At 35.3% G+C, this 249,702-nt stretch overlaps 10 protein-coding genes and 2 long non-coding RNA genes across 17 annotated transcripts in view; 3 read left to right on the plus strand and 9 right to left on the minus strand.

The window, feature by feature from the left end:
- The window catches only part of LOC123552444 (sulfotransferase 6B1-like), a 9,145-nt gene extending 6,338 nt beyond the window's left edge, over positions 1 to 2,807 (plus strand). Inside the window, exons 3-5 of the mRNA XM_053524229.1 lie at positions 1 to 232; positions 682 to 788; positions 2,145 to 2,807. The exon at positions 1 to 232 is cut by the window's left edge and continues 68 nt beyond it. Of these exons, the coding sequence (XP_053380204.1) occupies positions 1 to 232; positions 682 to 788; positions 2,145 to 2,249 (444 nt within the window). The 3' untranslated portion in view covers positions 2,250 to 2,807. The remainder of the gene's footprint in view (positions 233 to 681; positions 789 to 2,144) is intronic.
- Positions 2,808 to 6,861: 4,054 nt separating this feature from the next.
- LOC123552452 (uncharacterized) lies at positions 6,862 to 9,121 on the plus strand. Its single transcript, XR_008367457.1, has 3 exons — positions 6,862 to 6,958; positions 7,887 to 8,010; positions 9,037 to 9,121. It is a non-coding gene; the product is annotated as an uncharacterized LOC123552452 (long non-coding RNA).
- An 11,514-nt stretch (positions 9,122 to 20,635) lies between these two features.
- LOC123552437 (uncharacterized) lies at positions 20,636 to 28,820 on the minus strand. 2 transcript variants are annotated; one of them, XM_053525195.1, is made up of 3 exons: positions 28,798 to 28,820; positions 27,967 to 28,612; positions 20,636 to 20,798 (listed from the first exon to the last, which is right to left on the minus strand). In XM_053525195.1, the coding sequence occupies exons 1-3, from the start codon at positions 28,813 to 28,815 to the stop codon at positions 20,755 to 20,757; spliced, it is 708 nt and encodes a 235-aa protein (XP_053381170.1). In that variant the 5' UTR covers positions 28,816 to 28,820; the 3' UTR covers positions 20,636 to 20,754. The 2 variants fall into 2 exon arrangements, 1 of the variants encoding a protein (XP_053381170.1); XR_008367456.1 differs by lacking the exons at positions 27,967 to 28,612; positions 28,798 to 28,820 and adding an exon at positions 22,941 to 23,444.
- A 13,781-nt stretch (positions 28,821 to 42,601) lies between these two features.
- Positions 42,602 to 44,015, minus strand: LOC123552412 (arylalkylamine N-acetyltransferase 1-like). The gene is made up of 2 exons (XM_045342069.2): positions 43,858 to 44,015; positions 42,602 to 43,612 (listed from the first exon to the last, which is right to left on the minus strand). The coding sequence occupies exons 1-2, from the start codon at positions 43,888 to 43,890 to the stop codon at positions 42,953 to 42,955; spliced, it is 693 nt and encodes a 230-aa protein (XP_045198004.2). The 5' UTR covers positions 43,891 to 44,015; the 3' UTR covers positions 42,602 to 42,952.
- Positions 43,619 to 101,558, plus strand: LOC123552391 (sulfotransferase 1B1-like). 3 transcript variants are annotated; one of them, XM_045342057.2, is made up of 6 exons: positions 43,619 to 43,768; positions 72,879 to 73,155; positions 79,732 to 80,055; positions 81,643 to 81,746; positions 88,490 to 88,667; positions 101,152 to 101,558. In XM_045342057.2, the coding sequence occupies exons 2-6, from the start codon at positions 72,960 to 72,962 to the stop codon at positions 101,283 to 101,285; spliced, it is 936 nt and encodes a 311-aa protein (XP_045197992.2). In that variant the 5' UTR covers positions 43,619 to 43,768; positions 72,879 to 72,959; the 3' UTR covers positions 101,286 to 101,558. The 3 variants fall into 3 exon arrangements, with proteins under 3 accessions (XP_045197992.2, XP_045197977.2, XP_045197984.2); XM_045342042.2 differs by lacking the exon at positions 43,619 to 43,768 and adding an exon at positions 66,948 to 67,017; XM_045342049.2 differs by lacking the exon at positions 43,619 to 43,768 and adding an exon at positions 67,024 to 67,161.
- Positions 53,823 to 56,774, minus strand: LOC123552420 (uncharacterized). Its single transcript, XM_045342081.2, has 2 exons — positions 56,528 to 56,774; positions 53,823 to 56,205 (listed from the first exon to the last, which is right to left on the minus strand). Exons 1-2 carry the CDS (start codon positions 56,558 to 56,560, stop codon positions 55,759 to 55,761), a joined length of 480 nt encoding a protein of 159 aa, XP_045198016.2. The 5' UTR covers positions 56,561 to 56,774; the 3' UTR covers positions 53,823 to 55,758.
- Positions 74,495 to 139,708, minus strand: LOC123552388 (uncharacterized). Of its 3 annotated transcripts, XM_045342028.2 has the most exons (16): positions 139,557 to 139,707; positions 138,608 to 138,683; positions 134,029 to 134,113; positions 126,963 to 127,048; positions 126,508 to 126,640; positions 125,668 to 125,737; positions 123,369 to 123,572; positions 122,659 to 122,794; positions 120,592 to 120,702; positions 119,923 to 120,132; positions 119,222 to 119,354; positions 110,535 to 110,752; positions 105,385 to 105,574; positions 105,029 to 105,174; positions 102,058 to 102,222; positions 95,984 to 98,369 (listed from the first exon to the last, which is right to left on the minus strand). In XM_045342028.2, the coding sequence occupies exons 1-16, from the start codon at positions 139,632 to 139,634 to the stop codon at positions 98,287 to 98,289; spliced, it is 2,124 nt and encodes a 707-aa protein (XP_045197963.2). In that variant the 5' UTR covers positions 139,635 to 139,707; the 3' UTR covers positions 95,984 to 98,286. The 3 variants fall into 3 exon arrangements, with proteins under 3 accessions (XP_053381161.1, XP_045197963.2, XP_053381160.1); XM_053525186.1 differs by lacking the exons at positions 95,984 to 98,369; positions 102,058 to 102,222 and adding an exon at positions 74,495 to 76,914 and having other exon boundaries at positions 139,557 to 139,708; XM_053525185.1 differs by lacking the exon at positions 95,984 to 98,369 and having other exon boundaries at positions 101,689 to 102,222.
- A 22,265-nt stretch (positions 139,709 to 161,973) lies between these two features.
- On the minus strand, positions 161,974 to 190,787 carry LOC123552382 (complement factor B-like). The gene is made up of 13 exons (XM_045342013.2): positions 190,429 to 190,787; positions 186,623 to 186,820; positions 186,073 to 186,246; positions 185,189 to 185,284; positions 184,810 to 184,956; positions 183,381 to 183,502; positions 177,718 to 177,925; positions 176,837 to 176,995; positions 173,991 to 174,055; positions 173,060 to 173,218; positions 171,148 to 171,364; positions 170,347 to 170,587; positions 161,974 to 164,293 (listed from the first exon to the last, which is right to left on the minus strand). Exons 1-13 carry the CDS (start codon positions 190,517 to 190,519, stop codon positions 164,086 to 164,088), a joined length of 2,085 nt encoding a protein of 694 aa, XP_045197948.2. The 5' UTR covers positions 190,520 to 190,787; the 3' UTR covers positions 161,974 to 164,085.
- Positions 190,788 to 194,006: 3,219 nt separating this feature from the next.
- LOC123552377 (uncharacterized) lies at positions 194,007 to 197,460 on the minus strand. Its single transcript, XM_045342002.2, has 2 exons — positions 197,324 to 197,460; positions 194,007 to 195,349 (listed from the first exon to the last, which is right to left on the minus strand). Exons 1-2 carry the CDS (start codon positions 197,336 to 197,338, stop codon positions 194,345 to 194,347), a joined length of 1,020 nt encoding a protein of 339 aa, XP_045197937.2. The 5' UTR covers positions 197,339 to 197,460; the 3' UTR covers positions 194,007 to 194,344.
- A 10,435-nt stretch (positions 197,461 to 207,895) lies between these two features.
- On the minus strand, positions 207,896 to 230,035 carry LOC123552369 (pre-mRNA-splicing factor 38B-like). Its single transcript, XM_045341988.2, has 8 exons — positions 229,900 to 230,035; positions 222,296 to 222,467; positions 221,849 to 221,917; positions 220,543 to 220,694; positions 218,970 to 219,030; positions 216,341 to 216,603; positions 215,484 to 215,630; positions 207,896 to 212,208 (listed from the first exon to the last, which is right to left on the minus strand). The coding sequence occupies exons 2-8, from the start codon at positions 222,449 to 222,451 to the stop codon at positions 211,869 to 211,871; spliced, it is 1,188 nt and encodes a 395-aa protein (XP_045197923.1). The 5' UTR covers positions 222,452 to 222,467; positions 229,900 to 230,035; the 3' UTR covers positions 207,896 to 211,868.
- LOC123561332 (uncharacterized) lies at positions 213,247 to 215,461 on the minus strand. The gene is made up of 2 exons (XR_006688386.2): positions 214,722 to 215,461; positions 213,247 to 214,134 (listed from the first exon to the last, which is right to left on the minus strand). It is a non-coding gene; the product is annotated as an uncharacterized LOC123561332 (long non-coding RNA).
- A 5,597-nt stretch (positions 230,036 to 235,632) lies between the features above and the next one.
- Positions 235,633 to 237,768, minus strand: LOC123561398 (uncharacterized). Its single transcript, XM_045353748.2, has 2 exons — positions 237,701 to 237,768; positions 235,633 to 237,514 (listed from the first exon to the last, which is right to left on the minus strand). Exon 2 carries the CDS (start codon positions 237,506 to 237,508, stop codon positions 236,108 to 236,110), a length of 1,401 nt encoding a protein of 466 aa, XP_045209683.2. The 5' UTR covers positions 237,509 to 237,514; positions 237,701 to 237,768; the 3' UTR covers positions 235,633 to 236,107.
- Positions 237,769 to 249,702: the final 11,934 nt, after the last annotated feature.

The raw sequence follows: 249,702 nt of genomic DNA on the forward strand, positions 1-249,702 counted from the left end.
GCAAGTCCAAAACTTCTAGACCTCCATCCTCTAGAAGAAATTGAGAACTTGTCAAGCCCACGTGTTATCATCACACACCTCAAACCGGACAGACTTCCGGTAGAACATTTGCAAACACGCGGGAAAATCATATTGGTTGCACGCAACCCACGTGACACTATGGTTTCGCATATGTACCATACACAAAGGCATGACGTGTTTAACTACAGTAAACTGCCCTGGAATTGTTTTTGACAGTTGGATAGGGTAGTTTTTTAAAGGCAAAGTTTTGGTGTTTTATTTGTTTGTTTAAATTTTTAATTGTGGTTAACTATGTTTTATTTTCAAATTTGGGAAAAAATATGGTTTAATTTATAGGGGAATTGTTTTTGGGTTAAATATCAATTATGAATATTTAAACTAAAAATATTCGATTAAAAAAAAAAAATTTTCATCCAATGGCTTTTAATGATTTTAACAGGTTTAAATTTTGTAGTTTCCCAAAAAAACAAACCCACATTATAGAGAAAAAGGGTACCAACCAAAAAAAAACCATTGTTTCAAATTGAAAAGATTATGGTAACATATCTATATTGAACCGATAAAAAATTTGATAAAGGGTGTAGCTGTTCTTATTTGCTATAATCATTTTCTTTACTTTCTTTTCAAATGGTTGCTCATTTACTTCCCTTTATATTTCAGTTCCGACAGGGTCATATTTTGATTATTACAATTGTTGGCAGAAGGCATTAGAGGAACAAAATAAAAATTTGAATGTACAATCGCCTTTGTACGAAAATTTGATCAAAGTAAGTTTTTTTTTGGAAATACCTGAAAAAATGATTTTGGGATATCAAAAGATACCCCCGATCGTCAGCTTTTTATTGTTAAATTTTTTTTAAAAACCCTTTAAAATTTTAAAATTGTTTTGCAATGCTTATTTTAAGATATTTCAATGGATTGAAGTCAAAATTTTTGGGGATACCCTGGGTTCTGAAAACAGTTTACCGACACCCCGGTATCCAATACGCACCTACGACCAGCAATAATTCTTTTTCTTTATCCATATTCAAAAAATTAAAAGTTAAAATAAATCGAATATTGACCTGTTTTAAGGCATATTATCGCATTTTTTAAAAAATCCGGGGAACTTCCCCTTAAAGAGGAAAAACTTTCGTGATTTTCATATATGCAAACAAATAACGCGTCTTATCATATTTCTCCATCTTTCAGTTTTTATTTTCAAGCATGTTCAGTTATCAACAATTTTACGATATTTCTTCAAGAAATATTAGTTTTTAAAAGGATTAACCCAAAAAACAAACAATTTCCCTCAGATTCATTTGAAAAAAGATTTTTTATTTGTATTCATTTATTTCATTTTTAATTGGGATAAAAAATTTTGGGAAAAACGTTTTAACGTTCTTTCTAAAATATTTGCCAAATTAAATTTAAAAATTGCCCTTCAACTTTTTGCTTTCAGTGCTCAAATTTATGAGTTTGTTTTAAAAAAAAAAAAAACAAAAAAAATATCAAGCCATTTTTTAAACATATTAAAACAGGATGGTATAGGGAGCTAAAGAAGTTTCAGCATTCTTGGGTGTGAACAATCTAAAGAGAGACTGGGTCAGTATTAGAAGGTGCCCCTGGAGGCGCCTCAAGGTCAAATTTTAAAAAGGAGGGGCCCCAAATCAGATCAGAGAAACCTAAACTTTCCAGAAGGGTCAGATTTTGTTTTCTTACTTCCTAAATTCAATATAACAATTTTGACATTTTTTGCATAAATTCATAAATATGTCACATGTTTGTATAGATTAGTCATCGAGATTAACAAAATTTGCGCCCAAATTTTTTAAATTTTTTTCTTAAGTCTTGTATACCTGAAAAGTTAAATTGGGTGTTTTTATAAAAATTGCAAATAAATTTGAAAACTGCTGCATTTATACGAATAGGATTTTATAGCTACCGACAAGATAATATTTCCTATTTTTAAGAAAAAGTATTTCTCTTTTATATTCTGACCATCTTTATTGGCTCGATTATCTGAGAGGAAAGGGGACATAATTGTACAAAATTCAAATAGCCTCAGGAGTTATATCATGTGAATAAACAAGGTAAAAAAACCGGGAGGGGGAGATTATTTTTTTCATTTTATATCTTTTCAGGGTAATGGGCATTGGAGAAACAGATTTACATTTGCTCAAGACGAAGTGTTTGATAAAGTGCTAGAGGAAAAATTCAAAAACAGTATATTCAACACATCTGTCTGATCTGATGAAAACTATAACATGTGTATTTGAGACCTCTGAACAAAATAACAGTAGAATGTGTGGATATATAAACCATATCTTAACAATGATAGAATATCTTATAAGTTCTAAATAACTTCAAAAAAATGAGGATTTTCTTAGGATATCGAAGTACATATATATGTTGAAACGACCACCTAGTGTTCTCAAAACAGCATTTGTGAAATCAAATTACTTTCTTAACATATGAAAAATTAATCCAAAATGGTTTTTGAAAACAGTGTGTATTATTTAGATATAAATTTTATATTAACTCTTTAGTGGACACCAGATCATTTAGAAAACGAAACTATTAGTTTACCGGAATAAAACACAAAGGTGTCATACTTTTCGTGGACTGAGCGCGAAACTATTGTAACTGTATATGAATAAAGAACAAGATACAATTGTTTCGCGCTCAGTCCTCGATGTGTAATTTAGAAGTCTTAATGCCTTATTTTTCAATATGTTGTTTAATGTTCAGAATTACTATATGTTACACAAAAGAGTCAGTTAGAAATTATAGATTTGAACTGTGAATGCATAAATTCTTTTTATTACTCGTCGTTGGACAAAACTTTAGATTTGACTTAGATGCTTGAGTAACAAAGTCACCTGTAACAGGGATTTGTCGGGGCCTTCATGGCGGTGTGAGTAAGGCCGCTGACATCGAATCACTTGTCCCTAACCGCCGTGGGGTCCGAAAACCTGTTTGGGATGTAGAATTCTTCACATGAGGTAGTCATCCAGCTGGCATACGGACGGTCGGGTCGGTGGTTCTACCCGGGTGCCCGTCCGTGCCTGATACTATGCCCGAATAAGTACTTGGAGACTTCTTTCACCATCAAAAGCTGTAAATACCTGTAATTGTGTATGCGTGACGTTATTACCAAGCAAAACGAAACAAGAATTTGTAGTCTTAGAACTCTACAGATATTATGTAAATTCATGCTATTATTTTGGTAAAGGTTTTTGAAATGACAACCAAACGTGTTCCAATTAAAATGCATGTACATCTAATGCTTATATAATACAACAAATCACACATCTGGTGCATCAGGGAAAATTTCTAATTGATCATTTCCTGGCAGCATCATTTACTTTTCTGTTTTGAAACTTATGAGGTAAGCACAACTTATGTGATATATGAACTGAACCTTGACCAGAGGATCGCTCACATTAAATATTGTGAAGTTTTACGATGAGCGAGATAGGGTAAATATAATAATCAAACTCTTATTAAAAAGACATCTTAGTTTTGTCAGTTGATCTATGAATTATGAAAATGTTGATAGAATTTCAAAGGTTGCAGATTTAGTTTGCCAACTCAAGATTAAAGAATGTGTATGTTTAATGAGATAAAAAGGGAGATTACTGTGTATGTACTTGGGAATATGTGCATGCTGGGACATATGAAGATGCCTTTGGCAAAGGGTATAAAAAGAAGCTCTAAATTAACTGACTCTTTTATGCCATTTTGATATAAAAAACGATTTGTGATATAACTATGAAAGAATGTTGTTAGATTCGATGGTACATGTGATCTTTTGTAAAACTAAAGAATATGTTTAGATAGCTGCTTAAAAGGCATTTTTCCAATGTAACTTACTGAGTGTTATCAAATTAATTGTCTAACGGTCACGCCTTTACCTAAGAAAAAATCTATTTGTATTCATAAAGATGGGTGACTGTTGAATCGTGGTCCTGGGAACACTTGAGCGTTTTTCAAATATGATAATGCAAGTAATGAATTTACAATAGTTTATTCATTTCAAGGTATACTAAGATAACAGTGACATGTACGTATTCGACTCGAAAGTGTACCTATATCTGTGAAAGGTGCTGTGGAACAAATTGTTTTTCAATTAATTTTATTGAGGACGATATAAACACCACAAAGAAAACAAATTGAAAAACCCGTAAATTTATGCAAGCGTTACACATAATGGGTCATTCCATAAAAAAAATTTATAAAATCCTTTGTTTAAATGAAAAATTAACAACTTTGCTATGTTGCAAAATGAAAAAAAGATTCATTATTGGAAATCATTTTGTTTTTCCTTCCCCCTTAATGTTTCTTGGGCCAAAAACTAGGAAATTTTTAGTACACTTTAATAATTCAATTGTGATGTTTTAGATAGTGAAAACGCATAATCTGGTCGCGTAAATGACATGAAATATACATTTCATGCATGACGAAGTGATACTGCTGTCATCACATTCTTAGCGTCACGTCTCTAAATGACTTCGGTGATGTGATTTAACTTAAAGACGTTGTAAGTCTTAAAATAGTGAAGATAATTACTTCAAAATTTCAGATTTAAAAAGTAAAAGAATGTTCTTCCTAAATATGTTATTATCTCAATTTTTTATTCTTTTGTCACTTGTACAGGTTTTGTCATGGAAGGGCCTAGGTATATGAAATTCAAATTAAATAGATTTAAGAATCCAAGACTAACGAGGATCATCAGTCCATTTTTTTTTAATATCAGGGCGGTCATATGGGATTTATCAGTTTTCACGGTGGAAAACCTAAGGTGCCTTCGTGCATTATCTCATCACTGGCGGGCACCTAGATAGAGCCACTGACCATCCGTAAGCCAGCTGTATGACTTCCTCATATAAAGAATTCAACGCTACGGATGAGACTCGAACCCACATCGTTTAGAGGGTTTTATTGTACACAATGAATATAACGGATTATATCGTATTATAACTATATATTTAGCTATAAGATCAGATATGCCAAAGCGCTGATCGATTTTGCAGATATATTGAATAACTATATTGGCTAAGTCGGAAGTTGTCATCTCATAGTTTGTTTGTTCGTCCGTCCGTCTATTTGCCTGATGCGAGTACTTTATTGTCCAGGTTCCTTCGTGACCGAGTGGTTAAGGTCGCTGACTTCAAATCACTTGCCCCACACCGATGTGGGTTCGGGCCTCACTCAGGATGCGAAGAAGCCATCCAGCTGGCTTAGGGAAGGTTGGTTTTCTACCCGGGTGCTCGCTCGTGATTAAATAATGCACGGCGGGGCACCTGGGGTCTTCCTCCACCACCAAAACCTGAAAATCGCCATAATTATTACCTATAATTGTGTAGGTGCGACGTTAAACCCAGCAAAAAGCATATATCGTCCGTCCGTCCGTCAGTCAGTCAGTCGGTTTGCTCACCTGTGTTAGTAGAGTGAAATTTTATACTTTAAAAAAACTACATGAGTAAAAAGTGAAAGTGAAATTTATTTTTCATTGAATTGCAACTTGATTATACTCTTGTCATTCATTGTTAGTGTTTCAAGAAAGCCCGCGCATATTTCAATTATTATAAATATATCATTTATAGAATAAATGTTTTCGATGTCACCTGTAACTTATGAAAATTCAAAATTAAAGATGTAACTAAATTGGATGGATTGTTTATATTTTATTGTACGAATTAATTGATACCTAAGCTTGTAAATGTTTGGTTCCCGATGAGCCTCGTTGGCTTGGTTTGTAGATCTAAATAATTGACATATCTATTTTGAAATTTCGCTTTAATTCTATCCATTATTTTTTTGTGTTGTATTTCCGTTTTTCTAAAACAAATTTTATTCCAAAAGTACAAAATTCAGTAATTTTTAATACCTTACCAAATCTGACACTGTTTCTTACAAATTGTAAATTTATCATCTAAACCGCATATATCGGAGAAGCAGCAAGTGTCCCGAGGACCTCCCTTAATATTCACTCACCAAAAGTCATTTTTAGTAGAGTCGGGCAAATAATTTGAGTGCACTAAATGAGTTGAGTTGGTGAAATGTCTATAAATATAGCTCTAAATATAGCTCTAAATATTTTAATCAGAAGAGATGGGCTCATAGAAATTTGTCCCATATCCTTTATATAATAGGGAGACACGTACTGTACTGAATATGTTTCAAACTAGTATTCATGTCGTTGTGATGTCCAAACAGTGTGACCAAAGACCAAAGCGTGTGAAGGATGATCACCTTGTCTTAGATAAGGTAATTTCATAAGACGTTACGCTTTATTATATAACGTTACCCTTTCAATAAGAACCATTAAATTTCTATTTATGGACAAAATATACATTCATCGTGACTCTCTGCTTACGTTTGCGTCTTTTTTCCGTGTATATAGACTTAGATTTAGTTTTCTATTCAGTTTAACGAGAGCATTGGACACTAAAATACCATCATGAGGGTCGCGATTTGTCTTCTTGCCTTTGTTGCCGCTACAGGTAATAAAAGGATAACCACCGAATCTTTAATTAAACTTTGTTTTCATTTTTATCTGATTTGGAACAAGATCTTTTTACGGTTTTCATATCTATCTATCTAACTTTTGCTTAAGAAAACGTGATATAATATAATTATGGTATTGCTGTGTTCAAATGTCCGATTCTTTTTCTTAAAAATTCGGTAATTCTCGGACTGGTACGTATAAAACACTAACATTTTTATACGCATAAAAAGACGTCTATAAAACTTATGCTTGTCAACGAAATTTTAACAAGGGTTTTTGGCCCCATATAAAAGGGTAATTACCGGGTTGTTTTAATTTTTTAAAAAAGGCTTACGCGGGGGAATTTTTATTGTGACCATACATCTGACTGCAAATTAGTGGCCTGCAACCCAGGTTTTCAACTCTACTGCTACAGAGACAATGTGTGCACATGTATTGCGCAATGTACGTATAACCTGTTTCTTATGTATTTAATCCTAGATTGTATTGTGTAAAATGCCATTAAAAATACCATTTTTGTTTTGCACAATTTCCAAATTTCTTAGGGAGGACCCCAAACCCTTATTTCTACCTGTACTACAGTTATTCAGGTTAATAAAGTGTACTTGTCAACATGATCTGCTGAGATTTGTTGTGTCTGGAAATGGCTTTAAACTGTCTTTCAAATTTTCTGCTACCTTTCAAAACATGTACTACAACTATCAAGGCTGTTAAGGTGTACTTTTTCACCTGATTTGCTCCGTGTGAAACGGCTTTAAAATTCACCATTCAATATGTCTCGAGTGTACGACTACCCCACCCAGTAATAGCTCTGATGTATTTACTGCCCACAACAATCTTGCCCGAGGCTGTTTCTTGTATAACCCGCTGGATAATTTTTAAAGCAGTATGCCTTTTCCTATCAAAAATTTATAGCCGCCAGTTGATCATAAAGATTTATCCAGAGTTTTCAGTAAATTTGATACAATATAATGTTTTTGTTGACACTTTCAAAAAATACGTTGCTGCTGTTGTTGTTTTTGTTGGTATTAACGCCACATTGACACAATTTAAGTCATTTGGCGTAGTTGCAGCGTTTGATAGCAGAGGAAGACACTAGATGCCTTTCCGGCCATTATATTAGGCTTGTGTGAGCGCCCGGGTAGAACCACAAATCTTCCGTAAGCCAGCTGGATGGCTTCCTCATATAAAGAATACTACAACCCAAGCATGGTTTCGAACACACATCGATGAGGGGCAACTGATTCAAATTCAGCGACCTTAACCACTTCATGCTATTGCTGTTATCATAGATTCCTTAGACAAAACAAACTATCCGGCATTATATATGTGCTATTATTAATTAAAATGGTTATAATTTTATTCTGAACAGCTAGGACGTTTAATTGCTCGATGCCCGCTGAGTGTGACCATGCATTCGGTAGATGTTCGCACGGAGATCACCATTGGCACTGTGTAGACAACAGATGTCTATGCCGTCTCCCCCATGATTAAATGTAAGTATTGTGTAAGAGCTTGTTGAATAGTTACAGTACGCTTACATATCCCGTTCGCCTTAATATGTTATAGTGCAAATAAATGGCAAATGGTTGTTCGTGAGTGCACAAATCTGCTAGACTCCGGGCTAGGTGTAGTTACACATCGTATAAACGTGCACCGGCCGTCTCGGAGGACTCAGCTAATTGCACGTGCTTTACACTCTTTCGTTGATGCACAAAGCTGATAGATTAATCTGATATATAGTAGTCTAAACCATTTGAGCCATGCCATGGGAAAACCAACATAGTGGGTTTGCGACCAGCATGGATCCAGACCAGCCTGCGCATCCGCGCAGTCTGGTCAGGATCCATGCTGTTCACTAACGGTTTCTCTAATTCCAATAGGCTTTAAAAGCGAACAGCATGGAGCCTGACCAGACTGCGCGGATGCGCAGGCTGGTCTGGATCTATGCTGGTCGCATACCCACTATGTTGGTTTTCTCATGGCACGGCTCATTTTACGTCCGATAATGATGTTTCTTCACAGAATTATCCCCTTTACTGAAATTAACCCTTTCATCCTTGGAAGAGACATTTCTGTGTAAAGAGCCGATCATTATCGGGATTTGACGTACATGTACAAACTTTCATATTAAGTAGATACAACACGAGTTCGGATAATGATTTCACTAACGCCTGTATCGTGATTACAGCTAAGTTAGAAATATATAAAAATAACCATGATAACTGACCTTTCAAAAAAGTCAAAGTGAGCTTTCTTTCAATTTTGATTTGTCATTAATCGATCGCAATCAATGCTTTATCTTGCTGTTAAAGTTCTTGCCAGAAAAAATAGAGCAAAATTTATATACATATATACGTGTATACATTGTTTTTTTTTTTGTCACATCTACACAGTTTAGGTGGAGTTGCGAACCCACATCAGTTAGGGGTAAGTGATTCCAAATCAAAGACTTTACCATTTTACCATGGAGGCCCCATTGTATACCTTGTATGTTATAGCGTTGAATTTCTATATTTCAGATCCCCGGCATCAACACCAAAAGTTCAATGGATAATGTTTTAACTGTTTGAATGTGTTGTTTGAATAAACTTTGCGTGAAGAACGAGGGTTTGTTTGATAGCTTCAAATTATGTATTTGAAAGATGCTTTCTAACACCCACATCCCACCCTTAGAGTGAATTAGAGCATTGCTGTTTTCACTAAACTGTTGGGAAGAAGTATGAAATAGTTTTCGTTCTTTCTTTTTTTTGTGAAGTATAAAGTTTACCCCTTGCCTCTCCATAGAGAAACCAAAAAGTGGCCCGACGCGTACATAACTCTTCGTAAAAAAAAAACCCGGAAAATACCGAAATCGCCTACGGAGAACACGGAATTTATCGATTGTCACGGTGGGGAAGATCTACCCTGTTATGATCTTATGCTTTAATAACTAATCTTTAATCAACCGATCAGCATTACATGTAACAAATCACCGAAAAAAAATTGATTTTGAAACCAAACTAGTTAGTTTTTTGCGCCGAGTAAGGAAGTTGGACGAAAATAGGCTAACTTGTTGGTTATCCATCATGATAGGTGCTCTGAGCACTATTGTGGGTACTTTAAACACATCATACAGCTAACGTATGTTTTTCTTGTACAACAAAAATAAATCAAACATTGCATTCTTTAGACAATGAAAGGATTGTCAATTGTAAAGCTCACTCAACTGTTTAAGAAAACTCATTTTTATTCGTCAAATACTCTTAGCTAAATAAGCAGACTGTCCGTTTATATATAGTTTTCCTGTCATTAAAATTCTCTAAAGTATTGAAAATCATGTCAGTCTGTGAATGTAATCTTTAATACGAAGTATAAACTTTTGCGATGCTCTTAATCAAAGATTTATTTGAGCCGCACCATGAGAAAACCAACATAGTGCATTTGCGACCAGCATGGATCCAGACCAACCTGTGAATCCGCGCAGCCTGTTCAGGATCCATGCTGTTTGCTTTCAAAGGCTATTGCAATTAGAGAAACCGTTAGCGAACAGCATGGATCCTGACCAGACCGCGGATGCACAGGCTGGTCTGGATCCATGCTGGTCGCAAACGCACTATGTTGGTTTTCTCATGGTGCGGCTCATTTATTTGATCATCAGTGACTATCGTGTATTTATGCTGATAAGAGAGTCATTCAGTTTCCATTTACGGACAAAATACACCTTCCTCGTGACTTTCTTTTTATCTGTAATGATCTATTTCTGCCTGTCACATGTGAAGATTATAAACAATTTAATAAGAGAATCGGACACATCCACACAGCTATGAAGATCGTGATATGTTTCCTTGTCGTTGTTGCGGCTACAGGTAATGAAGATACCTTCGTTATTATCGTAAACAATGTTAGCTTTTAGTGAAAACGAGTCAACGACCCGTTTATTAAGCATGTGTTCAACATAACTGAGACTGAAAGTTGTACGAATTACATAATACTGGTATACCATCGAGAAGTAACTCAATAAGGGAACAACTTTCATTCAGAAAAGATCCCTTAGGGTTAATATATTGCAATAGCTGGTTTCTTAGCTTATCAATACATTCGCATCTGCTCGCACAGAAGGGAAGGTTTTATCAAAGTAAAGCCTCCCTAAATTGATTTCGAAAGCTCCTTTTTTCTCTTTTTGCTTTTTTGTCTTTTATAACGTTTTTTGCCTTTCCAAAAATTTTTTGAACCCGGATCTGACCGTGTGGCAACGAACAAAATTCAAACAATGTTTTAGAAAAAAAATTTCACGACCCTCCTTTTTGCTTTTTGGGGTTAGAGCTGGAAAAAAATTTTAAAGGGTGGCGGGGCCTTTGGTAGGTAGGAATTCAATTACCCGTAGCATATTTCCTTTCAGGGTTATGTCTATATGTACATCGTTTAAGTAAGTACACCATTTAAGTAAGGTTTTGTAGGCGGAGTAAAGGAGAGCCTTGGGCGGGATTCCCCGCTTATTATAAACAAGTTTTTTCCGGAATGAATCTTATATACTCACTGAAAAGGCATCGACCCCGGGAGCGTTGCCGCAATGATACCTAACTTAAACGATGTACATACTTCAACGGTGTGCATACAGACATTATTGTCCTTCACCAATGCTCTTCATGGTCACGCAAGAAGAAGTACGATGGTATTATCCATCCAGATCATTAGTTTTAAAATATCATTTATTTAGGAAGTGACATTATATGTAAGGATATGAATAATTGTATTAGCCATAAAATTAATGTATATTGTTCTTTTTTCTAATTTGGGAAGGTTCTGTTTCCGGTAATGTAAAAGAATGGGGTTTTTTTTATTGGAATAAATTTTAGTTGATTAACAGAATCCAGATTGTTAAAGTATTAATAAATATCTTTATTTGTTTTTGTTCCGTTGTTTTTTTTATGCTGACGTAAACGCCCCTACTAAGTGTTCATTTTTTGCCAGTGTCCATTAAATTTTGTGTGTGGGTTAAAGGTTTTAAAACTTTGTTTATACGAAGTCAATCAAAGTGCATATTTGTAAATTCATCCGACACTGAAAATATAGTGTAAGAAAAAATCAGAAAACAAATTCTCTGAGGGGAGGATTTAGAGATTTTAAAGTAGCTTATAATATATTTCTGACAGAGCTTGTAAAATACGTCTGCCTTTGAAAAACTCTAGGCCGAAAGAGGGCAAACAGTTACCCGATAGTCGGATATTCATACTCGCGCCTATAGCTAGTGCTAGAATCTTTTTCTTGCATGCCATTTTCAAGAAATAATAGTAAAAATAAAATCAAACGGAATACTTTGTTTATGGTACTTTTATTTTGTTACAAAAGTGTATTTAAACAAAGCACAGGAAATCAACGTTCGTAAACAGGAAAGACATCATGCCGTTCCAAAGAGAAATAACAATGTTTACTTCCGGTTTTGTTTATCATTTGCAGCGTAACGTAATGTATTTTTCATAAAATAACGTTTTTTGAATCGAGAAATATACTATAAGGAACAAGGAGGAACAATTAAGGTACTTGATTTTTATCTCGTTTTATGTAATAAAGTAAAAATTACTGCATGAAGTTCGACACAGATGTAGTTCCTTTAGGTCAGTTAAAGGTTAGAGACCATCAATTGTTTTCCCATAGACTTACATTATAACATTAAGGCGTGTACGGCCTTCAATAACTCGAAACATGTATATCTAATTACATGTATTTCAAGAAATATCTTAGCTCTACCTAAATACCGGACGAAAAACAATAAATAGTGATACTTTATTGAAGTAATTTTCGTTTGAATGAGATGACCCCCTGTTTATATCGTTGGCACGGCGGGAGAAATTCGGTTGATAATTTGTTTTTCAATACACACAAAATGTAGCAAATTTTGTCAAAATGTATAATGAAATACTGCAAATGCAGTAAAAAATCTCAATTTTGAAAAAAAATAATCACTTCTTGGGTTCGTTTATATGACTGAGCAGTCAGAACGCACAAACGCTACATTCCCTGTACTTTTTTGAATTGGTGGTCTATGACCTAGATGTAGTTCCTTATACGTCATTTAAAGTACGAGAGTCATCTTACACCCCGGGGTTTAAGACGGAGTTTTTCAGCACTGGTAAAATCATCGAAAAACCCAATCTGGTATGCAAGAAGGGTTTTTGCCGGCATCAGTAAAATCATCCGAAACGCCAGTCTAGTGTGCAAGAATATAGAAGTTTAATGAAACGCATGAGGCACGAAACGATCAATTTACGCATCGATGCTTTGAGACGTAAAAATATATGCTGAAAAAAATCGTATAATTCTTTTTACAGCTTACGCTGAGTACTGCAGCAGAACTTCGGACTGTACACTAGTGGCATGCAACACAGGTTTTCACCTGTCTTGTTACAGATACAGTGGAGATCATGTCTGCACGTGCATCGCAGATTGTGCGTATATAAAATATTCTTCTTTTTTAAATATGCTGCACTTAAGCTTTATCAACTTTAGTGTTTCACTGGTCTGCTGGTTGGTCCTCTTCTTCTGTAAAAAATTTCAATTGTATAAGATTTTCATATTATACATCATTCTAAAGAACTCCGAGGGGTGATAAAGGGACTTTTTAAAATTTTCAAAATATTCTGATTAGATTTTGAGTTGATTTTCAAAAAGTTTGATAGAGTGTTTTCTTATGTTAATTTCTGCCATTTTTTAGAAACCAATAGCTTGTAAAGTTTCAGAATTGACTATATTTGTTGATGGTTTGTTATAGAACTTTCAAGATATCTGATCAGATAAGGCAACATTTTCATGGAAGCAACAGAGAAAAAACTTTACAATGGGAAAATTGCATAAAATGACATTATCAAAGATATCTTTTTAAAGATCGAGGCTATCCTACTGTCAATACTGAAATGCATATGTTATAGCAAAAAGAAAAAAAAAAAGTTGCTTAATAATAAAATCTGTAGAAGATCCTTTGGAAGCATAAAATGCAACCAAACAGAGTAATAGCAGACTCGTTTTGATTCAGACTGTTCATGAGAGGTAATAAATGTGCAGCACCTCTCATGCACCCTAGCACCGGCTTAAGCGGAACTCTATTACTGTTATTACACATGTATTGAATGGACTCTCATGATTTCAAAGAACCAGAAATTTTACAACATTGAATCAACATATGGAGTTTTGTTTTTTTTTACAGCCGTCACACAACACTTACAAGAATCATCTTGTGATAGATAATAAAATCTGTAAATCCTTTGGAGGCATAAAATGTAACCAAAAGAATAATAGCAGACTCAGTTTGATTGAGTCTGCTCATGAGAGGTAATGAAATGTGCCGCCGCTTGTAAAGCCGCAACTCTGGTTGGTGAACAATGTGTATCATATGTTAAGTTTGTTTGACCGGTTCTATAGTTAATTTTATGTGTTATAGTATTGACATTTAGTTGAATACTTGTAATAAAACCACTTTCAATGACATGTTTTTAAGGGGAGATAGCTAGTTTTGATTCATTTCGGGAAAAATCCAACTCTGATTTAATTAGAAACTGGAACTTCAGAGTCATTTCAAGATAAATTTTATTTTTAAGGCAACTATCCTATAGCATAGAACTTTTAAAAAAGACAAGGTAGTCCTCGCACCATTTTTTCAACCAACGGAAGTAGATCGAATCTGGCTTAGCAATGAAAGCGACAAAATCCGCGAGGACAAGTAAAAAGAGCGAGGTTCCCGGCGTGCGCAGGCGTTATCACTGCCTAGCCGGGTTCAATCCACTTCCGTTGGTTGAAAAATGGCGTGAGGGCTACCTTGTCTTTTTCGAAAAAAAAAAAATATATATATATATATATAATCAGCAAATTCTGAATATTTTATGGAAGCATTTCAATCGAAATATGTGGGTTATTTGATAATAATAAATGTAAATAATTTCAAACATGAGAAATAAAGGTCTAATCACGGCGGTTAGTAACACGATGGCTAACACCTGTGCTCCCTTAAGTTCCGGCGAGGGCCGCTGGTTATTTTTCCTTTTTCCTTTTTTAATGATTTTTTCCAAAAACTTTCAACCCCAGTGTTTACGTTCCCCCTTATTTTTAATATTTTGGGTAAAATTTTCCAGCCGGGTTTCATTTTGTTTTTTGTTTCTTAATTTTTAATTTGGTACCAAAAGGGGGTTTGTATTTGGACACACGATTTTGACAAAATCCGCGTGGAGGTTTCTTAATTATATGACAAGCGAAAAATACATTGTTTAGTAAATTTATACATTTTTTTACAACAGATCACACATTTAATTGTTCAAAGCCTGCAGAATGTGAGCATGCATTTAGTAGATGTACGCATGGAGACCATCACTGGCACTGCGCTGACAACAGGTGTATGTGCCGTACACCCAATAATTAAAAGTAAGTAAGTACGTGCATGTCTTTTATGAGGGCCCGTTTTATTGGAGGGATGTATGGTCTGGTTTGATATGGTTAAAATACGTTTTTCTTGCATGCCTTTTACAATGATCTATAACTCGTCTTTTTGGCTTTGGTGAACAATAAGCGTACTGTCGTACATGTCCTTTACTAGGATCCTGTTTGTGGTAGGCGGGTGTCATCCGTTTGGACCTAGTAAACAATAAGCATGCATTTTATTAGTATCCGGTTTATGACAGGTATGTGCAGTCCGTTTAGACCTGGACAACAATATAAGTACGAGTATTTTACTAGGATCTGGTTTACGGTAGGTATGTGTCGCGGCACCCAAAAGAAACCTTTCTCGTTGGTTAAATAGGTCTCATTTACACAGACACATCATGTTTAATAGCAATTTAAAATAATAAATGAAAATAAAACTCTGAAAATGATGTAATTCCACAGCTTCGTCAACACTATAACCTTTCTCCGCCATTTTGAATATAGAGGAACCACGCTCACCGGCTTCTAGAATTACAGTTAAAGATACTTCATATCCGTTAACTATAGACAGTTTGATGTCAAAATGTTAACAGTAGGAGATCAAACTCGTTAATGTACTTATACTAGAATACGGTTTATGATTGGTATAGGTATGTCGGTCGCTTTGACCTGGTTAACGATAAGATCCCTTTTCATGGTAGGTACGCGTTGTCCGATTGTCCAGTACTGTAAAATCATTTAATTTCGTGGGCATGAAATTTCGTAGTTTAGGTCAGAATGGCAAATTCGTGGAGATATGAATTCGTGGATTACAACTTTTGAACATAAAATGAATGGGAATTCCACTTATTCGTTGGTATTAAATTTCGTGGATTGACTCAACCACGAAATCCACGAAAATTAATCCCCCACGAATATTAATGATTTCACAGTATGTGTTACGGATGTGTTGCCCGCCTTAACCTTGTTAACAATAAGCTTATTGTCTTGAACATATTCTACTGACGTCCACTTCAACCTGGTTAACAATAACTATTGTCTTGAGACTATTTTACTAGGATTCAGTTTATGATAGGTATGTGTTGTCCACTTAGACGTGGTTAACAATAAGTATCTTTTGAAAACAGTTTAATAGCATCCGGTTAATGATAGATATGTGTTGTTTGTCTTTATCCAGCTGATGGCAAGAAAACCAATTTTCTTCATACATTGGTCTATTTTATTAGTAAAGTTTGATTTTTAGGTATTGATTGATCATTAAATTTCATTTTTATTATTTTTATTTATGGTGTTTATGAGTCACATAAGTAGCACTTGTCCTTTTGGTACGCATGTCTAGTTCTATAATAGCAGGATTGAGCGTGTTTAAATTGTTATGAATGTTTGAGGTATTTTAGTACTTCGTTTTGCAAATTATCATACAATTATGCGGATTAGTATGAATTACCTGCCCCTTAACTGCTAGTATTAGTACACGCCGGAAACCAGGCTACTATGCGGATACGCTTATAGAAATGCTTCTATTATAAATTCACATACACAAAATTTGCGTACGTAGTTTTAGTATATACATTTGTATGAGTATACCAACCCTTTCTTTAAGTGAAAAACATGAATACGATTACAATACAATTTCTTATATCTTTGTATTTCAGACAATCAAGGCAAAAACTCGACGGATTCCTTTTCATTTTCGTTTTCTCGAACTAACTAAATGTGCTAATCAAACGTTTTAAGAGAAAATATGTGTTTGTTGTTTTTGATCAACGCTGTTCTTTAAAAGAACGTTTTTGCTGGAGACACAAGTTTATGTCACATGACGACTTTCCAGCTTTTTGTAGTGGAGGAAGAGCCCAGTTGACCATTTAGGCCGTTATGTTGATGAACATTATTTAATGTCATATACTCTTCCAAATATATATGATATACAGGCCCTTAAGAAGCTTAAACTCGTGAATGTAGAAGCAGTGCTAATAATATTTATGTACGCTGTTCTTCAACAACATGTTTTAAGATTAAGAATAATATAAAATGAGCCGTGCCATGGGAAAACCAACATAGTGGGTATGCGACCAGCATGGATCCAGACCAGCCTGCGCATCCGCGCAGTCTGGTCAGGATCCATGCTGTTCGCTTTCAAAGCCTATTGGAATTAGAGAAAATGTTAGCGAACAGCATGGATCCTGACCAGACTGCGCAGATGCGGAGGCTGGTCTGGATCCATGCTGGTCGCAAAGCCACTATGTTGGTTTTCTCATGGCGCGGCTCAAATGCATTTTTAAAAAGGGACAATGCAATCTTAGCATTCTCTAAAACAGATGAAAAGTCAGATTTTATAGAAGTTTTAAACTCTTGGTATGAGTTATGGTTTATTCTGTGATATTAATAGTTTATGATTTGTTTGATATCAACCTGGTGACAATTGCTAAGTATAGAACTATATCTTAAAATAATAACGCCATTTTAGCTCGGCTAATTTGAGAAAAAAATTCTAAGAGTTATCGGCGTCAATTGGTTGTCAGCGTCAGCATTAGTAAAGATTTTTGCCTAGGTCAACTTTTTCTCAAAACCTATATGAGCTATAGGTTCGCACACTTGTTTATTGTCATAAGGTGAGTTATTTGCCAAGAACAATAACCCTCGCATGCATTTTGTCAGAATTGCGGCCTTTTTTTCTTAGAAAATTTCTTAGGAATTTCTTGGTTAAAACTTTTGTATACGTCCACTTGACTAGTATATGATAAGAGCAATAGCTTTGAAATTGTGCAGAAATTGCTTTTCATCATTAGGTAAGTGCGTAGACCAAAAAAGATGGAGCCTAGGCACATACCCAGATTAATAATGTAACGTTAATTTTGAACGTCTATTTCATAGAAAAAAAATCATCGACTTTATCTTCAAGCCAAGATCTAGACGCATGGACAGTTGTGGCATATATTGTCATATGTTAAGGAGGAAGAGGGTTCGGGGGCCCTCCACGGCGAATTTTGAAAATCTTCAATTGCTTATTTAATCCATTCCAAACAAAATATCTGAGGGAAATGCACTAGCATGAATAATTTGAGTACAAGTTCGAGTACAAGAATACTTTGAAAATCAGTAAGATGAAATTGTGCATTTTCAGTCATTTAAAAAAAATCTAACATAATCAGATTGAAATGAATAATTGCAGTACAGACAGGGATAGGGTGTTTTTAGTCCATGCACGAGAAATGGCCCTATTCTTCTAGAAAACAAAATGGTACATTTTAAGCAAGGTCAGTCACAAGATTGTTTACAAATGTTTTCAAAACTAGTATAGGTTCTTCGGGGAAAAGGCACTTGAGTCACTATTTTTCAAGGAGTTATCATTCGCTCTACAAGCACAAAACAAACAATACCCACGTCATCTCTAACTTAGTGAAAAAATAAGACGATCTTAGCATTTCTAAATGCCACATTAAAATGACTTTACAAAATAGATACATTCTGATATACATAGTCCACCCGCTTAGCTCAGTAGCAACAGCGCCGATATACGGATATCGGGGTTGTGTGTTCGAGGGCGAGGTGTATGTTCTCCGTGACGATTGATAAAAGATATTGTATTTGAGATCATTCGTCCTCCACCTCTGCTTCATGTGGAGAAGTTGAAAGTTACTTGCGGAGAATAGAATCAAGTACAAAATCCAGAAACACTGGTTAGATTACCTAACTGAAATACTGTTGCAAAACGGCGCTAAACACAAAACCAACAAACACACTAGACTATTTGCTTGTTTTAGGCTTAACGCAGTTTTCAACAGTATTTCAGTTCACATTGTAGAGAATTAAATAAACAACTAATAAAATAAATAAATAATGATAATAACAGCTTTGTACACGATTTGAAAATGCGATTTGTTTTCACATGTGTAGCAGAACAGTTACCCTAACAGACACATTGTTAGGTCCCTTTGGCGATACACAATATGCCTGCGCGTGTCATGACAGTTGCACAATAAAATGTAGCATAGAATGACATAGTGTCTCAGTGACGCAAATATTTTGAAACACAACTATCTACTGTTACTGTTGATTTAAAATTGTGTCCTGGAATGTATTGAAATTTGTTCTAAAACCAACTTTGCGGTACAAGTTACACAGGTCATGGGATTTTTCTGAATGTTTAAAATGACATACTCGTCATAGTTTTCGGGAGGCATCTTTCCTCGAAGTTGATGCTTTGTCAGAAGAAATCTTTATAGGTTTTACGATATAATACAAAAGAAAAGTGAAATACACAGTTAAAAGTCTTAAATTATCCTCCAAATTTCAAATAACATTATTTTGTTCTTTTTCTGGGGTACATAATAAAAAAAAATTAAGAGACCTCATATGAGTTCCAGAAGATATGCTTTTTTATTACATTTGTTCTTTTTATAAAACAGGCTCCAGTACTAAAAGTTTCAAAACGAGTTAATATTTTATGTTTTTCAAGTAGTTTTTAAAATATAAGAGTGATAAATATCCGGTGATTTTAAAGTGAAAAATACCAGATGTCCCTTTCATTGTTAGAACGAAATTATGAAATTAGTAAACTCTCTCATTTTTTCTCGTGCCTACCTCATTCGTGAATGCTTTGTTTCGATTTTACACTAAAACAAATAATTAAACCCTTGGTGTAAGGAACGTTTGTTCTGGCTAAGCAAACAGCTATATATTGTTTTGGGTCCATATACTTTCACTGAAAGACTTATCAATCATGTTTTGGGTGATATTACTGGATAAATTCAGATAAACCTTTGACGTTCTTATTTTTTTTATATACAATGTTGTAAAAATTGACAATGATCAGTAATTTTCATGGACGCAGGTCACTGGCAGACTGAACACCAAAGATGTGTTGCAGTATAATTTAAAGTCATCGTCTCCTTTTACGTTACATTAGTACCAACAATAACTAAGGATCTGACTTAAAAATCAATTTAAGAACAAAAGTTTGTTAAGTTGAAATTTTCTTAATTTAGCGTACAAAATAAACTTGATTAAATTCAATAAGAAAATTTAAATTAACAAATCTATGTTGCAACAATACGTCAATCTATCAATATTTACTTATACAAGTCTTACTTTCACTGTTTTTGCTATTCCAAATGAAACGAACTTTCATAACACCCCTCATATGGTAAAGCGACACATATGTATATACATTTGTTTAACAAAATAAAGATTATACTCGTTAAGTTTTTATGCAGAATAAGTAAATCATCGTCGAAACTATTTTAAACATTTTCCATATACTTTCACCGACTTATGCTCCCCCGTGTTATCAAAAACAACTTTTCCATCAACTTTGTAATCTTCAAATGGGAACTCTGCTAGCATGTCAAAACCGCATTTTTCAAATATCTTCTTAGAATAGTTAGACGAGGCTGATCCTTTAATATAGCATGGCTTTTGTAGGTTGCACAGAAATTTCACACCCGTTTCCACCAGAAGTGTTCCAAGACCATGTCTCCTATATTTTGGCATCACACCAAGGCCAAAAAATTCAAACATTTCCGAAATGCTATATTTCGCAAAGAAATTAAAGTTTTCTGACGAATATTCAAAGAAGTCTACGATTTTTCTAACTTTTTCATCTTTGATTTCGTCAATGTTGAAGTGATCCGACTTGCTTTTTTGACAGTATCACGCGCATACCCCTTATGTTTTCCATATTCTCATTAAGACATAAGCGACTTCTATATCTTAATGCAGATCCAGAGGTCTTCCACATCCGAACTCCATGACATTTCTAATGACTTTCTAGTGGTTCGTCGGTCAAGAAACATTCTTTGAGTGCCTTAAACATATCTGGGAAACATTCCTCCGAAATCAGTTCGAGTTTAGCGTCTGGAAAACGAAATTCTTCCTGAGTTTTCTTTAATGCCTGAAGATATAGACGTAATTACGTGACTGTAAGACGTTATAAGATATATTGTTTATCAACAAATACAGAACAGAACAGAACATATCTTATTACACATAAATTATACAGTTTTTAGTGTTTTCCAATATAAAGTTTAAACACAATATAAACAAGACATATGGGAACAAAACGTGTATAAATAGTAAATAATACTTGCCTTAACAAAGTTATGTGGAAAAACTTACGAATCTATTATGAATATGAATTTCAATAATCTAAATAATTTCACAACCACAACTTATTAATGATAGTTATTTATTCAGCGATATTGAGCATTCTATCTAGAGCTTCGTGTATAAATTTGCTTAACAAATATAATTCGGATTTGTTTTGGCTACTTATTAAATTTACGAATTTAAACATACTTGGTCTCTGTCAATAATAGCGCTTGATATATTTCTGTCGTAACTCATTGTATGGTACACATATAAATACAAAATGATATTCATCTTCTATTTCATTCATATCACATATTTGACAATAACAAAGATTTCTTTCGATTCTGTTCTGGGAGTATCTCCCAGTTTGTATTCGAAGACTATGAGCAGATATACGCAATTTTGTTAAAGCTATCCTAAGTTTTCTTGTAACAATTTTGTCTAAGTAAGATTCAAAAGCAAAAGATGCTTTTACAGATTTATACAATAACAATACAGCACTTCGATCTACACTGCCTCGCCAATCTTGCATAAATTCATCAACCATTGCTTTGCTTGAACATTGTCAGAAAGTTTGTAATATCTATTTGGTATATATTATGCATACGTCTAGAAACCCATATCTGGCTAGCATATCTTTTACATTACTAAACCAATTAACTTTGTTCATCTCAACATCTGACATAGAAGAATCTATAATAGTTCTTATAATTATACTTTCACTACTACATAATTTAAACCAGTATTTTATTATGCGTACGTATCTATTTATGTAAAGAGGGTATCGACCTAACTCTCCATATACAGCTACATTTGAGGTAGATTGTCTTACACCAAGAATAGTTTTACAAAACTTGAGATGTAAATTTTCAAGCTGTTTCGATTTTATAAAACCCCTCACAACCATATGTTATGATAGATGATGCATCAAATAATTGTAAAGCTATCTTTGGTTTTGTATCATATCTTTTTTTGAATTTGAAACAAGTATATTCATTGCCTTTAGGCCTTTTCCGTATAAAGTTTGTGTATTTAGGTTGAAATTTCCTGTGCAATTTAATGTTACGCCCGATAAGTTAAAATCATTAACAACTTCTATATCCTCATTAGCATATGACCAATGTTCATTATTTCTTATACCAGCTCTTTTTCGAAAAACAACAATTTTAGTCTTAACTACATTGACTTCTAGACCCCACTTGTTACAATAGTCATATAATCTGTCTAAAGACAACTGTAAATCTTCTGGTGTCAAGCCACCATAACTTTGCCTTTACACTCAAAATATCTTATATCAGTTTGCAGACAATCAAATAAGTCTATATCTACCAAATTTGCGATTGGGGGACTATCACTCCATTAATATACTGCGGTCAAATAAATGTTCGAACTGCTCTTGAAAAAGGTTTTATCTAGCTTCAGCCAAATAATAGTGTCATGCATGTATGTTTTTGATAAACGAGATCCCATCCTTAATACTGTTTCTAACATATATAACTATACCCCAGCTGTTACGTTTCGCATTTCGGTGTCTAAGGTTTCTATAAAAAATGCAACAGTTATACCCGTCTAGGTCTATTTTACTAGATTAACTTGTCCACGCTTCAGTAAGAATGATGATGTCATTTTCAATTAACAAAGATATAAAGTTTAAGTCCTCCCTTTTACTATCATTTAGCTCATTACAGTTCCAGACTAAACACAAATACAATCATGGAAAATCATATGTCTCTCTTCCAAACAAAAGATCAATTCACGGATTTACCGACTTCGTGTGCGCATGTTTTATACAGGAAAACTTAAATTTTAAATTTGATCTTTCAAATTTACAGAATTGTTATATTTATTAGGTTATACTAAATTCGTATAAACATCATACAGGTAACAGTTATATGTCAATAAAGAATATCAAAGAAATTAAACAAATAACTTTTTCGTAGCCTACCTGTAGAATTTGCTGATCCGAAATATTTTCCATGCTGCCCTAGTTGTATTTTAAGAAATTTTCACTACAGACAACTAGGCAGTTTATCCAACTCGTTTGACACTTGTTATCTTGTTGCAAATCTGATATTTACATAAGCATGCATTATTTGTCCTACTTAACATACAATTTTGTAATCTTGCAACGCTCGCTTTACATATACAAGGCCAAGCATAGTGTGTGTTATCTCGTCGCTTTTTATCTCTTGATATTATTGCTGCAGCTTCTTTTTCGTCCGATATATGAACGTGTCGCCGTTTAAATATTCAATATTTGATCGTGTCGCCGCTTTGATGTTCGGTATTTGACCGTGTCGCAGTTTTGATGTTTGATATATGATCGTGTTGGCATTTTGATGTTCGATACATGATTGTGTCAATGTTTTGATGTTTGATATATGATCGTGTCGACGTTTTGATGTTCGATATATGATCGTTTCGACGTTTTGATGTTTGATATATGATCGTGTCGACGTTTTGATGTTCGGTATTTGATCGTGTCGTAGTTTTGATGTTCGATATATGATCGTTTTGACGTTTTGATGTTCGATATATGATCGTTTCAACGTTTTGATGTTTGATATATGATTGTGTCGACGTTTTGATGTTCGTATATGATTGTGTCAAGATTGATTTCTAGCATCATTATTGCTACGTTTCATACAATTTTGATGATCTGCACGTCGTTTAATAAACGTGTCACGTTTTGATGTTCGTATATGTCGTGTCGCGTTTTATTTTGATATATTCGTGACGTTTTTTGTTCGATATATGATCGTGTCGCCGTTTTGATGTTTGGTATTTGATCGTGTCGCAGTTTTGATGTTTGATATATGACTTTGTCAACGTTTTGATGTTCGATATATGATCGTGTCAACGTTTTGATGTTCGATATATGATTGTGTCAACGTTTTGATGTTTGATATATGATCGTGTCGACGTTTTGATGTTCGATATATGATCGTGTCGACGTTTTGATGTTCGATATATGATCGTGTCGACGTTTTGATGTTCGATATATGATCGTGTCGCTGTTTTGATGTTCGATATATGATCGTGTCGACGTTTTGATGTTCGATATATGATCGTGTCGACGTTTTGATGTTCGATATATGATTGTGTCGACGTTTTGATGTTCGATATATGATTGTGTCAACGTTTTGATGTTCGATATATGATCGTGTCAACGTTTTGATGTTCGGTATATGATCGTGTCGACGTTTTGATGTTCGGTATATGGTCGTGTCGCAGTTTTGATGTTTGATATATGGTCGTGTCGACGTTTTGATGTTCGATATATGATCGTGTCGACAATTTTAATGTTCGGTATCGGATCGTGTCGCAGTTTTGATGTTCGATATATGATTGTGTCAACGTTTTGATGTTTGATATATGATTGTGTCAACGTTTTGATGTTCGGTATATGATCGTGTCGACGTTTTGATGTTCGGTATATGGTCGTGTCGCAGTTTTGATGTTTGATATATGGTCGTGTCGACGTTGATCGTGTCGCCAATTTTATGTTTGGTATCTGATTGTGTCGACGTTTTGATGTTCAATATATGATCGTGTCAAAGTTTTGATGTTCAGTATATGATTGTGTCGACGTTTTGATGTTCGATATATGATTGTGTCGACGTTTTGATGTTCGATATATGATCGTGTCAACGTTTGGATGTTCAGTATATGATTGTGTCGACGTTTTGATGTTCGATATATGGTCGTGTCAATGTTTTGATGTTCGATAAATGATTGTGTCGACGTTTTGATGTTCGATATATGATCGTGTCAACGTTTTGATGTTCGATATATGATTGTGTCGACGTTTTCGATGTTTTGATGTTCGATATATGATTTTGTCAACGTTTTGATGTTCGATATATGATCGTGTCGACGTTTTGATTTTCGATATATGATCGTGTCGACGTTTTGATGTTCGATATATGATCATGTCAACGTTTTGATGTTCGATATATGATTGTGTCGACGTTTTGATGTTCGATGTATGATCGTGTCAACGTTTTGATGTTCGATATATGATCGTGTCAACGTTTTGATGTTCGATATTTGATCGTGTCGCACTCGTGATCGTTCGATATTATTTTTCTGACTAGCCACGATATCCGTATATTGTCGGTGTGGTAAAGTCAATGATGTATCGATATGGAGTTTCAGGATATCGATTCAGTTAAAAATAAATGCATACGATTAAAAAAAAACAAATAATCACAGCAGTGCCAAAAAGTGAGATGATGGCTAACTATGTTTCTAATAGTATCTATGTCATATTCGATATAAGAAAGGTCAATGTTTACAAGTATTGAGTGCATGTTTGTTATTTAATTTGACTGAGAAAGATGCTACATTGTACTTCAGCATCTAGAAATAGCCAACTTAAATAGTTTTAAGGCTATAAGCAATACATGTGTTACAATTCGATGCAGGCTATTACACACTTTTATCTTTATACTGTCTGCAGCCATTTATGAAAACGAGGGAAGATTTTTGCTTTCCAGAAAGTAAACTCGAACTAGTTTCGGAAGAACGTTTCCTATATTTGATTCAAGCACTTAAAGAATGTACCTTAACTGACAAACATCTAGAAAAGTCCTTATATATATAATTGTATCGATATTCTGAGTCTCTGTATCGATACATCATTGACTTGACCATACCGTCGTGACTATCGAACGATCACGAGTGCAACACGATCAACATCATAAGCATAACTTGGAGTTTAGATGTCTTAACTCTTTGGATAGCAGCAATAAGGAACAGAATGTTATTAATAATGGTTAAGGAGGCAATTAGAGATATTAAGAGATACCATGCGTTATTGCGTGATCCGTGCAACAACAAAAAATCTACCGACATACTCACCTATGATTAATTAATATAAAGTAAATGCGTGCTGGATTTCTTTTTGGGTCTTAGATTGTCTAGTGATGTTTTTGTTATCATATGTAGCATCATTATTGACCAACCTAATGTGCCGAATGCCTAAGGTTAGACAGCTTACTTTAAATCATTTGACCATACCTTGTTCAAAAAACCGCCTCGGTAGCCTAGTGGTAGAGCATCCGCTTCGAGTGCGGGAGGTCGTGGGTTCGATCCCCGGCGCGTCATACCAAAGACGTTAAAAAATGGTACTAGCAGCTTCCTCGCTTGGTGCTCAGCATTAAGGGGATAGTGCTAGGACTGGTCAGCCCGGTGTTAGTATAATGTGACTGGGTGGGGTATCATGCCACGTGTCTACGGCGTGATATTCCAGTGAGGCAGTACTATAAAGTTAGGCATTGTGCTCACTGCTACAAGTAGAAACCGTCGTTTATATGACTGAAAAATTGTTGAAAAAGACGTTAAACCCGAACACACACACACACACACACACCTTGTCCAGTCACAACAATATGAATTCATTAATAAACATGTTTGTTAGGGAAGATAAGTGCACATAAATATTAAACCTAAGATTCCGTTAGTAAGTGCAAAGTTATAGGCATCGATTTGATTGAAATGCGCTGATGAAACACATTCTAAAGACAAAAAGCTTTACAGGATTGAAGCTGTTCAGACTTCGAGTTTAAGAACACTTGTTGTTCTTGTATGTGTCAAAATGGAATGTTTATTTATAAGATATTTACAGTACTACAATAGTCTCCGTTTTTTAACAACTCAATGGTGTTTATTGTTACAATGGTATTATTCTGAAACGTACGTTTACGGACAGCGTGATAACTTGTGACCATTGATGTCCCTTCACGTCCAAATTTAGTCAGTATAATTCTGTTAGGAAATCCGCTAATAAATTTCGATTGGGAAAATTTTCTTGTACATGTACATTTGTACGATGTGTTTGTAATGATAACACGTTAATGATAACAAATTGATAAAGACATTTAAGCATTAAATCTCCCCGCTGACCTTTTTTGGAAAGTATAGTGTGTTTTGTCTCTGCAATATAATGTCATCGGCACTGCGCTGTCTAATCACTACCAAATCAAATGTAAGACTACGCTGATCATGCGAGGTGGGCACTTTAACACATTTTAATTTTTTTAAGAGCAATGATGGCTAAAACGTGTATTTTTAAAACATGCTGAAATTGTAACAAAACCCGTTTTATGATCGAAACCTACGCTCAGTACGTGTTATAATGCCAAAACATACTGACTATCAGTTGGAAGGGGTTGAGTATAGAGGGAAGTGGTGTCCTGACCCCAAGTGTGTGTGGAATTAAGTGGCGCCCAGCCTTACTTGATACCGGTGACGAGGTAGATGTTGCTATTTCAATTTATCCCCGCGCACACGTTCAACAGCGTAGAACTGTTTGAAGCCGACGTCATAGCCGTAATACATATGATGCACAATTACGACGTGTTTAATGACGATTAATATTTAAACTGTGTCTGCAAATAGTGTTTGTATATCGTAAACTATAAGTTTAATGCAGTTATTCAGATACATGTATATACTAGCAGCTGGTAAGGAAGATGTTTTGGATTGGAAAGAAGCATAGGTTACAATATCATACGAGAATTGATCCAAGACGTCACTTCGTAAACGTACTTGTTTACTCCAGGAATAATACGTTATGTACAACACTTGTTAGTTCAACCTTTTAAAATATGTTAAACTGTCAGTCTCCGACCTAGATTCAAACGCTTCTCTCGAAAAATGGTCAACTGCGGATGCGACAAGAGTTTCATTTCAGCAGGCACAAAAGCACGTGCGTTCTATATCATAACTTGTAAGTTTCGTTAATGTTAAAATGCAATGAGATGTTCACATAGTTTTGCCACATTAACAAAAGATTCAAAAATATACTGATCGACGGAAGTAACGATGTTTCTTATGTTCCTTTGTTTTGTTGGTTACTGAAATGGCGGTAGTCGGTCGGATGCAAAGAACTAATTTACAAAATAATTCACAAAGCATGATTTACCAAGTCCGGATTCATTATCACGACTCGGCTGTTAGTTTCTTACCATATGCCTTCACTGTTTTGTGTATACCTGTGTTCTGAATTGGAAATTGTCCATCTACTTCCCACGTTGCGAATGGCAGCTCAAATAAAATTTCAAAGTTTGACTTTTCAAAAATTTTCTGAGAAAAAATGGATGAACCCTCTACTTTCACGCACACCGGACCACTTCTAAAATTTCGTATCATTTCAATAGCTGCGTTGACCATCTGTGTTGCAATGCCACGCCTTTTGTATTTGTCCGCCACTGCGAGTCCGAGAAGGTGAAATGTTTCCGTTATACCAAAATGTTCGAAGAAATCCGACTGTTCGTCACAGTAAACACAATAACGAATCAGTTCCTTATATGCCGGTGTTTGAATTGCACCTAACTCTATCTTATCGTCAAGCTGTGCGATATCAATTATTTGGAAGGCCATTGGTTCGCCGGTTTCGTCATTTAAGAACATCAAAGACAGATTGAGTTGTAATGTCTTTAACCAGAACTTCTCTACCTCTTGGTTCCAAGGCACACCTAAGGCTACATGCGAAGGTTCATGAGTAATGAAATGTTCTAGAGCAAACTTCAAGGCGGCATCGTAGTATTCCTCCGTGATAAGTACAAGTTTGACACCTGGAACACTGATCTTTGAACATGCTTTTTCGAAAGCCTAAAGATAAAAACAGCACGGGGTTAATAAATAGATCTTAAGGTATTCCACATCTTTGCTAACTTTAATCTTAAATACACTCGCATATGTTTTGCTAAAAATAACTTACGAACATTTTTTATAATATTGCGCTAGTCTTTTTGTATGTAATTATATCATCTACTAAAGCAATAAAATAAAATAACCTCTCGCTTTTTATCCATTGTCAAGCTTTAATCACTACCAATCGATATTTCTGCATATTAAACCAGTTTAAATAGAGACAATGATTAAAAGTATTTAAAACAGTAAAGTGACATACTATTAAGATATATCATAGTGTGATACATAGCCAAAACACTGATTTACATTGGACGGGTCTAGTATAGTATGGTGGCTGATTCTGCCATTGCGTTTATCGCACCGCTTCGACTACCCGCCGAGCAAAATACGAGAATTTAACAATTAAAATGGCGGGACGCGGACAACACTGCTTTTAGAGGGGCGCGTAGCAAAAACAAGATAATAGCGGTGTTTTGGCGAAAAATGACATTTAGTAACTTGTCTGACGAAGGCGTGGTGCGAAAATCAATTTGAAGAGCGCTTATTATCGTGTTTTGCAGCGCCGTTGCCATTTTTTATAAACTCGACTTTTGCCCTGTGACCCCGAATCAATTAGCGAGATTGGTCCCGCGCCCTTGAACCTTGTTAAATATAGGTTGAAATTTTGCACTTTAACAAGTACCCTCGACCCTAATTAACGTGTCGTCCCGAAACCCGCGCGAGATTTCTATTTCGAACGATAAAGACTGGTCTAATAGATAATGAAATCTTGAAGTTTGCAATATTGTTATAGTTTTAATAAAATAAATCAAAAATTACTGCATGCATCTTTAAAGTAACAATGTACCCCTCTATCCATTACTTTTGTTGTAATGATGCGTACGTCGACAAGATGTTAAAAATAACGCTGGCGAAAAGGGAGATTTAGCCTAAGACATTCATTGTAACTGGCGTCTTTCTACCAATCTCCAATCGACTTGTATCGCAACGTTATACTGGTCTGCCAACATTAATCTGCCACTACTCACTTCAATGCAGCTCAAAACCCACCATCACAGAGTTTCTTTTCAATTTCCTAAATGAATCCCTTTCTCGTTCGTGTAAGGCCACCAATGTTGTAACATTCATGGGTTGAGAGCCAATACTTTGACAGATCAACTTATTGTATTGTCGCCTATCTAGTCCGGAGGTTGTTTTCGTTTACTCCAAACCTCAGCTAATACCTTTCGAGACGAACAATGTTCCTTATACTCGAGTGATTACAACTCTTTTAGAAATAAAATCAGTGGAACACCAACTGGGATCTTCTAAAGGATGATTAACACAGTCGTCATTAACAACTCAGATAAAGATTGACTTAAATATAACCAGAACCTTCACAAGCTCTATCCTTCCATTACACCCAAGTACGATGACAACACTCTCAAATTTTCAAAATAATTCAAGCCTAGGGATCTGATGTAATAAGTACCATTTAACCTGTGGAAACACTATCTGAAAAAATTTCTCTTGTCCTGTTCAAGACCCTAGCAATATGCAAAGGTTAAACTAGATGTGGAAGATGCCATGTCTTTGCCAATCTTCAAAAAGCGACCATATTTTTGCTAATAACTACAGACTGATTTTCTTATTTGCCTAGTTTTTTGAAAAGGTTTTTGAGTATCACTATTCAAATAACTCTTTTTAACTTTCATTCTTAAATCTCTTCTGCCAGTCTTAAAACCATTTGAAAAGACATTCAGTTTGTCTACCAGGTATAATATATGATTGATCTAATATCTGTGAAACCCGGAACAAACCATAAACATACTTCTGTTACAAGTGAAATGCCTTTTTTTCCCGCGCCCGCCACCATCAGATCAGTTAATGCCCCGATAACTTGTTTTAGGTGAAGCGCACTAAGAAAATGATAATAGCGTTCGCAGGGCAGAAAAATGGAATTCGTACTCAACCAAGCTTCCTTTAAATCACATCTAAAGCGAACCCTTTACTGTCCCAAACCTTCCACATTGTCACGAAATGCTGATTTATCTCGCCTGTGCTGCGTACTGAGTTGCCCCGAACCACATCTTTACAAGAAAAATCATTTATCCTATCACCTATCTTGTGTCAGTGACCGGAAGCACTGAGAGCAATCACATATATCTTTTTAAATGTCCATTTACAAAATAATAATTCGTAGAAGACTCTCCAAACAACCATCACTTCTCACTGTACTCGCACATTTCTGTATGGTGACCAAATCTTAGCACGACATCAACAACAGAGATTCTAGCATTAAAACTACATCATGGGAAATTACAACGTTTCCATGATCGCTAAAACTATATTTACCTGAACATTCAGTTTGACTCAAACACTTCATCAACCCAAATCTAACCTTATACATTTTTCTCTATCTTTCTCTGTTTGTTAATTGACGAAAAGTCATCTATTCTGGTCTAGGAGAGCAATACTTGACCATACAACATTAATTTCCTATCTATTCTGTTATTTTCTATCCATAAATAAAATTTGTTTTAATCTGTGATTACCTTTTCAAGAATAAAATAGAAACAATGGATTCTAAGGATGATACTACATTTTGTTTCATTAGCCACTTTAGTTCAATTCAGGAACCCTTACAACTAGCTTTGTCATTGTCGATAACACCATCTTGACAACACATCAATTTCAAATGTAATACAGCCAATGTTACTGATAAATTATACCATATACGTGAGAAACACTTCAGTAAATTCCTCTCTGTCCTGTTCAAGTATCCTTGAATATCAAATCTGAGATAGTGGAAATGCTCAACTGTGCCATCTTGATTAAACGCCAATTCTGCTATAATACAACTGATTATTCAATGTGCTTTGTACCATTGAAAAAGTTATAGTTAATCATATTCATAATTCTTAATTTATGAAAACAGTCTAACTTTCGCCCTGTCTGACACTTCGGGTCCGGGAAATTAGCTTCAGTGCTCGTTGTTCTACCAGGTCAATGGCGGCCATTCTTTGAATCCGGCGAATCCAAACATGATCTGTTACAAAGCCTTTACTCGTATACTTTGTCTAGTTCCTCAATCTGTTGGTGTAAGACACCGATAATAGAATGTAGAAAACGATACGACTGAACTCATCTTTATTAAATTTTCACACAAAAATGGAAAGTTTAGTGAATACAAATTCACCACCCACCCAACACATCAAAGCAACACCTTAATAACCTTCCACATTTGACGGAAAGGAATTTACGTGGCTGCGTACTGAGACCATGCCATCAATAGACAAGACGAAAACATATCTTCACCTCTTATGAAGTGCATAGCCGAGAGCAATATCAAATACTTTGTTTCCATGTCCGAATTACAATATTCGAGACCCTCCAACCCTCCGCTTCTCACGTGCTCTGCCACTTTCTATGTGACCTCTTCACGACATGCAACAAGCATATTCGCAAAAGCTGACATCGGATCAGTCCGTTTTATGCTAAAAAATTAAACTAGACCAGTTTGCTCCAAACTATAAATTCTAATTATAATTTATTTTATTTTCGTTATAAATTACGAAATCCATTCAAAGCATTCTAACGATTAATTTTCTCTTGTTTTAATGTTTATGTTTTACTACCTAAATTAATTTAAGCTGATTTTTAAAACTTGTAACAGTCTAAGTTATAATTTTTTGTTCAGGCAATTGTTCTATTCAATGCTATAGCAGAGGTTGTGATAACACATTTTAAACAATATGTATCCGCGACAAATTTACTGTTGACCGAATAGGTGAATACCTTATAAGCCAGGTGGACTACCATTATAAATCTGAATTCGAAATCGAGCGATCGAGGTAGAACGTATATAGAATAAAAAGAATAATTCGAACCGGGCGAAGATTCGACGACCGGGTGATATGAATAGATCAGTTCACCATATAAGTTGCAATATAATAATAATAAAACAGCCTTATTGTAACAAACAGTCATGACCGCACCCCTCCCATTGAAGGTCATTTTAGCCCTATTGCGAATACCAGTGCTTAAAGCATCTGGTACGCCGAGACGAGCTGCATATAGAGGCACAACACCCCCCCCCCCCCCCCCCCCCCACGGTTAATAGTGCCCCCCCCCCCCCCCCGCGCGAAATCTCTGAAATACAGTGTCTTAAGATTTTGTTTTTGAATGTGTCAAGTGATTTACTTTTTCGTAGTTCATTCCAAAGTTTTGGACCAAAAGTACAGAAACTTCAATCATTGAATGTTTTTCACTTGTTGTATGGAACAACATAAGCACATTCAGAATTTTCAGACGATCTCAAAACTTGTCTACTAGAAATATACTGTGTAAGCATTCCTGTTAAATACACAGGTGCTCTGCCAGTGTGACAGCTATACATGAAAGAAAGTATCTTGAACTCAATTCTTGCTTTCACCGGCAACCAATGTAAGTGATACAATGCTTCTTTAGAACTGTCAAATTTCCTCCTGTTAAGGACAAGTTTTGCGCACATGATTTGAATACGTTGCATCTTACGCACCTCACAGTTAGCTACACCATACAGTATGACATTGCTATAATCCAGATGTGAAATAACTAGTGACAAAACTAAAATTTCAGTGGCTGCTTTTGTTAAGTATTTTCGGATGTTCTTAATTCGTACGTAATTCAACATGACTGTACGACATTTGCGAATTACATGATCTTTAAAGTTCAAGGTTTCATCAAAAAATGCACCGAGATATCTAATTGTGCTTTCACGTTTGACAAAACATTTGTTCAGTTGAGGTCTGCTACCAAACATAATAAATTCAGTTTTGGAAGTGTTCATTTTCAGTTTGTTTCTATTCATCCAGTCATTGATTATAACTGCGCACCTTTCAAGGTCTCCGATCGCTTGTGATTCTACGGAAACAGATGTAGGACGAAAGCTTTTATTTGCTATATGATCATCAGGAAAACCGTAGACTGATATGGACTTTGGAATGACATCAAAAAGAGTTCCAGCATAGGTGAGATACAGCCACGGACCAAGGCAACTGCCCTGGGGCACACTGCATTCAAGATGGCGGTCTGATGAAAATACATTGTTGATATTAATCTTACAAGTACGAGGCCTTAAATAGGAGTCTACCCATTTAAGAGCTGTATCGCAGACGCAATATTGTGCTTTTAGGACATCTAAAAGAATGTCGTGGTCGGCAGTGTCAAATGCCGCACTTAAGTCAATCGCAATCAGGGCCGTGACTTCCCTTTTTCTTCATACCACTTAGAAGATCATTGACCAACCGAAGTAGCGCAGATTGGTATGAATGAATGGTATCTCCTGTATACAGACTGGGTCTTAGCCAAAAGACTGTTTTTATTTACATGTTTGTTTAATCTGTAAAGAACATCTTTCTCAATAAGTTTTGATAGAAATGATAAATTACCCACAGGACGACAATTAGAAAGCTCTGGTTCAAGACCGGTTTTTTAGAAGAGGTCTAAAAACTGATTGTATGTATTTCACAGGGAAAACACATTATTGTAATGAGAGATTCACCAGTTTAGTGATACTAGAGAGAAGTTCATCTACATGTGATTTCAGAATACGTGTTAAATATCTAATTCTGAAGACGTAGAATTCAATTCATTGATGAGATTTTTCACTTCATCTTGAGTCAGTTCAGAAAATTTGTTTAAATTTTGTATATCCTTTACTTGAGGTTCAAAGTTTTGATATTCACTTACGGATTGACGTATTTTTGACATTTTTTGCCATGAAAAAGTCAGCAAATTTTTCGGCCAATGAATTATTAGACTCTCCTTGAGGCAGTGGGTTTTCAGATTTGGTACCAGTTAGCTCAGATACCAATCCATACAGAGTCTTGGAATCACCGTAAGCGTTCTCTGTCTTTTCACTGAGTGTGTTTCTCTTTTGACGTTTGATTTCAAAATTGTATTCATTTCTTACTTGTTTATACGACTCAAAGTGATCTGTTTTACCATAACCCCTCCATGTACGCTCGGACTTTCTAACTTGTTGCTTTAGATGTTGTATTTTTTATTGAACCACGGTTTGGGTGCTCTCTGAATTATAGTCTTTTTTCTTTAAGGGGAGCGTGCTTATTCAGGACATCCTCTATTTCCGATTCAAACGCTTTCACAAACTTCTATCTTTTGTGAATCAACGTTTATTGCACTTACGTCGCTGGAAAATTCTGATTTGTTCAAATTTTAAAAGTTTCTAAATGACACGCTCCTACTAGTAATAGTCTCTTTTTTAACATCTAAGAAAACCTTAACAGCACAGAGCCGGGGGTCTATACACACCCACCACGTGTATGATAAATTTTTTTATAACGAGTTTCCAAATACCATATTCAAAGCTTCGAACAGTGCCGTGAGTTACCCTTCGCATATTGATCGAGTTTCTACAAGTGATCGCAACACCACCGCCTCTTTGATTTTTTTCTATTAGTTACGCTTGATTTATATCCATTCTGGTTCAAGTCAGAAGTTTCAAACTGATGCTGTTTCTCGTCCGATTACCAAGTTTCAGTCAAAAGAGCGAAATCTATTCAATTTCAACATGTATAATATCGATATTGTAAATTGTAAAATGTAGTATGGACATAATGTTTGAAATGAAATAATTATGTTTAAACTAAACGGCCAATTTACGCATAGATGCATTGAGACGTAAAAATATATGCTGAAAAGATCGTATTCTTTTTACAGCTTACGCTGAGTACTGCAGCAGAACTTCGGACTGTACACTAGTGGACTGCAACCCAGGTTTTCACCTGTCTTGTTACAGATACAATGGAGACCATGTCTGCACGTGCATTGCAGATTGTGCGTATATCTACGATTCTTCTTTTATAAACTTTAGTGGTTCGCTAGTCTGCTGGTTGGTCTACTTTTTCCGTAAAAAATGTTTACATTAGTTTCCTTTCAAACGCGGTTGAATCTCGATATCTCGGACTCGCTTATCTTACAATACCGCTATCTCGAAGACATTTTCAAGTCCGTCCGGAAAACACGTGCACAAATTATCATTTTAAGTCGAATTTCAGAAACCTTGAAGAAAAACAGACGATAAGATTTTCATATTACACGTCATTCTTAAGAACCCCGAGGAGTGATAAAGGGACTTTTTAAAATTTGCCAAATATTCTGATTAGATTTAGCCATTTTTAGCAACCAATAGCTTGTAAATTTCAGTATTGACCGTATTTCTTGATGGTTTGTCATAGAACTTTCAGGATACCTGATCAGATAAGGCAACATTTTATGTAAACAGAGAAAAAATCTTTACAGTGGGAAAAGTGCATAAAACTGACATTATCAAAGATATCTTTTTAAAATCGAAGCGATCCTACTGTCAATACTGAAATGCATATGTTATAGCAAGATGTTGCTAAATAAATAAAATCTGTAAGAAGATCCTTTGGAAGCATAGAATGCAACCAAGCAGAATACATGTAATAGCAGACTCGTTTTGTTCATGAGAGGTAATGAAATGTGCAGCACCTCTCACGCCCCTAGCACCGGCTTAAGCGGAACTCTATTACTATTATTACACATGTATTGAATGGACTCCCACGGTCCAAAAGAACCAGAAATTTTACAACATTGAATCCAAGTATGGAGAGTTTTGCTTTTTTGCTGCCGTCACACAACACTTACAAGAATCATCTTGTGATAGTTAATAAAATCTGTAAAAGATCGTTTGGAAGCATAATGTGCAACCAAGCAGAATAATAACAGACTCAGTTTGATTGAGTCAATGAAATGTGCCGCCGCTTTTAAAGCCGCAATTCTCGGATAATTCTGGTTCGGATTTGGTGAACAATGTGTATCATATGTTAAGTTTGTTTGACCGGTTCTATAATTATTTTTTATGTGTTATAGTATTGACATTTAGTTGAATACTTGTAATAAAACCACTTCCAATGCATGCCATGAATATACTACCACTTTAGATTCCCTAGTTAACTCAGCGCCGGGTTATAGTGATGAGTACAGCCAGTCTACCTACCCCTCTGACCCGTGACATTTCGTGCAAAGCATAGTTGTAAATACATGTACACTACTGACTAGTGTACAAATTAAACCAACTAGAGCTAATGCAGCTTAATATATTATGTTATTATTAAGTTATTAGGCATATATCTATTTCGTGAATTTTAACAAAAACATTTGTTAATTTTAGGTTTTTATTTATTTATTAATAACTCCCATAACGAGAAAACGTGTCATGCACAAAAACCAGACACCTAACTCTAAGGTCAAGGTCACATTTAGAGGTTAAAGGTTAACATGGTCTGTTTCTTGTCCGTTCCATAACTCTTCCATCGATAAAGAGATTTTAAAATTACTTGGCATAAACGTTCTCTATATTGGGGTGACCTGTCAGACGCAAGACCAAGACCCCTAGCTTCAAGGCCAAGGTCACACTTAGAAGTCAAAGGTTAACATTATATGTTTATTGTCCGGTCAATAACTCTGCCATTCATCAAAGGATGTTAAAGTTACTTGTCACAATTCTTCCCTATAATGAGTTGGTGTGTCATGCTCAAGACCCAGACCCCCAGCTCCAAGGTCAAGGTTACCTTCGGAGAATTTTTTTTATATGGTCACAAAATGATTCATACCTAAACTATCCTGGATATTTTGCACAGACAACTGTAGCATTCTTGGGCACACATCGGGGGCGTTTGTCACTAATAGTGACAGCTCTTGTTTGAGGTTCCATTTTAAATACTTAGTATATTTTGAGAGTTATATAATTATACTTGTATTTTCCCTATAAAATGTCGAGGTCAGTAGTGGCTGTTTGTCAAGTTACCTTAAAGACGCACAACAAAATAACTGTAATCTTTTGTATTTCCATGATGGTAATTATACATTTTTTGCATGGAGAAAATGAGAAATAACAAGTGTCTGGTTACAATTTGACAGTGACATATATAAGGCTAAGACAATGTATTTAATGTCTAAATATATTATTAAATTAATGTAGTAGTATGCACGGTACTTCATGTATTAAGGTGTGTTTAGACCACATTTTGTGTAAGATAGTTCTTATTCTATGTTTATAAACTATACTGAGTAGAGAATGACTGAATATGTTTGCAGATGAAGTTGTGAAAACAGGGCCTTAATTGTCCACCTTCATCTTGTAGACTAGCTGTATTATACCAGTATTACCAGAATTATTTGCACCAAGTTCATGTGGGAGGAAAAAGTAGGTCACTAGGTCGTGATGGGTCTTTAACACTTGTAGTAATTTCTTGAATACCGATGGTTAAAAATAATTACCGCATGACTCCTTTGTTTTGACTGGATTAGTATTGAGCGTATCAACCTGAAAAGCGCACGAGCGCAGGTTGGTAACCAAATACTAACCTGACAACTAGGTTAGTATTATGAATACAAACCTGCACTCGTGCGTGTAAGCGACGTACACATAACACGCATATACAAAATCAACACAGACAATTATGTAGAAAACTACGCGGATGATTTCCCTGTTTAATATTACACTTCTGAAAAGGATATGAATACAAAGGCAGTCAGACAAGTAAATTTAGTGTTGGAACTTAAATTAAAAAAAAAATGTAGTTCCAGCATGGGCAACATGTGTTCGTTTTATCATGTAAACACACCTGCTTAGTTCAATAAAGTAAAACACAGTGTTTTGCATCCAGAGATTACAACTTCGATCCCAAGCTCGATTTGAAAGATGACAGTGTGTAATCGGTCTCCACATTCGAGTCATATGAATGTGTAAGGTACTTTATTTTACCCGCACATTAATAGGTCATATAACCTCCGGGCATAAGCTCATCTTGAGCGGGCTCCTGGGTAGAACCACTGATCTTCTATAAGCCGGCTGGACGTCTTCTGAGAAGAAACAATTATTAACTCTTTGCAAGGTTTCGAACCCACAGAGGTTATGAGCAAGAGATACAAAGCCAGCGACCTTATCTACTCGGCCGTTGTAAATTTGTGACTGGTGCGGAATCCATAGGAACTGTTTAGGTACTTTTTTGCAAATGATCAAACATTCACCATAAGTTTCAGCTTGTAAACAGTGAAATGTCAAAGCAAGCGCTTCCTAGACTAAAGATTATATGAAAATGCGTTAATCTTTACCACTTATCATTGTGTAAGTGGCCTAAATATCCGGTTTACAACAACAGAACATGTAAGCTGTAGAGTTATGACCCCCTCCCCACCTCTCCACCGCCCCTACCAACTGTTAATCAATATTTTTAGCACTATAAACGAATTGAACCTTAGTCTTATACCATCTTTTATTACAATTTCCTAAGTTTTGTTTAAAAATGCACTTTTTACTATCGGCTCTCTTTGTGTTACAAGGTGTGAAAATCTGACATTAATAAATGGAAAAATTCCTTACGTTGAAACCGCCTCGGTAGCCTAGTGGTAGAGCATCCGCTTCGAGAGCGGGAGGTCGTGGGTTCGATCCCCGGCCGCGTCATACCAAAGACGTAAAAAATGGTACTAGCAGCCTCCTCGCTTGGCGCTCAGCATTAAGGGGATAGTGCTAGGACTCGTCAGCCCGGTGTCAGTATAATGTGACTGGGTGGGGTATCATGCCACGTGTCTATGGCGAAATTATCGATTTCTCGTCAAAACCCGAATGTCAGTTGTCAGGACCATACATGCAGTGTCAATGATTTGACGGTATTGGTACAGACTTGTCCATTGTTAACGGGGAATGATAGGTAGATGCTTACAAGTTGAACCGACTATTGTTTCAAAGTGTCAATCATTCTTGTAATATATAGAGCATTGATGGTAACACATACTCAAATTCAACAAAACAATCGACTATGCTCTCCAGCTATATGCTCACTTCATTTTAAAATGCTGGCAGAAGCGAAGGAGAGAGTGTAGTGGAGGAGGTGGGAGAGGTCCTTAACCCGGCGTGTCTGTGCCACAGAGAATTTCAAAATATTTAACTCACTTTTCTGTACATATAAAAACCTGGTAAGTAAATTACAATTATAACTAATTCAAGGTTATAATTGTATGGCAATGACTTCAGATGCATTGAAGAAAGGTTTAATAATTTGTACAGAATAAATTTTAACAATAATGCCCTTCAATAGAAGAAACTCATGGATCTAGAAGCAGTGCTAATAATATTCATATACGCTGTTCTTCAACAACCTGTTTTTAAGATCAAGAATAATATAAAAATATAAGTATCTTTTTTTTAAAAAGGGAGATGGAATCTTAGCATTCTTTGAAACAGAAAGAAAGTCAGATTTTATAAAAATGTACTAGCATGGATAATTTGAGTACAAGTTCAAGGACCCCCACGAGTACTTTGAAAATCATTAAGATAAAAGTGTGCACTTTCATTCATTTCAGAAAAAAAAACCACTCTAACATAATCATGCAGTACAGATAGGGATAGGGTATTTGAGTCCATACTCGTGAAATGTTCGAATTCTACTAGAAAAATGGTACATTTTAAGCAAGGTCAGTTCAAGATTTACGTTAACTAGAAAAAAGTTACGTTTCACGTGAGAAAATTTGAAATATTTGCAATGTATGGGTAGATACACTTATCAAAAACATGTCGAAATGCGGATGCAGAAGTCATGCATTAAATTAAACACTGACGAAGATTTCAAAAACGATAACAACAAAAAACTAGTATATCCTTAATGTGTGAGTATTGCCTATGCAATCTTCACACTGTAGAGGATATTAAATAAACAAATAAATTAATTAATAAATAATGATAATAACAGCTTTGTACACGGTTTGAAAATGCGATTTGTTTTCACATGTGTAGCAGAAACAGTTACCCTAACATTGTTAGGTCCCTTTGGCGACACACAATATGCCTGCGCGGGTCATGGCAATATGGCAGTGTACCATAGAATGACATAGTGTCTCAGTGACGCAAATATTTTGAAACATAACTATATATCTACTGTTTATGGTGACTGTCACTGTTGATTTAAACTTGTTGTGTCCTGGAATGTATTGAAATTTGTTCTAAAACCAACTTTGCGGTACATGTTTTATATTTTGTGTTACACAGGTCATGGGATTTTTCTGACTGTTAAAACGGACATACTCGGTAAAGTTTACGGAAGACATCTTTCCTCGAAAGCTCTTTATAGGTTTTACGATGTAATACGAAAGAAAAGTGGAATATACAGTTAAACTCTGAAATTATCCTCCAAATTTCAAATAACATTTGTTCTTCTTCAAGGGGACATTATAAAGAAATTCAAGAGCCCTCATTTGAGTTCCAGAAAATATGCTTTTTTATTACATTTGTTCTTTTTATTCAATAGACTCCATTACTAAAGTTTCAAAATGAGTTAATATTTCTTTTTTTTCAAGTAGTTTTTTGAAATATAAGAGGGATAAATATCCAGTGATTTAAAGTGAAAAATAGCACATGTACCTTTCATTGCCAGAATGAAACTATAAAATTAGTAAACTTTGACTGAAACCACGGGAGTACAAAATCTGTCATTCTTGCTCGTGGCTACGTCACTCGTGAATGCTTACTAGATGACAACTACATACATACATACATAAGTACATATACTTTACTCAACATAAAATTGCATACAATAGTCAAACAGTATAATTTGTGTAAAGCATAACACATGAAAGTAGTTTCAATCAATTAACTGAGAAGATTCAGTAGATTAAATCCTATAACACTATTATATCATAATTCCCGACAATAAAAGGGTATGAAGAGAACTTGATCATAAATTATACTTACCATGTTTTTGCCACAACACAACTAAGTGCAAGGTAAGTACTAATAACTTTTGGTTATAACACAAAACAGATTTCAGAGTTTATTTCCCTTGCATTGTTTAAGTTAAACTAATTTGCGTATATAATAGATATTATTTGACCTCTGGCATTGAGTTTCGCATTGAGACGTGAATGAACTTTTAGCATATGTGAATACTACGACAAATTTAAGTCGAAATTCAACAATATATAAATGAAATAAGTGGTTTGCCATTACATATTTACATCGGTATCGAAAACACATTGTTTCGTGTCTCATCCTCTTAACTAAATGACATAGAATCTATAATAAGAAATTAGGAATTACATTGATGAGTTAAAGCATCCGCAAATAGATTTACGCTAAAGCAGTAGACGTATATAAAGACTAGTTCCTTGACAGAAATGTTCAAAAGTCCAAATGTTCCGATCTTACACTGAAACAAATAATTAACACCCCTGCAAATGGTGTAAGGAAAGTTTGTTCTGCTTAAGCAAAGAGCTATATTGTTTTAATGATATGTAAAAAAGACAATATTAGCGGTCCATGCATTTCACTGAAAGGCTGCTTACAATCATGTTTTGGGTTTTATTACAAGTCATAGAATCTACTTATTTATAAACTCCGTTAAGTTACAGTGGAAACTGAAACGTCAATATTTTTCCATATTGACGTTCAAATTTCATATCGGGTGCGTGACGTCATTTGTAACGTCAGTTTCATGCATTTCTTCGCATTTAAAAGCTCTTTATTGACGCTATTTTAATTTTACTCAGGCTAAGGAACAAATTTATATCATAAATATTATAATTATAAGTGTAGTATGTGTATGTAATAAAAAGATTATTAGATTTGCATCGAGAAATATGCACTAAGTCTCGATTTTTTGCGGAATAATATTGCTCTCCTAAAGTCGCGCAATATTTCCACTGCAGAACTCGTGCATATTTCTCGATACAAAACTAATAACCTATAAATATTACTGGATTAATTCAGGAAACGTTTGACGTTCCAACGTTGTAAAACTTGACAATGATCAGTAAATTTCATGGACGCAGGTCACTGGCAGACTGAACACCAAAGATGTGTTGCAGTATAATTAAAAGTCATCTGTTTCCTTTTACGTTATATTAGTACAAACAATAATTAAGGATCTGACTTAAAAATCAATTAAAGAACAAAAGTTAGTTTATTTTTAAAAGTTTATTTTCTTAATTGAGCGTACAAAATAAACTTGATTAAAATCAATAAGAAAATTTAAATCAACAAATATCTGTAGCAACAATGCGTCAATATATCAACATTTAATATGACTAAAAACCTAAACATGTCTTACTTTCACTGTTTTTGCTATGTTAGTTTACTTTTCCAATTCCTTACACCCCTTTTATGGTAAAGGGACACAATATTATACATTTGTGCACCAAAGCAAATATTGACATTTGTTAAATTTTTATGCAGAATAAATAAACAATAAAACGGGTTTATTTTTAGCACATCGATCAACTAAATCATCGTCAAAACTATTTTAAACATTTTCCATATACTTTGAGCGACTTATGCTCCCCCGTGCTATCAAAAACAACTTTTCCATCAACTTTATAATCTTCAAATTGGAACTCTGCTAGCATTTCAAAACCGCATTTTTCAAATATCTTCTTAGAATAGTTAGACGAGGCTGATCCTTTAATATAGCATGGCTTTTGTAGGTTGCACAGAAATTTCACACCCGTTTCCACCAGAAGTGTTCCAAGACCATGTCTCCTATATTTTGGCATCACACCAAGGCCAAAAAATTCAAACATTTCCGAAATGCTATATTTCGCAAAGAAATTAAAGTTTTCTGACGAATATTCAAAGAAGTCTACGATTTTTCTAACTTTTTCATCTTTGATTTCGTCAATGTTGAAGTGATCCGACTGCTTTGTGACACGTATCACGCGCATACCCATTATGTCTCCATTATTCTCATTAACGACCATAAGCGACATTCTATATCTTAATGCAGATAGCCAGAGGTCTTCCACATCCGAACTCCATGACATTTCTAATGACTTTTCTAGTGGTTCGTCGGTCAAGAAACATTCTTTGAGTGCCTTAAACATATCTGGGAAACATTCCTCCGAAATCAGTTCGAGTTTAGCGTCTGGAAAACGAAATTCTTCCTGAGTTTTCTTTAATGCCTGAAGATATAGACGTAATTACGTGTAAGACGTTATAAGATATGTTGTTTACCAACAAATACAATCATGGAAAAACATATTTATAAACAGGTCTATCTTCCAATTAAAAAATCAATTCAGGGATTTACCGACTTCGTGCGAGCATGTTTCATACAGGTAAGCTTAAATTGTTATATTTATTAGGTTACATTGAATTCGTATAAACATCATACCGGTAATGAATTTATAACTTTTTCGTAGCCTACCTGTAGAATTTGCTGATCCGAAATATTTTCCATGCTGCCCTAATTGTATTTTAAGAAATTTTCACTACAGTCAACTAGGCAGTTTATCAAACTCGTTTTACACTTGTTATTTTGTTGCAAAACTGATATTGCATTATTTGTCCTACTTAACATACAATTTTGTAATCTTGCAACGCTCGCTTTATATAAGGTTTCGCATAGTGTGAGTGTTATCTCGTCGCTTTTTATCCCTTGTTATTATTGCTGCAGTATTTTTTTTTCGTCCGATACATGAACGTGTCGCCGTTTAAATATTCGATACTCGATATTTGATCGTGTCGTCGTTTTGATGTTCGGTATTTGATCGTATCGCAGTTTTGATGTTTGATATATGATTGTGACGACGTTTTGATGTTTGATATAGGATCGTGTCGCCGTTTTGATGTTCGGTATTTGATCGTGCCGACGTTTTGATGTTCTATATATGATCGTGTCGGTGTTTTGACGTTCGGTATTTGATCGTGTCGACGTTTTGACGTTTGATATAATGATTGTGTCGACGTTTTGATTAAGAAATAATATATCTTATACAGGGATTTTTCGTTGAATAAATCATTGTTTGTAGTTCAGTTGCGAAGGAATTATATCTCGAGGGCGCACCTCGAGTGATATAATAATACGCATCTGAACGACAAACAATGATTTATTCAAGAGCAAATCACTTAATGATCATGAGATATATTATTTGGATTCTAACACGTTACCAAGGATTTTTAAGTACATCCGTGACGACATTCATTAAAAACTTGCCCGTTTTCAATCGGTTTCTTTTCCAGCGCGCCGCTATGCCGTTTGACGCCATGACGTAATAATTGTGACGTAAGAACAGTGATTTGCTGTATATAATTCACTGTTTTCTACCTTCTTTGTTAAATAGGAAAATGAATCGGATCATGTTAGAATGTTCGATATATGATTGTGGTGCCGTTTTGATGTTCGGTATTTGATCGTGTCGTCCTTTGGATGTTTGATATATGATTGTGTCAAAGTTTTGATGTTCGATATATGACCGTGTCGCCGTTCTGATGTTTGGTATTTGAGGATGTTGCAGTTTTGATATTCGATACATGATCGTGTTGACGTTTTGATGGTCGATAATTGATCGTGTCGACGTTTTGACGTTCAGTATTTGATCGTGTCGCACTCGTGATCGTTCGGTATTATTTTTCTGACTATCTACGATATCCGTATATTGTCGGTGTGGTAAAGTCAACGATGTATCGATACAGAGTTTTAGGATATCGATTTAATTAAAAATAAATGCATACAATTCAAAAGAAAATGCAAATAGTCACAGCAATGATAAAACGTGAGACGTTTATAAACTATGATTCTAATAGTATTTATGTCATATTCGATATAAGAAAGGTCAATGTTTACAAGTATTAAGTGCCTTTTTGCTATTTCATTTGACTGTCAATGTACTTCAACATCTAGAAATTACCAACAATATGTTGTTAAAGATATTAATACTGGTTCAGGAGGCAATTGGGGATCTCAGAAGGTTTCGCGTGATCCGTGCAACAACAAAAAGTCTCATCACTTTGACACAGACCAAATTAAAGATGAAATCTTAGCAACTTTTTAATGCAGTAATTGCCGACTAACTCACCTTTGACTAATCGATATATAGTTAATGGGTGTTGGTTTTATTTTCGGGTCCTGACTGTCTATTGATTTTCATAACCATTTGTTTCAAACAAACTTCCAGATTTTTGTGTGGTGTAACATATTCATACTGCTTTACGTACATTTTAATAAATATACATGTACTATGATTTAGTATTTAAACTTTACACAATACCGTTCATACTCACACACATGTTTATTTATTATCTTTTCAGTTATCATGAAAATCGTCGTTATTTATTTTACCTCATTATGAATCTTTCATAATTGATTGGATTGTACATGTTCAATTCAAAATAATTCTACATTAATGTCATTTCTATACTGTAATCTTATGAATGAAAGCTGACAAAAATAATCAATTGTTTATACATCAAGCTTATATCCGTTTTATCGGACGCCAATTACTACGGTGCCCCTAAAGTGACATGTTACGCACTTTTTTTCCACTTAGGTAATGTGAGACTTTTTTTATTTCGTTTAAACGAAATCATTTCGTTTAAACGAATTAGTTATTTCGTTTAAACGAAATAGTTATTAGCTAATAGCTAACTAACTTTTTCTGCATTCCAATTTTAAGAAATAAGATTTAGTAGTTTTTTTCTGTATATCAGACAAAAACAACTACTCTTATCAAAACATTCAGCTTTTAATAGAAATTCATGTGTTTTTCCTCTCCATGCCATTGTTTACATATGCGCTTATTTAGGGTGTACAGGATAGCGTTGGTCCTTTTTTCCATTATTAATTTAAAATCCACATCTAAACAAACTTCCGAAGAGGTTTTTACTATAAATAAGAATAATGATGTATTCTTTTTTCAAAAACATTCAGCTTTTTAAACTTCTATCAAATAGTATTCATTCACTGATGTTTTTTACATACATACTGATTTAGTCAGTAAAGGATAGCTTCGATTTTTATTTGATGACACATGAAAAATAACACGAAAAGCAAACATTTGAAATGTATGTTAGAATGTTTGTCTGCATGCCAGTAAAAGAATGATATGAACATTTATACAATAATTCAGGTCTAAATACAAAATTTATCAACCTATCCTCTATACCCTAAAATCCGCTATCTCCTAAAGCACTGTACCATAATTTTATTTAATTAAATTTCTTACTTTCCTAAGATCTTAAGAATTACTGAATTGCTGAATTGATATACCAAAGAAGAATAAAAAGAACCTCTCTGGATATACGTATGATACTTAACCATTTTAAAGTAAAAAACCCGTATTATTATAAATTGTAATCAACCATTTAAAAAAACACAACTTATATATGTATTTTTGTGACTTAAAAAACAATATCAATTCTAAAATTTATTTATCAAGTTTATTTGTAATTTGTGACTTGAAAAACTTTTACAAAATAACCTGTTTAATACTATGATTCAAAAAATTACATATTAAAAATTAACGCTGTTTTGGTAAAAATGACTTGTTTTATTTCTTATCGAAAGTATCTTCTTTTGCATAGTTTGTAACTCAAGTGGCATGTCATTTAAGCTCGTTTAACTCTTGAAATTGAAATAAACATCCAGGTGACAAAACGCGGGGGCAATAAATATCGACTTCGTAATACCGGTCACCCGTCACCAATACCATATAGCTGTTGTCTCCCCTGATATCGATTTTCTGTCATATTGGTCATGAGGCCAGTTCTTCCTGATGGACGCAAGTAATTTGAAACATGACTATATATCTTCTGTTACTGTTGATTTAAAGTTGTTGTGTCCTGGAATGTATTGTATTTTTTTCTAAAACCAACGTTGCAGTACATGTTTTATATTTTGTGTAACACAGGTCATGGGATTATTTTTTGAATGTTAAAACGGACATACTCGGTAACGTTTACGGAAGACATCTTTCCTCGAAAGCTTTGTGAGAAGAAATCTTTATAGTTTTTACGATATAATACGAAAGAAAAGTGGAATACACTCTTTAATTATCCTCCAAATTTCAAATAACATTTGTTCTTCTTCGGGGGTACGTTATAAAGAAATTCAAGAGCCCTCATTTGAGTTCCAGAAAATATGCTTTTTTATTAAATAAATTTTGTTCTTTTTATTCAACAGACTCCAGTGCTAAAAGTTTCAAAATGAGTTAATATTTCTTTCTTCTTTTTTTCAAGAAATTTTTCAAATATAAGAGTGATAAATAGACAGTGATTTTAAAGTGAAAAAATAGCACATGTACCTTTCATTTCCAGAACGAAACTATAGAATTAGTAAACTTTAACTGAAACCACAGGAGTACAAAATCTCTCATTTTTGCTCGTGGCTACGTCACTCGTGAATGCTTACTAGATGACAAATACATACATACATACATACATACATATACTTTATTTAACATAACATTGCATACATGGAATTTATAGTCAAACAGTACAATTTGTGTGGATTAAATCCTATAACACTATTATATCATAATTCCCGACAATAAAAGGGTAGTTAGGGAACTTGATTATAAATTATACTTACCATGTTTTTGCCACAACACAGCTAAGTGCAAGGTAAGTACTAGTAACATTTGGTTATACTACAGAACAGATTTCAGTTTATTCCCCTTGCATTGTTTAAGTTAAACTAATTTGCGAATTAGTCTGGGAGGCAAGGCGAGTAAATTTCAAATCAAAGCGCTCAAAGCGCTGATTGTGGCTGCTTATCAATGTGTAAAATATTGGAAAGAAAGTGACAACTAACAATTCTTAATATAAACCAAAAGAACTTATTTTGCAAAATATTCAGCCTTTGTTTCAAAATTAATCATTTTTCACTGCCAGTCATTGTTTACATACACTCTGATTCAGTCTTTAACGAATAGTTTTGATCCGTTTTTATTATTCATGACGAAAACTACAACATAAATTACATCGACGGTGTTTTTACTATCAATTCATAATATAAGCTTTTTTCCAAATCATTCAGCTTTTAAGATTTCTTTCTTTAGAAAACTTTTGGACAGTGCCTGCCATAAATTATATACACACTGATTTAGTACTTATCGGATAGCTGAGAGATGTTTGTGAAACAAAAACACCACAAGCATACACCACAAATGTATCTCAGAATGTCAGTTCTGCAGCCAGTGTATTTTAGAAGTACATTATTATCGCTCCATCTCTAATATTAAAAAATCCGCTATACATAACAGCAGGCTTCGCAAAAATGCTTGACATTCAGTCAGACAAACTCACAACTTAGTCAGACTGAGAAAAAAACGAAAACTATGTACCTGGCGAAACAAAACCGTTTTAATTTTGATACATATATTTGTATCAACCCAGACATATTTTTCTAGAAAATTTGAGCCGCATCTGAACATAGTGCGTTTGCAACCAGCATATATCCAGACCAGACTGCGCGGATGCCAGTTTTCTCATGGTGCGACTCAAATGAATTTAGCTGAAGTGATCAGAATCTGTCTGAAAACAATTTGAATGTTTCAATATTTCTAGTAATGAGAAAACGTAACGGAGGCAGGGATTTTTCTCTAAACATTCTTAATTAGTTGTCGTCGGAGTCAGGACGCACTATGTGTCTTGTGAAAATCCTTACATTTAGGTGTTTACAGCTAAACATGCTAATTAGGCAGAGGTAACATTCTTTCTCTGGGATACTCTCTCTCTCTCTCTTCTTTCTCTCCTTCTCCCTAGATTCAACGATTTAGACAAACCTATAAGTTAAATGAGGTTTGGCCAGCTCCAACCTACCACATACTTTTTTTTATGGCCCATTGTTTTCTTCTTCTTCTCGCCGTCTACACCGCCACCCCTGATCCAGCAATGAAGATTGCCGTCCCTATCAGGTCCTCGACCTTTGTTTGTTTGTTTGTTTTGGGTTTAACGCCGTTTTTCAACAGTATTTCAGTCATGTAACGGCGGGCAGTTAACCTAACCAGTGTTCCTGGATTCTGTACCAGTACAAACCTGTTCTCCGCAAGTAACTGCCAACTTCTCCACATGAATCAGAGGTGGAGGACTAATGATTTCAGACACAATGTCGTTTATAAAATAGACACGGAGAACATATGCCCCGCCCGAGGATCGAACTCACGACCCCGCGATCCGTAGACCAACGCTCTTACCTACTGAGCTAAGCGGGCGGGCTTCCTCGACCCTGCCGTGCACTTTGATCATCGTCATTGGGGTGCTGTTTGGCCACACACTTTTCATTTGATTCTCCAGACGTGAACATCACTGCAGAATGTGCTCAGCAGTTTGCTGTTCAAGGCCACAGGGGCACAACGGAGAAGGAGAGCTTTATGCACATGTCGGCAATTAACATGTTATGTCCTGTGCGAAGCATAAAAATGATGACTTATTCCCATCTGTCTAGTAGGTGGTAGTCATCCTGGATTGGTATTGGTTTTATCAATGCTTTTAAGGTTGTCACCAGCTCCTCGTGAGTGCTAGTTATCTGTAGCTCTAAGTTTAGCAAATCTGCTTGCACTCTCATTTCCAGGCATATCACAGTGTGTAGGTATCCATTGTAGGGACACAACTCTTGTTTTGCATAGGCTGAAAATTGCCCTGTAGATGGATGGTTGTTTTGGAATCTGCCAGTGCTTGGAGAACTGAAAGAGCATCCGTGAAGATGAACACGTCAGGGCACATCTCTAGAGACTCCTCAATGAGTGTAATAGCCTGTTTGATGGCCTCAGTCTCTGCTTTAAAGTTGGTACAGTGCCTCTCGGATGGAATACTATTTGTCTCTGATCTTATCAAGGTGTGCAGTATAAAGATACCATCTCCTCCGACTTTTATTGCAGCTGAGCTGAGCCATCTGTGTACGCCTGTGTCCATGTCTCTGACGGGTATGTGAATCGTGGCCTGTGTTAAGGATAGCTTGGTTGTTTCATTTGAAGTACCAGGGAGTTGTATGTATATTCAGGTTGGACTTGTTTCCACGTTTTTGGTAAATATTGAACAGTGAAAAGAGTAGTTGGTTGTACAAGATACTCTGCAAAGGTTTAGTTGAGCTTCCTGGCTTCGTGTACAAAGCTGTCTCTTTTTAGACGATTTCAGTTAGCCCTTCGAGTTTGGCTTTCATGGGATGATCTAGGAGATTCTGGTATTTGCTGGTTTGTACTAGGGTTTGGACTATCTCTCTTGCAAAGTGGAGGAACGGCAGTACCATCTTCCGTGGCCTTAATGGGTGTTGATTTAAGTGCTCCGATGTTGATTCTGAGAGCGTGATTTTGCACTTTGTCTAGCCTCTGCTGATTTATCTTGGCCGCTGCCATCCAAACTGAGGAGCCATACACTAGGATGGGTATGATGGTCCTAAGGAATACTGTCTTGAGTATGTTTTCGTGTGCTCCCCAGTTTGTACCAACAAGTTTACTTAGGACGGAAAGCTCTTTTTGTGCCCTGCTTTCTTCATTGGTTAGATGTGCCTTTCATGTTAGGCGCCTGACAAACGTTACACCTAGATATATTGCCTCCTCCACTTTTGCAAGTGGGGTGTCTCAAACCCTAATATTGCCAGCGACTATCTGCTTGTTACAGTGAAAACAGGCTTGCAGGAATTTTCAGTGTTGACTTGAATACACCATTCTTCAACCCAGGCTATGAGCCTGTCTGTGACTTCTCTTATCCTGCTTTTGGCAGTTGTTGCATATTCTTCTGAGCACCACAGCACCAGATCATCCGCGTAGAGGGCAGTTGTGACTCCTCTTGGAAGTTCAGCCACCAGATCGTTGATGAAGAGAAGAAAGAGAGTAGGAGAGAGTATTCCTCCATGGGGAACTCCATGTCTCTGCAGAAACTTCTGACTTGGGATAAACTATTACCACAAATTATTTGAAATTTAGGACATCTCAGATATTTTTGTTATTAAGATAATCTTACAGAGCTGCCATAGGAAACGTTTTTCTCATGACAAACAGGCACGAATTAATGGCGTTAAGTGATGTGTCAAATCCTTGAAAAGACTGGCATTTATTAGTAACTTTAGATAGCTTCTTTTAATCAGCGGGGTTATTCGGTTCACTTAAAAGCCATTAGCTTTGCCCGGTAAAAGCGTTATCAAATTATACAGCAGTTAGGCCAAGCATCAAGTGTTCCCTTTTTTGTCACGAGAAAAACATTCCTGTTACAAGACATCATCTTTGGGGGGTTCTTAACAAAATTAATGCAGTTCTGATGCAAAATTTCATTCATGACACTACAGATCGTACGGTTTCAGAAAAGATAGACAGCACTTTTACAACGAATTTAACATGCTAGTACATACATTGTACTCATATCGCGCTAGCGATTCATGTTAAATTTGCTGATCCTATTCTGCCGTTCATTTCGCATGAACAATAAAAAAAATCATTTCTTATATATACATATTTTCCTTTCACTTGTAAACAAGATTTTATTTTAAGATGCACACATTTTGTTGTATCTAACATTAAAAGTCCCGGCAATTCTGTTCACCAGCAGCATTGACCTAAATTTCGCGCCTTTCATTTTGCTGTTCATGCGAAATGAACGTCTTAATTTCCTATGGAAAAGAATAGGGCGAATGTAAATTTTGCATTAAACGAATACCATGCACGTGCTCTGCCACATAATTTTGTTAGCAAATGTTCACTGTATGTGTTACAAATTTTTATGTTAAGAGTGCTTAAATTACCTTCCCTTGCCAACTGATGTAGACCCTGATCATCTGAATAAAACAATAGCACCGACTTGCGGGTGACCTAAACGCAAAACTTAACCATGTCCAAAAGGGTTCTATAATTCTTGCAAAGAGCAGGATGGAGTTATTTTTCTTGCTGTACATGGTCAGCTTTTGGTGAACAAGTGTTGCAAGTTTTCAAAGCAATAGATTTGATAGTTTAGGAGAAAAGTTGACCTAAACATAAAACTTAACCAAGAAATCTGACATTTGCTAAGTCAAAAAGGAACCCTAATTAAAAAAGCTGATGGAGTTATGTTTCTTGCTGTACAGAGTCAGCTATTGATGGTGAACAGTGTTCCAACTTTTAAAGCAATAGCTTTGATAGGTTAGGAGAAAATCTAACCTAAACACAGAACTTAACCAGACAACGCCGACGACAACGCCGGGGCCGACGCCGTTCAGGTGATGACAATAACCCATCATTTTTTTCGCAAAAACTCAGATGAGCTAATGGTGCCAGCTGATTAGTTTACGCTGTTCAGTTCTCAAACAATAAAACCTTGCCTGCTGACATAGGAGGGAACAGTGTAGACTTTGATCTGCCAGCAAGGTTGGGTGCTATTTCGCATTAAAAATAGAGTGGGTGCGGTATGTTTGAAATGCAGTTATATAGGAACCTTAGACCCTACAACTAGCAAAGAGGATCACTGGAATGGCACATACTTAAAACTGCACAGTATTCTTGTCTTGGTAATAGTAATAGAAAGTGTGTATGTGTTTGTTTATGATTGTATGATAACTGAGGTGGAAATTGTATATGAAAAGGTTGGATAAAATCATCTGAATGATTAAAACAAAGCCACCTTTGACATCTGATTGCAATTTTAGCTTCTGTTTCACTGGTTACTGCGTTTCCAATTAGAACTAATGCAGTCACTTATGGTAAAAGTCAAATACTTCATTTACGTTTAAATTCCTAAAACCGTTTCTGCAAATGTCAGCCACCTTGTATTTCTCCATGGTAATGAAAATCTGGAACTGAATGGTTTCAAGACTGGAAAACAGAAATGTTGTACATAACAATGAACACTGGTGTTGATTTTCTCGTAAAGTGTTAATTCTATACCTAATGTTAATAGTCGAATAGGAAAACAAAATGAATTAATTTGACCTTTTGACCTTGAGTGTGACCTTGACCTTCAAGTTGTAGATATTTGTAAACATATTGTCTGAGGACTTGTACACTGTAAATGCAATTAAAGTTGTTTTCAATACCATATGAGCCGCGCCATGAGAAAACCAATATAGTGCCTTTGCGACCAGCATGGATCCAGACCAGCCTGCGCATTCGCGCAGTCTGGTCAAGATCCATGATGTTCGCTAACAGTTTCTCTAATTCCAATAGGCTTTGAAAGCGAACAGCATAGATCCTTCCCAGACTGCGCGGATGCGCAAGCTGGTCTAGATCCATGCTGGTCGCAAACGCGCTATGTTGGTTTTCTCATTGCACGGCTTATATTTAGATTTAATTCAAAATGCTGCTGACAATGCCGCATTTTGTCTATTTTCTATAATTTGGCGGCCATCTTGGTTGCCATCTTGGATTTCTTCTATTTGAAAGCGATGACAGATGGCTAAACTAACTTTTCATATGAAACTGAAACTGAAACTGAAACTGGTTTATTTGCTTAAACGCCTATTTCTACATTTAAAACATATTCAGTGGCGTTGTACAATACAAGTTGAAATAAAATATTAAATATAAGATATTTTAAATAAGATTAATTAAAACGAATTAAAATAGCAATTATTAATTTAAAGTTAATGATAATACTATATTTTAAAATATTACTAACATATAATTATCACAGACAAACATTAAATTTCTATCACTGTCACTAGCATCACTGTTTTAAAACTCAGTCAAAACTTAGAATAATGCAAAGTAGTCTCTGAAGAAATGCGTTTTCAACTTTTTCTTAAAGCAGTCAATTGAAGAACTTTGTCTGATGTTCAGCGGTAAATTGTTCCACAACTTTGGCCCTATAGTACTAAAGCTTCTATCACTAAAAGTTTTTCGCTTGTTGAAAGGGACGGTGTAACAGTCAACTGATGACTCCGAGGATATGTAGTGGACCTTCTTCTAGAAATATTTTGTTTAACTTGCTGGACACTTTTTTCTAAATTTGGACCTTGGCTCTCAGACTATATATACATGTAACAGATATTATTTACCTCGCATTGAGACGTGAATGTACTTTTAGCATATGTGAATACTACGGAAAATGTAAGTCGAAATTCAACAATATATAAATTAAATAAGTGGCTTGCCATTACATATTTACATCAGTATCGAAAACATATTGTTTTATCCTCCTAACTAAATTACATATAATAAGAAATTAGGAATTACATTGATGGGTTATATACGAAAGTATCCGCATATAGATTTACGCTAAGTAGTCGAGGTTTAGATACGATATATAAAGACTAGTTCCTTGACGAAAATTTTGAAAATGCCAAATGTTCCATCTTACACTGAAACAAATAATTAACAACCCTGCAAATGGTGTAAGGAAAGTTTGTTCTGGTTAAGCAAATAGCTAGTAAATTGTTTTAATGATATTTAAAAAAGACAATATTAACGGTCCATGCGTTTCTCTGAAAGGCTGCTAACAATCATATTTTGGGTGATATTACTGGATTAATTCAGGTAAACGTTTGACGTTGTAAAAATTGACAATGATCAGTAAATGGAGGCAGGTCATTGGCAGACTGAACGTCAAAGATGTGTTGCAGTACAATTAAATGTCATCTGTCTCCTTTTATGATACAATATTACCAACAATAATTAAGGATCTGACTTAAAAATCAATTAAATAACAAAAGTTTATTTTCTTAATTTAGCCGCTACAAAATAAACTTGAATAAAATCAATAAGAAAGTTTAAATCAACAAAACTAATATCTGTTTAATATGACAAAAAAACTAAACGTCTTACTTTTACTTTTTTGCAATGTTGGTTTACTTTCCCAATTCCTAACACCTCTTTTTTCGTAAAGCGAACAATATTATACATTTGAGCCAGACCATAACAAAACCAACATAGTGGGTTTGCGACCAGCATGGTTCCGCGTAGTCTGGTCAGGATCCATGCTGTTCACTTTTAAAGCCTATTGGAATTAGAAAAACTGTTAGTGAACAGCATGGATCCTGACCAGACTGCGCGGATGCGCAGGCTGGTCTGGATTCATGCTGGTCGCAAACCCACTATGTTGATTTTCCCACGGCGCGGCTCATTTGTGTACCAAAGTAAATATTGTCATTTGTTCAGATTGTATGCAGAATAAGTAAACATTAAAACGGGTTTATGCTTAGCACATCGATCACTAAATCATCGTCAAACAAATCTTAAACACTTTCCGTATACTTTGAGCGACTTATGCTCCCCCGTGTTATCAAAAACAACTTTTCCATCAACTTCATAATCTTCAAATGGGAACTCTGCTAGTATGTCAAAACCGCATTTTTCATATATCTTCTTAGAATAGTTAGACGAGGCTGATCCTTTAATGTAGTATGGCTTTTGTAGGTTGCACAGAAATTTCACACCTGTGTTCCAAGACCATGTCTCCTGTATTCTGGTATCACGCCAAGACCGAAAAATTCAAACATTTCTGAAATGTCATAATTCGCAAAGAAATTAAAGTTTTTTGAGGAATATTCCAAGAGGTCTACTATTTTTCTAACGTTTTCATCTTTGATTTCATCATTGTTGAAGTGATCCGACTGCTTTGTGACACGTATCACGCGAAAGCCCACGATGTCTCCATTTTTCTCATTAACGGCCATAAGTGACATTCTATATCTTAAGGCTGATAGCCAGAGGTTCTCCGCATCCGAACTCCAGGACATTTCCATTGACTTTCCTAGTGGTTCGTCGGTCAAGAAACATTCCTCAACTGCCTTAAATATATCTGGGAAACGTTCCTCCGAAATCAGTTCGAGTTTAGTGCCTGGAAAACGAAATTCTTCCTGGGTTTTCTTTAATGCCTGAAGATATAGACGTAATTACGTGTAAGATTTATTATTTACCAACAAATACAATCATCGAAAAAAAAACCAAAAGAAAACCCAAACATATTCATAAAAAAACAGGTCTCCCTTCCAATTAAACGATCAATTCACTGACAGTGATTTATCAACTTCGTGTGGACGTGTTTCATACAGGTAAACATTGATTTTGAATTTGTTGTTTTAAATTACAGAATTGTTATTTTTATTAGGGTATACTGAATGCGTAAAACATCATACCGGCAACAGATATACGGTTGTCAATAAAGAATATCAAAGTTATTACAAAACTCCTTTGTACCTGTAGAATTTGCTGATACGAAAAATGTTCCATACTGACTAAATTATATTTTAAGAAATCTTCACTACTAACAGACAACTAGGCAGTTTATGCAGCCCGTTTTATACTTGTTAACTTGTTGCAAAACTATTACATTTGCACGCACATGCATTATTTGTCCTACTTAACATGCAATTTTGTAATTTTGGAACGTTTATGACACGCCAATTGTCCAATAATTCGTTTGTAAACTATGTTTCACTCTCGGAAACCGAAGTTTACGATCGTAAACATAGGTTTTCGCTCGTAAACATAGGTTTACGTCCGTAAACATAGGTTCACGGCAAGCCAATTATCTAGTAATTACGTTCTTGGTTGAAAAACTAGGATTATCGAATACAAACCTATGTTCACGCCCGATATTCATAGTTGATTTTATATTCCTAATAAACCATGATTTACGTTTAATAAACTAGGTTTCTCGATTAAACTGCGAATTTTCGGTCGTTATCCTATGTTTACGGTCGTTATCCTGTGTTTACGCTCATGAATCCCGGTTCACGCTCGTAAACCATAGTTTACGAACGTGAACCTATGTTTACGGCCCCGAACTTGGTTAAGAGTGTGAACTATGGTTTACGGTGTTATCCTATGTTTTCGCTCGAAAATATAGGTTAGTATTCGAAAAACCTGGTTTTACGTTCGAAAAACCTAGTTTTTCGATCGTGAACCTGGGTTCATGTAATTAATGGACAATTGACGTGCCACACGTTCGCTTTACATAAACACGGTTTTGCATAGTGTGAGTTTTATCTCGTTGCCTTTTATCTCTTGATATTATTGCCGCAGCTATTTTTTTCGTCCGATACATGAACGTGTTGCCGTTTAAATATTCGATCTGTGATCGTGTCGCCGTTTTCATGTTCGGTACATGGACGTGTCGCCGTTTTGATGTTCGATATATGATCGTGACACTAATATATATGAATATATGAGTTATTATGTGTTTAGAGACATTGACTTGAAATATGCGGGTAATAAATGTGATGATTACTAGTATTTGTGGTTGTGTTTGTTTTATAACTAAGTTTCCAATTATCTGATTGACTTTTGAACTTTAGTTTAACTAATGTAACACGTCATTGTTGATGTCTTTCTTATTCTCTATATGCAAGGACTTAATATGATTAGTCGAAATGAGTGCACGCGCGGGTCCGCAAAAAAAGCGATATTGACCTGCAAAAGTGATAATGACTCTTGTGATATCACTTTTTCTTTTATGTATGAAATATGGGCCAGTCTAACGAATGCATTTGATAGGGCATATAGAATTACAATTTTAGACGTATGTAAAAACACATATTGACCGAAACATAAGTCAATAACTGTATAATATGTGCTATGAACACTTCATGCTGAATAATGTTCCAATACATTTGTACATTAACATTTAATTTTCATAAACTTTTACGTGTTTAAGTATGACTTTTGTTGAGTAATTTCATTGTAATCTGAATAAATTAACTTAAATTAGTAAAAATTACATGTATTGACTACCATACTTCCGTATATCGGAAGCTTTTCACCGGTGATACCGGTATTATTGCCCAACTTGCTCCGACAAATTATCCTATGAGTCATACTTACAGGTTATTAGCTATGCACGAATGCTTCAGCGGAAATACTGCGCGACTTTAGGAGCGCAATATTCTTCCGCTGAAGAACGAGTGCATCCCGATGCAAAGATATTAACCTTTTTATTGCATACCCATCTACACGTATAAATATTATGTAAATATCATAAATATGTTCAATAGCCTAAATAGGATTGACAATTCTAAACTAAATAGAAAAAAATAGTGCAACAACATACACACACTGAATTACGTCACGCACCCGATATGAAATTCAGGCGTCAGTATATAGAAAAATATTGACTTTTCCGATACCAGTGTAACTTAACGGGGAATAGAAACGAGTATGTAATAAATTCATTTATACAAATTTCGTTTGATACGAACATATTTCCCGGGTCCCGATGAGTTCGTATAAAGCGAGTTTGACTGTATATAGCACATTTATGGACAGCATGATAACTTTTGACCGTTTTTGTCCCGTCACGTCCTAATTTAGTCAGCATAATTCTGTTGGGAAATCCGCTAATAGATTTCTTTGGTAAAATTTTCTTGTACATGTACATTTGTACGATGTGTTTGTAATGATAACACATTAATGATAACAAATTGATAAAGACAGTTGAGCATTAAATCTCCCCGCCAACTTTTTTTAAAAATATATATTGTGGTTGTCTCTACAGTATAATGCCGTCGGCAGTTCGCTGTCTGAACACTACCACATCAAATGTAGGACTACGCTGGTCGTGCTAGGTAGAAACTTTAACACATCTTTAATTTTTAAGAGCAATGGTGATTAAAACGTGCATTTTTAAAACATGCTGAAATTGTAACAAAACCCGTTTTATGAAGGTCAACTACGCTCAGTACGTGTTATAATGCTAGAAAATACTGGCTATCAGTTGGCAGGGGTGGAGAATGGTGGGGAAGGGGTGTCCTGACCCCAGGTGTCTGTGGGATTAAGTGGCGTCCAGCCTTAACTGATACCGGTGACGAGGCAGATGTTGCTATTTCAATTTATCCACGCGCACACATTCAGCAGTGTAGAACTGTTTGAAGCCGACGTCATAGCCGTAATACATATGGTACACAATAATAACATGTTTAATGACCATTAATATTTAAACTGGGTCTGCAAATGGTGGTTTTATATCGTAAACTATACAATTAATGCAGTTATTCATATGTATGTATATGCTAGCAGCTGGTAAGGAAGATGTTTCGCACATGGCTTACGATATCATACGAGAACTGATCCATGTTGCCCCTGTAAAGACGTCACTTCGTAGACTTTGTTTATTCCAAGAATAATACGTTACAACACTTGTTAGTTTAACCTTTTAAAATATGTTGAACTGCCAGTCTCCGACCGAGACTCAAACTCTTCTGTCGAAAAATGATCAATTGAGAATGCGACAAGAGTTTCATTTTACTAGCAGGAAAAATGCACGTGCGTTTCATGTCTTAACCTGTAAGTTTCGTTAATGTTAAAATGCAAAGAGATGTTCACATATTTATGCCACATGTACAAAAGGTTAAACAATATATTGATATATTTAACTTTCTTGGGGAGGACCCCGAACCAAACCCTCTACGTGTGCTCCAATTAAGCAGGCAAGTAGTGTGAACATTTTACTCTGATGTACTCAGATTTTTGTCTGAAATCGCTTGAAACTAACGTTGTATTGTATAATGTCAAAACTTTTCAAGAAGGACCGCTCCCGATCTCAACTTGGCCCCATTATTGCAGACGAGCTGTGTGTACATTTCAAAACTGTTTTGTTCAGATTTTTTTATCTGAAATAACTTAAAATACACCATTTTGTCTTGCAGAATTTAAAAAAATGCCTCAGGATGGACCCCTGTAACCCTACCTTAACATATGCTACAACTCCATGTGCTTTTTAAAGTTGAAGAAAAAATGTTCAAGTTAATAGTTAATTGTTGACTTGTAAAATCGTAGTTTGTACCTATAAGCCCATATATGCAACACTCTATAGCGTAGTCACACCCGTGATCGTATAGTTACTAACAACAAGTTCAGTTACAAGGTTTACTACAAGTTTTATTCTTACTTCATGTTTCAGATAAAAACACAATAGAAAAATGATTACGAATCTAAGAACACAATTTTTATAGCACATATATCTTAGGGCCTCACAATTAGATCTCGTCCAAAGGACTTACAATAAAACATTGGCATTTAAGTTATAATTTCTATCTACTTTGGTGGCATGGCGGATATTACACATCACGCACTAGTTAGAATATTGATTAGATAGACATCATATATATCACGTATGAATTAACATATTAGGCTACTAGAGTTATGAATTCAAATATGGAACGTGATGTAGCACTCATATAACATCTGTTGTTTACAATAGAATTCGTGATCCGGGAAACTGGTTACATGTATAACTTTAAGACAAATTTGAAATGCAATCGTAATACATGTATACGATTTGAATGGACATCAAAAGTAAATAAAATGAATTACAAATCCATGCTTCAACTATGTTACAACTCTTTCCCGAAAGAATTCTACCTCGGTGTTTTTTCAGGGCTGGTTACGGCACTGCAAACTAACCATAGACGATAATACATGTCCTTTTCAGAGGTTAAGAATTCTTTGTAAAATTTCAACTGAAACTAATCATTTCAGCGTCAGTTATTAGGCGTAAAAAAATTTGTTTATTTCCGGTATCCCGACCTACCCTAAATTTTTGGCCCCGACCCAAAATGTTTTTATGGCCTTGGAGAATTTTTTTCAACTTTTAAACAAAAAGTTGCAAAACTGCATTTTTTACGCTTTAAACGTTGCCGGTGATGTTAGAAATCAACTTACTGATGCTCTAAAGGCATAACCCCCTTATTTGTATTCAATTTTTGACATAAAAATAATTTCCGAAAAGTTTCGTTTATACGGTGGTATGTTTAGGACATGCAATTATTTTTTTTAGGATTAAATTATCTTGAGCGATCAACATCTTATCTCGTGCGCACGATATCTTATCTTGAGCGATCAACATTTTATCTGGAGTGATCAACATATTATCTTGAGCGATCAATATCTTATCTCGAGCGATCAACATATTATCTTGAGAGATCAACATGTTATCTCGAGCGATCAACATATTATCTTGAGCGATCAATATCTTATCTCGAGCCATCAACATATTATCTTGAGCGATCAACATCTTATCTCGAGCGATCAACATCTGATTTCGTGCGCACTAAATCTAATCTTGAGCGATCAACATCTTATCTTCAGCGATCAACATATTATCTCGAGCGATCAACATTATCTCGAGCGATCAACATCTTATCTCGAGCGATCAACATCTTATTTCATGCGCACGACATCTTATCTTGAGCGATCAACATATTATCTTGAGCAAGCAACATCTTATCTTGAGCGATCAACATATTATCTTGAGCGATCAACATCTTTTCTCGAGCGATCAACATCTTATCTCGAGCGATCAACATCTAATCTCGAGTGATCAACATATCATCTTGAGTGATCAACATATTATCTTGAGCGATCAACATCTTATCTCGAGCGATCAACATATTATCTCGAGCGATCAACATATTATCTTGAATGATCAACATCTTATCTCGAGTGATCAACATACATTACCAACTTTTAGTAACATCGATCTATTGGAAAATCGATAAATTTGCCTATATAAACAAAGAAGGAAAAAAATACTTAAACTTAAATAGAAAAAGTTCTATTTGGAAATCAAAAATTCGATACCCCACAAATTAAAGTTTAATTTATTCCGGATATTATGAATATTTTTTTTAAAAAATATTTTAATATTTGGTTGGTCCTTTTTCACTTTAAATAGACCCACCTCAATTCATATAGACTCTATAGGAAACGGGTAAAAAGAAACTGACCTTTTCAAATATAACAGATAAAATGAGATATTTTCCGCAAAAAATCAAAAATTCGATACCCCTAAAAATGTAGAAAAATTATTTAATTTTCGTTATGTGTAATTTGTTTTAAATTTTATAATGGTTTGTTTGGTCCTTTTTGCATTTTAGTGTGTACAGTGAACATTTCTTAAAATATTCCGGCTTTTTCCGCCATCATCCGTAAGTACTCGGAAGCTGTACGGAAAATATTGTCGTCTGCTAGTCTGACTTTGTCGGTACAAATTGTTATAGCTCAAAGCCTATAAATTGTAGGCAACTTCACATTGACAATAAAAAAAAAAGAAATTGTAATTAGACAATTTAAAACAAATTGATTGTTGAACTCAGAAACGCCGAAACCTAGATCCGCTGTCGTTTAAAATAACGCTAGGGAGGATTTAGTGTTCAGTTCGCATTAAATATACAAATGCTTTTAATTTTCATCGCAAAATATACTTAAAGCAAAGAAGTATAAAATACATTTATTTTTATAGCTCTTTGCTTAAAGCAACTAATTCTCATGTCTTTCCGTAAAATATAGTCTGCCAGTAATCGAGTTTCAAAGCATTCTTAAGAAATATAACGACGATTAATTTATTAATTTCCAGTTACCATTATTATTTTTTGCCGAAGGATCTGGAGACTTTTTTATTGCCGCGGCGGTCCGGGTCCGATCTCCGACGCGGTCATCATTTTTTCTTCATATAGGATTATAAAAGTTTTTTGTTTTTTTTAAAAAAATCATTTTCTATTATTCATAATATGACCAAACGTTAATTTGAAAGATGGCCTTGATGAACTGATAATTCTGCTTCTTTCCGAACCTCCATTGTATATATTATTCTGTATTCTTAAATTAATGCATGTTTTTGGTACATTCTTTAATCACTCGTTTTAAAAAAAATGCGATATCTATTATTTGATTTAATTGTAACAAATAACTTAAAATTACCCTTTGACTTTTATTGTATATTACAATATTGCCTAGGGGTAAATAATATCCGGTCAGTGTTGTTTCAAGGCGGGTTATAAAAGATATGTTACCCCGCTTACTATAAGTATTTTATGGTTTTATGGTTTTTGCGTTGTAATATATTTCTGTCCTTATATAGTCTTTTCCCTTTCTTTCATGAAATTTGTTTTTACGATTTTTACCCTTATTTCATGAATCGTATGACAGTAGAAAGAATCAGAACAAATTTAAAATTCATATCGTTAACAGAGTTGTTCCGTAAATATTTACTGAGTAAAGATCCTGGCCCAAATTACACGAAAAATATTGTTATTACTTAGTTAAGTCTGCTATTCTAAAATTGAGATATTGATGAAGTTATTGTTATTACATGTTGTAGTAGTGTTTGTCAGCAGTACCTATTCAAGTCACGCAAATATGATATTTCTATTTAGACACGATATAAGAAACTTAATCCTTACCATGCTAAATTACAATAATGAACTTGTCTATCTTTCAATTTGGACAGTACTATTAATTATGAAAAGGGTGCATACCAAAAACCTTACTGGCTGAATGGCAGACAGTGCAGATCATGATCAGTCTGCACGGATGTGCAGGCTGATTATGATCTACACTGATTACAAAGGAAGAACCAGACGTGTCCAGCATGGCAAGGGTTAAGTATTTTCTTTTAAAAGTATTAGTCTTATTTCTTTACTTCTTTTTCTTTAAAGCGACCGGCCTCCAGGTCGTTCGACAACAAAAATACTTTTTAGATATATTGAAAAAAATGCTATATTTCTTATGAAGGCTTCAAAACTTAATTACTGACAAACTTTATGTTATGGAAATACATGAGAATTTGCTGTTTTTACTACCGTTTACGATGAAAATCGGAAAACGTTAGTGGTTTAGAATTTTGAAAATATTTTAGAGTCAAAAGCTTATATTCTAATGTTCATAATATGTGAAAGAAAGCGCGTATAGACAATGTATATACGCTTTCTAAATAGTTTAGATAACATATTCATATTCTTGAATATTTATTTTATTTACAGACAGTTTCTTGTGCGTAAATATTTCTTTTCTGTACATAGATATACGTTAGCATGATGTTTCATGTATTAAAAAGAAAGTAAATCTATGTGTTCGATGTATAAAATGTAAAGATTTATAAATATTTTAGATAACATATTCATAAATATTACTTTTATTTGACAATTAATAATAAAGTGTTATATAAATTTTCGACTTGTTCCGATTTTCACTTTAATAATTATCAAAACTGCATTCAATTCAAATATATCGTTTAGCAAACCGCCCGCCTGTAAATGCATCAGTTAATTATCGATTTTTCCCCCGTATTACTACAACAACAACAATTAGTACGGAAATCAACGAATCCGTTCGGTAGCGATGATATTGGATTATTGGTTTTATTGATTTTTATGATAGGTAGATCTGTCCCGCTTTATCGGTTTCGAGATGTTACTAAAAGTTGGTAATGTTATCTTAAGCATTCAACATATTATCTTGAGCGATCAACATCTTATCTCGAGTGATCAACATCTTATTTCATGCGCACGACATCTTATCTTGAGCGATCAACATATTATCTTGAGCGATCAACATATTATCTCGAACGATCAACATCTTTTCTCGGTCATCTTATCAATATATATTAAGGACCTTTGTGTGAATTCAGATCATTAGTAAAAACATACAGCTGCCACCGTTTTTGTTTTTGTTTCGATTATACTTATAACTGTTCCACATGTTTTCAGGGTTAGAAATTTAAATACGCAAACTGATAAAAATGCAGCAAAAAATCAGTGATGATGCAAAGTAATAAATTTAAGTCCTTGACAAAAAAAAATTAGTATATAGCCTTCGCCCATATATTAAAGAATTTCCTTGTTTTCCCTTAATTCATGCATGCAACTTTTCTGCGCAAATTTATCAGTCGAACTGAAATTTGATGCTTTTCTAACATGCAGTATGTATTATTGGTTATGTTCATTTGATTTTGAAGGAAGGATGACCAATTATATGCATTGCTCTCCCAAATGATGTGATAAACTTGCACATGTACTTGTGGGAAGTTTAAATAACAGCGGAATAGGCGGGACCCTAATTAACAACTTGTCCATTGTTTTACTGATGACCTAAATGCACACACAAAGGGCCTTAATATATATAAATAAGATGTTGAGCGCTCGAGATAATATGTTGATCGCACAAGATACGTTGTGTAAGATGTTGATTGCTCAAGATAATATGTTGATCGCTCGAGATAAGATGTTGATCACTCAAGATAATATGTTGATCACTCGAGATAAGATGTTGATAGCTCAAGAGAATATGTTGATCGCTCAAGATAATATGTTGATCGCTCGAGATAAGATATTGATCGCACAAGATAAGATGTCATGCGGCAGCGCACGAAAAAAGATGTTGATCGCTCGAGATAAGATGTTGATCGCTCAAGATAATATGTTAATCGCTCGAGATAAGATGTTGATCACTCAAGATAATATGTTGATCACTCGAGATAAGATGTTGATAGCTCAAGAGAATATGTTGATCGCTCAAGATAATATGTTGATCGCTCGAGATAAGATATTGATCGCACAAGATAAGATGTCATGCGGCAGCGCACGAAAAAAGATGTTGATCGCTCGAGATAAGATGTTGATCACTCAAGATAATATGTTGATCGCTCGAGATAAGATGTTGATCGCTCAAGATAATATGTTGATCACTCAAGATAATATGTTGATCGCTCGAGATAATATGTTGATCGCTCAAGATAATATGTTGATCGCTCAAGATAAGATGTTGTGTGCACAAGATAAGATGTTGATCGCTCGAGATAAGATGTTGATCGCTCGAGATAATATGTTGATCGCTCAAGATAAGATGTCGTGCGCACAGAATAAGATGTTGATCGCTCGAGATAAGATGTTGATCGCTCGAGATAATATGTTGATTGCTCGAGATAAGATGTTGATCGCTCAAGATAATATGTTGATCGCTCAAGATGATATGTTGATCACTCGAGATAAGATGTTGATTACTCGAGATAAGATGTCGTGCGCACGAAATAAGATGTTGACCGCTCGAGATAAGATGTTGATCGCTCAAGATGATATGTTGATCGTTCGCGATAAGATGTTGCTCGCTCAAGATAATATGTTGATCGCTCAAGATAAGATGTTGATCGCTCGAGATAATATGCTGATTGCTTGAGATAATATGTTGATCGCTCAAGATGATATGTTGATCACTCGAGATAAGATGTCGTGCGCACGAGATAAGATGTTGATCGCTCAAGATAATATGTTGATCGCTCAAGATAAGATGTTGATCACTCGAGATATGATGTTGATCGCTCAAGATAATATGTTGATCGCTCGAGATAAGATGTCGAACGCACGAGATAAGATGTTGATCGCTCAAGATAAGATGTTGTGAGCACGAGATAATTTAATCTTAAAAAAAATAACATATGTTCTAAACATACCACCCTACGTTTACTACTCTAATAAAAAAAAAAAATCCAAAAAAAAAAAAAAAAAAAAAATTCCGACCTAGATCTACCTACCCTAATTTTTTTGAGCATGTTACCGGAAACAAAGAAATTTTTTTACGCCTAATCAGAATTGATAGCTTGGACAGTACACAGTAGATGTAGATGTAGAAGCAGAGGATTAAATATGTAAAGTACACCTAAATACAACAGATCTACGTATTACTCACGAGTAATGGGGAGGCACTAGTAAGACAATAAGAATGAAAAGAAAAAGAACAGTATACTGTATTCTAAAAGACGGATAAAAGATGGGGAGACCTTTCACCTTAAACGTACTCCTAACTCATAATCCAGTACTTAGAAGAAGAAGAGTAACTCCCCTTCTTTATGAAAACGCCATTTGCACAAAAACGAACTTTCAGTCATTTTGTGGTTTTAATCCCTGAAGAAGCTCTCTGTGAGTTCAAAACATTGAACAGTTTGTCGAGAATATATTCTTTTATTATTAACTAATGAAAGAATCTTAAAATTTTTAGGCTAAGCCCAGGCTAAATCTTTGGTACCAATAGCAAGTGTTTTTTTTTTATCTGTTTATGCACAGGTCAGTTGCTACACATATTTATATATAAATAATAAGCCTATGTTTGTATATGTGGGTTCGTGTTAAATGGATTAAAGCTTTCCTTGATAACAGGTCACAGTCTGTGGTAGTTAACGGGTCCACATCAGGCACCATACCAGTCTCCTCAGGTGTAAAATGGTGACTGTACGAACATTGACTGATGCTAAATTCAACCACTGTCATTTACAAAACTTTTTCCTTACAGAGCTCCAGATAAGCTTTTGATGCAATTGGGTATTTACCCATCACTTTTTATCTGAACTGGGTATTGGAAATCTGAATTGGGTAAAAATAATATCATTACCCAGCCTTTTCAGAAGTAATTGGGTTTTTGCTAAAAACAATTGCAGGGTTCCCATTCACATAAATATGAACGTTTTTCACGTATAAATTGCGATCTGAAACGTACAGAAAATTGCTCTGGTATGTATTTTCACGCAAGCCAACTAGGAAGATGCTAAATTGTTCTAAATCAAAATAACAGCGAACTTACAATGCAATCAATCCGAAAGTAGCAGATAAATGAACAGTTTGTGGAATTCCAGTGTCTTTTTTTAGTCGCGTCGGGTGTTACTCGATCGGTTCCGTGTAAAATACTTTACACGCAAGTTATCAATAGAAAATTATAGAGACAATAGAAAATTATAGAGACAGTCTAGCATGTGGTAATTTTTGAGTGATGTAATCGATTGCTGTCTGCATATATGCGAGAAAAATGAACCAAACTAAACTGACTGATTTATTTAATAAACAGCGAGGGCAGGTGATATCAAAAGCCGAGCCGAAAGGTGTTACGTCTGAATCCTAAATATCAAAGACTGATACGTTGGCAACAAATACCGGTAATTGCATAGCGTGTAAACAAAATAAAAGTAGCTCAAATAAAATATTTCTTATAATGATATTAGTTTTATTGCATTTTGATAATATAAGTCGACATTAATGCTAGAGCTTTGTGCAAAACTGTTATGGATAAAGTATGAAATAAACTAGCTTTTTTGTACCAAGCACTTAAATTTTAAAGTCTATAGTTGAAATAAAGTTTGAAATATCATAACCCCCAACTTTTGAATTTCCACCCCCTGTTTGATGACCTATAGTGGGTATAAAAACCTGGTGGGAACCGTGAATTGGGTATTTCACCAATCTCACACAAATAATTGAGTATCTTTTGCTTACAGTAGACATGGTATATATCATTAACCAGGACTGACTAACTACATAAAAGTACTTTGATGGCACCCTTCAATATTTAATACAAATATGTATTTACAATTGTAATGAAATGTGATTTATAAAAACAGTACAGGTACTGTCTTTTTTAAATTGTTTTTACATGCCTATAATCAATGTAAACATGTGTATTTTAATTCATTATAGCACTAAAGATATTTTTTTCTCTAATCATTTAATATTTTCTGAGATACTTTTGTTCCATACTGTTGTTTTCTTTTTCACTTTATAAGCAATCGAAGATCATTCATCCACAATACTGAACCATGTGTTCACTGCAATGTGCGTTCTCCCATAAGATGTCATCCAGTATTGGTGACACTACATCATCACAAACAGATAACTGTCATTGTTGAACAGCAAAATATCCCACTAATTTGTTTATTAGTGCTGCAGCAATGTTTTTTCTGCAACCTCTTTACATTTTATCTGCATAAAGTTGTTTACAAAGCATCCAAATAACACCGATCAGCTGATTGAATAGTCCTGTGATTTTTCCGATACATTGCCACCTGTTCTACGGTAACGTATCACCAGTCAGTTGTCCAGCGTTAAAGTCCCGTATCTGTTCTATCAATAAGGAAAATGTGATAAGCATGCGATTTTTCATGAATTGGGTATTAGGAACTTTAATTTAATTTCAGTACGCACACTATGAATTCATTTTGGTTTTTTGCAATTTTAATTGCATAAATTCACAAATACGCAGCCTATCTGGAGCTGTGCTCCATAGTATATTGAAACTTTCCCAAAAAAAATGTTTTTGACTTTTTATGTGTATTCCGGCAAAGTGTGTGGTTTTAGCAATTGATAAACTTTCAGTAGTTTATGCAGTTGTTGTTTTTAGTGTTTGTTGCCGATATCAGTGTTTGATCTTGTTTTTTTTTAATTGAAATTTATAAGCCAATCTCATGTAATCGACACAGATTATGCCTTATCAGGATTAATTTAGGCACTCATTACCAGTTAACCAAGAAGTGGAATGGCCAAGGAAAGAGGATACATACAGATTTTAGAGGCAGTGGCTAGGGCTGCAGTAATTATTATACCTCTTAAGTTCTGGAATCCAGGTGAACCTTGCAGGACCTCAAGACAAACTGTATAGGGCAGTCTAGATGTCTGCTATTCACTGTAAATTTGCAGAGGAGATAAAAACAGTTGATGATTTAAAAATTTGTTTTAATTTTTAAGTTTTCATGATCGCTCGATGTCCGGCGTCTGTCGTCTGTCTGTCTGTCAACATTCAGCTTGTGTATGCGATAGAGGCTTTAGTTTTCAATTGATCTTCATGAAATTTTGTCAGAATGATTACCTTGATAAAATCTAGGCCAAGTTCGAAAATGGATCATCTGGGGTCAAAACTAGGTCACTAGGTCAAATCAAAGAAAAACCTTGATCTCAACCTTTGACTTACTGACCTCAGAATCAATAGGAGTCATCTGCTGGTCATGAACAACCTCCCTATCAACTTTCATGATCCTAGACCAAAGAGTTCTTGAATTATCATTCGGAAATCGTTCAGCTGTTCCAGGTGGCTGTGACCTTGACCTTTGACCTACTGACCTCAGAATCAGTTGGGGTCATCTACTGCTCATGACCGGTTGCTGGGTTCCACTTGCAGTTATTTAAAGGCTGTTTAATGTGCTAAATTCATTAAGTTTTTTTTTTTTTTTGTTTGGTTTCATATAAAACTTATGTTCAGCTCTGTTTCCAACTTTTTCATGGTTCGAACAGGCCGGTACTTTCTGGTTTCAGAAGTACGAACCAAAGTACTTGATGATTCTTTGGACTTTTAGCTGGGCTCGGAAGTTTTAAGTTCTTTCAGGTCACTGCCCGTGGTGTCGCTAGCATTTTAGGTCTCCGTGGGCATTTTTCGCCCAAAGAAACTTGTAATTTTCCTCACCTTTGTCGCAGTTTCAAATCACCGATCAAAATGAAAACAAATATCGTCTAGACGCTTACTTAGATATCCGATAATTACATTTGTTTAACAGTGACAAGCGTCTACAAGCCGTCACGTGATTATTGGTAAAATAACTACCCCAAAGGAGCTTTTAAAGAGCCAAGGACAGTTCGAGTGAATTCGTCGATTTTCAAAGGTGATCGCGAAAATATTTGATTGCCATGATTTCCTACTCGTATTTTTAGCTCACCGGAGCACAAAATGCTCAAGGTGAGCTTTTGTGATCGCCCTGTTTCCGTCGTCCGTCATCAGTCGTCCATACCACCGTTGTCAACAATATGACTGTTAACACTCTAGAGGTCACAATTTTGGCCTAATCTTAATTAAACTTGGTCAGAGTGTTACCCTTAATAAAATCTTGGACATGTTTTATATTGGGTCATCTGGGGTCAAAAACTAGGTCACCAGGTCAAATCAAAGGAAAAGCTTGTTAACACTGTAGAGGTCACAATTTTGGCCCAATCTTAATGAAACTTGGTCAGAATGTTACCCTTAATAAAATTTTGGATGATTTCGATATTGGGTCATCTGGGGTCAAAAACTAGGTCACTGGGTCAAATCAAAGGAAAAGCTTGTTAACACTCTAGAGGCCACATCTATGACTGTATCTTAATGAAACTTAATCAGAAAATCAAGGAAAAACCTTGTGTATGTGATAGAGGCTGTATTTTTCAATTGATCTTCATGAATTTTGGTCAGAATGATAACCTTGATGAAATCTAAGCCGAGTTCGAAAATGGGCCATCTGGGGTCAAAAAATAGGTCACTAGCTCAAACCAAAGAAAAACATTGTGTATGAGATAGAGGCTGTATTTTTCAACTGACCTTCATGAAATTTGGTCAGAATGATAACCTTGATGAAGTTTAGATCGAGTTTTAAAATCGGTCTTCCGGGATAAAAAATTAGGTCACTAGGTCAAATCAAAGAAAAATCTTGTGTATGTGATAGAGGCTGTATTTTTCAAATGATCTTCATGAAATTTGGTCAGAATGATTGCATTGATGAAATCTAGGCCAGATTAGATGATGGGTCATCTGGGGTCAAAAACTAGGTCACTAGGTCAAATCAAAGAAAAACCTTGTGTATGTGATAGAGGCTGTATTTTTCAAATGATCTTCATGAAATTTGGTCAGAATGATTGCATTGATAAAATCTAGGTCAGATTAGATGATGGGTCATCTGGGGTCAAAAACTGGGTCACTAGGTCAAATCAAAGAAAACCCCTGTGTATGTGATAGAGGCTGTATTTTTCAAATTGATCTTCATGAAATTTGGTCAGAATGATTGCATTGATGAAATCTAGGTCAGATTAGATGATGGGTCATCTGGGGTCAAAAACTAGGTCACTAGGTCAAATCAAAGAAAACCCCTGTGTATGAGATAGAAGCTGTATTTTTCAGATGATCGTCATAAAATTAGGTCAGAATAATTGCCTTGATGAAATCTAAGTCAGATTTGAATATGGGTCATCTGGGGTCAGAAACTAGGTCACTAGGTCGTATCAAATAAAATACTTGTTTAAACTCAAGAGACCACATTTTTGGTCCAATTCTAATGAAAATTGGCCAGAATATTATTTTGTTTCCATGAAATCCCTAGGTCAAACATGTTTACACTGTTATGGTGTGTTTTTCAGGTGAGCGACCTAGGGCCATCTTGGCCCTCTTGTTAAATATTATATACAGAAGGTGCTCTGATTTGTATGTAGAAGTTAGCAGTTACTGTTGACAAATAGATTTATCCGAAAAACAAATAAAGACTTGAGTACTTGTTGAAGTTCATAGATACTGTAACACAGAAGGGCAATATTTAAGTAGGACAGACTATCACAGGTTTATCACATTGTTGTTGACATAAATAGGCTATCATAAAGTTAATGCTAGGTTTTCACTCCTCGCTATTCTCCTAGTTTTTGTGCTGCACCAAGCTTTCTTATTCTCTCAAAAAAAGGAGAAAGAGTTGATAAATTTCTTAACTCCTTGTATAGTATCATGCAATTAGTTTTTATTTAGCCTGGTGTGTAGTTACGCCAGACAACAAATTATTCACTTGCATTGTAAGCTCATATAATTTAAAACTACTCTGATCTCTGCTAGAAAGTGTGATAGTCTAGTGGTTTAGATACTTGCCACTCATGCTGGAATTTGAGTGGTGTTGGTGGCTTGACTAAACCTGATTTCATGAAGTTTTCCAAGAAAGTTTTCTCTAATTTTTTTCAAATAAGCTGAAAAAGCTTATAACATTATAGAATCATTATTAAGGTTATTTTTGAGGATGGACAAAAGCCTTTAAAAATCGTGTTATTTTATCATTTCGAAAAGCATTTAAAGCTTGTATTATCTTATTATTTAATACAAATATACCCTATAGATTTAAGATAACAGACTGTTGAAAAATCATGTTCTGAATGATAATTTTATTATTTCAGAATTCAGACTATTATATTATTAAATTCAAAATCCGGGCAAAATGGCTAACATAAACTGTCATTTTTTTCAGTGCCCTTTGACAGATAACAGGAAGGAAAGATAGTTTAAACTTACTATTGAATAGATTAAGACAGACTGATACTTTGTTTAGATGTCTAGTCACAAAGGAGGACAAAGACTGACAGTAAAAGATGAAGAAGGGGGTCAGGCTGAAGTGTTCTGTTACCAGGACCTCATTTTGCCTGGGTCTTTTACAGACTGGTTTGACCCAGAGGAGAAACTTGAATCTATTAGACAGTTCAAGTATAGAGAGGGAGATATTCTTCAATGTTCTTATCCAAAATCAGGTGCGTTTTCTTTGTGATTTTAGGTTACATCAGCAGGCATTTTTTTTAGCTCACCTGAACCACAGGTTCAGGGTGAGCTGTTACTATGGAGTGGATTGTCCAGCGTCCATCCTCCATCGTCAGTCATCCGTCGTCCACATTTTTACTTAAACATCTTCTCCTCTGAAACTACTGGTCAGAATAACACCAAATTTGGTTTGTAGCATCCTGGTGAGGTCCTCTATCAAGTTTGTTCAAATGGGCTCTTTTAGGGGCCGCTAGAGCTAAAAATTGAAAAACCTTTAAACGACTTCTTCTCATGAACCTCTTGATGGATCTTCATCAAACTTGGTCTGTAGCATCATTGTAAGGTCCTCTCCCAAGTTGATTCAAATGGGGGCACTTGGGGCCCCTTTTAGGAGCCGCTAGAGCTAAAAATAGAAAAAACATTTAAATGACTTCTTCTCATGAACTGCTTGATGGATCATCATCAAACTTGGTGTGTAGCATTATTATAAGGTTCTCTCCCAAATTTATCGAAATGAGGGCACTTGGCCCCTTTTAGGGGCCACTAGAGCTAAAAATAAAAAGCCTTGAAACAACTTCTTCTCATGAACTGCTTGATGAATCTTCATCAAACTTAGTCTGTAGCATTATTATAAAGTCCTCTCCCAAGTTTGTTCAAATGGGGGCACTTGGCCCCTCTTTTAGGGGCCGCTAAAGCTAAAAATAGAAATATGTTTAAACAATGTCTTAACATGAACCACTGGATTGATCTTCATCAAATTTGGTCTTTAGCATCATTATTTGGTCCTCTATCAGATTTGTTCAAGTGTGGGCACTTGGCCTCTTTTAGGGGCCGCTAGAGCTAAAATTAGACATACTTGTAAACAACTTCTTCTCATGTAAAAGCGTTATATGGTCCTCTCCCAAGTTTGTTCAAATGGGAGCACTTGGCCCCCTTTTTGGGGCCACTTGAACTAGAAATATAGAAACCTTAAAACGACTTCTTCTCATGAACTGCCTAATGGATCTTCATCAAACTTGGTCTGTAGCATCATTATAAGGACCTCTCACAAGTTTGTTCAAAAGGGGGAACTTGGCCCCTTTTAAGGGCCGCTAGAGCTAAAAATAGAAATACGTTTAAACGACTCTCTATCATTAACCCCTTGATTGATCTTCATCAAACTTGGTCTTTAGAATCAATATATGGTCATCTTTAAAGTTTGTTCAAATGGGGGCACTTGGCCCCCTTTTAGGGGCCGCTAGAGCTAAAAATAGAAAGAACTTTTAACAACTTCTTCTCATGAACTGTTCGATGGATTTCATCAAACTTGGTCTATAGCATCACTATAAGGTCCTTTCTCAAATGGGGGAACTTGGTCCCTTTTTAGGGGCTGCTAGGACTAAAAATAGAATTACATTGAAACAACTTTTTCTCATGAACCGCATGATGGATTTTCATCAAACTTGGTTTGAAGCATCATTACATGGTCCTCTCCCCAGTTTGTTCAAATGGGGGCACTTGGCCCCTGTTAGCGGCCGCTAGAGCTTAAAACAGAAATACCTTTAAAGGACTTCTTACCATACACCGCTTGATGGATCTTCATTAAACTTGGTCTGTGGCATCATTATATGGTCCTCTCCTTTTGTTCAAATTGGGACACTTGGCCCCTTCTAGGGGCCGCCAGAGCTAAGAATAGAAATACTTTTTAAACAACTTCTTATCATGAATTGCTTGATGGATTTTCATCAAACTTGGTATGTAGCATAAGTATATGGTCCTCTCCCAAGTTTGTTCAAATGGGGTCACTTGGCCACTTTTAGGGGTCACTGGAGTTAAAAATAGAAATACATGTACTTTTAAAAGTCTTTTTTAATTAAAAATTTTTCGATTATAAGCTCAAAGATTAGACTAAGTCTAGCCATTCTACTCATCCTGGCGTCGGCGTCAGCGTCGGCGTTGGCATCACACCTTGGTTAAAGTTTTCCATGCAAGTACATATGGCTATCATTTAAAGTCATATCGTTTTTCTTTTTCTAGGTCAATTACCAACCTCACTGGGTCAAGTCCCATAACTCTGACATGTATTTAGGCCAAATTATGCCCCCTTTTGGACTTAGAAAATCCTGGTTAAGTTTTACATGCAGGTTACTAGCTCCAAAACTAATGCAGATATAGAATTGAAACTTCACATGTGTCTTCGGGGTTATGAAACAAGATGATTGCATTAAGTCCCATAACTCTGACATGCATTTTTGGCCAAATTATTCCCCCTCTTTTGGACTTAGAAAATTCTGGTTAAAGTTTTGCGTGCAAGTACATATAGCTAATACTTAAAGGCATATAGCTTCGAAACTTATTTTTAGCTCCACTATTTGGAGAATAAGGGGGGCTATTCTACTCGCCCCGGCACCGGCGTGAGCTTTCTTGGTTAAAATTTTTTGGCAACCTTTGTTTTTCTGTCATATCTTTGTTACTATTGCTTATATCTTACTGTAACTTCACATAAACATTGTCCAGCATACAAACAAGGTATGTGCAGGGGCTGGGCCCATTATACTTAAGGTCAAGGTCATCAAGGTGTTATACTTGGGTTATTTTTAAGGTTAAAGTTTTTTGGCAATCTTTGTTTTTCTGTCATGTCTTTGTTAATTTTGCTTATATCTTACTGTAACTTCACATAAACATTGTCCAGCATACAAACAAAGTATGCGCAGGGGCTGGGTCCATTATACATAAGGTCAAGGTCACCTTGGTGTTATACTTGGAATTATTTTCATGTTAATTTTTTTCGGCAACCTTTGTTTATTGACATATCTTTGGAACTTTAAAAAATAACGACTTGAAATAAAAAAATATTTCTTTATAATTATCATTTGTATGTGTTGTTAAAAGCCCAATAACTCTAACTGTATTTTTGACAGAATTATGCCCTTTTTGTACTTAAAGTTTTTTGGCAATTTTCGCTTTCTGGATATAACTTTAGTACAATATACATGTGAGATAATGACTTGAAACATAAAATGTATCTTTATCATCATCATCTGCATGTGTGGTAAAAATCCCCGTAACTCTGATTTGTATTTTTGACCAAATTATGCCTTTTTCATACTTAAAGTTTTCGTTTTCTGGACATAAATTTGGTACTATATAAGATATAGTAATGACTTGAAACTCAAAATATATCTTTTCCATCATCATCTTGGTGTATCTTCCTTTTAAAGTAGAGGTCTCTTATTGAGACATAAATTCATTTTACTGTCAAATCGCCGAATAATGGAGCACGCTGTCTTTCGGACAGCTCTTGTTTCCTGGGTGCTCCATAACTCTGTCATCCATCACAGAATTCTTATGTTATTTGGCACAAATGGTTCCAGTAGAGCCGTCTTGTCATATGCAACACACAGACCGTTAGGTTCGCACATTTGGAGGTAAGATGTAAATAGGTTTTATTCCTGTCAGGTCAATAACTCTGTCATACGTCAGAAGATTTAAATATAACTTGGCAACCCGCTCACTTAACTCAATAGGGAGAGTGCAGATCTATGGATCGTGGTGTCTTGTGTATGATCCCCAGGCTGGCTGTATGTTCTCCATGATGATTTGATAATAGACATTGTGTCTAAAATTATTCGTCCTCCACCTCTAATTCATGTTGAGAATTTGGCAGTTACTTGTGGAGAACAGGTTTGTACTGGTACAGAATCCAGGAACACAGGTTAGGTTAACTTCCCATCGTAACTTAATTGAAATACTGTTGAAAAACACTGTTAAACCTAAAACAAACAAACAAAATATAACTTGGTACATATTTTCCCCAATGCATAATGAGAGGATGTGTCAATCACAACATCCAGATCCCTAACTCAAACGTCAACATTGATGTTTTCGTGTCCAGTCTGTAAAATATTTTAGTTCTGTTTGCTTGTCCTGTGTGGCTTTTTCGTCCGTGCATGGATATTAAACTTAAGCCTGCTAATGGCAAATGATTCTGCCTTTGCGACCAGTGCAAACCAAGAGAAGGCTGATCATGGTGTGCACTGTTTGCTATTCAGTCAGTAAATTTTTAACACCCTTTTGAATGATAAGTGGTACTACCCAAATTGAATGATGCACAAGTCCAATTCAGAAATTTAGCAGGGTAAAGGTTAAATGTCTTTGTGTAAATATTCAACATAACAAGTTCATGTGTAATATGTATCCATTCCAAGAATTGTTGGTGTATTTTTGTGAGAATTTCCTTTCATTATATTTTTTCCTATATTTTCCCGCCACTTTTTTTAGCTCACCTGTCACAAAGTGCCAAGGTGAGCTTTTGTGATCGCGCAGCGTACGTCGTCCATCGTCTGTGCGTGCGTAAACTTTTGCTTGTGACCACTCTAGAGGTCACGTTTTTCATGGGATCTTTATGAAAGTTGGTCAGAATGTTCACCTTGATGATATCTAGGCAAGTTCGAAACTGGGTCACGTGCGGTCAGAAACTAGGTCAGTAGGTCTAAAAATAGAAAAACCTTGTGACCTCTCTAGAGGCCATATTTTTCAATGGATCTTCATGAAAATTGGTCAGAATGTTCATCTTGATGATATCTAGTTCAAATTCGAAAGTGGGTCACGTGCCATCAAAAAGTAGGTCAGTAAGTCAAATAATGAAAAAACGTTATGACCTCTCTAGAGGCCATATGGGTCAACTGCGATCAAAAACTAGGTCAGTAGGTCAAATAATAGAAAATCCTTGTGACCTCTCTAGAGGTCATATTTTTCATGGGATCTGCATGAAAATTGGTCAGAATGTTCATCTTAATGATATCTAGGTCAAGTTTGAAACTGGGTCACGTCCGGTCCAAAACTACATTGTAGGTCAGTAGGTCAAATAATAGAAAATTCTTGTGACCTCTCTAGAGGCCATATTTTCCATGGGATCTTCATGAAAATTGGTCAGAATGTTCATCTTGATGATATCTAGGTCAAGTTCGAAACAGGGTCAACTGCGTTCCAAAACTAGGTCAGTAGGTCTAAAAGTAGAAAATCCTTATGACCTCCCTAGAGGCCATATTTTTCAATGGATCTTCATGAAAATTGGTGAGAATGTTTACCTTGATGATATCTAGGTCAAGTTTGAAACTTGGTCACGTGCGTTCAAAAACTAGGTCAGTAGATCAAATAATAGAAAAACCTTGTGACCTCTCTAGAGGTCATATTTTTTACGGGATCTTCATGAAAATTGGTCAGAATGTTCATCTTGATGATATCTAAGTCAAGTTCGAAACTGGGTTACGTGCAGTCAAAAACTAGGTCAGTAGATCAGATAAATGAAAAACCTTGTGACCTCTGTAGAGGCCAGATTTTTCATAGGATCTGCATGAAAATTGGTCAGAATGTTCATCTTGATAATTTCTAGGTCAAGATTGAATCTGGGTCACATGCGGTCAAAAACTAGGTCACTAGGTCTAAACATAGAAAAACCTTGTGACCTCTATAGAGGCCATATTTTTCAATGGATCTTCATGAAAATTGGTGAGAATTTTTACCTTGAAGATATCTGGGTTAAGTTCAGAACTAGGTCACATGAGCTCTAAAACTAGGTCACAATGTCAAATGATAGAAAAAAACGACGTCATACTCAGTTCATGTGGGGACAGGTGAGCGATTCAGGACCATCATGGTCCTCTTGTTTACTTTTAAGCTCGACTATTCGAAGAATAGGGGAGCTATCCTACTTGCCCGGGCGTGAGCTTGAGCGTTACACAAGTGTTAAAGTTTGCGTACCACCCCAAATATTTTCAAAGTCCATTGAGGTATTGCTTTGATATTTTGCATACTTGCTTACCATCATGACACCAGTCTGTGAAAAGGAGGAGGCAACTCTATCAAGCATTTTGATTGAATTATGGCCCCTTTTCAACTTAGAATATGCTTATTGAAATGTTAATTTTGCGTACCACCCCAAATATTTTCAAAGTCCATTGAGATATTGCTTTGATATTTTGCATACTTGTTTACTATTGTGACCCCAGTCTGTAAAAAGGAGGATGCAACTCTATCAAGCATTTTGACTGAATTATGGCCCCTTTTTTCGACTTAGAATATGCTTATTGTAATGTTGAAGTTCGCGTACCACCCCAAATATTTTCAGATTCCATTGAGATATTGCTTTGATATTTTGCATACTTGTTAACCATCATGACCCCAGTCTGCAAAAAGGAGGAGGCAACTCTATCAAGCATTTTGACTGAATTATGGCCCCTTTTCGACTTAGAATATGCTTATTGTAATGTTAAAGTTTTACTCATAGCTTATATTATACTATCAAGCACTGAGAATAGTCGAGCGCGCTGTCCACTGACAGCTCTTGTTTATATTTGTAGATGTTGAAAGCAGTCAACGCCTGTGGATTTTTATATATGCAAATTTTAATTTAATCATTCTACTTTATAACAGATTGTATGATATGGCACAGTATTGTATATACATTTCTGACAGATATTAGATTTTTAGGTTGTACTTCAGTTGAGATAATTAGTCACTTTTAAGTTGGGGACTTTATATTCCATTGCAATACTACATTCACTTGTTTTATTTCTGTTTTGTTTAAGGAAATCATTGGTTGACAAACCTTTTGACGTTGATGTTATCAAAGGGATCTCTGGAAACTGCAACTTCAGTTAATGTCAGTCTTATAGACTTCACCAAACCTACAGAAAGGCTTCACAAAAAACCAAGTCCTCGAATTATAACCTCTCATTTGAAATTTGAACGTTTACCAGAAGAACATATTAGAAGAGGTGGGAAAGTGATTCTACTTGTCAGAAATCCCAAAGATGTAGCAGTGTCATATTACTACCATGGCAACAAAGACAGATTTCTTAGATTCTCATTATCGTGGAGAGGCTGTCTCGGGTATTTCTGTGAAGGAAAGGGTAGGTATGAATTTGTGCTTTTTAAAGCCCTTTGTTCATAATGGCAGTTTGGATAGTTAAAATATGACATTTGGAAACATCAACATAAATATATGATATCACATTGACATTTAATTGAAAATTATTATCTGACTTTGTTTTAAAATGAATATCACGTTGACATTGGCACATTAGTGATCTCACATTGATGTTTCCATAGAAAATTACCTTACATTGACATTGACATAAAATGAATGCTCCCCTATTGACACTGGAATACAATATATGATCTCACAGGAATTCACAGCGAAAAATGATTTCACACTGTCATATGCATTACCTTACCTTGCATTGACATTCAAATAAATTATATGAATTCACATTGACATGATAAATCTCACATTGACATTCATATATTTTTATGCCCTGGAAGGTTGGCATATTAAAATCGCACTGTCTGTCCATCTGTGCGTCCGTTTAAATTTTTGTCTGGGCTGTAACTCTGCCATCCATAAAGAGATTTTGAAATAACTTGGCTTAAGTGTTCACCTAATGAGACGACATGTTATGCGCACGACCCAGACCCCTAGCTCCAAGGTCAAGGTCACACTTAGAAGTCAAAGGTTAAAAGGGTCTGTTTCTTGTCTGGTAAATAACTCCGCCATTCATTAAGGGATTTTAAAATTACTTGGCACAAATGTCTAAGACCCAGACCCATAGCTCTAAGATCAAGGTTACCTTTAAAGAACAGTTTTTTTCCTCCGAAGGTGGGCATATTAAAATTGCACTGTCCATCCATGCGTGTGTCGATGTAAATTCTCGTCTGGGCTGTAACTCTGCCATCCAAAAAGAGATTTTGAAATAACCTGGCACAAATGTTCACCATAATGAGACAACGTGTCATGCACAATACCCAGATGCCTAGCTCCAAGGTCAAGGTCACACTTAGAGGTCAAGTTAACCTTTGGAGAACTTTTTTTGTCAAGTCACAAAATGATTCATACCTATGTAAGATCCATTCTATTCTGGCATATTTTACATAGACAACTGTAGCATTCTTAGGCACATTTCGGGGGCATTTGTCGCTAGCAGTGACAGCTATTTATGTCTTCCACCACACAGTGGTGTGGGAGACATTGATTCACTGGTGTCTGTGTCTCTGTCTGTGTGTCTGTCACAAATTTTGTCCGCACTCAAAGTCGAACATTTCTCATCAGCTCTTCACCAAACTTGAACAAAATGTATTTGATCATAAATCCTCGGCCAAGTTCGATAACTAGCCAATTCGGCCAAGGCACTTCGGAATTCCGGCCCTTGAACATAATTATAAACACTACCGATACAGCATTGTAGACCGGTTACTCCAATATGTGAATACCAATAGGCCACAAACAGTATACTGACAGACTTACTATTCAGATAATTAGGCAGTTGTGAGAGACATGTGCTTTTCTCAAAAGCAGCTATAGTGTTATCATTGTGATATATATTATCTTATTATTTTGTTCATTAGGATTAGATTCTGTGGATTAACTCAAGCACAAAGTCCACCAAAGTAAGTTTCCTCACAAATATAAATAATTGTATCGAAATTCTTTAATATTTCAGTGCCATTTGGGTCTTACTTTGACTATCTCAATAACTGGCAAAAAGTATTGCAGCAAAGAAAAGACTTGGATATACATGTTGTATATTATGAGACCTTAAAGCAAGTAAGATAATAAAAGTTTTAACTTTTATAAAAAATGAATGATCGCCTACTCACACATGCATTAAAATTATAAGTTAGTTCTAATTAATTTTGCTATTGATTGACAATTTTGGCTATATTTTTGTTGTTATGTTTGAAGGCCTCATTTTAAATACCATTGTCACCTGCATCGTCGTTTTGTTTTGTTGTAGGATATATTTTTATGCCCCCCCCCACCCCACTTTGAAGAAGGAGGGGTATATTGTTTTGCAGATGTCGTTTGGGGGTCTGTATGTCAGTCGGTGTGTAGACCAATCCGTTTCTGGATGATAACTCAAGAACGCGTTGGCCTAGGATCATGAAAGTTGATAGGGAGGTTGGTAATAACGAGCAGATGACCCTTTTGAGGTCAATAGGCCAAGGTCAATGTCACAGTAATTAAGAACAGTTAAACGGTTACCAGATTGATTTTGAGGTCAATAGGCCAAAGGTGAAGGTCACGATGACCCAGGACAGTTAAACGATTTCTGGATGATAACTCAAGAATGCTTGAGTCTAGGTCACAGTGACCTGTAAGTGTTACAATTAAAACGGTTTCCGTAGGATAACTCGAGAACACTTGGGCCTATGGCCATGAATGTTGATAAGAAGGTTGGTCATGACCAGCAGATAATCTCTTTTGATTTCGAGGTCAGTAGGTCATAGGTCAAGGTCACAGTGACCCGGAACAGTTGAACAGTTTCTGGATGGTAACTCAAGAACGATTGGGCCTAGGATCATGAAAGTTGATAGGGAGGTTGGTCATAACCAGCAGATGACCCCTTTAAGGTCTCTAGGTCAAAGGTCAAGGTCACAGTAGTCAAGAACAGTTAAACGGTCTGGACATTAACTTGAGATTGATTGAGCCTGGGATCCCGAAACTTAATAGGGCGGTTGATCATGACCAGCAGATGAGCCTATTGATTTTGAGGTCAATAGGTCAAAGGTGAAAGTCACAGTGACTCAGACAGTAGAATTTTTGTGTACAGTGACCAAATAATTTCTGTTCCTTCTGCAATTACTGAATGCATCAAGGAGGGCATTTGGTGTTATACGAGCTCTTGCCTTAAGTTAGGTCCATTTGCGTTTACCATTTTTGTTGCATTATTTTGAAGTTGATATCAGTATGTTTGTTTGCATGATACTTTATAGAAGTCAAATTGTCTCTTCCACCACTAGGGGAGATATAATGTTTTTGCCTTGTTCATCAGGCCGCCAGTCTGTCACACTTCATTTCCGATCAATAACTTGAGAACCATTTGACCTAGAATCTTCAAACTTCATAGGATGTTAGGGCTTATAGAGTAGACGACCCTTATTGTAAGCTGCTAGGGCTTATAGTAAGTCTCTCTACGAAATCTTTAACGTTTATGAGTGGTAAAAAAGAGCCAGGGAAGTTTATATGTGCACTATTTCTAGAACTGTGTCAGGTCATGCATATTAAATGAAAGTAGCCCGGCAACATACAATGCAAAAGGTACAATATGAATTTTTTTCCGCCTGTTCATATTTACTTGTGAAATATTAGCCATATTTTCCAGAATTTATATTCTAGGTTTGTGATAAATTTGCATATGAATATTTAGTGACAAAAATGCACATGACTGAGAAAAACAAATACAGCATGCTAGTTATTGTTATGCGCCCGTTTTAGAAAAACAAAACACTTTATGTGATGGAATCTGGAGCATAAATCAAACGCCATTCAAAGTGTTGACTTAAAACTTTGCATATGGGTAAGTTGGGATACAACGATGTGCGGAGAGCAACAACCCTTATTTGCCCCATCCTCTACATCCCCTGCATTAACCCCAGCCAATTTTCTTCATGTTTAGTTTCTTGTGCCTTAGTATCCTGTCACCACACCGCTGTAACTTTGTTGTGCTACCTCAGATTTTAAAGTAACTTGACACCGTAACAAGACGACGAGTCGCATGCAAACTTTAGACCCCTACCTATTAGGTTAGATCTTATTTCGAGGTCAAAGATTTAAGGTAATTTGCCTTGTCCACTCTATAACTTTTGCATGCATGCATGGGTATTTAAATAACTTTGTGCAAACATTCACTAGAACACGATTGTCGTGTTTAAGACTCTTACACGTACCTATAGGTTAAACTTAGAAGTCACCCGCCCGCTTAGCTCAGTAGGGAGAACGTCGGTCTACGGATCGCGGGGCCGCGAGTTCAGTCCTCGAGCGGGGCGTATGTTCTCTGTGACGATTTGAGAAAAGACATTGTGTCTGAAATCATTCGTCCTCCACCTCTGATAATTCACGTGGGGAAGTTTGCAGTTTCTTGCGGTGGACAGGTTTGTACTTGTACAGAATCCCGGAACACTGGTTACGTTAACTGCTTGCCGTTACATGACTGAAATACTGTTGAAAACGGCGTTAAACCCAAAACAAACAAACAAATAAACTTAGAAGTCAAAGTCCGCTTAAATAAGTTATTTTTTATGCTAGCGTTAATATTCAAATAACTTGACACATGTATTCACCGTAACAAGATTACCTGTTTAAAACCCATACTCTTACCTTAAACTTCACACTTACAGGTGATTAATGTAAGGTCTTTTTTCCAGTCTTTATGTATGCATGCATATTCCAGTAATTTGGCACAAATATTCACCATAAGAAGACACAGTGTTATGTTTAAGTCTCATACCCCTACCTTAAAATCAAGGTCAAATGTTGAGGTCCAATATTTGTCCTGTCTATGATATGAACGAATGAATGCATGAAATAGACATATAAAAATAGATTTGCATGAACATTAACCATAACCAGACAATGTGTTCATGCAATACTTACACCCCTAGCCAAGGTCAAGGTCATCCCTTACAGGTCATTACTTCATTTTTCTTGTCCAGTCTGTAACTTTTTGTATGCATAGATGGATATTTAGATAATTTCAGCATGACATTCACTGCAGCCAAACCAAGTGTTAAATTCTAGCCCTTAGATTCCTAGCTCAAAGGTCTAGGTCAAAGGTGTTATCTCATTTTTTGTCATTTAGCCAATAACGTTAAACTACATAGAAGGATAATACACATTACTAGTACATATACATCAGGCCTCCTAGTGAAACCTTTAAAACCTTTAATTTCAGAGCAAACCTTTAAAACCTTTAAATCTTCTGAAAAAACCTTTAAAACGGCCAAATAGCCTGTAATTTTCACTCAAAACCTATATTTTTGTTCAGACTGCTTGCCGTGCCAGTTTAAAGCAAGTAATGGTTATACTACTGTATTTCTTCCCCCTTTTAAGTGTTGTTATTAGGATACTGCTTGTGTATCTTTCATCTAGAGTTTTTCAGAATGCTGTTGTGTTCACCAGACCACATACATGTAGTAAATACCTATATATATTATGTGTTTTCAACGAGAATTCCGACAAAAATAACCTTTATTTACTCTTTATTTTTTAATATTTTACACTAAAAGGCCTTTATTTCCATAGATTGGAGCCTTTATAAAAACCTTTATTTTTGTTCAGGCCTGCTAGGAGGCCTGATACATACTTCCATCCTAACGGGGACATGTGCCATTTAATCATTTAGTGAGGAAGTGAATGGTAAAGATAATTTTTCTTTTCCATTCTGTAATTTCAGTTCTATTTGTCAAAGTACCTTTACAGAACTCGTATTTTCCTGTCCTAACCTCTCATAATTGGGGCATTTGTGTATTTTGGATACATATCTTATGATTTCTGGTGAAGGTGTTCGGTCCACAAATAAGCATGTTCGTTGTAACAGTGCTATTAAAATACACATATATAATTGATGTTTGGTAAGCTCATATAATTTTAGTATCAGTTGAAAGTGTATTGTCTGCTGAAAAAGAAAATTACATGACAAAAATAGGTTTTAGAATTTTATTTTTTTTTTAGCTCACCTTCAGGTGAGTTTTTCTGATCGCTCGATGTCGGGCGTCCGTCGTCCGTCAACATTTAGCTTGTGTATGCGATAGAGGCTGTACTTTTCAACTGATCTTCATGAAATTTGGTCAGAATGATTACCTTGATGAAGTCTAGGCCGAGTTCGAAAATGGGTCATCTGGGGTCAAAAACTAGGTCACTATGTCAAATCAAGGAAAAACCTTGTGTATGCGATAGAGGCTGTATTTTTCAATTGATCTTCAATCATGAAATTTGGTCAGAATGATTACCTTGATAAAAACTAGGCCGAGTTCGAAAATGGGTTATCTGGGATCAAAAACTAGGTCACTAGGTCAAATCAAGGGAAAACCTTGTGTATGCGATAGAGGCTGTATTTTTCAATTGATCTTCATGAATTGTGGTCAGAAAGATTACCTTGATTAAATCTAGGCCGAGTTCGAAAATGGGTCATCTGGAGTCAAAAACTAGGTCACTAGGTCAAATCAAAGAAACACCTTGTGTATGCAAAAGAGGCTGTATTTTTCAACTGATCTTCATGAAATTTAGTCAGAATGATTACATTGATAAAATCTAGGCAGAGTTCGAAAATGGGTCATCTAGTATCAAAAAACTAGCTCACTAAAAAAACCTAGGTCACTATGTGAAATCGAAGAAAAACATAGTGTATGCAATAGAGGCTGTATTTTTCAATTGATCTTCATGAAATTTGGTCAGAGTGATTGCCTTGATGAAATCTAGGTCGAGTTTGAATATGGTTTATCTGAGATCAAAAACTAGGTCACTATGTCAAATTAAAGAAAAAACTTGTGTATGCGATAGAGGCTATTTTTCAATTGATTTTTGTAGAATTTTGTCAGGGTGTTTGCCTTGATGAAATCTATGTCGAGCTTGAATATGGGTCATCTTGGGTCAAACACTAGGTCACTAGGTCAAATCAAAGAAAAAACTTGTGTATATGATAGAGGCTTTAGTTTTAGCTCTCGTGAGTTTTTCTGATCACTCGATGTCCGGCGTCCGTCGTCTGTCTGTCCGTCAACATTTAGCTTGTGTATACGATAGAGGCTGTATTTTTCAACTGATCTTCATGAAATTTGGTCAGAATATAACCTTGATGAAATCTAGGCCGAGTTTGAAAATGGGTTATCTGGGGTTAAATACTAGGTCACTAGGTCAAATCAAGGAAAAACCTTGTGTATGCGATAGAGGCTGTATTTTTCAATTAATCTTCATGAATTTTGGTCAGAATGATGCTTTGATGAAATCTAGGTCAAGTTCGAATATGGGTCATCTGGGGTCAAAAAGTAGGTCATTAGGTCAAATCAAAGAAAAACTTTGTGTATGCGACAGAGGCTATATTTTTCAATTGATCTTCATGAAATTAAGTCAGAATGATTGCCTTGATGAAATCTAGGTCAAGTTTGAATATGGGTCATCTTGGGTCAAAAAATAGGTCACTAGTTCAAATCAAAGAAAAACCTTGTGTATGCGGTAGAGGCTGTATTTTTTCAATTGATCTTTATGAAATTTGGCCAGAATGATTGCCTTGATAAAATCTAGGTTGAATGTGATTATTGGTCATCTGGAATCAAAAAGTAGGTCACTAGGTCAAATCAAAGAAAAACCTTGTGTATGCAATAGAGGCTGTATTTTTCAATTGATCTTCATGAAATTTGGTCAAAATGATTGTCTTGATGAAATCTAGGTTGAATGTGATTATTGGTCATCTGGAATCAAAAAGTAGGTCACTAGGTCAAATCAAAGAAAAACCTTGTGTATGCAATAAAGGCTGTATTTTTCAATTGATCTTCATGAAATTTGGTCAGAATGATTGCCTTGATGCAGTCTAGGTTGTGTTCGAATATGGGTCATCTGGGATCAAAAAATAGGTCACTAGGTCAAATCAAAGGAAAACCTTGTGTATGCGATAGAGGCTGTTTTTTTCCAATTGATCTTCCTGAAAGTAAGTCAGAATGATTGCCTTGATGAAATCCAGGTAGAATTTGAATATGGGTCATCTGTAGTCAAAAAGTAGGTCACTAGGTTAAATCATAGAAAAACCTCGTGTATGTGATAGAGACTGTATTTTCAACTGATCTTCATGAAATTTTGTCAGAATGATAGCCTTGATGAAATCTAGGACAAATTCGAATATTGGTCATCTGGGGTCATAAACTAGGTCACTAGGTGAAATCAAAGAAAATACTTGTTTTTGCTCCAATTTTAATGATAATTGGTCAGAATATTTTTTTCCATGAAATCACTAGGTCAAACATGTTTACACTGTTATGGTGTATTATGGTGTATTTCTCATGTGAGCGACCTAGGGCCATCTTGGCCCTCTTGTTTGCTTTACAGTTTTCAATGATTCTTCAACAGAAATCCAGTTATTACAGTGTAAGATTTATTATTTCGCAGTCAGAAATCATGACTAGTGATTCGTGCATATTATTATGGTAATCTTATTTACTAATTCTTGTTCAGCAGATACAACTCTTTCAAGTGATACCAAAAATATAGGGTCGCCAGGCATCGAAATGTTATCTATTTGTGGATCGGATACCTTAAGTGCATATTTTGCATTGACCGCAAGATTTGCTGAGAAGACTTTCGTAATAAGGTGCAATAAAACACCCAGTATGAATGCTTTCTTAATGAGTGATTTCGTTTTCTAATTTATGTGTAACTAATTGGGCAATGGCAATTCTAAGTTCATATTTAAACTTAGTTGAACATATGGCGACATACTCACGGTGATTCTCAGCCTCCGTTAGTGAAAATAAAGGGCCTTATATTGTTTCGCTTTTGTGGAGCTCTTGTTGTTGTTGCAGCAAACTTTGCTGGAGTTACAAAGAATACAGAAATATCTTGGCATTTACAACGATGACGACCGATTGAATGCAATTATTGCTAAGTGTTCCTTTTCATCTTTGAAATCAGATGTAGACAGTGGTAAACTCAGAACACTGCTTGTAGATAAAACCAGTCAGCCTTTCATTTACAGAAAAGGTAGGTATTGAGATCGCTATAATGATCTGTTCAAATAAAGTTAGATTACTTTTGTAATTCTTAAAGTGATATTATTTGTAGGTTCTTTGCAGCAATTTTGAAATATTAAACATTTTCATAAATCTGCGTTTATTATTGAAAATGTCTCCAGTTTTGTATGTGGTAGAGATGGGCGTGTTGATATTTCAATGCCCGAATCTCATTTGGATCAAAACAAAGAGAACCTTTTCATTATTTTTGTTGTCCAAATGTCTGTTCGGTGTATGTGCGTGCGTGCGTCCGTGCGTCCGTCCGGATTTGTTTGTCCGGACCATAACTTTGTTATGCATGGAGCAATCTTGTTTATATTTGGTATGAATGTTAACCTCAGTGAGACGGAGTGTCCTGCGCAAACCCCAGGTTCCTATCTCAAAGGTCAAGGTCACACTTACAGGTCAAAGGTCAAATTCAAAAATGACTTTGTCCGGAGCATTTCTTCTTAATGCATGGAGGGATTTTGATGTAACTTGGCACAGTTGTTCCCCATCATGAGACGGAGTGTCATGCGCAAGAACCAGGTCCCTAGGTCTAAGGTCAAGGTCACACTTAGAGGTCAAAGGATACAAGAATGACAACTTTGTCCGGAGCATTTCTTCTTCATGCATGGAGGGATTTTGATGTAACTTGGTACAAATGTTCACCACCATGAGACGGAGTGTCATACGCAAGAACCAGGTCCCTAGGTCTAAGGTCAAGGTCACACTCAGAGGTCAAAAGTCAGATACAAGAATGACTTTGTCTGGAGCATTTCTTTTTATACGCCTGAAGGGACGTATTATGTTATGACGCTGGTGTCCGTCTGTCCGTCCGTCTGTCCGTTAGCAATTTCGTGTCCGCTCTGTAACTCTTGAACCCCTTGAAGGATTTCAAGGAAACTTGACACAATTGTTCACCACACCTAGACGATGTGCAGAGCGCATGTTTTGAATGTCTCGCTTCAAGGTCAAGGTCACACTTAGGAGTCAAAGGTCATATCAGTTTGTTTCGTGTCCGCTCTGTAACTCTTCAACCCCTTGAAGGATTTCAAAGAAACTTGACACAATTGTTCACCACTCCAAGACGACGTGCAGAGCGCATGTTCCGGATGACCTACTTCAAGGTCAAGGTCACACTTAGGGGTCAAAAGTCATATCAGTTTGTTTTGTGTCCGCTCTGAAACTCTTGAACTGCTGGAAGGATTTCAAAGAAACTTGGCAGAAATGTTCACCACACTGAGACGATGTGCAGAGCGCATGTTCCGGATGACTCGCTTCAAGATCAAGGTCACACTTAAGGGTCAAAAGTCATATATGACTGCTTTGTGTATATTGCTCATCATTGCAGTGCTCTTGTTTTTATTTGGCAGATCTCTTTTTTGTACTTAATTTTTTTTTTTTGACTTACTTCCCTTTTATGTTGCTATAAATAGCTTATTTTGAAACTTTTTGTACCCCCCGACAACAAATTGTAAGGGGGGGGGGTATACTGGTTTCAGGTTGTCTGTCTGTCCGTAGACACAATCTTGTGCGCACCATCTCTCCTCATCACCTTGACACAATTTAATGAAACTTCACACAAGTGATCAGTAACAACAGTAGTTGTGCATGGGGCATGTTAGGTTCTTTCAGAAAAAAAACTTGCAGAGTTATGGGACTTTGTTTTTTGTTATTATACTGTATACATAGACACAATCTCGTGCGCACCATCTCTCCTCATCCACTTTACACAGTTTAATGGAACTTCATACAAGTGATCAGTAACAACAGTAGTTGTGCATGGGGCATGTTAGGTTCTTTCAGAAAACCAAATTGCAAAGTTATGGGACTTTGTTTTTTGTTACTATACTATATAGATAGACACAATCTTGTGCGCACCATCTCTCCTCATCCACTTGACACAATTTTATCAAACTTCACACAAGTGATCAGTAACAACACTAGTTGTGCATGGGGCATGTTAGGTTCTTTCAGAAAAAAATTGCAGAGTTATGGGACTTTGTTTTTTGTTACTATACTATATACATAGACACAATCTTGTGCGCACCATCTCTCCTCATCCACTTGTCACAATTTAATGAAACTTCACACAAGTGATCAGTAACAACAGTAGTTGTGCATGGGGCATGTTAGGTTCTTTCAGAAAAAAAATTTGCATAGTTACGGGACTTTGTTTTTTGTTACTAAACTATATACATACACACAATCTTGTGCGCACCATCTCTCCTCATCCCCTTGACACAATTTAATGAAACTTCACACAAGTGATCAGTAACAACAGTAGTTGTGCATGGGGCATGTTAGGTTTTTTCAGTGACAAAAATTGCAGAGTTATGGGACTTTGTTTCTTGTTAACATACTATGTACATACAGTCTGCATATGCAGTCTTGTGCGCGCCTAATCTTCCGAACCCTTGCACACAATTTAATGAAACTTCACACAAGTGATCAGTACCAACCCTAGTTGTGCACGGTGCATGTTACGTTCTTTTAGATAAATATTCTGCATAGTTATGGGACTTTATTTTTTGTTACTAAACTGTATACATACAGTCTATATACATACAGTCCACATAATTATGCAATCTTGTGTACGTCAAATTGCAATGTACTGTGTCAGTGCATGCAGGGGGTACATTCATCACCTTTAGTGATTGCTCTAGTTTATTATTGGCCGTAGGGAAAAACCGAGACCACTTTTCTGTGGTACAACATGGATGATACTTCCAATTTTTAGGTCTATTTTTACATACCTGTACCTGATAAGGATTTTTTGCAGACTTTGAATATTTTTTTTGTGGACTTAGATTTGTTTTTTGGAATTTTCCTTTTGTTGTTCCAGCCCTTTGGGCTACAACAGTCAAGTTCTTAAAGGTGGTCAATCACATTTAAACAACATTTAATGCCATTTTTTACTTTTTGTATATTCTGGTAGAGATTTATTTAAGGAACAAAAAGACCCATTACATAGAGTTAGATTCCTATTAGAAATGTATGTTTTATTATTTTTTATAAAATTTTGTAATTACTCCCCTTTAATATGAAAGTATATAAAAAGCTGAGTAATTCATTTTATTTCGATACAATGTCTAGTTTTACATTTGCATTTGATAGACATACCAACTATTGAACAATCTGAACCAAAATGCAAGTTTAAAAGCTGTGTGTAGCTTCTGAATTCATTTATTTCCAATCTATCTTGGTTGCGCAACCAAGATAGGCAAAGGGAGGTAATAATAATTTTTCAAACTTGCGTTTCTAATGAATTCCATCTAAATACATAATTTTTAATGCAAATATTTTACAAATATATTACAATATGTCTAATATTTATACATTTCCTTAGGCAAAGTATGTTTATCAAATTTATACTTATGATAAAATAACTCTATCTTGGTTGGGCAACCAGGATAGGAAAATGAAATTTTAAAAATACCTCCAGTGAAAATCTAATTTGTATTAAGTGTTAAGTGAACATAAATGAGTGTAAATGATCAGATGCTAAAGTTTCGAACAAATCCGTTACATGGCCAAAATCTGATTATCCACCTTTAAAATTTTGCTCCCATCCTATGATGTAAGCCTTCGGGCGTATATTGCCCCGCTTGGCGGCGCTCTTGTTGATGCATAGAGGGATTTTAATGTAACTTGGCACAATTGTTCGTCATCATGCGACGGAGTGTCATGCGCAAGATCCTAGAATTACTTCCCTTTGTTGTTACTATAAATAGCTTATATTTGTAACTTTTTTATTACTGGTCGTAGGGAAAAATCAAGACCACTTTTCTGAGTACAACATGCATGTTACATCCAATTTTCAGGTGTATTTTGACCTATCTCTACTGGTGCGGATTTTTGTGTGGACTTAGAACTTTTTTAAAAAAAAATTATATTTTTAGCTCGACTATACGAAGTATAAGGAGAGCTATCCTACTCGCCCCGGCGTCGGCGTCTTTCCGCGTTCCCACCTTGGTTAAAGTTTTGGTGCACTTTCTCTTTTTTCAACTTATCTCTGTAATTACTTGATGGATTTGATTCAAACTTGAAATACTTATTCCTCATCATCATCCACATCATCTGACATAAAGGCCATAACTCTGACTCCAATATTTCATGAATTATCCCCCCTTTTCACTTAGATTTTCAGGTTAAAGTTTTGATGCACTTTCACTCTATCTCTGTTATTACTGAATGGATTTGATTCAAATTTAAAATAGTTGTTCAACATCATCACCCACATCATATGACACAAGGTGCATAACGCTGGCACCATTTTTAACTCGACTATTCGAAGAATAAGTAGAGCTATCCTACTCACCACGGCGTCGGCGTCGGTGTCGGCGTCGGCGTCACACCCTGGTTAAGTTTTTCGTACCAGTCCACATTTTGACAAAGTCTTTTGAGATAAAGCTTTGAAACTTTCAACACTTGTTTACCATCACCATGTCCAGTTATAGGCAAGAGTACATAACTCCATCAAGCATTTTGGTTGAATTATTGCCCCTTTTTGACTTAAAAATCTTGGTTAAGTTTTCCGTACCAGTCTACATTTTGACAAAGTCTTTTGAGGTAAAGCTTTGAAACTTTCAACACTTGTTTTCCATCACCGTGTCCAGTTGTAGGCAAGAGTACATAACTCCATCAAGCATTTTGGTTGAATTATTGCCCCTTTTTGACTTAAAAATCTTGGTTAAGTTTTCCGTACCAGTCTACATTTTGACAAAGTCTTTTGAGATAAAGCTTTGAAACTTTCAACAGTTGTTTACCATCACCATGTAGACAAGAGTACATAACTCCATCAAGCATTTTGGCTGAATTATGGCCCCTTCTGACTTAGAAATCTTGATTAAGTTTTTCGTACCAGTTTATATTTTGTGTAAAGTGTTTGATAAATGGCTTTGAAACTTTTATATCTTGTTCAGTATTATAGTCTCTATCAACAGGCAAGAGTACATAACTCTGTCATCTTTTTTGGCTGAATTATGGCCCTTTTTGAACTTGGAAATTTGTTCTGTTTTCGTATATGTGCATGTTTTGTCAAGACTATTTGACATATGGCTTTTAAACTTTAAACACTTGTTTATCATTATGATTTCCAACTGTAGGCAAGAGTACATAACTCTGACAACTATTTTGGCTGAATTGTGGCCCTTTTTGGACTTTGAAATTTTTGTCAAAACTATTTGAACTGTGGCTTTGAAACTTTTAACACTAGTATATCAACACGGTTTCCATCTGTAGGCAAGTGTACATAATTCTGTCAACTATTTTGACTGAATTATGACCCTTTTTGGACTTGGAAATTAGTTAAATTTTTCATACAAGTCCATATTTTGCCTAACATACAACTTAATAACATATTTGCCATCATGGGCACACATTGCCATTTAGTGGAAGACTAATCGAAATCCACAAATCAGGGAACATTTTTTGCTTAATCCAGTTTTTTCTTTTGTCTGAAAATCTATGGAAATATTTTGACCCCATTCTTCAATCAATTCTTCGAATAGTCGAGCGCGCTGTCATCCGACAGCTCTTGTTTCATGATTTATTCCCCCTTTTTACTTAGAATTTCAGGTTAAAGTTTTGGTGCACTTTCACTCTACCTCTGTTATTACTGAATGGATTTGATTCAAACTTAAAATAGTTGTTCAGCATCATCACCCACATCATTCGACACAAGATGCATAACTCTGGCACAATTTTTCATGAATTATTCCCCTTTTTACTTAGAATTTCAGGTTAAAGTTTTATGCACTTTCACTCTATCTCTGTTATTACTGAATGGATCTGATTCAAACTTAAACAATTGTTTAACATCATTACCCTTATCATATGACACAAGGTGCATAACTCTGGGACAAATTTTTCATGAATTATTTCCCCTTTTTATTTAGAATTTTAGATTAAAGTTTTGATGCACTTTCACTCTGTCTCTGTTAATACTGAATGGATTTGATTCAAACTTAAAGTAGTTGTTCAACATCATCACCCACACCATATGACACAAGCTGCATAACTCTGGCACCAATATTTAATGAATTATGCCCCTTTTTGCTTAGGATATACTTATATAGTGTTTTGATACATTTTATCTTTACCTCTCTTATTACTTTAAGTTGATATTTTTTACATATACTCGGGCTATTTTGCAATATCTTCATCCACAGTTGGAGTCATTAAACACTCCAGTGACAGCTCTAGTTTCCTCAGATGTGCCCAGTTTCACTATCCAGCATCGAAATAGTCGAGCACGCTGTCTCCTGTGACAGCTCTTGTTTTTTAGCTCACCTGTCACATAGTGACAAGGTGAGCTTTTGTGATCGCCCTTCGTACGTCGTCCGTCCGTGCGTGCGTCCGTGCGTCCGTCAACAATTTCTTGTCTGCACGATAGTGGTTTCATTTATGATTTTATTTTAACCAAACTTGCACACAACTTGTATCACCATAAGATCTCGGTTCCTTTCTTGAACTGGCCAGATCCCATTGTGGGTTCCAGAGTTATGGCCCCTGAAAGGGCCAAAATCAGCTATTTTGACCTTGTCTGCACAAGAGCAGCTTTATTTATGATTTGATTTTTACCAAACTGGCACACAACTTGTATCACCATAAGATCTTGGTTCCTTTCTTGAACTGGCAAGATCCCATTATGGGTTCCAGAGTTATGGCCCCTGAAAGGGCCAGAATTAGCTATTTTGACCTTGTCTGCACAATAGCAGCTTCATTTATGATTTGATTTTAACCAAACTTGCACACAACTTGTATCACTATAAGATCTTGGTTCCTTTCTTGAACTGGCTAGATTCCTTTATGGGTTCCAGAGTTATGGCCCCTGAAAGGGCCAGAATTAGCTATTTTGACCTTGTCTGCACAATAGCAGCTTCATTTTTTATTTGAATTTAATCAAACTTGCACAAAACTTGTATTGCCATAAGATCTCAATTCCTGTGTTGAACCGGCCAGATCCCATAATGGGTTCCAGAGTTATGGCCCCTGAAAAGGCCAAAATTAGCTATTTTGACCTTGTTTGCACAATAGCAACTTCATTTATGATTTGATTTTAACCAAACTTGCACACAACTTGTATCACCACAAGATCTTGGTTCCTTTCTTGAACTGGCCAGATTCCATCATGGGTTCCAGAGTTATGGCCCCTTAAAGGTCCAAAATTGGCTATTTTGGCTTTTGCAGCCATATAGAGACTTCATTTATGGTTTTATTTGATACAAACTTCCAAAATATCTTCAACAACAATAAATCTTGGATTCCATGACAAATCAGATCCAATCGTAGATTCCAGAGTTATTTTATATCTGATTACCTCCCTTGATTGTAGTCAAAATGGATTTATATCAGTAAGTACTTACAGGACTTATTTGAAATTTCATTATTGTCATTAGTTGGACTGAGACAATCAGGGTAGATAACTATGGACTGATTTTATGTCAAATTACCTCCCTTTATTTCAAATTAAAATGGGTATATCTCCGTAACTAATAAAGATACTGATCTGAAATTTCATTTATGTCAACAGATTTATTTGGCAGATCCTTCTTTTGTTCACTTACAACAATTTTCTTTTTAATTACTTCCCTTTTACGTTAATATAAATAGCTTATTTTTAGTAACTTTTTATGCCCCCCTTTGAAAAAAGGAGGGGTATATTGTTTTGCAGATGTCGGTCGGTCGGTCGGTCTGTCGGTCGGTAGGTCGGAATGTAGACCTATCCGTTTCCGGATGATAACTCAAGAACGCTTGGGCCTAGGATCATGAAAGTTGATAGGGAGGTTGGTCACCACCAGTAGATGACCCCTATTGATTTTGAGGTCAGTATGTGAAAGGTCAAGGTCACAGTGACCCTGAACAGTAAAACGGTTTCCGGATGATAACTCAAGAACACTTGGGCCTAGGATCATGAAAGTTGATGGGCAGGTTGTTAATGACCAGCAGATGACCCCTATTGATTTTGAGGTCTGTATGTCAAAGGTCAAGGTCACAGTGACCCTGAATAGTAAAACGGTTTCCGGATGATAACTCAAGACCACTTGGGCCTAGGATCATGAAAGTTGATAGGCAGGTTGGTAATGACCAGCAGATGACCCCGATTGATTTTGAGGTCAGTATGTTAAAGGTCAAGGTCACAGTGACCCTGAACAGTAAAACGGTTTCCGGATGATAACTCAAGAACACTTGGGCCTAGGATCATGAAAATTGATAGGGAGGTTGATAATGACCAGCAGATGACCCCTATTGATTTTGAGATCAGTATGTTAAAGGTCAAGGTCACAGTGACCCTGAACAGTAAAACAGTTTCCGGATGATAACTCAAGAACGCTTAGGCCTAGGGTCAGGAAAGTTGATAGGCAGGTTGGTCATGACCAGCAGGTGACCCCTATTGATTTTGAGGTCAGTATGTCAAAGGTCAAGGTCACAGTGACCAGTAACAGTAAAATGGTTTCCAGGCAACAACTCAAGAACGCTTTGGCCTAGTGTCAGGAAAATTGATAGTTAGGTTGGCCATGACCAGCAGATGACCCCTATTGATTTTGAGGTCAGTATGTGAAAGGTCAAGGTCACAGTGACCCTGAACAGTAAAACGGTTTCCGGATGATAACTCAAGAACACTTCGGCCTAGGATCATGAAAATTGATAGGGAGGTTGGTAATGACCAGCAGATGACCCCTATTGATTTTGAGGTCTGTATGTCAAAGGTCAAGGTCACAGCGACCCTGAATTGTAAAACGGTTTCCGGATGATAACTCAAGAACACTTGGGCCTAGGATCATGAAAGTTGATAGGCAGGTTGGTAATGACCAGCAGATGACCCCTATTGATTTTGAGGTCAGTATGTCAAAGGTCAAGGTCACAGTGACCAGGAACAGTAAAATGGTTTCCAGGCAATAACTCAAGAACGCTTTGGCCTAGTGTCAATAGGTTAAATGTCAAGGTCAGATTAAACCAGAATGATAGAACTTTTGTTTACAGTGAGCATATAATTTCTGTTGCTTGTGCAATTACTAAATGCATCAAGGGGGGCATTTCGTGTTCGACGAGCTCTTGTTTATTATTGGCCGTAGGGAAAAACTGAGACCACTTTTCTGTGGTACAACATGGATGGTACCTCCAATTTTTAGGTGTATTTTGACATATCTGTACCTTGTTAGAATTTTTTTTTTCTTTTTGGTTAAATTTCTTTCCTTTGTTGTTCCTGTCCTTTGGACTTAGATATTTTTTCTGAGGACCTTCTTGTCATCAAGTGCAGTGATAACAGGTGAGCGATATAGGGCCATCATGGCCCTCTTGTTTAGATTTACGTTCCTTTGTTGTTACTTTAAATAACTTATATTGTAACTTTTTGCAATCTCTTTTTTATTTGGCATACATGTTTGCCTTAATGAGACAAGGAGTGTCATGTACAACTCCCAGTCCTTTTGACAGCTGGCGGGCTCGACATATTGCCCGTGGGCATCTAGTTTTGCCAGAGGGATACAATTTGATAAAAACACCGCCTTAACAGTTGTAAAAGTCATTGTTTATATCATTTTCTTGCCTGTGATAAGTGAAAATGTCCTACAGTTATGAAGAAGAAAAATGACAACGCTGTTTTAAAAGTCAGTCGTCTGATGAAACATTTTGAAGATGAGATTGTATTTCGTTTTCCTGATATGCCACTGGGGCACTGTCCACCCTGAAATATTTGAAAATTGCCATGTGAGATCCAAGGTATCTAAGATGTTAAAATTCATCTAAACTCTGTTAGCATTTGGTGTTAAAAACAGTTATGTTTCCGCCGTGTATTCGAAAAAAATCCCTAATAAATGGACCATTTTTAGCTCACCTGAGCACGAAGTGCTCATAGGTGAGCTTTTGTGATCGCCCTGTGTCCGTCGTCTGTCGTCCGTCCGTCCGTCGTCAACAATTTGACTGTTAACACTCTAGAGGTCACAATTTTGGCCCAATCTTAATGAACTTGGTCAGAATGTTACCCTGAATAAAATCTTGGACGAGTTTGATATTGGGTCATCTGCGGTCAAAAACTAGGTCACCAGGTTAAATCAAAGGAAAAGCTTGTTAACACTCTAGAGGTCACAATTTTGGTCCAATCTTAATGAAACTTGGTCGGAATGTTTCCCTTAATAAAATCTTAGACGAGTTCGATATTGGGTCATCTGGGGTCAGAAACTAGGTCACCAGGTCAAATAAAAGGAAAAGCTTGTTAACACTCTAGAGGTCACAATTTTGGCCCAATCTTAATGAAACTTGGTCAGAATGTTGCTCTCAATAAAATCTTAGACGAGTTTGATATTATGTCATCTGGGGTCAAAAACTAGGTCACCAGGTCAAATCATAGGAAAATCTTGTTAACACTCTAGAGGTCACAATTTTGGCCCAATCTTAATGAAACTTGGTCAGAATATTACTCTCAATAAAATCTTGGACGAAATTGATATTGGGTCATCTGGGGTCAAAAACTAGGTCACCAGGTCAAATCAAAGGAAAAGCTTGTTAACACTCTAGAGGTCATAATATCTTAATGAAACTTGGTCAGAATGTTACTCGCAATAAAATCTTGGACGAGTTCGATATTGGGTCATCTGGGGTCAAAAGCTAGGTCACCAGGTCAAATCAAAGGAAAAGCTTGTTAACACTCTAGAGGTAACAATTTTCGTCCAATCTTAATGAAACTTGGTCAGAATGTTACTCTCAATAAAATCTTGGACGAGTTCGAAATTGGGTCATCTGGGGTCAAAAACTAGGTCACCAGGTCAAATCATAGGAAAATCTTGTTAACACTCTAGAGGTCACAATTTTGGCCCAATCTTAATGAAACTTGGTCAGAATATTACTCTCAATAAAATCTTGGACGAGTTCGATATTGGGTCATCTGGGGTCAAAAACTAGGTCACCAGGTCATATCAAAGGAAAAGCTTGTTAACACTCTAGAGGTCACAATTTTGGCCCAATCTTAATGAAACTTGGTCAGAATATTACTCTCAATGAAATCTTGGACGAGTTCGATATTGGGTCATTGTACCCTCAAAGGAAAAGCTTGTTAACACTGTAGAGACTCTTCATGAAACTTGGTCAGAATGTTAATTTTGATGATCTTTAGGTCAAGTTCGAATCTGGGTCATGTGGGGTCAGAAACTAGGGCACCGGGCCAAATCAAAGGAAAAGCTAGTTAACACTTTAGAGATCACATTTATGACCATATCTTTATGAAACTTGGTCAGAATGTTAATCTTGATGATCTTTAGGTCAATAGGTCAGGTGAGCGATACAGGGCCTTCATGGCCCTCTTGTTTTCATTTAAGCATGTTTGTACATTCACCATAGCTGAAAGGGGTATTCTTTCACATAAAATAAGACATTTCATGCTTATATGTGGTTCTGGGACGATCTGTGTATGAAAAGAATTGGAACCACTGCCTTACCCTTGCATGATCGTAAGAGGCGACTAATAGGGTCTTAACACTTGGTTTTACAGTAACTCTGTGGTATGCAAATTTTGATTCCATACCTCATGTTTTTATTTCGATGTAAATGAGATGTGGAACCAAAATTTGTAGTCCTGTTTGGCGCCATGTAACCTATACTGTGTTGGTGCGCCGTAAAACCCAAATAAATAAATAAATAAATTCATGCTTATATTTGACTAATTTCAAGTTGTTGACTTGAAAATGAAAGTACTTAGTAGGATGTTTATTTCTGCAACGTGGTTATATGAGCATAGCGGATTACAGCTTGCAATTTTCTGCATGCTGTTTAACGCTGCTTCAGCTTTTTGTTTTTTGCCGAGCCCGCTTGCGGTGAGCTCGATATAGTCGCCACTTTTGGCGGTTCTGTGTATGTGCGTTCGTCCGTCCGTGCGTCCGTCCGTCCGATTTTGTGCGGGCCATAACTTTGACATGCATGAACCAATCTTGTTTATGATTGGCATGAATATTTACCTCAATGAGAAGACGTGTCATGCACAAAGCCTATATTCTTATCTCAAAGGTCAAGGTCACATTTGGAGGTCAAAGGTCAAATTGAAGCTTGTCGGGATCATTTCTTCTTCATGCATGGTGGGATTTTGATGTAACTTGGCATCAATGTTTAACATTATGTGATGGAGTGGCATGCACAAGAACCAGGTCCCTAGGTCCAAGGTCAAGGTCACACTTGACAGCTGGCGGGCTCGACATTCTGCCCGTGAGCATACTTGTTTTAGTAAATGGATGTCTTTATGAAAATATTTAGGTCTATAACTTGATGAAAAGATAACTAGAAACTATATCAAAATAGTTTTGTAGTTATTGATATTTTTATGAAACAAAGATCATATTCTTGTATTTGTATATGACCATTTTGGTAGTTCAGTACGTGACTCTAGTTGCCTACCCGTGATATCAGACTGAAATAAAAGTGATAATTACGTCAAAAGTTGTGCATGTACTACCATTTTTCATAGCAACTTTTATTTTCAGGTGAAATTGGTGATTGGATGAATCATTTCACTGTCACTCAAAACGAAGCATTTGAGAGTGTCATAAAGAACAAACTACAGGGTAGCATTTTTCAGTTTCAGTATATACCAAATGTACCAAAACACCAATTGTGATGAAAGGATGTATGCTTGTCAAGAGAAATATCTGTAGTTCATGTCTATATGTTGTGACTTCTTATTTACTTTTTGGTGGATTATGATCGATTTTGACAGTGATGATTGCCATGAAAGAAGAACATTAAGGCAGGTCTTTTTCAAGATATTTTTTTTTTGTATTTTCAAATATTACTAGTACTAACTGATTTCTAGTTACTAAAGAAAAATGTATGGTAACATTTGATTTTAAAACCGTAAGCAGTGTGGATTCTCATTAAACCTTCAAAAGGATCTTCCTACAGATTTTATTCATATAGATATCAGTTATGTTTGTTTCTGAGTACCATGTAGATATAAGAATTTGAATGATTTTAAAAGGTCTTTGCCACGACCCTGTTGAAACCAAGAAGAATAATACATGTAGCAGATTCGGATTTATTGAGTCTGTTCATGAGATGTAATGAAATATGCAACACCTCTAACGGCCCCTAGCACCGACTTAAGCGGAACTCTATTGCACATATATTGAATGGACTCCATGATACCAAAGGCGCACTTAAAGATTGCTGTTGTGGTAATTTATAAAATCTGTAAAAAAGATGCCTCAATTATTTTAGTGGAATACATCTGGTAACTTCAATGTGAAAAATGTCAAATATATTCCAATCGTGAACACTACTACATTTTGGCTTCGCTTGGTGAAAGATAACATTTTACATTGAAGCAAACAAGTACCTATATATCTGTATCTAAAGAAAATATCAGTTTCTTGTCTAATTAATAAATTTACCACTTTCATTACGCTTTCCCCAGCCAGAGACCTCACATTTCATTCCATAATTAAGTTGATCATTTTCTCCCGGTAGGCATGCTGGCTGCACGTAATCATTAAAAACTACACTTGAGTTGATTTTGAGTAATGCTACGTCATGGATGGGATGTGTTCTGTCTCTTTCTAAAATAAAAAATTATAAATCTACTAGGATATTTCTTTTAATCTTTAATAGTAACTTTTAATAAGGAAATAATTACTTTCTGATAATGATTAAGTCCTTTTTTGATACATACTGCATGTATTCTAGTATTTGCGATAAATTGTTTTCTAATAGTGTCGGTTTATAGTATTCGCAATCAATGTTTTAAACAACCTCTGCACAGGCTGAATATTGTCAATTATCCCTGCCTCTAAGCGAATCACGTGACGATGGTACAACCATGTATTAAATCTTAAAATGGCGACACGCTTGGCAACGCCTGGTAAATCAAATTATTGCCATAATCTACAAGCAAATTGACATTTGAACATAATGAAAGTATCGTAATGTATCTGTATTATGCAGTATGCCATTCGTCAAATTCTCTTACTGTACTCACAATACCGTCAAATAATTTCATTGTTTATATTTTTAGCAGGTGCGCCTCCCAACACCAGAAAAAGAAGTAATTTACTGCAATATTTTCCAGGTTTTTGCTCGTTTTAAATACATAATATATATTCAACTACTGGGATAAAAACCTTGTATAAAAAGATTAAAATAATACCCCCTTCACATCTACGATTTTTCTTACGATTTGTGACGAATTGCACAAAATCGTAAAAGTTCACAAATGGTCCCTGTGTGACCCTCTACCAAGATTGTTCAAATTATTTTGATTCGTCAAAAAATATGGCCACCAGAGGGTGTGGTCACTTTTCCCTATATGTATATAGTGAAAACTTTAAAAAAATCTTCTTGTGTGAAACTGCTAGCCCGATTTTAGAAGAATTTTACACAAATGGTCCTAGTTTGACCCTCTATCAAGATTGTTCAAATTATTTTGATTTGTCAGAAAACATGTCCGCCAGAGGGCGTGGTCACTTTTCCCTATATGTATCTTCTTGTTTTAAACTGCAAGCCCTATATTAAAATAACTTTACACAAATGGTTCCTATGTGACCCTCTACCAAGATTGTTCAAATTACTCCGATTCGTCAAACAAATATGGCTGACAGGAAGCGTGGTCACTTTTCTTCTCTGAAACAATAATACCTAGAACCTTGATATTTGGCCTGTAATATCTACCACAATTGTTCAAATTATTGCCCTAGGTTCAAAAGTGTATGTGACATGTATATAATATAGGCTAACATAGAAGAAACCTAACTATTTACTTATACAATCACACTTGAAGCCTTGTACACAGGTGAGCGCTTTAGGGTCAATGACCCTCTTGTTTTTGAAATTAGTACAAATGTGATAGAACAGTTTCTTCGCGGATGTGTGGCGCCAAATGGAAGGATGTCACGCTACCTTGTTTATGCACGCCTGTACTGAAAATGGTAATACGTCTTGCGGAATAGTTCGATCAAATTATCAGTGAAAAGATTATGGCAGACTTGTTTAATTGTTTTCATTTGTATTAAGTCTGGTATAGTTTTGGGTTTACACCGTATTTTAAAACACTGCATTGCAATTTATTGCAACTCTTAACCACTGACAAATATTGGCTATTTACACCTTCCCATCATGACACGTTGTCTCATCATGAGGAACATTGATGCCAAGTAATGGCAAAGTTATGGACCGGACACGAATCATATCTTTTAAACCTTTGACTTGTAAGTGTGACCTTGACCTTGGAGCTTGGTGTCTGGGTCTTGTGCATGACACATCATCTCATTATGGTTAACATTTATGCCAAGTTATTTCAAAATCCCTTGATGAATGACAGAGTTATGGACCGGACACGAAACAGACCATGTTAACATTTGACCTCTAAGTGTGACCTTGACCTTGGAGCTAGGGGTCTGGGTCTTGCGCATGACACGTCATCTCATTATGATACACATTTAATGCAAATTATTTTAAAATCCCATAATCGATGGAAGAGTTACAGCCCGGACAAGAATTTACTGGACGCACTCACGGACGGACGGAAAGTGCGATTTTAATATGCTCACCTTCGGGAGCATAAAAAACATGCAAATTGTGCACAGGTCTACATCGTCAAAGTTAGAAAAATCTGTATGTCTTAACTAAGCATACCATTAAAATGTTAATAAAATCATTAAATCAATTTGATACGGGAATGAATTCATAGTTTGCTCAAGTTCCAAGTTCTCAAATTTGAAAACCAAGTTCAAAAATATACTTATTCTGACCATACCTTATACACAAACAATAGAACTGAATAGGTAATCAAGCAGCACTTCCGGGCTTGTCGGATAATGGCGGAAAAAGATCCTTGAACAATTCTGTCTCATGTAAAGTAACAGTAGCATTTTCATGTGTACATAGTGTAACCCAATTCCAGTTTTTATTTCATTGTGGACCTAACTTGACATTTTGGTAGCATTTTCAAGGACCTTTTAGCATTTACAGAAATGTAAATATACCTTCTTACTCATGTGTTCATACCCACATTTTAGCTGTCAGTTTGAAAGATGTTCCATAATGTTGACCTACCAAACAAGAAATTCTCTAAGAAGATATATGACCCCTACTTTTCTTGGTGTTTTTTATGGTTTATTCATTTAGGAATATTAGGCTAGTATATGTACTTAATTCTTTGTTAAAATAGGCCTGGCTATGTATTACAGTTCTCAGACGATTGTTAATTTTATATAGAACATATAGCAATGTTATTCCTACTGCACAGCCTATACACGGACATGGTGACGCACATTAACGATTGCTAAAATTGATAGATTGATAGTATATATTGAAGTGTAAAACATTCTGTTAGAAAATAATCAAAAGACTAGTTACAAATAAACATACCAAACTGCCAGTGTTTGACCAAATATTCAATCTGAAATCTTTTCTCGTGATTCTCATGTTTCGTCAAGTCGTGGTCCCCAATATGTACTCTAAAGTCTTCATAGTTCACTTTTCTATTTCTGCCATCGTGTTTTCTTGTTAAATCCCTAAATATAAAATTTATATCTGATATATTATCCTTTCAGTCATCAATGTATTGGGGTCAATTTTTAAGCTTGTGTCACAGATGCACGATTTAATGGCCAATCACAAATTACTTCCGCGTTTTTAATGCCTTCATATATTTATGTGTGATCACAATAAATTACAATGTTGTAAAGTAGTATCCTGCAATCGTAAAAGAAAGATGATTATACCTATAACAATGAGCAGCGCTCAGTATCCAATGACTACTGATAATTGTTCCACCACACCAGTGTATCCATCTTTCTTTCACCCATCTTTGAATTCCAACTTGCCATGGATAACTTCCAGCGCTTGCCTCGATTCCCCCTACTACACGTTCTTCTCGTTTTCTTCGTTTGAAGCCTTTCAGTGGAATTTTGCCTGTAAATTCGAAAGCCCTCAAATGACAAGTAATAAATGACTATTTCTTACAAAAATTGTGTCAATTCGTCCCAGCTACTGCGTTCTGAATGTATTAATTCAAATCTTGTGTTTATATAGCATTCATATCTTGTTACTTCAAACCACTGTCACTATGAGTTCGGATAGGTCAAATGTGTGGCTTTGAACCCTATATAATATCTTACCCAACTTTTATATTCCTTTAAAACAATTCCATTGACATAGCTTTCAAACTCTTACTAGGACAATATTTAAACAAGGCGATCGGCAACAGTGATGGATGCTCCCCGAAATAATGTAGCATAAGGGGCTTTTCAGTCGTGGAGGTTTTGTTCAGGAGAAATGTGCATTCCCTCTCATTGATTATTATGAATATGCAAGTATCAAGTCAATACCTTACATAGTATTCGTGTTATGCCACGGCCAAGGTTTTAAAAAAAGGGAGCTAATTAGAAATTTTGACTACCTAGATTTATGATTCCTTGTCACTGCACTTCCTCTTACTGACCTCTATGAATATGTAAAGAATTAAGACAATACCTTACATAGTATTCAATTTATGCCCTGTACAAGGTTTACAAAAACGGAAGATAATTCAAAAATGGGACCAGCTGGAGTTAAGGTTCCTAGTCACTACACTCACTCTCACTGACCTTTATCACTATGTAAAGTTTCAAGCCAATACCTTACAAAATAATCAAATTATGTATTTGGTAAGGTTTTCAAAAAAGGGAGATAACTACAAAATGGGGTCACCTAGAGTAATGGTTCCTTATCACTACACTCACTCTCACTGACCTCTATCACTGTAAAGTTTCAAGTCATACCTTGCATAGTATTCGAGTTACGCCCGAACAAGGTTTTCAAAAAAAGGGAGATAATTAAAAAATGGCACTACCTAGAGTTATGGTTCCTTCACTCCATTCCATCTCAATGAGCTCTGTCATTGTATAAAGTTTCATCTTGGAACCTTAAATACTTTTTGAATTATCCTACGGACAAGAAGTGAGGCGGACAAACGGACAAGGTGGCGACTTTATGCTCCCCCCCCCCCCCCCCCCCGCCCCCACACACACTTCGGGGAGTATGGAAATGTCAGCATGTACCACCAAAGCATTGGTAGTAATTTAACAAGCCAATAATTTCTATATTATCGTGAACTAATCCATATCGACTCAGCTGTATCTCTTAGGTATTGTTTAATCATATTCCAGTTGATCTGCATTTTACATTATTCTTACTTTTGGGTTTAAGAAAATTATAAATTATGTAAATGTAAGGAATAACAGCTTTCTATATTTACATTGACATGCAGATTGCTATAAGAAACAAAGAGAAGTAACTCTGACTATCATAAGCCCAAGAGTCTTTAATACGAACCCATGATTTCAGATTGATCAGCAGCCTACTTGAATACAGAAATTGATTTATGTCCGGAGTTCACACGGGTATGAGACGTTGCCTGCGGCACAAAATGTGCCGCACTGAAATGAAGGTATCGCGCTTCCGACGGCGCAGGCATTGCGCAGGATGTTTACAAAAATAACGAGCAAGGTGAGTAAAATTGAATGTTTTTGGTTATTGTCTTTTTACAGTAAAACATTTTAGAAATCGGGGAATGCAACGGGATGTAGTTGTGTCTTGCCGACAAATCCATGCCCAGTTTGTGAAGAAATATGTAATATTGTTATTTTGCGCGTGTTTTTCATCGGATACAGTAACATGAAAATTACAAAAGCAGCGAATATTCCGGGTCATTTCATATCCTGCTGAAAAAGGAATGATGTATTTCTGTAAAATATTATATATAGACATGTCATCTGATCAATTGAGATAAAATACATGTCAAGGAAAAGGCATATTACCTCGTTCTGCCGACTATTCAGTCCAGTGCCGCAGTCATCATGAGAGGCGCAGTCATCTTGAATACTAATATTGCAGTCGGTAGTATGTGTAATTTCGACCTTCTAACATGTATTTAAGTACAAAAATATCAATAACATATTGTTCATCCAGATATTGTGTAAGACAAATCTGCTCTATACGAACTTTGTAATACTAATAGCTATTTTAAGAAGTTTGCAATATTTTTTCTAGCTCTTTTGGGGGGATGGGACCAGGTGCCTCCCAGTTGAGAAAATAACGTCATTTTGTATCGAATTTGGATTTCTTTCTCCTAAAAAACAATATTCAATTATCAAACATTTTCATTTGTAACAATTATTGATGCTTAGTTCAAAGCAAGGTATGAAAACCAGCATTGGAGCACAAAAACTGTCATCACTTTTGTCATTGTTCAACCAATTTTGATGTTTTTGTCAAAACAAGTTTTGCTGTTGTTTTTTTTTTCTTTACAGTTTGGGCGTACTGTTTTGATCAGCGATGATCTGAATTTTGCCCCCTGCCCCCAACCCCGGAAAAAATGTCTGTTTTGGCTTTCCGAAGGAAAAAGAACGCAAAAAGACACACACACACAAAAACACAAAAAAAAAAACCCGTAAAACATGAAACTTCCCTCAAAACGATACCGTTTCCAAGTTTTGTCTGGAAAAGAAGCAATGAAGTTATTGATGGTTAAATAGTTTGTTTATATTATATTTTCAGATGGATGTGCATGCGTAGTGTATATAAAAAGGAAAAATAAAAAATAATTTCTCCTTATGATCAGACGAAAACTTTATGTGTACAGTCAGCGCACAGACCTAAATCATAATTGAACGACAAAAAGTGAGTAAAATATGTTAATATTTTTGTAGAATTTCAGAAATAATTAGAACAAGTTAAGCCCCATTTTGGACAATTTTTTCATTAGTTCCTTTCTACGCAAAACTTGGGAACAGAATGGTTTTATATATTCTTCATTCCTATCTAAATATCTTGACTTAACAGTGAAATTTGTGCTGATATACTGTTATAGAAAAACATGGCGGGGTTGAGCGAGAGAATTTTCATGTTTTTATGTGTATGATTTTTTTTTTTTTTTTTTTTTTTGCTTTTTTGTCTTAATACGTTCTTTTTTGGAACGTCTAAACTGCGAATTTCATTTATTTGTTTTTGGAGAGGGTGGGAAGGCGGTGAAATTCAGCACGCCGCTACTGTAAAAGAAAAAAAAACTCGATGCTGAAACAAAAACATTAAAATTGGTTGAAAAACGACAAAAGTTATGACAGTTTTTGTGCTCCGATGCTGGTTTTCATACCTTGCTCTATAAGCATCAATAATTGTTACAAAAGGGATGTTTAGTAAGTGAATATTGCTATTTTACGTGAGAAAATGAATCCCAAATCGATACAAAATGACGTGATTTTCCCTGGCCCCATTCCCAAAAACAGCCAGAAAAAATACTGCAAACTTCTTAAAATAGCTATTTATATTTCGGATTGAGAAGATTTGTCTTACTACTACAGTAACTGGAGGAACAACATTATTATTGACATTTTTGTACTTCAATAAATGTTAGAAGGTCGAAATTACACGTTCTACTGACTACAATAGTATTCAAGATGACTGCGCCTCTCACAATGTCTGCGGCACCATCAAGATGCCAGCGGCACTGGACTAAAAAGTCGGCGGAACGAGATGATATGCCTTTTCCTAGGCATGTATTTTATCTCAATCGATCAGATAGCATGTCTTTATATGATATACTACATAAATACATCATTCCTTTTTCAGCAGGAGGTGAAATGACTGGGAATATTCACCGCTTTTGTAATTTTCATGTTACTGTATCCGATGAAAAACACGCGCAAAATAACAATATTACATATTTCTTCACAAACTGGGCATGGATTTGTCGGCAAGACACAACAACATCCCGCTGCATTCTCCGATTTCTGAAATGTTTTTACTGTAAAAAGACAATAACCAAAAACATTCAATTTACTCATCTTGCTCGTTATTTTTGTAAACATCCTGCGCAATGCCTGCGCCGTCGGAAGCGCGATGCCTTCATTTCAGTGCGGCACATTTTGTGCCGCAGGCAACGTTTCATACCCGTGGTTCAAGCGCATTAAACATAATTTAGCTGTAAAGACTATATGGAAGTGTCGGGGCTCTGCTATACTTATTTCGCCGGTGTATGCTTTCAGGAAATTAATGTACATGCACAGTTTTTGCAAAAGTCTATCTGAAATTTACATGGTAGTGACAATCGCTGACAGTACTCGTAGACTCTTCCATGCGTTTATACTAAATATTATATTGCTAGACAGATAGATCAGTGTAACAGACTGATAGTACTCGTAAACTTATATTATCGTTTAATTTACATAAAAGAATTTTCACTTTTTATTTGTATCATTCTGTTATGGCAATACAGAAAATCCAACAACAAATTTAATATATCGACTCAGTATTATATCTTGAAAAGTGTATAGTTAAGGAAAAAGACTTAAAATGTGCTATATTTTGTGTTAATGAAATCGCCTTTGCCTGCGTAATGGCACATTTTATACACACTGTTATATAATAAAAACAAAGAGGAATGGCCACGTTTCAATAACGCATTCTTCCTAAAACGAAACTACAACTGCTGTTTTATTTTATGTGTTAATATTTGACGAATACACAAAAAAATGAGAAAGTATAACAGTTAGTCAACAAGGACAAAAGAAAGGCACCACCTTGGGACTGTCAGTGGCAAATAATATTCATATGAATTAACCATGATATCTCTTTAAAAACTGTATTTTGTTGGGTTTAAATTCATATGTCATATAACGACTTCTCAGCTTTGGTTGAGGAAGACCTTGTATTATTTCACCGATGGCATATGGGTAAAACCAGCACCCTTCCATAAGGCTTGAACTCACTTTGTTGACGTGCAACCAACTCATTTATTGTAAGCGACCTCACTCACTCGGTGACGGAGACCCCTCCTTTACAAAACTATCAAACATATCATAATGATAAAAGACCAAAGAAGAATTTAACATACCACAGTCGTTGTTACTTAGAACATCATTATGTTTAGTACGTCTGTTAGCAAAACAGGTTACAGCTGCAACTTCACTGTGATCACAATCATGTTTTCCCCAATCACTGTGCTCGCATTCCGATAACATTGATTCATGCCCGCTACATTTCACCTCGTCCAGTAAGATTGGCAGGGACTCGTTTGCCTTGGAATTGTTTTCAAATCGAGCTTTACCAAATCTTAAATGGAAAGAAATCAGAGAGTGAGATGGCATGCTGAATAATAAATGAAAATTTGCCTTCAGCTGTTTTTGCACAATTGGTAACTCGACACGTAACTGGACGTAATGTTTATGTGTAACCAGCAAATAAAACGTTTACCAGACATAGTTACTAGTAAACCACTACACTAATAAATGGTTACCGTGTAGACTGATTTTATAATGTATACCTGAGGTAAACAATCAATTAAACCTTTCGGACAATTAGGATTTAATAACTACATCTCAAACAATTTGAAGTTGTGAATGCTTTAAAATTATGCACGGCTGTAACAAATGTATTCATTTCCAAATTCCCGTACAGACATGTGCTCCATTGTGGCGACCCTTTGAAAAACAACCGGGTATCAATCGTGTCCGTACAGTCAAAAAGTAAGAATGGCAAAAGACAAAGGCAACAGTCTACAGAAAAAGCCATATTAAAGGAACCTATATATAGCCGCCTACACAGCACTCCACATGGAAATATGGGTATGAGTAACTGTATACACGCACAATGGCTGGGTACATGTACACAGCAACATAACGAATGCAGTAAATAACAAAGTTGTAAAAAAAACCCCTCAAATTAATGGTCAGTGGCAAAACACCACTTAGGAGTTTAAACTAGTTTACTGGCGCTAAACCACAGTCTTTAAGCTCTACCATGTTCCTGTATGATAGGACTGTATAAATGAAATTAATCTCTCTAACACAAGAAACAGTAACCATAGGAACACATGATTGTAAAACACAAAATATGACCATGTAAAATATATAAATAAAAACCCATGGAACCGTAAACATATGTAATCAATGGGCGCATTCGGCATACAAACCCGTGTAACTCTGGCTAGATCACCTGAGTGACACGAGTAACAATTGTTGTCCGAACGCTTTATCGAGTAATTGAAAATGGTGGAGAACGTTAACTATAAAATTATGCTAACAGTTCAAAAGCTTCTGAGCTGTAACAATAATAAAGAATGGTTGCTACTTTTGAAACATAATGACTTCATTTTCTAAAATAAACAGCTGATCAAACGAGACAGTATCCCTCATATTAGAAATTATGTTGAATCAGTTGATTACATTACCGCTGCGTTTTTAATGTTTGCATTTTCAATGACGATGAAATAAATGGTTTTTGTGAAGAACCTAAAATAGATATGTTTGATGACCATAGTGAGGACAGACAGTCTGGTATCGTTGTAATGGATGAACTGGTACGATTTCTGTCAGAGTGAAAAATCAGACTGGATTATTATCAATCGACTTTTCAGATTCTGGTATCAAGTAACACTTGGAATAAATTTTCAGCCCATAATATTTAATAGACTAGAAATTTCTATTTTATGTTAATTTATATTATAAATTATTTCCGAAGCAAGAGCTACAACTTATATAAATCCTCTCATCTCTACACATGACTCTACTACCCCGAACCATTTCAAATTAAAAGGGTGTTTGGTATAATTATTTCTTTATTTTAATTGTTGTGACTGAAATTAATTTAAAAACAGTGGAGACCCTGCTCATTTGATCTGTTTTGCGGTGGTGTTCAATCTGCACTGTTTGCCAAGACCCATTTATAGGACACTGGGCTTAATAATCACTCCGGACGGTAACCATTGCCACGCAGGTGTGAGTCCATTTTCCACATTTGAGCTGAATGCCAGGGACAGTTGCTGATACAACGACCATTTTCAATTACTTTTGTAAATCTTGACAGGTGATCGAATCCACAACCTTTAGCCAGGGACGTTGATATCACTTAGCCATGTCCATTGAAGCAATATGTTACGAAAATGAATAAGCTCAACTCTGCTGTCTCTATTCCCCCCCCCCCCCCCCCCCCCCCCCCCATGCTAGTGATTTTCGTTTTTCTTTTTTGAATAAAAATGTCTTTGTTTAAAATGACATAACTGAATTCACCATGCTCACAAATAGCACATAACAAACAGTATGCTTTTTTTAAACTTTGTACGAAGTACAGCCATGAAATGTGCTAAATGCTAGTTTGACTTTTAAAAGACCAGTTCTTGATGTTGTTCAACTGGGTTCAACACTATTTCCAACAACCTTATTGCCATATATGACTGACAGTCACTTATGATAACAAATAATCTCTCTCTCCTTGGCAAGCTTAGCAACCTAAGTGACTTACCAGTACACTTTCATAAGGAACTGACAGCTCTACATTCGTATGAACTGAGGTAGATTGCAAATGACCATGGAAGGAATTTCTTCGCTAACCGGATCAAACCCGTAACCTTTGGACCGGCAGTACAGTGCATCAACTACTGAGCTAACTAGACAACAGTGTGGAAAGAAGGTTTGTCGGCAAGTAGGGAGGTTGATTTTGTTTTACTTATAACTTGAACATCAATGTGTGGCTTCTTTTGTGGATTATTTGTCCTTATCACTCATTATGTTTTCTTAACCCTAGATGTTTTCTCAAAGTTATCCCTTGTGAACCTAGAAAGAAACCTTACAAGCTTTAAGAATCAGATCGAGAACCCTCGAAATATGCTTGACATGAATGTTGCTGTAAGAAGCAGATTTCTCAACCTCTGTCCTATTCAGCAGTATTTACAGATGGGGGCATGAATGCCAAAAGAGCATATCAAAGTTACTCTGCATTTAGAAGAAAGTAAAATGTTTTAAAAGAACAATGACAGCACGCTCCACTATTCGAAGGCAATTGTCAATATGAATGATTTTCGGTTCTAGAACTGAAATAATGATTCAAGGATTATTTGACTTGATTCTATGATCTCGCTTTAAAACCCTGAATAGATATAAGAAGTTTTAAACCCAGTACCGCCCTTAGTTTTGACAAAAGCAACTTGATGGTAAAATTTTAACCCTCATTTTCTTACTAAAATAAGGGGAATAACTTTGCCAAAAGTAAAGTAAGTGTTATAGAACTTGATACTTTTACCTTGCTTTACAACCCTGAAGACATGTGAGAAATGTTAACCCAATGTCCCCATTAGTTTTGAAGATAGCAACTTGCATGCAAACACAACAATATCTATGCACAAGAAAGAGGGCATAACTTGTCCAAAATTACGGTTATGAGAATTGATGCTTTGACCTTCCTTTACATCACTGGAGACATGAATGGAAGTTTCAATCCAATATCTGCATTAGTTTCCGAGATAGAAACTTGCATGCAAAACTTCAAACAGCTTTTTCTAAGTTTAAACAGTGAGGCACAACTTAGCCAAAGTTCAAGTAAGAGTTATTGAAGCTAATGCCATGTCCTTTACAACATTTTTGGAAGACATGTGTGAAGTTTCAACCCAGTATCTGCATGAGTTAAAAAACATTAATTGTATGCAAAACTTTAACCCCAAAAAGGGGCTTGTGATATGTTGAAATGACCTTATTTTACAGACCGAAGAAATGTGTTAAGTTTTAACCAAACATCTGCATTAGTTTGGATATAACTTGCATGTAAAACTTAAAACTGCATTTTCTATGTCCAAAAGGGGCATAATTTTCTCAAAATACATATTAGAGTAATGGCATTTGATCATCTGCGGTTAGTTAATGACCTTAAAAAGTAATAATAGGTTTCAAAGCAATATGCCTATAAACGAGACCCATAATTTACATTAGATTCGACCAGGAGTTATCTAACTTGATTATTTTGGTAGGTCTGATGAGTGAAAAGACTTGTTTGAAGTTTCAATTCAATATCATCTGTGGTTATTGAGATAAAGCCTTGATATCAATTGCACCCAAAATTTTACCAGTCTACCAACGACGCCATGTTTAAAGCGTTAATGCATTTGGATACGATCACCCGCCTTTCCCAGCTTCAGGAGGTGGGTAGAATTCCGGTGACACAACTACTATCGCCCGGGTTACACGAGTTATACTCGAGTTATACCCAGGGTGACTCGGGTTAGCTCGAGTATGTATGCCGAACGCGCCCAATGACTGCAGAAGTTGTAGCACCAAAGAAAACAACATTACGGACATGGCGGAGCTGGGCAGAGGACAAATATCAATCCCGTCCGTGCAAAGAGGGGTATTTAGGAGCTATTTCCCATGGAGTTCCAAACTTGACCGTCACAGTCAAAAATGAAAGCATGGTTACCAACTGAAAAATGGCTGAATACTACACATGCAATGTGCCTTAGAACAATATGGTCATAGCCTCTTACAATAGAAATTAGATAAGTTCAATAGATATTGGACCGAAATGGCTATGCCCGAGGAGTGTGCGAAGTTTGTAAATTATATCTCCACAGCGGCATCAGTCTGAAATACCTTGTCGCAGAAGATTTCTTTTGAATTAAATCACTACTTCCTAATAACGATGTTAAAATTTAGCAAAGGATTTATGAAGTTTATGCTAGTGGTAGCTCTGCTGTAGAAAGCTCTCTGATTATAGCAGTTTTACGCAGATTGAGATCTTCAACAAGTTAACATGCGCTGGCAAATCTTATTAGTTGTAAAATATATATCCCGGGTATATCTCCGTGAAGGAGAGAGAAATCGACAATTAAGTCATCTCTCTTATCATATATGTTTTTACGTTTAACTCCATTATTACTGGAGATAAATTTGAAGTGTTCAACAGTATCATCGTTAGCCTTATTTTTCTGAAACTCTCTAAGAAATAAACAACCACTTGACCAAAAGACGGATAATAAATGTTAGATATACATTCTAGATAGCGTTAAATGCTAATACAGGTATTGATGACAACTGCCTGCGTGTATGACAACAAACTGAACATAAAATGTATTTAATTGCAATAAAGAAACAAGTATGCGGCATGCGGTGCACAGTTTGTTCCAATGGGAAAACCAATAACAGAAACACAAATGTTGTCTAATAAAGATAATTATCAGAAATGGTCTTACAAAAACGTCACAAATCAAAAGTTTGTAACGCTTAACAATACTACTTGTACTTGTAATAAGCTCTGTCGTAATCACATGCCAAAAATAAACATACCTCTAGATATCTAAATGTTGTTTTCTTTTTTTTGCGATAAGAGCAATCACTTTGTATCTAATAAGACTATGTGGTAGAGTAGTATATTAAGTGGAGAAATCATATATACAAAATGATGCAGTTTTGTAGTTTTGATATGAATTTTTTTCAAGTACATCTCCGCTATTCTTAACTTACCAGAAAAGACTTTATTCCAGAATTCTCATACACTTTATCACAGTACTTTCTCACATGTTCTTTGACAGCAGTGAGGCACTATGTTTAAAGTTTGGATATATTAATAAGAGTACTTGAACTAGAATTGGGAATGGAACGAGCCTGTAAGGCTGTGTAGTTAATTTTGAGAATCCAGTAATTTACAGTACCATGCTCATTGGATGGAGTCGCAGAGTATGACCAGGTATTAGTTTATTCATCTTAGAAATATTTATTAACTGAAGGCGCCAGATTAATTGTATTATTAACTACATTTTCTGCTCGAACCAAAACATATTTTGTACAGTATTCCTGGATACCCTGTTTTAAATGTCTAAAAGTAAAGAAGAATTTCTTAACTCAATAATATTAAAAATAGCATCTGCATTTTTCAGACAGCTCAGTTTGACACAAAATGCTTCAACAGACTCACCACGACAGGCATCAAAGTCGATATTTGAAGGCATGCTGTATTTAGGGCCTTTAAAAAGTAAGTACACATTCTTTTATATTCAATAATATAAAAAATTTCCGGAGAGTTTTCAGTCACAGCTGATGGTATATCCAGGTCCGAAACAATCTGATTATAATTAAAGATACCATTTCTAATATGTGGTTATATATAATATTTGAAACGAAAAAATAGGGGTTTCAGAATTTTTAAATATATTGTGGGGCAGATTCGATAACACGTTTATCATGAAATATGCTAGGTATATCGACCAATAAGAGAAGAAAAAATCAGAAGAAAAGGCCTGTTTTGACCAAATTCTGCTTAAAAATGGGACCGGAGTACATATTAAGTATAACTTTAAATAGGATAAGCGGCAATATAAAGGATCAGTAGGAAAAACAATCTCGGCTTTCTCGTCAAGTTGTTTGAGAGTAGTGAGACGAGATAGCATATACAGGGTTGTTACCAGAATGTGAAAGTATTTAATGAAAGTCTGCAAAAGACAAAGTTATATGTGGTTTACGTTTCTTATTACCATTTCGTCTTATTCCATGAGACCAAGATTTACGAATGTTCATAATCGAAATAAGGTCAACAGATGTGATCTTCCTGATATATATTGTCATTTAAGCCTTTGCAACGTTTTTTTTTTCTTTTTCATTTGACTACCTTGATTTTACAAAATATCGTTGCATTTTTATCATAAATTACTTGTTCTATTGGCTGATTAGTTATATGATTAAAGGTGTGACCCGATTGGAAAAAATGTTGGTACAAAAAGGAATTCATATTTTGCTGCTTCGAATATTATGGAGATCGCCTTGTTTGACAAACATAATAAATACCGCTATTAGGTTCATTTCAATCAATATCAAAATTAGAATTAAAAGTTATACCATTGGCAATTTGATAGTTTTAAATGCTTTGGTCAGTGAAAGAATTATTTTACCAAGACAATCTGTCCCATCAGAAACCAATGAGTCCTATTTTTTATAGTTCGTTTGGTAAATTCATCGGTATAACAAACTTTAAGCCTGCTCAGGTGATATGGAAAATGGGATTTACCTAGGGTGATATTACTTTTCTAAAGCGGGCTATATATTATTTCACATTCGCTGGCGTTATTTAAATATTGACATACCTAACAAAATATTTACCACGCAGTTAAAAGTTTCATATCCAAACCTTGATTTATTTATAATATAACATTTCAACTTATATCAAGGTAAGAAATAGCTAGATAGTATTTGAAAAAAAACTAGTAGAGAAAATAATACTAATTAGGTATTTGACAAGGTGAGTACGAATACATTTTTAATAACATCTGCGTGTTATTCATATTCAAAGCCCCACTTGTTTTCTTTACAGACTAGACAATGCCATTGATATTGCTTACAAGTATGTATACAATTCTAAAGAAATCTTGATGACAACACGTATATAGGTATTAAAATACGTAAAAGCAATTAAAATAAATCACCGAAAATTTTCATTTTTTTACAATATTTTTCATCGTGAATTTCAGTCATAAAATTGCTATTTTTGTACCTTTTTAGATGTCGCTAACAAGTATGTGAAATTTTCCAAATAAAGGAAAATGAAAATAATAAAAAATAAACAAGTATAGAATATATTCTGAATGACCACATAAGCATTATTTTAATGGGCCAGACATTTTTCCAATAGATTAATTAAACTCATTAAAATCATATAGCACACGGTTTTCAATGAAGTCAGGTTATCTTCGATATCCTTTTTTGTTGTTGTTGTTGGATTTAACGTCTCACCGATGCAATTATAGGGCATATGGCGACTTTCCAGCTTTGATGGTGGAGGATGACCCCAGGTGCCCCTCTGTGGTTTTTATTTTCGTCACGAGCGAGCACCTGGGTGGAACCACCGATCTTCCGCAAGCCAGCTGGATGACTTCCTCACATGAAGAATTCAAAGCCCCGAGAGAGGCTCAAACCAACATCGGTGAGGGGCAAGTGATTTGAAATCAGCAACTTTAACCACTCGGCCACGGAGGCTCTTTCAATATCCTTAGGACACCGGGCACATTCTTATAAATCTCGGCAGGCATACGTATATTTTTAACAACACAGAAAGTGACGTCAGACGACCTTCAGCTTTTCCCAGAAGTAAAGGAAACGAAAGTAAACAGGCTAAACTTGAAAACGGAAGTCGCATTTGCATTGGTCTGTAGTCAGGGGTCACGCGCAGTGGTCACCCTGTCTAAATGTATGCGCCTTGACTTCGCTTTTTTATTTTTTTATTTGCTAATAGGGAGTCAGTTTTAAGCATTTACTTAACAAATCCCACAGGGGTCCGTAACGGAGCAAGGGTATATGGAGATTTTTGGAACTTCGTCAAATCATTCCAAAAGGTCCTTCTTGATGTTGTCTAAAAGTATCAGTATATGCCTCGGATGTTAGATATTTCCGTATTCTAGATCTGCAGACCTAGACATTTCAAAAATAGTTTCAAAATGAATTTAGTGTAATAAATGTTGATTCTACGGAAGCGTGAAAAGGCTCTCAGACGCTAATACGTTTTATTACGTTACATGCGCGGAAAGGGTATACTTAAGGTTCCTGTTTCCAGTGTTTGAGACTAATCATGTTGAGTTAATGGTTAGCTTGTAAAATAAAAAATTATTTTAACTGAAACCTCTGTTCTGTATCATGCAGTAGATATTTTACAAATTGGAATCACATTATCCTTCGGGTATCGTTGAGCTCACATCTACCTGAAAGTTTTACTTACTGAAATCACATTGTCATTTACACAACTAACTTTGTTTTACCTTAAAGGTATACTTACTCAAATCCCATCATTCTACAGGCAACAGTTGCATCATTATCGTCCCAATTATCATCACAAATCAAACCACGCTCTCCATTTAATATCACTTCGATAATACCTTCGTTCTGTGAGCACCCAAATGACTGAATCTCTTGAAAAGAACCGTAGGTTTAGTTATCTTTATTCTTCCATTATAAATGACTACAATAAAAAAATACCTAATGTGTGTTATTCATTCATCGAATGTTAGTTATATTTATACTTAGAACCGTTTCTGGCAATAACACGATGTACTTTGCAACGTTAAGCGCACAAATGAAAATGGTACTTTTTTCCAAAAGATGCTGAAATACATTTTTAAGAAAGTTTTCATTTTCTGTTAACAATTTCTTCGTATTTTATCATTTGTCTGTTATCGAAATTTCTGCGTTGCAGAAAAGAACTGATGAAAACCTATAATTGAATGAGACCATAATAACAAATATAGTATAACCTAATATAATTCTAAGCATGATTTGTGTTAACGATGCAAAAAGATATCTCAGTCATAAGTGAGAAAGGGCAAAAAAAATATTTAGATATGCTGCAAATGAAAACCAAATCTCGAATTACGATCAGTTACTAAAATTGAAATATAAGAATGGATGTTAACCAGGTATATGAAAAAAACAGACAAGTAAGAAGTTATGGGCATATAAAATTTATTTGGAAAATCATACCGAGTTCAACAGGACAGTCATGAATTTTTCCTATCCATATGCCATTATCACATTGAAGTTGAGAAGCGAGACTACATTTTGAATTTTTCGAGAATAAGTTAAAGACTGTTTTGTCGGGATAAAAGGTTAGGTTTATATTTTCCTCTGTCCAATTTCTTTTATCCAGGACTTCAAACAGATATGGATTAATCGATGGGTTTTGGCATTCGTCTGAAAAATGTAAAGAGGGGTTAATGATATTAAAGACAAATGAAAAAAATCTATGTGAACCTTTGGAAGCAAAGAACGCAATCAAGCATATTAATATCAGACTTCGTTTGATTGAGAGGCAATGCAAAATGCAACATCAATCGCACCCCAACGTACACAGGTTGAGGGAAGACTAGTTTATACAACAAATATATAACGGGTGCAGCGGAAAACATAACTAAGCTGATTGAGAACTAAATCGTTTTTTGCATCAAACAGAGTAAAACTTTTTATACTTAACTATAATATACTTACTCCACACTATGAGCTTTGTCCTGATAACGCGCGTGTGGTATGAGAGATAACACTATCGCAAGTTTGCACAAACGTGAAGAAATGCAGATGTAATATGGAAACAGCTTAAACATAATCATAATGTCCTATGATCTTAAAATCATAAAGTTTTAACGTAAAGCTTACCCTTTTGAAAACAAGGTACAACAGGTTTGTTGTCATCTTCTCCCTCGCAGTAACATCGACATTGTTTTCCAAGGAAGCCGTCATCAGAACATGGAACATCATAACAGCCGGCTAAATTTCAGTAATAAATCATGGGTAAAACCTTTTCAAACTGTGATCGGAAAGCGGTCTTAGGATATCAGTAAGCCTGTGGTCAAGAGCGGAGTTCCAAATGTTTTCTTAAAAGAAATTTAATATCTTTGGTCCATTGCAAACTGCTATCCAATAAGGCAGCATTCAAAAGTCATCAGTTACTGTATCAACATAGTGTATGTTAGACGACTGACATTTACACAATAAAAACAAGCACACGGTGTACATGCATATTGGATCCCTCTCTGTGGTAAATGAGAAAACGGATCCCTCTCTTTTCGCGCACAGGACTTTTTTGTGGTAAACAACGAACTCCAACGCCACGGAGCACGGAAAATCTAAATTTTCGTCGTGAATACAAGTTTGCGATATACCATTTTTTTATCGTTACATTTGTGTTATCAGTTGACAAAAGTCCAAACAAAGATGGAATGTAGGGAACTGGCTCGGATGAACTTCGTGTGACGTTTTTGAAACTTAGAGACGATTTTCCTTGAATATAGCAAGTATCTAATACCTTTAAGTTAGATGTGAAGCCTTTGATCTTAATTGTAAATTCACTTTATGTGGTTATTTTCATAATGTTTCCTTAAATACGCCCTACTGTCGATTTCGTTAATGCACGGGATCCCATTCAGTCGGTGCAATATTGTCTCACAGGATCCCTCTTGATTATCTGCACCCGGCACGAGAACCTTGTCTGACACAATTAATTTTCTATCGGCACCGGCGCCCTCTCAATTTAACTTAAGTGTTAGAATTATGAGATGGTATTCGTATTTAAAAGCAGAACAATTATTATAGGTTTATAGCTTTGTATCAGGATATATGCACGGGTTCTTCAGTAGAAATCAATTGCGCGTCTTTAGGAGCGCAATTTTCTTCCGCTAAAGAACGAGTGCATGTTTTCCGATGCACAAATAATAACGGGGTTTTGTTGTGGTACAGACGTGCCGTTGAAATGTACCGTTTTCAGACTAGCTGTGCATGAATAGCCCCTCTTTGTATCAAATCATTTTATTTAAATTCTAGTTTTAAAATGATTTGAGTATCACTATGGTACATGTGAATTTGATAATAAAATTTTAATATACATGTTACTTGAAATTGCTAATTTATTTTCATCTAAAAAGCATATTAAGGTAAGTAAAACACCATAATTTATTTCCCTTAGAAAAAGGTATTGTTTTCAGTAAGAATACCATCTCAAAATTCTAACATTGAAGTTAAGGGTGCCGGTGACGATAGAAAATTTTGCAAAGAGGGTTCCCGTGCCGGGTGCAGACATTCAAGGGGGATCATGTGAGTCGAAATTGCACCGAATGAGCAATAATGAAATCGAAAATAAGGCGTTTTTAAGGAAATATGATGAAAATAACCACATAAAGTGTACTAGTATTTACAAATAAGATGGGATAAACGACTTCACATCTATATTCTATACTTGCTATATTCAAGGAAAGTTTCATAAACATAGCACGGTGTTCATCCGAGCCAGTACCCTCCGTCTACATTCCATCTTCTTTTGGACTTGCGTCAACTAATAAACAAATGTAACGATAAAAAAGCAATGTTATATAGCTACGGATTCCTGTGGTTCATATGTTTTTCATGCACAAACCTTTGTTCAGGAGGAAAATTTCGATTTTCCGAGCTCCCTGACGTTGGAGTTCATTCTTTATTACAACGAAGGTCATGTGCGCGAACAGAAAGGGATCCGTTTTTTCTTTCCCACAGTGAGAAGCAATCAAGTAAAGACGAAGAAGACAACATAAGTCGCATTCATTTTCGTGAAATATAACTTTATTTTTCTGACTCAACATTTATAAACGTTAAAAATGAAATAATAATACCTTCACGGAAGAATTATACCGAAGAACAAAATAATAACAATAAATGATGAATTTGGCATTAAAGGTAAAATGCAATAATTACCTGAACATTCATACATAATATTCAGTATTTTGTAGTCCAAAAAGCTCGGGTGTTTTGCGTGACCAATTACATTCTGAAACGTAGAGTTGAGCGTTTCCATTGTGATAAGTCTTTTGGACTCGTTCTTTGAGAAAAACTGAAAATGTGCAATTATAGAGATTACTGCAGTCAAATATGTTATGTATAAAACAATATCGGCCATATGAGGTGGTTCATTGACAAAAACCACCAAAATCTTGTTACACTTATGCCACATTTCAAAAAAATAAGGAAAAGGATAAATAACTGTTCGACATTAATGTACCTTTTAATTTGCTCTTATTATATAAATTGGTGTTGAAGAGGTAATAACAGATTATGAGTGCTTAACCCCGAAATGACGTTCTTCTTAAAATTTATAACCTCAAAATGGGTTACAAAATCATGGTCCGGGCAAGACGGGCACACACAATTAGTGATTCGAGGTTTATAAATCAAAGATTTTACCACTGAGTACTAGTATTTGATACAATGTGTCCTGAACCAAACTAAATAACTTTTAGTAAGTATATATTAAATGTAACCTAAAAATATTTTGAAAATCATTAATTATAATTAAAGTTTTATAAACATTACAATGTATGCAGTGAGAACGTTTAGGGCAACCATTTGACACGCTTTTGACAGGTTGTCGCTTATATAATGATAAAAAACACTAAGCAAGTACTTACATATTGCCCATAATGCATTATGCTCTTGTAGTCGAATGGTTTGTCGAAATCTTCATAGTCATTTGGTTTCATTTTTTGGAAACTGTCCTCGTAGCCCTGTTCGATATTCTCATCATGTACTTTTATAAAGCGGTCTCTGTCTGCACGATTGTGCTCATGATGAAAACCTAATGCGTGACCTACTTCGTGTAGAATAATATCCCGCTGCAGCAAATACATACTTGTAAGCAGTATCAGGCAGATGTTAATCATAGGTCAACTAAAGCATAGATTTCACTTCTTTCGTAAAATTATCAAGAGGAAATCAGCTCATTGTTCGATTATTCATCGAAATCTATAATGTATTATAATCATGTGCTCGAGTCGAACTGCAGCAAAATGTAAACGTAATGAAAGTAAACGCTAAACCAAAACATAGTTGTTGCAAAATTTTGCATATCGTACATATTTCAAAGATTATAAACTGAAAGTAAAAATTGAATTGTAAAAAATACAACACTACTACATGTTGAACAAGTATAGATTTTCGATAAGCGCACAACCAATTTAAATGTGTTTAACAACATGACGCTTGTTATTCTCTATGATAAAGACCATGATCTCTTTTTCTTTAAAAAAAAAAGCAAAACGTATATTTTCAAGCACGACAACACCCGTTAGAAAGTCTCTTCTGTCTGGTCTGCACAACTTGTTGTTAATGTGGTGAGGAGAGTAAAGTTGTAAATAAATTTTCACAGGTTTGCAGTCTGATATTTTGTTCTTAACAACATGATTTTTTATTGATCTTGATGTTGGTTAAAGTATGGCTTTATTGCACGAACTCGAAGGGCGATGACCTGTTCTACTGCCAGAGGCGAATAATGAGGTCAATACAAAACACTTGATCAATGATATGTTTTATTCAACAGCTCAATGGACTCCTCAATTTGGACAACTGTTATCCCCGCCCAAGGCGGAGGGATATAGTTTTGGCGTTTTCCGTCCGTCCGTCTTTCCGTCCGTCTATCCGGAGCTATATCAAGGAATTGATGAGAAATATTACACTAAAATTTCATATACATGTTACCACTATAGAAAGATGCGGCCCGTCAGTTTCAGTCAGGATTGCCGAAGTAAAAACAGAGTTGTGACCCTTAGAAGTTTCTAGTGTTAATTATATAGGGTACTATAAATATGGCAATTTCTGCTTTATAACTTGTGATATATTGGACCAAAATCTATGAGACTTAAATAAAATTTAGAAAACCATAATGTGGTAGTGCACACACAATTTCGTCAGAATCTCTTTAGTAATAATTTCAGAGTTATTGCCCTTTAATTGTTTAAATATCCACATAATTATTTGTACATTAAAAACTAACAAACCGATAGAACTTCATTAAACTTCTTTCATTTTTTCCATGAACATTTATTATCAACATGTGAAGTTTTGTACCTACACTCAGTCATCCCACCGCTCTGGTCACATCCTTCCCCCTCCAATCCCATCCCCCAAGATTTTTTTCATTTCTTATTTTTTTTAATTTTCTTTCAAACTTTCCATGGTTGTACCCTTCCCTCACCTCGGGCCTTTACCCACACATATTTATTATAAGCATGTGAAGGTTTGTACCTTCACCCGGTTATCCCCGTCTTCCCGCCCCCACCCCCCCCCCCCTCCCCACACCTACCACACATCTTTTTTCCATCAAAACCTTTCATGAATATTTACCAACATGTGAAGTTAAACCCCCCACACCCCATCCACACACACTCTGCAGCCACCCACGTTCCATATTTCTTACTTGATTGTGCTCTCTGAAGGACATCAGTTCTTTTAAGTTCAAATGTACATGTTATACAGCGACACATTTCGTTCTAGTTACACTTCAAACCTAAGCTTATTACAGTAAACATATTCCATTCAAAATAATTTTATTGATCAGGATCAACGTAACATACATAATGTACACTTAAAACATTCGTTTTTTTGTTTAATTGATCTTGACTAATGAAATTATTTGCTTCTTAGTAACATTCTTAACTTCTTGCAGGATAATATGTTTGGTATTTCCTTACCACGAGCTGTTTCGGCGGGGGATACCAATTCATCGAATTTGCTTGATTTTCTTTTAACTGGCTCTGCATTTCTCATACTGACCTTGATTTTTGTATTGGCTCAATGTCTTTGATATGGTATGAAATGATCTGCATAATTCTCTAACATTGTATCCAATATTGCATAGTGTGGATTTTATTTTTTCAGCTACAATGTATTATTATTAAAATGTTAAAACTATATACAAGACTGACAACGTACGTATAAGCAGTTTTTTCCCAGATGAATTTCTTGCTTCCCTTGTTTCATTCCAACATAAGTGGAGGCACACCTAAGTAGAGTCACAAAACAAAATTGCTTCATCCGAAACGTAAAAAATGAACAAATACTTTATTCGGCTAATATACTACAAATAAATTCAATACTTGTTAGTCGATAACAGCATGAGTCTTAGTTTTATGTCATACATGTAGGAAACAATTGGTAGTATCAATTAAATATGGATTATGGAGAATAAACATTTACTTTAATTGACTATGATTCACATTCTTTACACTGACAGACTTGAAAATACACACGCACGCACACACGCCTGCGCAAACGCTCACGCACTCAAGCAAGCAGGCCTAAGCATGTCCGCACGCACACACACGTATCTTCTATTGAATAAGACAGTACCAAAGGTTAAGTATAACTACAAACTAAAACAAATTCTAAAACTGATAGGAACGTATCTCTATCCTCTATTTTCAAAATTTAGAGACAAGCAATTTTTGTTGTTTTTTTTGTTTTGTTTTTTTGTTTAGACTTTTGAAGACTTTTTATGCAAATGCTCTTATTAGATAGAGCAAATCTGTAAAATATACAAATAATGTTAAAAGTCTACTGCTCTATCGGACGTTGCATCTCTTTCAATGGAGTTGAAACAACTCTCCATTAAAACTGTAAAAGGACATACTGGACTTATTTACAGAAGCTTACCAATCACTTGATATTAATTTAGGTGAATGATTGGTTGCTATTTATGTCACCGTTAATTTTACTTAAGAAGAGCACTGTGAGAATCAGACGACGATTTTACTAAAAGATGCTTGATTTTACCCTTTATCGTCCTGATTCGAAGTGAAGACGATTCTGTTGTATTGTTCATTATGGACATCTTTAGAGAAATGCAAACAGGAAAAATATTCCCATTCTTCTAAGGCATCTCGAATTAGATGAGCTGCATTGCTATCTGAAGTTAGAATGAATGAAGGACGTCGAATACCTTAACATTTGCATGCGCGTATGCTCAACCGGAAATTAACGTTAGGATTTACGACAAATTAAATGTGTTTGTACATACATTCTTCTGAAACAAGTTATTTATCATACATAGTTGTTTAAAATTGCGTGACCATGGAAACACGAGCCCCGCGAATATACATGTCTGCGCTTTTGGTGTTGAGTATTTTGTTTCTTTTTTTATTTTCATCCAGTAAGTCGATACTGGAAATAACAAATTACAATTACAAGATGCAATGACAATACGAGAGGAAATATTATTTGGTGCTTACCTATGCCAGCGCCAAACACATAAAATATAGTTCCTCTATTCCAACGCTTTGATGTGTCTTCGGCTGCATTTTTATTGTAATTATATCTAAAAGCATAAATCTATGACATGAATAATCTAAAAGATTATCCCTGACTCATAAAATATACATGCAATATTTTCTTGAAATCTTAATAACTTAATTGACATTATGATATTTGCTCAGATATTGTTATTTTTTATAATCATCATAATGAACCTCATTGTTTACGGAATACTTTATGAAGTAGAATTTATCAACATGATAAATGTTTTCAAAAACAATCTCTTCGAAAGACATAAAGAATAGCAAATCAAGGGTACGATTTTCGGGACTCACGTTTAAAATGAGAAATTCTATAAAGATGTTTAGATGTAATGTTACTAAAGCTACTTACACATTACTAACAAAATCTGAAAAACGCGTGATTATATGTATATGGACTGAAAAAAACACACAATAAATGGTGTGTGCGTATCGAAGGCACAAAACCCTTGATTGTTATAAAGAATATGTCCATAGGAAAGATTTGATCGTTTAAGGGCATCTGTGCAAAGGATTTTTTTCATTGTTTCAACGTCGCACCGACACAATTATAGGTCATTTAGCGACTTTCCGCTTTGATGGCGAAGAAAGACTCCAGGTGTCCCTCCGTGCATTTTTTCATCACGAACGGACACCTGGGTACTGTGCATATGGAGTAACAAAACCCAGTATTTTATCATCGCATCCATTAATATCCGGCTAATTCACAATAAATAATAATGTGTTGTCATATTTTCACATTTTTAGGCCCTGACATATTTGAAACCTATTTTAAAGGCGAAAGTTATGGGTAAAAAAACTACATGTAGTCCTTTAAAGTCAGACAACCTTCAGCATAAGAGACAAGGAATGTATACATGAACCATCTGTATAAATCAAGGCGTTCCATAAAGATATATCATAAAGCCTATTAAGGATCTTTCAGAGAGCTCTTCTCAATGATTCTGTGACATATAAGAATTATACACTTGAGAGCGTATTCTACGATGTAAAACTTGATTAAACCCCGGTTTTTCAGAATAAACTGTATATTGTTGAACTCCTCACAAAGTTTCATTTGGGAAGTCTTTCATCACGTTTTACAGAAAAGATATTTTTCAAACCTTGACATTAAAATATATAACGTACGTCCGTGAGTATATTTTTGAAATATTTCCCAATGAGAAATTTTGACCGGAGTGGAAGGCACAACTTATTTTAAGTGTCAACATTTCTGTCTTTTTAAGAGAATAATGCTACTGTCATTATAAATGACTGTACACAAGGGATGACATTTATACGTAGAATGATTTATCCTTTCCATGTGCTACGGTGTCCTGTTCGGGCCACCTTATACCCAGCACGCAAGCCTATAAAGGGCCCATATGGACTATATTTGGGCAAATGTACCATATTGAAATTTTTCGAATTTCTGTACATTTTCTTTGGTCTCAGAAGAAACATGTTTCCAAGAATGGTCCCGTCTGGATCCCATATTGTAAGTATTTGCCCATATTGGACCCATATGGGACCCATATACAAGATCTCAGCGATGTATTATATCAATGTATTCAGTTTATGTTTATAAGTGGTGTCACTAGCATAGAAATTTCTTTTTTGTATGTACATTTTCTTTAGTTTCAAAAGAAACGTGTTTCCCACAATAATCCAGTCTGGGTCCCATATTGCTTAATAAGTATTTGCCCATATCGGACCCACATCGGACCCATGTACAATGTCTTATTGAAGTAATACATCAACGTCTTGATTTTAAGACTATAAGTGTTGTCACAAGTATAAACAATCGTTGTTTATGTTTTCTACGAATTTTAATACATTACTCTGGTCTAAAATAAATATGCTTCCCAAAAGAGTCCCATATGGGTCCCATATTTCTTTTCGTGTCTGTTCGGGCATTGTAGTATATCTATATTTTGTTTATTTATTTATTGATTTTTTAAAAATAAAATAAGTTTGTAACGATTCTACAATCATATCTTAACTTGCTATTGCATACACTGAATTTAACGAAAATGGAACTTTTAAAAAAAATCAAATCTCGTGAGATTATTTGAATCGGGCGCAATTATGAAAAGGATAACGTTCATAATGGCAACATAGTTGGGTTGTTGATAGATTTATCATTTCAGCAAGAGTCTTCCGCAATTCTTAAACAGGTACGAGTTTTAATGAATTACTATAAATAGCTAAATGCAGTGTTTTTGTTTAAAATGTACGAAACAACTTTGATAAATACACTGAAAATTGTTTTCATGTGTTTTCACGACCGTTGTGGGCAAGCCCATATGGGCCCCATGTATGCTTGCGTGCTGGGTAGTTGGCTTAAGTAAAATGTGACAATGATAGCCTCTCTCCGGGTGAAGAGATGAATATAGTTGCAAAATGTAACGATTGTCGGGAGAGTTTTAGCACCACAGATATCGTCTTAAATAAATGTAGCATGTAGTGTACTCAATGGGAAGTTGGGAGACTAGGGAAATTTAACAGCAAATAAGTACGTGCAAAATTTAAATGAAAGTGTTTCGTGTTTTGGTCCTTGGATGATATTTCCGAACTGGAAGAACAATTAACTCTGGTAGGAAACTTTATCGTGACTATCCAATAACAACTATCCCAAAATCGTCAATGTTTCCGGACTCCCTATGCCATGGTGCCGGTGTAACGGTCAGTTCTTTCCCCAGTCAGTTTCTTCCCCGAGTGAAAGAACTGACTAGTCCTCCCACCCCAGTCAATTCCCCCCCCCCCCCCCCCCCCCCCCCCCCAATCATAACTGGATACTCTTGATCATTCTTATGGGGGGAAAACTAACTAGTCAATTCTTTCCCCCCTCATCAATTTTCCTGGCTAGTCAATTATTTCAACTGTTAGTGAACTGGAACTGGTTATTCTTGCCTGTTTTTTTTTTACTTCCGATAGTCGGTTTTCATTTAAATTTCATATAAGATAAGAAATATGTTTCATATTTTGTGTAAATTAAAGAATTTTTTTAAATGAACTTATTTTAATTTCTGTTGTATTTTTTATTTGCCTTTTTACTGTTTCAATTTCTTCTAAGGTAAGGAAATTACTGCTGGTCAGTTCTTTTCCCACGTGCACGTAGCCAGTACTTGACCAGTAAGGTGGGGGAAGTAAATTGACCAGTCAGTTCTTTTCCCCCTAGCCTGTACTTGCTAGATGTTAGGTGGGGGAAGAAACTGAACGGTCAGTTATTTCCCCCCTAGCCAGTACTAGTCAGTTCCTTCCTCCTAGCCTGTACTTGACCTGTCGGGTGGGGGAAGAAATTGACAAGTCCTTTCTTTCCCCCACCCTAAGCAATTACTTGACCTGTCGGGTGGGGGAAGAAATTGACCAGTCAGTTCTTTCCTCCCTAGCCAGTACTTGACCTGTCGGGTGGGGGAAGAAACTGACCTGTCAGTTCTTTCCTCCCTAGCCAGTACTTGACCTGTCGGGTGGGGGAAGAAATTGACCAGTCAGTTCTTTCCCCCTAGCCAGTACTTGACCTGTCGGGTAAAGGGTAGAATTGACCAGTCAGTTCTTTTCCCCCTACCCAGTACTTGACCTGTCGGGTGGGGGAAGTAAACTGACCAGTCAGATCTTTTCCCCCTAGCCTGTACTTGCGCGATGTTAGGTGGGGGAAGAAATTGAGTAGTCAGTTCTTTTTCCCCTAGCCTGTACTTGACCTGCAGGGTGGGGAAATGAAACTGACCAGTCAGTTCTTTCCCCCCTAGTCAGTACTTGACCTGTCGGGTGGGGGAAGAAATTTACTAGTCAGTTCTTTCCCCCCTAGCCTGTACTTGCTTTGTCAGGTGGGGGAAGAAATTGACCGGTCAGTTCTTTCCCCCCTAGCCAGTTCTTGACCTGTCGGGTGGGGAGAAGAAATTGACCAGTCCGTTCTTTCCCCCAAGTTCGTTCTTGACCTGTCAGGTGGGGGAAGAAATTGACTAGTCAGTTCTTCTTCCCCCCCCCCCCCCCCAGCCAGTACTTGACCTGTCAGGTGGGGGAAGAAATTGACTGGTCAGTTCTTTCTCCCCTAGCTAGTACTTGACCTGTGGTGTGGGGAGAAGAAATTGACTGGCTGTAGGGGGGTGGGGAAGAACTGACTAGTCAATTTCTTCCCCCACCTGGCAGGTCAAGTATATGCTAGATGGGAAAGAACTGACTGGTCAAATTTTTCTCCCCACACCACAGGTCAAGTACTAGCTAGGGGGGAAAGAACTGACTAGTCAATTTCTTCTCCCCATCCAACAGGTCAAGTACTGGCTAGGGGGGAAAGAACTGACCGGCCAATTTCTTCCCCCACCTGACAGGTCAAGTACTGGCTTGGAGGGAAAGAACTGACTAGTCAATTTCTTCCCCCACCTATATGCTAGGGGGGAAAGAACTGACTGGTTAATTTCTTCCCCCACCTGATAGGTCAAATATATTCTAGGGGGAAAGAACTGACTGGTCAATTTCTTCCCCACCTGATAGGTCAAGTATATGCTAGGGGGGAAAGAACTGACCGGTCAATTTCTTCTCCCCACCTGACAGGTCAAGTACTGGCTAGGGGGGAAAGAACCGACCGGCCAATTTCTTTCCTCACCTGACAGGTCAAATACTGGCTTGGGGGGAAAGAACTGACCGGTCATTTTTTCTCCCACCTGATAGGTCAAGTATATGCTAGGGGGGGAAGAACTGATTGGTCAATTTCTTCCCCAACCTGATAGGTCAATTATATGCAAGGATGGAAAGAACTGACCGATCAATTTCTCCCCCCCCCCCCCACCTGACAGGTCAAATACTGGATTGGGGGGAAAGAACTGACTAGTCAATTTCTTCCCCCACCTGACAGTTCAAGTATAATGCTAGGGGAGAAAGAACTGACCGGTCAATTTTTCCCCCACCTGAGAGGTCAAGTATATGCAGGGGGGGGGGAGAACTGACCGGTCAATTTCTTCTCCCCACCCGATAGGTCAAGTACTGGCTAGGGGGGAAAGAACTGACCGGTCAATTTCTTCCCCCACCTGATAGGTCAAGTATATGCAAGGGGGGAAGGAAAGAACTGACTAGTCAATTTCTTCCCCCACCTATATGCTAGGGGGGAAAGAACTGACTGGTTAATTTCTTCCCCCACCTGATAGGTCAAATATATTCTAGGGGGAAAGAACTGACTGGTCAATTTCTTCCCCACCTGATAGGTCAAGTATATGCTGGGGGGAAAGAACTGACCGGTCAATTTCTTCTCCCCACCTGACAGGTCAAGTACTGGCTAGTAGGGAAAAAACCGACCGGCCAATTTCTTTCCTCACCTGACAGGTCAAGTACTGGCTTGAGGGGGGGGGGGGAAAGAACTGACTGGTCAATTTTCCTCCCACCTGATAAGTTAAGTATATGCAAGGGGGAAAGAACTGACCAGTCAATTTCTTCCCTGCACCAGACAGATATTAAATAGTAATGGCAAGCAAACAGAAGTTAAAAAATTTGATTTGACAAAAAAAAAATCATTGATTAAAGTTACAAAAAAAGAAACATATAGGTTTATTCAAATGAAAAACAATACCTGTTTCATCTGAAATTTAAATGGAAAATGAATAGACACTTGCAGTATCCAGAATAACAATACCGAAAGAATCCAGTACTTGAAGGGAAAACTTTACTAGGGGGAAAGAACAGACTAGTCAGTTTTTTCCCTGGGGAAAAATCTGACTAACTAGTCAGTTTCTTCCCCTATCAGAAAACTAATTCCAAGGGGGGAAACTGACTGGGGGGAAGAAACTGACTAGTCAGTTTTTCCCCGGGGGAAAGAATTGACTAGTCAGCTTTTTCCCCGGGGAAAGAACTGACTGGGGGAAAAACTGGGCTGTTACACCGGTTTAGATATAAAACATACCGATATACCGGCAAACACGTAGCATTTCCAACAGTCTAGCAAAAGTTCACTAGTCTTTAAATTTCGCTGGTGCTGAAATTTCGCTATTATATTTTCTGTTCAGTAACGACACTTCAAGCGAAATTGAACTACCCTCACGAGATGTTTTACATGTGTGTTTTCGGTTGCGGGTTTACCCCGCTATCAAAGTTACAAGTATATTTTTGACAGTCATATAGCATCTTTATTTTATTCCAAATCCCATCCAAAGGATGTTCATGTGCTACACAAAATAGTCCCATTCATGAACAATGCGGATGAATTATCAATGATCAACCTGTATTCATTCCCACTGACCCTTTAGATTATATAAGATCGGTGATAAGGTTTTCCAGCCAATGGTTACATCACAAACTAGGTCAGGCAGGGTTCATTAAATATGAGGCACATTTGTTTTTATTTCTCATTCATGTATATTTATACCCGCCCGCTTAGCTCAGTAGGTAGAGCGTCGGTCTACGGATCGCGGGGTCGTGAGTTCGATCCTCGGGCTGGGCGTATGTTCTCCGTGACTATTTGATAAACGACATTGTGTCTGAAATCATTAGTCCTCCACCTCTGATTCATGTGGGGAAGTTGGCAGTTACTTGCGGAAAACAAGTTTGTACTGGTACAGAATCCAGGAACACTGGTAAGGTTAACTGCCCGCCGTTACATGACTGAAATACTGTTGAAAAACAGCGTTAAACCCAAAACAAACAAACAAACATGTATATTTATAGATTGGCATTTAAACAGAAAACCCAAAGCCCGCAACCACAAGACGTCTCAAGGCTTTGATTACTATTTGTTATTATTTTGCTTAGTTGTTTTCTATTCTTCCAAAAGATCTACCTAATACGGATACTGTTTCCGTCTTAGACTGCTGCGCATAATAGGCAGGCGAGAAATTGATCTTTATTTATCGATTTTTCGTGCCCAGTTGCAATGAGAGAAAAGTTGAAACTTTGGAATGACGTTTTTACGGTTTAGTTGGACAATAAGGGAATTTTAAAATCTAACTGCCCTTAAACGTAATAGGTTTGCACGTAGAAACACATGTTTACAAACGTAGACAATTTTAATTGATTTGATTTATGTTTATGTTTGTCTTACCTGTGAAATATTTTGTGTTTATTATTCTCTTCTACAACCATGTCAAGTTCTAGTGTGGTCATTCTGTTCCTTTCAACTTCCTGTTCTGCAAATGGTACAATTGTTTCAATTAAATACCCAGTCTTAAGTTATAAAGTGTTACAGAGTACATCTGTTTGACGCTATGACGACATATTTGTGAGATTATTTGTAGTATAACACTGTTCAAAGCAGTTCCACAGCTGTAAGAGTGGTCGGATTTATTGTTTCTAGTTGCCATCAGTTCGATTATTTACCACGGCTTAAAAGATTTAGGGCATCATATTTAGCCCTCAAACGAAAAGATATATTGCTTAAACAAATGCGATCAAGTTAATTAAAGTTTTGTAAGGATAAAGATGTGTTTTCATGTTTTTGGTACTGTAGACTTCTTTATTAGTATAAAATCTGAAAGAAGATCATTTGGAAGCATAAAATGCAACCAAGAAAAATAATAGTAGACTCGGATTAATTGAGTCTGTTCATGAGAGGTAGTGGAAAGTGCAACACCCATCATGCCCCCTAGCACCGGCTTAAGCGGAACTCTATTGTCCATGAACATTGAGTGGACTCCATGATCCCAAAGGACCAGAAAATATAACAACACTAAATCCAAGTACGGCCATAATTCTGGCTTGCACTTTGTAAAATCTTACAGATTTTATGACCAGGTACATACTTGCTTTACATTTACTACAGCCTCACATTCGTGCAGGTTTATCATGGTCTGTACTGTTCGCTATTCAGTCAGTAAATTTTCAGTGAACATCCCTTCGAATAATAAATGGTACTGTCCAAATCGAATGATGGACTAGTCCATTGTAGAAGTTTAGCAGGGTGAAAGTTAAGAATGTTGTATATATATATTGTATTTGTCATGCTAGATTCGTAATGCTATCAAACCTAGGTAGGCCCGGTTCAAAGACGAAATCCTCACCTCATTTTGAAGAATAACATTACGAAAAGGGATAAAATTAGGAGACAGGTCGGGGTCATATCTTCTTAGAGAGAATATTCCTGTCAAATTTCTTTGCCAAAGAATTACATCAAAATTATAATGTTGTAACGTAGTACTACTTCCCAAACTTAAATATTTTTTGTATATCTTCATCAAATACAATATTCTCTGACATTGTTTTCCTAAAAAAGTCTTTCACCATCAATTTCCAACATATTTTGGTTCCGATGTATAATTTCATGGAAATCAGGTGAAAAAATAGACCGTCATTACACGGCTAAATCGAACAGTCCCTTTGATGTTTCTTTGTTTGTTTTGTTTTGGGTTTTTTTGTGGGGAGAGGTGGAGGAGGGGGGTGCTGTTTCTGCCCTTATGGATGTTAACTGTTCCCACGAATATAAAGTGAATACAAGGTAATTAATTAAATTATATGTTAACAAGTACTAATGTTTCTCTTTGATCTGATCCAGTTACTTTGCTTTTGGTCCCGTATAACCAAACTTCAAAGTTGATCTCTATTTCATCAAGAAAAATGTTCTGATTATATTCCATGTAAATCAGGTATGAAATAGGGTGTCTGTTCCATTAGCAAGATTTATCTATCTTTTAACCTGGTGACAGAACGTTTGATCCAAGATATTTAGAGAGTTTCCAGTTTCGCCTAGATTTGATAAAATATAAATATCAGGTAGAAAACATTCTCGCTAGACTGTTATAACTAGTTGTTTTGATTAAAATAAAGTGGCTACCACATCGCTGGCTTTGACGAATCAAGTCGAATCACTTTAACTGCATCTAGAGATATATTTTCTGAGAATAAACTTTTATATTTATTATTTTGGCCGTTTTTATCCAATAATATAAATTTCGTACAATTGCAATAGCCATAAGAGGCGAATGTTAAAGGCGTACGCTAGAATTCCCTGTATATGAGATGGGCGAAAATTTTCCCAATAACAGAATTTCTTTAAACTTTCGATATTGAAAGACAATCATCTAAGAAACAAAAAAATGCAATAAAAATCATGGGTCACCGGATTCTAAAAAGAGTTATCTGCCCTTGAAAACGTCATTTTTGGGGGAAATGCCGTTTTCAAGGGCAGATAACTCTTTTTCGATACCGGTGACCTATGATTTTTATTGCATTTTTTTGTTTCTTAGATGATTGTCCTTCAATATCCAAAGTTTGAAGAAATTCTGTTATTGGGAAAATTTTCGCACCAAATTCTAGCATACGTCCTTAAGGAACAGAGACTCTGTATGCGAGCTAACTGGAGATTATGTTTGATTCGTATTAGTTAAATCATTGTTAATCAAGGGATTTAACCTTATTTGTTACTCAGCTGTTTGTTGTAGATTATGTTTGATTCGTATTAGTTAAATCATTGTTAATCAAGGGATTTAACCTTATTTGTTACTCAGCTGTTTGTTGTAGATTATGTTTGATTCGTATTAGTTAAATCATTGTTAATCAAGGGATTTAACCTTATTTGTTACTCAGCTGTTTGTTGTAGATTATGTTTGATTCGTATTAGTTAAATCATTGTTAAGCAAGGAATTTAACCTTATTTGTTACTCAGTTGTTTGTTGTAGAATCATTTAATCTACATGCAAGATAAAGGATTTAACAGGAAATATGATGAAAACAAAGTTTCAAGTAATTTCTGTCATACTGGATTCTGATGATTTTCAAAAAGTTTCAGTACTTTTAATACAACCATTTCATAACCTGTTTAAATAAGCGTCAAACGGGCAATCCTAATACTCTGATTTACATGAACCCTGGATAAAAGACTGTTTATGTGGATGAAATTTAGGAAAAGTTAAAACATGTGCGTTTTAAAATATAAAACTATGTCACTTGATCAAACTATAAAAACAACTTAATACTGGAAATTGACTAATCAGATATTGAATATATCTGGTCTGCACGTGATGTACATTGACCAATAGACATTAAGAAACGTGAAGGAAGCATTATAAATATAAATATTCATTACCTGGGGTCTGTTTAGTCGAATTTGTTTGTTCAAATGTATAGCTTAAGGAATTTAGGTAGCAAGGAGTTTTGGTATAAACTATCTATAGGAGGTTGCATCAATATGGATGTCATGGCTCTTTATCCCTTTGTATTCAAACCAATTGACATGTGCATTTCAAATCATTGCACAATTTATAGAGAATATACAATAATGCAATATTAAACAAGAACTCCACCAAGCGGGGCAATATACGCCCGAAGGATTACATCATAGGATGAGAGCAAAATTTAAAGAACTTGACTGTTGTAGCCCAAAGGAGTGGAACAACAAAAGGAAAACTTCAAAAAACAAATCTAAGTCCACAAGAAATATTCAAAGTCCACAAAAAAAATCCTTATCAGGTACAGGTATGTAAAAATATACCTAAAATTAGAGGTACCATCCATGTTGTACCACAGAAAAGTGGTCTCGGTTTTTCCTACGGCCAATAATAAAAAAGTTTCAAAATAAGCTATTTATAGTAACATAAAAGGGAAGTAATTAAAAAAATTATTGTAAGTGAACAAAAAAGAGATCTGCCAAATAAAAACAAGAGCACTGCAATGCAGAGCATTATACACAAAGCAAAGTCATATATGACCTTTGACCCTTAAGTGTGACCTTGAACTTGAAGCAAGTCATCCGGAACATGCACTCTGCACGTTGTCTTGGTTTGGTGAACATTTCTGCCAAGATTCTTTGAAATCCTTTTAGCAGTTCAAGAGTTACAGAGCGGACACGAAACAAACTGATATGACTTTTGAGCCCTAAGTGTGACCTTGACCTTGAAGCGAGTCGTTTGGAACATGCGCTCTGCACGTTGTCTTGGTGTGGTGAACATTTGTGTCATGTTTCTTTGAAATCCTTCAAGGGGTTCAAGAGTTACAGAGCGGACACGAAACAAACTGATATGACCTTTGACTCCTAAGTGTGACCTTGACCTTGAAGCAAGACATCCAAAACATGCGCTCTGCACGTGGTCTCGGTGTGGTGAACATTTGTGTCAAGTTTCCTTGAAATCCTTCAAGGGGTTCAAGAGTTATAGAGTGGACACGAAATTGCTAACGGACAGACGGACGTACGGACGGACAGACAGACGGACACCAGCGTCATAACATAATACGTCCCTTCGGGCGTATAAAAAGCGGCTATATTACTGAAAATCATTTTAATTCGCTGGCATGAAATTTCGCGCAAACGTGAAAAAGGAGTGTTTCGCGCTGGTTTTAATTCGCGCATTTTCAATTTCAGAAATAAAAAATAGAATGAAATAATAATAATAGCGCGGTCTTAAATTCGCGCATCGGTCCTAGCGCGAAATACGCGAAAATTCGTCCTACGCAAATAAAAATGATTTCACATTTGATGGATGCATGTATCATTATGTAATAAGTATACATGAAGTTTACAGTTGTTTTCTGTGTAAATTACAGTACTAACATATGAACTTAAGCGTTATGAAGTAATAGTTCGTATGTCCAACAAATAGACTTTGTCTACAGCATTTTAGGAAAAGTTTATGAGTACACATATACACAGTACAAATACAGTTGGGTACATTAATATAGAAACATACATGTACCTCGCTTTCGATTTCCTTCGCGGATTCTTTGGTCTATTGACAAATCTCCGGAAATGCTTTGAGTCTGTACAAGTATCTAAAACATAAAACATGAGATCAAAATTGCAACTTCTTGTAAGTAAGCATTACGCAAATCTTTAAAAGTCCATATCAAAAATACAAAATAGGTCATGAATGAAACCTTTTTTCTATGCTCATCCATATTTTTCTCCTATGAAATAAGATCTTCCGACTGATAACAATTACTTGCGGAAATCTTCAAATATTTTCGGAAATTCAAAACAAGGCTAACGTAGACATCCATAGGATACAGATGTGTGTCCATAGGACACAGGTACTTCCATGCTCTTGCTGACATTTTATTGAGATATTTAACTTGTTGACAAGGCAAGACTGTGTAAAATCAGCTTTGACCTAAATGACCGCATAGACATCTAAACATCTCTTTACTTTTTAAAATATAACATCGACAATTGAAACGTTAAAAAGTCGTATTTTCAAAAAAAAGATATGAGCCGTGCCATGGGAAAACCAACATAGTGGGTTTGCGATCAGCATGGATCCAGACCAGCCTGCGCATCCGCGCAGTCTGGTCAGGATCCATGCTGTTCGTTTTCAAAGCCTATTTCAATTAGAGAAACTGTTAGCGAACAGCATGGATCCTGACCAGACTGCGCAGATGCGCAGGCTGGTCTGGATCCATACTGGTCGCAAACCCATTATGTTGGTTTTCCCATGGCACGGCTCATATAGACTAACTCGATCACATTACTGTTTTCAAAAATGCAAGAAAATATACGTGACAATATATTGTGCACACCAGATAATATTCCTGGAGTTCTACATGCCTACGTAGGTTTTAAATACATGTTTGAAAGGCATGCTATATATTCCCCTATTTCAAAATTTTAAACGAAAAAAATATCAAAAAGAGGATAGATTTACTTACAATAATTACACAAACGCTTAGCCAAAATTTATACATCTTTCCAGATGAACAGAACTCACTCAAAATAATGAAAAACATACATCCTGTTGGTTAATTAGCTTATCTCTGGATCTTAAAACTTACTGACATTCTTCATCTGGTTAGATTGTTTACGTTTGTTGCATTAAGTGGCAGGAATGCTTACAGATATATTTGTAACTTCTTATACAGTTCGCGATTTATCATGCCATTACTATAACAACTGTCTGATAAAGCCTGTCTGAGAAAAGCAGCCTTCCTCTGGTTAGTGCCTTGAGAACACTTTACACCGTGTAAACCTATGATAAAGTTCAAGGACATAAGATTGTGTTTGTCTTGCATCTAAAAATTAATAGGCCCTTATACTGCACTGAAAAAAGTAGGTCTTTATAATCTAAAATATTGACCGAACGCTTTCATTTCCGTTTCTTTGAGCGTTTTTCGTTATAAAAACAAAAAATTTTGTGGTAATTGCAAATACGGTAGACATATGCTGTACACTAGTGACAAGGTCTCACGTACCTAATAAGAACGCGTTTGTAAAAATAATTGCGTAAATATGTCTTTTAGCACTTATTCACAAAAACAAGATGGCTCGTTTTGAAAACAAAAATCAAAACAGAAGTCCGGCAAAACAGCAAAAGGTATTCTACCCCTACGTTTTGCCCTTTATGTTGCATGAAAGTATGATATAAGTTGTTAATAATGGCATTATAAATAGAATAACACGTAAAGGTTCTGTCTTTTGAGACAGGGATTTCTAAGACTCAAGCCTCGCTCCTTCCAGGACCATATCAAGCCTCGTCTGAGAAACACTTTCTCAAAAGACAGTAACCTGTTATTATCTAAGTGTAACACGTGTGTCTCATACCATTTTGATGTTATTGAATAAAGTGAAGACTGGAAACTTATAAAAGCTTATTAACGGACTAATCCAACAGAAACTATTTGGTTATTAATTGGTTTTGTGCTTCTTTAAGTAACTAAAATGTACAATAGAATATCTCATTAAAAATACTTTGATTGTTAATTTGAATCCAGTGAAACAATTCTTTAGTAAAAATAGAAGTGAACAATAACATACAATAAAACTGTAAATATAGAAGAAATCATTCCATTCTAATTTAAGACAGATTCATCTTTTACGATATATCGCCAAGCAAACATTATTCGCCGTTATTAAATAAATTCATATGCTTACGTAATAATAATGAAAAATCAGTCTGTTATATGGAACGCCGCAGCTGTCTTATGTCGGGACATTTCATGTTATCATGTCAAAGTGTGGTCTTAACTTGTCAAAACAGTGTCTTATTATGTTAAAAAACTATGTTATCATGTCAAAGTATTGTGTTAACTTGTCAAAACAGTGTCTTATTATGTCAAAAAGCTATGTTAATATGTCAAAGTGTGGTGTTAACTTGTCTAAACAGTGTCTTATTATGTCAAAAAGCTATGTTAATATGTCAAAGTGTGGTGTTAACTTGTCGAAACAGTGTCTTATTATGTCAAAAAGCTATGTTATTATGTCAAAGTGTGGTGTTAACTTGTCCAAATAGTGTCTTATTATGTCAAACAGCTATGTTAATATGTCAAAGTACAGTGCGATCTTGTCTATAGAGCGTATTATTATGTTAAACAAGAGCGCCGCCAAGCGGGGCAATATACGCCCGAAGGCTTACATCATAGGATGGGAGCAAAATTTTAAGAATTTGACTATTGAAGCCCCAAAGGACTGGAACAACAAAAGGAAAACTTCAAAAAAACAAATCTAAGTCCACAAAAAAAAAATTAAAAGTCTACAAAAAATCCTTATCAGGTACAGGTATGTAAAAATACACCTTAAAATTGGAGGTACCATCCATGTTGTACCACAGAAAAGTGGTCTCGGTTTTCCCTACGGCCAATAATAAAAAAGTTTCAAAATAAGCTATTTATAGTAACATAAAAGGGAAGTAATTCAAAAAAAAATTATTGTAAGTACAAAAACAGAGATCTGCCAAATAAAAACAAGAGCACTGCAATGCAGAGCAATATACACAAAGCAAAGTCATATATGACCTCTGACCCTTAAGTGTGACCTTGACCTTGAAGCGAGTCATCATGAACATGTGCTCTGCACATCGTTGCAATGTGGTTAACATTTCTGCCAAGTTTCTTTGAAATCCTTCCAGCAGTTCAAGAGTTACAGAGCGGACACGAAACAAACTGATATGACTTTTGACCCCTAAGTGTGACCTTGACCTTGAAGCAAGTCATCCGGAACATGCGCTCTGCACGTTGTCTTGGTGTGGTGAACATTTGTGTGAAGTTTCTTTGAAATCCTTCAAGGGATTCAAGAGTTACAGAGCGGACAGGATACAAACTGATATGACCTTTGACTCCCAAGTGTGACCTTGACCTTGAAGCGAGACATCCGGAACATGCACTCTGCACGTCGTCTGGGTGTGGTGAACATTTGTGTCAAGTTTCCTTGAAATCCTTCAAGGGGTTCAATAGTTACAGAGCGGACACGAAATTGCTAACGGACAGACGGACAGACGGACGGACGGACGGACAGACGGACACCAGCGTCATAACATAATACGTCCCTTCGGGCGTATAAAAAGCTAGACAAGATTAAATGATACTTTAAGAAGATAACATAGCTTTGTGACATAATACGACACTGTTTTGACAAATTAACACCACATTTTGACATAATAACATGACTAATAACATAATACGATACTATTTGGACAAGTTAACATCACTCTTTGACATAATAACATAGCATATTAACATAATAAGACACAGTTTTGACAAGTTAACACAACACTTTGACAAGATAACATGACTAGTTAACATGATAAGATACTATTTGGACAAGTTAACATCACTATTCGACATGATAACATAGCATATTAACATAATAAGACACAGTTTTGACAAGTTAACACAGCACTTTGACAAGATAACATAGCTTTTTAACATAATAGCACGCTGAGACAAGATCACATGGTATTTTGACATAATAACATAGCATTTAATATAATAAGACACTGTTTTGACAAGTTAACACAACACAAGATAACATGCCTAGTTAACATAATAAGACACTATCTGGACATGTTAACTTCACACTTTGACATAATAATATAACGTATTAACATAATAAAACACTGTTTTGACAAGTTAACACCACACTTGGACAAGATAACATAGCTTTTTAACATAATAGCACGCTCGGTAGACAAGATCACACGGTACTTTGACATGATATTATAACGTTTTAACATAATAACACGCTCTGTAGACAAGATCACGTGGTACTTTGACATAATAACATAGCACTTAACATAATAAGACAGCATTTCGACAAGTTAACATCACATTTTGACATGATAACATCGCACTTTGATATGATAACATAACATTTTAACATAATAAGACACTGTTTTGACAAGTTAACACAACACTTTGACAAGAAAGCATAGCTTTTTTACATAATAGCACGCTCGGTAAACAAAATCACACGATACTATAACAAGATATCATAGCTTTTCAACATAATAAGACACTGTTTCGACAAGTTAACACCGCACTTCGACATAATAACATAGCTTTTTGACATAATAAGACACTGTTTCGACAAGTTAACACCGCACTTCGACATAATAACATAGGTTTCGACATAACAACATAGCTTTTTGACATAATAAGACACTGTTTCGACAAGTTAACACCACACTTTGATATAATAACATACTAGTAGCTGTTTGACATAATAAGACACTGTTTCGACAAGTTAACACCACACTTTGATATAATAACATAGCTGTTTGACATAATAAGACACTGTTTCGACAAGTTAACACCACACTTTGACATAATAACATAGCTTTTTGACATAATAAGACATTGTTTCGACAAGTTAACACCACATTTTGACATACTAACATAGCTTTTTGACATAATAAGACACTGTTTTAACAAGTTAACACCACACTTTGACATAATAACATAGCTTTTAAACATAATAGCACGCTCAGTAGACAAGATAACACGACACTATAACAAGAAAACATAGCGTTTTAACATAATAAGACACTGTTTAGACAAGTTAACACCACAATTTGACAAGATAACATAGCAATTTAACATAATAGCAAGCTCAGTAGACAAAATCACACGACACTTTAACAAGAAAACATAGCGTTTTAACATAATAAGACACTGTTTTGACAAGTTAACACCCTATCTTGACATAATAACATAGCTTTTAAACATAATAAGATACTGTTTTGACAAGTTAACATCACGCTATGACATAATAACATCAAATGTCCCGACATAAGACAGCTGCGGCGTTCCATACTGTTAGGTGTTCCGGAAACAATAATACCTAGCTAGAGTTTATACTGTTAGCAAGTATGGAAAATACCAGATGCCATTACATCGACTGAAAACACATCTGCCTTTAGCTCGCGATCTTATCATGTTTTTTGTTTTAGTATCTAAAAGGAGAAATTACCATAGCAACCCTTTTCTGCTTTAAATTTCTTTCTTAAATCGTTCAGCAAATGCAATTTTATCTTAATGGAACAATCTTACTGGAAACATGTTATACCGACGGCTTTGATGCTTACATATGGAAAATGCCCAAGTTTCAAAATTGTCAAAATTTCTGTCTTTAGAAAAAAGTTAAATTTATTAAAAAAAAATATTTTCTAGACACAACGTTTCGTGAAAACTGAATGGATCCAGGCAAATCAAGCTTCTACCCTTTATTAGACTAAAGTACAGCGTTCATCTAGATTTCTTTAATTTTCTTTTTTTTTTTTGCGTAAAGAACATTAAACTAGCTGACAATTTTGATGAAAATGTGAATGTATGGAGAAAGAACAATTCAACAGATGAATATATTAAAACCTCACGGAAACAGGTAACAAGAAATGTCTTTAAAAAGACAAACGGCGTAGAGGTAATAATGTTAGGCGCATGAAAAATTCAGAATTAAACAGAACAGACAGAATATATACGAGCACATTATTCATTTGCAAATATTCCAACTAAGCAGCAAATTTAAATGATCAAGAGGTATCCTTTCAGTGATAGAAGGTCAAAATGATTTGACGTCCTGGGCTGATTCTGAAATAATTTCGAGTTGGGTCAGAATCCCCATAAGTAACCCATTAGCTAGTTACCCCCAAAACTCTAATTACTTGATTAAGTTCTCAGTTAAAAAAAAAGAATTTAAAGCAAAAAATCAAACATTTGCAGATTGGGATACGTTCAATAAATGTTGAAATCTTTTTTATTTGGGTAAAGTTATAGGTAAATACTTACATAATATATGATGGAATGGTGATTTTTTAAAATTTAATTTGCACATTGTTGTTGTTTGCATAGTCATTATTTTCATGAAATTTAAAAATTTTCAGCTGACCTACTGGCCTCCATTGGTGTTTTTATTTTTTGTCTGCACTTGCCAGAGCGAGGCTCCAGTGGGGAAAGACCCCTGGTGTCAAATTATGTAGGGAATAACTCAGTTTCGTGAAATAATAACAAAAAATTGTTAAATTTTCTGCATTATTTTCACGAAGAACATGAATTTGCCGTGTGTGCGAAACCGCGTACATCCGACACCGAGTACACTGACTTTACAATTACAACCAACGACAACTCATTCATCCATAAGCGAGGTTCCCAACGGGGGAAGAAGTTTACTTTCGATTTCTCTAGCGGTGATAAATTACTAAAAACATTAAATTAGAATATATCATTTTAGTTTAGGGTAACAAAACTACTAAATATGTTCCATTTAATATGTGCCTTCTGATAATCAATGTCATTTAAGACTTAATAAATGGTTTATCTTCTCAGCGCGCACCTGTCCCGTTCTACAGAATCTAGGTCAAAATCCATGTTATTCAGCTACACCGAAAAAAAAATACGAACTGGTAAAAATCGTCCGATTGAGACTCGTAGAATTCAATCCGTAAATTCTCTGAATACGTAGGCCAATTCCAGCAGCAAGGGAATATGATGAAAATACGTTGATCATTTAATTTTAATAAACCACTTGCTGGTCATGGGATAAAATTTCTTTTAAACAGCAATAACAGGAATGGCTTAATTATATACACTGAAACATGGTAATACGCAGCTTCAACCTTCTTTGGTATAAGGAACAGAAATGCTATCCCAAAAACAAAACGGGTTAAAGGGCTGTCCTTTATTGGTTCCATAACTAAAAATTAACAGTTCGTAATTAATTGTTATATTCTTATTTCTGTTCATTTTAATATATATATTTCAGGCCTATAAGTTTAAAATGTCAAAAACAAATATCAGTCTAAATACCTATCACACGGGTTTCAATCCAAATGCAAGATCCTGTTTTTAATAGTTACTTTATATTTACAACTGGTTTTAAACAGATGCCCATATTACATTGTTTTGCAATTTATTTTGTAATTTAATCAATTTAGATCAGAAGAAACCTATTTCTTATACATTTCCAACATATGTTGTTGAACATTTCACAATTTAAATAGATTATGTATTCACTTATTCTACCAGGAACACGCACACAAATTCATGAATAATATTAGAGTTTCATTAACACTCCCTTGCTCATCAACCCCGTTTCCAGCATTTAAATGTGTTCAGCTGTCAATCAGTCTGAATTGTATGAATATTTTAATTATTTTATGTTACTGGCGATACGCTGGACTCGTCCTGGGAAGCTACAAACACAAGTACATGTATAAGCACCGTATCTCACCGTCTTAATGTTTCATGCTCTTTTTGTCTATCATAAGACACTAAAATGGTGTCTGTTTAGAGACAACTGTCTATCCGGTGCCATTTAGCTATAATGTACATTACTTTTAAGCCATGGAGATGATCTAATCAGACCGTGAAACAATGATTCGCGACCGGCGAAATATAAGCAAGAAGATATTTGAAACAAACCCTTCAAAAATTTCTCCAATTCAAGTGCTGTGACTGGTGTTTGCGCTATGTCCAATATTTATATGTATTCAACGAACAAGTTAATACTCATTCAGAGGACGTACTGCTAAAATATCTCATTTTGCGCAGTCTTAAAACGCTTACTGAATTCATAAAGAATCATTACATTTGCATTTAAATGACGTATGTGACGGCTTTAATATCACAATAACCATATATTTAAGGTATCCGATCCACAAATAAGCAAGTCTATATAACAGTGCTATAAAAATATATCAAATATTGATGCCTTGTAAGCTCATATAATTTTGGTATCATTTGAAAGTGTATTGTCGATTGAAAAAGAAAATATAAGTTACATGGCAAAAATAAGTTACAAAATTTTCAAAGTCTTCAATGATAATTCAACAGAAATCCAGTTATTAGTGTAAGATTTGTCATTTCGCTGTCAAAAAAATTCTAATTCAGCAGACAAAACTATTTCAAATGATACCAAAAGAAACAAACATTGGGTCACTAGGCATCGAAATGTTACCTATTTGTGGATCGGATATCTTAAGCGGCCTGGTTTTATAACATGCATCTCTGTCATTGTATTTGCTCGGAATAGACTGTTAAAATGTCAGACCGGAATAGCGGTTATCTCCCTTTGCTTGTTTGTCTGTGAAATTAAAATCAAATTAGATTGTAAACTTATTTTCTTTAAATTCATACTCGAAGCTTAAGCATCCCAGGCATAAAATAAATTTATACATTTTCAAAAGTTGCTCTTAAAAAGGCAATAAATAGTTTTCAGAGCTACTCGGTCGGACTACTTGACTTTCAAAACCTCAAACTAAAATCTGTAACCATACGCCTGAAATAAAGATTAGCGATGTTAACATGAATATATGCGTCTCAATACAAACCATCAGCAATACATGTCTAATATGTAATTTTCATTTTGCAAGTCCAGGATTTTGTGTTCTCCCTGTTGCGAAATCTGATGACGAAAAATGCTCAATTTACCAATTTTCACTGAAATCGCTACGGAAAAGTCCCTGCAGATGATAGTACTATTAGTTACACTGCTTGTTGGTGGCACGCTATCGAGGAAATCCATATCGCCCGCCCGATATGGATTTTCGAGACAGCGTATATTCCGTATCCTGTCACCAACAAGCAGTGTAACGGTTTTATCTTGCTGACTACCCTTTACTTCCATGTTGTAATCGAAACATTTTGTAAATTAACAAAGCTACTTACAGAGCAGGCTGGAATCCTGCAATCATTTGTTTGGTCATCACGTTTTATTTATATATAGTTGATTAACACCAACCATAAAATGCACATTGAACTGTATTTTGACTGACTCACAAAACACAAAAGCTCATTTACACAGGTTATGAACTGGGTTTGATCAGAAACACGCAAAAATCTGTTCCATCCTTTCGAAAATCATCAGATTTCACGATGTCAGAAATGCCTTGAAACTTCGGCTTTCATCCCGTTTTCTGTTAAATCCTTTATTGAAAAAAAGTGAAATTTATTCAGTTTTCTTTCTTTTTGATATACCTAGAAATCCACCAAATTTACGTTAACGTGCCATTGGCATGCTTACTGCTGGTATGGTGACGAATGAGGTTGCTAGGGTTGTTGGCAGTTCTAGCCGTGCTATTCGAAACCTTAGGCAACGTTTTCAAGCAACAGATCGTACGGAAGATTACCACGTATTGGACCTCCGCGCATCAAGACGACTGGGCAAGACCACTATATCATGAACACACTTTTATGCAATCTTATCCAAACTGCCACTGCTACTGCTGCTAATAACCCTGATATACATTACAACCGAATATCTGACCAAACTGTACGCAATCAGCTGCGCGAGGGTGATCTACGTGGACGTCGTCCTTACGTTGGCTGTGTGATTTTAGGAACATTTTATACAGTCCATTATACCCAACAAGCTTATAATAGCCGCCGGTTTCTTTTTGCCACGCCGGTATTTGGCAAATTCAACCCATATTTATACGCGCTTTACAAAAATGAAAATTGCCTTAAATTGTTACATAAACCCACCTATTTTAAAGTTAGTATGTTTTGATATGATATCATAACTAGTTTTTTGTTAATCAGTACGAGAAAATTACATTTGCCATGGCAAAAGCGGTTTTGCCATGGCAAATCGGTCTTTTGCCATGGCAAAATGTGTTGCCATGGCAAAATAATTTTGCCATGGCAAGAAAATTCATGATTTTGCCATGGCAAAATTGCCATGGCAATTTTTTTTTTCATTTTTCTTAAAAAGTGATTTTAACTATTTCCAAACGAATGTATTGGTAGAAATATGTTGTTTCATATCGATAACTCAGTTTTTTTTATTTTGCCATGGCAAAAACTTGGCCATGGCAAGATTCTGCCATGGCAAAATTGCCATGGCCAGTTTTTGCCATGGCAAGTTTCTGCCATGGCAAAATTTTACCATGGTAAGTTTGCCATGGCAAGATTTTGCCATGGCAATTATTTTTTTTCAAATATTTTAAAGGAAGTTTGATAAATTTAGTGATTATGAAATACAATACTGGCAGAAACAGAGAAGATTTGATATTTCTTGGCACATTTAAAGCAGGAAGAACAGAATCTTGCTACATATATTGTTTCACCATTACTGGGATAAATGCTGATTGATTTTCAGCGGCAGGAAGTAGTTTTTTACTTCCTTGTTTTAATGAATGAGAATGTATGAAATGTATTTGTAATATTACATAACAATGACCGTGTGCCATATGTTTTTCTATTTAGAACAATACAAATATGACTTAAATTACAGAACATATCTATTCATCAAATAAGTAAGTTTCTTTCGTTTATGAAATACGATATTAGTTATTATCATAGTATCTTGGTATTTGATGTTATATATGACTCGAAAATTTTAGCAGGCTTGGATAATCTAAGCGCCGAACAAAAATAGAAAAAAAAATATCCCAACAAAAATGTTTAGCGCTTTAAAGTTTTTTTTTATATTCTTCATCTGCAATCTGGTACTTAAGCATTCAAGACACAATTGTGAATACAGCGATTTTTATTGACGAATAGGAAAAATATGTATCAGATTTTCCCTTGCACATATATTATATATAATTGTGTGAGTCTTCAAAATACAAGACAGTGGTTATATCGTATTTTTATTTAAGAAGAAACAGATATAATCTATAATGGATATAACAGACTAGTTTGGCTATATGGAAAGTAACAGATATTATAATTCACAATGTGTAGCAAAGCTGATTGTCAAGTAACTATCTACTTGCAAGGTACACTATATGTTATGAAATATAGCCATTTTTATTTATTAACATAATACGTCAGCAGTGTAATTTTCAAATAGAAAAGACCGATAAAACGTTTTCCGTATACAGTAGACACGTATTTTCAATATCTTAGTAATGCTAACTTAAAGTAAATAGCTTGTATTGCGTATATGATTTTTTGAAAAGTAGTACTACAAATATTTTACAACGGAAAACATTTTGTCCAAACGATTCTCAGGCGAAAATAGTAGACTACTAAATAGGCATTTATAGCCAAGTGTTATCTATGACGAATTTAAACTATCTTTACAAATCCTCGCGCGATATAGTGTAAACTTAATGAATCGGCGAGTCGAATGTTAAAATATTATCCAGAGGTATCTACATTCAATCAAACAAGAAGCTGCGTTTAAGTGGCAGGGGACAGTTTCGCATTTGGCCCGGGTACGTTTTTTAAATAAAATAGACATATGCACTTTACAGGCATATGCATGTATATTTCAACTGGTTATTTATGAGGTGTATAGAACTAAGGATTCCTGCTTACGAGTGATTATTGTGTAAAATAAATATGTGCATGTATCGATTTTCCTAGCTCCATGTAGACGGCCGGGTCTAAAACTTTACCTGATCTGCAGACTTGCTATAGGGACTGCATAATGCTAATCTGTTTTCGAAAAAAAACCCATTAATTTCATTTTATTGTAAAAAGCGTTAAAAGTAAGGTATCAAACTTACAATTCTTTTAATAAGTACTTGAAAATATTGTCTAATCGAATATGAAAAACAATTTTCTTCTCCGACGGACACGCCGTCGGGAACATTTGCTGAACTTTGCCATTTTTGGCTTAAAATATTAGCCGTAAAATGAGGAAAAGTGCTTATAAAATATTTATTTATGGGTAAATAACTGCAAATAAAAACTTGTTTTGATAGAAAGTGACAAAATCTGAAAACTTATGACAAAAAGACAACATCTGTTCGTCCGTCTGTATGTAATTTAGGATAAAAGCTGTATTTCCGTACTTTTCCGCACGGAAAAGTCCGTGGTTTTCACTTCCTAACGTGATCTCACAAAACTTACAAAGTGTCGCAGTTACAATACATATGTAGTTAAATGTCGAACTTGAAAATAAAATGTTCAGTTAACAAAGTTCAGCCTATGGTTTTATATCCAATAAATACTCCAATGGGGATCAATTCATTCAGTATTCAAAAATAACAATAATCATCTTAAAAAAAGCTATTTTTTATTTCTGTTGTTTCTTCGAATTTGAAAGTTTTTAATTTGACATTATCAAAGTGGCCGAATGGTCAATGCAACGGTAACATTTGATAGAAAGGGAGCGGGTAGCGGGGAGGGGTGTTTTACACTTACATTCTTTATCTGTTCTATTTTTTGCGGAATTCAAGTTTATCACAATTATTCTAAATCACGGATAATGACTTCTTTGCGCGGTACATTTTCGATATGAAAATGATCCAGCATGAAAACATAAAAAAAAAATAGAATTTTATATCAGGCATTTTCCTTCAGTGTGTAGTTATAGTCCTTGAGTTGATTCATATCTTACGAATTTAGATTTTTTGTAACTACGCTTTCATCCTTTTAAAAGGAAATGTCCATTAAAGTTCCAAATATATAGCATAACATATATTCTTATAGATTTTATGATACTAGATATCACGTGAAATGTTTATTTTTTTATTCACAAAACAGCTCCGCCACGTGATATATTTATCCGGTATATCACTTAAAATAGCAACCTCAGTGACATAGAGCCGCGACATGTCATTCAAGGCGGAAAAAAATGTATATAACAACTATTTAATGTTGTGGTAAAAATAGATATTATGAAAAAAATATGAACTTTTAAACGTAAGGAACAAGTTTTATATTTGTATGATGTGTGGAAAAAAACTGGAAATGCTTGTTCTTTTCTGACGAAAATAAGAATAAAGCAGACTTTTCAAGTAAGATATGTTTAATTAACACACATGTCTTTAATCAAAGTATACTGTATGATAAATTACTTGAATGAAATTATCTTTATAATGACAAAACAATTCGTAATATGATGATAATTTTATGTAGGTTTTCTTATGGTTGAGAGTTCTTTTGCCACACGTAAAGAGCGCATGCCCGTTAAAATCAAAACATCCGCCCGTTAGCATAGTTACCAATTACTTGTGTAAAATCATCTATACCAAATTTTAGGTTGATGCAAGACTTCCAGTTGTGAAACATAAGTGATCGATCTAGGCCATTATAACTCTCCGGTTTAAAGGAAAACGTATCTCATGCGTTGTACATCTCCAGCGCATGATATCTGAACTCAAGGGCACGCCATCTTATCTCGAGAGCATGACATTTTACCTCGAGCGCGAGACATTTTACTTCGATGGCATCTTATGTCTCATTTCGAGATGTGAACATCTTTCATTATACCTATTTTTTGTCTACAATGATTAAATCCCATTACCCGAGAACTAAATATTTTGACTATCGAAAACTTTCAACCTTTATAACACGTGACTAAGCGAAAGTGACCGTTAGGTCATGTGACCGCACTGATATTTAGAATCTCATATAAGGGCAATTAACTGCTTCATGGCTATATACCAATAAAAGAAATTGCTCTTTGTTACATAAAAAATTCAGCTACTTCAGAACAATTTTGTTAAAGTTTTAGATGTTCACTCTGACGTAGACCTATTTTCCACAACATATCCATACATTTGCTTCGAGAAAACGAAAAGAAAAAGGGATGTTGAATACCTGTAGTATGCAGTGAAATGTAAGTCAACTGAAGTCAGGCACCCTCATTTCGCTGCATTTCAGAAAGCGGTCCGCAAAATAAGCACTCTCATTTCAAGTAAACAGCTCGAAATCATGCAATACTAGCATGAAAAGTGTACTATTTTATGTAAAATTCATTTCACAACTGAATGCCCATTTGGCCCCTGATTTACGCGCAAATGTGCGAAAAACGGAAAATCGAGGATCTATTTATCAGGAACTTCTTTCGACTACTTCACGGAAGCACATTATTGTACGAATAACTGCTATATAACCTCATCGTTTAGCCAAATGATTGCCTCCCTTGTACACATAATTATAGTAGTGACGTCACTATTTAGTGTGTACACAGGCAATAACCGCGCTAAAGATAAAACTGTTAAATTAAATTAATTAAAAACATTTTAAAACATCTTGTACAAAAGTTTGTTCGGTATAATAAAACAAATACTATATGGCAGCGTATGTGACACTGGTATTGTCAACCTCGAAACAGAATGTCACCACGCGGCATTCGCATCGGTTGACATTCTGCCCTCGGGTTGACAAATTCAATTTCACGCACGCTGCTGTATGATATTTATATACGAGTGTCGACATCTATCTCGACAGTATGACATTATATTTTGAGCGCAAGACATCTTAGTTCAATCGCACAACATCCCATCATGAGAGCATGACATTTTAACGCCAGCACTCGACATGTTAATTCGAACGCACGAAATCACGTCTCGATCACTTTACACCTTATATCTACTGAAAATGTATGATATATGCGTTATAGAAAGGCCTTGCCACCGAGGGATCACACTCGAATATGTTGATAGACAACCAATGGCAAACTGATTGATATGCAAGAAGTGTAAACTGCACCGATCTTGAAACGCCTGTGCCTTTGCACAAATGAGACTTTAATCTGTCCATGAAGTATTCCTGTGTACCAGTGAAGCTGTGGAAAACGAATGATTTCCTGCCAAGTGATCATGGGTTCTAATTCTGTGTTGAAATTTTAGTAAATGTCATAAGGCGACTATCGAGCTGAAGATCATGTGTTGTCCTCATTGCACTATTTCAAATACCGAGCAGGGTGCCTTGATATTTTGCATATCTTTAGTTTCTTGGCATTACCTCCTAGTATCACATTATCATTCTACATTTCCAAACTGATCCCTTAGTCATCTACACTCACCCCACAAATCAATTTCTGTTTCCCTTAAAATTACTTCTTTACTATATTTTAGATTCCTGTATCATTATTAATAATAACAATATTATCATTATTCATTCATTCCTTTCCCCACCTTTACCCAATCCCTACCACATGCCTCAAATGCACGACATTACCATCCCGTATCATTTAAGTGGAAACTTTAACATCTCCCTGTCACAAACACTCTCCCTATTTCAAAATAATTTCACCTTTTTCTTGCGTGACCCTCTATCAAAACAGCCAACTATAAAGGCAAGGTGAGCAAGGTCCTCGTCTTTCAATATGTACAAGGAAGTAAAATTAGATAATTATACATGTTAAGACTGCTGTCTTCAGAAAGTATACATGTAATAGAATGTATAACTTCCATTGGGCTAAAGATAATACCACATTATTTTACTATTGAAGATCCAAGCCTATTACATAATTGATTATAAATACATGTCTTAGTTTTCAGTAGGCATTGTCGACATTAAAAGTTCATATTACGATATATATCTGTGTACAAATTCTTGCAACATTTAATGTCAAAAGTGCAACTTCTAGTGGCAGATGATTTTGCGGCAAAACGTTTGCTAACGGTGGATGCAACATTTAATTTCATTCTTGCGACGTTTAACTGTACTTGCGACACTTAACGCTAGTGCGAAAGTAAATAGTGCTAAAGTAAGTTAGCGTATGTTTTGGGCCGTATGTTAAATGCAGGATACGTCAGTTCCTCAGTGAAAAATCATATAGATGTGGGACCGCTGCTTTGTGGAAAATACATATTTCTATTCTATAAATTGACGTAAATACACATGTTCTGATACCTGTAAAAATAAATATGGTCATTATATGACCTTCACATTCGTTATATAGCACATTTTAACACGCCCCGATTTATTTCTATACTAAACAAAGAAGACTGAAACTGTTTATTATTATTCAAAAACACATACAGATTGTACGTCAGAATCATTACGCCAAGCGTAACGTCATAACGGTGCACTGTTAAAAAAAATCACATGGAGCATGCAAATATTTAGAGAATATCTTGAAAAATGTAGACAGAAATCTTTAATAACTTGCTAAACTCAAAAGTATAATATCTCAAATTTCTCGCCATGTGTGGCTGCGTTTCTTTAATGAAGCGCCGTTGAACGTGTTTATCATGATGATGATGATAATAATGATGATGATGATAATAATAATAATAATAATAATAATGATAATAATAATAACAACTTGGTCATGCCTAAAAACCAACTTAAATATTAATGATTCCCAGCAGAACGTGTAGGACATAGCTCGATTTGTAAACTAGAGGTTTCCCTTGCCATTCATAAACAACAATTTAAGAGCTCTATCTCTCCGCAAAAATAGTCTCTGTGTTTAAGTACTGTCATTTAATAATAATTTCATATAAATACAACTAAAATTGCACCGATGCACTTAAAATTCGCTTGCCTGACACGTTAAACTTCCGAACAAATGCTAGCTATCTGCCATCGATAGGTATCCCTGAATTAAATGTACGACAGTGACGTAATAATAATGTGGGGTCACTGACGGCGACAAGAACGATATTAAAAGCCGGTGGGTGACTTTCTACGGGTATTGCAAAATGCTCATTTAGTAACATAGCATATGTTGCACAAAACTATCTGATACAAATTTTTTCTTTTCGTTATTATAAATTGATGTATTCACAATCATTTCCAGAAAGCTTAAAGACACTGATTCTGGTATGCCTGGTATGTGGCCTATGGAGATGATAAGGTCTGCGTATTGGCGATAAGGGCCAATACACAAGTCAGGACCATTGGTAGACTTGCTTCTGTTTATCATAATAAGCTACTGTTTAGCTACTGTGCAGTAAATAAATTGCAGGTGATATTTCTCACCTTTATAGCAAATCAGTTCTCACCTTTATAACGAGTTTAGAAAGCTTGATTGAATTAGGACTAAATAAACAAAGTGATAAGATACAACAGTGTTTTATCATATTTTTAATAAAGTAAGTTTTTTAACAATTACATCTCATTATTGCTGTTTTTTATTATCAAAAATATAAAAAATGCGCTCCGGCACATAGCTTTTAGAAGTAATAAATTATTGTGTATTTTGAACAATGATATATCTTTATTGCTGGATTTTATTATACATAAAAGAAAGTTAACATTATTTAGACAACACAAGAGGAATTAAGCATTTTTAATATATAACATCCTTCTGTCTATATACCTTCTCTATCTATTAAAAATGCAACTGAACGCTTCTTTAATTTCTAATAAAATCCAGCAATTATCTTTTTTTTTCGTTTTTATTTTGTTACTTTTTATTAAAAGATCATAATCATTGAATAAACAAACTTGTAATTTCTCTTATTAAGTTTTGAATAATCATTTTATAGTGAGAAATGCTTTGCTATAAGAGTTACAATTTAATTGGCCAGGACATTACTCAACATGACTGAGCAATCAAAATTAGTATCTTATCAATTAAAATAATTTTGTGTACATGCTGAAAAAAGACTAAAAAAACACCAGCATTTCAATAATAAAATGCAAAACACAGGAAATAACCAATTTACCTGTAGGCAATAAAATTTATGATTCTCTGACAATAATTACGCTACATTTCAAGTCTACAGGGGTTTTATGGACCCTTATCAGACTGGACCAGACAGGATCTTGTATATTGGGGATTAAAAAGTCTGGTATTTGGGGGGGGGTCACTTATATAGGAGATTTTCTTTGCCTTTAAGTACCTCAATGTTCGCAATTAAATTTAGATAAAGATTGACAGAAAACTTTAAAGCGCTAAACCTTTCTATTCGGATTTCTTTTCATTTCTTGCGCGGCTTAGATTATCCAAGCCTAAAAAAATCCTCGAGTCACATATAACATCAAAGATTAAGATACTGTGATAATAATTAATATCGTATTTCATATTAAACGAAAGAAACTTACTTTTTATATATGTAAATCGAGAAATATATGTATTGTTCTAAACAGAAAAAATATATGTCATATGATTACCGTTATATGATATTACAATTACATTTCATCAATTTTTATTCATTAAAACAAGGAAGTAAAAAAACTGAAAATCAATCAGCATTTATCCCAGTAATGGTGAAACAACCTATGTAGCAATATTCTGTGCTTGCTGATTTAAATGTGCCAACACAAGAAATCTAAAATCTTCTCTGTTCCTGTCAGTACTGTATTTCATGATCACTAAAATTATCAAACTTCCTTTAAAATATTTGAGAAAATAAATTAATTGCCATGGCAAAATCTTGCCATGGCAAACTTACCATGGTAAAATTTTGCCATGGCAGAATCTTGCCATGGCAAAGTTGCCATGGCAGAAACTTGCCATGGCAAAATTGCCATGGCAGAACCTTGCCATGGCAAAATTGCCATGGCAGAATCTTGCCATGGCAAAATTGCCATGGCCAGTTTTTGCCATGGCAAAATAAAAAAAAACTGAGTTATCGATATGAAACAACATATTTCTACCAATACATTCGTTTGGAAATAGTTAAAATCACTTTTTAAGAAAAATGAAAAAAATTTGCCATGGCAATTTTGCCATGGCAAAATCATGAATTTTCTTGCCATGGCAAAATTATTTTGCCATGGCAACACATTTTGCCATGGCAAAAGACCGATTTGCCATGGCAAAACCGCTTTTGCCATGGCAAATGTAATTTTCTCGTACTGATTAACAAAAAACTAGTAATGATATCATATCAAAACATACTAACTTTAAAATAGGTGGGTTAATGTAACAATTTAAGGCAATTTTCATTTTTGTAAAGCGCGTATAAATATGGACTGAATTTGCCAAATACCGGCGTGGCAAAAAGAAACCGGCGGCTATTTTATGAAAATTTGCGCAACAAATTATTTCCAGGAAGTCATCTAGTTCATGGTAGGTGTTGTTCATTTCTGCATTATACTTAATTTTCATTAAAATTACAGTGCCTTTTGGATCTTAATGTCTGGCGGAACGTTTTCTAGCAATAAAAGAAACTTGGATATACATGTATATTAGGAGGACTTGAAACAGGTAAGATGACTTAAATTTCTGACAAGGTTAGCTTTTTATTAAAAGCTGGTCACCGGTCCGTTTATTTTGCTAATGTTACTAACATGACCTGTGAAGTGCGTATAATATATTGGTATACTGGTATACTACTTAGCAGTTATACAAAAAGGATACAACTTTCATTTAGAAAGTGTTTCTTTGTGTTTATATTTTGCAATGCTGGTTCCCTGCTTGTCAATACATATGCAATAGCTCGCATAGAAGGCAAGGTAAAAAAGGGATTCGAAAGCTTCTGACTTTTTCGTCGTTTAAAACAAAAATCCTTTCGTAGTACCGACACGTCGATGCGAGCTTGAATATAATAAAAATAATCATTATTCATCTCCTCAAACATGCAGTAAAATTATAAATTAGATATATTTCATGTCGCCCCCGTTTTGCTGTCTTGATTTTATGTATTAAGCAGTAACCTTTTTTGCACTGTATTCTATTCTTCTGTTGTCTTTTAAGGCCTCCATCCTCCTCCTATTATTTTGCTTTGTGATGCATTGTTTTAATGAGGCACCTTTATAAAATAAAGTATTTTATTGGCTCGTCTTTTCTTAACTTTCTGATAGTAGAGCGTTTCTAATTACCCTTTCGTCGGTGTCTGTGTCGGCGTCGGTATCTGTGTCGGCGTCCGTGTCACACAAAAAAAATGCATATTAGCAGGTTTCTCTATAACTCCTAGGGCAAATGCTTTCAAACATCCTGTATGTATATGGTATCATTTGATCACCTCACAAGATAAGATACTTAAATCTTTTTAACTAGGAAAATTTAGTTAAAGTTTTCCATTTAAGCTGATTTCCCAAAACGTACTAGTCTAAAAGCTTTTAAACTTCACACATGTCTTTGGCATTGTGTGATGACCTGTCAAGACAAATATATATCTAAGGACTTGCCTCTATTAAATGATTAAGATTATGTTATCATAGGCTGGAAAAGCCATGCAGATACATAATTTTATATGATGCTCCCCCAAAATGTTTCTCGGGATTGAGGAGAGAAATGTCATATAGTTGCCGCGTTGTCTGTACGTCCTGAATTCTTTACAAATCGCAGTAAAAGTTTTCAGGGGATTTTACTTAAGCTTACAAAAATATTTCACTATGAAGTAAATCTGCGTATGCCCGTTGTCAGCAAACGAATGTTTCATGTCCGGTTTTGAAGTTACGTACCTTTGAAATTTTACAGAATGATGTATATTGCGCAATACTAATTTAAGTCTTCTCAGGATAACTCCTCCTACAACTTTCAAGGGAGCTAATCTAAACTTAAAGGAAAATGTCATTATTACGTGAACTTCCGCTTTATTTCAATACATGAATTTATCATTAACGGTTTAGGTGTTATGACCATTTGACATTTTACAGAATGCTATATATTGCCAAATGTCTATACAAACCTTATCCGGATAATTTCTTTTACATTTGTAAAGGGATCTGGTCCAAACTTGAGATACATGTACATCACTATGGAGTGGGAAGTGAACTTGCCTATTGTCAAAACATGAATGCACCGTTATGACCATTTGAGCTTTTACAGAATGCTGTATATTTCGCATACTTAATATAAAAAAATGGAAACTCCGCAGGTCGCCAATCTCAACAAAAATAAAAATGTCGCAGGCACAGTTTGATTGCGTCTGTTCGTGGATGGTAGTGGAAATGCATGCTACCGTCCGCGCCAATTATCAGCGTGTTGAGCAGAACACACTATTTTCACGTGTTACAAGTTCTAGACATCCGCAGATGTGTTCATACGGCGGTGTATATGGAACCTTCAATGATACACTAGATAAGCCTTGTCTAAATATTTAATCTTACAGTTTTTCTAGGAATCTGGCCCATATCGTTATGAAATGGACTTGTGCATATGATAAGGACATGCATATGCCTTGCTAGGTTTGGAAGTTATACTCACTTGAACTTTTACAGGATACTGTACACTGTCCAATGATATATCATGGAATCTGCAAGATCCTATGGAAGCATAGAATGAAACCAAACAAAATAATAGCAGACTCGGTTTGACCTTTTTCAACATTTAGGTAACGTTTTTGTATGTACGCTTATTTCTCAGTAATCACTTGTGGGATTGGAGTTAGTCTTCACACATTTGTTCATTGTGATAACCTCACAATGTGCAGATTCTATAATTCAATAACCACTTTTTTTTTAATGGATTGGATTGAAACAAAACACACCTTTTCACTGTGACATTATGACATGAAATACGCAAGTCCCATATCTCTGTTCTGCAGATTCACACAGTTGTGCCTCTTTTTTGATTAAGCACATTTTTAGGTTCTGCTGCATCAATAAAGACAGGGGCTGAAAGTTTTATGATTCAAACCTGTTGCCGCTTTTGTACTTGCGTATGTCTACGTTTTCACTTTTTTAATGTTTTCTGAGTGACAATGCTTTTGAAAAGTCGGGCGTTGCTGACCTCCGACAGCTCTTGTTGTGATATACAATGCTTTTATTTTGAGGGGGCGGGGTGTGCGCTCTAAATGCACGTGTCTATTCTTAGGAGATCTGTGGGCTTTTTTGTTGTTATAAAGTAGATAACCATGTAGATAAACATTCTATCCAAGTAAGAAATAAAGTAGCCCGTGTTTCGTAAATAGTGAACATAACATTCCTTTTACAATCAGAAATTTATCTTTTGTTTTATATTTAAGCTGTTTTATGCCTGCGATATATTTATAATAAATTTTAGATTTTTTTAAGAATGTCTATTTATGTAGCAATATTATTAGGTGATATATTAAGATGGGATAAATAAGAGTAAAACTATCTGAAAGCATGATAATCGTAAAAATGAACTTTACATTCTTCCAGGTGTCTGATATGGTTTTCGGATGATAACTTGTGAATGAAAAGAATTGGAGCTACTGCCTTGCTACCCTTGCATGGTCATAAGAGGCGATTTATACCGATAACTTGCTTTTGCTGTTTCACTGTGATTCCATCAAAATTCTTGACCGAAGTTCGAATGACTGTTGGCAAATAGACAGACCGTACGTATAGGACAACCTATGGACCGGCGATTTATGCAAGTACGTAGTCCTATAGTAATATTTATTATTTCATAAGCCTTTGAAGAACGGTTAGCAGGTACTGAAAACAAAACTGATTTATATGAACGTAGAACACTCGATATGTACATTGAAGCTTGTTTAAGTTGTGTTACCATTTAAATATAGAAGTATTAAAACTAAGGACATAAATTTAATTATGTTTTTTACAGCTAGAAATCTTACTGTATTTTTTGTCTCGATAGGGATATAGAAGATAAATATCATTCTACCACAGTGTGCCCATCGTACAAGAGCATCAGAAAACATTTATTATATACATATTTAATGATGTCAAAACTATGGCTTGTATTTCACAAAGAAATATGAACAGGCAGAAAAAAGTCCATTATGTACCTATTGTATTGTATGCATTATCTAATAGCGGACATAAAAAACTTCACTCAGTTCTATTCTAGCATCGATAAACATTGAAAAAGATTTCGTTCGATAACAAAAAAAAAATGTGGAAGTGTGTAATAAAGAGGTCATTACAAAACTAGATAGATCTGGGATTTTGTACTCGGCTCTGATGGATTTTGCAAGATCGGATCACACTCCGCGTTATCGCGCCTCTTGCACAAGAGATCCAATCTGGCAAAATCCACTCAGGTCGAGCTGCTATCATAATAACCATATTTATGTAAAATCGTATTATTATCATGGGCCAAATATTTTGATCGGAGAAGGTTCACGTTTATCCAATAATGGCCTAAAATCTGATAGTCTCTAAATAGAGTAAATTCTGACGTACCACTTTCCCCAAACTCTAATTCTTTATATAATAAAAATAAAGACCTTGACTTTGATCAAAACTGGTGTTATAAGTTGTTTAGATTTTTATTGCTTGAAATCATAAATATCTGCGGGGGACTAAATTATCGTGGTTGAGTCAATGGCGTATTTTGTTGCATATGTTGTGAGTAAACTACGTCCATTGTGGTATGATCAGAAAATAAAGTACAACACAATATTTTATAAGTTTTATTTTATATACATAGGCCGTTTTATGGCCTTCTTATTAATAGCAATCACCTTTTATTTTTCAATGTCAATTACAGATTGTCAAACGGATATTTCTTGACTCCCTGTGTGTTGTTGTACAATGAATTGTCGAAAGAAGGTCACGTGACATCTTGAGATTTCAATGTATTTTTTCCGAGGACAGGTTTGCCGATTTCCTAGGTTTTAATTGAAATCTAGCTTCACATTTTTTACATTTCTTTAGTCAACTCCATCCGACGTCTGTTTCAACAATTATTTGTATAGTATTGCAAATTTTACTGAGACGGCTTATCAATTTAAGAGATGCTTTGCTTAGATTCATGTTTTGAAAAAAAGAAATACTTAAAGACGCTCGCTAGAGTTTCGTAATTTTTGTCTCAATAATAGATTTTGATGAAATGTTCTGTATTAAAAGATCATGTTATAATGTATTGAAAAATGAAATAAAATACTTAGTCACCAACTTTGTTTCAATTTAATTTGCCCCTAGATATGGTGCTATTTTTAACATTTTTCAAGAATTTTATACTCCTTAAATATATTTCAGTAAAGTACAATAACCTGCATACATTTGATATCTAAGCATTTTTATAACGGAAAACAATATATCTATTTGAAACATGCTCAGAGAAATCAAAAGAACATGATTTTGTAAAGAAAGGAGTACTTGTTCAGCAGACCCAGGGGCTATTTTTGCATATTTTTGTCAATTTTAAGTTGGTACTTCTGCTATTTTATCGAGTTTCACATAAAAGAATTTAATCAAACTCTGCACATACCTTTGGTTATGTCTACCTTATCTAAAACAAAAAGAAAATTGATAGGTCACCATATTAGATTTCGCTTAAATCAAATTACAACGAGGTGGGTTGTGGCGGGCATTTATACAATGCAGGTTGGTACGAAATACGTAATCAATTTTTATTTCAAACTAGGGCATATATTCAGTCAAACTCTTGACAGTATTCTGTATTTGTCCACAGCTTAAAGCAGATCAAATGGCCCAAGGTCGCTCACCTTAGGAACATTTGAAATAAACTCGCTGAAAGTGTGATTGTAGAAACTTTTTTTTTCTGGATTTCTATAGGACATCCTTTACCTTTAACATATTGATCTTAAAAGCAATAGGTGTTATCCACTCCATTTAGCATATCATCCCACTAAGTTTGAAGAGTACAGGTTAAAGGCTTCTCGACAAATGCCACGGAAACTCTTTCAGTGTTTGAGCAAATGACTTAGAGATATATATCAAGTTATCAAACGGCAGATTTCTTAATAAGCGGATTTTAACGTGTTTCTGAAGTATTTTGATTTCATAGAACGATGTAAGTTTCCGCCTTTCTCCGAAAAAAGACTTATAGTTTACGAATACGGATGTATGGTATGGGTACGGTACGGGATTAGAAACAGTTGTGACTCAATGCAGAGTTGGAGCGCCGGTATAAATTACAGACTCCAGTATATGCCGGATTGAAGCAGTTTGAACTAAAAGTACTTGTAACCATGGTGATACTAACCCTAACCTCTAGTCAGTTTATCATACATATTATACACTAAATGCGTGCGAACATGCAATAATTTGCGCATTTGTCTCGTACGCGATATTAGATAATCACTTCCGGGCATGCGCAGCTAGAAGACCGCTCCAACTCTGCAGTGAGCTACATCGATTAGAAACAAAACCAAATTTGCACGGTGTTGGGGTAAATATTGACCCGTCCGAAAAAACTATCGCGAGCGCCTTTAAAACAATCGGTTAACGAAAGGTTATTTTGAGCTTGCCTGAAATTCTAATTAACGGAAAAGCTGTCGGATGGTAATGCTCTTAACATTTAATTTTACTGACCGCAAATATTTTCCTTGGCACATGGAATAAAGTTATTTTGTTGTTCTTTTTTTCTGAAATTGCAAATCATACTGGCTACCAGTCAGAATGACGAAACAAATTATTTACAGATGTGACAACGAAATTGTTGTGTACTATATCAGGTAGAAATATAGAGTGTTGCAAACGCTATGTACACACTGAATATTCTTTTTTTTTTCAATATATACGCCCTGTCACGTACATGTCCAATTTATTTATCTAATTCTTCAACCCGATTACACCCGTCCAAGATGGACGCCACCCATTCGCTGACTGTCGGGTGCAAGAGATTTAAGAAGATACTAAATTGGTATCTCGTGTCGCAATTCCTGGTGTTTAGTGCGAGCCCTAGGCTGTAGTATCTCTTATTTGGCAACTGTACCATGTAAGGTCCACCGACGTCACCCATGCAGGAGGAACTGTAAAAAGAAAGAATTATTTCAGTATCGACTTTTTTAACTTCGTAACAGAGGAACCATAGAATTTAAGATAACGAGCCCGTAATGACATTCGGCAGTTTCCGTGCGATTACGTTTTCTCCGTATCCTACTTCGGCATTCTTCGGCGGTCATGGATTTCCGTACTGTCGGGGAATGACGAAATCGCTTACTGAGAATACGATATCAAACGTAATTAAACGGAGATTGCCGATTGTTATTACCGTACCACTAACTTAAGTAGTGTTAAACTGTAATATTACAAGAACTACTTTCCATTTATTTGTCAACACCGATCCCTGTCCTTAATAGATCGGCTATACACTTGTAGTTATAAACCAGGTTTTCGTATAAACCAGTTATTAGATTTGGGTATGTCATCGGGCGGGTGTCAAACTTGGTTTCCGCACAAAAACTTTAGTTTGGAACAAGCTATAGACACTAGACTTGGCCTGTAGATAGATGATGAGACAAAGCTTGGAATTGCATTTGGGGTAATTTGGGTCAAGGTCAAGGTCGCTGTTGCTAAAAAAAGAAAAACTGGTTTCCGCAAAATAAGTTTTCAGTGATGTATTGAAATTAAACTCGGCCTATAGGTAGCTTATAGAAAAACCAAGGTTGGAATTGTATATGGGGGTAATTGGGGTCAAGTTCAAGGTCAGGATAACTTACTTAATCTTCACACTCAGAAAATTCCACGGTTGCGCAGTGGACTAGAGCGTTGGGCTAAACGCTACATAGAGACCGTACCATAGCTCTTCGCATTCTTCGATTTTTCAAAAAAAGTGGTTTTTACAAGAGCACCGGTTACGATTAAAAATGTAAACAACGTTACTGACTCTGTCTATAAATTATTTGAATGAATGAATGATCGTCGATCTTAGTCATAATACTGATTGACAGTGAATGCTAATGACTCAATTTGTTGCAGAAAGGTATTTAGTTTGTAACTGTAATTTCCTATCAATTGATATCCTCTCAAAACTGGTAAAATAACTGCTTATATTTGGACAAAGCCCACTGTCTTTACCATTCGCCAGCTGCTAAAAAGGCAAATATATAAGATTCAGTGTAAGATATCTTTCACTGGTACTACCAGTTAGTAAGTTCATACTCTAAAAAACACGTCAGAGAAATTTGGGCAGTTTTGACCGATTAAAACGTTTGCAGCATTAATTAGATTATATTTTTTCTTTACACGAAGATTTACGTTAGGTAACAGAGCGAATACGCCGATAATCCGGAGTAGGCCAATTATGTGTTATTGTAATAAAACTGTTCCAGTTCACGTAATGTAATAGGTGCCCTTAAATTGCCTAGCTATAGCTACTGCTGTTATAGGGAAGTGGTAGAGTGTCTGCCTTAGGTGAGAGGTCCTGGGTTCGAGTTCCAGTTAGAGCTTAACAATTTTCATTCTGCTACAGCATCTTTTTGCTATTAAAGGACTGTTCCAGTTGTTCTATATTTTTAGCACACAGTATCATGGATCATTATTTAGAAATCCAGATCACAGTTGAATGTTAAATCAAATGCACCCAAGTAGAAAATATTTGCTACATTATGTCCCTTTGATGTTTCTGCTCTCCAGGTTCAAGAAGAGTTACATTTCCTTGATCACAAAATTTTCTTTTACATGAAAATATTAAATGCACATAACTCTACGCTTCTGGTTAAAATATTGTCAGTATATCTATTTTTGAGAAATATATGTACATTTGTCTTCATTTCAAAGCTTTTTAACTTCATACCTATGATTTGAAAAACTTAGGTACTATCTCTACTGAGCGGCTACATTATAGTCAATGGGACGGAAGGACGTCGGTTCAAAACCTACTGAGATCAAAAAAAAATATTTCTTTCTTTTTTTTTCTTCTTTTTTGTTTGGTCAAGGTCAATGTCACAGTTACTAAAATAGATTTTTCTCTAAAAATATTTTGTTTCTCAGTGTGATCATCAAAAAGATGGTTTCTGCTTTATAATTTCAGTTTGGACTTACTAACTGTCACCAAACTTTGTATACAGTAAGCTTACCTAAAAATTAGCTTTGAATGATATTTTGGGTCACTGTTACTAAAAATAGAATAATGGTTTCCACTCATTATCTTTAGTTTAGGTACACTTATTGGCAGTATACTTGGTGTGTAGATAGCTTTTATCAAAAACAAAAGGTCGGGATTGTATTTGAGGTCGCTAGGATCAGGCTCAAGGTCAATGTAGCTAAAAATAGAACAAGAGGGCCATGAAGGCCCTGTATCGCTCACCTGACCTACTGGCCTAAAGATCCTCAAGATTAACATTATGACCAAGTTTCATTAAGATATGGTCATAAATGTGGCCTCTAAAGTTTTAACTAGCTTTTCTTTTGATTTGACCCGGTGGCCTAGTTTTTTACCCCATATGACCCAGATTCAAACTTCACCTAAAGATCATCAAGATTATCATTCTAAGTTTCATGAAAATACAGTCATAAATATGGCCTCTAGACTGTTAACAAGCTTTTCCTTTGATTTGACCCGGTGACCTAAATTTTGACCCCGCATGACCAAGATTCGAACTTGACCTAAAGATCATCAGGATTAACATTCTGACTCAAGTTTCATGAAGATACAGTCAATGTGGCCTTTAGAGTGTTAACAAGCTTTTCCTTTGATTTGATCTTGTGACTTAGTCTTTTACCCAACCTGCCCTAGATTTGAACATGAACTACACATCATCAAGATTAACATTCTGACCAAGTTTCATTAAGATATGGTCATACATGTGGCCTCTACAGAGTTAACTAGCTTTTCCTTTAATTTGACCAGGCGACCTAGTTTTTGACCCTACGCAACCCAGATTCAAACTGGACTTTCTGATTATCAAGATTAATATTCTTAATAAGTATCATTAAGATATGGTTATAAATGTGGCCTCTAAAGTGTTAACTAGCTTTTCCTTTGATTTGACCCAGTGTCTTAGTTTTTTACCACACATAACCCAGATTCCAACTTGATCTAAAGATCATCAGGATTAACATTCTGACTAAGTTTCAGGAAGATAAAGAGTATAAATATGGCCTCTATACTGTTAACAAGCTTTTCCTTTGATTTGACTCGGTGGCCTAGATTTTAACCCCGCACAATCCAGATTCAAACTTGATCTAAAAATCATCAAAGTTAACATTCTGACCAAGTTTCATGAAGATCCAGTCATAATTGTGGCCTCTAGAGTGTTAACAAGCTTTTCATTTGATTTGACCTAGTGACCTAGTTTTTTACCCCACCAGACCTAGATTTGAACATGAACTATAGATCATCAAGATTAATATTCTGACTTAGTTTCATTAAGATAAGGTCATACATGTAGCCTCTGCAGTGTTAACAAGCTTTTCCTTTTATTTGACCTGGTGACCTAGTTTTTAATTCCAGATGACCCAATATCAAACTGGACTTGGAGATCAGTAAGATTAATATTCTGACCAGGATTCATGAAGATACAATTATAAATGTGGCCTCTACAGTGTTAACAAGCTTTTCCTTTGATTTGATTCGGTGACATAGATTTTGACTCCGCACAATCCGGATTCAAACTTGACCTTAAGATCATCAAGGTTAACATTCTGAACAAGTTTCATGAAGATCCAGTCATAATTGTGGCCTCTAGAGTATTAACAAGCTTTTCATTTGATTTGACCTAGTGACCTAGTTTTGTACCCCACCTGACCTAGATTTGAACACGAACTATAAATCATCAAGATTAATATTCTGACTTAGTTTCATTAAGATAAGTTCATACATGTGGCCTCTGCAGTGTTAACAAGCTTTTCCTTTTATTTGACCTGGTGACCTAGTTTTTAATTCCAGATGACTCAATATCAAACTGGACCTGGAGATCCGTAAGATTAACATTCTGACCAGGATTCATGAAGATACAATTATAATTGTGGCCTCTACAGTGTTAACAAGCTTTTCGTTTGATTTGACCTGGTGACCTAGTTTTTCAACCCAGATGACCCAGTATCAAACTCGTCTAAGATTTAAGTGTGTTAACAGTCAAATTAGTGACGACGACGGACGGACGACGGACACATGGCGATCACAAAAGCTCACCTTTGAGCACTTCGTGCTCAGGTGAGCTAAAAATTGGAGCAAAAATCTTAAGTATAAACAAGTATTATTTTATTTGACCTAGTGACCTAGTTTTTGACCCCAGATGACCCATATTCGAACTTGACATAGCCTTCATCAAGGCTATCATTCTGACTTAATTTCATGAAGATCAATTAAAAAAATACAGCCCCTATCGCATACACAAGTTTTTTCCTTGATTTGACCTGGTGACCTAGTTTTTGAACCCAGATGACCCATATTCGAACTTTACCTAGATTTCATCAAGGTTATCATTCTGACAAAAAATGTTGAGAATCAGTTGATAAAAAATACAGTCACTATCGCATACACGAGGTTTTTCTTTGATTTTACCTAGTGACCTACTTTTTGACCCAAAATGACCCATATTCGAATTCTATCTAGACTTCATCAGGGCAATCATTCTGACTTAATTTCAGGAAGATCAACTGAAAAATACAGCCTCTATCGCATACACAAGGTTTTCTTTTGATTTGATCTAGCGACCTACCTTTTCACCCCACATGACCCATTTTCAAACTCGGCCTAAATTTTATTTAGATTATCCTTCTGACTTAATTTGAGGAAGATCAGTTGAAAAATACAGCCTCTATCGCATACGCAAGGTTTTCATTTAATTTCACCTAGTGACCTAGTTTTTGACCCCAGATAACCCATTTTCGAACTCGGCCTAGATTTCATCAAGATGATTATTCTGACCAAAATCCATGAAGATTAATTGAAAAATACAGCCTCTATCGCATACACAATGTTTTTTCTTTGATTTGACCTAGTTTTTGACCCATATGACCCATTTTCGAACTCGGCCTAGATTTTATCAAGGTAATCATTCTTACCAAAATTCATGAAGATTAATTGAAAAATACAGCCTCTATCGCATACACAATGTTTTTCTTTGATTTGACCTAGTGACCTAGTTTTTGACCCCAGATAATCCATTTTCAAACTCAGCCTACATTTTATCCCGGTTATTATTATGACCAAATTTTATGAAGATCAGTTGAAATTACAACCTCTATCACATACACAAGGTTTTTCTTTGATTTGACTTAATGACCTAGTTTATCTCTCCAGATGACCGATTTTCGAACTCGGCCTAGATTTTATCAAGGTAATCATTCTGACCGAATTTCAGTTGAAAAATACAGCCTCTATCGCATACACAATCTAAATGTTGACAGACAGAAGACAGACGCTGGACATCGAGTGATCTCAAAAACTCATCAGGTGAGCTCAAAATGGGGTCATATTTGAAATAAAAGATAGATTTTTGTGCTTTGGAAAGGAAGGGTTTCGGTTCAAATCTCACTGAGATCAAAATATTTATTTCTTTTTTCTTGTGACAAAATGGTCATTGTAATGCCATTGGGTAACTAAAAATAGAAAAATATGGTCATTGTTATACATGTAATAAAACAATATATGTTTAATAGAATATGACCATTTTTAAAGAACCTGTTGGCATGATGCAATTGAAAACCTGGTTTTCGTGGAATTCCTAAGTTTCTTGATTTATTTTTTATTAAAACCACGTGTAAGTTTTATGGTTATTCATCTGTTGTTTTTTTTTTTTTTTTTTTTTGGAAAGCAAGCATAAATTTTTATGAAAAGCAAGTTTATCATACTGAAAGTTGACTTAAGAAGGAACGAAAACCTACTTTAAACCTGCATTTTACATTGATAACGTTAATTAGCATAGAATACTAACCCGTTATATATATTATGTATGTGATTTCAGCATTCCCTGGACTGGAAAGTATTGACATGGAAAGAAATTCATGAGATCATGTAAGTTACATGAACTGGCATGTAATTGCAAGAAAAGCGCCGATTGCCTTTATGTGTCTGCAACCTTACAATATCATCAATCAAAGCACCCAGAAGCTGTAAATTGTATAAAAGTAATACCTCTCTTGAAATTCGTCGCCAACACAAAAGAATCTATCAAGGTCAAGGCCATCGTAGCGCCCTCGACATACTTTTCGTTTCTGAACAGGCCTTCGGTTTTGTCTCATTTCGGAAGACTGTATATCCATGTATTTAGCATTATCTGGAGCGTTACCCCACCCAGCAGTATAGGCATCATACGAGTGTGGGAACGCCAACATGGCCTCAAATTGTGCGTCGGCTGTTCCGAGAGTTACATTATCTGAAAATATACAAAAATGCTACAAGTTTGTAATTTAATCAGACTGTATTTATAATTTGCCACAAAAACGTTGACTGACTATGCACAAAAATGATTTAAGATAATGGAACCGTAATGACTCTCGGAAATGTCCGTGGTATGATGTAGTCTCGTAGGCTGTTTCGGAACCCTTCGGCCATAACAGATTTTTTTTTCACAATTACCGGAAAATACCGATATCGCATACGGAAAATACATATTTGAACGAAAAGTTCAACACAGTAAGAATCTCTCTTCTCCTTCATCTGGCAGTGCTGTTTTGGGAGAACCTATTATTTTACGAAGCACCGATTTGCCATTCTCGCATACCAGAGGTCTTCCATGATTCCTCGGGTACCATGTCGAACATCTGATGAATGAGAATGCGGTTTGCTTGTTGTATTTGTTGTCGCATTATAAGATAGGCAAGTATTATTTGTTTTATATGTTTAATTGCTCAACGTGTGTTGCACATCAAAATTCACTCACAAACTGATATATAAACGTCTGCATTCTACAAAACTTTTTAAATGCTTACTTACCCGTCGGAAAACAAATTGGGCGAAGGAATTTGTTGAATACCGGTCTTTCTGTCGCATTTTCGCCGAGATCAAGCAAAGCTATGTCGTTTTCCCGAATACCAAATGGTTTGATTTCTTCCCCGGTATAATTATCATGGATTGAGACACTTTTTACCACAGGCCATATCTCCTCCTTGTCCTTCTTGTATATGTCAAAGTCACTTAAAAAGACATTAATCTGTAATAGAAAATAAAATCTGTAAAAAGAGTCTGTTCATGAGATAATTATAATGAAATGTGCAACACCTCTCACGCCCCCTAGCACCGGAACTCTATTACACAATGAATGGACTCCGTGATCTCAAAAGGCCTGAAAATATGACAACACTGAATCCAAACATTGATTTAACGATAGCTGGAGCACAAACCTCTTAGATAATATCGGTCAATTTTATCCATTATTATATACGTTACTATAAATAGTAACAAAAAGCCGTTTAAAACGGTCATTACGGCCTCTGTTGACGAATCCATAATGGCGCAGTGCGCCTCACGCGCCATAATCATAATGGCCCCGGGTAACCGGAACGTCAGCGCGTTCTGATGTTGACGTCATGTAGCAACGTTATTATGGCTGTTGAAGGGGCGCTGAATCATTTTCAGATCGACTGTCAAATACTGATGGCATTGTTGATAAAAAGCAATACAGATAATGCTTTTAAGTTTTTGGAAAATATATGAAATGAAAATAGCAAGATAAATATGAAGCTAACGTATATGAGCCGCGCCATGAGAAAACCAACATAGTGGGTTTGCGACCAGCATGGATCTAGACCAGCCTGCGCATCCGCGCAGTCTGGTCAGGATCCATGCTGTTCGCTAACAGCTTCTCTAATTGCTATAGGTTTTAAAAGCGAACAGCATGGATGCTGACCAGACTGCGCGGATGAGCAGGCTGGTCTGGATCCATGCTGGTCGCAAACCCACTATGTTGGTTTTCTCATGGCGCGGCTCAATTATAATAAAAAGGTCAATAAACGGCTGGTTGTGCCTCCTAGCCATCATAATGGCACACCTAGTTTCATAATGGCATAAGTATGGCAAGAAGGCACAACCCAGTCGTATATTTACCTCTTATAAATCCTACCTTCAGAGAGCCAGATTGTTGTCGTTATTTGCAGGTAGTGTTTATTTACAAGTTAATATAAACGGAAAATATTTAATTCGGAAAGGAAACTACTTTAGAACCAGATAGATGCCGTTCACGCTCGGTCTGTAGCAAATAATTAATTCTACTGGTAATGACTTTAATGAAATATGTACAAGCGGTAAAACTTAGACATCAGCTTGTTGAATGAAACCACCATTTTGTGCTAGATGAATCTGCTCGGCTGTATTAAATTATTAATCATTTGCAAAACGTGTTAAATACAAAATGTTTATATATTCAAAAAGATATAAACAGTAGTTCTGATAAAATTTAACCCAGCGTGCATAAAATACAGTTATTTTTAATTCTTCCACCATCAATTATCTTAATCTATATTAATTTATTTGAGATTCGACCTTAGAAAATAGCTTCTTGTGAAATGCAAGTATATATTATAGAAATACAATATTTACTTGTGACGCATTAATGTCATATTTACCTATGCGCATTTATGTCATATTTATCTGTGACACATTATTGTCATATTTATCTGTGACACATTATTGCCATATTTACCTGAGACGCATTATTGCCATATTTACCAGTGACGCATTATTGCTATTTTTTCCTGCGACGTAGTATTGCCATATTTACCTGTGACGCAGTATTGCTATATGTTTCTGTGACGCATTTCTGTCATATTTACCTGTGACGCATTTCTGTCATATTTACCTGTGACGCATTATTGCTACATTTTTCTGTGACGCATTTTTGTATATTTACCTGTGACGCATTAAACGGTATGACTACGTTGTCTTCCACCTTAGAAACACAGCTTGCCGCTGTAAGGAACCATCGATCGCAAACTATGGCACCACCACACGTTCTTGGCAACATGCCCTCACTTACAACGCTCAGCCATCCCAGCCAAGGCCAGGCTCCCTAGTAATTCAAAACATTTTAAATAGGTTGACATATTGTATGTTAAAGATATTATGTATTATTACATTCTAAAACGTAGCACTTTTAGCATAATAATCTTAACTCATCGACTTGACTAGTAGGTTTTAAGTTTACGTGACTTGCAAAGCACGCATTGAGCAAATAATAAGTAAACTTTAAAGTAGGTTTACAAGAGTATGCAAGGTTACATCAGTGTAATTCTCTTCTCAAAAACCACATGATCTATGTGGTCTTCCATTGTCAAGCCGTACAATATAATCCACCTAAATTTGCAGAGTACTTCGCCTCTGTGGCGTTCAAGAATTCTGACTGTCCTCATGAGCAGAGCTGCATTTAGCACTCTACCTGCGGCACACCATTTAAAGAATACACCTGAGTTTGAAATCATTGTCATTTTAGGAATACAAGCTAGTTTTAAATCGTCCTAAGTATCTTTTCATCTGTCTTAACCTTATCAAGTATTCATTATAATCTATTTTATCATATGTAGCATTGATTGACCAATCTTCTGTCCGTATTTGAATATTCATTTAAATACGGTCAAACTTGGCTGTTACAACCAGCCTTTTGAAATTACAGTGTTTGATTTTTCAACGTGGGTAAATTTACACTGTTTGTGGTTAAAAGGTAGTTAAAAGGGAAAAGAAAACTGGCCTTTGATATTCCCATAGCAGTTCTAATTTTTTGTTTAGATAAATTCCTTCAATACCCGTGGCAAGAACTGTTTATTCTATGCACGTATTTCACGTACCTTTGCCGCTTTTTGCGATCCCTGGGCTATCTCAGTTTTGCCGGAGATGCCACACTGCCCATAGTCTGTATAAAAAATAGTTTAATAATTTCAATATTAAGAAGTGTGAGATAGTTTCTGGTAGGGTAACGGATCCGTAATGACACTCGGCATTTTTCGGGTGATTACGTTTTCTTCGTATACTATTTCGGCTTCCTTCGGTCATAACAGAACATTGTTGTTGTTGTTTTTTTCGTAAAATCCGGAAAATGCCGAAATCGACAACACGGAATTGAACGGAAATTGTTGTTTATCATTACGGGTCCACTACCATAAATATATCTTGAATTAAAACCTTACAGTTATACATGTGCATCAATTAAATGGTCTTCGGGATAGTAGAATATCTTTGAATTTCAACATCTCTTTAAAATCGTCAATTAATTCATAAAAATTTCTCCCTGTGTAAATTACTGGTCCATGAAAAATTGAATTTTCTTTTGGAAAAGTTAGCATTGAATTGTTGTGTTAACGCTGATATGTTTTATACCGTCAACAATTACAGTCAAAATTAAAAACTGAAAACTTTTTAGTATCTATCTATCTATCTTCCGTTTAGGTCAAACCCCTCGCGAGGACGTAGACCTTGCACGCGTCAACCGACAAAAGAATATTAGTAAGAATGTGAACATAAAGAGATTTAAAAACAAAGAAATAAGTTTGGTTAAAAACAGGTTTTTAAAATAGAGCAGCTGGTTTATGGGGAGACATGTTCAATCTGGCTGAGAGCCTGACTGAACTGCGGACCGGTTAAGTTTTCAACATCTGGCGGAAGAGCATTCCAGTGTATAATGGTGCGGGGATAGAATGAGTATTTGTGGTAATCAGTTGAGGTGGAATTGGCTGGAATGCTTGGGAGTGAGTGTGTCTAGATGGTCTTGCGAGTGGTTTAATATCATTTGGGAGGGAAATGGCTACCTGGTTATGGAGAATGTTATGGAACATAACAAGGCGCTGATCTATTGAAGGTCAAGACGTCTCCAGTTTAGGGAGGTCAACATGTCAGTGACACTGGACAGTCTAGAATAATCATGCATTGCCCACCGAGCAGCCCTGCGCTGTACCGACTCAAGCTGGTCAATGCGATTACCTGTATACGGGGACCAAACTGTAGAACTGTACTCCAGCTGGGGCCTGACCAGTGTCTTGTATGCCGTTGATTTGAGCGCTTGCGAGTGGACTTTGATGTTACGCCTGAGGAAGCCAAGTGTCTGATTTGCTTTTTTGGTGATGTTGTCAATGTGGTTGTTAAAGGATAAGTCATTTGATATTGTAACGCCAAGGTATTTGGCAGATGGAACTGATTCAAGGATGGTGTTGTGAAGTATGTATTGAGTTGGAATGACTGTACTACGTTTTGTAATTTGGATGACCTGGCACTTGGATGGATTAAATTGCATGTCCCATTTCTGTTCCCATATTTCAAGCTGGTGTAGATCTTGTTGTAGTAGGCTAGAATGTGAGGCAACAGTTAGAGAGAGATATATGTCAGTGCCATCTGCAAAGAGGCGTACTTTAGAGGATTTAACAAACTCAGGAAGATCATTGATATAGATTAGAAATAAGAGAGGTCCTAGAACCGAACCCTGGGGCACGCCGGATGAGACTGGTATGGAGCTGGAGTTGTAGCCATTGACAACTACGGATTGTGACCTATTGTCTAGAAAGTCTTTGATCCATTTTAAGTTATGGCCCCTTATACTATAATAATGGAGTTTGTACAATAGTTTTTAATGGTTGACCATGTCGAACGCTTTTGAAAAGTCAAGGAGTATGAGGTCAACTTGGCTTTTCAGGTTCACAGACCGAATAATATCATCAATAAGCATAAGGATTTGGGTTTGAGATGACCTCTTTTCTCGGAAACCATGCTGAAGTTCATAGAACATATCGGACTTTGTGAAGTGTTTTGTGATACTAGAGGCAACTATGTGTTCAAGGGTTTTACACAGGATACAGGTAAGAGAGATTGGGCGGTAATTGACTGGATCTGACCTTGAGCCTTTTTTGTAGACTGGCGCTACATTTGCCTTTTTCCATATTTCAGGGAGGATACTGGTTTGCAGGGATTTCTTAAATAATTTTGCAAGGATGGGGGATAGCTCTTTGCTGATGTTTTTAAGAACTATTGGTTTCATTTGGTCAGGCCCTGCAGCCTTATGTGGGTCTAAGTTGTTTAGGAGCTTTTTTATGCCATTTGCAGAGATGTCAATGTCTGGCATGGGATCATGAGGGCTAAACGTCTCGTTGGGAATCTCTTTACCTGTATCTGTATTTTCCTGTACTTTCATTTCAGCCAGGGATTTAAGAGAGACAGGAGTTTTAGGAGTGAAGACAGACTGAAATTGTTCATTGAGTGCAGTGGCTTTGTCTTGATCTGATGTGTACAGTTTTTTTTTCTTGAGTGAGTATCCTAAGTAGCCGTAATTTACAATAAAAGTGGCCAATGTTCAGACCTTAATGGTTCAGGATTCGAAAAGTATATGCCAAATAAAGGTCAACTGAATCCAAGCTTTTGAGTTTCCTACTCATCTATAAACAAGTTCTTTCACATAAACTCATTACATTGCAGGTTTCTGTCCGCAAATCTCAGCCAGTCTTGAAATATCTTAACTGTTTGGAAAAAGTAAGTATCTATATTCTGGTCAGGCCTCCTTAACAATATTTCTGTTACTCATTACATATAAACCAGTTGTTTCACTTAAACTCATTACATTGTAGGTTCCTGTCCGCAAATCTCAGCCAATTTTGAAATATCTCAACTGTTTGGACAAAGCACTTATTTATATCCAATCAAGTGTACTTACCAATATTTCTTTCTGCGATGATATCTCCGACTTTCTCAAGGTCCTTAAACTGCGCCAAAAGAAACACGTGTTCAATGTGCGGTGTTGAGGCTATTTCCGACAAAACAAATTTGTCAATTTTTTGTCCAACGCCGATTGCAAATACCTCAAAACCAGCGGCTACAAATAAAGAAAAGTATGCAGATCAGATTAAAAGAAGGTAATTCTCATTTTAAGAAATAAAGCACTGATAGTTTACATTTTGATTTGAAATACATGGGTGTGTTAAAATATGCATGAATACCGAATCATACCCACACAGGCATAATTAAACCACAAGTTTGACTAATATAGACAATAATTTTGTTTTCTGTTTCTTTCACATTGCTTTAACCTTAAGCCTGCTGGCGGCAAGTGATTCTGCCTTTGCGACAAGTGCAGATCAAGATCAGCCTCCACATTTGTACAGGATGATACGGTCTGCACTGTTCGCTATTCAGTCAGTTAAGTTTTAGTGATCACCCCTTTGAATAATAAATGGTATCGCCTAAATTGAATGATGGACCAGTACATTTTAGAAATTTAGTAGGCTAAGGGTTAATTCTAACATACTGTTTTCATCATAGAGCTGCGACACAATAATACGACAACAACAAAATAGTTCTGAATGCGAAAGGGAAATTCTGTTCTTTCAAAGTCAAAATCGGGTTTCTACAGTTTGGTATGATCTGTCGTAAACGAAAAATAAAACTTTTTACAGGACTGTATGTGGTGTTTATCATGAATGAGTTCGAAAATGTATGAAAAAATGCGACGTTATATAGCACTTATTTTTTTCCCTGAGTATTGCTAAGTTTCGGAAATTATTCTATTTAACGTGATGACAAATACATTCCAATTACCAATCTTCAGGTTGTCCGCTGCTGACTTTATTCTCTCAACCCTGTTAGATGCCAAATCGCTTGTAACCTCAGCGTCTGTTATTAGAAACACAGCACGTGTCGCGTGCTTCAGACGCGATTCGTCTGCAGCGAACCTGATTTTTGTCATGAAGATTTCAGAAGAAACTTTAAGCAATGCCTTCCTGAAATCTGTTCCACCTCCCGTATTCTGAAATGGAAATGTGTAAAAGAATTTTGTAGTAGTAAGACAAACGGTAATGTAGGCATAGGTTAGGTATTAAGATCTACATATTACTATGTTAAAAACGTATTAAAACGGCAATATACGTATTAGATACGTAGAAAAACGTATAAGATACGATTCTCGTTTTGGACTGTTTAAAAAACGTGGGGTTTCGATATACATATCATATACCAACTATAACGTATTTAAATATAGGATATTACATGAGTGTCTTTTCATATTGAATTCATTAAACGAGTTGAATAATATAAGAATCTTTCACTGGTCGTGGGTAAATATGGGAATATCCATTTACGGTCCTGGAGTGTTTAAACAAAGAAACGTGACGACCTATCATTTGGCGTTGTACAGTAATTTATAGCAAAACACTATTTATACACTCCAAATGTTAAACGTCGTACGAAATATTGTAAAATATATAACGCCCGACGTATAACGGCCCATCGTGTATAAATAGTGATAAAACACGGTTTGGCTGAATTATTTCAATAATAAAATGTACTAAAAGATGCATCTCTGCGGCGTCTTCCCACACCTTAGTCTACGTTTTACTAGGTTTTGTATGGAACGCCTAAACTGCCTTGGCATGATAATTATTAGTTTGTCTGTGCCTTTTCCATTATATTCGGTAGAAATTATAATTTGTTATGTAGATAAAGCAGTTTGTTGTGTACATTTACTAGTTTGTTCGGTACATATTTTGGTTTATGGTGTGCATTCATTAGTTTGTGCTGTCCAATATATTTAGTACAAATTATCATTTGACTTGGGTCTTTTTACAGATTTTATTGTAGATAAAGCAGTTTGTTATGTACATTTATTATTATTATTATTATTATTATTATTATTATTATTATACCAGATTTATCATGATTTGTTATGTAGATAAAACAGTTTGTTATGTACATTTACTAGTTTGCCCTGTACATTTCTTAGTTTGCGTTGTGCATTCACTAGTTTGTGCTGTCCAATTATTAGTTCGTTATGTGTTTTTTCCAATATAGTCGGTACAAAGCATAGTTTGTCTTGTAAATAAAGCAGTTTATCATATGTTTGACGTAGCAGGAGTGAGAGGGCGCCTACACGACAAATTTATTCGTCGAGTTTTCGTGTTGGCGAGTATAAATATGTCGTGTTGGTGCCGTTTAATTGTCGTGTTTTCGCCCCACCGACATGAAAACACGACAAATACCTTATCTATAAAATACACTACTTGTCGAGTTTTCATGTTTTCGCCCCGCCGACATGACAACACGAACGCACGACAAATACTTGTCAGGCATCTCGTATAAAACGTATCTAGTTATTCTGAAACCAGTGGTAAAGGGTTTTTAGAAGCATTTTTCTTTCTATTCGAACAAACCGTCAATTCAGAATTTATTTATATTCACTAAAGCTGCATTATGAGATCTGAGATTATAAAACAGTACAATAATATGTCAGATGTCAGTTATTGTTTTAAGAATACAAAGTGTATGTATAACAGACCCCGTTCCTGAAATATTTCATGTGGGTACAGTCAAAGAATGAAGGCGGCATCAGCGAGCCGAGTGGAGTTAGGTACGGAAGATGGTTAATCTATCATGTTAGTTAGGTCAGGGCGTGTCCGCCTGGAAATGTTTGAAATATATGAATAAAATGGTAGCCCCTGCTACATTTTTTATTCCAGATTTTGTGGTACGGGGGCTGATGCAATGGTGGCCTCATATGTGCATTTTCCAATATATTCGGTACAAAATATAATTATAGTTGATAAAATAGTTTGTTATGTACATTTATAAGTTTGTCCGGTACGTTTCTTAGTTTGTGCTGTGCATTTAGTAGTTTGTTCTGTACAATTAGTATTTCGTCATGTGCATTTTCCAATATATCCTGTACAAATAATCATTCGTTATGTAGATAAAACAGTTTGTTATGTACATTTATAAGTTTGTCCGGTACATTTCTTAGTTTGTTTTGTGCATTGGCTAGTTTGTGCTGTCAAATTGATAGTTCATGATGTGCATTTTCCATTATATTCGGTACAAAGCATAATTTGTCTTGTAGATATAGCAGTTTGTTATGTACATTTACAAGTTTGTTCAGTACATTTCTTAGTTTGTGTTGTGTATGGACTGTGCTGTCTAATTAATAGTTCGTCATGTACATTTCACAATATATTCTGTGCAAATTATGATTTTATGATTTTGTCATGTTCACAAATCAATTTGTCACGCGGAGATAACAGTTCGTCTTTTACAAAAAAATAAAATAAAAAAAAAATTGTTATGCGGTTTATTTATACAGGTAAGTGTTCGACACTGCACCGTATTTGTCGAGTTTTCTTGTTGTCGTGTTTCCCTCCGCCAACACGAAAAATACATTATCGAGTTTTCGTGTTTTGCCCCGCCGACACGAAAACTCGAAAACACGACAAATATCTTATTTGTGAACTGAACACGCTAGAAAATATAAGTTTAAGAATAAAATTTGACTTGTGTTCTATGTATGTTTCGACCGAATACCATTTCGTTACATAAAAAGAATTTGTAGCGAATACTAGTATATTGGAAAATGCACACGACGAAGTATTAATTGTACAGTACGAACTAGCAAAAGCGCAATACGATCTGGAAAGACTACGTAATAAAATTAAAAAATTCAGGGCAGTCTAAGCGTTCCATAGTTTTGGTTAGTATAGGAGAGATTGTTATCATATCTTTTAAATGCTCATAATGTATGGCTGTCGCAATTTTTTGAAATGCACATGTAATATATTAATTACTTGTTAAATTTTATTTTTGATAGTTGTCTTCTCCAGTATATGTCGGAGGTTTGAATAGTGAAGTTTTATTGAACCCATTGTTTTCGATTTTCTCCCTTTAAGGATCTTACGCTATTTGTTCATATGCGGTAATGAAAGTAGTGATTTTCTAGCCACGTAGTAATGCATAACATCTATATAGACACATGGTTCATCAGTTTTTAACCTAAAATTTAAAGCCTTTTTGGAACTTTAAGTACATATACATTTTTATGATAACTATTGCTTGCTATCACTTCGTTATTTCACGGTTTACTTCGGTTTTTTTTTTTTTTTTTTTTTTTTTTTTGTTGTTGTTTTGTTTTGTTTTGTTTTGTTTTTTATCATTATTTATTTACTTATCTTTTTATTTATTTATTTATTTATTTAACCAGCCTGTCGCATGTCAGACCGGACAAGACGAAGTAAAACGTTGTGTACATAGAAACCTAGGCAAAGTCTAATTTCCTCAAAACAGGGCAAAACTCTGTCGTAGGGTAATGATCAAGAAACGTAGTAATACCTAGCCCTTAGTACCTGACTGTGTGACCGGGGCTTCACAAAGATCAATACAATTCCCACTTATACTAGTACTAGCCCTGCCTTTATGTATTATAACATTTGTTCATCAATGTGACATTAAGGTATTAGAAGCGTAATAGAGTATACCTCCTTTTTGAAGAGTATTTAATTCCTACCATAAACCTACTTTTACTGCAATTTTCAAGGGGTGTAGGTTCAAGCCCTACTGGGACCAATATTTTTTCTTTATTTTCATTTTTTCTAGTAATTTTTTACTTCTTTCAAGACTTCTAATTGATTTATTGTACAAAAATGGAGAAAAAATAATTTAATAAGCGATTTCTTGCTGTTAAAAGTGAATTTACTTAAACAGAAGGGGTAGAGTTACACATCTTTAAAAATATTGAGTTACATGCGGTAAAAGTTCTCTATTTTGCTTTCACTCTTTAGATTACATATCAGGGAAGATATTTAGGTAGGTTTTACGTCTACCCCAAGGCTATTTTTGAATGAAGTAAGCAAAATTCAAAACAGAAACACAAGATTCAACCTTTATTTTTCAATGTTGAAGTTTGAATTCTGTCTCATTAAATCCATTTACTTGAGGCACCCTAGAAAAAATGATATTGACATTTTTATTTTGTGTTTTATAATTGTTTACCAATAGTTTGAAGTTTCTTTTATTAAAATTAATGGTAAAATGAGTTCTCTGCAAACGTTTTGGATAGTGGCTATCACTTTGAAATTTGTCTCTACTTGAGCTTGAGGAGATACCGTAAGTTATCCAAATTAATAAAAAACGGCACGATAAAAGTTGTTTAAAAATTGCAAAACAGTGTGAAACACGGTCACATTTAGAATATACCAAGTAAATGCCATATTATAAACATTACTATTAGGCATCTAATACCATAAGTTATTGGCCAAAATCTAATTATTAGCCGAGTCATGGGAGTGTAAAAAATCAATTAATAATTCTACAAAAACATTGGAAGCAGTGGGGCAATGGTAAATCATACATAAAATAATAAATCCCAATTGTCTTTTTGTCTGGTGCAAGGGAGACAAATAATAAGATACCTTTTTCTAAGTGCGAGAGTTGTCGTCCTTTAAGAACACGGACATATACAAATTCAGTTATTGATATAAACAAAACGTTCATGAAATTCAAAAATACTTTTCGTTAGTTGAAGAAATTGAAAATCTATTTCTAGACCTTATTCAACGTGTTTTTTTTTTCTTTGAAATTTTGATTTTCAATCTCTAAGTATTGCCATTAACATCACGTATACTAACTATTTATAGAGCGCGGTAAGTATATGGAAGCATTCTACTTAAGAAATAATAAGTTCCCAAACGTGGTTTATCGTAGAATAACCCGAGTTTTGAGTTCTTATGCGTAAGAATATATCACGTTATTCTATGATAAATCACACTTGGGAACTTATTATTTCGATTCTAACACGACATACTAGTATCAATAGTGTTAGAAAAAAGTGGTAACTACTTTTTACGACCGCGCTACACACCTGGATCGGATGACGTCATTGCACGCGAGTGGTATATTGCAGAATAACCCGAGATAGATTTTGCTCTACATGTATGTAGGTTATTTGCTGGTCGTGTTAGAATATACGGTAAAAGTACTTTAAAGTTCAATATCTTCTGTATAGTATGCATTTTGCTTTTCCCTTTGTTCCGTTCATCTTCAACTGATACACCTTTTTATTGCTATAATTATAAAACAAACGACAGCACTACTAAATATTTTTTCCCGGTCTATTTGCTAGCTTTTTGTCTACTAAAGTTACTGGCAACTACCTCTTGCGCGATGTAATAAGAACAGAACAGAACAGAACATATATTTCATTAGATTTATACATAGTATATCATCAATATGAATTTAACATTTACATTACACATAATTGATGTAAAAAGCGAGAAACGTGTCTAGCAAAAATAACGAAAATGAAAAGCCAAACGAAGATGTAGCAATGTTTACAGCATATTCTATACAAGCTTTGAATAGTTGATGTTTTAACATTGAAATACGAATCTAGCATAAATACGCGGTACCTTAGAATGAATGTACTCCTTGAAAGTTGAAAATTATACCTGTATAGCGTCAATTGATTCCTTGACCGCTTCCTTCGATCTTGCACTTCGATCATCCAAGTTAAATACAATATTCGCTTCACCACTGAACGACACCAGGGCAAACCGTGTGCCGTTCTTACCTGAAGAAAACATGCGTATTTTGTTTTATTGTTTCTTCCTCTGCAACTAGATTGTTTTGTTGAAGAATTAATATGTATTTTATATAAACTATGCTAAAGGCTTAGGGAATGTCGTCGGTTCTACCCAGCTGTTCGCCCTTGAGAAATACTGCCCGGACACCTGGTCTTCCTCCATTTGCAAAAGCTGGAAAAGTCGCCATGAAAACTTAATTTTGTCGCTCTGTCTCAACCCCCCCCCCCCCCCCCCCCCCCCCCCCCCCCCCCCCTCTCACAAAAAAAAAAAAAAAAAAGAAAAAACACTTTAAAAACTTCTTAACTCCTGGCCTCCAGATCGTTCGAAAACAAAATAAAAGGACTTTTTAGATATCTGGAAATTAATGCTGTATTTCTTAAGAATACTTTGAAACTTAATTACTGGCAGACTATATGTTACGTAAACACGTGAGAATTAGTTGGGTTTTTTTACTACCTTTTTACGATGAAAATCGAAAAGCATTTGTAACGCTTTACTCGATGTAAATAACCTCGATTATAAATATCTATATTTAACGCGAACTGAACACTAAATCCTCAATAGCGGTATTGCAACGACAGCAGAAAATTTCTTTATTGCCGCGGCGGTCCGGGTTCGATTCCCTAAGCGGTCATTTTTGTTTTCTTGCTTTGGCTTTTTTTAAATAGTTTAGAAACAAAAATTCATATTCTAATGTTTATAATATGACCAAACTTCAATTTGAAAGAAAGATCATATTTAAGCCAAAATCTGGAGGTCAGTGCCTTTAATATGGGAGAAAATGACATAGGAATAAAACTGAAATGCATACAGTGCCACATTTTTCGAAGGCAGAATCAAGTTCGTGTGTTGGACCAGCAAACAATATTCAATGTTTCAAAAAAAACAAATGTTAGACAATTTTCAAGAAAACCGTTGTTAAACTTAATTCAGATATTTTTTTTTTTCATATGCGTTTTCAGGTCCTGTCTTCCAATCTGATCTGACGCGTTGCTTGGATTATGGGCCCAATGTAACAGCATTTTCAGCACAAACAATATATAACATCAATATTTCATAAATGCTTTCATGTTCAATTTTCATAAGAACTCTGAAAAGTTTTTGACTGAATAATCAGTCTTCGCTCGGTTTAGGCCTATAATCAAACAGATGTACCATGATTTTGAGGTTAGGTTCATGTAATATTTTAAATACAATGGTGATAGCCCAAGAGGGCAATATCCAAGCTGCTGAAAGAAAGATAAACCGTGGTACAGTTAATGTGAATAAAAAAACGAGGTTAGTTTGACTTTACCTCCTGTCGGTTGGTCTGAGACACCAAATATATCAACAAGGAGTTTCATGAACTTCTTCGCAGACGACAAGGACTTGTCACCTATACTGGAAGACGTGTCAACCACTAACACGATGTCAAGGCCGCTTTTACCAGGGCTTAAACGGGCTGAAAAATACATAAAGGAAAAATGTCAACTACAAAATTTAGCAGTATGTTGCACTTCGGTCAGACGTATTATTGGCAATTTTATAAGTTAAGTTTATCAAAAAAAAAATTTCACTTGAAAAAAAATAAACAAAGGAATGTGTAACAGTTTTCGGTTGAATTATATACCAGGTAAGTTCTTTTTTATAAAAACATAATTATCTTTGCAATTCGGAAACGTAGAGAGTTTTACATTGTGCCCCTGTCTCTGAACCAGTTGTCGCCCCTGCTAGACTGTCGATCATCTTGTCTTTCAAATGGTTAGCAAAGTCCTCCACTGTACGTCGACCTTAGAAATAATAAAAGTAATTAGTGTTAATAAAATAATGATAGAATTAATAAAGATTTTATGATTTTATATTTCAAAATATACACGTATATTATATTTAAGTTACTGTATCACAAATATTGTCCATAATAAATTGAAATGACACAATAATGTTGAGACGAGTTGGGAAAAAGTGGGATATTTTTTATTTTATAACTATCTATACTATTCTATCTATTCTAATTCTATAGCGAACGAAGTTTTTTTAATTTTTTCTCATATATCTGTCTTTACGCTTAGGAGAGATTACATTTCGAAAAACAACTTCATTAACGAATGCACAGTAAAAAAAAGGCATAAAAACAGTTCGGACCTAAATCATCTAAACTACATAGGCTCACATTTCATTCTGTTATGTTATCAGTTCTCTAAAATCGTTTGGAACTTTGAAAAAAAAAAGTGTTAAAGTTCCATATAATAAGGCTTTAATTTTTACGTTAAAATCAGATGAAATAGCTGTCCAAACATACGTTGCGCATAGTTATATGGCTAGACTAACACTACTTTCATTACTGCGCATGAACTTATTCCATTAGAACCATAAAGGGAGGTGATAACAAAACGATCAATTTAATAAAACTTCCTTTGTGTTAATCAGTATTCAAGCTTTGTGAGCAGTTATTAAAGAAAACCTATTCTTGAAAACAGGATGTAACATGAAATTAATATATTTTATGTTCATAACAAAAAATGTGGCAGCCGCATTACAAACAGAGGCATTATGAGCCTTTGAATAGTTTTGAACTTACTGCTACAAACAGGCATTGTACCGTCCCATCTACGACCCCGCTGACATGTCACTGTGTCCGAACCTTCTAAAACAAACCCTTCGTCACATCTAAAGTGTGCCTTGTCTCCGACTTTCCTTCCTTCAACTATAACTTCACCGTTGTTTGGACTCCTCAGCACGGGGCATTTTGATCCTGTAACAACACCCTTATTTGACTACAATGCGTTAAGCATGTTCGCAAGAATTAGAATCTCCTTCAAGGCATATTCATATACTTCATTTGAATTCTTGTGCGTACAAGTTATATATGTAATAGGTCTTGAAACAACAGCATAATCCTGACCAATTGTGCGGATGCTATGCTGGTCGCAAATGCACTATGCCATTTTATTCATTGTGCGGCTCATATATGCCCCTATGCGTGCCATGCTCACATAGCAGAGCTGGAAAGAAATATTTGTTAAAAGCCCTTCCTTTGCCTGGAAGCGCAGAAAATATCATTTTCAAAATCTCATTTACATGGCTCTCTTTTAGCATATGTGAACAGGCTTGTTTTCAAAAATACTTACGACTAAAGTCTAAGTTTAAACAATCTCTATCTTTGCCCGACCATTTACCGCGGCGGCACTTTCGTTCCTTTTGACGATAACCCCCAGTCAACAAGTAACCCTCATCACATTTATATTTTAGCGACTTCTTCCGGTCGTTGAAGATAAAAGACCCATACCAAGGCTCATCTGGTAGAACACAGCCGTATTTCTTCCGAACTGGAAAAAAAAGCTTTATTTTTCTTGTTCTTTTCGACGTTGAAATGAAAAGTAGCATAATGGAAAGGTAAAGTAGGATAATGGAAATGAAAAAATGAAAAGTAGCATAATGGAAATGAAAAGTAGGATAATGGAAATGTAAAAATGAAAAATAGGATAATGGAAATGAAAAGTAGCATAATGGAAAAAAGTAGAATAATAGAAATGAAAAAATGAAAAGTAGGATAATGGAAATGAAAAGTAGGATACTGGAAATGAAAAGTAGGATAATGGAAATGAAAAAATGAAAAGTAGGATAATGGAAAAGAAAAGTAGCATAATGGAAATGAAAAAATGAGAAGTAGCATAATGGAAATGAAAACTAGCATAACGGAAATGAAAAGTAGCATAATGGAAATGAAAAGTAGGATAATGGAAATGAAAAGTAGGATAATGAAAATGAAAATGAAAAATAGCATAAAAATGAAAAGTAGGATAATGGAAATGAAAAGAATGATAATGGAAATGAAAAATAGGATCATGTAAATGATGTACAAGCTGACAGACATATACTTCCCGAATTTCGTATCAGTGCTAACATATTCCTCAAAACTAGCAAATCATGCACAACAGAGGAACTTTTTGTTTAGACTTCACACTCATTCTCTTCGCAATATAAACGTGGTTGGTCCTGGGTTTCCATGCCAAGTACCGGCCTTGCAGTGGGGAAAGAGAACTTTTCAAATGATGAGAAACATGTTTAAGTTCAAATTTTATTTTCGCATTCAGACATATGATATACACTGGCACACATATTGAACCGTGCAAAGATAATATGAGCCACGCCATGAGAAAACCAACATAGTGCGTCTGCGACCAGCATGGATCCAGACCAGCCTGCACATCCGCGCAGTCTTGTCAGGATCCATGCAGTTCGCTTTCAAAGCCTATTGCAATTAGAGGAACCGTTTGCGAACATCATGGATTCTGACCAAACTGCGCGGATGCGCAGGCTGGTCTGGATCCATGCTGGTCGCAAATGCACTATGTTGGTTTTCTCATGGCGCGGCTCATATTATGGAAGAGCGGAATCCTACTAGTTGAAATATATCACCATTCTTTGTCAGACAAGTTACACATGTGCAATTAACCCAGCTTTGAAATTAACACATTTTATGGAGAATGAAGTTATTTCAATTAAAACAAAATGACTTGCAAAATAGAAAGTAAGTTTTAAGAGTTTTGTCATATGTTCTACGCAATTCATAAAGTTGTCTTGTTTAAATAGTGTAAATGCAATCTTGCAATCTTGTCTGTCTCCAGGTACCGAAAATTTGATTAACAAAATATTCAGTCCAGTTAGCGACCTTTTGATTATCAAATTATCCAGACAATACTCGTCAAGTCTGTTCATAACAAAATATATCCAAGAAGAAATATACATTTGGCTTGGAGAGCTTGGTTTAGTGGCCTAATTCATCATATACCATTCGATTGGTGTTGACCAGTTTCAGACACAGACACTTGGGGTTAGGACCAACCACACCTCCACCTAACCCGCTACCGCCCCTGCCAACTGATACCCAGTATTCACGTAGTGAGCGTAGGTGACGATCATAAAACGGATTTTATTACAATTTCAGCATATTTTAAAAATGCACTTTTTAACCCTCAATGCTCTGATGAGGGCGGGGAGGGGTGTCTGTGGTTTCAAAATAAGATTAAAATATTTCAGTATAAATTGTTCCCTGATCTTGAGATTTTCAAATGCCATGCAGAAAAAATTATCAAATAAATGTAATTGTACAGACAGAAGTACGGAGTTTAAGTTAACGAGACTTTTAGATAAATGAAAGCATTAATTTGGCTCTTCATGCATGTCTGTTTAGTTCGTAAAATTTAGAGAATTTGCCGATGATTTTTTTTTTTTTTCAAAAATCAAAATAATTCTCAACAGTTTCTCGTATATTGTCGTAATAGAAAGGGTCTAAAATGTAGTTCAGCTTAGATTTACTAAACATTACAATCTCCATAAACTAAATAATTATAGAGAGTTAAGGACTGTTTACACCAAACAGGAAGTAGCTACTCAGTGTTACATTGAGAAGTAGTCCAAAATATAGTTTAATTGTGGCATAATGGTCATTGTATGATGTGACATGTTTATTTTTCGGTTAAGCTGTGCTGTTGATGTTATTTAGAAAACATCTAGATCTATTTATCCAATGAGTATATATTTACATACGCGTAATTGCTCAACAGTAATATTCACTTCAGTATTTTCAGAGGGTGTTTTTAGAACAGATTTCTTTATATCTCTAGGTTTATGCTTTATTTTTGGTAAGAACACAGGTTATATTAACTGGCATTACAAGAGTTTGCTGTCTCTATATTTGATTGTGTACATGAAATATAGAAGAAATTGAATTAGTATAATGTTACCTAGAAGTTGAGCGGAGGTATAAAATGAACCATGTCTAGAACATATGAGAATATAGATGGGCTGTTTGGTCAGACAATTTCAGTACAAAGCAGTCACAAGTGCAACTGATTGGATTAACAGAATGCGAATGTAAGTATTCATTTGTTTAGGGATTAGAGTAAAAATGGTACAAAAGCTTTCTCTCAGTGCCATCTATCACCATGTCAAGTAACGCATGACTGTCTTTAGTACTACCACAGTTATGCCTTTTACTAAATAGTAAAATAACTATATAAAAGGGGAGATAAAACAATAGTACTTCAATAAAGTTTTCTTTTTTCTTGCTGGTTTAGTGCTTAAATATCTGTTAAAAGTATGGACTATACCGCGTCAACAATTATAAAAAAAATATATAGTTTAATACCTGAAAAAGCTTCTACTTCACATGAGGTTTTGAAAGGGCCATGACTCATTAATTTGATATTGAACACAGAATCTAATGAGCCGTGCCATGAGAAAACCAACATAGTGCGTTGCGGTATGCGACCGCCAGCGATGGTAGATCTCCATGAAAAACCAGCCTGTGCGCTTTTCTGCGTCAGTCATGCAATGTCCCTGGTACTGGAATCAATTTGCTTGATTTCCGCGTATTATCAAAGCCATTGTCAGTTAGTGAGAGTGACTGTTTGCGAACAGCTTTGGATACATGACCAGAGACTGGCGCCGGTAATGCGCAGGCAGCTGTCGTTGGATTCATTGTGCTGTGCGCAAAAGCCAACTATGGTGGTTGGATTCTGTCCATGGCGCGCGGCTCAGATGTTCTGGCAATTATGTACAAACCTTTCTTTACGCTTAGACCAGTTACCATGAACACACTTACAGAAATACCTGTAGCAATTTGTAAGACTCCTTAGCAGGCAAAGTACATTATATGTCGCAAGTTAAGTTCATGAGATGATTGGGCGGACGGACGGACGATGAGGCCGCGAAGATCGCTATATGCTATGAGCATCAACAAACAATCAGATAGGCTTAAAGAAGTAATTAAGGTAGTCTGCCTGAAACACTTAGTGGATATTAAGCCGATCAACTTTAGCAAGGTAAGTAGGTTTCTTCTTCTTTTTGAAATCCCCTGCTTATCTTTGGATAAAAAGAATCTTTTGATAATAGGCTCAATTAATATCGACTGAAAAATGATAATACGTACCTTCAGCCTTCGTTGTTTCAATAGTACACAAACCCAGAAATGTTATCCCGAAAACAAAACAGGTTAAAGCACTGCCCTTTATTGGTTCCATGACCAATAAACTAACAGTTCGTTATTTTTTATTGTTATTTCTGTTGCTTCTAGATATATTCCAATAACTTTTAAACCTCAAAATGTATCCCCTCTGACCACTTACAGCACCGGTTTTAGTCTGAATGTAAGATCCTGCTTGAGAAAGTATTTAAATCTACATCCGGTTTTCTTCTTATTTTTCTATGAACCACAGCATATCAAGTATCGAAATCCGGTTTCTTGTAAGTAATTAAGGATAATGCAGACTCTCACGAGTTTGGATTTAATGAGTTCTAGGAATGCATCACTTATCAAAACAAAAACGCAGTTAATCTACATACTTTCTTTTTACATATTTCGGATAGTGTTTTCCACTCGTACTTTGTAATAGAAAACGTATGTATACACTCAAACCTGTAGAAAAAGATCACTTGGCTCTAAGGACAACCAGTTGGTAATACAGTCATACCTGTCCGTAAATACCACACTTGGGCAATGAAAAGTGGTCTTTGTTAAAAGGTGGTGTCTCAAAACAGATAAATCTTTACTATTTATGGTTAAATGTGATGAGAAAATTGTGGCTATTTTCAGCGGGCTTAATAGCTGTGACCGTGCTTTATTCGGATGTAGTCATCAACTCAGGTCTGACTGTACAATTTATCATGTATATAACGACCAACTGCAAATTAAAAAGGCTCTGCCAGGAGTAGTATTTATTATTCAAACGGTTTACTGTAAGTTCTTACTATACAGATTTGGTTTAACAAACATTCATAAATTCAAGTACGTTACAGCAAGTGTTTTAATACTTTCTTAATATTTAAAAAAAAAATCCGTTTATTATGGAGCTGAATAAAACACATAAGTAAAGTACATAAACGGACGTATCTGTGTCATTTCAGTAGTATCCTCTCATGCTGGAAACGATTGATTCCGCCTTTTTTGCGACCAGTGTAGATAAATATCAGCCTGCACTTTCGTGCAGTCTGATCAAGATCTGCACTGTTCGCCATTCAGTCAGTATCGTTTTGGTTAGAGCCCCTTTTAACGGTTAGTGGTACTGTCCAAATTGAAAGACTGACACGTTCATTATAGAAATTTAGCAGGGTAAGGGTTAATTTGCGAGCAGTCATGCTGAAAGAAACGATCTGGTAACTTGAAAATTCCCCACATTCTGTTATTTACTGGTTCGTAAAACGTTTCTATTTAATCAATGTACATGTATTTAGAGCTTACTGAGTAAAATAATTTTGATGTTTTGAACATAGTTTCTTATCAAAACGTCGGTCTATACGATGGATCTATTTTAAATGACTTAACAAAACAGGCTGCTTAAATTTTCTTGAAGACTCGCAACTTTCATAAACTGGAAATCATTGATGACTAAACCGTGTAATAAAATTCTGTTCTGTTCTGTAATATAGCAGGTCAAGATAAGATATCGAGCATCCGGCAAAATATTTCATGCGTTCGAGACAATTAGTCGATTACGAGATAGATCTCGAGCGCTCGGGATAAGATGTCGAGCGCTCGATACATTATGTCGTGCGCTCGAGACAGTTGACTTAGCGCCCGAAGTACAAAAAAACAACCTGTCAAAACAAGTATAAAGAACATGTGAAAACATGTCCTACCTACTAATGACCATGCCTTTTGAATAAAATACTATGAACAAGGACCCATGTATGGTAGCTGATTTGTGCCATTTTGTTATTTCAACGTTATACGGGGCGACGTTTGGTGGGGCGGCATTCGGCGGGGTGTCGTTTGATGAGGCGACGTTCGACGGGGCGCCATAACGACGTTTGTTGTTGTGTATCTTCGACAGAATGAAATAACGAAATGGCACAAATCAGTCACCATACCGCCGACCATAAAATCTGATAAAGCGCCACATATAAGGAAAGGGTGTGTAATTATTCTGAAACCGAACTTGTGGCCCACTATGTACATATTGAGAAAACAGAGAAAATACAGTACAGCTGATGTTGGCGGAAGCTCGAACAATTTCGTTAGAGATTCATTCAACAAGGTGGTTCCTTGAGTGGCTGTCTCCGCGTTCGTCATCCTAACTCGAGCCTTTAACATATTATCTCGAGCACTCGACTTTTTTATAACGGGCGCCAGACACATACTAGTAACATTAGAACGCGTGACATCTTACTCCCAAGAGTCTGACTTATTAAGGACGGAATATAGATCTAAAAGAATAGCATTTGTCTTTAGCATACCATCATAATTAAGTGAACATAATTTACAAATGTAATTTTTATTCATAAGTCAACTATCTTTATTCGTTTGATAGTCACATTTTATCACGATGGCGGCGGTCGACCTTATAGTTCGCGCACGTATGAATAAACACTTGCGCAAACTGAAACCGAAACTATTTCTTTAATTGAAAGCCTCTTTTTATACAGATATATGTAGTCAAGGGCGTTGCACAATATGTTTAAAAAAATAAATGTGTAATTACGCACATGCTAACTGACGCTTGCCCATGAAATAATTAATACGTGCGCACACAATAGCATGAAAATCTATACGGGTATTACTTCTTGCGTGCGCACGTGTGCATTATTATCTCACAACCACCCTGGTTAACTATTTTGGCAGCAACCAAAACTTTCTGCTCACGTGACACAATCATTATTCATTGTATATTCCAATGCAAACGAAAGCTGAAAGCACGAAATTTTCAGCTCGTTTCGCTCGCATGTCTTCATGTAGTATTATTTACCGGGGGTGAATATAGTAAAAAAGTTATGTTTAACATCTCCTTGTAATATATTACGCAAAAGTATACTCCAGAAGTACCAGAAGTTCACGCTCACTTCTAACCAAAAGTTATGGATCTACTATTTCACCGAAAAGTGTAAAACAGATTCAGTAAAATACAGATATACGTTAGCTGATAAAAACGTGTGGAGAATGTTGTTTGTTATGGACGAAACTGAAACTTGGATCTCTCCAATATTGGTTCGGACCAATTAAAGAACCTGTTTACAAGTATTTCACGTGAGGCAGTCACATGACTAGCTCTCCGGTAGATCGGATGTCCAACCCAGTTATTCGAACGTACTTGAAATAAGGCCTTTATCAACTTGGGTTTTCCTTCATCAACAGTTAAAGCAAAACAGTTGCTACTTGGCCCTACCATTCCGTGCTTTTAAAACCCAAAATAGAAGCCAGACATATTGGACGATTTTAGCCTGTGCTTAATATGTACTTTTTGTATTAAATGAGCCGCACTATAAGAAAACCAACATAGTGCGTTTGCACTACAATTAGGTTTTCTCATGGGGCGGCTCAAATGTAGTTTTCGGAAGGCAAAAATATGCGCTTTAAAGCTTTTTGGCATACTTGTTTAGGACAGTAGGCACAAAGAATTATATAGAATGGGGATTTGTTTTAGTGAGGAAGAAAATGAGGGACGGAGCGGCGGTAGATCATAATTTTATTTTGTCTTCCATTTTCATGCAATGTCCTAGAATATAAGTCAAATTTCAGGGGCATGCTAAACCATCGTTGTACCATTGTATGTGTTCCGTGAACAAACCCGAACACTATTTATCAGACCCGGATATAACTGTTTCTGCTAAACACTCCTTCCGTTGACGATATTTAGCTTACATTTATGAAGTATGCTCATCTCAAAAGTTTCTTCTAAATCAATAAAAAAGTGTTTTCAAATATTTAACTTTTATTTTGATTTTTACAAATATAAATGACGTTAACTTATAAAATAAAATACAGATTGAGAATATAAATAACATAATATTATATCATTTAAACATGTGAAAGTGTGAGTTGAATTTTTTTTTAAATTGTATTAGAATTGTATTCATTTGCAGAGGCATGCCAGAATTCTTCGTGGCGGTGTAAACGAACGCCTGCTGTGAAGGACGAGTCTATTATCTACCATCACGACATCACCTTTTTGCCAAGTGAATCCTATAGCAAGAGACTCGAACACATCTTCAAGATTTTCCATGGAGCGTTCAGGCATCAACTTTCCATCTGGGTACGTAACCGCTTTCTTTCTGTCATTTCTCACATCTCCCCAGCCGAGATACGCAGCAATTATGGAGTTAAACCAAGTTTTCTGTCCTGTGCGGTTGTCTGTGCGGACCGCAGGAAGTGTTGCAGTGCGCGTGCGCAAACAGTTATCCGGAAGCCATTCGAAAGATGTTCCTTGTTCTGTACATTTTCTCTCAACCTCTTTCTTGTCAGTCGTCTGATAAGTTGACTGCCAACCCCGACCAATAGGAGATGTCGGGTCGTCACCGTCTGGCAAAACTCGATTATAAACCACGCCAGTTTCTTCTAGTTCTTCCACAAACAACTTATCTCTTTCAGACATGGCTTTATATACCTCGTTCGACAAAACGAGCGGTGTTTGGCCGCCCTCTGGCGGTGGAACATCGCAGTAGAAGAACAACGTGGATGGAAATGTCGGGACTTGTGCCATTTCGTGATGAAATGGTATGAGTTGGTCTGGCGGCGCTTCGTTTGCTGTAAAAACATTTCCAGTGATTACCCGTCTTGGTGCCGCACCACCTACATACGGCAAAGGCTCATATTCGAAACTCTTCACAAACGAGTCGAATTTTTCAGGAGAATCAATCGGAAATTCTCGGAACAAGATGGCGCCATAGTCCAAAAGTAAACATTCTATATGTCTTTTGTTTTCCTTTATCCACATGAGAGTGTCTTCTGCTGACTGGGAAGACGTTTCTTTGGGAGTTAGAATTAGCGGAAATTCTCGACCATTGAAAACCTTCTGTTGGGGAGACGGTAATGTGATACTTTTTGCTGCAAAGTCATCGGGAAGTTTGGCCATGTATTCCTGAAAAAAAGTTTATCTTTTGTAATAAATCACGTTTGAACTGATAGTTAATTCTGATCGACTGATAAGCTACCAGCCAAGCCAGCCTAAAGCCCTCTACAGACGGTAAGTTTTTGTTGTACAACACCAATTAAATTCAAGATGTACAGCCAAATATTACCGTGTGTACGATGCTATTCCTTGATTTCGTAAATCTTAAGTCTTGACTTACAGATTAGGACATGTTCTATTTCGTAAGTTTTGCCTTACGTACCACCCACGTTGACAAGCAACAAATTGGTAAATAATTAGTTGATAAGAGGCAAGTGAATGAAATTCCAGAAACAATTGCCCAAAAAATAAATGCAAATCTTAATATAAAATGGCTTCTAATGCATAATAGAAAAAGGATGACGCTGAAAAGTTAAATGATTTGAGCCGCGCCATGAGAAAACCAACATAGTGTGTTTCCGAGTCTGGTCCATGCTGTTCCCTAACGGTTTCTTTAATTGTAATAGAGTTTGAAAGCAAACATCATTGATCATGACCAGACTGCATGGATGCACAGGCTGGTCTGCATCCATGCTGGTCGCAAAGCCACTATGTTGGTTTTCTCATGGCGTGACTCATTTGTGTCATACGTAATCAAATTTATGGAACATAAAAAGGTGAATATTATTTTTATTATTAATTTTTTCAGTACCTGATGCACTATGTTTACTAGGTAAATCTCTGTGATTTATATGAGAATGGAATACTGTCTGTATGTGAAAAATGTACAATTTCAAAATTGTACATCTTTGAGATAATTAGTGTTGTACAACAAAAACCTACCGTCTGTAGAGGGCTTAACGGATATACTAGTACACGAAAGTTCGGTGATATCTTCACAATTTCTTCATTTCAAAAAAAAAATGAAAAAACAGGATATTTCTTCGTTGTATAGTATGAAGTAAAAAAAAAAACGATTTCACATTTCACGACATTTTTTTTATAAATTTTGAAATCTTGAACTTCATGCCTAATTCACGATTTCACGTTTTAAATTTAAAATTATCGTAAAGTGTGAAACCGCGACATTAATGAATTATAATTCACGATTTCACTTGCAATGAAATATTAAAGAGATCGTGAAGTTGAGAAATAACAAAGCTCATAATTTCATTCTTCACGCTTTCATGGTTTATAAAAAAGACAATCATGACGGCTTGATGCGTGGAATCGTGAAATTCATTATTTCATACTTCACCTTTTCCCGTTTTGTAAAAAAAACAAAAACAAACAAAAAAAAACTGGTAAAGTCGTGAAGTGTGAGATCGAGAATTTCATGGTTCGCACTTCCAGAATGTGAAATCATGACAACACCGATCTTAGTAAATATACTTAAGAATGCGGCGGCGTACAATTTCACTTAAATCAATAACATAGATAAAAATAACAAAATGACAACAGGGTAAATGTAGCACTAGTATAAATCCCGCACGATAACTCAAACGATAAAATGTTTGGTAATTATGAAAAATTCATTAAAACGTTTCAATACAGAAAATGTTTTTGTATAACATTACAGTGTGCACTTAACTTCTATCATTGACAACCTTTTTGAGTTCAACGATGCATGAGAACCATAACAATTAAACGATAATATAAACATGCTGTCGTTTAAATTATCGTGCGGGAGTAGTAACAAACAATTCAAGTTTCTTGTATTTAGCAGAATGGGATATTTGCTGTTCATAGAAATTATTCATCTGATATCTTTATGTTTTGTTCTGTGTGTATTTATCACATGGGAAAAGTAACCTCGGAAATATATAATAAAATCAGGCGCTTTGTGCGAGCTAAATGGAAGTATTAAACCTAAATTCTGTATGATTTTCGACTCACGTCTTTTCAGTTATTTATTCATTCATTTACTTATCTGTTAGAGGCAGAAATCGCTATAAGCTGTGAATATGATAATTATACAAGGACTAAAAAAAACCAACAACTTACCGGCATTTTCTTCATGGAAATGAATCCCAGGGTATTTTAAACAAGAGACTTGTCCGTGTCTGTTTCAAGGTCGATCTGGGCTAAAACATAGGCTTATATAGCGTGCGTATCCACCTTGAACTAGACTGGCAAAAATGAAGGTATACTGGTGAACAAAACTTCATTTTACCTTACATTATTCACACAATAATAAGATCTTGTGAGGTTTTAAATATTTTCTTTTTTAAAAAATGCACAGAAATACTTGTAAGTATTACCAAGAAAATTTGGATATTCTCAATTGAATCAAAAGGGATAAGGTTTGTTATATTTCACAGTGCACATTTTTAATTTCAGTCATATTGTCCCCCGTACAAATTCGTCTGACTTACCACGCAGGTAAAGGGGGAAAAAAGCACGAATAAGCAAATTAGAAAATTAATTCCCAAGCCGTCCGTCTTGCACTACTTTTGCAAGGGCTGTAGTTGTTTCATTCTTTCATCACGGGTGGACACCTGAGTAGAACCATCGACCTTCCGTAAGCCAGCTGGATGGCTTCCTCACATGAGAAGTCAACGCCCCGAGTGAGACTCGAACCAACATCGGTGAGGAGCAAGTGATTCAAAGTCGTAGAACTTAATCACTTTTTTCTTCTGAGAAATAATATTAGAAAAATCGTGATCTAACTTAGTTTAATCATCTAACGTTATCAATATACGAAAAAAGAATTTATACGCATGCGGAATAATTTCACCAGGTCGCATCCAGAGTGAATTATTCCTGCGGGCGTATAACCGAATGAAAGTGTATTAATTTAAGTTAAACACGTTTTTGCTATACATTATTTAGATTTAAATAACAGAAGATAAAATATAGTAGCGCTCTTTCTTGTCGCACATAATCATTAACGTTATCTCCCCTTAACGTGGCGTCATTTTAGCGTAAGTGTGTGTCAAAACAGAAACATGCATATTAGAATAATATAGTCTAAAAGTATATTCTTTCATCGTGAAAACAAATAATCTCAGTTCATCAATATTTTTTAGATTTTTATTCGTTTTGTTTTATTCAGTGCGTTCAACTCTGTTTCATGTGTGTTACTCCTCATTTTCTCTACGTGTTCCTCGTTTGTTGAATCGGAGTCAAGATTACGGGATTCACTTTTAAACTAAGAAGCTACTAGTACCTTTAAGCGGTAATATAAAACTAATTGTGTAGGGGGCTTCATTGGATGAATGGTTAAGGTCGACGACTTCAGCACTCTTGCTCATTGGCCTAGTTATGAAACGTCGCTTAATTAAACAGTAGAATTTTACATGCCAGGAAGCCATCAAGCTGTCTTACGTAAAAAGCTACAAAAATTACCACGTGGCCTTAACTGTGTCTACGTGACTAAACTCAACCAAAGATTTCGTTGAATAAATTCAGCAATGAAACTACACTGGTGAAAGACCTAGATAATGTAACAATAACGTTTGGTCCAACCCGTTTGTATTTATGTGTAGGCATGGTTACATAAATGTAACTTATATATTAAACTAAACATGCATGCTGTGCATAAAATCGCAGTTTTATTTCCTCTAAGTATACCCTGTTACCTAGACAGACACACCAATTATCTTATCATTCGAGATACTCTCCTCCTTTCCCTCTCCTCCAGTTTTATTGAATCAACAAAAGTCGTTCAATTGATAAACAATAAGGAGAATGTTGACAACGATGATACTGAAAATAGAATCTACTTAGTCTTTACCCCTCCTTCTAATTTGATAGTGCACACGAGACCAATAGTGAAATATGTGTACTGATTTTGTGAGGTTACAAGTACGAATTTTTAAAAATTATTTTCCAGTCTATATGTAAATTCGATCGGTTAAAATGCGAATTACCTTAATTATAAACAATCTATCTACACTTAATAAATCTTCTAACACAACTTATCTTTTTACCAGTATCTTTTACCAAAATCTTTCGTTAATAAGATTTCAAAATTACAGAAAAAGTCGAATTATGCAATCACATCATTTCATTTATTTTAATATGTTAACCCATAGTGAAACAAGTGTTGGTCAGCAGACAACGACGCTCGTCGCAAAAGATAAGCATATTCTGGACGTGAACGTGGTTGCACACTTACTTAAAGCAAGCGAAATGGTTGCAAACTTGCAATATGGCGGATATTGGCTAAAACTATCGCACGATCGTTTATTTTTCAGTTGGTTTCTGTGGTATTTTGAACTCTACGAATATGTGCATGTATCAGTTCTATGTCTACGTCACACTCGGTTTCGCGTTTTAGCGTCGTAGATTTTGAAATGTCGAAGTTATTGAAGGTATAAAATGGTCATGTGCATGTTTTGATATTTGAACGGGCTCGTTTCTGGCCGATGTTTTAATTATCATGATCAAACTAGCCTTTTATGTGGCCCTTAAACGAGACAAAAAACTAATTGTGAACAATTTCATAAAAGTTTGGTTCTGCGTGTTTCACAAATGATTTTATACCCAAATAAATCTTGTTCAAGCTCTTTTTTGTTGCAAACTTGTACTTCTAGCAATATTGGACGCAAACTTTTACTTCGAAAATAGTGTTCAACTCTCGGAACATGTCGATTGTGCTACATGTACAAAATTTGTTCCGATTGGGGTTATACATTTTGTGTAGCATCATGCGGCCCTTTGATGTTTTGAAATAAAAAATTCGTTTTGATAAAAACCTTGTCATATTTTCATGAAAATTGGTATAGTGTAATGTGCGACTTACAATTGAATGCACTGACTTTATTAAACTCTATAAAACGATCTCATTAAACAATAATTTGAAAATATTTTTAATGTCCTAAATATTTCAGGTTGAAGACGAGTTTCCATCATGCCAAGGTATAAAAATGTCTTTAAATTTAGCAAATGAAAAGCAAAAATGTGCAATAAACGGCGCAATGAAGTGGTGAGGGATATGCATTTTTTTTAAGCGATGAACTATTTCCTCTCTAAATTTCATAAAGTGCAGATTTTCGTCTAAAAGACTCATGACTTTTTCGCCATTATAATCTCCAAAATGAAAATGTTTTGCAACCGGACTGCCCGAAAATCGTTCAAATAAGATCGAAGATCAATTGATAGTGTATCTTCAGCAAGCAATCAAACATATACCGGCGATGATAAAAGTGAAGAATATTAACAAACTGTAGGTGAAATTATTAGGCGACTTCACTTTTGACATGTTTGGTACGGGATGGGAAATGGTACGATTGCAAAGCGATTTCTGAAATGAGGTATTCCGAAGAAACTAAAGAATTCTTTTGGACATGCCAGGGATTACTGGGAGGACAATTTGTCATATTCATGCGTGGCTTTGTCCTTCAGGGGCTTGTTCAAGGAGGAAAAGCGACAGTAGGATCCATCGTCATCTGACATCAATATTCCTGTTCCGTCAGACAGAGTATTAAACGATTTAAGACCGAGGTCAATTGAATTTGGTAGTGATAAATTGGAGCTAGGGATTCTTAAAGAAAATATAGAAATGTCGGCTGAGTTTTATGTTATTTTTCCCCCATCAAACATAATTGACGTATCTTTCATTGCTTTTCTATAGAATTAGAATCCCTGGTTCTAATTTATCACTACCAAATGCATTCATTGATGGGCAAAGCCACGCATGAATCTGACAAATTGTCCTCCCTATAATCTCTGGCGTGTCCAAAATAATTCTTTAGTTTCTTCAGAATAAATAATTGCAGTAATCGTTTTTGCAATCCTACCATTGTCAGGTATCTTTAAACAACTTGCATGAAATATTTGATGTAGAATATTTCTCATCCAATCGTTTAGTTTCCACTTTATAAATACCGCTTAATTTTCGTTTAGTTTTTAATGGCGAAAAGGTCATGTGCCTCTTATGAAAATCTGCACTTTACGAATCTGGGAGTGGAAATAGTGCATCTCTTTTTTTTTTAAATTACTCCTGCACCGTTTATTGCATTTTCTTACATTTCGTTTGCTAAATTTAAGGACCTTTTATAGCTTGGCATGATGGAAACGCGTCTTCAACCTAAAATATGGAAATACATTAAAATTGTTTTCAAATAATTATTTAAGGAGATCGTTTTATACTTCAATAAAGTCAGTGGATTCAATTGTAAGTCGCACAATACTTCCTACCAAGTTTCATGAAAATACGACAAGGCTTTTATCAAACAAACTGTTATAACATCAAAGGGCCGTGTGATGCTGTACCAAATGTACAACCCTGATCAAGACAAATTTTGTACATGTAACACAACTGACATGTTCCGAGAGTTGGACACTATTTTACAAGTAAAAGTTTGCGTCCGAATTTGCTTGAAGTACAAGTTTGCAACAAAAAAGAGCTTGAACAAGATTTATTCGAGTATAAAATCATTTGTGAAACATGCAGAACCAAACTTTTATGAAATTCATCACAATAAGTTGTTTTTTCACGTTTAAGGGCCCAAGAACAGGCTAATTTGATCATAATTATTTAAAAATCTACACGAACCATTCAAATATCAAAATATGCACATGGCCATTTTATACCTCCAATAACTTCGACAATTCGAAATTTACGACGCTGAAATGCAAAACCGAGTGTGACGTAGACATAGAACTGATGCATGCACATATCCGTAGAGTTCGAAATACAATAGAAACCCACTTACCTGATGAAAAAACAAGGGAACATGCGAGAGTTTTAGTAAATATCCGCCATATTGCAAGTTTGCAACCATTTCGCTCGCATGAAGTAAGTGTGCAACCACGTTTACGTCCTGCCCCTTGGACAGATGTTATTTTTTCGAGTAGTTTTGTGGGAAGGGGGGGGGGGGGGACTTAAGAGCACATTAACGTTTACAAAGTAGGAATTGGCCATGTCCAGAAATGAGACCGTGTTTTGAAGAGTATTGTCCCTTGATTATTAGGCTAAATTGTTTAAATTTGGTTGTTTCCCTTTATACCATCTAACGCGAGTATCGATTTTTGTTATGGGTATTGTTACAACATGGAATGAAACTTTTTTTACACAAGCGGACTTTATAACTTGCCCGAGGCTATTTGCAGTATAATAACTTGTAATTTCTTCAAATTGGAGATTTTTAATGATAATCGAGTTTTTGTTTTAAAAGCATGTTATTCCCATTACTCAGCGTAACTTTTATTTTGATTAGATCTATATCTTTTAAGGGCAAAAATAAATGTGAATCATAAATTTAATTCAGATGTTTTTTGCTGTTTGCTTACACAAAACGCCAGGCTCAACCAAAAATTTAAGAATACAAATGAAACAAGAGGGCCAAGATGGCCCTAGGTCGCTCACCTGAGAAACACACCATAACAGTGTAAACATGTTTGAACTAGAGTGATTTCATGGAAACAAATATTTTGGCCAATTTTCATTAAGATTGGACTAAAAATGTGGTCTCTTGAGTTTTAACAAGTATTTTCTTAGATATGACCTAGTCTTTGACCCAAGATGACCCATATTCGAACTTGACCTAGATTTTATGATAAAAATTTTATCAAGGCAACCATTCTGACCAAATTTCATGAAGAGCAATTGAAAAATACAGCCTCTATCGCATACACAAGGTTTCTCTTTGATTTGACCTAGAGATCTACTTTTTGACCCAAGATGACCCATATTCAAACTCGACCTAGATTTCATCAAGGCAATCATTCTGACCAAATTTCATGAAGACCAATTGAAAAATACAGTCTCTATCGCATACACAAGGTTTTTCTTTGATTTGACCTAGTGACCTATTTTTTTTTACCTCAGATGACCCATATTCAAACTCGACCTAGATTTCATCAAGGCAATCATTCTGACAAAATTTCATGAAGATCAATTGAAAAATACAGCCTCTATCGCATACACAAGATTTTTCTTTGATTTGACCTAGTGATCTAGCTTTTTATCCCAGATGGCCCATATTCAAACTTGACCTAGATTTTATCAAGGCAATCATTCCGACCACATTTCATGAAGATCAATTGAAAAATACAGCTTCTATAGCATACACAAGGTTTTTCTTCGACTTGACCTAGTGACCTAGTTTTTAACCACAGATGACTCATATTCGAATTTGATCTAGACTCCATCAAAGCAATCATTCTGATCAAATTTCATGAAGATCAATTGAAAAATACAGCCTCTATCGCATACACAAGGTTTTTTTTCATTTTACCTATTGACCTACTTTTTGACCCCAGATGATCCATATTCAAACTCGACCTAGCTTTCACCAAGGCAATCATTCTGACCAAATTTCATGAAAATCAATTGGAAAATACAGTCTCTATCGCATACACAAGGTTTTTCTATAATTTGACCTAGTGACCTAGTTTTTGACCTCAGATGACCCGTATTCAAACTCGACCTAGATTTCAAGGGTTTTTTTTCATTTTACCTATTGACCTACTTTTTGACCCCAGATGATCCATATTCAAACTCGACCTAGAATTCACCAAGGCAATCATTCTGACCAAATTTCATGAAAATCAATCGGAAAATACAGTCTCTATCGCATACACAATGCTTTTCTATAATTTGACCTAGTGACCTAGTTTTTGACCTCAGATGACCCTTATTCAAACTCGACCTAGATTTCATCAAGGCAATCATTCCGACCAGATTTCATGAAGACCAATTGAAAAGTACAGCCTCTATCGCATACACAAGGTTTTTCTTTGATTTGACCTAGTGACCTCGTTTTTGACCCCAGATAAACCATTTTCGAACTTGGCGTAGATTTCATCAAGGTAATCATTCTGACCAAAAATTCATGAAGATCAAATTGAAAAATACAGCCTCTATCGCATACACAAAGTTTTTCTTTGATTTGACCTAGTGACCTAGTTTTTTACCCCAGATGATCCATTTTCGAACTCTGCCTAGATTTTATCAAGGTTATCATTCTGACCAAATTTCAGGAAGATCAGTTGAAAAATACAGCCTCTATACACAAGCTAAATGTTGACAGACGACAGACGACGGACGCCGGACATCGAGCGATCACAAAAACTCACCCGAGCATTGCTCAGGTAAGCTAAAAATCACAGCACAGACAAGCGTGGTATTTTCGCAAAAGTAAAGATTATTTTACCGATATTTGTAGGGGTCCTGTAACCGATCTCTAGACCCGGAGTCTAGAGGTCCGGTAATCAATATACTTGCACTGTTAATTAGACTTCTGTGTTACCGGTATAACCTTGTTTTTATACTCGCCAGGTATACGTGTGTTTTTGACAACACAGAAAATGAAGTCAGATGATCTTCAGCTTTTGAAAGGCTAAACTTGAAAACGAGTCGCATTTGCATTGTGAATAGCCAGGGTTCATGTGCAATAGTCCCCGTGTAAATGTATGCGCGTGGACTTTTTTTTTTTGGCTAATGAGGAGTCAATTTCAACACTTTCTAACGATTTGAAAATACCTGGGCTTTAGCACGACATGTCAGCTTTTCATCAATGAAAAAATATTTTCACTCATCCCACAAGCCATAAATAGATAAATATTATGGTCAAATCGTTCAAAAGGCCCTTTTTGATGTTGTCTAAAAGTGTCAGTATATGTCAGATATGTCCGTATTTGAGAGCTGCAGACCTAGACATTTCAGAAATATTTTCAAAATGAATTTCATGTAATAAATGTTGATTCTACAGATGTGTGAAAGGGCCATCAGACGCTAATGCGTTTTATTACCTTACGGTCGCGGAAAGGATATATAATTGCCATGTAAAAATATAATTAGTTGTCATAAAGTTGCCGATATTACTTGGTTTGTTGTTGTTTTTTTTTCATAAATAGCTCTCACTCGGTTTGGAGACATATTATGATATTATATATGAAATTTTATCGGCGATTTCCGTTAGTCAGTTGTTTACTTTAGCAGTAAAACGAATTGAGCACAGTCCAAGTCGAAAATACTAAAGAGAATTGCAATTTGACCCCATTAAGATCTAAATTTCCGAAAAGGGGATAATGTATCCCAAGGTAAGATGGTGCGTGTTCAGTAAGCATTTATATTATGGGATTTCACTTCTTTGTGGTCTTCCAGTGTCAGAAAAACGTTCATCAGACTTTATGGTGATTTTCACAATACATACCATAAGGGTTAAGCCTTTTATAAATAGACCAAAAGGTTAAACCTTTTTTTTTTTCAAAAAATTATGCTCAAATATGCTTTTCAAAGTTAACAAAATAATGGTGTTTTTACAAGTTTTTGTATTAAAAATCAAATTTTCTTGTTTAAATAATTCCAACATTTTTATGTTTTAGTGTATATTTTATATGGTGTATGAACTCTTTCAGGCATCAAAAAGATGGGAGTGGACACATAGTACAGTCTATCTAACCTTTCAGTTTTATGCTATGACCTCAAATTGACTGGCTGCATTATGGTGAACATTTGTGCCAAATTATACAAGAGGGTCATGATGACCCTGGATCGCTCATCTGAGTAATATGAGCTACATGTTTCAAATGTCAAACTGATGATAAAATATTAAGAAAGTCAGTAGGTCACATTCATGGTCAATGAAATTCAGTTTTACGATTTGTGTGCAAAACTGTGTATGTCATCAAAATTTCAAGGCTGTATCTTAAAAAACAAGAAAGTAGGTCAGTAGGTCAAGGTCACAGTCAAGTGACATCATATTACTTGGGGTCATCAGGTAATTATAATTAAACAGTCTTGGAAATAGGATCGGATGATTTTTAAGTATTTTTCCTATATAACTCACATAATAACTAAGTGACCCCAGGGCGGGGCCTCTTTTAAACCCAGGGGCATAGTTTGAACAATTTTGGTAGAGGACTACTAGACAATCCAACATACCAAATATCAAAAGCCTAGGTTGTATGGTTTCAGACAAGAAGATTTTTAAAGCATTTTCCTATATAAGTCTATATAAAACTTGGGACCCCCAGGGCAGGGCCTCTTTTCACCCAAGGGGTACAATTTAAACAATTTTGGTTGAGGACCATAAGACAATGCTACAAACCAAATATCAACAGTCTAAGTGTTGTGGTTTCAGACAAGAAGATTTTTAAACTTTTTTTCCTATATAAGTTTATGTAAAACTTGGGACCACCGGGGCGGGGCCATATTTGACCCTAGGGGGATAATTTGAACAATCTTGGTAGAGGACCACTAGATGATGCTACATACCAAATATCAAAGCCCTAGCCGATGTAGTTTTGTACAAGATTTTCAAAATTTTCCCTATTATATATGTCTATATAAACCATGTGACCCCCGGGGTGGGGCCATATTTGACCCTAGGAGGATAATTTGAACAATCTTTGTAGAGGACCACTAGATGATGCTACACACCGGATATCAAAGCTCTAGGCCCTGTGGTTTTGGACAAGAAGATTTTTAAAGTTTTTTTCCTTTTGGTTGCCATGGCAACCAGAGTTCTGCATGGAATTCAATTCTTTGAACAATTTTGAAAGGGGGCCACCCAAGGATCATTCCTGTGAAGTTTGGTGTAATTCTGTCCAGTGGTTTTCAAGAAGATTTTTTTAGAAATTGTCGATGGACGACGCACGGCGGACATCAAGCGGTCACAATAGCTCACCTTGTCACTTCGTGACAGGTGAGCTAAAAAGTCGTTGTTCTCAAGTTAATGACTGGAAACAAGTCTGAAGGTCACTGTGACTTTGACCTCTGAACTACTGATGCTAAAAACAATTAGGATCATTTACTGTTCAAATTTTTTTTGAAAAATGCAGGCCAAAGTGTTCTCCAGCTACTCACCAGAAACTGTTGTCAGCCTCAAGGTTACTGTGACCTTGGCTTTCTGTCTAACAGACTTTCTGCCTACTGATCAACAAAAACTTAGGGACAATCTACTAACCACAGTGACAAAGACTATTGAACTGGTTATCAAACTTAGCAAAGACATTTTACCCATAAATATTGTGATCATGCATGAACAACAATGGATAAGAACTGCTCAAATTAGAGCACTAACACTCATTTTTCAAAATTTTGAGTAAGTCAAGGGCCATAACTCCTAGTACACTTGAAGGATCCAGCTGGTTGCTGAACTTAATTCTGATACTTTGCCCATAAATGTTGTGACCGAGTTTGATAACCACTGGATAAGAAATGTCGGAGAGCAGGCACTGTCAATTTGCTATTTTAGTAATTCAAGGACCATTACTCCAGAGTCACATTGACAATCTAGCTGACTAATATTAAACTTGGTGGAGATATTATAGCCAAAAACATTTTGACTAAGTCTAGAAGTATTGGATAAAAACTTCCCAAGTTAGAAAACAGACACTTTCAATTTCGTAATGTTAAGAAATACAAGGACTGTTACTCCAGAGCTACTGGGCAATCCTGCTGGTTATCGAAACTTTGATGCACGACTATAGATTGCATACGAGAGACCATTCACCTATACTAGTAGCTCATTCTGAACAAAGTTCGAGTCAGCTAATAATGATCTGTATCTCTAGAATAAGTTGAGCTGTTTCAACCATCACAGACCTTCAATTCTAGAGGTCCCAGTCAGTACCAAAAACACACTTCTTCAAAGGTAGTATATACAACTGAACAAACTATTATAAAATACAAAATTTAATTTCTACGATTTCTTTTACCATAAAACAACAGTTACTGTTCCTGATTTCTTTATCAACAATCTGTAACAACAACTAAAATTTCACATTACTGATGTACAGGAATTTAAAATAGAGTGCATCATTATGTGCAATGTTTTTAAAAAAAATAACAGAATGGATATCAATTGGATTAGCTTTATCATACAGAAATAATTATGGAACGAAGAGTAAAATACACTGTGTAAAAATATTTGAGCGCACAAAAATACACGGTAAATGGCCCAGTCTAAAATTGTATTTTCTGATAAAGACTGTGGTAAAAAAGGAGCAATTTACATAAAGATGTGGTGATTTTCTTTCTATTCATTTTTGTGTAGTAAACTGTTTAAATGTGGCAAGTTCACAAAAACTTTAAAAATTTCAAATGTATGGCATCTAAGTAGGACTTTAACATGACTGACAATAGAATTTGAAAAGTAACATTTATTTTACATCCATCCAAACTATTTTAAATGTAGTGGACCAATACCGTACTGTCAATTGGCAAGAATATGGTCAATTACATATTCTGGGCATGTGGTTCAGATTTCCTGTCCGAAATTGCAAACCATGTCCTTAGGTGAGCTAAATTAAGGCAGCCAGAGAATGCTTAACAAGCATACAAGAACATGTATGTAGAATCACATAGAGACTGCTGCTTGTCACCAAGGGCTCACTACCTCAATTTAGTCACTATCATTTCACCTGAACATCTCTGTAAGGGAAATTAAGACTATTGATATTAATATCCAATATTCAGACAGAAATCTACCAAAAAACTTACAAATTTAAGAGAATTGTGTATTAAAGGCGTATGCTAGAATTCCCTGTATATGAGATGGGCGAAAATTTTCCCAATAACAGAATTTCTTTAAACTTTGGATATTGAAGGACAATCATCTAAGAAACAAAAAAATGCAATAAAAATCATAGGTCACCGGATTCGAAAAAGAGTTATCTGCCCTTGAAAACGTCATTTTTTGATACCGGTGACCTATGATTTTTATTGCATTTTTTTGTTTCTTAGATGATTGTCCTTCAATATCCAAAGTTTGAAGAAATTCTGTTATTGGGAAAATTTTCGCACCAAATTCTAGCATACGTCCTTAACTCTCCCATCATGCAGGTAAGGGAAACCTTAATTTCTCCACTAAGGAATTGTGAAACTGTTATCATATCTATTCAAAGACAAAATTGTAACTATCATTTAGAACATATGAATAACAAACGACAAAAATGAAAATTTTTATATACACAAATAAAATGTATTAGAAGTATTTCTGTTGAAACCGGAAATACATTGTTCAGTCTTAAGTGTTTGGCAATGCTCTTAATCCTTGACACAATTTAAGCAGTTTATTTACCGACTCTGTGATTAAATCTTTAATTGAACAACAAACTAAGGAAGTAATTAAGTTGAAAAAAAACTTTCTGTACTCAACAGAATAAGGTATTTTACAAAAACTTCAAAGTGAGAAATACAACAATAGAAAATGACAAATGAGCAGCGCCACGAGAAAACCAACATAGTGGCTTTGCGACCAGCATGGATCCAGACTCTGCACAGTCTTATCAGGATCCATGCTGTTTGCTAACGGTTTCTCTAATTGCAGTAGGCTTTCAAAGCAAAGAGCATGGATCCTGTCTGGATTGCACAAATGCGCAGGCTGGTCTGGATCCATACTGGTCGCAAAGCCACTAAGTTGGTTTTCTCATGGCGCAGCTCAAATATATTAAGAAAAAGAAACAGAGGATAATTACCCTTCCAATGAAATTGAAACAAACACAAACAGAAGTGTGTAAATACACAACTAGTACCATACACAGTACAGCAGAAATATTCAATTAAAATCTATACTCGTAACCTGCCAGAGGAGTGGGGTAGTTTGTGTTGAAGTGAAATACTGTATCATTCAGTCAAAATAAAGAGAAAATGGTACATCATTTTTCTTTCAGAAAAAAACACTGATGATTTTTTAAATAAAGAATAAATGTATTTTTTGACAAAAAGATTAATTTAAATACAGTTCAAATGAAAACAGATCATCTTACATCTTCACAGTTCATGTTCTCTAAAGAAATTAAACTAAAATGAAAATATCTGGGCCTGTATTTAACACACGTTTTAAGTCTGAAATTAAAACTTTTAAATTGTAATTTTCTCCAAGTTCTATTTTCATCAACCGATGCCGGGTTTTCATTAAAAGTTACTTAAAGGTGATTTCTTAATTTATGTGTACAAATTTTCAGCGTTAAAACTTTGGCAACTTAACTTTCTTCAGATTCTGGTCTAAATTTCAGACTTAAAACATTGACAACTAATGCTCTGCAATCTATTTCACTTACAATTGTGCTGTGGCTTTAAAAAAGTATTTATAATGAAATGCACTTTGCACATACTTGACTTTTTTTTGAAAAGGAGACCTTTACCCTGTATCTTTGTTATAAAGGAACTTGTGTAATCATGGCATCTATACAATATTCTCCTTGATACTCCTTGTAGATAAGATATATATCATTCAGATGGCATGATAAATTTACATATTTATTACCTCCCTTTTATGTATTTCAATCATTTAATAAGATACCAAAATTATACAAATTTACGAAGCAATGGCTGAAATAAAGGTCCCTGTAACTACATGTAGGTACTTTGTGAAATATCAGGTTTGTTTATTTTCTTTCTCTGCCATACTGTGAAATTATTTAATTTTATAGGCATTTGATTTTGTACTTTCAGCCACAGTGCCCTTCCTTGGGAACAGGAATCCATTAATCTTTATTCTTTATGATACAATAAACTGGGCAAATGTTTTGTTGGTTTAGATCAAATTACATATACTGATGCTACTTTGAAATTTATGAAAAGATGTCCACCACAAATAGTTACAATTTCGCAGTATATTCTTTTAATTTTCTGCTAATATAGTTCATCCTACTAGTGAAACTTTCAACCTCAGCTGATTTACATTCTTTCTAACCAACTGTTTATAAACTTCAATGAGACTAACTAATACACTACCTTCTATGCATCAAATTTTTTTGCTTTTACACAAAAATAATTTTCACATTGGTATGAAATAAAAAAAGTACAATCTTACTCATTCTGATGATGGTCTCATAATGGTCCTTTTGGCTTAACCCTTAGCCTGCTAAATTTCTATAGTGAACTTGTCCGTCTTTCAATCTGGACAGTACCATTATCTGTTAAAAGGGGTTCGTACCAAAAAGATACTGACTGAATAGTGAACAGTGCAGACTGCATATATGTGTAGGCTGATCATGATTCACACTGGTCGCAAAGGCAGAATCAATCATGTCCAGCATGGTAAGGGTTAAATGCAAGTTGAACAATGTACATTTCTACTGAAGACTTCTTTTCTCTAAAAGGGGCAGACCTTTTTCTTAAAGGGCATACATCTAGCTGAACATAACAAGTTTTAAATTTTTAAAACAGACACTAATATCAAAAATCAACATTAGATATCGTTCAAACAGAAATTTAGTTACTACAAATACATCATAAGTTCAATTTCTCCTACTCTTGGTAGTTTTTTTTAAAGACCTGATAGATAGCATTTATTCAACATATTTAACAGGTGATTCCTTAAATCTCACTTTCAAGATACTGGAACTAGATGTTACTGAATTGCTATCTGTTTTCTTAAATATTACTTCATTATTGAAAGTACCGTATAAATTTGGAAAAAAAAAATGAATATATAAAACTTTAGCCATGCCCCTTTAAAACAAAAGGAGTAACAGTGACATATCAAACAGCTGCACAGATTTTACACACTTTTTTTGTAAAAACCTGCTACTGCCTCTGACTCATAGTCTATACAAACTTTTCACAATATGATGAATTGATGATGCACCCACTGAAAATATGAACAAATATGCACAAAATATAACAGTGTCACTTTACATCCAATTAATGTCCATTTCTATCCAGACTCCTAGACCGCCTTTTGTGCTTTTTTCTGTCTCTAGATCGTGACCTTGACCTGTGCTTACTTGACACCTTATCACGTGATCTCGACCTTCTCCTCTCTACCCTATCCTGTGACCTTGACCTCTGCTTACTCGATCTCTCTCGTGACCTTGACCTCTTCTTCCTATCTCGCGACCTTGATCTCGACCGCCGACTCCTCTCATTCTCTCTGTTCTGTCTTTCCTTCTCTTTCTGCAATTCCCTGGCATAATCTATAGGAGACTGTCCCCTTCCCTCTGGTCTTGACCTTTTTGGTGACCTTGACCTTGATCTTCTGTGTCTGAAGTTTGAAATGAACTTTCTTAGAAAAAAAGATGCTAATTCTGTCATAATGAGCAATATTTTCGAAGTATCATACATTTTCAGTTCATCAAGAGAGTGATAAATGCCACCAACAAAGAGGGCCCTTGCCATTGGCCTTACAGACCAGACTCTTGCCCATGACTTACCATTCTACCATTCTTCAGTGTACCTTACTATTAGTGGAACTCCTTGAATGGTTTAATGTTAGAGCCGAGATATTTTAAATGTTTCGGACAGATAGATGACCTAATAAGCATATACTGTGAAATCATTAATATTCGTGGGGGACTAATTTTCGTAGATTTCGTGGTTGAGTCAATCCACGAAATTTAATCCCAACGAACAAGTAAAATTCACATTCATTTTATGTTCAAAAGTTGAAATCCACAAATTCATATCCCCCGTGAAATTGCCGTTTTGACCAAATCCACGAAAATTTCATGCCCACGAAATTAAATGATTTTACAGTATGCTTTCATTTCAAGTGTAAAGATTAAATCAGACAATTAAATCACAAAAACTGCAGAATTTCCATTTCATGACAGCAACACAATTTTTACATCTTGTATTTCATTTTTTTTTTGTCGTCAAAAACTTAACAGACATTTTACAAAATAAACTATTCAGAATAGCAACCCCAGCTAATTTTCAAAGTTACAAACATTGCAGATTTCTTTACATAGTTTTAAAGATCTCTTTGAAAGCTTTCCAGAACTGTTTCCCTTTTTTCAATATCTCAAAAATCAAAAAAGTTATGACATTTTTAAGTTTGGTTAAATCGACCGAAATCCGGAAATATTTTGCTATATAATTACTATTGAAACGCGTCAAGTTGACGGAACCGAAATTTTTTTTTCAGCCGACTTGTTAAAGTAATATTGCCGTAACTTTTTTATTATTTGAGATATCTTCATGAAATTTGGAATATTGTCAGGTCAGTCTATGCTCTCTATGGACATGTTAATGACTGATTTAAAACACCACTATAAGATGATCTAAATCATGAATAAGTTAGTCAGGTTGATGCAATTTATTTTTCAAGTTTTTACATTATTTTCAAATAATTTCAGTTGTCACTTACACATACATTTTCATGATCACTTTAACAGATTTATTTAAATATTACTACAGAACAAGACAGTGTAGATACATTTATTATACATAGAACAAGTTTATAAATAAAATATAATATTTTCAAATAATATTGATTTCATATTTTTCTGTTGAATATTTTTTCACTATTAGACTGCTACGACTTGCTAAAATTATCTACCATTAATTTAAATAGTTTTACTCTTGATAAAGAATTATTTCCACCTGCAATTATTCATTTCAAGTTGCTCATAAAAACTATGATACATATTACTAGACCCAAGAGTGTCATTGAACTAATTAAAAGTGAAATGAAAAATGTCAGTTTTGAATTCAACTTCTACTGGTAGTGTGGTTAACGTTAACGGAAAAAGTCACTGCTGAACTGGCTGAATACCGTATGTAAGTGCTTATGTTCACCATGATGGCATCATCTAACCGCATTTATACAGTCTGGCACCAATTTCTGGCCAATCACGAACTAAATGTTTATAACTTGCTTATCTTCTCTCAGTGGCCAGCTTACAACAGTGAGTCATGAACTTGACAACCGCTGTAGAATCATTCACAACTTTCTCCAAAGCCAGGGTACCAGTTGTCAGTCTTATTGACACTGATTTGAATGCACAAAGACATTAAACAAATCACTTTATTTGAACCCGGTGTCTTGACAAAATGGTTTATTTCAATCATAATGCTGTTTAATAATGGTTTGATTGTTTTCTTGATACGTCCAGTCTATAACTTTGTGATAGTACTGTGTGCATCACAATCACAAAATGGGCCTAGGTATATCTCTGTCATAGCTGACCTGAAAAAGAATAAAGTGTCATGCTTTAAAAAATGAACTGCATGATACATAAAAAATATGTTTATCTAATTATTTTTTATTATTATTCATAGCACAAACACCCAACTTCAAAATCTTGGTTTCAAATTGTCGAGCTCCTTCCTTTTACTAGTTTTAGTTAATAATTTTGACTACTCGGTTTTTTTATACAAGTTTTTACACATTAAACTATGAATAAGTAAACAATTTTTAATCAAAATTGCATACAAAAATTACTATCGAACTATCATTTACTTCATTAACTTCAAATCAATAAAGCAATCCTCTTAGTGCGAATCTGCGAGGGACGAAACGGTCAATTTTTTTCGGACAAAAATGGGCAGTTTTGCAATTAAACTTGCATACAAACGGACAAATGATATATTGTTACATGATATATAAAATAATATTTTGAATTAAAGTCAAATTGTTGTGTTTAAATAAAAAAAAAACTCGTTTTTTTGCGATACCCGACGCTGTAATTTCGACCTTTCGTACCCTCCGTTAAAGATTTGTAAACTTCTCGCTAAAGTTCTTCTGAATGATAATAAATAAATTAAAATACTTACCAAATGTTATGATTTAACATTCATTTCATTTTAATCGTTTTCCTGTTTTTTTAATGAACAGATTTATTGATTTTTAACGATATTTTGTATCGGTGTTGTGTTATCATAAATTTCAAAATGGCGGTCGGCCTGAAACGTGCGTGACCTTTGGATTTTCCGAAAATTGCAATTTTCAGAAATAAATGCGACCGGGTAAATGGCGTTTCCGAAAAATGATTTTGGTACCAAATTAAACTTCAGAATGTATATTTTGCATTGGTGCATGGTGCATGTCTGAAAAATTCGTATTTTCTGAGAAAAAAACGGTCAACTTTGGGGGACTATATCTTTCCTTTTAAGTATCGTACGAATATGCATCAAGTTGTAATGTATTCATAAACCTTTTTTCTGATTGGATATATTAAACTCATTAATATTCATAGCTATTAAACCAGTCGCATATTGAAACAAAGACACATGGTGTCACGCGAACGCTGCATGTTTACTGTTTATCTGAGATCGGGTGTAAATTACCGTGATCTGTTGGATAACAAGATCATAAATCCGATAATATGGCAATAAAATAACAAATAAAATATGCAAATTGTAGATAATTTTATTAGCTTTTTAAACATGTATATCTTGTTTTGATTGATTATCATTTGATGATTTTACATGAAAAAGTTTACGACTGGGGTCAGATTTCTGCAGTTTTCCAGTTAATCTGGAGGCTTATCAGTGATAAGCTGGGGTTGCTATTCAGAATACCAAAAACTTGCCCACCTGGGAGGTGAATATCTGTGTCTGTAAGGAGATCTTCTTCTGGGTGGTGACCTGTGCCTTACAGGTGACCTACGAGGAGATCTTCGAGGTGGAGATCTTCTAGGTGGTGGTGAACGAGCACGAGATCTATGTGGGGGTGTTGGTGACCTAAATAAAAAAAAAACAATTTATTTTGAATGAATCCATTCTTTAAACAAAGCACACATACAGCAGTATCAAAAATGCCAAATATGTTTGTCAAATACTAAAGTACAAAGTAACTGCTAAAAAATTAAAGATGAGGTTTGCCATATTCTAGGGTCCATTTCACAAAAGTTCATAGGTTTCATCCTAAGTTATCTCCAAAGTATGAACTTTTAAAACACATTTATTCCATAGGATTTAACTTGTATCCCTTTATTAAGGTGTCATTAATGCATTTCTAGGACAAATTCATCTTACTTTTGCTTGGCTCACATTCTAAGAATAGCATAAAAGTTAGATGATTCTGCTTAAAATGATGTTCGTGAAAAACACCTTACTCCTAAGTTCTAACTTTGTCCTAAGGAGGCTTCGTGAGACGGCCCCTGGGCTGTTAGACAAGACCTTAGAGTCATCTAGTGATCATCTCTATAAATTCCTATCACATATGATATTCCAGCTTTATTCATGAAATCTCTTGAACATCTAGTAGTTTAAAAAATGTACTCTTTCACCATCTAAGAGTGTTTACTTATTAAAAGAATCACTTTAGAGAAAGTCTTTATATAATATCGAATTCTCATTATTTTAGCACAGAATGTGAAAGAGTTATCTTCATTTGCAAAAGCAGAGATTTTTGTTTGTGAACATATTCACTGACAGTTTATCTTACACACCTTTTTCTCGATGAACTATGAGATGCATACTTTTCAGCTTCGCCAAAGTTCACCTCATCATCTGCTATATGTCTTGGAGCTTCTTCCCTCTGTTGCTGCAGCTTCTCCGCCATACGTGCCTTCAATTTCACATCCAAATCCTTCTGTACGGGAACGGGAATTCTGGGAAACAGAGTGGAATACCATTCCAGCTTGACCAACCATTGCCGCACCATTTCGCCAATCATTATCACATGACCTCCACCAGCTTTTACATCTACCTCCTGTGAAAATTAAGGAAAGGAAAATTTTAATCAACAATGTAAGTTTTGTAGACTACAAAACAATTAATGGATTTGCTCTAGCTCCCCGTGGAATTCTACTTAATATACATTTTTTTCTTTTAATCCTGTGAATCCAGAATTATAATCCTGTGAAAACAGAAAACATTTTGTGTTGAAATGCATAGTACCATAATACTAAGCTGTTAAACATGTTAAATATTGTATCATATTTTTCCTATCCAATTTCCTATTACGCATAGTACTATATAACCATGGAACAAACATACCAAAATACACATGGCATGTTACATGTAAATAATCTGTACAAAACAATAATTGTGAAACCATCTGACATTTTTTCCTCTTTTTTTTTTTGTATTGTGAAGGCTTAATTTTTGTACCGACAACATAATCATCTGTCTCCCTTTATTTAAAATACTAGTCCAAATTCTCTCATGAATGGAAACAAATATTTGCAAAATTGCCTAACCAAGAAAGAAATATTTGTGCCTCCAAGTTTTAAATTCTTGCAGCGTCTGTAGTTGTCTGGATAAAATTTCCTCTATTTTTATCTAGATTCGAGTAACAACTTCCACTACAATGTCCATCTTCATATTCTCATGTTCATAACCGCTAATATATACTTGCTTTAGATGAAATTCATTATCTACAACAGTGTTGAAAAAAAAAAAGACAGGTCTATAAAATATAAATCCTGTGTTATATTTACGACTCCCTGGCCCTGTGTGCCAGGCAAGATCGTTTAAACAAATCTCAGATTTATAACCTCTCAATGAGGCGAGGCTCGTGCTGCCACGTGCGTCTGTACGTGCTTGACCACCGGTGAACACTAGAGCAAACCCTGCAGTACAAAATATCACAAATAAGAAACGATGAATTCAGCACAAAGATGGAAACACAGAAATAAGGAGAAGATAGGTTTATTAATCATCAATGTAATATATTCAACCATGTACATACATATTTGATTAAATTTTCCAGATGTATGTTACCTGAAAGCATTTACAAGAAACATGTTGCATTACTTCAAGTTAATGCAAAAGTAAAACAGAATGCTGTGAAATCATCAATATTCGTGGGTGACTAATTTTTGTAGATTTCGTGGTTCTGTGCACCAATGGAATTTGTCCCAAAAAACAAATTTCCCATTCATGTGCTGTTCAAATGTTGAAATCCTCAGTCAAATTTTAAGCCAACGAAAATAAAATGATTTTATGGTATGAACGCATTTCTTTCAAAACCCACTTTCTTGAATATTTATTTTCCATGCAGACGTAAGTTGTTCAGAAATTTCATTTTACAGCAAAAACAGATTGTATCATCTCTACTTGTATGTACATGCTTGAAATGTAGCATCTTATCAATGTTCAATATGAAATGTGTCTTAATATATCAATTACATTTAAATAATGTCTTAAGCATTTTAAAGTAATTGTTTTCCCTACTACACAAAACTTACACAACAGAAAGAAACTAAAAGCTGAAATAGAAAGAGTAGAGGACAGAGAATATTTGAAGAGAAATAGAAAAACCTTGATCTATACTCACCAACAATAGACTACGTTCTCTGACACCAAAATTCACTTTCCACGTCAGAGTTATATATTTTTGTGAGTGAAATATGATGTGAAATTCTACTAGGTATGTGTGGATGCTGAGTGTTCTGAGTCAAAAATGGGTGTTTGGACAATCAACTTAATGTTTTTTTCTGTGGGAACAATTTAAATGTTTGTTTGCCTAGGTTTAATGTCAATTTCCAGTGTTCAGTATTTCATGTACATATAACAGCCAGTCAACCTAAGGAGTGTTGCTTGATTACTTATTAATATTAACTTATGTGCAAGTAAATCACAAATTTACCACATGAATTCGATATGGAGGAGGGTCAACTTTCTTTCATCAATTACTTATCTAAGCATGTACGCTGACATGATCATGTAACCAAACCATTTTCTTGACCTATAAATTTCATTGCTGTAACATTAAACCTAACAAAAAACCAACAGTGCTCTCTCACATTTTACCTTTGACTATTTCACAAGTAACTTTTATCTAAAATTTAAGTTCACAACATTAATGAATCAGTAATTCCCATCTGACTGATGCCAGGTTGTATTTGTAAAAGGTCAATGCATGTCAACTTTATACAAGCTGCATAGTTTTAAAACACGAAGATTGGCTGATTCTTGTTTTTGTTGAATGCAATGTCCATTAATGTAGTTTATACAATTATGTTTGCAACTTAATATTGATTGTGTACTGACTGTTGTGGCAACAACTTGATGTGTTTCACATGAATATACTGTGTGTTTTCAGTGTGCATTGTGTGTTTGAATATAACATACCTCTTCATCATCAAGATAGGGTTCAAACCAGTCCCATAAATCCTTCGGATCCTGTGTATATCTGAAACATTTTCACACACACATTTTAGCATATTCAATTCTATTTTTAATAACCTTGTACACATGTCAGTTTTCAGAGTAACAGCTTCCCTTCAACAGCCAAAATGATCCAACAGCAATCTAGCATAACAAGTGGACAGAAGTCTTGAACATGATCATGTACAAAGCATATTGGGTATGGCAAGACACAACATCTTGAGTACATCTGTACCTACTACCTACCAACTTTCATCTTCATTTACTCATTATATGAAACTGCCATCACAAAACTGGGACTCAACAAACTACTATATCTTATCCTCAGCTCATATCAACTGTCTATTTGGTCTGTATATCTGATCATTTCCATCAAGAGCAGGCACACTGATTTGACTCCTTTTTTAAAGTTGCCCTTGTTATCAATTACAAATAGATGCCCACGGGCAACATGTCGAGCCCGTCAGCTGTCAAAAGGACTGGGAGTTGCACACGACACTCTGTCTCATTGAGGCAAACATTTATGCCAAAAAAAAAAAAAGATTGCAAAAAGTTACAATATAAGTTATTTGTAGTAACAACAAAGGGAAGTAAATCTAAAAAAAAATTTGAAGTCAACACACAAAAATCCTTAACAGTCGAGATAGGTCAAAATACACCTCAAAATTGGATATAAATGCATGTTGTACTGCAGAAAAGTGGTCTTGATTTTTACCTACAACCATTAATAAAAAAAGTTACAATATAAGCTATTTATAGTAACAACAAAGGGAAGTAATTCTAGGTTCTTGCGCATGACACTCCATCTCATGATGGTGAATAATTGTGTCAAGTTACATCAAAATCCCTCTATGCATGAAGAAGAAATGCTCCGGACAGTCATTCTTGTATCTGACCTTTGACCTCTGTGACCTTGACCTTAGACCTAAGGACCTAGTTCTTGCGCACGACACCCCGTCTCATGGTGGTGAACATTTGTGCCAAGTTACATCAAAGTCCCTCCATGCATGAAGAAATGCTCCAGACAAAGTTGTCATTCTTGTATCCTTTGACCTCTTAAGTGTGACTTTAACCTTATTCCTAGGGACCTGATTCTTGCGCATGACACTCCGTCTCATGACAGTGAACAATTGTGCCAAGTTACATCAAAATCCCTCCATGCATGAAGAAGAAATGCTCCGGACAAAGTCATTACTGAATTTGACCTTTGACCTCTAAGTGTGACCTTGACCTTTGAGATAGGAACCTGGGGTTTGCGCACGACACTCCGTCTCACTGAGGTTAACATTCATGCCAAATATAAACAAGATTGCTCCATGCATGTCAAAGTTATGGTCCGGACAAACAAATCTGGACGCACGCACGCACATACACCGAACAGCCATTTGGACAACTATGTCTTCGCTTCCGCAAGCGGGCTCGACAAAAATCAAAAGAGACTTAAAGCATTAGAAACCAGCTTTTTAAAACTACAGCATTTTGGTGGCCACAAGGTAAATTTTTTTCATTTTACTTACCTTTTACAATGGCCACTTACCTGATGTACATGAATCCTAGCCCACGTATATATGGTGAATCTGAATGGTCAATGAGGCCCTTCACTTGTTTTCTTGTCAATCGTAGTGTGAACAATTTGTAGAGGAGACAGTATGCGCTTGACACTATACCACCAGCACCTACACCTCGTACCTGTCAAATTTTAGAAGTCATTTTTAGAGATCTATAGTATATTCATGTTAGACCAGCTATTTGATATGAACAATAAGGAATTAGACAAATCACTCTACATAAGAAACTTATTAGAAACTTTCAAAGGTTTTTAGTACCAGTATCATTTATTTTCTTATCAGCGATGGATATAATGTTGACAGGGATGGATGTTATCATGACAGTGCTGGATGTAGAAAATAATCATGACAGTGATGGAAAAAAAAAGAGTGTTTTATCTATAAGGACTTTTGATTATAACATACTTCCTATTCATAGTATTGGAAAATGGTACCATTTTGCTGCATTCCTTAAACAGGTTGCAAATATAATTGAGCCGCGCCATGGGAAAACCAACAGTGGGTTTGCGACCAGCATGGATCCAGACCAGCCTGCGCATCCACGCAGTCTGGTCAGGATCCATGCTGTTCGCTTTCAAAGCCTAATGCAATTAGAGAAACCGTTAGCGAACAGCATGGATCTTGACCAGACTGCACGAATGCGCAGGCTGGTCTGGATCCATGCTGGTCACAAAGCCACTATGTTGGTTTTTTCATGGCACGGCTCATATGTAGCTTTTCAAAAACTGTGTTCATGTTTTAAGATGAAAAATGAAATTGACAAAACTCAGTAACAGCAATGGGAAAGCATCAGCACACTGTTCTACTTTCTTTTATCAAGTTTGAAAAGAGAAAAATTATCACTTGATCCTCTAAAAGACATGCTGATTACCAATCATGAATACAAATGTAAATGGTTTCCAATTTTTGTTCCAACAGATCAGCGCTCTGGCTATTTTTACAGTGATAGATCCAATATGTAATAATGAAAATTTTTAACCTTTAGCCTTGCTATCGGCAAATGATTCTGCCTTTGCGACCAGTGCAGACTAAGATCAGCCTGCACATCCGTGCAGTCTGATTATGGTCTGCACTGTTCGCTATTCAGTCAGTAAATTTTCAGTGAACACCCCTTTGAATAACAAGTGGTACGACCAATGACGAGTCCATTTCAGAAATTTAGCAGGGTGAAGGTTAAGATTCCCAGCATTCAGATCACTCCCTTACATTTTATGATGTGACATTTATATTATTCGGTTAACACTCAAACATTCATACAGAGTAGAGAAAACTTACCCCACCGCACATTCCTGTCTGGCCAGCAGTTTTCCTACTTCCTTTTTCCCACGGCTCTAAATGCGTAACCTTTATAACAGGAGAAAAAAACATGTTTATAAGTGATCAGTCACAAGTAATTTTATAAACCTGCATGCCTTTTAGTTTAAGACTGTGAATAATTAAACTTAATCAAAAGATGTTATTTAAGATGGCTATATGATACAATATACTGACATGTCACAGGTCATTGTGACATAATGTACGCCGTCATTCTACTACTCAAATAATCATCTGTATTTTTTGGAGAAATTAGATCATTCAAATCACCTACCTGTTTTAAATATTTCATTCAATTCTTGAGCTTTAATAATTAATAGCAATTCTTGTATATATTTATATATATACAGTGCTGAACTAAGTCTTCTTTTTTCAACCAAAATTATAAGTTAACAAAGATTTACTTACCTTATAATATATTTCATCAATAACTTCATGATATGTTTTGAGTTCATACAGGTTCTGTTTGAAGTATGGAGATGACTGTATATTGGTTAGTATAAGCGGGTTAAGATTCATCGTCTTCTCGTTGCCCCATATCGGCAACACATTATTCGGAGCCATCTTCCTAAATTACAACCTGAAAATCATTAAGAAAATCAATATTAGTTTTTTACCCTTTTTTTTTAACCTAAAGTTACAATGCTAAATTTCTAAAATGGACTGGACTGTCGTTCAATTTCGATAAAACCATTAATTACTGGAAGGAGTGTTCACTGAAAATTTACTGACTGAATTGGGAACAGTGCAGGCCATAAATTGGTCACAAAGGCAGAATCACTTGCCATAAGCAGGCTAAAGACTAAACAAAAAATTCTGGTTCTTATGTCTTAAGATCTTGTATAAAGCTTTTTTATTCTATCTTTAAGCTCTAGCATCCCTGAAAGGAACCAAATGTCATATTTTGAACAATTATTTGTGGGAAGTGGCTAGGTGGCTATGGGTCCGGTAACCTGACCTCTAGACCCGTAGTCAAAAATAATTCGACTTTCAGATAGTTTTATATTTGTGACAGGGCAATCTAAACGTGAAAACTCTGAAGGACCAAAATAATTGAAGTTAAATCACAGTACACAGTCATGTAAAGTTACTGGTTTTATATGGCATATAAACACACGATAAACGTTGATTGTGTACAGTACGTACAAAGGTTTAAATCACCAGAAAATTCATAATTTTGGATATTATTTGATAATTTTAACATAGATTATTGAGGAATTGAATCCCCTTTCGATACTAGTGTTTCCTGCAGGCCTTTTTAACATGGCGCAGCACCATGCCCCGTTTGAAATGCCGCCAAGCTGCCCTTCAAACCGCCTGTTTGCGCCACGTGCCCTTTTATTCTATGAAGCTTGTATATTTATCTTGACAAGTGCCCTTTCAAAACCAGTCTGGAAAGCCAATGTCCGCGGGCCATGTTCCGTGTATTGTACCGTCAATTAGCGGCTGTGATCAACAGGTCAACACGTGGGTGCATCAACCGTGAATGACCCTGATTAAGAACTGACAGGATTATGCAATCAATTACTGTTTTATGATAGTTTAATTGGGAACAGTAGATGAAAATTTGTTTGTTTTTAGCACGTCGACGGAGAAGCAACATGAAGACTTTTTATGGAAGATATGATTGAAACGGCCAATTAAACGATAATTATTTTAAAAGGTTGTAATCATTTCAAATGTAGATTGACTATCGCACGTTTTCGATGCGCTAATTAGGCCTTAAAAATAAAATATTGAAGGTTTGCCGATCGCCGACCAACCCATGAAAATTGACCAGACTCAAAATATTTTATATCGATTTTATCTACAAGATTTATTTTATTCCTTTACGGATATCATTTATAAAAATAATAAGATAAACGTTTAAGCTTTAGAATGATACCAAATTCATTAAAATCGTTTTGTTTTCGTAATTAATTTGTCAAAATGATTTTATAAGGCCGAAATTTAAGATGAAAGTGCACAGCCGCATGCGTCAAGCAAGCCGAAATTTTGAGTTATTACTCGTAATGAACCACTGGTATTTACATTTATGTTTATATTACTGAATAATGTGTGATTAGACGAAAAAAACAAAACAGATTCATAGTCAGTCACTGTATGTATCGCAAAAACATCCGAGCAACGGGGGAGTGATAAAAATAGTGGCAGACGATCTAATCTAGCAAATTTCACAGCATATACTTTTTACGTCGCATTCTACTTTCATTTTCGCATGCCCAAACACTAGCAAAATATAACTTTCCGACTCGACCTGTCGTCTAAATCTTACTGGCTAGGAAGAACAATGGGTTTAATCAGCAATATAGGTACAAAGTCATTGATTTATACATGTAGATTTGACGAACTGCCTATTCTCTTAACGTAAATCAGTGGTGAAATGATATGACTGGCAAAACAAGTAAATGAAGTATTGCCATGCAATACAAAGTCCCCTACTGGAAGGCACCTAATTTTCTCTTCTGCAGTATAACATAATGAACTGATATCTGTCAATGATGTATGAACAATATTGTACTATATATACAATAAATTATAACAAAGCACTTGGATTAAAATTTGCATATATAAAAACGTACAGTTGTTTTCATTTGGATTTTTGTTTTTGGCCGATTATACAAAAAGTTATCATAAAAGATATTTATAGTAACAACAAAGTGAAATAAACCCTAAAAAAAAAAAAAAAAAAAAAAAAAAAAAAATCTATAAAATATAAGTCCACAAGAAACTCTTTACCAGTAGAGATAGATCAAAATACACCTAAAATTTGGATGTACCGTGCATGTTGTACCACAGAAAAGTGGTCTCAATTTTTCCCTATGGCCAGTAATAAAAAAGTTACAATATAATCTATTTAAAGTAACAACAAAGGGACATAATTCTAAAAAAAGTGCGCCTCATAGTGGTGAACATTTTTGCCAAGTTACATCAAAATACCTCCATGCATGAAGAAGAAAAGCTCCGGACAAAGTCATTCTTGAATTTGACCTTTAACCTCTAAGTATGACCTTGACCTTAGACCTAGAGCCGGGGCTTTGCGCACAACATCTTGTCTCATCCAGGGAAATGTTTGTGCCAACTGATATTCAAATCCTGTTTTGCATGACAAAGTTATACACTGGACAGGAAAAAAATCCTATTGACACATTTGTGCTAAGTAATATCAAAATCCCTTCGTGGATGGCAGAGTTACAGACCGGACAGGAAAAAAGCCTTATTGACATTTGTCCCCAAATGGTGACCTTGACCTTTGAGCAAGGGCTCCGGCATTTGCCCAGGACATGTTGTCTCATCATGGGGAACATCTGTGCTATGTAATATTGAAATCCCTTAATGAATGACAGAGTTATGGACCGGACAGGAAACAGACCCTGTTCAATGCCATGTTAACATTTGACTGCTAAGTGTGACCTTGACCTTTGAGCTAGGGGTCTGAAAGTTGTGCACGACACATCGTCTTATTATGAGGTACAATTGTGCCAACTGATATTAAAATCCCTTCATAGATAGGAGAATTATGGACTGGACAGGAAAAAAGCCCTGTTGACCTTTGACCTCAAATTGTGACCTTGACCTTTGAGCTAGGGGTGCAGGTTTTGCGCATGACACGTCTCATCATGGGGAACATTTGTGACAAGTAACATTAAAATCCCTTCATGGATGAAAGAGTTATGGACCGGACACGAAACAGACCCTGTTCATGCCATGTTAACATTTGACTGCTAAGTGTGACCTTGACCTTTAAGCCAGGGGTCTCAAAGTTGTGCATGACACATCATCTTATTATGAGGTACAATTGTGCCAAGTGATATTAAAATCCCTTCATGGATGGGACAGTTATGGACCGGACAAGAAAAAAGCCCTGTTGACCTTTGACCTCCAATTGTGACCTTGACCTTCAAGCAAGGGGTCCGGGTTTTGCGCATGACACGTCGTCTCATCATGGGGAACATTTGTGCCAAGTAATATTAAAATCCCTTCATGGATAAAAGAGTTATGGACTGGACACGAAATTGCGGACGGACGGAATGACAGAATGACGGAATGACAGAATGACGGAAAAGCGCATTCCTATAGTCCCCGAAACTGGTTTTCAACCAGTAGGGGACTAATAAAGTTGGGCACTGATAGTTGTTCAATAAAACTTGTTGCTTATTATCACCTGAAATCTGTCTCTGAAAATGCAAGCTAACACTTCATGAGGGTAACAGAAAAAGAATGTTTGAAAGTATGAATCATCAGTGTCATCTTTAAACAAAAGAAAGGAAAGCACTTTCACAACATGCCATGGTAGGCATTATAAAGAATACTACAAAATATCTATCCCATATCTGAGATATGAAATATTCTCAAATTCAATGAGAAAATAGTATGTAAAATGACGCCGACAAGCGTTCTTGGACGAATGCCCTTTCAATGCCGAACCGCGTGTTAAAAGTGCCCCTTTTCAAGGGAAGCACCATGCCCCTTTAAGAGTCTGCAGGAAACACTAAATACATGTAAGTTATATTTTAACTTATGGCAAAATTAGTGAAATAATCAACATTTAAACCTATAGCATGTAAAGCGTCCGCAGTGACGAAAATTTCATTGGAAGTTGTTTCAACTATTTGGTCATGCTCGAGCGTTTGACGCAAGTGGGGATATTGCCCATATCAAAAAAATATCTCAATATTTCCTAGGATCGCGTCAAATTAGTTGAACTATCTAGACCCGGAGTTAGAGCTTCAGTGACTGGACCTCTAGATAACCCGTACAGAGAAAACACCCGTTTTTAAAGATAAAATATAGTCTGCTCTTTGTAATACAAACAATCCGAAAGTAATCTTATTTCAAAGCGTTTGCTGACTTCATCAATCGTGATCAATAAACTTACAACGAGATCTCATTCAGTTGCATAGGGATGTTGGTGAGATTTGCTCTATATACCTAAAGTTCAAGTTGCCGATCTATTTATTTTTATAGATCTTTGTTTATGCCGTGCGGCCCAAATCAAGCCATTCATGTCATGCAGGTAAATCTGCATTGAAGCAACATATTAGAATGGAACGAGTGGCAATCGATCGGGGTATACAATTGAGATCACCTAGTAGAAGCTAAACAAAGACCAGGGCCCGCATTGGCCAATAATTGGCTGTAGCCAAATAAAGGAAAAGCTGTTAAATTCGGCATTTTTGGCAGAGGCTATCCGCACGACGTCGGGCCGATAATTTTTCTTATCCGCACGACCGTCGTGCCAATTATTTTTGTTATTCGCACGACAGCCGTGCCAATTATTTTCGTTATTCGCAGGATGATCATGACTGAAAGTTATGTCGATTATTTTCGTTACTGATACAACTGAAAATACTGTATACATATGTGAAATTTAGTTTATCTTTTCTGAAGTTTTCCATTTATTCCTTGGAGATTTTTTTTTGAACAACTCTTTAACAAGAAGTTGCAAAAAGTTCTGCACCTTTTATGCTTTAAACATTGTCAGTGATGTTAGAAATCAACTTGCTGATGTCTCTTAAAAAATAATTTTAAAAAATCGGACGTACCTACCCTATTTTTTTAGCATGCTACCGGGAACAATTTTTTAAAGACTTATCAGATCTCCATAAAGTACAATTTTTGCATGCACCTGCCATCATTATGTTGAATCACTTGCATACGATTTATTTAATTAAAAACATAATATGAAAAGTAAAATAACGGCATAAAGGTATGCGGGTGTCAGACGTTTCACCCCCAAGACTGTTCCTCCTAAGACTTTTCCTCCCAAGACTTTTCACCCCCAATTAGGGGTGAAAAGTCTGGTGCTTTAAAGCATATGAAGACTTTTCACCCCCTATTTGTTTTTATTATTAAATATGATTATAATGTTTTTTTGGGGGGAGGGGGTTGTATAGTTATGAATAATTTCATTAGTTAATACATTAACATTCACTACAAAACAGAATTTATCATATGCTGTGCAACGATGCAAACAATAACATTACTGTACATATAATAATTCAAACTGGGCGTTTCAAATAAAAATGCTGTTAGAAAACCTGGGATTGTCGGATATATGGATAGGTCAAGATAGTAACAGTAATTCTTTTTCTACAGAGAATATTGGACAATTACTATCAAACTTGATATGCTAACATTAACAATTCGAAACGATTACTTTCTTATAGTAGATTTAAACATTCCTTTAATCTTAAAAAATACTTAAATATAATTGAAGAAAAAAATTCGAATTGCTCTTAGTAGATTTAGATTATCATAACATAATTTTGAAATAGTAAGAGGTAGATATAACAACACAGATCAAAATGATATAAAATGTAAATTTTGTAATCTTAGTTCTTTAGAAAATGAATATCACTTTCTTCTTGTATGTCCGTTGTATACAGAATTATGAAGAAAATGTTTAAAACCATATTACTGTAGATGTCCCACTCTGTAAATCTGATGTCTACGGAAAATAGGAAGGAATATACTGAATCTGTCAAAATATTGAAAGTTAGTTTCATTTTTTAAGCAACATCATTTTTGAGAGAGTATAATTTTGTTTGTTTTTTGATTTCCATAAGATCAGTCAAGGTTTAATTAAAGTTTAATATACTGTAGATTAGCCAGTTAATCCATTTATATTTTAACACTTATTCCTGTCAATCAAAAGGTGTTGATTAAATCACAACACCTATGAAGAGTTTAAAATACTGACAATTTCTGTCAATCAAAAGGTGTTGATTAAACACAATACCTATGAAGAGTTTAAAATATTGACCTACAATGAAATGAATGACTTTCAAATTGTAATATTAGTTTATTTATTTATTTCAGTCTCATCAGCATACATAAATAACATCACAGTACATACATGTATTACATATAATAACATTAAACATATCGAATGCTGCCACTCAATACTGAGTTACCTGAGACTCTATATATCTTGTTTAATATATAAAAATATATCATAAAAATAAATTCCACATCATATTGCACTTATAAATAACCATATTACATGTTATCACAATTGGGCTATCATTATGATACTAAAGGATAAACATATACCCTCTAATTCTAACCCCTAGTTAATATTTACATCTACTATTGTAATCTAAATCTACTCATATTTTTCATAATTATATTACATAATTAAAACTTGAATCCATTTGAATAACATAGAAAACAAAATTAATCATTAAGAAGTCTCAACAAATTTACATTTAAAAAGATCAATTGATTAAGTTGACTACATGTATGATACCCTAAATTCAGTGTATATTTTGTAGAATTATGGTCAGTAAAGTAACAAATTATCTTCATAAATGCCCTAACAACCTATACAAAATATATAAAAAAGATTTTACATATCAAATAACAAAATATTTCACGATATTTTCAGTATATTAAAAATTGGGGGTGAAAAGTCTAGGGTTTGTAAAATTGGGGGTGAAAAGTCTTGGGAGGAAATGTCTTGGGGGTGAAATGTCTAGGGGAGGAAAAGTCTTGGGGGTGAAACGTCTGGAATTCAGGTATGCTACTAACTGTTATTAATTATGCAAGAATATGTGTTCTTAGCATTCTTTTGACTTATTTGCAATTGATGAATTAATCATGATGCTATAACAGCTAGTATTTTAAACTAAGATATATCTTACGCTAAAAATTGAAATGCTATCGAATCACCCGTCGTGTGGATAAGAATACTAATCAGCACGACCGTCGTGCGAATAAGAAAAATAATCGGCACGACGGTCGTGCCGATAGACACTTCCGTTAAATTCATACAAAAATAGGTTTAAAATTGCAAAATGGACTATCAAATTTGTAGCCAAAGAGGAATTTTATAAGCCACTGACAGAGCGGGCCCTGAAAGACAAAGTCAGACTCAAAGTTCCAATACAAAAGGCTGTAGCTGTTAGAGAAGAAAAATCGACCAGGTCGAACCACCTAATCCGTGGTCCCACTTCCGTATTTTTGAAGGTCTTTTCTGAAAAAAAAATGAGAATAAATATGTCAATTACCTATTTTCTGTATTACCAACTGAATTATAGCTTTATTGTGTCGTCGAAATCCTGAAAAAAAGACGTTTTTCTCCTGTTGATTGCCTCGCTTTCAACCGACGTAAGATGTCTGCGTTGTGAAAATATAGAGTAGGCTGTAGATAACTAAATAACTACAGGTTAAGGGCCACTATATCTACATCTACATCTACGGGGATACTCCCAACAATCAATTTCTGATCATAACTGGGAGGTCGGGGCAGTTGTTAAAAACATGTTGCTATGTTACATGATACATGATATGCATGTGTTAAGAGAGTAAGAGCAGTAATATGTACAGCTTTGTTAAAAATAAAAACAGGATGATGACATTAGTACATATGCGAGTCTAGGTCAGATGTGAAGCACTGAAGGTTCACACTGTCCTTGATGTTATAAGGCAAGGCGTTCCAGTATCTGATCGTGCGGGGGAAAAAGGAGTTCATATGATATTGTGTTCTTGAAGATGGAATGATAAAGTTTAAATTTCTAGAGGCTGTCAGGTGGTTATGATCTACAGAGACGAGGTTGTGTGATATTTTATACAACATAATTAAAGATGCATGTATTCTTCTCTGTTCTAATGTCTGCCATTTAAGAATTTCAAGCATTGATGTTACGCTGCTTTGGTATGAGTAATCATTCATAACATATCTGGCTGCAGCTCTTTTCTATCTCATATGCTAAGTTTTTCTGCCATGGATGCCATATGGTGTTACAGTATTCTAATTGTGGGCGGACGTATGTTTTATAGGCAGTTTCTTTGATATTACGGTTATTACATTGTACATGTCTTTTTATGAATCTGAGAGTGTTATTAGCTTTTGAAGATGTAGTTTCAATATGTTTTTTCCAACTAAAGTCATCACTAATAGTAATCCCAAGATATTTAGCATTTTCTGTGGTTTTTAGTTCTTGATTATGTAGTTTATATGGAAAAATGATATTTTTTCATTTTTTGGATTATGGTTTTATTGTAGTTTGAGACTGGTTTCTACATTAATTTCTATAAAATCCTCCTCCTCCTCCTCCTCCTCCTCATCATCATCATCATCATCATAAATATTATCATCATCATCATCATCATCATCATCATATTCTTCTTCTTCTTCCTCTTCTTCTACTTCTTCATTATTATTATCATTGTTATCATTATCTTTATATTTTATATTATACATATTATAACTATTATTATTACATCAGATTTAGTTGGAAAAAGGGCCGCTAAAAATTTCCTTTACCTTAACCAATTTATGCATCACTTTTTTCACGTGCAAGTGTAACAATTACCTAAATTTAGCCTTTGTATTACTTGTTAGAGTTAAAGGCATTTTTGAGAATGTAAATATACAGATAAGCAATATTGCTGTTTAATCATTTAAAAGAAAAATACAAAAAATGAGATAACAGCTTTATTTGTGTTATATTATTCTCCTATTTTGCACATGTATAAACAATTAATTACTATTAAACTAGGAACTAAATGGAATATTGGGAAAAGCAGAAATGCCACAAAACATAAAACAAGAGCGTCATGATGGTCATAGACCACTCACCTGAGTCAGTAATTGTGGTACAAGGTCATACATGGAAAATATATCTGAAATTATTTTGACATCGGGCCAGTGTTTTCTGACAAGTAGAATATTTTAAGGTACCCACTATATGCATATAGGAAACATTGCATACATATATGGAAACATGAATACCTCTTCTGGTGACCTTGTTTTCGACAAACTGGAATAAATTGAACAAACTTGGTATAGGGTCACCAAAGAAATATTTCTGTGATATTATTTCAAGTAGATTTCAGAGACAAACATTACGGTCACGTTTTATTTAACAAGGCAGATCATTAACCAAGTTGTTTTCCGCTGATTTGACCTAGTGACCTGGGTTTTCCTTCAAGTGACCACGTTACAGAGTTTTCTTAGGTTTAAAACAGCCAAAATCATGAAGATCAAGTAGAAAAGTGGCCCCTAGAGTGTTAACAAAGTTTGACTAAGTGACCTAGTTTATGACCTCGGGTAATCCAGTTTCAAATCTGACATTGGTTTCATAGAGACACGTTTTCTGACAAAGTTTCATGGAGATTAGGTAGAAAATGTAGCCTCTAGAATGTTAAAAATGTTTTTCTATTAAGTGACCTAGTATTTGACAATCCAAGACAATTCAGTGACAAACTCGTCTGAGGCTTTATTTAGATTAACATTCTGACCAAGTTTCATTAAGATTTGGCTCAAATTGTGACCTCTAGAGTATTAACAGTCAAAATTGACGGCGGACGACAACACCAGACGACGACGGTCTAGGAAGACCTTGTTTTCTTTCAGCTTGCCCCGACACCCCAACAAATTTCTCTACCTCATACGCAAGTCAAGTCAAGTCAAGTAATATTTATTTATAAAAGTCGGGGATAAATAACACTGGTACATAGAAAACACAAGCTCTGGAGAGCTTTTAAAGCCGACTTGAAAATGAAATAAACATAGAAGCATTGCATCAACATATTATGTAGCGTGTAAGACAATTTTAAAAGGTTAGATAATACTAAGGTAGGAATATTATTTTCTTTTTTTCTTTTTGATTTAACGTCGCACCGACACATGATAGGTCATATGGCGACTTTCCAGCTTTAATGGTGGAAGAAGACCCCATGTGCCCCTCCGTGCATTATTTCATCACGAGCGGGCACCTGGGTAGAAACACCGACCTCCGTAAGCCAGCTGGATGGCTTCCTCACATGAAGAATTCAACGCCCCGAGTGAGGCTAGAACCCACATCGATGAGGGGCAAGTGATTTGAAGTCAGCGACCTTAACCACTCGGCCACGGAGGCCCCTAGGAATATTATTAGTTATAATTAGTTACTATAATAATATCAGTATACACACACTAAAACGTTACTATACCACAATTATCTGTCAATGAAAGAACTAGGTTCTAAGAGCATAAGAGCTAAGCAACATAAAAAGCAAAAATTAAAAACTGTGTGAAAGCTGCTGATCTGACATAGGTCTAAAACCTTCCATAAAAAAAGAGATAAGATCTGTGGGTCAAAAGGAGGAAAAGAGTGCGATCATAAAAAAATTGTAAAACAAAGATGATTATCTCCCCAATTCAAAATTGGGAGGGACTGATCTGCAGATTCCTCACAACACAAACAAAGGAACATGCATAAATAAAAATAAAAGCTGCAGAATACAGGGGTAGCACATAAAAGCTGCAGAATACAGGGGTAGCATATATCAAGCATAAAACATTGAACAAATATCAAGAATAAAAACATCGAACCATGATTCTATTCACCAGCCAAGATGCAGATCCCGCTACCCGGCGCATGCAGAGCAGTGACACGCTGGCCCACTACAACTTCCGATCAGAGATTTGAACTGGCATTTTTGCATCTTGAATAAAATTGAAATGTACTTGTTGTTGCATCTTTGAAGCAACCCGACTGCTATATTTTTTCCACTACGGTTTCTATTTGTCACTGTGCTTCCGGGAAATCTACCCTTACCTTTTACATTTTCTAGTAAGGGGAACCCCCCCATACCCGTCCCGTCATTCACCTAATGTCTAGAATGGCAATATTTCACATTGGAGAGTTCAGTTGATTATCGTGACAAACAGTGCTTTTAACATTCTGACAAACGAGCAAGGACTGCTAGCATTCTCCGAATACATGTATACAATATTATACAAATCAACATCATGTACAAATTATTAAGAGGCATGAAGCGCTTCAATAATTATTCATTTGCGGGGTCCAGCGACCTTCCAGTAATACAGGGTGGGTGTCTTCCCTGCCAATATTGCATATGCGAAATTGTGAACAATGTACTTGAAAGGATTAAGTGTTATACCATGCATCTAATGTTGAATAAGAAAAAAAAGGTTAGAAAAAATGCAAACTTTATTTGCCCTTAAATAAAAGTGATTGAGTGATGGCTTTATCTCTTCTCCATACAATAAATTTATTTTAAAAATTGGTTTAACAATGCGTATTTTTCTTACGCAATGTATAATAGAGTTACAAGTATTCTACGAACATTACGGATTTGTTAGCTCCTTAGCCTTACGTGAATGCAGAAAGACCTATTGTTCTTTATAATCTTATAATTATAAAAACATGTTACCCGCCATTTCAATATGTAAACATGCAATTATTTTTGCCAAGAAATAAGAAAAATAATAACACATAATTTTGTGTAAATAAGTGCCTAGTCGTCCGTTAACCGGACGCCTAGACTGTCGTTTAAGTTTTTCTAGACTTGTGGTAATCAAGGTTATTATGAAAAGTGCAATAAAATAATCTTATGTATCATATTGTGTTTGCTTTAGACAGCAGTATATATTTTACACCAAACCTCTAGGCTGAATTTAAACCTAAAACTAGATATAGTTTTTTTTTTACTTACTGTTTTTCAACGGGTTAAAAGGAAGTGTGTAAAATTATGTTAAGTGAATTTTAAACATATTGATGCTACATGTATAAAAGTAATTATTTCAATAAATATTCGTAGACACAAGAGTCGATTTTGAAATAAAAAAAATAATATTAATATCATCTACTATAAAAATTATTTCGCGTAAAAAGTTTCACAACATTTTGATTAAGAACAAATTCTTATTTTTGCGATCAGGTTTGGGACATGTCATAATCATGCTAAAAGAGGATTTTTGCAACATTTCACATTACCTTCTGTGTATCAAATCTTCTAACATGATATTTCATGTTTACATTATCTCATCCAAATTTGCCTCTGCACAACAATAATAGCAACATTTGAAGCACGACCTGCTACAATTACCGTCACACTTTCACAGGCCGATCAAATATATGAATCACTGAGGAACTTCTAGGGCATAATTAAGTCTGTGTCCTCCTTTCTCAAAAATAATTTCTTGTTGCACTGTCAGAAACGCATTAAATTCGGATATTGATAGACGCTTTACGTCTACTTGTCATACAAATACGAAACCAGCCAAATTTACTCTCGGATAAAGTACAGTATGATAACATGAAGGTGCGTTTGGAGCTATTCTGGAGAAAGTGTGTGAAACTCTTTTAACATAACAATGAAATGTATTAGAAAATCTTTTGGACAACAGACTAGAAACAGTTCAGTTCATGAGATATAAAGAAATATGAGCGACACGTACGTCTCACAGCGGAATCGCGCCCTAACATATTTCGGTCACATTCCTTTGACTACTATGAATATTTTAACCTTTAATTATACCCTGCTAAATTTCTAAAATGGATTGGTCTATCAATCAACTTGGACAGTGCCAATCATTATTTGAAGGGGTGTTCATTGAAACATTACTAACTGAATAGCGAACAGTGCAGACCATGATCAATCGCTAAAATTTATTGGTCTGCACTGGTCGCAAAGGCAAATCACTTGCCGCTGGCAGAGTAAAGATTAAACGCTCTCTAAGTCAATGGAGTGAAAAATAGTAGTGTTCTGGAATGTTAGAATGGAAGACGATTTTTTTCCAGCAGACATAATAGTTACGTGATAAATATTTACGTACCAGAGCAAAAAACTGTACTTTTTTATTCCTTTGACATAAGTTAGAAAATTACTGTAGATCTTTTCAGCGTGAATTATGGTCTTCATTTCGTTTTATACAATTTCTTATTTGTAATCTTCGGGGCTATTTTGGAAGCATTTGCTCAGAAGTTAATTTTACAAACGGAAAAACATGTCTTTCAATTCATTTAATATCCGATTTTACAAAATAAATGCAAAACTATAAATTAACTTCCAATATTTTACATTACTAGAGATATATATACATTACTCGAACACGGTTATTTATGTTATGGCATATATCTAACAGTAGTTGCATTTTTCTTTGCATAGATACAGTCAGAAAGTGTAACGGTAAAATATTCCAACTTTGGCAACAAACTATCCTTTGTGGTTAATCCGTTAAAAGAGACCACATCGTAGAGGGCTGCTTTTCCTGTTGATTCATACATATTTAAAAGGATAACAATATAATAACAGAAAGTTCAAATGGAATAACACATTTTATAATGACAAGCAACTACAGAATTGTGCACACACTATTATTAAGCTTGGAAAGTAAATCGTAAAATTATAACGAACAAATGACTAGAGATACATTAACTCGTGCACAAAATAAATGGCTAAATTTAGCATGTCTTTTTGTATTTACATTTCCATCTCATCTGAGATATCAATTGAGGCTTTTGTAACCTTCCTGTGACTCGCACGCTCGGATCTTACTCCCTCCCACGCATAGTCATACCGCCTCAGGCCTTTGTGGGCCATAGTGTTTATATTGCTCTTTTGTAATACCACCCTCCGAATGAAAATACTGCAGTCTTTCTTTACAACAGCATCGATCTGTTTTTGAATGTCTGAGCGTCCGAGGAGACACTTTTCCCAGTTTGCTCTGCTTGCAAAACCTCGACGACATAGTTTATTATAGACAACGTGCCTTCTTGTACGGTATTTCGTTTGAACAGCAACTTCATATAAAGCAGGAACTTTTGTTCTGCCACCGAAAATACTCTTTGCCTTAAATCCACACCCGTTTCCTTTGCGAGCATATGAAACGTCATTGAATTTCTTTTCCGATGGTGTGATCACAAGTTTCCATGCCGACCAAGACATTTCTCTAAGCATAAAGTTACATTCTGGGACATTCTCCCGACGTAATTTCGGCAAGTGTTTCTCCTCGAACGTTTTGTGTTTCGGTACTGCTGACTTGATCCGGATTGGTCTCTTGGTCAACGAGGGCTTCTTGGTCAAAGAAATTGCATTTGTCAACTTAATACGTTTGGTTGTTGTTTTAGGACTTGACTTTGAAGCTCCTACAGTTGTAGAAGTAACGCTAGTTGCACTTTTCGTTTTGCCACGTAAGTCACCAAACAACTTATCCAGATCCTTGTGAATTCCTCCACCTCTTGCTCGGACTTCTTTCTCGTAGTTTTGGAAGAGGTCGTCTCCCTTTTCTCTGTAGCAAACTGTCATCAAGAAGTCAAAAATGTTTTTGAAATCTTGCAATTTGAGATGCTGTCCGTCTGTTTTTCTTGCTATCTCACCATAAAAAGCGTCGGCAGGACTGTATGTATCGCACTGAACAGAATAAATACGAACTCCAATAGAAGCAAGACTGTCAGCTTCTTTTCTCCAGTCAAGTTTCAGCTTATTTTGGCGAAACTTAGGTTCATGTGCTATATCATCTCCGATCAAAACGAGCGCTCTCTGTGAACCTGATGACCATGACAACTTCGTTCTAACCTCATGCAGAACAAGTTCATAGCATTCGCCTCCGTCACCACCTCCCCAGGTGTCTTCCACGTTATTTACGAACTCTACCGCTTTTGTTACGTCATCAGTGAAATCGAGGTACTTTGTAACATATTTTGTGCCTTCGTCACAATAGTCTCCATGTGCAAATATAGCAATTTTTATGCCTGGGATATCTGCTTGAAGACGCTGTATCATGTCAGAGACACGTCCACGAACCTCTGTTAGAAAATGATACATACTTCCTGTGGTATCAAAGGAGAACACAATCTCCATAGGACCGTTCGGTAGCGCCATTGAATCCTGTTGAAATAAAACCACATTCATGAGTAAAGCTATAGTAAAGTTCTAATATAGTTTTTTCTGTCAAGTTTGTGATTAAAAGTAATGTACATAACAATTTTAAAATTATAACAACAATTTAGTGTTGAAACTATATTTTTGCTAGTGTCATACAAGATTTTGTTGCATTATTATTATGATATTTACCTTATTTAATAAAAAGAAGGTAGACAACTGTGGCAGATATAAGTCTGTTGATAATTGATCAAATAACCTTTCCGATATCTATATATACTATATCGCAGCTCCAATGCGCATGTCCGCTGCATGTTGAGACATAGTATTATATCTGAATACGTCATGTTGATACATATATTTTTAGGCTTACTATTTTTAGATATTAAACAACTATGTGTTACTAAATTTGATTTATGGGAATAACATATTATATTTACTGATCAAATAAACAAAGAAACATACATTGTAGATTAGATTAAACAAGAACACATTGATCTCACAGGGCAAGCAGAAATAGGTCAACAGCTTATCGGCTCAATATTATGAATTATGTATGTTAATATATTTGAATGTTAATATATTTTATTTAAAGGTGGCTCTCTTTATCTGAAGCTTATCAGTGATAATGAAATAACACTGAACAGGGGTCCGCAACAGAGCAGGAGATTATTTACGATAGGGGGAAATGATCAACAATTAATTAGAGCAATAACGAAACAAGTCATATGTCACAAATTTTATTGTAGGCCCTAGTGATATTTTTATGTTATATACATAGGAAATGGCGAATCCATTTTGGCAATTTCCTACCAGCAGAAACTCTATGAATGCCAATTTAGTGGGATTTTAGATCTTTGATTCTATGTTAACTCGTTAAATTCGGAAATAATATTTTTAAGGGTTTTTATTTGATAGAACAATGTTTCAACGGTCAACATCTGAAGTCACTGGCTAGATTTTGTACCGGAATATAAGAAAAAGACACTCAGAATGTACAGTGTAAGATACGTTATATTGAATGATAATTATTTCCCCAAGGCCAAAATATGTTGCAAAATTTTGTTTTTCGTGTTTTTTTTCAATAGAACGTTCTATAAGAGATGGCTTAATTAACAATTCAATAAAAAAAATTGTAATAAAAGTAAAATATTTCATATTTGACAAATCTGATTGGTTGAATTTTTAAAACTTACTACTTAGAATTTCTAAAAGTTTTAATATTTTTATAAAGAGAACATCTATCCAATGATTTTATATCAAAATCAATCAACGCTGTGCAACTTTTTTTAAGAATACATCATCATTATCACGATCTGATTCATATTAAATATAAAATATTATCGTATCTTAATAAATTCCAGACATGATCAGACGGTTTAGACACTAACAACTGATTGAAATTTTCAGGTTCTTTTAAAGTTATAAATATGGATCTTTTAAAGCATAGAACAACAGATTTGATCTATCTGTAGGCCTCTTTCATATATCTCATATATTCTATCCCTATCTCGCTGTGTTTGTTGGTTTTTTAATGTGTTTACTGGTCATGGGATTCGTTTTTAAAAAAAAACTTTTTGTACTTTTCAGATAATCAGGATCAAATTTCTTCACTCTTCATCGCTATTCTTTCTGCCTTAAATTCTGCATTGTTGATATAATAGGTGATTATAATTGAATATGAAATGTAGATGTACTGATTCTACTGTAAACATATGAGTTTTACTACCATTGCTACGTTTTAGGATAAAACAACATATTTTCGTAAGATACGTTATGAAACTGCCCTTGTTCAGCATATTCAGTAGAGGAAACACGTCTTATTAGCTTATGTTTTGTCTACACTAGAAAAGTTTATTAACCTAAATTTTCTTAATTTGAAATTATAGATTACATGAATAAATAATGTGTGAATCTTTCGTTATAATGCATGAGATACGTTACAAAACTGACAACAGTTTTCAGTTTTCTAACAGACCTCCTTTGGTATAATAAACCGTCAAAGTTAATTCCACATCAAACCCAAATGTATAACCTGTAATATTATTACCAGATATCATGTCCAATACAATACATATTTAATAACTACTCACTTTTTCTAGACTTCATTCATTTTTCTAACACTCCCACTCAGTAAGCATTATGTGTAAACAAACATGTTCGCGATGTATTTTGCTTCCACCAGATATTATTAAAATACCTAAATTAAAATACATCGATTTATGTGATTTGTCGTTGTGAATTAATCAATTATTTTATAAGCATAACGTATCTTATTTGAACGTATCTTACTTGCATTTTATGAAATCGAACTGCACGTAAAAATGTCCATCTTCTTTGCTGTATTTTCTTCACATACATAAAGAAGGCATGGCTGGCTTATTAGAAATACGGTTCGTGATCACCCTTTCCAAAAGATATTTTCATTTTCTTCCAAACTCTGTATAACGTATCTTATGTTTTTTTATTTAAGATTTTCAGTCGCCGTTGATAAACTTGCTTTGGTCTAAAAAGTATTTATGATACACTGAAATAACTTGCAAACTGTATACAGCTATGCTGTGTGTTCCATGAAACTTAGATCATTGGTTATTTTGTCAGATAAATTCGCATAGCGTATCTTACTTTGAAAATCGGGACAAATGATTATTGGAAAATGCAAAAAATATCACTCAATATAATAATATTTCGTGTTTTAAAATCCACACTTACCCTAGTTCTTTTACTTCAGGCTTTGTGCGAAAGTGCACAGTCCGCACTGATTTTTCAAAATAGCTTGCAATATACACACCTTTGCTAGGGACAAGCAAAAGTGGTCAAAACTGGGCTATATATGGAGCAGCTGTTGATTAGATGAATGACTAAACATATCGCGTAAAAAGTGGTGTCCAGGTGTCACCTCATTATTGTACTCCATTACAAATATATAAGCACTTATACCAATGACTTACCTTTTAATATAAAATCTTAGGACAGGTTAAAAAACGGAATGTGACGAGTTAAAATAGAATCAATGAGATATTAGGTATGAATTCTTCTGACAAAGCAAGAATTATCAACGATTTCCCAGCCTAGGTCATTGGTAAAAGGTCAATTATCGATTAGATATATCATATAAATGACCACATGATGATCAAATGATTCATAAATTCATGGATTAAATAGTGATATTTTCTATGCAGTTTGTACTTTTTGCCCAGATCTCAGAGAATTTCTCTCTTTCCCCCTAATCCATGCATGTAATTTTATGACCATTTAATGGACATTAGTTAATCAAAAGCTAAAATTGATATGAATTGATATGATCAGTGGCAATGCCTCACCTAACTATGGTCTAAGAAACCACTGCATGGCTATCCTATCTGCAGAAATAAGACTGACCAGATACATGATTTTATAATTTATTTATTCACTTGTTGAAACTTAAGATTCCAACAATGCATTTGCTTTCCAGTCTGTCTGAGTACAGACTGTTAATCCAAATGCATGAAAAATACTAGAATTTAACTGTTCTTGATTTCGTTTTATTCTTTACGAACACAGCGCTGTTTTTAAAAATAATCATAATATAATAAATTTAAGCAGCATAAAGTTACTGGAATTATAGTTGTAAGAAATATAAAAAAGTTTTATAGATGGTAAAAAGTTTTATGGTACATCCAACTTCATTTGCATGAACTCAGAATGATCGAATATCCTGCTATACTCTTGAATACCACCTTTGGTCCTCCTCTATCTTCATATGGTATACAGTTGATGTAATTGTTTTTGAATAAGCATTAAACTGTATTTTATAGCAATTCCATACTTTCTTTAGTCAATTACTTAATAAGATATGCAGTACATGATGTTTCTCTAGCAAGTCTTACCTAATTATATTTGAAATTCTGTTGGTTCGAACTACCTATGTCTCGAATAAATTTCCATTTGCCGAGCAAGTTGGAGAACTTGAACAAAGTTGGACTGTGCTATATATTTCGCTGAACAATTATTATATATGAATATTTACTGGTACATCTCAGTATCAAAACTTTCAAAACAGCAACATCTTAATTTAAGATACATGTTTTTTCTTCAAAATAATGTAAACTACGTAACCGATGTGAATCATAAGGATATTTCTTTCTTAATTTTAACAGAATTCGCCCAACTTTGACTGTTTGACCATAGTTATATATGTCACGTTAAATCATGAATGGTTACATCTGTGTTAAGTATAAACTAGTGGCCCGTTAAAGGGACCTAGAGCCACCATTTGGACAAATTTGGAAGAGAATTACCAGTAACTTTACAATAATGCCATACACCGAGTTTGATGAAGTTCCGTGCAGTTGTTCACAAGGTGAATTTGTTTCAAGATATATCTAACTTTAACTCTAGTGGCCGCTGAAAACATCATCCCTATTTTGAACACACTTCAGAGAAGACCTTATTTATAATGACGCTACAGAGCAAGTTTGATGAAGATCCATCGAGCAGTTCAAGCGATAAGTGAGTTTAAAGGAAATACTTTTTCTAGCTATAGCGACCCCTAAAATGGGGCGAGTGCCACAATTGGAAGTATTTTTGAAGAAGACCTTATAAAAATGCTTCAAACCAAGCTTGATGAAGATCCATCAGGCGATTTTTAAGAAGAATTTCTATTCTTAGTTTTCGTACAGGAGGCTGAGCTCCCAAATTTGTACAAATTTCAAAGAGTCTGATGATGATCAATGAAGAGATTCGTGAGAAGAAGTTGTATAAAGGGTTTCCTATTTTCAGCTGTAACTGCCCCTAAAAGCTGTAAACTAGACCCATTTGAATTCTCTTCTTGAAAAAGGGACTTGCAAGAGTGCTGTAGGCCAAGTTTAGTGTAATTCTGGTCAAGTGTCAAAGGAGATGTTTATGAAACTTCTGGACGATAGACTACATACCTTGAATGCGAGGCCTATACAAATATTCCACAAGACCCTTCGGGTTCGGATGAGTTAAGAAATTATTTTAAAGGCACTGACCTCCAAATCATACAGCAACAAAATTTATAAGAGTTTTTTTCATGCTTTATATTTCTTCAGAAGGCTTTGAAACTTAGTTATTTTCAGATCATAAATCATTGAAATACATAAGAATTAGTTGTTTTTACTGATTTTTCCATTCAAAATTGAAAAGCGAAAAATGGGGTATCGGATGTAAACTGCCTTAATTATACAAAAATGTAAAACTTTATATTTAACGCCCATTAGGTATCTATTCCTGTCCGTGGTGTATTAATTTGGTCAAAACTGCAAGAAAATACTTATTGCCCGAGTTTGATTCCCAACTCGGGCTTGTTTTTGTTTTGTTTTTTTTTTTTCTTGACTGGCATTTGAATTAGTTTAGAAACCAAAACTCATGTTCTAATGTTCATAACATCACCAAACTTTAATTTTAAAGATTGATCATTTTAGCCAAATTCTGATGGTTGGTGTCTTTAATACTTTATCTATAAATGAATCTGAAACACTGTTAAAACTAGATTGCCTTCTCAAAGGGACTTGGCTCAAAATTTTGGCCAAATATGATTTTCCTTTTAAAACTGAAGGCTTTGTTATATTACGATTTTTAGAACATGAATGTCTATTTCTACTTTTTTTAAAAATCCACATAATGCTCTATACATTTGATCTTGGTCATGCAGTTTAATTAGGAAATAGAATATGGAAATTCATGTAAATAGCATTCTTTATATTTTCAGATGATATAAAATATCAAACTCAATGCTTAATTAGAAAAAACAAAATGCATAAGACCTATAATTATTTTACTTAAAGTTTTCATTTGCCACAATTTTGAACTATAAACAACCACATCTTTTGAAATAAATTTCACAATATTGATTATAAATAACACAGACTTCTTTTAATAGATTCAAGCTGTAACAATACATGTACAGATCAAAATGATCCAGAAACAAATACACCACAATAAATTACTATTGTGATGACCTATGGTCCAATTACTCTACAGGGTCCAGGAATTTTACTGCTATGGTGATCAGGTTAATTGCTTCACAAGTAAGCAGGGGCCCTAGTAGTTTCTACTAGGAAAACTGGGCAAAAAGAACATACTGTATGAACAAACGCTGTCCGGTCATCTTAATTATATGACCCTGTAGGGCTACCCAGTGGAGACACCAGATACCTAATCTTGGACAAGACCTATACATCAACGTAAACTATTGTAGTTAGTAACTCGAAATTTCGAGTTAATAAATAACATACATCTGGCACTAATGGTCTTCCGTACTGAACAAGGTAAAATAACCAAATTTACAAAATTAAAAATAATATATATACATGTATTATAGAATTTGTAGTATATTCCTTAAGTTGTCAGTAGTTTATATCTTAAGTTGTTTGTAACTTACTAAGTATGGATAAACAATATTTTAAACTTTTTTCAACAAACAGGGATCACGCTGTTTACTGGGAAGTCAGTCAACCTTTTAAATGTATCACTAACATTAATTAAGTGAAGGAAAGAGGTAATAGTGTAACTATTTTATTATCAAATTTTGATTTATTAAATACGTTTAGCAGATAATGTCTGATTAGTTTACTGAATTTGGGGGAGGGTGGGGGTTAGATTAGTGGGAGCATTTATGTAGTTGTAGATCTAGGCATTTAACAGTATTTTGCCAAAATATTTAAAAATGAAAATGTAACTCTTACGAGCAATAAATTTTCAAATAAAATTTCATAAAAACCTCACACCTCGATCAGTTTAGATAAGTCATAGATCCCCATCCACACTCCCACTAATTTTTACGACCATCATTTCAATACATAAGTATATTTACAGAAAGCATATACAATGTCACAAAAATAGGAAATATACATTCTACTTTGGAAAATAGTAAAAAACAAGAAACAATACAATTTTCAGCAACCATTTTTCCCCTGAATATGTGATGAGTCAAAGCACAAAATTGACCTAAAATAAAACTACACAGAGGATATTACTTATATGAGTGTCTTTTCAAATTCAATGTGGAAAGACACAAATGTAACATTTTTTTGGTTACATGTAAGCTTTTCCTGCTGAAACATATTTTTTACCTATTGTAGACCAAGTAAATTCGATCAACGTCTCCTATACTTAAAATGAGGTCAACGTCAAAGCTTTATTACACTAGTGTATTATAAAAAAGAATAGTCTGGGAACAACGAAAGCGTGTTTAGTATCTAGAAACAAATGATGTTAGTTTAAACTGAAAACAATCTTTAGGAAAACTGGGCAAAAAGAACATACTGTATGAGCGAAACGCTGCACGGTCATCTTAATTATATGACCCTGTAGGGCTACCCAATGGAGACACCAGGTACCTAATCAAGAAGCTGATAATATTTATATGCGTACACATCCATTTTACGACACTGCTTCATTGATACAAACTTATACACAACATTTTCTTAGACCTCATATTGATTCTGAATCCGATCATAAACGAAACTTTCTAAAATTATCTTTCATAAATAAAGGAATCGAGTTTATTGATTTACCTAGTATTTTGAGAGACCAATCTGTAGTTAACTCTATTCCTAAATATTTCAAGAATTCAGAAACACCTATTATCTGTTACAAATATAATAAACCAGTTAGAAACGTTATATTTAATTACAATCAAATTGTCTCGGATTTAGATATAGAACTTAATGTTCCAGATCGTTGTAACTGTAAAGAATCTAAATAATGTTACCAACCAGCTGACCATGTCATAACGGGTAATTTTAATAACTTTAATGATAAAAGAATCAGAAATATTTTTCCAAAGGTCCTAAATATGGAATTCCCTTGACCATTAACATTGTAAAATGTCTATCTGAAATAACTCAGTCTATCGGTAGGAAAATGCAGATCAGAACGCTTTTTCTGAATGGAAGAAGAAAATATTTAAAATCATTAAAACTCGAGTTAAATTTTATAAATCAAATCCTTCATTATTACCTCCTAAACCCAGTTTTCACTTCAAAGTTTAAAGAAAGCTTTATCCAAGATACATTCGAATTTTGTTTTCACTCCTGCAGACAAAGCTTCTAATAATATTGTTATTATATGACGCATTTATTACACAGAAGTATTACAAAATGAACTGAAACATACAAAAACTTACCAGTTATCACAACTAGATGAGGAAACTATTGCAAAAAGTCACGCAAATCATTGTATAAATTTTAATGTCCCACTTGAGGACAGTCAAATGAAGCTCCCTACTCTTTATTGGATCCCTAAACTTCAAAAACCTCCATATAAAGCTCGATTCATTGCAAATTCAACCGTATGCACTACAAAAAACATTTCTGTACTTTTGACTTCTTGTCTTACTGCAATTAAAGACCACGTACAGAAGTATTGCTCCAAGGTTTATGAGAACTCGGGAGTTAATCTGTTTTGGTCCATCAAGAACTCTGGAGATGTTATCAAAAAGCTTAAAAACAAACACTTCAAATGTTCGAACATAAGTACTTATGATTTTTCTACTCTTTATACTAATTTACCACATAATCTTATTAAAGACAAACATTGTAGCTTTGATTGAGAAAACATTTGCAAGGGAATAAACGTTAATTATCTGGCATACAATGAAACTAGAGCATTCTTTTCTAACAGTGCATTTAAGAGATACAACCTGTGGAGTTGTGATCAGGTTTGTGAAGCTCTAAAGTTTCTACTAGATAATATATTTATCAAATTTGGCAATAAAAATTACAGACAAGTAATTGGTATCCCGATGTGAACCAACTGCGCCCCCCTCATTGCTGAATTATTCGTATACTGTTATGAACGAGATTTCATGCTTAGTTTATCCACTGAGACACAATTTGAAATTATTGAAGCTTTTAATGGAACCTCAAGGTATCTTGATGTTATTTTAAATATGGACAACCAATATTTTTCAGAAATGGTGAAATATATTTACCTTAAAGAGTTACAGCTTAACAAGGCTAATACTTCAGATTTAGAAGCGTCATTTCTGGATTTAAATTTAAGAATTGTGAATAATAATCTAGAAACGAAAATGTATGACGAAAGGGACGATTTTAATTTTGAAATTGTCAACTTTCCCCATCTTGATGGAGATGTCCCTCGAGCAACATCATACGGTGTCTATATTTCACAGCTTATTCGTTTTGCAAGAGCTTGCTCAAATATAGATATTTTAATAAGAGAAATCTTCATATCACCAAGAAATTGTTACAACAGGGTTACCGTTATCATAAGCTACGGAAAGCTTTTAGTAAATTTTACTACAGATCGTCTGAACTGTTAGAATAATACAAAACGACCCTTAAAACATTTTGTTGTTTAACTTGTTGAAAATAGGGTAAGTGCGAGGTCGGCATGCCCTAAACGCGTTTAAACCCCCAGTTTCCTTTATTTAGGTTACCGACCGTTTTAAGGCGGTGCCCCTATTTTCAACTGGTTGTTTTGTCTGTCTTGTATTGTCTGTTGCATATGTTTTCTTGTTTGTTGTAAGCGTTTTCCTCCGCCCCACTCCCTCTATTACCCTCTCGTTTCCCTTGCTTTTACGTTACTTTTTGCATCCCCTCCCCCTTAACTTTTAGTAAGTTTTCGTGACTCCCCTTTGTTTTGGCAGCCAAATCCCAAGACGGTACTTGATTGTTTTTCCTACGTGTGTGGGTGCGTTTGTATGCTTGTGAGTCTATAACGGTGCTCTACTGTTTTCTTATGTGTTGCTTGTTCGTTTTTCTATGTTATTTAGTTGATCGTAGTTGTGCGTTTATCTTTGGTAAATGAGTGTCTGCGCTATTGTGCTTTACGTTGTAGTGCGACTGTTTTTAAAGAACATGGCATTCCCTTGTATATTCGTCCTTGTTCAACTTTCCCTTTGGATTCCTCCCCCTTCCCGATCCCTTTTCGCCCCTTGCCGTTTCCTTCCCCTCCATCAATATTTAGCATAATTAAATATGTACTTGTTGGATGTTTGAAGCAACCCGTCTGAAATATATTTCCATAACAGCTTCTTTTTGTTGTGGGCCTGCTGTGTAAATGCGTGGCTCTGGGGCTGTGTTTTTGGTGCTCTGTGCTTCCGAGAAATCTACCCTTACCTATTATCTTTTGTATTTAAGCCGTATGAATAATATACAGTTTTCAACTTGTGGGTCCACAATTTGTCTTTACACAAACAGTCTATATTGTTTTAACAATATCAACTAGTATAAATGTGAAGTCAGAATTATCATCAGATTTGAAATGTATAGCTACATTGGTTGAAAAATTATTATCAATGAAGTTAAAAATGTCAAATCTATGACTATTCACACGTTTTGACACAGGTTGCACCATCTGTCCAACATATTGAAGGGTGTCATACACTGCCTTTTTTGATAAAATCAATCATAACTTGAATAATCCATAATTATATGGCTTACACAATAGATATTTATAGAATATAAATAGTGAGTGAAGGAGTAAAGACCCATGGTGCAAAGACCTGGAGAGTAAAGACCCAAGGTGCACCGTCCATGAGGTGTACTCTCCCGCTCATTAAATTATTATTATCATCACCATAAGCAACACAATTTAAAATCTATATACTTTCTATATGTCAGAAGATACAAACCTTTGAAGACTTCTGCGATGTTAAATAAAACATACCTTCATAATTTTATAATGCATTATAGGGCAACTAAAATTATTCGTTCGTTTAGATATAGTACTAGAGATCAATCAATGACCCAAATTACAATCATACCTTGCATTTACCTATACACATGTATTACACACGTTAAAAAGAACAATGAAGTAACTGTTTACAAGGTTAAAAACTTAAACTTTAGTGATAAGTCATTTCATTAATTGTAATGTCAATTGTCATGGCAAAATTACTGAAGAGTTTTTTCTTGTTTTAATATAGGATGTGTGATATGGTACCATTAACGTTATATCTAAATTTCAGCTTAAATAGCGTATGGATCTGGATTTATTTTATTAGACTTAAAACATTTTCATTTGTCATACAATAGAATATGCATGTATAGATCTGATAACATTTTTTTGCATTGAAATAAGTTCTTCCCTTAATAATCCAGTTATAATTCGGGATTATATAGATATTTATCAATAGTTTGATATGTAGGACTAAATGTAAGAGCGGCTACGTGGAAGTAAATAGGAAGTTTCTGAAAATCTTAAAATAACATGCTAGTCTGTTACACTGATCTGTCTCACCCTTGTTACCCGGATAATACGAAATAATATGATAATTCCAAAATACTACAAACTGGATAAACTGTCAAACTTGGTAAGGACATTGTTTATTTCAATATTTTCTAATTACTCATTCTGATCGTTTAAAGTGTTATAACTGATTCAAAATAGTTTGCAACCTGTACCATTTGCACTACACAATTTGCATATGGGACATATTATTCACTTTGGAAACCCTTTAACAATGTTTACATTTTGCTTTTGAGAACGAGTTTGGCGATTCAAACCGTTGTCAACCTCATTTAATGGACTTTCGGTAATGAATATTATTTTGTAATTTTCAGTTAATATATAAACAATGATATGAACATGTCAGGAAGTTTTTATCTTAGATCAAATAACCCAAATTTACAAATATATAAGCATATGTATTAGTCGATGGATACTGACCAAAGTGTTCACAGAAATTTCGAAGATAAAGCCCAAAATGTTATATGGATAATAGTCAACATTGTAAACTGACACGAAAAAGAAACGCAACAAGTATTGTAATAGTCAATATTTATAACCTACTGATGTTTAGCCATACAAATTTATATGTGTAATCAAAGTAAACATAACAGAAAAAAATTATCATCAAAAAATGAATATCGTCTGAGGTCATATTTCTTTCCATGCTTCAACGTCAGTGCAGTCAATAATGCGTATAGCCACCATTTCTCTGTATGACAGCCTATACAATGGTGGACTTGAAGGTGGAATTTTTTTGTTGCCCAAACTATGACCTCACGCACACAGTTATTTGCGAAACGTTCGTTGCGGCGTCTGTATATTCTGACCTATCCGTCAGCGTGATGGAGATTAAATCTTGATTTGTCGCTAGATACAACAGTTCCCCACTGACGTCGTCGGTTTTTTAGAGCCCAGCGTTGCTTTTCTTGACGATAACAAGAGCCTTACATCGAATTGAACGACGGAAATGAATCCCGCGTTTACGCAAACAA

The sequence above is a fragment of the Mercenaria mercenaria genome, chromosome 15 (genome assembly GCF_021730395.1).
Source record: "Mercenaria mercenaria strain notata chromosome 15, MADL_Memer_1, whole genome shotgun sequence".
NCBI classification, from domain to species: Eukaryota; Metazoa; Mollusca; class Bivalvia; order Venerida; family Veneridae; genus Mercenaria; species Mercenaria mercenaria.

Excerpts from the sequence above, each read along its gene's own strand:
- LOC123552388 (XM_045342028.2), bottom strand. The coding sequence starts at position 139,634 with ATGTTTTTCATTATTTTGAGTGAGTTCTGTTCATCTGGAAAGATGTAT. Across the intron at positions 127,049-134,028 it reads AAACACAAAATATTTCACAG|ATATAATTACAATAAAAATG; the intron begins GTAAGACAAACA and ends TTATGCTTTTAG. Across the intron at positions 120,133-120,591 it reads TGTACCTTGTTTTCAAAAGG|ACGAATGCCAAAACCCATCG; the intron begins GTAAGCTTTACG and ends TACATTTTTCAG.
- LOC123552369 (XM_045341988.2), bottom strand. The coding sequence starts at position 222,451 with ATGGCTCCGAATAATGTGTTGCCGATATGGGGCAACGAGAAGACGATG. Across the intron at positions 216,604-218,969 it reads CCTATCTTGATGATGAAGAG|GAGGTAGATGTAAAAGCTGG; the intron begins GTATGTTATATT and ends TAATTTTCACAG. Across the intron at positions 215,631-216,340 it reads CATAGTTCATCGAGAAAAAG|GTCACCAACACCCCCACATA; the intron begins GTGTGTAAGATA and ends TTTTTTATTTAG.
- LOC123552391 (XM_045342057.2), top strand. The coding sequence starts at position 72,960 with ATGTCTAGTCACAAAGGAGGACAAAGACTGACAGTAAAAGATGAAGAA. Across the intron at positions 73,156-79,731 it reads ATGTTCTTATCCAAAATCAG|GAAATCATTGGTTGACAAAC; the intron begins GTGCGTTTTCTT and ends GTTTTGTTTAAG. Across the intron at positions 80,056-81,642 it reads GTATTTCTGTGAAGGAAAGG|TGCCATTTGGGTCTTACTTT; the intron begins GTAGGTATGAAT and ends TTAATATTTCAG.
- LOC123552412 (XM_045342069.2), bottom strand. The coding sequence starts at position 43,890 with ATGGAAAATATTTCGGATCAGCAAATTCTACAG. Across the intron at positions 43,613-43,857 it reads CGGATCAGCAAATTCTACAG|GCATTAAAGAAAACTCAGGA; the intron begins GTAGGCTACGAA and ends CTATATCTTCAG.
- LOC123552382 (XM_045342013.2), bottom strand. The coding sequence starts at position 190,519 with ATGGAACCAATAAAGGGCAGTGCTTTAACCTGTTTTGTTTTCGGGATA. Across the intron at positions 184,957-185,188 it reads TTCAGAGACAGGGGCACAAT|CCCGTTTAAGCCCTGGTAAA; the intron begins GTAAAACTCTCT and ends TGTATTTTTCAG. Across the intron at positions 176,996-177,717 it reads AGCGGACAACCTGAAGATTG|CCGCTGGTTTTGAGGTATTT; the intron begins GTAATTGGAATG and ends CTTTATTTGTAG.
- LOC123561398 (XM_045353748.2), bottom strand. The coding sequence starts at position 237,508 with ATGGCGCTACCGAACGGTCCTATGGAGATTGTGTTCTCCTTTGATACC.
- LOC123552420 (XM_045342081.2), bottom strand. The coding sequence starts at position 56,560 with ATGGAACATTTTTCGTATCAGCAAATTCTACAG. Across the intron at positions 56,206-56,527 it reads CGTATCAGCAAATTCTACAG|GCATTAAAGAAAACCCAGGA; the intron begins GTACAAAGGAGT and ends CTATATCTTCAG.
- LOC123552437 (XM_053525195.1), bottom strand. Across the intron at positions 20,799-27,966 it reads CAAAACAGTGAAGGCATATG|GCATTAAAGAAAACTCAGGA; the intron begins GTAAGAAACTAA and ends CTATATCTTCAG.